Source organism: Osmia lignaria, unplaced genomic scaffold, assembly GCF_051020975.1.
Source record: "Osmia lignaria lignaria isolate PbOS001 unplaced genomic scaffold, iyOsmLign1 scaffold0012, whole genome shotgun sequence".
NCBI classification, from domain to species: domain Eukaryota; kingdom Metazoa; phylum Arthropoda; class Insecta; order Hymenoptera; family Megachilidae; genus Osmia; species Osmia lignaria.
The window spans coordinates 7,708,802-7,997,159 of record NW_027478166.1 but is presented as its reverse complement, the minus strand read 5'-3'; positions in this window follow the sequence as shown (position 1 = coordinate 7,997,159).

Genomic DNA, 288,358 nt, shown 5'->3' with positions numbered 1-288,358 from the left:
TCAGATGCGTAGTTCTCGAGATATATCAAGATATTTAAAAGTTCCGAAGCCGCACCAACATAATAGAGATACAGAAACACCGTGGCCCCTTTCTTTGAGATAACTCTGCACTATTGCGAGCTGTAAATGCCACTTCCAGCTTAGCTGTGCAGAAGAAGAACAACAAGAAGAAGAAATATCTCGAAATATGTCCGTCAGGCCCCTTCCCTTGAGATAAATATGCAAATATCTCGGAAACGAAGCGAGCTACGGCAAAATGTTAAGAAACCTTTTTTGTAGAGAATTAAGTTTCCTACTTTTTATGTTCTACGATATTTTCTGATCAGATGCGTAGTTCTCGAGATATATCAAGATATTTAAAAGTTCCGAAGCCGCACCATCATAATAGAGATACAGCAACACCGTGGCCCCTTTCTTTGAGATAACTCTGCACTATTGCGAGCTGCAAATGCCACTTCCAGCTTAGCTGTGCAGAAGAAGAACAACAAGAAGAAGAAATATCTCGAAATATGTCCGTCAGGCCCCTTCCCTTGAGATAAATCTGCAAATATCTCGGAAACGAAGAGAGCTATGGCAAAATGTTAAGAGACCTTTTTTGTAGAGAATTAAGTTTCCTACTTTTCATGTTCTATGATATTTTTTGATCAGATGCGTAGTTCTCGAGATATATCGAGATATTTAAAAGTTCCGAAGCCGCACCAACATAATAGAGATACAGAAACACCGTGGCCCCTTTCTTTGGGATAACTCTGCACTATTGCGAGCTGCAAATGCCACTTCCAGCTTAGCTGTGCAGAAGAAGAACAACAAGAAGAAGAAATATCTCGAAATATGTCCGTCAGGCCACTTCCCTTGAGATAAATCTGCAAATATCTCGGAAACGAAGCGAGCTATGGCAAAATGTTAAGAGACCTTTTTTGTAGAGAATTAAGTTTCCTACTTTTTATGTTCGATGATATTTTTTGATCAGATGCGTAGTTTTCGAGATATATCGAGATATTTAAAAGTTCCGAAGCCGCACCAACATAATAGAGATACAGAAACACCGTGGCCCCTTTCTTTGAGATAACTCTGCACTAGTGCGAGCCGCAAATGCCACTTCCAGCTTAGCTGTGCAGAAGAAGAACAACAAGAAGAAGAAATATCTCGAAATATGTCCGTCAGGCCCCTTCCCTTGAGATAAATATGCAAATATCTCGGAAACGAAGCGAGCTATGGCAAAATGTTAAGAGACCTTTTTTGTAGAGAATAATGTTTCCTACAATTTACGTTCTATGATATTTTTTGATCAGAAGCGTAGTTTTCGAGATATATCGAGATACTTAAAAGTTCCGAAGCCGCACCAACATAATAGAGATACAGAAACACCGTGACCCCTTTCTTTGAGATAACTCTGCACTATTGCGAGCTGGAAATGCCACTTCCAGTTTAGCTGTGCAGAAGAAGAACAACAAGAAGAAGAAATATCTCGAAATATGTCCGTTAGGCCCCTTCCCTTGAGATAAATCTGCAAATATCTCGGAAACGAAGCGAGCTATGGCAAAATGTTAAGAGACCTTTTTTGTAGAGAATTAAGTTTCCTACTTTTCATGTTCTATGATATTTTTTGATCAGATGCGTAGTTCTCGAGATATATCAAGATATTTAAAAGTTCCGAAGCCGCACCAACATAATAGAGATACAGAAACACCGTGGCCCCTTTCTTTGAGATAACTCTGCACTATTGCGAGCTGTAAATGCCACTTCCAGCTTAGCTGTGCAGAAGAAGAACAACAAGAAGAAGAAATATCTCGAAATATGTCCGTGAGGCCCCTTCCCTTGAGATATATCTGCAAATATCTCGGAAACGAAGCGAGCTATGGCAAAATGTTAAGAGACCTTTTTTGTAGAGAATTATGTTTCCTACAATTTATGTTCTATGATATTTTTTGTTCAGAAGCGTAGTTTTCGAGATATATCGAGATATTTAAAAGTTCCGAAGCCGCACCAACATAATAGAGATACAGAAACACCGTGCCCCTTTCTCTGAGATAACTCTGCACTAGTGAGAGCCGCAAATGCCACTTCGACCTTAGCTGTGCAGAAGAAGAACAACAAGAAGAAGAAATATCTCGAAATATGTCCGTCAGGCCCCTTCCCTTGAGATAAATATGCAAATATCTCGGAAACGAAGCGAGGTATGGCAAAATGTTAAGAGACCTTTTTTGTAGAGAATTAAGTTTCCTACTTTTTATGTTCTATGATATTATTTGATCAGATGCGTAGTTCTCGAGATATATCAAGATATTTAAAAGTTCCGAAGCCGCACCAACATAATAGAGATACAGAAACACCGTGGCCCCTTTCCTTGAGATAACTCTGCACTATTGCGAGCTTCAAATGCCATTCCAGCTTAGCTGTGCAGAGGAAGAACAACAAGAAGAAGAAATATCTCGAAACATGTCCGTCAGGCCAGTTCCTTTGAGCTGAATCTGCAAATATCTCGGAAACGAAGCGAGCTATGGCAAACTGTTAAGAGACGTTTTTTGTAGAGAATTATGTTTCCTACAATTTATCTTCTATGATATTTTTTGATCAGATGCGTAGTTCTCGAGATATATCAAGATATTTAAAAGTTCCGAAGCCGCACCAACATAATAGAGATACAGAAACACCGTGGCCCCTCTCTTTGAGATAACTCTGCACTACTGCGAGCTGCAAATGCCACTTCCAGCTTAGCTGTGCAGAAGAAGAACAACAAGAAGAAGAAATATCTCGAAATATGTCCGTCAGGCCCCTTCCCTTGAGATAAATCTGCAAATATCTCGGAAACGAAGCGAGCTATGGCAAAATGTTTAGAGACCTTTCTTGTAGAGAATTAAGTTTCCTACTTTTTATGTAGTATGATATTTTTTGATCAGATGCGTAGTTCTCGAGATATATCAAGATATTTAAAAGTTCCGAAGCTGCACCAACATAATAGAGGTACAGAAACACCGTGGCCTCTTTCTTTGAGATAACTCTGCACTATTGCGAGCTGCAAATGCCGCTTCGAGCTTAGCTGTGCAGAAGAAGAACAACAAGAAGAAGAAATATCTCGAAATATGTCCGTCAGACCCCTTCCCTTGAGATGAATCTGCAAATATCTCGGAAACGAAGCGAGCTATGGCAAAATGTTAAGAGACCTTTTTTGTAGAGAATAATGTTTCCTACAATTTACGTTCTATGATATTTTTTGATCAGAAGCGTAGTTTTCGAGATATATCGAGATATTTAAAAGTTCCGAAGCCGCACCAACATAATAGAGATACAGAAACACCGTGGCCCCTTTCTTTGAGATAACTCTGCACTAGTGCGAGCCGCAAATGCCACTTCCAGCTTAGCTGTGCAGAAGAAGAACAACAAGAAGAAGAAATATCTCGAAATATGTCCGTCAGGCCCCTTCCCTTGAGATAAATCTGCAAATATCTCGGAAACGAAGCGAGCTATGGCAAAATGTTAAGAGACCTTTTTTGTAGAGAATTAAGTTTCCTACTTTTCATGTTCTATGATATTTTTTGATCAGATGCGTAGTTCTCGAGATATATCAAGATATTTAAAAGTTCCGAAGCCGCACCAACATAATAGAGATACAGAAACACCGTGGCCCCTTTCTTTGAGATAACTCTGCACTATTGCGAGCTGTAAATGCCACTTCCAGCTTAGCTGTGCAGAAGAAGAACAACAAGAAGAAGAAATATCTCGAAATATGTCCGTGAGGCCCCTTCCCTTGAGATATATCTGCAAATATCTCGGAAACGAAGCGAGCTATGGCAAAATGTTAAGAGACCTTTTTTGTAGAGAATTATGTTTCCTACAATTTATGTTCTATGATATTTTTTGTTCAGAAGCGTAGTTTTCGAGATATATCGAGATATTTAAAAGTTCCGAAGCCGCACCAACATAATAGAGATACAGAAACACCGTGCCCCTTTCTCTGAGATAACTCTGCACTAGTGAGAGCCGCAAATGCCACTTCGACCTTAGCTGTGCAGAAGAAGAACAACAAGAAGAAGAAATATCTCGAAATATGTCCGTCAGGCCCCTTCCCTTGAGATAAATATGCAAATATCTCGGAAACGAAGCGAGGTATGGCAAAATGTTAAGAGACCTTTTTTGTAGAGAATTAAGTTTCCTACTTTTTATGTTCTATGATATTATTTGATCAGATGCGTAGTTCTCGAGATATATCAAGATATTTAAAAGTTCCGAAGCCGCACCAACATAATAGAGATACAGAAACACCGTGGCCCCTTTCCTTGAGATAACTCTGCACTATTGCGAGCTTCAAATGCCATTCCAGCTTAGCTGTGCAGAGGAAGAACAACAAGAAGAAGAAATATCTCGAAACATGTCCGTCAGGCCAGTTCCTTTGAGCTGAATCTGCAAATATCTCGGAAACGAAGCGAGCTATGGCAAACTGTTAAGAGACGTTTTTTGTAGAGAATTATGTTTCCTACAATTTATCTTCTATGATATTTTTTGATCAGATGCGTAGTTCTCGAGATATATCAAGATATTTAAAAGTTCCGAAGCCGCACCAACATAATAGAGATACAGAAACACCGTGGCCCCTCTCTTTGAGATAACTCTGCACTACTGCGAGCTGCAAATGCCACTTCCAGCTTAGCTGTGCAGAAGAAGAACAACAAGAAGAAGAAATATCTCGAAATATGTCCGTCAGGCCCCTTCCCTTGAGATAAATCTGCAAATATCTCGGAAACGAAGCGAGCTATGGCAAAATGTTTAGAGACCTTTCTTGTAGAGAATTAAGTTTCCTACTTTTTATGTAGTATGATATTTTTTGATCAGATGCGTAGTTCTCGAGATATATCAAGATATTTAAAAGTTCCGAAGCTGCACCAACATAATAGAGGTACAGAAACACCGTGGCCTCTTTCTTTGAGATAACTCTGCACTATTGCGAGCTGCAAATGCCGCTTCGAGCTTAGCTGTGCAGAAGAAGAACAACAAGAAGAAGAAATATCTCGAAATATGTCCGTCAGACCCCTTCCCTTGAGATGAATCTGCAAATATCTCGGAAACGAAGCGAGCTATGGCAAAATGTTAAGAGACCTTTTTTGTAGAGAATAATGTTTCCTACAATTTACGTTCTATGATATTTTTTGATCAGAAGCGTAGTTTTCGAGATATATCGAGATATTTAAAAGTTCCGAAGCCGCACCAACATAATAGAGATACAGAAACACCGTGGCCCCTTTCTTTGAGATAACTCTGCACTAGTGCGAGCCGCAAATGCCACTTCCAGCTTAGCTGTGCAGAAGAAGAACAACAAGAAGAAGAAATATCTCGAAATATGTCCGTCAGGCCCCTTCCCTTGAGATAAATCTGCAAATATCTCGGAAACGAAGCGAGCTATGGCAAAATGTTAAGAGACCTTTTTTGTAGAGAATTATGTTTCCTACAATTTATGTTCTATGATATTTTTTGATCAGAAGCGTAGCTTTCGAGATATATCGAGATATTTAAAAGTTCCGAAGCCGCACCAACATAATAGAGATACAGAAACACCGTGGCCCCTTTCTTTGAGATAACTCTGCACTAGTGCGAGCTGCAAATGCCACTTCCAGCTTAGCTGTGCAGAAGAAGAACAACAAGAAGAAGAAATATCTCGAAATATGTCCGTGAGGCCCCTTCCCTTGAGATATATCTGCAAATATCTCGGAAACGAAGCGAGCTATGGCAAAATGTTTAGAGACCTTTCTTGTAGAGAATTAAGTTTCCTACTTTTTATGTAGTATGATATTTTTTGATCAGATGCGTAGTTCTCGAGATATATCAAGATATTTAAAAGTTCCGAAGCTGCACCAACATAATAGAGATACAGAAACACCGTGGCCCCTTTCTTTGAGATAACTCTGCACTAGTGCGAGCTGCAAATGCCACTTCCAGCTTAGCTGTGCAGAAGAAGAACAACAAGAAGAAGAAATATCTCGAAATATGTCCGTGAGGCCCCTTCCCTTGAGATATATCTGCAAATATCTCGGAAACGAAGCGAGCTATGGCAAAATGTTTAGAGACCTTTCTTGTAGAGAATTAAGTTTCCTACTTTTTATGTAGTATGATATTTTTTGATCAGATGCGTAGTTCTCGAGATATATCAAGATATTTAAAAGTTCCGAAGCTGCACCAACATAATAGAGGTACAGAAACACCGTGGCCTCTTTCTTTGAGATAACTCTGCACTATTGCGAGCTGCAAATGCCGCTTCGAGCTTAGCTGTGCAGAAGAAGAACAACAAGAAGAAGAAATATCTCGAAATATGTCCGTCAGACCCCTTCCCTTGAGATGAATCTGCAAATATCTCGGAAACGAAGCGAGCTATGGCAAAATGTTAAGAAACCTTTTTTGTAGAGAATAATGTTTCCTACAATTTACGTTCTATGATATTTTTTGATCAGAAGCGTAGTTTTCGAGATATATCGAGATATTTAAAAGTTCCGAAGCCGCACCAACATAATAGAGATACAGAAACACCGTGGCCCCTTTCTTTGAGATAACTCTGCACTATTGCCACCTGCAAATGCCACTTCCAGCTCAGCTGTGCAGAAGAAGAACAACAAGAAGAAGAAATATCTCGAAATATGTCCGTCAGGCCCCTTCCCTTGAGATAAATCTGCAAATATCTCGGAAACGAAGCGAGCTATGGCAAAATGTTAAGAGACCTTTTTTGTAGAGAATTAAGTTTCCTACTTTTTATGTTAGATGATATTTTTTGATCAGATGCGTAGTTCTCGAGATATATCAAGATATTTAAAAGTTCCGAAGCCGCACCAACATAATAGAGATACAGAAACACCGTGGCCCCTTTCTTTGAGATAACTCTGCACTATTGCGAGCTGTAAATGCCACTTCCAGCTTAGCTGTGCAGAAGAAGAACAACAAGAAGAAGAAATATCTCGAAATATGTCCGTCAGGCCCCTTCCCTTGAGATATATCTGCAAATATCTCGGAAACGAAGCGAGCTATGGCAAAATGTTTAGAGACCTTTCTTGTAGAGAATTAAGTTTCCTACTTTTTATGTAGTATGATATTTTTTGATCAGATGCGTAGTTCTCGAGATATATCAAGATATTTAAAAGTTCCGAAGCCGCACCAACATAATAGAGATACAGAAACACCGTGGCCCCTTTCTTTGAGATAACTCTGCACTATTGCGAGCTGTAAATGCCACTTCCAGCTTAGCTGTGCAGAGGAAGAACAACAAGAAGAAGAAGTATCTCGAAATATGTCCGTCAGGCCCGTTCCTTTGAGCTGAATCTGCAAATATCTCGGAAACGAAGCGAGCTATGGCAAAATGTTAAGAGACGTTTTTTGTAGAGAATTATGTTTCCTACAATTTATGTTCTATGATATTTTTTGATCAGAAGCGTAGTTTTCGAGATATATCGAGATATTTAAAAGTTCCGAAGCCGCACCAACATAATAGAGATACAGAAACACCGTGGCCCCTTTCTTTGAGATAACTCTGCACTAGTGCGAGCCGCAAATGCCACTTCCAGCTTAGCTGTGCAGAAGAAGAACAACAAGAAGAAGAAATATCTCGAAATATGTCCGTCAGGCCCCTTCCCTTGAGATAAATCTGCAAATATCTCGGAAACGAAGCGAGCTATGGCAAAATGTTAAGAGACCTTTTTTGTAGAGAATTATGTTTCCTACAATTTATGTTCTATGATATTTTTTGATCAGAAGCGTAGCTTTCGAGATATATCGAGATATTTAAAAGTTCCGAAGCCGCACCAACATAATAGAGATACAGAAACACCGTGGCCCCTTTCTTTGAGATAACTCTGCACTATTGCGAGCTGTAAATGCCACTTCCAGCTTAGCTGTGCAGAAGAAGAACAACAAGAAGAAGAAATATCTCGAAATATGTCCGTGAGGCCCCTTCCCTTGAGATATATCTGCAAATATCTGGGAAACGAAGCGAGCTATGGCAAAATGTTAACAGACCTTTTTTGTAGAGAATTATGTTTCCTACAATTTATGTTCTATGATATTTTTTGATCAGAAGCGTAGTTTTCGAGATATATCGAGATATTTAAAAGTTCCGAAGCCGCACCAACATAATAGAGATACAGAAACACCGTGGCCCCTTTCTTTGAGATAACTCTGCACTAGTGAGAGCCGCAAATGCCACTTCCAGCTTAGCTGTGCAGAAGAAGAACAACAAGAAGAAGAAATATCTCGAAATATGTCCGTCAGACCCCTTCCCTTGAGATAAATATGCAAATATCTCGGAAACGAAGCGAGCTATGGCAAAATGTTAAGAGACCTTTTTTGTAGAGAATTAAGTCTCCTACTTTTTATGTTCTATGATATTATTTGATCAGATGCGTAGTTCTCGAGATATATCAAGATATTTAAAAGTTCCGAAGCGGCACCAACGTAATAGAGATACAGAAACACCGTGGCCCCTTTCTTTGAGATAACTCTGCACTATTGCGAGCTGCAAATGCCATTCCAGCTTAGCTGTGCAGAGGAAGAACAACAAGAAGAAGAAATATCTCGAAATATGTCCGTCAGGCCAGTTCCTTTGAGCTGAATCTGCAAATATCTCGGAAACGAAGCGAGCTATGGCAAAATGTTAAGAGACGTTTTTTGTAGAGAATTATGTTTCCTACAATTTATCTTCTATGATATTTTTTGATCAGATGCGTAGTTCTCGAGATATATCAAGATATTTAAAAGTTCCGAAGCTGCACCAACATAATAGAGGTACAGAAACACCGTGGCCTCTTTCTTTGAGATAACTCTGCACTATTGCGACCTGCAAATGCCACTTCCAGCTCAGCTGTGCAGAAGAAGAACAACAAGAAGAAGAAATGTCTCGAAATATGTCCGTCTGGCCCCTTCCCTTGAGATAAATCTGCAAATATCTCGGAAACGAAGCGAGCTATGGCAAAATGTTAAGAGACATTTTTTGTAGAGAATTAAGTTTCCTACTTTTTATGTTCTATGATATTTTTTGATCAGATGCGTAGTTCTCGAGATATATCGAGATATTTAAAAGTTCCGAAGCCGCACCAACATAATAGAGATACAGAAACACCGTGACCCCTTTCTTTGAGATAACTCTGCACTATTGCGAGCTGGAAATGCCACTTCCAGCTCAGCTGTGCAGAAGAAGAACAACAAGAAGAAGAAATATCTCGAAATATGTCCGTCAGGCCCCTTCCCTTGAGATAAATCTGCAAATATCTCGGAAACGAAGCGAGCTATGGCAAAATGTTAAGAGACCTTTTTTGTAGAGAATTAAGTTTCCTACTTTTTATGTTCGATGATATTTTTTGATCAGATGCGTAGTTCTCGAGATATATCAAGATATTTAAAAGTTCCGAAGCCGCACCAACATAATAGAGATACAGAAACACCGTGGCCCCTTTCTTTGAGATAACTCTGCACTAGTGCGAGCCGCAAATGCCACTTCCAGCTTAGCTGTGCAGAAGAAGAACAACAAGAAGAAGAAATATCTCGAAATATGTCCGTCAGGCCCCTTCCCTTGAGATATATCTGCAAATATCTCGGAAACGAAGCGAGCTATGGCAAAATGTTAAGAGACCTTTTTTGTAGAGAATTATGTTTCCTACAATTTATGTTCTATGATATTTTTTGATCAGAAGCGTAGCTTTCGAGATATATCGAGATATTTAAAAGTTCCGAAGCCGCACCAACATAATAGAGATACAGAAACACCGTGGCCCCTTTCTTTGAGATAACTCTGCACTAGTGCGAGCTGCAAATGCCACTTCCAGCTTAGCTGTGCAGAAGAAGAACAACAAGAAGAAGAAGTATCTCGAAATATGTCCGTCAGGCCCGTTCCTTTGAGCTGAATCTGCAAATATCTCGGAAACGAAGCGAGCTATGGCAAAATGTTAACAGACCTTTTTTGTAGAGAATAATGTTTGCTACAATTTACGTTCTATGATATTTTTTGATCAGAAGCGTAGTTTTCGAGATATATCGAGATATTTAAAAGTTCCGAAGCCGCACCAACATAATAGAGATACAGAAACACCGTGACCCTTTTCTTTGAGATAACTCTGCACTATTGCGAGCTGGAAATGCCACTTCCAGTTTAGCTGTGCAGAAGAAGAACAACAAGAAGAAGAAATATCTCGAAATATGTCCGTTAGGCCCCTTCCGTTGAGATAAATCTGCAAATATCTCGGAAACGAAGCGAGCTATGGCAAAATGTTAAGAGACCTTTTTTGTAGAGAATTAAGTTTCCTACTTTTCATGTTCTATGATATTTTTTGATCAGATGCGTAGTTCTCGAGATATATCAAGATATTTAAAAGTTCCGAAGCCGCACCAACATAATAGAGATACAGAAACACCGTGGCCCCTTTCTTTGAGATAACTCTGCACTATTGCGAGCGGTAAATGCCACTTCCAGCTTAGCTGTGCAGAAGAAGAACAACAAGAAGAAGAAATATCTCGAAATATGTCCGTGAGGCCCCTTCCCTTGAGATATATCTGCAAATATCTCGGAAACGAAGCGAGCTATGGCAAAATGTTAAGAGACCTTTTTTGTAGAGAATTATGTTTCCTACAATTTATGTTCTATGATATTTTTTGATCAGAAGCGTAGTTTCCGAGATATATCGAGATATTTAAAAGTTCCGAAGCCGCACCAACATAATAGAGATACAGAAACACCGTGGCCCCTTTCTTTGAGATAACTCTGCACTAGTGAGAGCCGCAAATGCCACTTCCAGCTTAGCTGTGCAGAAGAAGAACAACAAGAAGAAGAAATATCTCGAAATATGTCCGTCAGGCCCCTTCCCTTGAGATAAATATGCAAATATCTCGGAAACGAAGCGAGCTATGGCAAAATGTTAAGAGACCTTTTTTGTAGAGAATTAAGTTTCCTACTTTTTATGTTCTATGATATTATTTGATCAGATGCGTAGTTCTCGAGATATATCAAGATATTTAAAAGTTCCGAAGCCGCACCAACATAATAGAGATACAGAAACACCGTGGCCCCTTTCTTTGAGATAACTCTGCACTATTGCGAGCTGCAAATGCCATTCCAGCTTAGCTGTGCAGAGGAAGAACAACAAGAAGAAGAAATATCTCGAAATATGTCCGTCAGGCCAGTTCCTTTGAGCTGAATCTGCAAATATCTCGGAAACGAAGCGAGCTATGGCAAAATGTTAAGAGACGTTTTTTGTAGAGAATTATGTTTCCTACAATTTATCTTCTATGATATTTTTTGATCAGATGCGTAGTTCTCGAGATATATCAAGATATTTAAAAGTTCCGAAGCTGCACCAACATAATAGAGGTACAGAAACACCGTGGCCTCTTTCTTTGAGATAACTCTGCACTATTGCGACCTGCAAATGCCACTTCCAGCTCAGCTGTGCAGAAGAAGAACAACAAGAAGAAGAAATGTCTCGAAATATGTCCGTCAGGCCCCTTCCCTTGAGATAAATCTGCAAATATCTCGGAAACGAAGCGAGCTATGGCAAAATGTTAAGAGACATTTTTTGTAGAGAATTAAGTTTCCTACTTTTTATGTTCTATGATATTTTTTGATCAGATGCGTAGTTCTCGAGATATATCGAGATATTTAAAAGTTCCGAAGCCGCACCAACATAATAGAGATACAGAAACACCGTGACCCCTTTCTTTGAGATAACTCTGCACTATTGCGAGCTGGAAATGCCACTTCCAGTTTAGCTGTGCAGAAGAAGAACAACAAGAAGAAGAAATATCTCGAAATATGTCCGTTAGGCCCCTTCCCTTGAGATAAATCTGCAAATATCTCGGAAACGAAGCGAGCTATGGCAAAATGTTAAGAGACCTTTTTTGTAGAGAATTAAGTTTCCTACTTTTCATGTTCTATGATATTTTTTGATCAGATGCGTAGTTCTCGAGATATATCAAGATATTTAAAAGTTCCGAAGCCGCACCAACATAATAGAGATTCAGAAACACCGTGCCCCTTTCTCTGAGATAACTCTGCACTAGTGAGAGCCGCAAATGCCACTTCGAGCTTAGCTGTGCAGAAGAAGAACAACAAGAAGAAGAAATATCTCGAAATATTTCCGTCAGGCCCCTTCCCTTGAGATAAATATGCAAATATCTCGGAAACGAAGCGAGCTATGGCAAAATGTTAAGAGACCTTTTTTGTAGAGAATTAAGTTTCCTACTTTTTATGTTCTATGATATTATTTGATCAGATGCGTAGTTCTCGAGATATATCAAGATATTTAAAAGTTCCGAAGCCGCACCAACATAATAGAGATACAGAAACACCGTGGCCCCTTTCCTTGAGATAACTCTGCACTATTGCGAGCTGCAAATGCCATTCCAGCTTAGCTGTGCAGAGGAACAACAACAAGAAGAAGAAATATCTCGAAATATGTCCGTCAGGCCAGTTCCTTTGAGCTGAATCTGCAAATATCTCGGAAACGAAGCGAGCTATGGCAAACTGTTAAGAGACGTTTTTTGTAGAGAATTATGTTTCCTACAATTTATCTTCTATGATATTTTTTGATCAGATGCGTAGTTCTCGAGATATATCAAGATATTTAAAAGTTCCGAAGCCGCACCAACATAATAGAGATACAGAAACACCGTGGCCCCTCTCTTTGAGATAACTCTGCACTACTGCGAGCTGCAAATGCCACTTCCAGCTTAGCTGTGCAGAAGAAGAACAACAAGAAGAAGAAATATCTCGAAATATGTCCGTCAGGCCCCTTCCCTTGAGATAAATCTGCAAATATCTCGGAAACGAAGCGAGCTATGGCAAAATGTTAAGAGACCTTTTTTGTAGAGAATTAAGTTTCCTACTTTTTATGTTTGATGATATTTTTTGATCAGATGCGTAGTTCTCGAGATATATCAAGATATTTAAAAGTTCCGAAGCCGCACCAACATAATAGAGATACAGAAACACCGTGGCCCCTTCTTTGAGATAACTCTGCACTATTGCGAGCTGTAAATGCCACTTCCAGCTTAGCTGTGCAGAAGAAGAACAACAAGAAGAAGAAATATCTCGAAATATGTCCGTCAGGCCCCTTCCCTTGAGATATATCTGCAAATATCTCGGAAACGAAGCGAGCTATGGCAAAATGTTAAGAGACCTTTTCTGTAGAGAATTATGCTTCCTACAATTTATGTTCTATGATATTTTTTGTTCAGAAGCGTAGTTTTCGAGATATATCGAGATATTTAAAAGTTCCGAAGCCGCACCAACATAATAGAGATACAGAAACACCGTGCCCCTTTCTCTGAGATAACTCTGCACTAGTGCGAGCCGCAAATGCCACTTCCAGCTTAGCTGTGCAGAAGAAGAACAACAAGAAGAGGAAATATCTCGAAATATGTCCGTCAGGCCCCTTCCCTTGAGATAAATCTGCAAATATCTCGGAAACGAAGCGAGCTATGGCAAAATGTTAAGAGACCTTTCTTGTAGAGAATTAAGTTTCCTACTTTTTATGTAGTATGATATTTTTTGATCAGATGCGTAGTTCTCGAGATATATCGAGATATTTAAGAGTTCCGAAGCCGCACCAACATAATAGAGATACAGAAACACCGTGGCCCCTTTCTTTGAGATAACTCTGCACTAGTGCGAGCCGCAAATGCCACTTCCAGCTTAGCTGTGCAGAAGAAGAACAACAAGAAGAAGAAATATCTCGGAATATGTCCGTCAGGCCCCTTCCCTTGAGATAAATATGCAAATATCTCGGAAACGAAGCGAGCTATGGCAAAATGTTAAGAGACCTTTTTTGTAGAGAATTAAGTTTCCTACTTTTTATGTTCTATGATATTTTTTGATCAGATGCGTAGTTCTCGAGATATATCAAGATATGTAAAAGTTCCGAAGCCGCACCAACATAATAGAGATACAGAAACACCGTGGCCCCTTTCTTTGAGATAATTCTGCACTATTGCGAGCTGCAAATGCCACTTCCAGCTTAGCTGTGCAGAAGAAGAACAACAAGAATAAGAAATATCTCGAAATATGTCCGTCAGGCCCCTTCCCTTGAGATAAATCTGCAAATATCTCGGAAACGAAGAGAGCTATGGCAAAATGTTGAGAGACCTTTTTTGTAGAGAATTAAGTTTCCTACTTTTTATGTTCTATGATATTTTTTGATCAGATGCGTAGTTCTCGAGATATATCAAGATATTTAAAAGTTCCGAAGCCGCACCAACATAATAGAGATACAGAAACACCGTGGCCCCTTTCTTTGAGATAACTCTGCACTATTGCGACCTGCAAATGCCACTTCCAGCTTAGCTGTGCAGAAGAAGAACAACAAGAAGAAGAAATATCTCGAAATATGTCCGTCAGGCCCCTTCCCTTGGGATATATCTGCAAATATCTCGGAAACGAAGCGAGCTATGGCAAAATGTTAAGAGACCTTTTTTGTAGAGAATAATGTTTCCTACAATTTACGTTCTATGATATTTTTTGATCAGAAGCGTAGTTTTCGAGATATATCGAGATATTTAAAAGTTCCGAAGGCGCACCAACATAATAGAGATACAGAAACACCGTGGCCCCTTTCTTTGAGATAACTCTGCACTATTGCGACCTACAAATGCCACTTCCAGCTTAGCTGTGCAGAAGAAGAACAACAAGAAGAAGAAATATCTCGAAATATGTCCGTCAGGCCCCTTCCCTTGGGATATATCTGCAAATATCTCGGAAACGAAGCGAGCTATGGCAAAATGTTAAGAGACGTTTTTTGTAGAGAATTATGTTTCCTACAATTTATGTTCTATGATATTTTTTGATCAGAAGCGTAGTTTTCGAGATATATCGAGATATTTAAAGGTTCCGAAGCCGCACCAACATAATAGAGATACAGAAACACCGTGGCCCCTTTCTTTGAGATAACTGTGTACTAGTGCGAGCCGCAAATGCCTCTTCCAGCTTAGCTGTGCAGAAGAAGAATAACAAGAAGAAGAAATATCTCGAAATATGTCCGTTAGGCCCCTTCCCTTGAGATAAATCTGCAAATATCTCGGAAACGAAGAGAGCTATGGCAAAATGTTGAGAGACCTTTTTTGTAGAGAATTAAGTTTCCTACTATTTATGTTCTATGATATTTTTTGATCAGATGCGTAGTTCTCGAGATATATCAAGATATTTAAAAGTTCCGAAGCCGCACCAATATAATAGAGATACAGAAACACCGTGGCCCCTTTCTTTGAGATAACTCTGCACTATTGCGACCTGCAAATGCCACTTCCAGCTTAGCTGTGCAGAAGAAGAACAACAAGAAGAAGAAATATCTCGAAATATGTCCGTCAGGCCCCTTCCCTTGGGATATATCTGCAAATATCTCGGAAACGAAGCGAGCTATGGCAAAATGTTAAGAGACGTTTTTTGTAGAGAATTATGTTTCCTACAATTTATGTTCTATGATATTTTTTGATCAGAAGCGTAGTTTTCGAGATATATCGAGATATTTAAGAGTTCCGAAGCCGCACCAATATAATAGAGATACAGAAACACCGTGGCCCCTTTCTCTGAGATAACTCTGCACTAGTGCGAGCCGCAAATGCCACTTCCAGCTTAGCTGTGCAGAAGAAAAACAACAAGAAGAAGAAATATCTCGAAATATGTCCGTCAGGCCCCTTCCCTTGAGATAAATCTGCAAATATCTCGGAAACGAAGCGAGCTATGGCAAAATGTTAAGAGACCTTTCTTGTAGAGAATTAAGTTTCCTACTTTTTATGTAGTATGATATTTTTTGATCAGATGCGTAGTTCTCGAGATATATCAAGATATTTAAAAGTTCCGAAGCCGCACCAACATAACAGAGATACAGAAACACCGTGGCCCCTTTCTTTGAGATAACTCTGCACTATTGCGACCTGCAAATGCCACTTCCAGCTTAGCTGTGCAGAAGAAGAACAACAAGAAGAAGAAATATCTCGAAATATGTCCGTCAGGCCCCTTCCCTTGGGATATATCTGCAAATATCTCGGAAACGAAGCGAGCTATGGCAAAATGTTAAGAGACGTTTTTTGTAGAGAATTATGTTTCCTACAATTTATGTTCTATGATATTTTTTGATCAGAAGCGTAGTTTTCGAGATATATCGAGATATTTAAGAGTTCCGAAGCCGCACCAATATAATAGAGATACAGAAACACCGTGGCCCCTTTCTTTGAGATAACTCTGCACTATTGCGACCTACAAATGCCACTTCCAGCTTAGCTGTGCAGAAGAAGAACAACAAGAAGAAGAAATATCTCGAAATATGTCCGTCAGGCCCCGTCCCTTGGGATATATCTGCAAATATCTCGGAAACGAAGCGAGCTATGGCAAAATGTTAAGAGACGTTTTTTGTAGAGAATGATGTTTCCTACAATTTATGTTCTATGATATTTTTTGATCAGAAGCGTAGTTTTCGAGATATATCGAGATATTTAAAGGTTCCGAAGCCGCACAAACATAATAGAGATACAGAAACACCGTGGCCCCTTTCTTTGAGATAACTGTGCACTAGTGCGAGCCGCAAATGCCTCTTCCAGCTTAGCTGTGCAGAAGAAGAACAACAAGAAGAAGAAATATCTCGAAATATGTCCGTCAGGCCCCTTCCCTTGAGATATATCTGCAAATATCTCGGAAACGAAGCGAGCTATGGCAAAATGTTAAGAGACCGTTTTTGTAGAGAATTAAGTTTCCTACTTTTTATGTTCTATGATATTTTTTGATCAGCCGCGTAGTTCTCGAGATATATCAAGATATTTAAAAGTTCCGAAGCCGCACCAACATAATAGAGATACAGAAACACCGTGGCCCCTTTCTTTGAGATAACTCTGCACTATTGCGAGCTGGAAATGCCACTTCCAGTTTAGCTGTGCAGAAGAAGAACAACAAGAAGAAGAAATATCTCGAAATATGTCCGTTAGGCCCCTTCCCTTGAGATAAATCTGCAAATATCTCGGAAACGAAGCGAGCTATGGCAAAATGTTAAGAGACCTTTTTTGTAGAGAATTAAGTTTCCTACTTTTTATGTTCTATGATATTTTTTGATCAGAAGCGTAGTTTTCGAGATATATCGAGATATTTAAAAGTTCCGAAGCCGCACCAACATAATAAAGATACAGAAACACCGTGGCCCCTTTCTTTGAGATAACTCTGCACTAGTGCGAGCCGCAAATGCCACTTCCAGCTTAGCTGTGCAGAAGAAGAACAACAAGAAGAAGAAATATCTCGAAATATGTCCGTCAGGCCCCTTCCCTTGAGATAAATATGCAAATATCTCGGAAACGAAGTGAGCTATGGCAAAATGTTAAGAGACCTTTTTTGTAGAGAATTAAGTTCCCTACTTTTTATGTTCTATGATATTTTTTGATCAGATGCGTAGTTCTCGAGATATATCAAGATATTTAAAAGTTCCGAAGCCGCACCAACATAATAGAGATACAGAAACACTGTGGCCCCTTTCTTTGAGATAACTCTGCACTAGTGCGAGCCGCAAATGCCACTTCCAGCTTAGCTGTGCAGAAGAAGAACAACAAGAAGAAGAAATATCTCGAAATATGTCCGTCAGGCCCCTTCCCTTGAGATAAATATGCAAATATCTCGGAAACGAAGCGAGCTATGGCAAAATGTTAAGAGACCTTTTTTGTAGAGAATTAAGTTTCCTACTTTTTATGTTCTATGATATTTTTTGATCAGATGCGTAGTTCTCGAGATATATCAAGATATTTAAAAGTTCCGAAGCCGCACCAACATAATAGAGATACAGAAACACCGTGGCCCCTTTCTTTGAGATAACTCTGCACTATTGCGGGCTGCAAATGCCACTTCCAGCTTAGCTGCGCAGAGGAAGAACAACAAGAAGAAGAAATATCTCGAAATATGTCCGTCGGGCCAGTTCCTTTGAGCTGTATCTGCAAATATCTCGGAAACGAAGCGAGCTATGGCAAAATGTTAAGAGACGTTTTTTGTAGAGAATTATGTTTCCTACAATTTATGTTCTATGATATTTTTTGATCAGAAGCGTAGTTTTCGAGATATATCGAGATATTTAAAAGTTCCGAAGACGCACCAACATAATAGAGATACAGAAACACCGTGGCCCCTTTCTTTGAGATAACTGTGCACTAGTGCGAGCCGCAAATGCCTCTTCCAGCTTAGCTGTGCAGAAGAAGAACAACAAGAAGAAGAAATATCTCGAAATATGTCCGTCAGGCCCCTTCCCTTGAGATATATCTGCAAATATCTCGGAAACGAAGCGAGCTATGGCAAAATGTTAAGAGACCGTTTTTGTAGAGAATTAAGTTTCCTACTTTTTATGTTCTATGATATTTTTTGATCAGACGCGTAGTTCTCGAGATATATCAAGATATTTAAAAGTTCCGAAGCCGCACCAACATAATAGAGATACAGAAACACCGTGGCCCCTTTCTTTGAGATAACTCTGCACTATTGCGAGCTGGAAATGCCACTTCCAGTTTAGTTGTGCAGAAGAAGAACAACAGGAAGAAGAAATATCTCGAAATATGCCCGTTAGGCCCCTTCCCTTGAGATAAATCTGCAAATATCTCGGAAACGAAGCGAGCTATGGCAAAATGTTAAGAGACCTTTTTTGTAGAGAATTAAGTTTCCTACTTTTTATGTTCTATGATATTTTCTGATCAGAAGCGTAGTTTTCGAGATATATCGAGATATTTAAAAGTTCCGAAGCCGCACCAACATAATAGAGATACAGAAACACCGTGGCCCCTTTCTTTGAGATAACTCTGCACTAGTGAGAGCTGTAAATGCCACTTCCAGCTTAGCTGTGCAGAGGAAGAACAACAAGAAGAAGAAGTATCTCGAAATATGTCCGTCAGGCCCGTTCCTTTGAGCTGAATCTGCAAATATCTCGGAAACGAAGCGAGCTATGGCAAAATGTTAAGAGACGTTTTTTGTAGAGAATTATGTTTCCTACAATTTATGTTCTATGATATTTTTTGATCAGAAGCGTAGTTTTCGAGATATATCGAGATATTTAAAAGTTCCGAAGCCGCACCAACATAATAGAGATACAGAAACACCGTGGCCCCTTTCTTTGAGATAACTCTGCACTAGTGCGAGCCGCAAATGCCACTTCCAGCTTAGCTGTGCAGAAGAAGAACAACAAGAAGAAGAAATATCTCGAAATATGTCCGTCAGGCCCCTTCCCTTGAGATAAATCTGCAAATATCTCGGAAACGAAGCGAGCTATGGCAAAATGTTAAGAGACCTTTTTTGTAGAGAATTATGTTTCCTACAATTTATGTTCTATGATATTTTTTGATCAGAAGTGTAGTTTTCGAGATATATCGAGATATTTAAAAGTTCCGAAGCCGCACCAACATAATAGAGATACAGAAACACCGTGGCCCCTTTCTTTGAGATAACTCTGCACTAGTGCGAGCCGCAAATGCCACTTCCAGCTTAGCTGTACAGAAGAAGAACAACAAGAAGAAGAAATATCTCGAAATATGTCCGTCAGGCCCCTTCGCTTGAGATAAATCTGCAAATATCTCGGAAACGAAGCGAGCTATGGCAAAATGTTAAGAGACCTTTTTTGTAGAGAATTATGTTTGCTACAATTTATGTTCTATGATATTTTTTGATCAGAAGCGTAGCTTTCGAGATATATCGAGATATTTAAAAGTTCCGAAGCCGCACCAACATAATAGAGATACAGAAACACCGTGGCCCCTTTCTTTGAGATAACTCTGCACTAGTGCGAGCTGCAAATGCCACTTCCAGCTTAGCTGTGCAGAAGAAGAACAACAAGAAGAAGAAATATCTCGAAATATGTCCGTCAGGCCCCTTCCCTTGAGATAAATCTGCAAATATCTCGGAAACGAAGCGAGCTATGGCAAAATGTTAAGAGACCTTTTTTGTAGAGAATTAAGTTTCCTACTTTTTATGTTCTATGATATTTTTTGATCAGATGCGTAGTTCTCGAGATATATCAAGATATTTAAAAGTTCCGAAGCCGCACCAACATAATAGAGATACAGAAACACCGTGGCCCCTTTCTTTGAGATAACTCTGCACTATTGCGAGCTGCAAATGCCACTTCCAGCTTAGCTGTGCAGAGGAAGAACAACAAGAAGAAGAAGTATCTCGAAATATGTCCGTCAGGCCCGTTCCTTTGAGCTGAATCTGCAAATATCTCGGAAACGAAGCGAGCTATGACAAAATGTTAAGAGACGTTTTTTGTAGAGAATTATGTTTCCTACTATTTATGTTCTATGATATTTCTTGATCAGAAGCGTAGTTTTCGAGATATATCGAGATATTTAAAAGTTCCGAAGCCGCACCAACATAATAGAGATACAGAAACACCGTGGCCCCTTTCTTTGAGATAACTCTACACTAGTGCGAGCCGCAAATGCCACTTCCAGCTTAGCTGTGCAGAAGAAGAACAACAAGAAGAAGAAATATCTCGAAATATGTCCGTCAGGCCCCTTCCCTTGAGATAAATCTGCAAATATCTCGGAAACGAAGCGAGCTATGGCAAAATGTTAAGAGACCTTTTTTGTAGAGAATTATGTTTCCTACAATTTATGTTCTATGATATTTTTTGATCAGAAGCGTAGTTTTCGAGATATATCGAGATATTTAAAAGTTCCGAAGCCGCACCAACATAATAGAGATACAGAAACACCGTGGCCCCTTTCTTTGAGATAACTCTACACTAGTGCGAGCTGCAAATGCCACTTCCAGCTTAGCTGTGCAGAAGAAGAACAACAAGAAGAAGAAGTATCTCGAAATATGTCCGTCAGGCCCGTTCCTTTGAGCTGAATCTGCAAATATCTCGGAAACGAAGCGAGCTATGGCAAAATGTTAACAGACCTTTTTTGTAGAGAATAATGTTTTCTACAATTTACGCTCTATGATATTTTTTGATCAGAAGCGTAGTTTTCGAGATATATCGAGATATTTAAAAGTTCCGAAGCCGCACCAACATAATAGAGATACAGAAACACCGTGACCCCTTTCTTTGAGATAACTCTACACTATTGCGAGCTGGAAATGCCACTTCCAGTTTAGCTGTGCAGAAGAAGAACAACAAGAAGAAGAAATATCTCGAAATATGTCCGTTAGGCCCCTTCTCTTGAGATAAATCTGCAAATATCTCGGAAACGAAGCGAGCTATGGCAAAATGTTAAGAGACCTTTTTTGTAGAGAATTATGTTTGCTACAATTTATGTTCTATGATATTTTTTGATCAGAAGCGTAGCTTTCGAGATATATCGAGATATTTAAAAGTTCCGAAGCCGCACCAACATAATAGAGATACAGAAACACCGTGGCCCCTTTCTTTGAGATAACTCTGCACTAGTGCGAGCTGCAAATGCCACTTCCAGCTTAGCTGTGCAGAAGAAGAACAACAAGAAGAAGAAATATCTCGAAATATGTCCGTCAGGCCCCTTCCCTTGAGATAAATCTGCAAATATCTCGGAAACGAAGCGAGCTATGGCAAAATGTTAAGAGACCTTTTTTGTAGAGAATTAAGTTTCCTACTTTTTATGTTCTATGATATTTTTTGATCAGATGCGTAGTTCTCGAGATATATCAAGATATTTAAAAGTTCCGAAGCCGCACCAACATAATAGAGATACAGAAACACCGTGGCCCCTTTCTTTGAGATAACTCTGCACTATTGCGAGCTGCAAATGCCACTTCCAGCTTAGCTGTGCAGAGGAAGAACAACAAGAAGAAGAAGTATCTCGAAATATGTCCGTCAGGCCCGTTCCTTTGAGCTGAATCTGCAAATATCTCGGAAACGAAGCGAGCTATGACAAAATGTTAAGAGACGTTTTTTGTAGAGAATTATGTTTCCTACTATTTATGTTCTATGATATTTCTTGATCAGAAGCGTAGTTTTCGAGATATATCGAGATATTTAAAAGTTCCGAAGCCGCACCAACATAATAGAGATACAGAAACACCGTGGCCCCTTTCTTTGAGATAACTCTACACTAGTGCGAGCCGCAAATGCCACTTCCAGCTTAGCTGTGCAGAAGAAGAACAACAAGAAGAAGAAATATCTCGAAATATGTCCGTCAGGCCCCTTCCCTTGAGATAAATCTGCAAATATCTCGGAAACGAAGCGAGCTATGGCAAAATGTTAAGAGACCTTTTTTGTAGAGAATTATGTTTCCTACAATTTATGTTCTATGATATTTTTTGATCAGAAGCGTAGTTTTCGAGATATATCGAGATATTTAAAAGTTCCGAAGCCGCACCAACATAATAGAGATACAGAAACACCGTGGCCCCTTTCTTTGAGATAACTCTACACTAGTGCGAGCTGCAAATGCCACTTCCAGCTTAGCTGTGCAGAAGAAGAACAACAAGAAGAAGAAGTATCTCGAAATATGTCCGTCAGGCCCGTTCCTTTGAGCTGAATCTGCAAATATCTCGGAAACGAAGCGAGCTATGGCAAAATGTTAACAGACCTTTTTTGTAGAGAATAATGTTTTCTACAATTTACGCTCTATGATATTTTTTGATCAGAAGCGTAGTTTTCGAGATATATCGAGATATTTAAAAGTTCCGAAGCCGCACCAACATAATAGAGATACAGAAACACCGTGACCCCTTTCTTTGAGATAACTCTACACTATTGCGAGCTGGAAATGCCACTTCCAGTTTAGCTGTGCAGAAGAAGAACAACAAGAAGAAGAAATATCTCGAAATATGTCCGTTAGGCCCCTTCTCTTGAGATAAATCTGCAAATATCTCGGAAACGAAGCGAGCTATGGCAAAATGTTAAGAGACCTTTTTTGTAGAGAATTAAGTTTCCTACTTTTCATGTTCTATGATATTTTTTGATCAGATGCGTAGTTCTCGAGATATATCAAGATATTTAAAAGTTCCGAAGGCGCACCAACATAATAGAGATACAGAAACACCGTGGCCCCTTTCTTTGAGATAACTCTGCACTATTGCGAGCTGTAAATGCCACTTCCAGCTTAGCTGTGCAGAAGAAGAACAACAAGAAGAAGAAATATCTCGAAATATGTCCGTGAGGCCCCTTCCCTTGAGATATATCTGCAAATATCTCGGAAACGAAGCGAGCTATGGAAAAATGTTAAGAGACCTTTTTTGTAGAGAATTATGTTTCCTACAATTTATGTTCTATGATATTTTTTGATCAGAAGCGTAGTTTTCGATATATATCGAGATATTTAAAAGTTCCGAAGCCGCACCAACATAATAGAGATACAGAAACACCGTGGCCCCTTTCTTTGAGATAACTCTGCACTAGTGAGAGCCGCAAATGCCACTTCCAGCTTAGCTGTGCAGAAGAAGAACAACAAGAAGAAGAAATATCTCGAAATATGTCCGTCAGGCCCCTTCCCTTGAGATAAATATGCAAATATCTCGGAAACGAAGCGAGCTATGGCAAAATGTTAAGAGACCTTTTTTGTAGAGAATTAAGTTTCCTACTTTTTATGTTCTATGATATTATTTGATCAGATGCGTAGTTCTCGAGATATATCAAGATATTTAAAAGTTCCGAAGCCGCACCAACATAATAGAGATACAGAAACACCGTGGCCCCTTTCTTTGAGATAACTCTGCACTATTGCGAGCTGCAAATGCCATTCCAGCTTAGCTGTGCAGAGGAAGAACAACAAGAAGAAGAAATATCTCGAAATATGTCCGTCAGGCCAGTTCCTTTGAGCTGAATCTGCAAATATCTCGGAAACGAAGCGAGCTATGGCAAAATGTTAAGAGACATTTTTTGTAGAGAATTATGTTTCCTACAATTTATGTTCTATGATATTTTTTGATCAGAAGCGTAGCTTTCGAGATATATCGAGATATTTAAAAGTTCCGAAGCCGCACCAACATAATAGAGATACAGAAACACCGTGGCCCCTTTCTTTGAGATAACTCTGCACTAGTGCGAGCTGCAAATGCCACTTCCAGCTTAGCTGTGCAGAAGAAGAACAACAAGAAGAAGAAATATCTCGAAATATGTCCGTCAGGCCCCTTCCCTTGAGATAAATCTGCAAATATCTCGGAAACGAAGCGAGCTATGGCAAAATGTTAAGAGACCTTTTTTGTAGAGAATTAAGTTTCCTACTTTTTCTGTTCTATGATATTTTTTGATCAGATGCGTAGTTCTCGAGATATATCAAGATATTTAAAAGTTCCGAAGCCGCACCAACATAATAGAGATACAGAAACACCGTGGCCCCTTTCTTTGAGATAACTCTGCACTATTGCGAGCTGCAAATGCCACTTCCAGCTTAGCTGTGCAGAGGAAGAACAACAAGAAGAAGAAGTATCTCGAAATATGTCCGTCAGGCCCGTTCCTTTGAGCTGAATCTGCAAATATCTCGGAAACGAAGCGAGCTATGGCAAAATGTTAAGAGACCTTTTTTGTAGAGAATTATGTTTCCTATAATTTATGTTCTATGATATTTTTTGATCAGAAGCGTAGTTTTCGAGATATATCGAGATATTTAAAAGTTCCGAAGCCGCACCAACATAATAGAGATACAGAAACACCGTGGCCCCTTTCTTTGAGATAACTCTACACTAGTGCGAGCTGCAAATGCCACTTCCAGCTTAGCTGTGCAGAAGAAGAACAACAAGAAGAAGAAGTATCTCGAAATATGTCCGTCAGGCCCGTTCCTTTGAGCTGAATCTGCAAATATCTCGGAAACGAAGCGAGCTATGGCAAAATGTTAACAGACCTGTTTTGTAGAGAATTAAGTTTCCTACTTTTCATGTTCTATGATATTTTTTGATCAGATGCGTAGTTCTCGAGATATATCAAGATATTTAAAAGTTCCGAAGCCGCACCAACATAATAGAGATACAGAAACACCGTGGCCCCTTTCTTTGAGATAACTCTGCACTATTGCGAGCTGTAAATGCCACTTCCAGCTTAGCTGTGCAGAAGAAGAACAACAAGAAGAAGAAATATCTCGAAATATGTCCGTCAGGCCCCTTCCCTTGAGATATATCTGCAAATATCTCGGAAACGAAGCGAGCTATGGCAAAATGTTAAGAGACCTTTTTTGTAGAGAATTATGTTTCCTACTTTTTATGTTCTATGATATTTTTTGATCAGACGCGTAGTTCTCGAGATATATCAAGATATTTAAAAGTTCCGAAGCCGCACCAACATAATAGAGATACAGAAACACCGTGGCCTCTTTCTTTGAGATAACTCTGCACTATTGCGAGCTGCAAATGCCACTTCCAGCTTAGCTGTGCAGAAGAAGAACAACAAGAAGAAGAAATATCTCGAAATATGTCCGTCAGGCCCCTTCCCTTGAGATAAATCTGCAAATATCTCGGAAACGAAGCGAGCTATGGCAAAATGTTAAGAGACCTTTTTTGTAGAGAATTAAGTTTCCTACTTTTTATGTTCTATGATATTTTTTGATCAGATGCGTAGTTCTAGAGATATATCAAGATATTTAAAAGTTCCGGAGCCGCACCAACATAATAGAGATACAGAAACACCGTGGCCCCTTTCTTTGAGATAACTCTGCACTATTGCGAGCTGCAAATGCCACTTCCAGCTTAGCTGTGCAGAGGAAGAACAACAAGAAGAAGAAATATCTCGAAATATGTCCGTCAGGCCAGTTCCTTTGAGCTGAATCTGCAAATATCTCGGAAACGAAGCGAGCTATGGCAAAATGTTAAGAGACGTTTTTTGTAGAGAATTATGTTTCCTACAATTTATATTCTATGATATTTTTTGATCAGAAGCGTAGTTTTCGAGATATATCGAGATACTTAAAAGTTCCGAAGCCGCACTAACATAATAGAGATACAGAAACACCGTGGCCCCTTTCTTTGAGATAACTGTGCACTAGTGCGAGCCGCAAATGCCACTTCCAGCTTAGCTGTGCAGAAGAAGAACAACAAGAAGAAGAAATATCTCGAAATATGTCCGTCAGGCCCCTTCCCTTGAGATAAATCTGCAAATATCTCGGAAACGAAGCGAGCTATGGCAAAATGTTAAGAGACCTTTTTTGTAGAGAATTATGTTTCCTACTTTTTATGTTCTATGATATTTTTTGATCAGACGCGTAGTTCTCGAGATATATCAAGATATTTAAAAGTTCCGAAGCCGCACCAACATAATAGAGATACAGAAACACCGTGGCCCCTTTCTTTGAGATATCTCTGCACTATTGCGAGCTGCAAATGCCACTTCCAGCTTAGCTGTGCAGAAGAAGAACAACAAGAAGAAGAAATATCTCGAAATATGTCCGTGAGGCCCCTTCCCTTGAGATAAATCTGCAAATATCTCGGAAACGAAGCGAGCTATGGCAAAATGTTAAGAGACCTTATTTGTAGAGAATTAAGTTTCCTACTTTTTATGTTCTATGATATTTTTTGATCAGATGCGTAGTTCTCGAGATATATCAAGATATTTAAAAGTTCCGAAACCGCACCAACATAATAGAGATACAGAAACACCGTGGCCCCTTTCTTTGAGATAACTCTGCACTAGTGCGAGCCGCAAATGCCACTTCCAGCTTAGCTGTGCAGAAGAAGAACAACAAGAAGAAGAAATATCTCGAAATATGTCCGTTAGGCCCCTTCCCTTGAGATAAATCTGCAAATATCTCGGAAACGAAGCGAGCTATGGCAAAATGTTAAGAGACCTTTTTTGTAGAGAATTAAGTTTCCTACTTTTTATGTTCTATGATATTATTTGATCAGATGCGTAGTTCTCGAGATATATCAAGATATTTAAAAGTTCCGAAGCCGCACCAACATAATAGAGATACAGAAACACCGTGGCCCCTTTCTTTGAGATAACTCTGCACTATTGCGAGCTGCAAATGCCATTCCAGCTTAGCTGTGCAGAGGAAGAACAACAAGAAGAAGAAATATCTCGAAATATGTCCGTCAGGCCAGTTCCTTTGAGCTGAATCTGCAAATATCTCGGAAACGAAGCGAGCTATGGCAAAATGTTAAGAGACGTTTTTTGTAGAGAATTATGTTTCCTACAATTTATCTTCTATGATATTTTTTGATCAGATGCGTAGTTCTCGAGATATATCAAAATATTTAAAAGTTCCGAAGCCGCACCAACATAATAGAGATACAGAAACACCGTGGCCCCTCTCTTTGAGATAACTCTGCACTATTGCGAGCTGCAAATGCCACTTCCAGCTTAGCTGTGCAGAAGAAGAACAACAAGAAGAAGAAATATCTCGAAATATGTCCGTCAGGCCCCTTCCCTTGAGATGAATCTGCAAATATCTTGGAAACGAAGCGAGCTATGGCAAAATGTTAAGAGACCTTTTTTGTAGAGAATAATGTTTCCTACAATTTACGTTCTATGATATTTTTTGATCAGAAGCGTAGTTTTCGAGATATATCGAGATATTTAAAAGTTCCGAAGCCGCACCAACATAATAGAGATACAGAAACACCGTGGCCCCTTTCTTTGAGATAACTCTGCACTATTGCGACCTGCAAATGCCACTTCCAGCTCAGCTGTGCAGAAGAAGAACAACAAGAAGAAGAAATATCTCGAAATATGTCCGTCAGGCCCCTTCCCTTGAGATAAATCTGCAAATATCTCGGAAACGAAGCGAGCTATGGCAAAATGTTAAGAGACCTTTTTTGTAGAGAATTAAGTTTCCTACTTTTTATGTTCTATGATATTATTTGATAAGATGCGTAGTTCTCGAGATATATCAAGATATTTAAAAGTTCCGAAGCCGCACCAACATAATAGAGATACAGAAACACCGTGGCCCCTTTCTTTGAGATAACTCTGCACTATTGCGAGCTGCAAATGCCATTCCAGCTTAGCTGTGCAGAGGAAGAACAACAAGAAGAAGAAATATCTCGAAATATGTCCGTCAGGCCAGTTCCTTTGAGCTGAATCTGCAAATATCTCGGAAACGAAGCGAGCTATGGCAAAATGTTAAGAGACGTTTTTTGTAGAGAATTATGTTTCCTACAATTTATCTTCTATGATATTTTTTGATCAGATGCGTAGTTCTCGAGATATATCAAAATATTTAAAAGTTCCGAAGCCGCACCAACATAATAGAGATACAGAAACACCGTGGCCCCTCTCTTTGAGATAACTCTGCACTATTGCGAGCTGCAAATGCCACTTCCAGCTTAGCTGTGCAGAAGAAGAACAACAAGAAGAAGAAATATCTCGAAATATGTCCGTCAGGCCCCTTCCCTTGAGATGAATCTGCAAATATCTTGGAAACGAAGCGAGCTATGGCAAAATGTTAAGAGACCTTTTTTGTAGAGAATAATGTTTCCTACAATTTACGTTCTATGATATTTTTTGATCAGAAGCGTAGTTTTCGAGATATATCGAGATATTTAAAAGTTCCGAAGCCGCACCAACATAATAGAGATACAGAAACACCGTGGCCCCTTTCTTTGAGATAACTCTGCACTATTGCGACCTGCAAATGCCACTTCCAGCTCAGCTGTGCAGAAGAAGAACAACAAGAAGAAGAAATATCTCGAAATATGTCCGTCAGGCCCCTTCCCTTGAGATAAATCTGCAAATATCTCGGAAACGAAGCGAGCTATGGCAAAATGTTAAGAGACCTTTTTTGTAGAGAATTAAGTTTCCTACTTTTTATGTTCTATGATATTATTTGATCAGATGCGTAGTTCTCGAGATATATCAAGATATTTAAAAGTTCCGAAGCCGCACCAACATAATAGAGATACAGAAACACCGTGGCCCCTTTCTTTGAGATAACTCTGCACTATTGCGAGCTGCAAATGCCATTCCAGCTTAGCTGTGCAGAGGAAGAACAACAAGAAGAAGAAATATCTCGAAATATGTCCGTCAGGCCAGTTCCTTTGAGCTGAATCTGCAAATATCTCGGAAACGAAGCGAGCTATGGCAAAATGTTAAGAGACGTTTTTTGTAGAGAATTATGTTTCCTACAATTTATCTTCTATGATATTTTTTGATCAGATGCGTAGTTCTCGAGATATATCAAAATATTTAAAAGTTCCGAAGCCGCACCAACATAATAGAGATACAGAAACACCGTGGCCCCTCTCTTTTAGATAACTCTGCACTATTGCGAGCTGCAAATGCCACTTCCAGCTTAGCTGTGCAGAAGAAGAACAACAAGAAGAAGAAATATCTCGAAATATGTCCGTCAGGCCCCTTCCCTTGAGATGAATCTGCAAATATCTTGGAAACGAAGCGAGCTATGGCAAAATGTTAAGAGACCTTTTTTGTAGAGAATAATGTTTCCTACAATTTACGTTCTATGATATTTTTTGATCAGAAGCGTAGTTTTCGAGATATATCGAGATATTTAAAAGTTCCGAAGCCGCACCAACATAATAGAGATACAGAAACACCGTGGCCCCTTTCTTTGAGATAACTCTGCACTATTGCGACCTGCAAATGCCACTTCCAGCTCAGCTGTGCAGAAGAAGAACAACAAGAAGAAGAAATATCTCGAAATATGTCCGTCAGGCCCCTTCCCTTGAGATAAATCTGCAAATATCTCGGAAACGAAGCGAGCTATGGCAAAATGTTAAGAGACCTTTTTTGTAGAGAATTAAGTTTCCTACTTTTTATGTTCTATGATATTATTTGATCAGATGCGTAGTTCTCGAGATATATCAAGATATTTAAAAGTTCCGAAGCCGCACCAACATAATAGAGATACAGAAACACCGTGGCCCCTTTCTTTGAGATAACTCTGCACTATTGCGAGCTGCAAATGCCATTCCAGCTTAGCTGTGCAGAGGAAGAACAACAAGAAGAAGAAATATCTCGAAATATGTCCGTCAGGCCAGTTCCTTTGAGCTGAATCTGCAAATATCTCGGAAACGAAGCGAGCTATGGCAAAATGTTAAGAGACGTTTTTTGTAGAGAATTATGTTTCCTACAATTTATCTTCTATGATATTTTTTGATCAGATGCGTAGTTCTCGAGATATATCAAAATATATAAAAGTTCCGAAGCCGCACCAACATAATAGAGATACAGAAACACCGTGGCCCCTCTCTTTGAGATAACTCTGCACTATTGCGAGCTGCAAATGCCACTTCCAGCTTAGCTGTGCAGAAGAAGAACAACAAGAAGAAGAAATATCTCGAAATATGTCCGTCAGGCCCCTTCCCTTGAGATGAATCTGCAAATATCCTGGAAACGAAGCGAGCTATGGCAAAATGTTAAGAGACCTTTTTTGTAGAGAATAATGTTTCCTACAATTTACGTTCTATGATATTTTTTGATCAGAAGCGTAGTTTTCGAGATATATCGAGATATTTAAAAGTTCCGAAGCCGCACCAACATAATAGAGATACAGAAACACCGTGGCCCCTTTCTTTGAGATAACTCTGCACTATTGCGACCTGCAAATGCCACTTCCAGCTCAGCTGTGCAGAAGAAGAACAACAAGAAGAAGAAATATCTCGAAATATGTCCGTCAGGCCCCTTCCCTTGAGATAAATCTGCAAATATCTCGGAAACGAAGCGAGCTATGGCAAAATGTTAAGAGACCTTTTTTGTAGAGAATAATGTTTCCTACAATTTACGCTCTATGATATTTTTTGATCAGAAGCGTAGTTTTCGAGATATATCGAGATATTTAAAAGTTCCGAAGCCGCACCAACATAATAGAGATACAGAAACACCGTGACCCCTTTCTTTGAGATAACTCTGCACTATCGCGAGCTGGAAATGCCACTTCCAGTTTAGCTGTGCAGAAGAAGAACAACAAGAAGAAGAAATATCTCGAAATATGTCCGTTAGGCCCCTTCTCTTGAGATAAATCTGCAAATATCTCGGAAACGAAGCGAGCTATCGCAAAATGTTAAGAGACCTTTTTTGTAGAGAATTAAGTTTCCTACTTTTCATGTTCTATGATATTTTTTGATCAGATGCGTAGTTCTCGAGATATATCAAGATATTTAAAAGTTCCGAAGCCGCACCAACATAATAGAGATACAGAAACACCGTGGCCCCTTTCTTTGAGATAACTCTGCACTATTGCGAGCTGTAAATGCCACTTCCAGCTTAGCTGTGCAGAAGAAGAACAACAAGAAGAAGAAATATCTCGAAATATGTCCGTCAGGCCCCTTCCCTTGAGATAAATATGCAAATATCTCGGAAACGAAGCGAGCTATGGCAAAATGTTAAGAGACCTTTTTTGTAGAGAATTAAGTTTCCTACTTTTTATGTTCTATGATATTATTTGATCAGATGCGTAGTTCTCGAGATATATCAAGATATTTAAAAGTACCGAAGCCGCACCAACATAATAGAGATACACAAACACCGTGGCCCCTTTCTTTGAGATAACTCTGCACTATTGCGAGCTGCAAATGCCATTCCAGCTTAGCTGTGCAGAGGAAGAACAACAAGAAGAAGAAATATCTCGAAATATGTCCGTCAGGCCAGTTCCTTTGAGCTGAATCTGCAAATATCTCGGAAACGAAGCGAGCTATGGCAAAATGTTAAGAGACGTTTTTTGTAGAGAATTATGTTTCCTACAATTTATCTTCTATGATATTTTTTGATCAGATGCGTAGTTCTCGAGATATATCAAAATATTTAAAAGTTCCGAAGCCGCACCAACATAATAGAGATACAGAAACACCGTGGCCCCTCTCTTTGAGATAACTCTGCACTATTGCGAGCTGCAAATGCCACTTCCAGCTTAGCAGTGCAGAAGAAGAACAACAAGAAGAAGAAATATCTCGAAATATGTCCGTCAGGCCCCTTCCCTTGAGATGAATCTGCAAATATCTTGGAAACGAAGCGAGCTATGGCAAAATGTTAAGAGACCTTTTTTGTACAGAATAATGTTTCCTACAATTTACGTTCTATGATATTTTTTGATCAGAAGCGTAGTTTTCGAGATATATCGAGATATTTAAAAGTTCCGAAGCCGCACCAACATAATAGAGATACAGAAACACCGTGGCCCCTTTCTTTGAGGTAACTCTGCACTATTGCGACCTGCAAATGCCACTTCCAGCTCAGCTGTGCAGAAGAAGAACAACAAGAAGAAGAAATATCTCGAAATATGTCCGTCAGGCCCCTTCCCTTGAGATAAATCTGCAAATATCTCGGAAACGAAGCGAGCTATGGCAAAATGTTAAGAGACCTTTTTTGTAGAGAATTAAGTTTCCTACTTTTTATGTTCGATGATATTTTTTGATCAGATGCGTAGTTCTCGAGATATATCAAGATATTGAAAAGTTCCGAAGCTGCACCAACATAATAGAGGTACAGAAACACCGTGGCCTCTTTCTTTGAGATAACTCTGCACTATTGCGAGCTGCAAATGCCACTTCGAGCTTAGCTGTGCAGAAGAAGAACAACAAGAAGAAGAAATATCTCGAAATATGTCCGTCAGGCCCCTTCCCTTGAGATAAATCTGCAAATATCTCGGAAACGAAGAGAGCTATGGCAAAATGTTAAGAGACCTTTTTTGTAGAGAATTAAGTTTCCTACTTTTCATGTTCTATGATATTTTTTGATCAGATGCGTAGTTCTCGAGATATATCAAGATATTTAAAAGTTCCGAAGCCGCACCAACATAATAGAGATACAGAAACACCGTGGCCCCTTTCTTTGAGATAACTCTGCACTATTGCGAGCTGTAAATGCCACTTCCAGCTTAGCTGTGCAGAAGAAGAACAACAAGAAGAAGAAATATCTCGAAATATGTCCGTCAGGCCCCTTCCCTTGAGATATATCTGCAAATATCTCGGAAACGAAGCGAGCTATGGCAAAATGTTAAGAGACCTTTTTTGTAGAGAATTATGTTTCCTACTTTTTATGTTCTATGATATTTTTTGATCAGACGCGTAGTTCTCGAGATATATCAAGATATTTAAAAGTTCCGAAGCCGCACCAACATAATAGAGATACAGAAACACCGTGGCCTCTTTCTTTGAGATAACTCTGCACTATTGCGAGCTGCAAATGCCACTTCCAGCTTAGCTGTGCAGAAGAAGAACAACAAGAAGAAGAAATATCTCGAAATATGTCCGTCAGGCCCCTTCCCTTGAGATAAATCTGCAAATATCTCGGAAACGAAGCGAGCTATGGCAAAATGTTAAGAGACCTTTTTTGTAGAGAATTAAGTTTCCTACTTTTTATGTTCTATGATATTTTTTGATCAGATGCGTAGTTCTAGAGATATATCAAGATATTTAAAAGTTCCGGAGCCGCACCAACATAATAGAGATACAGAAACACCGTGGCCCCTTTCTTTGAGATAACTCTGCACTATTGCGAGCTGCAAATGCCACTTCCAGCTTAGCTGTGCAGAGGAAGAACAACAAGAAGAAGAAATATCTCGAAATATGTCCGTCAGGCCAGTTCCTTTGAGCTGAATCTGCAAATATCTCGGAAACGAAGCGAGCTATGGCAAAATGTTAAGAGACGTTTTTTGTAGAGAATTATGTTTCCTACAATTTATATTCTATGATATTTTTTGATCAGAAGCGTAGTTTTCGAGATATATCGAGATACTTAAAAGTTCCGAAGCCGCACTAACATAATAGAGATACAGAAACACCGTGGCCCCTTTCTTTGAGATAACTGTGCACTAGTGCCAGCCGCAAATGCCACTTCCAGCTTAGCTGTGCAGAAGAAGAACAACAAGAAGAAGAAATATCTCGAAATATGTCCGTGAGGCCCCTTCCCTTGAGATAAATCTGCAAATATCTCGGAAACGAAGCGAGCTATGGCAAAATGTTAAGAGACCTTATTTGTAGAGAATTAAGTTTCCTACTTTTTATGTTCTATGATATTTTTTGATCAGATGCGTAGTTCTCGAGATATATCAAGATATTTAAAAGTTCCGAAACCGCACCAACATAATAGAGATACAGAAACACCGTGGCCCCTTTCTTTGAGATAACTCTGCACTAGTGCGAGCCGCAAATGCCACTTCCAGCTTAGCTGTGCAGAAGAAGAACAACAAGAAGAAGAAATATCTCGAAATATGTCCGTTAGGCCCCTTCCCTTGAGATAAATCTGCAAATATCTCGGAAACGAAGCGAGCTATGGCAAAATGTTAAGAGACCTTTTTTGTAGAGAATTAAGTTTCCTACTTTTTATGTTCTATGATATTATTTGATCAGATGCGTAGTTCTCGAGATATATCAAGATATTTAAAAGTTCCGAAGCCGCACCAACATAATAGAGATACAGAAACACCGTGGCCCCTTTCTTTGAGATAACTCTGCACTATTGCGAGCTGCAAATGCCATTCCAGCTTAGCTGTGCAGAGGAAGAACAACAAGAAGAAGAAATATCTCGAAATATGTCCGTCAGGCCAGTTCCTTTGAGCTGAATCTGCAAATATCTCGGAAACGAAGCGAGCTATGGCAAAATGTTAAGAGACGTTTTTTGTAGAGAATTATGTTTCCTACAATTTATCTTCTATGATATTTTTTGATCAGATGCGTAGTTCTCGAGATATATCAAAATATTTAAAAGTTCCGAAGCCGCACCAACATAATAGAGATACAGAAACACCGTGGCCCCTCTCTTTGAGATAACTCTGCACTATTGCGAGCTGCAAATGCCACTTCCAGCTTAGCTGTGCAGAAGAAGAACAACAAGAAGAAGAAATATCTCGAAATATGTCCGTCAGGCCCCTTCCCTTGAGATGAATCTGCAAATATCTTGGAAACGAAGCGAGCTATGGCAAAATGTTAAGAGACCTTTTTTGTAGAGAATAATGTTTCCTACAATTTACGTTCTATGATATTTTTTGATCAGAAGCGTAGTTTTCGAGATATATCGAGATATTTAAAAGTTCCGAAGCCGCACCAACATAATAGAGATACAGAAACACCGTGGCCCCTTTCTTTGAGATAACTCTGCACTATTGCGACCTGCAAATGCCACTTCCAGCTCAGCTGTGCAGAAGAAGAACAACAAGAAGAAGAAATATCTCGAAATATGTCCGTCAGGCCCCTTCCCTTGAGATAAATCTGCAAATATCTCGGAAACGAAGCGAGCTATGGCAAAATGTTAAGAGACCTTTTTTGTAGAGAATTAAGTTTCCTACTTTTTATGTTCGATGATATTTTTTGATCAGATGCGTAGTTCTCGAGATATATCAAGATATTTAAAAGTTCCGAAGCTGCTCCAACATAATAGAGGTACAGAAACACCGTGGCCTCTTTCTTTGAGATAACTCTGCACTATTGCGAGCTGCAAATGCCACTTCGAGCTTAGCTGTGCAGAAGAAGAACAACAAGAAGAAGAAATATCTCGAAATATGTCCGTCAGGCCCCTTCCCTTGAGATAAATCTGCAAATATCTCGGAAACGAAGCGAGCTATGGCAAAATGTTAAGAGACCTTATTTGTAGAGAATTAAGTTTCCTACTTTTTATGTTCTATGATATTTTTTGATCAGATGCGTAGTTCTCGAGATATATCAAGATATTTAAAAGTTCCGAAACCGCACCAACATAATAGAGATACAGAAACACCGTGGCCCCTTTCTTTGAGATAACTCTGCACTAGTGCGAGCCGCAAATGCCACTTCCAGCTTAGCTGTGCAGAAGAAGAACAACAAGAAGAAGAAATATCTCGAAATATGTCCGTTAGGCCCCTTCCCTTGAGATAAATCTGCAAATATCTCGGAAACGAAGCGAGCTATGGCAAAATGTTAAGAGACCTTTTTTGTAGAGAATTAAGTTTCCTACTTTTTATGTTCTATGATATTATTTGATCAGATGCGTAGTTCTCGAGATATATCAAGATATTTAAAAGTTCCGAAGCCGCACCAACATAATAGAGATACAGAAACACCGTGGCCCCTTTCTTTGAGATAACTCTGCACTATTGCGAGCTGCAAATGCCATTCCAGCTTAGCTGTGCAGAGGAAGAACAACAAGAAGAAGAAATATCTCGAAATATGTCCGTCAGGCCAGTTCCTTTGAGCTGAATCTGCAAATATCTCGGAAACGAAGCGAGCTATGGCAAAATGTTAAGAGACGTTTTTTGTAGAGAATTATGTTTCCTACAATTTATCTTCTATGATATTTTTTGATCAGATGCGTAGTTCTCGAGATATATCAAAATATATAAAAGTTCCGAAGCCGCACCAACATAATAGAGATACAGAAACACCGTGGCCCCTCTCTTTGAGATAACTCTGCACTATTGCGAGCTGCAAATGCCACTTCCAGCTTAGCTGTGCAGAAGAAGAACAACAAGAAGAAGAAATATCTCGAAATATGTCCGTCAGGCCCCTTCCCTTGAGATGAATCTGCAAATATCTTGGAAACGAAGCGAGCTATGGCAAAATGTTAAGAGACCTTTTTTGTAGAGAATAATGTTTCCTACAATTTACGTTCTATAATATTTTTTGATCAGAAGCGTAGTTTTCGAGATATATCGAGATATTTAAAAGTTCCGAAGCCGCACCAACATAATAGAGATACAGAAACACCGTGGCCCCTTTCTTTGAGATAACTCTGCACTATTGCGACCTGCAAATGCCACTTCCAGCTCAGCTGTGCAGAAGAAGAACAACAAGAAGAAGAAATATCTCGAAATATGTCCGTCAGGCCCCTTCCCTTGAGATAAATCTGCAAATATCTCGGAAACGAAGCGAGCTATGGCAAAATGTTAAGAGACCTTTTTTGTAGAGAATTAAGTTTCCTACTTTTTATGTTCGATGATATTTTTTGATCAGATGCGTAGTTCTCGAGATATATCAAGATATTTAAAAGTTCCGAAGCTGCACCAACATAATAGGGGTACAGAAACACCGTGGCCTCTTTCTTTGAGATAACTCTGCACTATTGCGAGCTGCAAATGCCACTTCGAGCTTAGCTGTGCAGAAGAAGAACAACAAGAAGAAGAAATATCTCGAAATATGTCCGTCAGGCCCCTCCCTTGAGATAAATCTGCAAATATCTCGGAAACGAAGAGAGCTATGGCAAAATGTTAAGAGACCTTTTTTGTAGAGAATTAAGTTTCCTACTTTTCATGTTCTATGATATTTTTTGATCAGATGCGTAGTTCTCGAGATATATCAAGATATTTAAAAGTTCCGAAGCCGCACCAACATAATAGAGATACAGAAACACCGTGGCCCCTTTCTTTGAGATAACTCTGCACTATTGCGAGCTGTAAATGCCACTTCCAGCTTAGCTGTGCAGAAGAAGAACAACAAGAAGAAGAAATATCTCGAAATATGTCCGTCAGGCCCCTTCCCTTGAGATATATCTGCAAATATCTCGGAAACGAAGCGAGCTATGGCAAAATGTTAAGAGACCTTTTTTGTAGAGAATTAAGTTTCCTACTTTTTATGTTCTATGATATTTTTTGATCAGATGCGTAGTTCTCGAGATATATCAAGATATTTAAAAGTTCCGGAGCCGCACCAACATAATAGAGATACAGAAACACCGTGGCCCCTTTCTTTGAGATAACTCTGCACTATTGCGAGCTGCAAATGCCACTTCCAGCTTAGCTGTGCAGAGGAAGAACAACAAGAAGAAGAAATATCTCGAAATATGTCCGTCAGGCCCCTTCCCTTGAGATAAATCTGCAAATATCTCGGAAACGAAGCGAGCTATGGCAAAATGTTAAGAGACGTTTTTTGTAGAGAATTATGTTTCCTACAATTTATGTTCTATGATATTTTTTGATCAGAAGCTTAGTTTTCGAGATATATCGAGATATTTAAAGGTTCCGAAGCCGCACCAACATAATAGAGATACAGAAACACCGTGGCCCCTTTCTTTGAGATAACTGTGTACTAGTGCGAGCCGCAAATGCCACTTCCAGCTTAGCTGTGCAGAAGAAGAACAACAAGAAGAAGAAATATCTCGAAATATGTCCGTTAGGCCCCTTCCCTTGAGATAAACCTGCAAATATCTCGGAAACGAAGCGAGCTATGGCAAAATGTTAAGAGAACGTTTTTGTAGAGAATTAAGTTTCCTACTTTTTATGTTCTATGATATTTTTTGATCAGATGCGTAGTTCTCGAGATATATCAAGATATGTAAAAGTTCCGAAGCCGCACCAACATAATAGAGATACAGAAACACCGTGGCCCCTTTCTTTGAGATAATTCTGCACTATTGCGAGCTGCAAATGCCACTTCCAGCTTAGCTGTGCAGAAGAAGAACAACAAGAATAAGAAATATCTCGAAATATGTCCGTCAGGCCCCTTCCCTTGAGATAAATCTGCAAATATCTCGGAAACGAAGAGAGCTATGGCAAAATGTTGAGAGACCTTTTTTGTAGAGAATTAAGTTTCCTACTATTTATGTTGTATGATATTTTTTGATCAGATGCGTAGTTCTCGAGATATATCAAGATATTTAAAAGTTCCGAAGCCGCACCAATATAATAGAGATACAGAAACACCGTGGCCCCTTTCTCTGAGATAACTCTGCACTAGTGCGAGCCGCAAATGCCACTTCCAGCTTAGCTGTGCAGAAGAAGAACAACAAGAAGAAGAAATATCTCGAAATATGTCCGTCAGGCCCCGTCCCTTGAGATAAATCTGCAAATATCTCGGAAACGAAGCGAGCTATGGCAAAATGTTAAGAGAACGTTTTTGTAGAGAATTAAGTTTCCTACTTTTTATGTTCTATGATATTTTTTGATCAGATGCGTAGTTCTCGAGATATATCAAGATATTTAAAAGTTCCGAAGCTGCACCAACATAATAGAGATACAGAAACACCGTGGCCCCTTTCTTTGAGATAACTCTGCACTATTGCGACCTGCAAATGCCACTTCCAGCTTAGCTGTGCAGAAGAAGAACAACAAGAAGAAGAAATATCTCGAAATATGTCCGTCAGGCCCCTTCCCTTGGGATATATCTGCAAATATCTCGGAAACGAAGCGAGCTATGGCAAAATGTTAAGAGACGTTTTTTGTAGAGAATTATGTTTCCTACAATTTATGTTCTATGATATTTTTTGATCAGAAGCGTAGTTTTCGAGATATATCGAGATATTTAAGAGTTATGGCAAAATGTTAAGAGAACGTTTTTGTAGAGAATTAAGTTTCCTACTTTTTATGTTCTATGATATTTTTTGATCAGATGCGTAGTTCTCGAGATATATCAAGATATGTAAAAGTTCCGAAGCCGCACCGACATAATAGAGATACAGAAACACCGTGGCCCCTTTCTTTGAGATAATTCTGCACTATTGCGAGCTGCAAATGCCACTTCCAGCTTAGCTGTGCAGAAGAAGAACAACAAGAATAAGAAATATCTCGAAATATGTCCGTCAGGCCCCTTCCCTTGAGATAAATCTGCAAATATCTCGGAAACGAAGAGAGCTATGGCAAAATGTTGAGAGACCTTTTTTGTAGAGAATTAAGTTTCCTACTATTTATGTTCTATGATATTTTTTGATCAGATGCGTAGTTCTCGAGATATATCAAGATATTTAAAAGTTCCGAAGCCGCACCAACATAATAGAGATACAGAAACACCGTGGCCCCTTTCTTTGAGATAATTCTGCACTATTGCGAGCTGCAAATGCCACTTCCAGCTTAGCTGTGCAGAAGAAGAACAACAAGAATAAGAAATATCTCGAAATATGTCCGTCAGGCCCCTTCCCTTGAGATAAATCTGCAAATATCTCGGAAACGAAGAGAGCTATGGCAAAATGTTGAGAGACCTTTTTTGTAGAGAATTAAGTTTCCTACTATTTATGTTGTATGATATTTTTTGATCAGATGCGTAGTTCTCGAGATATATCAAGATATTTAAAAGTTCCGAAGCCGCACCAATATAATAGAGATACAGAAACACCGTGGCCCCTTTCTCTGAGATAACTCTGCACTAGTGCGAGCCGCAAATGCCACTTCCAGCTTAGCTGTGCAGAAGAAGAACAACAAGAAGAAGAAATATCTCGAAATATGTCCGTCAGGCCCCGTCCCTTGAGATAAATCTGCAAATATCTCGGAAACGAAGCGAGCTATGGCAAAATGTTAAGAGAACGTTTTTGTAGAGAATTAAGTTTCCTACTTTTTATGTTCTATGATATTTTTTGATCAGATGCGTAGTTCTCGAGATATATCAAGATATTTAAAAGTTCCGAAGCTGCACCAACATAATAGAGATACAGAAACACCGTGGCCCCTTTCTTTGAGATAACTCTGCACTATTGCGACCTGCAAATGCCACTTCCAGCTTAGCTGTGCAGAAGAAGAACAACAAGAAGAAGAAATATCTCGAAATATGTCCGTCAGGCCCCTTCCCTTGGGATATATCTGCAAATATCTCGGAAACGAAGCGAGCTATGGCAAAATGTTAAGAGACGTTTTTTGTAGAGAATTATGTTTCCTACAATTTATGTTCTATGATATTTTTTGATCAGAAGCGTAGTTTTCGAGATATATCGAGATATTTAAGAGTTATGGCAAAATGTTAAGAGAACGTTTTTGTAGAGAATTAAGTTTCCTACTTTTTATGTTCTATGATATTTTTTGATCAGATGCGTAGTTCTCGAGATATATCAAGATATGTAAAAGTTCCGAAGCCGCACCGACATAATAGAGATACAGAAACACCGTGGCCCCTTTCTTTGAGATAATTCTGCACTATTGCGAGCTGCAAATGCCACTTCCAGCTTAGCTGTGCAGAAGAAGAACAACAAGAATAAGAAATATCTCGAAATATGTCCGTCAGGCCCCTTCCCTTGAGATAAATCTGCAAATATCTCGGAAACGAAGAGAGCTATGGCAAAATGTTGAGAGACCTTTTTTGTAGAGAATTAAGTTTCCTACTATTTATGTTCTATGATATTTTTTGATCAGATGCGTAGTTCTCGAGATATATCAAGATATTTAAAAGTTCCGAAGCCGCACCAATATAATAGAGATACAGAAACACCGTGGCCCCTTTCTCTGAGATAACTCTGCACTAGTGCGAGCCGCAAATGCCACTTCCAGCTTAGCTGTGCAGAAGAAGAACAACAAGAAGAAGAAATATCTCGAAATATGTCCGTCAGGCCCCGTCCCTTGAGATAAATCTGCAAATATCTCGGAAACGAAGCGAGCTATGGCAAAATGTTAAGAGAACGTTTTTGTAGAGAATTAAGTTTCCTACAATTTATGTCCTATGATATTTTTTGATCAGAAGCGTAGTTTTCGAGATATATCGAGATATTTAAGAGTTCCGAAGCCGCACCAACATAATAGAGATACAGAAACACCGTGGCCCCTTTCTTTGAGATAACTGTGTACTAGTGCGAGCCGCAAATGCCACTTCCAGCTTAGCTGTGCAGAAGAAGAACAACAAGAAGAAGAAATATCTCGAAATATGTCCGTCAGGCCCCTTCCCTTGAGATAAATCTGCAAATATCTCGGAAACGAAGCGAGCTATAGCAAAATGTTAAGAGACCTTTCTTGTAGAGAATTAAGTTTCCTACTTTTTATGTAGTATGATATTTTTTGATCAGATGCGTAGTTCTCGAGATATATCAAGATATTTAAAAGTTCCGAAGCCGCACCAACATAACAGAGATACAGAAACACCGTGGCCCCTTTCTTTGAGATAACTCTGCACTATTGCGCGCTGCAAATGCCACTTCCAGCTTAGCTGTGCAGAAGAAGAACAACATGAAGAAGAAATATCTCGAAATATGTCCGTCAGGCCCCTTCCCTTGAGATAAATCTGCAAATATCTCGGAAACGAAGCGAGCTATGGCAAAATGTTAAGAGACCTTTTTTGTAGAGAATTAAGTTTCCTACTATTTATGTTCTATGATATTTTTTGATCAGATGCGTAGTTCTCGAGATATATCAAGATATTTAAAAGTTCCGAAGCCGCACCAATATAATAGAGATACAGAAACACCGTGGCCCCTTTCTCTGAGATAACTCTGCACTAGTGCGAGCCGCAAATGCCACTTCCAGCTTAGCTGTGCAGAAGAAGAACAACAAGAAGAAGAAATATCTCGAAATATGTCCGTCAGGCCCCGTCCCTTGAGATAAATCTGCAAATATCTCGGAAACGAAGCGAGCTATGGCAAAATGTTAAGAGAACGTTTTTGTAGAGAATTAAGTTTCCTACAATTTATGTCCTATGATATTTTTTGATCAGAAGCGTAGTTTTCGAGATATATCGAGATATTTAAGAGTTCCGAAGCCGCACCAACATAATAGAGATACAGAAACACCGTGGCCCCTTTCTTTGAGATAACTGTGTACTAGTGCGAGCCGCAAATGCCACTTCCAGCTTAGCTGTGCAGAAGAAGAACAACAAGAAGAAGAAATATCTCGAAATATGTCCGTCAGGCCCCTTCCCTTGAGATAAATCTGCAAATATCTCGGAAACGAAGCGAGCTATAGCAAAATGTTAAGAGACCTTTCTTGTAGAGAATTAAGTTTCCTACTTTTTATGTAGTATGATATTTTTTGATCAGATGCGTAGTTCTCGAGATATATCAAGATATTTAAAAGTTCCGAAGCCGCACCAACATAACAGAGATACAGAAACACCGTGGCCCCTTTCTTTGAGATAACTCTGCACTATTGCGCGCTGCAAATGCCACTTCCAGCTTAGCTGTGCAGAAGAAGAACAACATGAAGAAGAAATATCTCGAAATATGTCCGTCAGGCCCCTTCCCTTGAGATAAATCTGCAAATATCTCGGAAACGAAGCGAGCTATGGCAAAATGTTAAGAGACCTTTTTTGTAGAGAATAATGTTTCCTACAATTTACGTTCTATGATATTTTTTGATCAGAAGCGTAGTTTTCGAGATATATCGAGATATTTAAAACTTCCGAAGGCGCACCAACATAATAGAGATACAGAAACACCGTGGCCCCTTTCTTTGAGATAACTGTGTACTAGTGCGAGCCGCAAATGCCACTTCCAGCTTAGCTGTGCAGAAGAAGAACAACAAGAAGAAGAAATATCTCGAAATATGTCCGTTAGGCCCCTTCCCTTGAGATAAACCTGCAAATATCTCGGAAACGAAGCGAGCTATGGCAAAATGTTAAGAGACCTTTTTTGTAGAGAATTAAGTTTCCTACTTTTTATGTTCTATGATATTTTTTGATCAGATGCGTAGTTTTCGAGATATATCGAGATATTTAAAAGTTCCGAAGGCGCACCAACATAATAGAGATACAGAAACACCGTGGCCCCTTTCTTTGAGATAACTCTGCACTATTGCGACCTACAAATGCCACTTCCAGCTTAGCTGTGCAGAAGAAGAACAACAAGAAGAAGAAATATCTCGAAATATGTCCGTCAGGCCCCTTCCCTTGGGATATATCTGCAAATATCTCGGAAACGAAGCGAGCTATGGCAAAATGTTAAGAAACGTTTTTTGTAGAGAATTATGTTTCCTACAATTTATGTTCTATGATATTTTTTGATCAGAAGCGTAGTTTTCGAGATATATCGAGATATTTAAGAGTTCCGAAGCCGCACCAACATAATAGAGATACAGAAACACCGTGGCCCCTTTCTTTGAGATAACTGTGTACTAGTGCGAGCCGCAAATGCCACTTCCAGCTTAGCTGTGCAGAAGAAGAACAACAAGAAGAAGAAATATCTCGAAATATGTCCGTCAGGCTCCTTCCCTTGAGATAAATCTGCAAATATCTCGGAAACGAAGCGAGCTATGGCAAAATGTTAAGAGACCTTTCTTGTAGAGAATTAAGTTTCCTACTTTTTATGTAGTATGATATTTTTTGATCAGATGCGTAGTTCTCGAGATATATCAAGATATTTAAAAGTTCCGAAGCCGCACCAACATAACAGAGATACAGAAACACCGTGGCCCCTTTCTTTGAGATAACTCTGCACTATTGCGCGCTGCAAATGCCACTTCCAGCTTAGCTGTGCAGAAGAAGAACAACATGAAGAAGAAATATCTCGAAATATGTCCGTCAGGCCCCTTCCCTTGAGATAAATCTGCAAATATCTCGGAAACGAAGCGAGCTATGGCAAAATGTTAAGAGACGTTTTTTGTAGAGAATAATGTTTCCTACAATTTATGTTCTATGATATTTTTTGATCAGAAGGGTAGTTTTCGAGATATATCGAGATATTTAAAAGTTCCGAAGCCGCACCAACATAATAGAGATACAGAAACACCGTGGCCCCTTTCTTTGAGATAACTGTGTACTAGTGCGAGCCGCAAATGCCACTTCCAGCTTAGCTGTGCAGAAGAAGAACAACAAGAAGAAGAAATATCTCGAAATATGTCCGTCAGGCCCCTTCCCTTGAGATAAATCTGCAAATATCTCGGAAACGAAGCGAGCTATGGCAAAATGTTAAGAGAACGTTTTTGTAGAGAATTAAGTTTCCTACTTTTTATGTTCTATGATATTTTTTGATCAGATGCGTAGTTCTCGAGATATATCAAGATATTTAAAAGTTCCGAAGCCGCACCAACATAATAGAGATACAGAAACACCGTGGCCCCTTTCTTTGAGATAACTCTGCACTATTGCGACCTGCAAATGCCACTTCCAGCTTAGCTGTGCAGAAGAAGAACAACAAGAAGAAGAAATATCTCGAAATATGTCCGTCAGGCCCCTTCCCTTGGGATATATCTGCAAATATCTCGGAAACGAAGCGAGCTATGGCAAAATGTTAAGAGACGTTTTTTGTAGAGAATTATGTTTCCTACAATTTATCTAGTATGATATTTTTTGATCAGATGCGTAGTTCTCGAAATATATCAAGATATTTAAAAGTTCCGAAGCCGCACCAACATAACAGAGATACAGAAACACCGTGGCCCCGTTCTTTGAGATAACTCTGCACTATTGCGCGCTGCAAATGCCACTTCCAGCTTAGCTGTGCAGAAGAAGAACAACATGAAGAAGAAATATCTCGAAATATGTCCGTCAGGCCCCTTCCCTTGAGATATATCTGCAAATATCTCGGAAACGAAGCGAGCTATGGCAAAATGTTAAGAGACCTTTTTTGTAGAGAATAATGTTTCCTACAATTTACGTTCTATGATATTTTTTGATCAGAAGCGTAGTTTTCGAGATATATCGAGATATTTAAAAGTTCCGAAGGCGCACCAACATAATAGAGATACAGAAACACCGTGGCCCCTTTCTTTGAGATAACTCTGCACTATTGCGACCTACAAATGCCACTTCCAGCTTAGCTGTGCAGAAGAAGAACAACAAGAAGAAGAAATATCTCGAAATATGTCCGTCAGGCCCCTTCCCTTGGGATATATCTGCAAATATCTCGGAAACGAAGCGAGCTATGGCAAAATGTTAAGAGACGTTTTTTGTAGAGAATTATGTTTCCTACAATTTATGTTCTATGATATTTTTTGATCAGATGCGTAGTTCTCGAGATATATCAAGATATTTAAAAGTTCCGAAGCCGCACCAATATAATAGAGATACAGAAACACCGTGGCCCCTTTCTCTGAGATAACTCTGCACTAGTGCGAGCCGCAAATGCCACTTACAGCTTAGCTGTGCAGAAGAAGAACAACAAGAAGAAGAAATATCTCGAAATATGTCCGTCAAGCCCCGTCCCTTGAGATAAATCTGCAAATATCTCGGAAACGAAGCGAGCTATTGCAAAATGTTAAGAGAACGTTTTTGTAGAGAATTAAGTTTCCTACTTTTTATGTTCTATGATATTTTGTGATCAGATGCGTAGTTCTCGAGATATATCAAGATATTTAAAAGTTCCGAAGCCGCACCAACATAATAGAGATACAGAAACACCGTGGCCCCTTTCTTTGAGATAACTCTGCACTATTGGGAGCTGCAAATGCCACTTCCAGCTTAGCTGTGCAGAAGAAGAACAACAAGAAGAAGAAATATCTCGAAATATGTCCGTCAGGCCCCTTCCCTTGAGATAAATCTGCAAATATCTCGGAAACGAAGAGAGCTATGGCAAAATGTTAAGAGACCTTTTTTGTAGAGAATTAAGTTTCCTACAATTTAGGTTCTATGATATTTTTTGATCAGAAGCGTAGTTTTTGAGATATATCGAGATATTTAAAAGTTCCGAAGCCGCACCAACATAATAGAGATACAGAAACACCGTGGCCCCTTTCTTTGAGATAACTTTGCACTATTGCGAGCTGTAAATGCCACTTTCAGCTTAGCTGTGCAGAAGAAGAACAACAAGAAGAGGAAATATCTCGAAATATGTCCGTCAGACCCCTTCCCTTGAGATATATCTGCAAATATCTCGGAAACGAAGCGAGCTATGGCAAAATGTTAAGAGACCTTTTTTGTAGAGAATTATGTTTCCTACAATTTATGTTCTATGATATTTTTTGATCAGATGCGTAGTTCTCGAGATATATCAAGATATTTAAAAGTTCCGAAGCCGCACCAACATAATAGAGATACAGAAACACCGTGGCCCCTTTCATTGAGATAACGCTGCACTAGTGCGAGCCGCAAATGCCACTTCCAGCTTAGCTGTGCAGAAGAAGAACAACAAGAAGAAGAAATATCTCGAAATATATCCGTCAGGCCCCTTCCCTTGAGATAAACCTGCAAATATCTCGGAAACGAAGCGAGCTATGGCAAAATGTTAAGAGAACGTTTTTGTAGAGAATTAAGTTTCCTACTTTTTATGTTCTATGATATTTTTTGATCAGATGCGTAGTTCTCGAGATATATCAAGATATGTAAAAGTTCCGAAGCCGCACCAACATAATAGAGATACAGAAACACCGTGGCCCCTTTCTTTGAGATAATTCTGCACTATTGCGAGCTGCAAATGCCACTTCCAGCTTAGCTGTGCAGAAGAAGAACAACAAGAATAAGAAATATCTCGAAATATGTCCGTCAGGCCCCTTCCCTTGAGATAAATCTGCAAATATCTCGGAAACGAAGAGAGCTATGGCAAAATGTTGAGAGACCTTTTTTGTAGAGAATTAAGTTTCCTACAATTTATGTTCTATAATATTTTTTGATCAGAAGGGTAGTTTTCGAGATATATCGAGATATTTAAAAGTTCCGAAGCCGCACCAACATAATAGAGATACAGAAACACCGTGGCCCCTTTCTTTGAGATAACTGTGTACTAGTGCGAGCCGCAAATGCCACTTCCAGCTTAGCTGTGCAGAAGAAGAACAACAAGAAGAAGAAATATCTCGAAATATGTCCGTCAGGCCCCTTTCCTTGAGATAAATCTGCAAATATCTCGGAAACGAAGCGAGCTATGGCAAAATGTTAAGAGAACGTTTTTGTAGAGAATTAAGTTTCCTACTTTTTATGTTCTATGATATTTTTTGATCAGATGCGTAGTTCTCGAGATATATCAAGATATTTAAAAGTTCCGAAGCCGCACCAACATAATAGAGATACAGAAACACCGTGGCCCCTTTCTTTGAGATAACTCTGCACTATTGCGACCTGCAAATGCCACTTCCAGCTTAGCTGTGCAGAAGAAGAACAACAAGAAGAAGAAATATCTCGAAATATGTCCGTCAGGCCCCTTCCCTTGAGATAAATCTGCAAATATCTCGGAAACGAAGCGAGCTATGGCAAAATGTTAAGAGACCTTTCTTGTAGAGAATTAAATTTCCTACTTTTTATGTAGTATGATATTTTTTGATCAGATGCGTAGTCCTCGAGATATATCAAGATATTTAAAAGTTCCGAAGCCGCACCAACATAACAGAGATACAGAAACACCGTGGCCCCTTTCTTTGAGATAACTCTGCACTATTGCGCGCTGCAAATGCCACTTCCAGCTTAGCTGTGCAGAAGAAGAACAACATGAAGAAGAAATATCTCGAAATATGTCCGTCAGGCCCCTTCCCTTGAGATAAATCTGCAAATATCTCGGAAACGAAGCGAGCTATGGCAAAATGTTAAGAGACGTTTTTTGTAGAGAATAATGTTTCCTACAATTTATGTTCTATGATATTTTTTGATCAGAAGGGTAGTTTTCGAGATATATCGAGATATTTAAAAGTTCCGAAGCCGCACCAACATAACAGAGATACAGAAACACCGTGGCCCCTTTCTTTGAGATAACTCTGCACTATTGCGCGCTGCAAATGCCACTTCCAGCTTAGCTGTGCAGAAGAAGAACAACATGAAGAAGAAATATCTCGAAATATGTCCGTCAGGCCCCTTCCCTTGAGATAAATCTGCAAATATCTCGGAAACGAAGCGAGCTATGGCAAAATGTTAAGAGACCTTTTTTGTAGAGAATAATGTTTCCTACAATTTACGTTCTATGATATTTTTTGATCAGAAGCGTAGTTTTTGAGATATATCGAGATATTTAAAAGTTCCGAAGCCGCACCAACATAATAGAGATACAGAAACACCGTGGCCCCTTTCTTTGAGATAACTTTGCACTATTGCGAGCTGTAAATGCCACTTTCAGCTTAGCTGTGCAGAAGAAGAACAACAAGAAGAAGAAATATCTCGAAATATGTCCGTCAGACCCCTTCCCTTGAGATATATCTGCAAATATCTCGGAAACGAAGCGAGCTATGGCAAAATGTTAAGAGACCTTTTTTGTAGAGAATTATGTTTCCTACAATTTATGTTCTATGATATTTTTTGATCAGAAGCATAGTTTTCGAGATATATCGAGATATTTAAAAGTTCCGAAGCCGCACCAACATAATAGAGATACAGAAACACCGTGGCCCCTTTCTCTGAGATAACTCTGCACTAGTGCGAGCCGCAAATGCCACTTCCAGCTTAGCTGTGCAGAAGAAGAACAACAAGAAGAAGAACTATCTCGAAATATGTCCGTCATGCCCCTTCCCTTGAGATAAATCTGCAAATATCTCGGAAACGAAGCGAGCTATGGCAAAATGTTAAGAGACCTTTTTTGTAGAGAATTAAGTTTCCTACTTTTTATGTTCTATGATATTTTTTGATCAGATGCGTAGTTCTCGAGATATATCAAGATATTTAAAAGTTCCGAAGCCGCACCAACATAATAGAGATACAGAAACACCGTGGCCCCTTTCATTGAGATAACGCTGCACTAGTGCGAGCCGCAAATGCCACTTCCAGCTTAGCTGTGCAGAAGAAGAACAACAAGAAGAAGAAATATCTCGAAATATATCCGTCAGGCCCCTTCCCTTGAGATAAACCTGCAAATATCTCGGAAACGAAGCGAGCTATGGCAAAATGTTAAGAGAACGTTTTTGTAGAGAATTAAGTTTCCTACTTTTTATGTTCTATGATATTTTTTGATCAGATGCGTAGTTCTCGAGATATATCAAGATATGTAAAAGTTCCGAAGCCGCACCAACATAATAGAGATACAGAAACACCGTGGCCCCTTTCTTTGAGATAATTCTGCACTATTGCGAGCTGCAAATGCCACTTCCAGCTTAGCTGTGCAGAAGAAGAACAACAAGAATAAGAAATATCTCGAAATATGTCCGTCAGGCCCCTTCCCTTGAGATAAATCTGCAAATATCTCGGAAACGAAGAGAGCTATGGCAAAATGTTGAGAGACCTTTTTTGTAGAGAATTAAGTTTCCTACTATTTATGTTCTATGATATTTTTTGATCAGATGCGTAGTTCTCGAGATATATCAAGATATTTAAAAGTTCCGAAGCCGCACCAATATAATAGAGATACAGAAACACCGTGGCCCCTTTCTCTGAGATAACTCTGCACTAGTGCGAGCCGCAAATGCCACTTCCAGCTTAGCTGTGCAGAAGAAGAACAACAAGAAGAAGAAATATCTCGAAATATGTCCGTCAGGCCCCGTCCCTTGAGATAAATCTGCAAATATCTCGGAAACGAAGCGAGCTATGGCAAAATGTTAAGAGAACGTTTTTGTAGAGAATTAAGTTTCCTACTTTTTATGTTCTATGATATTTTTTGATCAGATGCGTAGTTCTCGAGATATATCAAGATATTTAAAAGTTCCGAAGCCGCACCAACATAATAGAGATACAGAAACACCGTGGCCCCTTTCTTTGAGATAACTCTGCACTATTGCGACCTGCAAATGCCACTTCCAGCTTAGCTGTGCAGAAGAAGAACAACAAGAAGAAGAAATATCTCGAAATATGTCCGTCAGGCCCCTTCCCTTGAGATAAATCTGCAAATATCTCGGAAACGAAGCGAGCTATGGCAAAATGTTAAGAGACCTTTCTTGTAGAGAATTAAGTTTCCTACTTTTTATGTAGTATGATATTTTTTGATCAGATGCGTAGTTCTCGAGATATATCAAGATATTTAAAAGTTCCGAAGCCGCACCAACATAACAGAGATACAGAAACACCGTGGCCCCTTTCTTTGAGATAACTCTGCACTATTGCGCGCTGCAAATGCCACTTCCAGCTTAGCTGTGCAGAAGAAGAACAACATGAAGAAGAAATATCTCGAAATATGTCCGTCAGGCCCCTTCCCTTGAGATAAATCTGCAAATATCTCGGAAACGAAGCGAGCTATGGCAAAATGTTAAGAGACGTTTTTTGTAGAGAATAATGTTTCCTACAATTTATGTTCTATGATATTTTTTGATCAGAAGGGTAGTTTTCGAGATATATCGAGATATTTAAAAGTTCCGAAGCCGCACCAACATAATAGAGATACAGAAACACCGTGGCCCCTTTCTTTGAGATAACTGTGTACTAGTGCGAGCCGCAAATGCCACTTCCAGCTTAGCTGTGCAGAAGAAGAACAACAAGAAGAAGAAATATCTCGAAATATGTCCGTCAGGCCCCTTCCCTTGAGATAAATCTGCAAATATCTCGGAAACGAAGCGAGCTATGGCAAAATGTTAAGAGAACGTTTTTGTAGAGAATTAAGTTTCCTACTTTTTATGTTCTATGATATTTTTTGATCAGATGCGTAGCTCTCGAGATATATCATGATATTTAAAAGTTCCGAAGCCGCACCAACATAATAGAGATACAGAAACACCGTGGCCCCTTTCTTTGAGATAACTCTGCACTATTGCGACCTGCAAATGCCACTTCCAGCTTAGCTGTGCAGAAGAAGAACAACAAGAAGAAGAAATATCTCGAAATATGTCCGTCAGGCCCCTTCCCTTGGGATATATCTGCAAATATCTCGGAAACGAAGCGAGCTATGGCAAAATGTTAAGAGACGTTTTTTGTAGAGAATTATGTTTCCTACAATTTATCTAGTATGATATTTTTTGATCAGATGCGTAGTTCTCGAGATATATCAAGATATTTAAAAGTTCCGAAGCCGCACCAACATAACAGAGATACAGAAACACCGTGGCCCCTTTCTTTGAGATAACTCTGCACTATTGCGCGCTGCAAATGCCACTTCCAGCTTAGCTGTGCAGAAGAAGAACAACATGAAGAAGAAATATCTCGAAATATGTCCGTCAGGCCCCTTCCCTTGAGATAAATCTGCAAATATCTCGGAAACGAAGCGAGCTATGGCAAAATGTTAAGAGACCTTTTTTGTAGAGAATAATGTTTCCTACAATTTACGTTCTATGATATTTTTTGATCAGAAGCGTAGTTTTCGAGATATATCGAGATATTTAAAAGTTCCGAAGGCGCACCAACATAATAGAGATACAGAAACACCGTGGCCCCTTTCTTTGAGATAACTCTGCACTATTGCGACCTACAAATGCCACTTCCAGCTTAGCTGTGCAGAAGAAGAACAACAAGAAGTAGAAATATCTCGAAATATGTCCGTCAGGCCCCTTCCCTTGGGATATATCTGCAAATATCTCGGAAACGAAGCGAGCTATGGCAAAATGTTAAGAGACGTTTTTTGTAGAGAATTATGTTTCCTACAATTTATGTTCTATGATATTTTTTGATCAGATGCGTAGTTCTCGAGATATATCAAGATATTTAAAAGTTCCGAAGCCGCACCAATATAATAGAGATACAGAAACACCGTGGCCCCTTTCTCTGAGATAACTCTGCACTAGTGCGAGCCGCAAATGCCACTTACAGCTTAGCTGTGCAGAAGAAGAACAACAAGAAGAAGAAATATCTCGAAATATGTCCGTCAAGCCCCGTCCCTTGAGATAAATCTGCAAATATCTCGGAAACGAAGCGAGCTATTGCAAAATGTTAAGAGAACGTTTTTGTAGAGAATTAAGTTTCCTACTTTTTATGTTCTATGATATTTTTTGATCAGATGCGTAGTTCTCGAGATATATCAAGATATTTAAAAGTTCCGAAGCCGCACCAACATAATAGAGATACAGAAACACCGTGGCCCCTTTCTTTGAGATAACTCTGCACTATTGGGAGCTGCAAATGCCACTTCCAGCTTAGCTGTGCAGAAGAAGAACAACAAGAAGAAGAAATATCTCGAAATATGTCCGTCAGGCCCCTTCCCTTGAGATAAATCTGCAAATATCTCGGAAACGAAGAGAGCTATGGCAAAATGTTAAGAGACCTTTTTTGTAGAGAATTAAGTTTCCTACAATTTATGTTCTATGATATTTTTTGATCAGAAGCGTAGTTTTTGAGATATATCGAGATATTTAAAAGTTCCGAAGCCGCACCAACATAATAGAGATACAGAAACACCGTGGCCCCTTTCTTTGAGATAACTTTGCACTATTGCGAGCTGTAAATGCCACTTTCAGCTTAGCTGTGCAGAAGAAGAACAACAAGAAGAAGAAATATCTCGAAATATGTCCGTCAGGCCCCTTCCCTTGAGATATATCTGCAAATATCTCGGAAACGAAGCGAGCTATGGCAAAATGTTAAGAGACCTTTTTTGTAGAGAATTATGTTTCCTACAATTTATGTTCTATGATATTTTTTGATCAGAAGCGTAGTTTTCGAGATATATCGAGATATTTAAAAGTTCCGAAGCCGCACCAACATAATAGAGATACAGAAACACCGTAGCCCCTTTCTCTGAGATAACTCTGCACTAGTGCGAGCCGCAAATGCCACTTCCAGCTTAGCTGTGCAGAAGAAGAACAACAAGAAGAAGAAATATCTCGAAATATGTCCGTCATGCCCCTTCCCTTGAGATAAATCTGCAAATATCTCGGAAACGAAGCGAGCTATGGCAAAATGTTAAGAGACCTTTTTTGTAGAGAATTAAGTTTCCTACTTTTTATGTTCTATGATATTTTTTGATCAGATGCGTAGTTCTCGAGATATATCAAGATATTTAAAAGTTCCGAAGCCGCACCAACATAATAGAGATACAGAAACACCGTGGCCCCTTTCATTGAGATAACGCTGCACTAGTGCGAGCCGCAAATGCCACTTCCAGCTTAGCTGTGCAGAAGAAGAACAACAAGAAGAAGAAATATCTCGAAATATGTCCGTCAGGCCCCTTCCCTTGAGATAAACCTGCAAATATCTCGGAAACGAAGCGAGCTATGGCAAAATGTTAAGAGAACGTTTTTGTAGAGAATTAAGTTTCCTACTTTTTATGTTCTATGATATTTTTTGATCAGAAGCGTAGTTTTCGAGATATATCGAGATATTTAAAAGTTCCGAAGGCACACCAACATAATAGAGATACAGAAACACCGTGGCCCCTTTCTTTGAGATAACTCTGCACTATTGCGACCTACAAATGCCACTTCCAGCTTAGCTGTGCAGAAGAAGAACAACAAGAAGAAGAAATATCTCGAAATATGTCCGTCAGGCCCCTTCCCTTGGGATATATCTGCAAATATCTCGGAAACGAAGCGAGCTATGGCAAAATGTTAAGAGACGTTTTTTGTAGAGAATTATGTTTCCTACAATTTATGTTCTATGATATTTTGTGATCAGAAGCGTAGTTTTCGAGATATATCGAGATATTTAAAGGTTCCGAAGCCGCACCAACATAATAGAGATACAGAAACACCGTGGCCCCTTTCTTTGAGATAACTGTGTACTAGTGCGAGCCGCAAATGCCAGTTCCAGCTTAGCTGTGCAGAAGAACAACAAGAAGAAGAAATATCTCGAAATATGTCCGTTAGGCCCCTTCCCTTGAGATAAACCTGCAAATATCTCGGAAACGAAGCGAGCTATGGCAAAATGTTAAGAGACCTTTTTTGTAGAGAATTAAGTTTCCTACTTTTTATGTTCTATGATATTTTTTGATCAGATGCGTAGTTTTCGAGATATATCGAGATATTTAAAAGTTCCGAAGGCGCACCAACATAATAGAGATACAGAAACACCGTGGCCCCTTTCTTTGAGATAACTCTGCACTATTGCGACCTACAAATGCCACTTCCAGCTTAGCTGTGCAGAAGAAGAACAACAAGAAGAAGAAATATCTCGAAATATGTCCGTCAGGCCCCTTCCCTTGGGATATATCTGCAAATATCTCGGAAACGAAGCGAGCTATGGCAAAATGTTAAGAGACGTTTTTTGTAGAGAATTATGTTTCCTACAATTTATGTTCTATGATATTTTTTGATCAGAAGGGTAGTTTTCGAGATATATCGAGATATTTAAAAGTTCCGAAGCCGCACCAACATAATAGAGATACAGAAACACCGTGGCCCCTTTCTTTGAGATAACTGTGTACTAGTGCGAGCCGCAAATGCCACTTCCAGCTTAGCTGTGCAGAAGAAGAACAACAAGAAGAAGAAATATCTCGAAATATGTCCGTCAGGCCCCTTCCCTTGTGATAAATCTGCAAATATCTCGGAAACGAAGCGAGCTATGGCAAAATGTTAAGAGAACGTTTTTGTAGAGAATTAAGTTTCCTACTTTTTATGTTCTATGATATTTTTTGATCAGATGCGTAGTTCTCGAGATATATCAAGATATTTAAAAGTTCCGAAGCCGCACCAACATAGTAGAGATACAGAAACACCGTGGCCCCTTTCTTTGAGATAACTCTGCACTATTGCGACCTGCAAATGCCACTTCCAGCTTAGCTGTGCAGAAGAAGAACAACAAGAAGAAGAAATATCTCGAAATATGTCCGTCAGGCCCCTTCCCTTGGGATACATCTGCAAATATCTCGGAAACGAAGCGAGCTATGGCAAAATGTTAAGAGAACGTTTTTGTAGAGAATTAAGTTTCCTACTTTTTATGTTCTATGATATTTTTTGATCAGATGCGTAGTTCTCGAGATATATCAAGATATTTAAAAGTTCCGAAGCCGCACCAACATAATAGAGATACAGAAACACCGTGGCCCCTTTCTTTGAGATAACTCTGCACTATTGCGACCTGCAAATGCCACTTCCAGCTTAGCTGTGCAGAAGAAGAACAACAAGAAGAAGAAATATCTCGAAATATGTCCGTCAGGCCCCTTCCCTTGAGATAAATCTGCAAATATCTCGGAAACGAAGCGAGCTATGGCAAAATGTTAAGAGACCTTTCTTGTAGAGAATTAAGTTTCCTACTTTTTATGTAGTATGATATTTTTTGATCAGATGCGTAGTTCTCGAGATATATCAAGATATTTAAAAGTTCCGAAGCCGCACCAACATAATAGAGATACAGAAACACCGTGGCCCCTTTCTTTGAGATAACTCTGCACTATTGCGACCTGCAAATGCCACTTCCAGCTTAGCTGTGCAGAAGAAGAACAACAAGAAGAAGAAATATCTCGAAATATGTCCGTCAGGCCCCTTCCCTTGGGATATATCTGCAAATATCTCGGAAACGAAGCGAGCTATGGCAAAATGTTAAGAGACGTTTTTTGTAGAGAATTATGTTTCCTACAATTTATCTAGTATGATATTTTTTGATCAGATGCGTAGTTCTCGAGATATATCAAGATATTTAAAAGTTCCGAAGCCGCACCAACATAACAGAGATACAGAAACACCGTGGCCCCTTTCTTTGAGATAACTCTGCACTATTGCGCGCTGCAAATGCCACTTCCAGCTTAGCTGTGCAGAAGAAGAACAACATGAAGAAGAAATATCTCGAAATATGTCCGTCAGGCCCCTTCCCTTGAGATAAATCTGCAAATATCTCGGAAACGAAGCGAGCTATGGCAAAATGTTAAGAGACCTTTTTTGTAGAGAATAATGTTTCCTACAATTTACGTTCTATGATATTTTTTGATCAGAAGCGTAGTTTTCGAGATATAACGAGATATTTAAAAGTTCCGAAGGCGCACCAACATAATAGAGATACAGAAACACCGTGGCCCCTTTCTTTGAGATAACTCTGCACTATTGCGACCTACAAATGCCACTTCCAGCTTAGCTGTGCAGAAGAAGAACAACAAGAAGAAGAAATATCTCGAAATATGTCCGTCAGGCCCCTTCCCTTGGGATATATCTGCAAATATCTCGGAAACGAAGCGAGCTATGGCAAAATGTTAAGAGACGTTTTTTGTAGAGAATTATGTTTCCTACAATTTATGTTCTATGATATTTTTTGATCAGATGCGTAGTTCTCGAGATATATAAAGATATTTAAAAGTTCCGAAGCCGCACCAATATAATAGAGATACAGAAACACCGTGGCCCCTTTCTCTGAGATAACTCTGCACTAGTGCGAGCCGCAAATGCCACTGACAGCTTAGCTGTGCAGAAGAAGAACAACAAGAAGAAGAAATATCTCGAAATATGTCCGTCAAGCCCCGTCCCTTGAGATAAATCTGCAAATATCTCGGAAACGAAGCGAGCTATTGCAAAATGTTGAGAGAACGTTTTTGTAGAGAATTAAGTTTCCTACTTTTTATGTTCTATGATATTTTTTGATCAGATGCGTAGTTCTCGAGATATATCAAGATATTTAAAAGTTCCGAAGCCGCACCAACATAATAGAGATACAGAAACACCGTGGCCCCTTTCTTTGAGATAACTCTGCACTATTGGGAGCTGCAAATGCCACTTCCAGCTTAGCTGTGCAGAAGAAGAACAACAAGAAGAAGAAATATCTCGAAATATGTCCGTCAGGCCCCTTCCCTTGAGATAAATCTGCAAATATCTCGGAAACGAAGAGAGCTATGGCAAAATGTTAAGAGACCTTTTTTGTAGAGAATTAAGTTTCCTACAATTTATGTTCTATGATATTTTTTGATCAGAAGCGTAGTTTTTGAGATATATCGAGATATTTAAAAGTTCCGAAGCCGCACCAACATAATAGAGATACAGAAACACCGTGGCCCCTTTCTTTGAGATAACTTTGCACTATTGCGAGCTGTAAATGCCACTTTCAGCTTAGCCGTGCAGAAGAAGAACAACAAGAAGAAGAAATATCTCGAAATATGTCCGTCAGGCCCCTTCCCTTGAGATATATCTGCAAATATCTCGGAAACGAAGCGAGCTATGGCAAAATGTTAAGAGACCTTTTTTGTAGAGAATTATGTTTCCTACAATTTATGTTCTATGATATTTTTTGATCAGAAGCGTAGTTTTCGAGATATATCGAGATATTTAAAAGTTCCGAAGCCGCACCAACATAATAGAGATACAGAAACACCGTGGCCCCTTTCTCTGAGATAACTCTGCACTAGTGCGAGCCGCAAATGCCACTTCCAGCTTAGCTGTGCAGAAGAAGAACAACAAGAAGAAGAAATATCTCGAAATATGTCCGTCATGCCCCTTCCCTTGAGATAAATCTGCAAATATCTCGGAAACGAAGCGAGCTATGGCAAAATGTTAAGAGACCTTTTTTGTAGAGAATTAAGTTTCCTACTTTTTATGTTCTATGATATTTTTTGATCAGATGCGTAGTTCTTGAGATATATCAAGATATTTAAAAGTTCCGAAGCCGCACCAACATAATAGAGATACAGAAACACCGTGGCCCCTTTCTTTGAGATAACTCTGCACTATTGCGACCTGCAAATGCCACTTCCAGCTTAGCTGTGCAGAAGAAGAACAACAAGAAGAAGAAATATCTCGAAATATGTCCGTCAGGCCCCTTCCCTTGGGATATATCTGCAAATATCTCAGAAACGAAGCGAGCTATGGCAAAATGTTAAGAGACGTTTTTTGTAGAGAATTATGTTTCCTACAATTTATCTAGTATGATATTTTTTGATCAGATGCGTAGTTCTCGAGATATATCAAGATATTTAAAAGTTCCGAAGCCGCACCAACATAACAGAGATACAGAAACAGCGTGGCCCCTTTCTTTTTGATAACTCTGCACTATTGCGCGCTGCAAATGCCACTTCCAGCTTAGCTGTGCAGAAGAAGAACAACATGAAGAAGAAATATCTCGAAATATGTCCGTCAGGCCCCTTCCCTTGAGATAAATCTGCAAATATCTCGGAAACGAAGCGAGCTATGGCAAAATGTTAAGAGACCTTTTTTGTAGAGAATAATGTTTCCTACAATTTACGATCTATGATATTTTTTGATCAGAAGCGTAGTTTTCGAGATATATCGAGATATTTAAAAGTTCCGAAGGCGCACCAACATAATAGAGATACAGAAACACCGTGGCCCCTTTCTTTGAGATAACTCTGCACTATTGCGACCTACAAATGCCACTTCCAGCTTAGCTGTGCAGAAGAAGAACAACAAGAAGAAGAAATATCTCGAAATATGTCCGTCAGGCCCCTTCCCTTGGGATATATCTGCAAATATCTCGGAAACGAAGCGAGCTATTGCAAAATGTTGAGAGAACGTTTTTGTAGAGAATTAAGTTTCCTACTTTTTATGTTCTATGATATTTTTTGATCAGATGCGTAGTTCTCGAGATATATCAAGATATTTAAAAGTTCCGAAGCCGCACCAACATAATAGAGATACAGAAACACCGTGGCCCCTTTCTTTGAGATAACTCTGCACTATTGGGAGCTGCAAATGCCACTTCCAGCTTAGCTGTGCAGAAGAAGAACAACAAGAAGAAGAAATATCTCGAAATATGTCCGTCAGGCCCCTTCCCTTGAGATAAATCTGCAAATATCTCGGAAACGAAGAGAGCTATGGCAAAATGTTAAGAGACCTTTTTTGTAGAGAATTAAGTTTCCTACAATTTATGTTCTATGATATTTTTTGATCAGAAGCGTAGTTTTTGAGATATATCGAGATATTTAAAAGTTCCGAAGCCGCACCAACATAATAGAGATACAGAAACACCGTGGCCCCTTTCTTTGAGATAACTTTGCACTATTGCGAGCTGTAAATGCCACTTTCAGCTTAGCTGTGCAGAAGAAGAACAACAAGAAGAAGAAATATCTCGAAATATGTCCGTCAGGCCCCTTCCCTTGAGATATATCTGCAAATATCTCGGAAACGAAGCGAGCTATGGCAAAATGTTAAGAGACCTTTTTTGTAGAGAATTATGTTTCCTACAATTTATGTTCTATGATATTTTTTGATCAGAAGCGTAGTTTTCGAGATATATCGAGATATTTAAAAGTTCCGAAGCCGCACCAACATAATAGAGATACAGAAACACCGTGGCCCCTTTCTCTGAGATAACTCTGCACTAGTGCGAGCCGCAAATGCCACTTCCAGCTTAGCTGTGCAGAAGAAGAACAACAAGAAGAAGAAATATCTCGAAATATGTCCGTCATGCCCCTTCCCTTGAGATAAATCTGCAAATATCTCGGAAACGAAGCGAGCTATGGCAAAATGTTAAGAGACCTTTTTTGTAGAGAATTAAGTTTCCTACTTTTTATGTTCTATGATATTTTTTGATCAGATGCGTAGTTCTCGAGATATATCAAGATATTTAAAAGTTCCGAAGCCGCACCAACATAATAGAGATACAGAAACACCGTGGCCCCTTTCATTGAGATAACGCTGCACTAGTGCGAGCCGCAAATGCCACTTCCAGCTTAGCTGTGCAGAAGAAGAACAACAAGAAGAAGAAATATCTCGAAATATGTCCGTCAGGCCCCTTCCCTTGAGATAAATCTGCAAATATCTCGGAAACGAAGCGAGCTATGGCAAAATGTTAAGAGATCTTTTTTGTAGAGAATTAAGTTTCCTACTTTTTATGTTCTATAATATTTTTTGATCAGATGCGTAGTTCTCGAGATATATCAAGATATTTAAAAGTTCCGAAGCCGCACCAACATAATAGAGATACAGAAACACCGTGGCCCCTTTCTTTGAGATAACTCTGCACTAGTGCGAGCCGCAAATGCCACTTCCAGCTTAGCTGTGCAGAAGAAGAACAACAAGAAGAAGAAATATCTCGAAATATGTCCGTTAGGCCCCTTCCCTTGAGATAAACCTGCAAATATCTCGGAAACGAAGCGAGCTATGGCAAAATGTTAAGAGACCTTTTTTGTAGAGAATAATGTTTCCTACAATTTACTTTCTATGATATTTTTTGATCAGAAGCGTAGTTTTCGAGATATATCGAGATATTTAAAAGTTCCGAAGCCGCACCAACATAATAGAGATACAGAAACACCGTGGCCCCTTTCTTTGAGATAACTCTGCACTATTGCGACCTGCAAATGCCACTTCCAGCTCAGCTGTGCAGAAGAAGAACAACAAGAAGAAGAAATATCTCGAAATATGTCCGTCAGGCCCCTTCCCTTGAGATAAATCTGCAAATATCTCGGAAACGAAGCGAGCTATGGCAAAATGTTAAGAGACCTTTCTTGTAGAGAATTAAGTTTCCTACTTTTTATGTAGTATGATATTTTTTGATCAGATGCGTAGTTCTCGAGATATATCAAGATATTTAAAAGTTCCGAAGGCGCACCAACATAATAGAGATACAGAAACACCGTGGCCCCTTTCTTTGAGATAACTCTGCACTATTGCGAGCTGCAAATGCCACTTCCAGCTTAGCTGTGCAGAAGAAGAACAACAAGAATAAGAAATATCTCGAAATATGTCCGTCAGGCCCCTTCCCTTGAGATAAATCTGCAAATATCTCGGAAACGAAGCGAGCTATAGCAAAATGTTAGGAGACCTTATTTGTAGAGAATTATGTTTCCTACAATTTATGTTCTATGATATTTTTTGATCAGAAGCGTAGTTTTCGAGATATATCGAGATATTTAAAAGTTCCGAAGCCGCACCAACATAATAGAGATACAGAAACACCGTGGCCCCTTTCTTTGAGATAACTGTGCACTAGTGCGAGCCGCAAATGCCACTTCCAGCTTAGCTGTGCAGAAGAAGAACAACAAGAAGAAGAAATATCTCGAAATATGTCCGTCAGGACCCTTCCCTTGAGATATATCTGCAAATATCTCGGAAACGAAGCGAGCTATGGCAAAATGTTAAGAGACCTTTTTTGTAGAGAATTATGTTTCCTACAATTTATGTTCTATAATATTTTTTGATCAGAAGCGTAGTTTTCGAGATATATCGAGATATTTAAAAGTTCCGAAGCCGCACCAACATAATAGAGATACAGAAACACCGTGGCCCCTTTCTTTGAGATAACTCTGCACTAGTGCGAGCCGCAAATGCCACTTCCAGCTTAGCTGTGCAGAAGAAGAACAACAAGAAGAAGAAATATCTCGAAATATGTCCGTCATGCCCCTTCCCTTGAGATAAATCTGCAAATATCTCGGAAACGAAGCGAGCTATGGCAAAATGTTAAGAGACCTTTTTTGTAGAGAATTAAGTTTCCTACTTTTTATGTTCTATGATATTTTTTGATCAGAAGCGTAGTTCTCGAGATATATCAAGATATTTAAAAGTTCCGAAGCCGCACCAACATAATAGAGATACAGAAACACCGTGGCCCATTTCTTTGAGATAACTGTGTACTAGTGCGAGCCGCAAATGCCACTTCCAGCTTAGCTGTGCAGAAGAAGAACAACAAGAAGAAGAAATATCTCGAAATATGTCCGTCAGGCCCCTTCCCTTGAGATAAATCTGCAAATATCTCGGAAACGAAGGGAGCTATGGCAAAATGTTAAGAGACCTTTCTTGTAGAGAATTAAGTTTCCTACTTTTTATGTAGTATGATATTTTTTGATCAGATGCGTAGTTCTCGAGATATATCAAGATATTTAAAAGTTCCGAAGCCGCACCAACATAACAGAGATACAGAAACACCGTGGCCCCTTTCCTTGAGATAACTCTGCACTATTGCGAGCTGCAAATGCCACTTCCAGCTTAGCTGTGCAGAAGAAGAACAACAAGAAGAAGAAATATCTCGAAATATGTCCGTCAGGCCCCTTCCCTTGAGATATATCTGCAAATATCTCGGAAACGAAGCGAGCTATGGCAAAATGTTAAGAGACCTTTTTTGTAGAGAATTATGTTTCCTACAATTTATGTTCTATGATATTTTTTGATCAGAAGCGTAGTTTTCGAGATATATCGAGATATTTAAAAGTTCCGAAGCCGCACCAACATAATAGAGATACAGAAACACCGTGGCCCCTTTCTTTGAGATAACTCTGCACTAGTGCGAGCCGCAAATGCCACTTCCAGCTTAGCTGTGCAGAAGAAGAACAACAAGAAGAAGAAATATGTCGAAATATGTCCGTCATGCCCCTTCCCTTGAGATAAATCTGCAAATATCTCGGAAACGAAGCGAGCTATGGCAAAATGTTAAGAGACCTTTTTTGTAGAGAATTAAGTTTCCTACTTTTTATGTTCTATGATATTTTTTGTTCAGAAGCGTAGTTCTCGAGATATATCAAGATATTTAAAAGTTCCGAAGCCGCACCAACATAATAGAGATACAGAAACACCGTGGCCCATTTCTTTGAGATAACTGTGTACTAGTGCGAGCCGCAAATGCCACTTCCAGCTTAGCTGTGCAGAAGAAGAACAACAAGAAGAAGAAATATCTCGAAATATGTCCGTCAGGCCCCTTCCCTTGAGATAAATCTGCAAATATCTCGGAAACGAAGCGAGCTATGGCAAAATGTTAAGAGACCTTTTTTGTAGAGAATTAAGTTTCCTACTTTTTATGTTCTATGATATTTTTTGATCAGATGCGTAGTTCTCGAGATATATCAAGATATTTAAAAGTTCCGAAGCCGCACCAACATAATAGAGATACAGAAACACCGTGGCCCCTTTCATTGAGATAACGCTGCACTAGTGCGAGCCGCAAATGCCACTTCCAGCTTAGCTGTGCAGAAGAAGAACAACAAGAAGAAGAAATATCTCGAAATATGTCCGTCAGGCCCCTTCCCTTGAGATAAATCTGCAAATATCTCGGAAACGAAGCGAGCTATGGCAAAATGTTAAGAGACCTTTTTTGTAGAGAATTAAGTTTCCTACTTTTTATGTTCTATGATATTTTTTGATCAGATGCGTAGTTCTCGAGATATATCAAGATATTTAAAAGTTCCGAAGCCGCACCAACATAATAGAGATACAGAAACACCGTGGCCCCTTTCTTTGAGATAACTCTGCACTAGTGCGAGCCGCAAATGCCACTTCCAGCTTAGCTGTGCAGAAGAAGAACAACAAGAAGAAGAAATATCTCGAAATATGTCCGTTAGGCCCCTTCCCTTGAGATAAACCTGCAAATATCTCGGAAACGAAGCGAGCTATGGCAAAATGTTAAGAGACCTTTTTTGTAGAGAATAATGTTTCCTACAATTTACGTTCTATGATATTTTTTGATCAGAAGCGTAGTTTTCGAGATATATCGAGATATTTAAAAGTTCCGAAGCCGCACCAACATAATAGAGATACAGAAACACCGTGGCCCCTTTCTTTGAGATAACTCTGCACTATTGCGACCTGCAAATGCCACTTCCAGCTCAGCTGTGCAGAAGAAGAACAACAAGAAGAAGAAATATCTCGAAATATGTCCGTCAGGCCCCTTCCCTTGAGATAAATCTGCAAATATCTCGGAAACGAAGCGAGCTATGGCAAAATGTTAAGAGACCTTTCTTGTAGAGAATTAAGTTTCCTACTTTTTATGTAGTATGATATTTTTTGATCAGATGCGTAGTTCTCGAGATATATCAAGATATTTAAAAGTTCCGAAGCCGCACCAACATAACAGAGATACAGAAACACCGTGGCCCCTTTCCTTGAGATAACTCTGCACTATTGCGAGCTGCAAATGCCACTTCCAGCTTAGCTGTGCAGAAGAAGAACAACAAGAAGAAGAAATATCTCGAAATATGTCCGTCAGGCCCCTTCCCTTGAGATATATCTGCAAATATCTCGGAAACGAAGCGAGCTATGGCAAAATGTTAAGAGACCTTTTTTGTAGAGAATTATGTTTCCTACAATTTATGTTCTATGATATTTTTTGATCAGAAGCGTAGTTTTCGAGATATATCGAGATATTTAAAAGTTCCGAAGCCGCACCAACATAATAGAGATACAGAAACACCGTGGCCCCTTTCTTTGAGATAACTCTGCACTAGTGCGAGCCGCAAATGCCACTTCCAGCTTAGCTGTGCAGAAGAAGAACAACAAGAAGAAGAAATATGTCGAAATATGTCCGTCATGCCCCTTCCCTTGAGATAAATCTGCAAATATCTCGGAAACGAAGCGAGCTATGGCAAAATGTTAAGAGACCTTTTTTGTAGAGAATTAAGTTTCCTACTTTTTATGTTCTATGATATTTTTTGTTCAGAAGCGTAGTTCTCGAGATATATCAAGATATTTAAAAGTTCCGAAGCCGCACCAACATAATAGAGATACAGAAACACCGTGGCCCATTTCTTTGAGATAACTGTGTACTAGTGCGAGCCGCAAATGCCACTTCCAGCTTAGCTGTGCAGAAGAAGAACAACAAGAAGAAGAAATATCTCGAAATATGTCCGTCAGGCCCCTTCCCTTGAGATAAATCTGCAAATATCTCGGAAACGAAGCGAGCTATGGCAAAATGTTAAGAGACCTTTTTTGTAGAGAATTAAGTTTCCTACTTTTTATGTTCTATGATATTTTTTGATCAGATGCGTAGTTCTCGAGATATATCAAGATATTTAAAAGTTCCGAAGCCGCACCAACATAATAGAGATACAGAAACACCGTGGCCCCTTTCATTGAGATAACGCTGCACTAGTGCGAGCCGCAAATGCCACTTCCAGCTTAGCTGTGCAGAAGAAGAACAACAAGAAGAAGAAATATCTCGAAATATGTCCGTCAGGCCCCTTCCCTTGAGATAAATCTGCAAATATCTCGGAAACGAAGCGAGCTATGGCAAAATGTTAAGAGACCTTTCTTGTAGAGAATTAAGTTTCCTACTTTTTATGTAGTATGATATTTTTTGATCAGATGCGTAGTTCTCGAGATATATCAAGATATTTAAAAGTTCCGAAGCCGCACCAACATAACAGAGATACAGAAACACCGTGGCCCCTTTCCTTGAGATAACTCTGCACTATTGCGAGCTGCAAATGCCACTTCCAGCTTAGCTGTGCAGAAGAAGAACAACAAGAAGAAGAAATATCTCGAAATATGTCCGTCAGGCCCCTTCCCTTGAGATATATCTGCAAATATCTCGGAAACGAAGCGAGCTATGGCAAAATGTTAAGAGACCTTTTTTGTAGAGAATTATGTTTCCTACAATTTATGTTCTATGATATTTTTTGATCAGAAGCGTAGTTTTCGAGATATATCGAGATATTTAAAAGTTCCGAAGCCGCACCAACATAATAGAGATACAGAAACACCGTGGCCCCTTTCTTTGAGATAACTCTGCACTAGTGCGAGCCGCAAATGCCACTTCCAGCTTAGCTGTGCAGAAGAAGAACAACAAGAAGAAGAAATATGTCGAAATATGTCCGTCATGCCCCTTCCCTTGAGATAAATCTGCAAATATCTCGGAAACGAAGCGAGCTATGGCAAAATGTTAAGAGACCTTTTTTGTAGAGAATTAAGTTTCCTACTTTTTATGTTCTATGATATTTTTTGTTCAGAAGCGTAGTTCTCGAGATATATCAAGATATTTAAAAGTTCCGAAGCCGCACCAACATAATAGAGATACAGAAACACCGTGGCCCATTTCTTTGAGATAACTGTGTACTAGTGCGAGCCGCAAATGCCACTTCCAGCTTAGCTGTGCAGAAGAAGAACAACAAGAAGAAGAAATATCTCGAAATATGTCCGTCAGGCCCCTTCCCTTGAGATAAATCTGCAAATATCTCGGAAACGAAGGGAGCTATGGCAAAATGTTAAGAGACCTTTCTTGTAGAGAATTAAGTTTCCTACTTTTTATGTAGTATGATATTTTTTGATCAGATGCGTAGTTCTCGAGATATATCAAGATATTTAAAAGTTCCGAAGGCGCACCAACATAATAGAGATACAGAAACACCGTGGCCCCTTTCTTTGAGATAACTCTGCACTATTGCGAGCTGCAAATGCCACTTCCAGCTTAGCTGTGCAGAAGAAGAACAACAAGAATAAGAAATATCTCGAAATATGTCCGTCAGGCCCCTTCCCTTGAGATAAATCTGCAAATATCTCGGAAACGAAGCGAGCTATAGCAAAATGTTAGGAGACCTTATTTGTAGAGAATTATGTTTCCTACAATTTATGTTCTATGATATTTTTTGATCAGAAGCGTAGTTTTCGAGATATATCGAGATATTTAAAAGTTCCGAAGCCGCACCAACATAATAGAGATACAGAAACACCGTGGCCCCTTTCTTTGAGATAACTGTGCACTAGTGCGAGCCGCAAATGCCACTTCCAGCTTAGCTGTGCAGAAGAAGAACAACAAGAAGAAGAAATATCTCGAAATATGTCCGTCAGGCCCCTTCCCTTGAGATATATCTGCAAATATCTCGGAAACGAAGCGAGCTATGGCAAAATGTTAAGAGACCTTTTTTGTAGAGAATTATGTTTCCTACAATTTATGTTCTATAATATTTTTTGATCAGAAGCGTAGTTTTCGAGATATATCGAGATATTTAAAAGTTCCGAAGCCGCACCAACATAATAGAGATACAGAAACACCGTGGCCCCTTTCTTTGAGATAACTCTGCACTAGTGCGAGCCGCAAATGCCACTTCCAGCTTAGCTGTGCAGAAGAAGAACAACAAGAAGAAGAAATATCTCGAAATATGTCCGTCATGCCCCTTCCCTTGAGATAAATCTGCAAATATCTCGGAAACGAAGCGAGCTATGGCAAAATGTTAAGAGACCTTTTTTGTAGAGAATTAAGTTTCCTACTTTTTATGTTCTATGATATTTTTTGATCAGAAGCGTAGTTCTCGAGATATATCAAGATATTTAAAAGTTCCGAAGCCGCACCAACATAATAGAGATACAGAAACACCGTGGCCCATTTCTTTGAGATAACTGTGTACTAGTGCGAGCCGCAAATGCCACTTCCAGCTTAGCTGTGCAGAAGAAGAACAACAAGAAGAAGAAATATCTCGAAATATGTCCGTCAGGCCCCTTCCCTTGAGATAAATCTGCAAATATCTCGGAAACGAAGGGAGCTATGGCAAAATGTTAAGAGACCTTTCTTGTAGAGAATTAAGTTTCCTAATTTTTATGTAGTATGATATTTTTTGATCAGATGCGTAGTTCTCGAGATATATCAAGATATTTAAAAGTTCCGAAGGCGCACCAACATAATAGAGATACAGAAACACCGTGGCCCCTTTCTTTGAGATAACTCTGCACTATTGCGACCTACAAATGCCACTTCCAGCTTAGCTGTGCAGAAGAAGAACAACAAAAAGGAGAAATATCTCGAAATATGTCCGTCAGGCCCCTTCCCTTGGGATATATCTGCAAATATCTCGGAAACGAAGCGAGCTATGGCAAAATGTTTAGAGACGTTTTTTGTAGAGAATTATGTTTCCTACAATTTATCTTCTATGATATTTTTTGATCAGAAGGGTAGTTTTCGAGATATATCGAGATATTTAAAAGTTCCGAAGCCGCACCAACATAATAGAGATACAGAAACACCGTGGCCCCTTTCTTTGAGATAACTCTGCACTAGTGCGAGCCGCAAATGCCACTTCCAGCTTAGCTGTGCAGAAGAAGAACAACAAGAAGAAGAAATATCTCGAAATATGTCCGTCAGGCCCCTTCCCTTGAGATAAATCTGCAAATATCTCGGAAACGAAGAGAGCTATGGCAAAATGTTAAGAGACCTTTTCTGTAGAGAATTAAGTTTCCTACTTTTTATGTTCTATGATATTTTTTGATCAGATGCGTAGTTCTCGAGATATATCAAGATATTTAAAAGTTCCGAAGCCGCACCAACATAATAGAGATACAGAAACACCGTGGCTCCCTTCTTTGAGATAACTCTGCACTATTGCGAGCTGCAAATGCCACTTCCAGCTTAGCTGTGCAGAAGAAGAACAACAAGAAGAAGAAATATCTCGAAATATGTCCGTCAGGCCCCTTCCCTTGAGATAAATCTGCAAATATCTCGGAAACGAAGCGAGCTATGGCAAAATGTTAAGAGACCTTTTTTGTAGAGAATTAAGTTTCCTACTTTTTATGTTCTATGATATTTTTTGATCAGATGCGTAGTTCTCGAGATATATCAAGATATTTAAAAGTTCCGAAGCCGCACCAACATAATAGAGATACAGAAACACCGTGGCCCCTTTCCTTGAGATAACTCTGCACTATTGCGAGCTGCAAATGCCACTTCCAGCTTAGCTGTGCAGAAGAAGAACAACAAGAAGAAGAAATATCTCGAAATATGTCCGTCAGGCCCCTTCCCTTGAGATATATCTGCAAATATCTCGGAAACGAAGCGAGCTATGGCAAAATGTTAAGAGACGTATTTTGTAGAGAATTATGTTTCCTACAATTTATGTTCTATGATATTTTTTGATCAGAAGCGTAGTTTTCGAGATATATCGAGATATTTAAAAGTTCCGAAGCCGCACCAACATAATAGAGATACAGAAACACCGTGGCCCCTTTCTTTGAGATAACTCTGCACTAGTGCGAGCCGCAAATGCCACTTCCAGCTTAGCTGTGCAGAAGAAGAACAACAAGAAGAAGAAATATCTCGAAATATGTCCGTTAGGCCCCTTCCCTTGAGATAAACCTGCAAATATCTCGGAAACGAAGCGAGCTATGGCAAAATGTTAAGAGACGTTTTTTGTAGAGAATTATGTTTCCTACAATTTATGTTCTATGATATTTTTTGATCAGAAGGGTAGTTTTCGAGATATATCGAGATATTTAAAAGTTCCGAAGCCGCACCAACATAATAGAGATACAGAAACACCGTGGCCCCTTTCTTTGAGATAACTCTGCACTAGTGCGAGCCGCAAATGCCACTTCCAGCTTAGCTGTGCAGAAGAAGAACAACAAAAAGGAGAAATATCTCGAAATATGTCCGTCAGGCCCCTTCCCTTGGGATATATCTGCAAATATCTCGGAAACGAAGCGAGCTATGGCAAAATGTTTAGAGACGTTTTTTGTAGAGAATTATGTTTCCTACAATTTATGTTCTATGATATTTTTTGATCAGAAGGGTAGTTTTCGAGATATATCGAGATATTTAAAAGTTCCGAAGCCGCACCAACATAATAGAGATACAGAAACACCGTGGCCCCTTTCTTTGAGATAACTCTGCACTAGTGCGAGCCGCAAATGCCACTTCCAGCTTAGCTGTGCAGAAGAAGAACAACAAGAAGAAGAAATATCTCGAAATATGTCCGTCAGGCCCCTTCCCTTGAGATAAATCTGCAAATATCTCGGAAACGAAGAGAGCTATGGCAAAATGTTAAGAGACCTTTTCTGTAGAGAATTAAGTTTCCTACTTTTTATGTTCTATGATATTTTTTGATCAGATGCGTAGTTCTCGAGATATATCAAGATATTTAAAAGTTCCGAAGCCGCACCAACATAATAGAGATACAGAAACACCGTGGCTCCCTTCTTTGAGATAACTCTGCACTATTGCGAGCTGCAAATGCCACTTCCAGCTTAGCTGTGCAGAAGAAGAACAACAAGAAGAAGAAATATCTCGAAATATGTCCGTCAGGCCCCTTCCCTTGAGATAAATCTGCAAATATCTCGGAAACGAAGCGAGCTATGGCAAAATGTTAAGAGACCTTTTTTGTAGAGAATTAAGTTTCCTACTTTTTATGTTCTATGATATTTTTTGATCAGATGCGTAGTTCTCGAGATATATCAAGATATTTAAAAGTTCCGAAGCCGCACCAACATAATAGAGATACAGAAACACCGTGGCCCCTTTCCTTGAGATAACTCTGCACTATTGCGAGCTGCAAATGCCACTTCCAGCTTAGCTGTGCAGAAGAAGAACAACAAGAAGAAGAAATATCTCGAAATATGTCCGTCAGGCCCCTTCCCTTGAGATATATCTGCAAATATCTCGGAAACGAAGCGAGCTATGGCAAAATGTTAAGAGACGTATTTTGTAGAGAATTATGTTTCCTACAATTTATGTTCTATGATATTTTTTGATCAGAAGCGTAGTTTTCGAGATATATCGAGATATTTAAAAGTTCCGAAGCCGCACCAACATAATAGAGATACAGAAACACCGTGGCCCCTTTCTTTGAGATAACTCTGCACTAGTGCGAGCCGCAAATGCCACTTCCAGCTTAGCTGTGCAGAAGAAGAACAACAAGAAGAAGAAATATCTCGAAATATGTCCGTTAGGCCCCTTCCCTTGAGATAAACCTGCAAATATCTCGGAAACGAAGCGAGCTATGGCAAAATGTTAAGAGACGTTTTTTGTAGAGAATTATGTTTCCTACAATTTATGTTCTATGATATTTTTTGATCAGAAGGGTAGTTTTCGAGATATATCGAGATATTTAAAAGTTCCGAAGCCGCACCAACATAATAGAGATACAGAAACACCGTGGCCCCTTTCTTTGAGATAACTCTGCACTAGTGCGAGCCGCAAATGCCACTTCCAGCTTAGCTGTGCAGAAGAAGAACAACAAGAAGAAGAAATATCTCGAAATATGTCCGTCAGGCCCCTTCCCTTGAGATAAATCTGCAAATATCTCGGAAACGAAGAGAGCTATGGCAAAATGTTAAGAGACCTTTTCTGTAGAGAATTAAGTTTCCTACTTTTTATGTTCTATGATATTTTTTGATCAGATGCGTAGTTCTCGAGATATATCAAGATATTTAAAAGTTCCGAAGCCGCACCAACATAATAGAGATACAGAAACACCGTGGCTCCCTTCTTTGAGATAACTCTGCACTATTGCGAGCTGCAAATGCCACTTCCAGCTTAGCTGTGCAGAAGAAGAACAACAAGAAGAAGAAATATCTCGAAATATGTCCGTCAGGCCCCTTCCCTTGAGATAAATCTGCAAATATCTCGGAAACGAAGCGAGCTATGGCAAAATGTTAAGAGACCTTTTTTGTAGAGAATTAAGTTTCCTACTTTTTATGTTCTATGATATTTTTTGATCAGATGCGTAGTTCTCGAGATATATCAAGATATTTAAAAGTTCCGAAGCCGCACCAACATAATAGAGATACAGAAACACCGTGGCCCCTTTCCTTGAGATAACTCTGCACTATTGCGAGCTGCAAATGCCACTTCCAGCTTAGCTGTGCAGAAGAAGAACAACAAGAAGAAGAAATATCTCGAAATATGTCCGTCAGGCCCCTTCCCTTGAGATATATCTGCAAATATCTCGGAAACGAAGCGAGCTATGGCAAAATGTTAAGAGACGTATTTTGTAGAGAATTATGTTTCCTACAATTTATGTTCTATGATATTTTTTGATCAGAAGCGTAGTTTTCGAGATATATCGAGATATTTAAAAGTTCCGAAGCCGCACCAACATAATAGAGATACAGAAACACCGTGGCCCCTTTCTTTGAGATAACTCTGCACTAGTGCGAGCCGCAAATGCCACTTCCAGCTTAGCTGTGCAGAAGAAGAACAACAAGAAGAAGAAATATCTCGAAATATGTCCGTTAGGCCCCTTCCCTTGAGATAAACCTGCAAATATCTCGGAAACGAAGCGAGCTATGGCAAAATGTTAAGAGACCTTTTTTGTAGAGAATTAAGTTTCCTACTTTTTATGTTCTATGATATTTTTTGATCAGATGCGTAGTTTTCGAGATATATCGAGATATTTAAAAGTTCCGAAGCCGCACCAACATAATAGAGATACAGAAACACCGTGCCCCTTTCTTTGAGATAACTGTGCACTAGTGCGAGCCGCAAATGCCACTTCCAGCTTAGCTGTGCAGAAGAAGAACAACAAGAAGAAGAAATATCTCGAAATATGTCCGTCAGGCCCCTTCCCTTGAGATAAATCTGCAAATATCTCGGAAACGAAGCGAGCTATGGCAAAGTGTTAAGAGACCGTTTTTGTAGAGAATTAAGTTTCCTACTTTTTATGTTCTATGATATTTTTTGATCAGATGCGTAGTTCTCGAGATATATCAAGATATTTAAAAGTTCCGAAGCCGCACCAACATAATAGAGATACAGAAACACCGTGGCCCCTTTCTTTGAGATAACTCTGCACTATTGCGACCTGCAAATGCCACTTCCAGCTCAGCTGTGCAGAAGAAGAACAACAAGAAGAAGAAATATCTCGAAATATGTCCGTCAGGCCCCTTCCCTTGAGATAAATCTGCAAATATCTCGGAAACGAAGCGAGCTATGGCAAAATGTTAAGAGACCGTTTTTGTAGAGAATTAAGTTTCCTACTTTTTATGTTCTATCATATTTTTTGATCAGATGCGTAGTTCTCGAGATATATCGAGATATTTAAAAGTTCCGAAGCCGCACCAACATAATAGAGATACAGAAACACCGTGGCCCCTTTCTTTGAGATAACTCTGCACTAGTGCGAGCCGCAAATGCCACTTCCAGCTTAGCTGTGCAGAAGAAGAACAACAAGAAGAAGAAATATCTCGAAATATGTCCGTTAGGCCCCTTCCCTTGAGATAAACCTGCAAATATCTCGGAAACGAAGCGAGCTATGGCAAAATGTTAAGAGACCTTTTTTGTAGAGAATTAAGTTTCCTACTTTTTATGTTCTATGATATTTTTTGATCAGATGCGTAGTTTTCGAGATATATCGAGATATTTAAAAGTTCCGAAGCCGCACCAACATAATAGAGATACAGAAACACCGTGGCCCCTTTCTTTGAGATAACTGTGCACTAGTGCGAGCCGCAAATGCCACTTCCAGCTTAGCTGTGCAGAAGAAGAACAACAAGAAGAAGAAATATCTCGAAATATGTCCGTCAGGCCCCTTCCCTTGAGATAAATCTGCAAATATCTCGGAAACGAAGCGAGCTATGGCAAAATGTTAAGAGACCGTTTTTGTAGAGAATTAAGTTTCCTACTTTTTATGTTCTATGATATTTTTTGATCAGATGCGTAGTTCTCGAGATATATCAAGATATTTAAAAGTTCCGAAGCCGCACCAACATAATAGAGATACAGAAACACCGTGGCCCCTTTCTTTGAGATAACTCTGCACTATTGCGAGCTGCAAATGCCACTTCCAGCTTAGCTGTGCAGAAGAAGAACAACAAGAATAAGAAATATCTCGAAATATGTCCGTCAGGCCCCTTCCCTTGAGATAAATCTGCAAATATCTCGGAAACGAAGAGAGCTATGGCAAAATGTTAAGAGACCTTTTCTGTAGAGAATTAAGTTTCCTACTTTTTATGTTCTATGATATTTTTTGATCAGGTGCGTAGTTCTCGAGATATATCAAGATATTTAAAAGTTCCGAAGCCGCACCAACATAATAGAGATACAGAAACACCGTGGCCCCTTTCTTTGAGATAACTGTGCACTAGTGCGAGCCGCAAATGCCACTTCCAGCTTAGCTGTGCAGAAGAAGAACAACAAGAAGAAGAAATATCTCGAAATATGTCCGTCAGGCCCCTTCCCTTGAGATAAATCTGCAAATATCTCGGAAACGAAGCGAGCTATGGCAAAATGTTAAGAGACCGTTTTTGTAGAGAATTAAGTTTCCTACTTTTTATGTTCTATGATATTTTTTGATCAGATGCGTAGTTCTCGAGATATATCAAGATATTTAAAAGTTCCGAAGCCGCACCAACATAATAGAGATACAGAAACACCGTGGCCCCCTTCTTTGAGATAACTCTGCACTATTGCGTGCTGCAAATGCCACTTCCAGCTTAGCTGTGCAGAAGAAGAACAACAAGAAGAAGAAATATCTCGAAATATGTCCGTCAGGCCCCTTCCCTTGAGATAAATCTGCAAATATCTCGGAAACGAAGCGAGCTATGGCAAAATGTTAAGAGACCTTTTTTGTAGAGAATTATGTTTCCTACAATTTATGTTCTATAATATTTTTTGATCAGAAGCGTAGTTTTCGAGATATATCGAGATATTTAAAAGTTCCGAAGCCGCACCAACATAATAGAGATACAGAAACACCGTGGCCCCTTTCTTTGAGATAACTCTGCACTAGTGCGAGCCGCAAATGCCACTTCCAGCTTAGCTGTGCAGAAGAAGAACAACAAGAAGAAGAAATATCTCGAAATATGTCCGTCATGCCCCTTCCCTTGAGATAAATCTGCAAATATCTCGGAAACGAAGCGAGCTATGGCAAAATGTTAAGAGACCTTTTTTGTAGAGAATTAAGTTTCCTACTTTTTATGTTCTATGATATTTTTTGATCAGAAGCGTAGTTCTCGAGATATATCAAGATATTTAAAAGTTCCGAAGCCGCACCAACATAATAGAGATACAGAAACACCGTGGCCCATTTCTTTGAGATAACTGTGTACTAGTGCGAGCCGCAAATGCCACTTCCAGCTTAGCTGTGCAGAAGAAGAACAACAAGAAGAAGAAATATCTCGAAATATGTCCGTCAGGCCCCTTCCCTTGAGATAAATCTGCAAATATCTCGGAAACGAAGGGAGCTATGGCAAAATGTTAAGAGACCTTTCTTGTAGAGAATTAAGTTTCCTACTTTTTATGTAGTATGATATTTTTTGATCAGATGCGTAGTTCTCGAGATATATCAAGATATTTAAAAGTTCCGAAGCCGCACCAACATAATAGAGATACAGAAACACCGTGGCCCCTTTCTTTGAGATAACTCTGCACTAGTGCGAGCCGCAAATGCCACTTCCAGCTTAGCTGTGCAGAAGAAGAACAACAAGAAGAAGAAATATCTCGAAATATGTCCGTTAGGCCCCTTCCCTTGAGATAAACCTGCAAATATCTCGGAAACGAAGCGAGCTATGGCAAAATGTTAAGAGAACTTTTTTGTAGAGAATTATGTTTCCTACAATTTATGTTCTATGATATTTTTTGATCAGAAGCGTAGTTTTCGAGATATATCGAGATATTTAAAAGTTCCGAAGCCGCACCAACATAATAGAGATACAGAAACACCGTGGCCCCTTTCTTTGAGATAACTCTGCACTAGTGCGAGCCGCAAATGCCACTTCCAGCTTAGCTGTGCAGAAGAAGAACAACAAGAAGAAGAAATATCTCGAAATATGTCCGTTAGGCCCCTTCCCTTGTGATAAACCTGCAAATATCTCGGAAACGAAGCGAGCTATGGCAAAATGTTAAGAGACCTTTTTTGTAGAGAATTAAGTTTCCTACTTTTTATGTTCTATGATATTTTTTGATCAGATGCGTAGTTTTCGAGATATATCGAGATATTTAAAAGTTCCGAAGCCGCACCAACATAATAGAGATACAGAAACACCGTGGCCCCTTTCTTTGAGATAACTGTGCACTAGTGCGAGCCGCAAATGCCACTTCCAGCTTAGCTGTGCAGAAGAAGAACAACAAGAAGAAGAAATATCTCGAAATATGTCCGTCAGGCCCCTTCCCTTGAGATAAATCTGCAAATATCTCGGAAACGAAGCGAGCTATGGCAAAATGTTAAGAGACCGTTTTTGTAGAGAATTAAGTTTCCTACTTTTTATGTTCTATGATATTTTTTGATCAGATGCGTAGTTCTCGAGATATATCGAGATATTTAAAAGTTCCGAAGCCGCACCAACATAATAGAGATACAGAAACACCGTGGCCCCTTTCTTTGAGATAACTCTGTACTAGTGCGAGCCGCAAATGCCACTTCCAGCTTAGCTGTGCAGAAGAAGAACAACAAGAAGAAGAAATATCTCGAAATATGTCCGTTAGGCCCCTTCCCTTGAGATAAACCTGCAAATATCTCGGAAACGAAGCGAGCTATGGCAAAATGTTAAGAGACCTTTTTTGTAGAGAATTAAGTTTCCTACTTTTTATGTTCTATGATATTTTTTGATCAGATGCGTAGTTTTCGAGATATATCGAGATATTTAAAAGTTCCGAAGCCGCACCAACATAATAGAGATACAGAGACACCGTGGCCCCTTTCTTTGAGATAACTGTGCACTAGTGCGAGCCGCAAATGCCACTTCCAGCTTAGCTGTGCAGAAGAAGAACAACAAGAAGAAGAAATATCTCGAAATATGTCCGTCAGGCCCCTTCCCTTGAGATAAATCTGCAAATATCTCGGAAACGAAGCGAGCTATGGCAAAATGTTAAGAGACCGTTTTTGTAGAGAATTAAGTTTCCTACTTTTTATGTTCTATGATATTTTTTGATCAGATGCGTAGTTCTCGAGATATATCAAGATATTTAAAAGTTCCGAAGCCGCACCAACATAATAGAGATACAGAAACACCGTGGCCCCTTTCTTTGAGATAACTCTGCACTATTGCGAGCTGCAAATGCCACTTCCAGCTTAGCTGTGCAGAAGAAGAACAACAAGAATAAGAAATATCTCGAAATATGTCCGTCAGGCCCCTTCCCTTGAGATAAATCTGCAAATATCTCGGAAACGAAGAGAGCTATGGCAAAATGTTAAGAGACCTTTTCTGTAGAGAATTAAGTTTCCTACTTTTTATGTTCTATGATATTTTTTGATCAGGTGCGTAGTTCTCGAGATATATCAAGATATTTAAAAGTTCCGAAGCCGCACCAACATAATAGAGATACAGAAACACCGTGGCCCCTTTCTTTGAGATAACTGTGCACTAGTGCGAGCCGCAAATGCCACTTCCAGCTTAGCTGTGCAGAAGAAGAACAACAAGAAGAAGAAATATCTCGAAATATGTCCGTCAGGCCCCTTCCCTTGAGATAAATCTGCAAATATCTCGGAAACGAAGCGAGCTATGGCAAAATGTTAAGAGACCGTTTTTGTAGAGAATTAAGTTTCCTGCTTTTTATGTTGTATGATATTTTTTGATCAGATGCGTAGTTCTCGAGATATATCAAGATATTTAAAAGTTCCGAAGCCGCACCAATATAATAGAGATACAGAAACACCGTGGCCCCCTTCTTTGAGATAACTCTGCACTATTGCGTGCTGCAAATGCCACTTCCAGCTTAGCTGTGCAGAAGAAGAACAACAAGAAGAAGAAATATCTCGAAATATGTCCGTCAGGCCCCTTCCCTTGAGATAAATCTGCAAATATCTCGGAAACGAAGCGAGCTATGGCAAAATGTTAAGAGACCTTTTTTGTAGAGAATTATGTTTCCTACAATTTATGTTCTATAATATTTTTTGATCAGAAGCGTAGTTTTCGAGATATATCGAGATATTTAAAAGTTCCGAAGCCGCACCAACATAATAGAGATACAGAAACACCGTGGCCCCTTTCTTTGAGATAACTCTGCACTAGTGCGAGCCGCAAATGCCACTTCCAGCTTAGCTGTGCAGAAGAAGAACAACAAGAAGAAGAAATATCTCGAAATATGTCCGTCATGCCCCTTCCCTTGAGATAAATCTGCAAATATCTCGGAAACGAAGCGAGCTATGGCAAAATGTTAAGAGACCTTTTTTGTAGAGAATTAAGTTTCCTACTTTTTATGTTCTATGATATTTTTTGATCAGAAGCGTAGTTCTCGAGATATATCAAGATATTTAAAAGTTCCGAAGCCGCACCAACATAATAGAGATACAGAAACACCGTGGCCCAATTCTTTGAGATAACTGTGTACTAGTGCGAGCCGCAAATGCCACTTCCAGCTTAGCTGTGCAGAAGAAGAACAACAAGAAGAAGAAATATCTCGAAATATGTCCGTCAGGCCCCTTCCCTTGAGATAAATCTGCAAATATCTCGGAAACGAAGGGAGCTATGGCAAAATGTTAAGAGACCTTTCTTGTAGAGAATTAAGTTTCCTACTTTTTATGTAGTATGATATTTTTTGATCAGATGCGTAGTTCTCGAGATATATCAAGATATTTAAAAGTTCCGAAGGCGCACCAACATAATAGAGATACAGAAACACCGTGGCCCCTTTCTTTGAGATAACTCTGCACTATTGCGACCTACAAATGCCACTTCCAGCTTAGCTGTGCAGAAGAAGAACAACAAAAAGGAGAAATATCTCGAAATATGTCCGTCAGGCCCCTTCCCTTGGGATATATCTGCAAATATCTCGGAAACGAAGCGAGCTATGGCAAAATGTTAAGAGACGTTTTTTGTAGAGAATTATGTTTCCTACAATTTATGTTCTATGATATTTTTTGATCAGAAGGGTAGTTTTCGAGATATATCGAGATATTTAAAAGTTCCGAAGCCGCACCAACATAATAGAGATACAGAAACACCGTGGCCCCTTTCTTTGAGATAACTGTGTACTAGTGCGAGCCGCAAATGCCACTTCCAGCTTAGCTGTGCAGAAGAAGAACAACAAGAAGAAGAAATATCTCGAAATATGTCCGTCAGGCCCCTTCCCTTGAGATAAATCTGCAAATATCTCGGAAACGAAGCGAGCTATGGCAAAATGTTAAGAGACCGTTTTTGTAGAGAATTAAGTTTCCTACTTTTTATGTTCTATGATATTTTTTGATCAGATGCGTTGTTCTCGAGATATATCAAGATATTTAAAAGTTCCGAAGCCGCACCAACATAATAGAGATACAGAAACACCGTGGCCCCTTTCTTTGAGATAATTCTGCACTATTGCGAGCTGCAAATGCCACTTCCAGCTTAGCTGTGCAGAAGAAGAACAACAAGAATAAGAAATATCTCGAAATATGTCCGTCAGGCCCCTTCCCTTGAGATAAATCTGCAAATATCTCGGAAACGAAGCGAGCTATGGCAAAATGTTAGGAGACCTTATTTGTAGAGAATTATGTTTCCTACAATTTATGTTCTATGATATTTTTTGATCAGAAGCGTAGTTTTCGAGATATATCGAGATATTTAAAAGTTCCGAAGCCGCACCAACATAATAGAGATACAGAAACACCGTGGCCCCTTTCTTTGAGATAACTGTGCACTAGTGCGAGCCGCAAATGCCACTTCCAGCTTAGCTGTGCAGAAGAAGAACAACAAGAAGAAGAAATATCTCGAAATATGTCCGTCAGGCCCCTTCCCTTGAGATAAATCTGCAAATATCTCGGAAACGAAGCGAGCTATGGCAAAATGTTAAGAGACCGTTTTTGTAGAGAATTAAGTTTCCTACTTTTTATGTTCTATGATATTTTTTGATCAGATGCGTAGTTCTCGAGATATATCAAGATATTTAAAAGTTCCGAAGCCGCACCAACATAATAGAGATACAGAAACACCGTGGCCCCTTCTTTGAGATAACTCTGCACTATTGCGTGCTGCAAATGCCACTTCCAGCTTAGCTGTGCAGAAGAAGAACAACAAGAAGAAGAAATATCTCGAAATATGTCCGTCAGGCCCCTTCCCTTGAGATAAATCTGCAAATATCTCGGAAACGAAGCGAGCTATGGCAAAATGTTAAGAGACCTTTTTTGTAGAGAATTAAGTTTCCTACAATTTATGTTCTATGATATTTTTTGATCAGAAGCGTAGTTTTCGAGATATATCGAGATATTTAAAAGTTCCGAAGCCGCACCAACATAATAGAGATACAGAAACACCGTGGCCCCTTTCTTTGAGATAACTCTGCACTAGTGCGAGCCGCAAATGCCACTTCCAGCTTAGCTGTGCAGAAGAAGAACAACAAGAAGAAGAAATATCTCGAAATATGTCCGTTAGGCCCCTTCCCTTGAGATAAACCTGCAAATATCTCGGAAACGAAGCGAGCTATGGCAAAATGTTAAGAGACCTTTTTTGTAGAGAATTAAGTTTCCTACTTTTTATGTTCTATGATATTTTTTGATCAGATGCGTAGTTTTCGAGATATATCGAGATATTTAAAAGTTCCGAAGCCGCACCAACATAATAGAGATACAGAAACACCGTGCCCCTTTCTTTGAGATAACTGTGCACTAGTGCGAGCCGCAAATGCCACTTCCAGCTTAGCTGTGCAGAAGAGGAACAACAAGAAGAAGAAATATCTCGAAATATGTCCGTCAGGCCCCTTCCCTTGAGATAAATCTGCAAATATCTCGGAAACGAAGCGAGCTATGGCAAAGTGTTAAGAGACCGTTTTTGTAGAGAATTAAGTTTCCTACTTTTTATGGTCTATGATATTTTTTGATCAGATGCGTAGTTCTCGAGATATATCAAGATATTTAAAAGTTCCGAAGCCGCACCAACATAATAGAGATACAGAAACACCGTGGCCCCTTTCTTTGAGATAACTCTGCACTATTGCGAGCTGCAAATGCCACTTCCAGGTTAGCTGTGCAGAAGAAGAACAACAAGAAGAAGAAATATCTCGAAATATGTCCGTCAGGCCCCTTCCCTTGAGATATATCTGCAAATATCTCGGAAACGAAGCGAGCTATGGCAAAATGTTAAGAGAACTTTTTTGTAGAGAATTATGTTTCCTACAATTTATGTTCTATGATATTTTTTGATCAGAAGCGTAGTTTTCGAGATATAACGAGATATTTAAAAGTTCCGAAGCCGCACCAACATAATAGAGATACAGAAACACCGTGGCCCCTTTCTTTGAGATAACTCTGCACTAGTGCGAGCCGCAAATGCCACTTCCAGCTTAGCTGTGCAGAAGAAGAACAACAAGAAGAAGAAGTATCTCGAAATATGTCCGTCAGGCCCCTTCCCTTGAGATAAATCTGCAAATATCTCGGAAACGAAGAGAGCTATGGCAAAATGTTAAGAGACCTTTTCTGTAGAGAATTAAGTTTCCTACAATTTAGGTTCTATGATATTTTTTGATCAGAAGCGTAGTTTTCGAGATATATCGAGATATTTAAAAGTTCCGAAGCCGCACTAACATAATAGAGATACAGAAACACCGTGGCCCCTTTCTTTGAGATAACTCTGCACTAGTGCGAGCCGCAAATGCCACTTCCAGCTTAGCTGTGCAGAAGAAGAACAACAAGAAGAAGAAGTATCTCGAAATATGTCCGTCAGGCCCCTTCCCTTGAGATAAATCTGCAAATATCTCGGAAACGAAGAGAGCTATGGCAAAATGTTAAGAGACCTTTTCTGTAGAGAATTAAGTTTCCTACTTTTTATGTTCTATGATATTTTTTGATCAGATGCGTAGTTCTCGAGATATATCAAGATATTTAAAAGTTCCGAAGCCGCACCAACATAATAGAGATACAGAAAAACCGTGGCTCCCTTCTTTGAGATAACTCTGCACTATTGCGAGCTGCAAATGCCACTTCCAGCTTAGCTGTGCAGAAGAAGAACAACAAGAAGAAGAAATATCTCGAAATATGTCCGTCAGGCCCCTTCCCTTGAGATAAATCTGCAAATATCTCGGAAACGAAGCGAGCTATGGCAAAATGTTAAGAGACCTTTTTTGTAGAGAATTAAGTTTCCTACTTTTTATGTTCTATGATATTTTTTGATCAGAAGCGTAGTTTTCGAGATATATCGAGATATTTAAAAGTTCCGAAGCCGCACCAACATAATAGAGATACAGAAACACCGTGGCCCCTTTCTTTGAGATAACTCTGCACTAGTGCGAGCCGCAAATGCCACTTCCAGCTCAGCTGTGCAGAAGAAGAACAACAAGAAGAAGAAATATCTCGAAATATGTCCGTCAGGCCCCTTCCCTTGAGATAAATCTGCAAATATCTCGGAAACGAAGCGAGCTATGGCAAAGTGTTAAGAGACCGTTTTTGTAGAGAATTAAGTTTCCTACTTTTTATGGTCTATGATATTTTTTGATCAGATGCGTAGTTCTCGAGATATATCAAGATATTTAAAAGTTCCGAAGCCGCACCAACATAATAGAGATACAGAAACACCGTGGCCCCTTTCTTTGAGATAACTCTGCACTATTGCGAGCTGCAAATGCCACTTCCAGGTTAGCTGTGCAGAAGAAGAACAACAAGAAGAAGAAATATCTCGAAATATGTCCGTCAGGCCCCTTCCCTTGAGATATATCTGCAAATATCTCGGAAACGAAGCGAGCTATGGCAAAATGTTAAGAGAACTTTTTTGTAGAGAATTATGTTTCCTACAATTTATGTTCTATGATATTTTTTGATCAGAAGCGTAGTTTTCGAGATATATCGAGATATTTAAAAGTTCCGAAGCCGCACCAACATAATAGAGATACAGAAACACCGTGGCCCCTTTCTTTGAGATAACTCTGCACTAGTGCGAGCCGCAAATGCCACTTCCAGCTTAGCTGTGCAGAAGAAGAACAACAAGAAGAAGAAGTATCTCGAAATATGTCCGTCAGGCCCCTTCCCTTGAGATAAATCTGCAAATATCTCGGAAACGAAGAGAGCTATGGCAAAATGTTAAGAGACCTTTTCTGTAGAGAATTAAGTTTCCTACTTTTTATGTTCTATGATATTTTTTGATCAGATGCGTAGTTCTCGAGATATATCAAGATATTTAAAAGTTCCGAAGCCGCACCAACATAATAGAGATACAGAAACACCGTGGCTCCCTTCTTTGAGATAACTCTGCACTATTGCGAGCTGCAAATGCCACTTCCAGCTTAGCTGTGCAGAAGAAGAACAACAAGAAGAAGAAATATCTCGAAATATGTCCGTCAGGCCCCTTCCCTTGAGATAAATCTGCAAATATCTCGGAAACGAAGCGAGCTATGGCAAAATGTTAAGAGACCTTTTTTGTAGAGAATTAAGTTTCCTACTTTTTATGTTCTATGATATTTTTTGATCAGATGCGTAGTTCTCGAGATATATCAAGATATTTAAAAGTTCCGAAGCCGCACCAACATAATAGAGATACAGAAACACCGTGGCCCCTTTCCTTGAGATAACTCTGCACTATTGCGAGCTGCAAATGCCACTTCCAGCTTAGCTGTGCAGAAGAAGAACAACAAGAAGAAGAAATATCTCGAAATATGTCCGTCAGGCCCCTTCCCTTGAGATATATCTGCAAATATCTCGGAAACGAAGCGAGCTATGGCAAAATGTTAAGAGACGTATTTTGTAGAGAATTATGTTTCCTACAATTTATGCTCTATGATATTTTTTGATCAGAAGCGTAGTTTTCGAGATATATCGAGATATTTAAAAGTTCCGAAGCCGCACCAACATAATAGAGATACAGAAACACCGTGGCCCCTTTCTTTGAGATAACTCTGCACTAGTGCGAGCCGCAAATGCCACTTCCAGCTTAGCTGTGCAGAAGAAGAACAACAAGAAGAAGAAATATCTCGAAATATGTCCGTTAGGCCCCTTCCCTTGAACTAAACCTGCAAATATCTCGGAAACGAAGCGAGCTATGGCAAAATGTTAAGAGACCTTTTTTGTAGAGAATTAAGTTTCCTACTTTTTATGTTCTATGATATTTTTTGATCAGATGCGTAGTTTTCGAGATATATCGAGATATTTAAAAGTTCCGAAGCCGCACCAACATAATAGAGATACAGAAACACCGTGCCCCTTTCTTTGAGATAACTGTGCACTAGTGCGAGCCGCAAATGCCACTTCCAGCTTAGCTGTGCAGAAGAAGAACAACAAGAAGAAGAAATATCTCGAAATATGTCCGTCAGGCCCCTTCCCTTGAGATAAATCTGCAAATATCTCGGAAACGAAGCGAGCTATGGCAAAGTGTTAAGAGACCGTTTTTGTAGAGAATTAAGTTTCCTACTTTTTATGTTCTATGATATTTTTTGATCAGATGCGTAGTTCTCGAGATATATCAAGATATTTAAAAGTTCCGAAGCCGCACCAACATAATAGAGATACAGAAACACCGTGGCCCCTTTCTTTGAGATAACTCTGCACTATTGCGAGCTGCAAATGCCACTTCCAGGTTAGCTGTGCAGAAGAAGAACAACAAGAAGAAGAAATATCTCGAAATATGTACGTCAGGCCCCTTCCCTTGAGATATATCTGCAAATATCTCGGAAACGAAGCGAGCTATGGCAAAATGTTAAGAGAACTTTTTTGTAGAGAATTATGTTTCCTACAATTTATGTTCTATGATATTTTTTGATCAGAAGCGTAGTTTTCGAGATATATCGAGATATTTAAAAGTTCCGAAGCCGCACCAACATAATAGAGATACAGAAACACCGTGGCCCCTTTCTTTGAGATAACTCTGCACTAGTGCGAGCCGCAAATGCCACTTCCAGCTTAGCTGTGCAGAAGAAGAACAACAAGAAGAAGAAATATCTCGAAATATGTCCGTTAGGCCCCTTCCCTTGAGATAAACCTGCAAATATCTCGGAAACGAAGCGAGCTATGGCAAAATGTTAAGAGAACTTTTTTGTAGAGAATTATGTTTCCTACAATTTATGTTCTATGATATTTTTTGATCAGAAGCGTAGTTTTCGAGATATATCGAGATATTTAAAAGTTCCGAAGCCGCACCAACATAATAGAGATACAGAAACACCGTGGCCCCTTTCTTTGAGATAACTCTGCACTAGTGCGAGCCGCAAATGCCACTTCCAGCTTAGCTGTGCAGAAGAAGAACAACAAGAAGAAGAAATATCTCGAAATATGTCCGTTAGGCCCCTTCCCTTGAGATAAACCTGCAAATATCTCGGAAACGAAGCGAGCTATGGCAAAATGTTAAGAGACCTTTTTTGTAGAGAATTAAGTTTCCTACTTTTTATGTTCTATGATATTTTTTGATCAGATGCGTAGTTCTCGAGATATATCAAGATATTTAAAAGTTCCGAAGCCGCACCAACATAATAGAGATACAGAAACACCGTGGCTCCCTTCTTTGAGATAACTCTGCACTATTGCGAGCTGCAAATGCCACTTCCAGCTTAGCTGTGCAGAAGAAGAACAACAAGAAGAAGAAATATCTCGAAATATGTCCGTCAGGCCCCTTCCCTTGAGATAAATCTGCAAATATCTCGGAAACGAAGCGAGCTATGGCAAAATGTTAAGAGACCTTTTTTGTAGAGAATTAAGTTTCCTACTTTTTATGTTCTATGATATTTTTTGATCAGATGCGTAGTTCTCGAGATATATCAAGATATTTAAAAGTTCCGAAGCCGCACCAACATAATAGAGATACAGAAACACCGTGGCCCCTTTCCTTGAGATAACTCTGCACTATTGCGAGCTGCAAATGCCACTTCCAGCTTAGCTGTGCAGAAGAAGAACAACAAGAAGAAGAAATATCTCGAAATATGTCCGTTAGGCCCCTTCCCTTGAGATAAACCTGCAAATATCTCGGAAACGAAGCGAGCTATGGCAAAATGTTAAGAGAACTTTTTTGTAGAGAATTATGTTTCCTACAATTTATGTTCTATGATATTTTTTGATCAGAAGCGTAGTTTTCGAGATATATCGAGATATTTAAAAGTTCCGAAGCCGCACCAACATAATAGAGATACAGAAACACCGTGGCCCCTTTCTTTGAGATAACTCTGCACTAGTGCGAGCCGCAAATGCCACTTCCAGCTTAGCTGTGCAGAAGAAGAACAACAAGAAGAAGAAATATCTCGAAATATGTCCGTTAGGCCCCTTCCCTTGAGATAAACCTGCAAATATCTCGGAAACGAAGCGAGCTATGGCAAAATGTTACGAGACCTTTTTTGTAGAGAATTAAGTTTCCTACTTTTTATGTTCTATGATATTTTTTGATCAGATGCGTAGTTTTCGAGATATATCGATATATTTAAAAGTTCCGAAGCCGCACCAACATAATAGAGATACAGAAACACCGTGGCCCCTTTCTTTGAGATAACTGTGCACTAGTGCGAGCCGCAAATGCCACTTCCAGCTTAGCTGTGCAGAAGAAGAACAACAAGAAGAAGAAATATCTCGAAATATGTCCGTCAGGCCCCTTCCCTTGAGATAAATCTGCAAATATCTCGGAAACGAAGCGAGCTATGGCAAAATGTTAAGAGACCTTTTTTGTAGAGAATTAACTTTCCTACTTTTTATGTTCTATGATATTTTTTGATCAGATGCGTAGTTTTCGAGATATATCGAGATATTTAAAAGTTCCGAAGCCGCACCAACATAATAGAGATACAGAAACACCGTGGCCCCTTTCTTTGAGATAACTGTGCACTAGTGCGAGCCGCAAATGCCACTTCCAGCTTAGCTGTGCAGAAGAAGAACAACAAGAAGAAGAAATATCTCGAAATATGTCCGTCAGGCCCCTTCCCTTGAGATAAATCTGCAAATATCTCGGAAACGAAGCGAGCTATGGCAAAATGTTAAGAGACCGTTTTTGTAGAGAATTAAGTTTCCTACTTTTTATGTTCTATGATATTTTTTGATCAGATGCGTAGTTCTCGAGATATATCAAGATATTTAAAAGTTCCGAAGCCGCACCAACATAATAGAGATACAGAAACACCGTGGCCCCTTTCTTTGAGATAACTCTGCACTATTGCGAGCTGCAAATGCCACTTCCAGCTTAGCTGTGCAGAAGAAGAACAACAAGAATAAGAAATATCTCGAAATATGTCCGTCAGGCCCCTTCCCTTGAGATAAATCTGCAAATATCTCGGAAACGAAGATAGCTATGGCAAAATGTTAAGAGACCTTTTCTGTAGAGAATTAAGTTTCCTACTTTTTATGTTCTATGATATTTTTTGATCAGATGCGTAGTTCTCGAGATATATCAAGATATTTAAAAGTTCCGAAGCCGCACCAACATAATAGAGATACAGAAACACCGTGGCCCCTTTCTTTGAGATAACTGTGCACTAGTGCGAGCCGCAAATGCCACTTCCAGCTTAGCTGTGCAGAAGGAGAACAACAAGAAGAAGAAATATCTCGAAATATGTCCGTCAGGCCCCTTCCCTTGAGATAAATCTGCAAATATCTCGGAAACGAAGCGAGCTATGGCAAAATGTTAAGAGACCTTTTTTGTAGAGAATTAAGTTTCCTACTTTTTATGTTCTATGATATTTTTTGATCAGATGCGTAGTTTTCGAGATATATCGAGATATTTAAAAGTTCCGAAGCCGCACCAACATAATAGAGATACAGAAACACCGTGCCCCTTTCTTTGAGATAACTGTGCACTAGTGCGAGCCGCAAATGCCACTTCCAGCTTAGCTGTGCAGAAGAAGAACAACAAGAAGAAGAAATATCTCGAAATATGTCCGTCAGGCCCCTTCCCTTGAGATAAATCTGCAAATATCTCGGAAACGAAGCGAGCTATGGCAAAGTGTTAAGAGACCGTTTTTGTAGAGAATTAAGTTTCCTACTTTTTATGTTCTATGATATTTTTTGATCAGATGCGTAGTTCTCGAGATATATCAAGATATTTAAAAGTTCCGAAGCCGCACCAACATAATAGAGATACAGAAACACCGTGGCCCCTTTCTTTGAGATAACTCTGCACTATTGCGAGCTGCAAATGCCACTTCCAGCTTAGCTGTGCAGAAGAAGAACAACAAGAAGAAGAAATATCTCGAAATATGTCCGTCAGGCCCCTTCCCTTGAGATATATCTGCAAATATCTCGGAAACGAAGCGAGCTATGGCAAAATGTTAAGAGAACTTTTTTGTAGAGAATTATGTTTCCTACAATTTATGTTCTATGATATTTTTTGATCAGAAGCGTAGTTTTCGAGATATATCGAGATACTTAAAAGTTCCGAAGCCGCACCAACATAATAGAGATACAGAAACACCGTGGCCCCTTTCTTTGAGATAACTCTGCACTAGTGCGAGCCGCAAATGCCACTTCCAGCTTAGCTGTGCAGAAGAAGAACAACAAGAAGAAGAAATATCTCGAAATATGTCCGTTAGGCCCCTTCCCTTGAGATAAACCTGCAAATATCTCGGAAACGAAGCGAGCTATGGCAAAATGTTAAGAGAACTTTTTTGTAGAGAATTATGTTTCCTACAATTTATGTTCTATGATATTTTTTGATCAGAAGCGTAGTTTTCGAGCTATATCGAGATATTTAAAAGTTCCGAAGCCGCACCAACATAATAGAGATACAGAAACACCGTGGCCCCTTTCTTTGAGATAACTCTGCACTAGTGCGAGCCGCAAATGCCACTTCCAGCTTAGCTGTGCAGAAGAAGAACAACAAGAAGAAGAAATATCTCGAAATATGTCCGTTAGGCCCCTTCCCTTGAGATAAACCTGCAAATATCTCGGAAACGAAGCGAGCTATGGCAAAATGTTAAGAGACCTTTTTTGTAGAGAATTAAGTTTCCTACTTTTTATGTTCTATGATATTTTTTGATCAGATGCGTAGTTTTCGAGATATATCGAGATATTTAAAAGTTCCGAAGCCGCACCAACATAATAGAGATACAGAAACACCGTGGCCCCTTTCTTTGAGATAACTCTGCACTATTGCGAGCTGCAAATGCCACTTCCAGCTTAGCTGTGCAGAAGAAGAACAACAAGAATAAGAAATATCTCGAAATATGTCCGTCAGGCCCCTTCCCTTGAGATAAATCTGCAAATATCTCGGAAACGAAGAGAGCTATGGCAAAATGTTAAGAGACCTTTTCTGTAGAGAATTAAGTTTCCTACTTTTTATGTTCTATGATATTTTTTGATCAGATGCGTAGTTCTCGAGATATATCAAGATATTTAAAAGTTCCGAAGACGCACCAACATAATAGAGATACAGAAACACCGTGGCCCCTTTCTTTGAGATAATTCTGCACTATTGCGAGCTGCAAATGCCACTTCCAGCTTAGCTGTGCAGAAGAAGAACAACAAGAATAAGAAATATCTCGAAATATGTCCGTCAGGCCCCTTCCCTTGAGATATATCTGCAAATATCTCGGAAACGAAGCGAGCTATGGCAAAATGTTAAGAGACCTTTTTTGTAGAGAATTAAGTTTCCTACTTATTATGTTCTATGATATTTTTTGATCAGATGCGTAGTTCTCGAGGTATATCAAGATATTTAAAAGTTCCGAAGCCGCACCAACAGAATAGAGATACAGAAACACCGTGGCTCCTTTCTTTGAGATAACTCTGCACTATTGCGAGCTGGAAATGCCACTTCCAGTTTAGCTGTGCAGAAGAAGAACAACAAGAAGAAGAAATATCTCGAAATATGTCCGTCAGGCCCCTTCCCTTGAGATATATCTGCAAATATCTCGGAAACGAAGCGAGCTATGGCAAAATGTTAAGAGACGTATTTTGTAGAGAATTATGTTTCCTACAATTTATGTTCTATGATATTTTTTGATCAGAAGCGTAGTTTTCGAGATATATCGAGATATTTAAAAGTTCCGAAGCCGCACCAACATAATAGAGATACAGAAACACCGTGGCCCCTTTCTTTGAGATAACTCTGCACTAGTGCGAGCCGCAAATGCCACTTCCAGCTTAGCTGTGCAGAAGAAGAACAACAAGAAGAAGAAATATCTCGAAATATGTCCGTTAGGCCCCTTCCCTTGAAATAAACCTGCAAATATCTCGGAAACGAAGCGAGCTATGGCAAAATGTTAAGAGACCTTTTTTGTAGAGAATTAAGTTTCCTACTTTTTATGTTCTATGATATTTTTTGATCAGATGCGTAGTTTTCGAGATATATCGAGATATTTAAAAGTTCCGAAGCCGCACCAACATAATAGAGATACAGAAACACCGTGCCCCTTTCTTTGAGATAACTGTGCACTAGTGCGAGCCGCAAATGCCACTTCCAGCTTAGCTGTGCAGAAGAAGAACAACAAGAAGAAGAAATATCTCGAAATATGTCCGTCAGGCCCCTTCCCTTGAGATAAATCTGCAAATATCTCGGAAACGAAGCGAGCTATGGCAAAGTGTTAAGAGACCGTTTTTGTAGAGAATTAAGTTTCCTACTTTTTATGTTCTATGATATTTTTTGATCAGATGCGTAGTTCTCGAGATATATCAAGATATTTAAAAGTTCCGAAGCCGCACCAACATAATAGAGATACAGAAACACCGTGGCCCCTTTCTTTGAGATAACGCTGCACTATTGCGAGCTGCAAATGCCACTTCCAGGTTAGCTGTGCAGAAGAAGAACAACAAGAAGAAGAAATATCTCGAAATATGTACGTCAGGCCCCTTCCCTTGAGATATATCTGCAAATATCTCGGAAACGAAGCGAGCTATGGCAAAATGTTAAGAGAACTTTTTTGTAGAGAATTATGTTTCCTACAATTTATGTTCTATGATATTTTTTGATCAGAAGCGTAGTTTTCGAGATATATCGAGATATTTAAAAGTTCCGAAGCCGCACCAACATAATAGAGATACAGAAACACCGTGGCCCCTTTCTTTGAGATAACTCTGCACTAGTGCGAGCCGCAAATGCCACTTCCAGCTTAGCTGTGCAGAAGAAGAACAACAAGAAGAAGAAATATCTCGAAATATGTCCGTTAGGCCCCTTCCCTTGAAATAAACCTGCAAATATCTCGGAAACGAAGCGAGCTATGGCAAAATGTTAAGAGACCTTTTTTGTAGAGAATTAAGTTTCCTACTTTTTATGTTCTATGATATTTTTTGATCAGATGCGTAGTTTTCGAGATATATCGAGATATTTAAAAGTTCCGAAGCCGCACCAACATAATAGAGATACAGAAACACCGTGCCCCTTTCTTTGAGATAACTGTGCACTAGTGCGAGCCGCAAATGCCACTTCCAGCTTAGCTGTGCAGAAGAAGAACAACAAGAAGAAGAAATATCTCGAAATATGTCCGTCAGGCCCCTTCCCTTGAGATAAATCTGCAAATATCTCGGAAACGAAGCGAGCTATGGCAAAGTGTTAAGAGACCGTTTTTGTAGAGAATTAAGTTTCCTACTTTTTATGTTCTATGATATTTTTTGATCAGATGCGTAGTTCTCGAGATATATCAAGATATTTAAAAGTTCCGAAGCCGCACCAACATAATAGAGATACAGAAACACCGTGGCCCCTTTCTTTGAGATAACTCTGCACTATTGCGAGCTGCAAATGCCACTTCCAGGTTAGCTGTGCAGAAGAAGAACAACAAGAAGAAGAAATATCTCGAAATATGTACGTCAGGCCCCTTCCCTTGAGATATATCTGCAAATATCTCGGAAACGAAGCGAGCTATGGCAAAATGTTAAGAGAACTTTTTTGTAGAGAATTATGTTTCCTACAATTTATGTTCTATGATATTTTTTGATCAGAAGCGTAGTTTTCGAGATATATCGAGATATTTAAAAGTTCCGAAGCCGCACCAACATAATAGAGATACAGAAACACCGTGGCCCCTTTCTTTGAGATAACTCTGCACTAGTGCGAGCCGCAAATGCCACTTCCAGCTTAGCTGTGCAGAAGAAGAACAACAAGAAGAAGAAATATCTCGAAATATGTCCGTTAGGCCCCTTCCCTTGAGATAAACCTGCAAATATCTCGGAAACGAAGCGAGCTATGGCAAAATGTTAAGAGAACTTTTTTGTAGAGAATTATGTTTCCTACAATTTATGTTCTATGATATTTTTTGATCAGAAGCGTAGTTTTCGAGATATATCGAGATATTTAAAAGTTCCGAAGCCGCACCAACATAATAGAGATACAGAAACACCGTGGCCCCTTTCTTTGAGATAACTCTGCACTAGTGCGAGCCGCAAATGCCACTTCCAGCTTAGCTGTGCAGAAGAAGAACAACAAGAAGAAGAAATATCTCGAAATATGTCCGTTAGGCCCCTTCCCTTGAGATAAACCTGCAAATATCTCGGAAACGAAGCGAGCTATGGCAAAATGTTAAGAGACCTTTTTTGTAGAGAATTAAGTTTCCTACTTTTTATGTTCTATGATATTTTTTGATCAGATGCGTAGTTTTCGAGATATATCGAGATATTTAAAAGTTCCGAAGCCGCACCAACATAATAGAGATACAGAAACACCGTGGCCCCTTTCTTTGAGATAACTGTGCACTAGTGCGAGCCGCAAATGCCACTTCCAGCTTAGCTGTGCAGAAGAAGAACAACAAGAAGAAGAAATATCTCGAAATATGTCCGTCAGGCCCCTTCCCTTGAGATAAATCTGCAAATATCTCGGAAACGAAGCGAGCTATGGCAAAATGTTAAGAGACCGTTTTTGTAGAGAATTAAGTTTCCTACTTTTTATGTTCTATGATATTTTTTGATCAGATGCGTAGTTCTCGAGATATATCGAGATATTTAAAAGTTCCGAAGCCGCACCAACATAATAGAGATACAGAAACACCGTGGCCCCTTTCTTTGAGATAACTCTGCACTAGTGCGAGCCGCAAATGCCACTTCCAGCTTAGCTGTGCAGAAGAAGAACAACAAGAAGAAGAAATATCTCGAAATATGTCCGTTAGGCCCCTTCCCTTGAGATAAACCTGCAAATATCTCGGAAACGAAGCGAGCTATGGCAAAATGTTAAGAGACCTTTTTTGTAGAGAATTAACTTTCCTACTTTTTATGTTCTATGATATTTTTTGATCAGATGCGTAGTTTTCGAGATATATCGAGATATTTAAAAGTTCCGAAGCCGCACCAACATAATAGAGATACAGAAACACCGTGGCCCCTTTCTTTGAGATAACTGTGCACTAGTGCGAACCGCAAATGCCACTTCCAGCTTAGCTGTGCAGAAGAAGAACAACAAGAAGAAGAAATATCTCGAAATATGTCCGTCAGGCCCCTTCCCTTGAGATAAATCTGCAAATATCTCGGAAACGAAGCGAGCTATGGCAAAATGTTAAGAGACCGTTTTTGTAGAGAATTAAGTTTCCTACTTTTTATGTTCTATGATATTTTTTGATCAGATGCGTAGTTCTCGAGATATATCAAGATATTTAAAAGTTCCGAAGCCGCACCAACATAATAGAGATACAGAAACACCGTGGCCCCTTTCTTTGAGATAACTCTGCACTATTGCGAGCTGCAAATGCCACTTCCAGCTTAGCTGTGCAGAAGAAGAACAACAAGAATAAGAAATATCTCGAAATATGTCCGTCAGGCCCCTTCCCTTGAGATAAATCTGCAAATATCTCGGAAACGAAGATAGCTATGGCAAAATGTTAAGAGACCTTTTCTGTAGAGAATTAAGTTTCCTACTTTTTATGTTCTATGATATTTTTTGATCAGATGCGTAGTTCTCGAGATATATCAAGATATTTAAAAGTTCCGAAGCCGCACCAACATAATAGAGATACAGAAACACCGTGGCCCCTTTCTTTGAGATAACTGTGCACTAGTGCGAGCCGCAAATGCCACTTCCAGCTTAGCTGTGCAGAAGGAGAACAACAAGAAGAAGAAATATCTCGAAATATGTCCGTCAGGCCCCTTCCCTTGAGATAAATCTGCAAATATCTCGGAAACGAAGCGAGCTATGGCAAAATGTTAAGAGACCTTTTTTGTAGAGAATTAAGTTTCCTACAATTTATGTTCTATGATATTTTTTGATCAGAAGCGTAGTTTTCGAGATATATCGAGATATTTAAAAGTTCCGAAGCCGCACCAACATAATAGAGATACAGAAACACCGTGGCCCCTTTCTTTGAGATAACTCTGCACTAGTGCGAGCCGCAAATGCCACTTCCAGCTTAGCTGTGCAGAAGAAGAACAACAAGAAGAAGAAATATCTCGAAATATGTCCGTTAGGCCCCTTCCCTTGAGATAAACCTGCAAATATCTCGGAAACGAAGCGAGCTATGGCAAAATGTTAAGAGACCTTTTTTGTAGAGAATTAAGTTTCCTACTTTTTATGTTCTATGATATTTTTTGATCAGATGCGTAGTTTTCGAGATATATCGAGATATTTAAAAGTTCCGAAGCCGCACCAACATAATAGAGATACAGAAACACCGTGCCCCTTTCTTTGAGATAACTGTGCACTAGTGCGAGCCGCAAATGCCACTTCCAGCTTAGCTGTGCAGAAGAAGAACAACAAGAAGAAGAAATATCTCGAAATATGTCCGTCAGGCCCCTTCCCTTGAGATAAACCTGCAAATATCTCGGAAACGAAGCGAGCTATGGCAAAATGTTAAGAGACCTTTTTTGTAGAGAATTAAGTTTCCTACTTTTTATGTTCTATGATATTTTTTGATCAGATGCGTAGTTCTCGAGATATATCAAGATATTTAAAAGTTCCGAAGCCGCACCAACATAATAGAGATACAGAAACACCGTGGCCCCTTTCTTTGAGATAACTGTGCACTAGTGCGAGCCGCAAATGCCACTTCCAGCTTAGCTGTGCAGAAGGAGAACAACAAGAAGAAGAAATATCTCGAAATATGTCCGTCAGGCCCCTTCCCTTGAGATAAATCTGCAAATATCTCGGAAACGAAGCGAGCTATGGCAAAATGTTAAGAGACCTTTTTTGTAGAGAATTAAGTTTCCTACAATTTATGTTCTATGATATTTTTTGATCAGAAGCGTAGTTTTCGAGATATATCGAGATATTTAAAAGTTCCGAAGCCGCACCAACATAATAGAGATACAGAAACACCGTGGCCCCTTTCTTTGAGATAACTCTGCACTAGTGCGAGCCGCAAATGCCACTTCCAGCTTAGCTGTGCAGAAGAAGAACAACAAGAAGAAGAAATATCTCGAAATATGTCCGTTAGGCCCCTTCCCTTGAGATAAACCTGCAAATATCTCGGAAACGAAGCGAGCTATGGCAAAATGTTAAGAGACCTTTTTTGTAGAGAATTAAGTTTCCTACTTTTTATGTTCTATGATATTTTTTGATCAGATGCGTAGTTTTCGAGATATATCGAGATATTTAAAAGTTCCGAAGCCGCACCAACATAATAGAGATACAGAAACACCGTGCCCCTTTCTTTGAGATAACTGTGCACTAGTGCGAGCCGCAAATGCCACTTCCAGCTTAGCTGTGCAGAAGAAGAACAACAAGAAGAAGAAATATCTCGAAATATGTCCGTCAGGCCCCTTCCCTTGAGATAAACCTGCAAATATCTCGGAAACGAAGCGAGCTATGGCAAAATGTTAAGAGACCTTTTTTGTAGAGAATTAAGTTTCCTACTTTTTATGTTCTATGATATTTTTTGATCAGATGCGTAGTTTTCGAGATATATCGAGATATTTAAAAGTTCCGAAGCCGCACCAACATAATAGAGATACAGAAACACCGTGGCCCCTTTCTTTGAGATAACTCTGCACTATTGCGAGCTGCAAATGCCACTTCCAGCTTAGCTGTGCAGAAGAAGAACAACAAGAATAAGAAATATCTCGAAATATGTCCGTCAGGCCCCTTCCCTTGAGATAAATCTGCAAATATCTCGGAAACGAAGAGAGCTATGGCAAAATGTTAAGAGACCTTTTTTGTAGAGAATTAAGTTTCCTACTTTTTATGTTCTATGATATTTTTTGATCAGATGCGTAGTTCTCGAGATATATCAAGATATTTAAAAGTTCCGAAGCCGCACCAACATAATAGAGATACAGAAACACCGTGGCCCCTTTCTTTGAGATAATTCTGCACTATTGCGAGCTGCAAATGCCACTTCCAGCTTAGCTGTGCAGAAGAAGAACAACAAGAATAAGAAATATCTCGAAATATGTCCGTCAGGCCCCTTCCCTTGAGATAAATCTGCAAATATCTCGGAAACGAAGAGAGCTATGGCAAAATGTTGAGAGACCTTTTTTGTAGAGAATTAAGTTTCCTACAATTTATGTTCTATGATATTTTTTGATCAGAAGCGTAGTTTTCGAGATATATCGAGATATTTAAAAGTTCCGAAGCCGCACCAACATAATAGAGATATAGAAACACCGTGGCCCCTTTCTTTGAGATAACTTTGCACTATTGCGAGCTGTAAATGCCACTTTCAGCTTAGCTGTGCAGAAGAAGAACAACAAGAAGAAGAAATATCTCGAAATATGTCCGTCAGGCCCCTTCCCTTGAGATATATCTGCAAATATCTCGGAAACGAAGCGAGCTATGGCAAAATGTTAAGAGACCTTTTTTGTAGAGAATTAAGTTTCCTACTTATTATGTTCTATGATATTTTTTAATCAGATGCGTAGTTCTCGAGGTATATCAAGATATTTAAAAGTTCCGAAGCCGCACCAACAGAATAGAGATACAGAAACACCGTGGCTCCTTTCTTTGAGATAACTCTGCACTATTGCGAGCTGGAAATGCCACTTCCAGTTTAGCTGTGCAGAAGAAGAACAACAAGAAGAAGAAATATCTCGAAATATGTCCGTTAGGCCCCTTCCCTTGAGATAAACCTGCAAATATCTCGGAAACGATGCGAGCTATGGCAAAATGTTAAGAGACCTTTTTTGTAGAGAATTAAGTTTCCTACTTTTTATGTTCTATGATATTTTTTGATCAGATGCGTAGTTCTCGAGATATATCGAGATATTTAAAAGTTCCGAAGCCGCACCAACATAATAGAGATACAGAAACACCGTGGCCCCTTTCTTTGAGATAACTCTGCACTAGTGCGAGCCGCAAATGCCACTTCCAGCTTAGCTGTGCAGAAGAAGAACAACAAGAAGAAGAAATATCTCGAAATATGTCCGTTAGGCCCCTTCCCTTGAGATAAACCTGCAAATATCTCGGAAACGAAGCGAGCTATGGCAAAATGTTAAGAGACCTTTTTTGTAGAGAATTAACTTTCCTACTTTTTATGTTCTATGATATTTTTTGATCAGATGCGTAGTTTTCGAGATATATCGAGATATTTAAAAGTTCCGAAGCCGCACCAACATAATAGAGATACAGAAACACCGTGGCCCCTTTCTTTGAGATAACTGTGCACTAGTGCGAACCGCAAATGCCACTTCCAGCTTAGCTGTGCAGAAGAAGAACAACAAGAAGAAGAAATATCTCGAAATATGTCCGTCAGGCCCCTTCCCTTGAGATAAATCTGCAAATATCTCGGAAACGAAGCGAGCTATGGCAAAATGTTAAGAGACCGTTTTTGTAGAGAATTAAGTTTCCTACTTTTTATGTTCTATGATATTTTTTGATCAGATGCGTAGTTCTCGAGATATATCAAGATATTTAAAAGTTCCGAAGCCGCACCAACATAATAGAGATACAGAAACACCGTGGCCCCTTTCTTTGAGATAACTCTGCACTATTGCGAGCTGCAAATGCCACTTCCAGCTTAGCTGTGCAGAAGAAGAACAACAAGAATAAGAAATATCTCGAAATATGTCCGTCAGGCCCCTTCCCTTGAGATAAATCTGCAAATATCTCGGAAACGAAGATAGCTATGGCAAAATGTTAAGAGACCTTTTCTGTAGAGAATTAAGTTTCCTACTTTTTATGTTCTATGATATTTTTTAATCAGATGCGTAGTTCTCGAGGTATATCAAGATATTTAAAAGTTCCGAAGCCGCACCAACAGAATAGAGATACAGAAACACCGTGGCTCCTTTCTTTGAGATAACTCTGCACTATTGCGAGCTGGAAATGCCACTTCCAGTTTAGCTGTGCAGAAGAAGAACAACAAGAAGAAGAAATATCTCGAAATATGTCCGTTAGGCCCCTTCCCTTGAGATAAACCTGCAAATATCTCGGAAACGAAGCGAGCTATGGCAAAATGTTAAGAGACCTTTTTTGTAGAGAATTAAGTTTCCTACTTTTTATGTTCTATGATATTTTTTGATCAGATGCGTAGTTCTCGAGATATATCGAGATATTTAAAAGTTCCGAAGCCGCACCAACATAATAGAGATACAGAAACACCGTGGCCCCTTTCTTTGAGATAACTCTGCACTAGTGCGAGCCGCAAATGCCACTTCCAGCTTAGCTGTGCAGAAGAAGAACAACAAGAAGAAGAAATATCTCGAAATATGTCCGTTAGGCCCCTTCCCTTGAGATAAACCTGCAAATATCTCGGAAACGAAGCGAGCTATGGCAAAATGTTAAGAGACCTTTTTTGTAGAGAATTAACTTTCCTACTTTTTATGTTCTATGATATTTTTTGATCAGATGCGTAGTTTTCGAGATATATCGAGATATTTAAAAGTTCCGAAGCCGCACCAACATAATAGAGATACAGAAACACCGTGGCCCCTTTCTTTGAGATAACTGTGCACTAGTGCGAACCGCAAATGCCACTTCCAGCTTAGCTGTGCAGAAGAAGAACAACAAGAAGAAGAAATATCTCGAAATATGTCCGTCAGGCCCCTTCCCTTGAGATAAATCTGCAAATATCTCGGAAACGAAGCGAGCTATGGCAAAATGTTAAGAGACCGTTTTTGTAGAGAATTAAGTTTCCTACTTTTTATGTTCTATGATATTTTTTGATCAGATGCGTAGTTCTCGAGATATATCAAGATATTTAAAAGTTCCGAAGCCGCACCAACATAATAGAGATACAGAAACACCGTGGCCCCTTTCTTTGAGATAACTCTGCACTATTGCGAGCTGCAAATGCCACTTCCAGCTTAGCTGTGCAGAAGAAGAACAACAAGAATAAGAAATATCTCGAAATATGTCCGTCAGGCCCCTTCCCTTGAGATAAATCTGCAAATATCTCGGAAACGAAGATAGCTATGGCAAAATGTTAAGAGACCTTTTCTGTAGAGAATTAAGTTTCCTACTTTTTATGTTCTATGATATTTTTTGATCAGATGCGTAGTTCTCGAGATATATCAAGATATTTAAAAGTTCCGAAGCCGCACCAACATAATAGAGATATAGAAACACCGTGGCCCCTTTCTTTGAGATAACTTTGCACTATTGCGAGCTGTAAATGCCACTTTCAGCTTAGCTGTGCAGAAGAAGAACAACAAGAAGAAGAAATATCTCGAAATATGTCCGTCAGGCCCCTTCCCTTGAGATATATCTGCAAATATCTCGGAAACGAAGCGAGCTATGGCAAAATGTTAAGAGACCTTTTTTGTAGAGAATTAAGTTTCCTACTTATTATGTTCTATGATATTTTTTAATCAGATGCGTAGTTCTCGAGGTATATCAAGATATTTAAAAGTTCCGAAGCCGCACCAACAGAATAGAGATACAGAAACACCGTGGCTCCTTTCTTTGAGATAACTCTGCACTATTGCGAGCTGGAAATGCCACTTCCAGTTTAGCTGTGCAGAAGAAGAACAACAAGAAGAAGAAATATCTCGAAATATGTCCGTTAGGCCCCTTCCCTTGAGATAAACCTGCAAATATCTCGGAAACGAAGCGAGCTATGGCAAAATGTTAAGAGACCTTTTTTGTAGAGAATTAAGTTTCCTACTTTTTATGTTCTATGATATTTTTTGATCAGATGCGTAGTTCTCGAGATATATCGAGATATTTAAAAGTTCCGAAGCCGCACCAACATAATAGAGATACAGAAACACCGTGGCCCCTTTCTTTGAGATAACTCTGCACTAGTGCGAGCCGCAAATGCCACTTCCAGCTTAGCTGTGCAGAAGAAGAACAACAAGAAGAAGAAATATCTCGAAATATGTCCGTTAGGCCCCTTCCCTTGAGATAAACCTGCAAATATCTCGGAAACGAAGCGAGCTATGGCAAAATGTTAAGAGACCTTTTTTGTAGAGAATTAACTTTCCTACTTTTTATGTTCTATGATATTTTTTGATCAGATGCGTAGTTTTCGAGATATATCGAGATATTTAAAAGTTCCGAAGCCGCACCAACATAATAGAGATACAGAAACACCGTGGCCCCTTTCTTTGAGATAACTGTGCACTAGTGCGAACCGCAAATGCCACTTCCAGCTTAGCTGTGCAGAAGAAGAACAACAAGAAGAAGAAATATCTCGAAATATGTCCGTCAGGCCCCTTCCCTTGAGATAAATCTGCAAATATCTCGGAAACGAAGCGAGCTATGGCAAAATGTTAAGAGACCGTTTTTGTAGAGAATTAAGTTTCCTACTTTTTATGTTCTATGATATTTTTTGATCAGATGCGTAGTTCTCGAGATATATCAAGATATTTAAAAGTTCCGAAGCCGCACCAACATAATAGAGATACAGAAACACCGTGGCCCCTTTCTTTGAGATAACTCTGCACTATTGCGAGCTGCAAATGCCACTTCCAGCTTAGCTGTGCAGAAGAAGAACAACAAGAATAAGAAATATCTCGAAATATGTCCGTCAGGCCCCTTCCCTTGAGATAAATCTGCAAATATCTCGGAAACGAAGATAGCTATGGCAAAATGTTAAGAGACCTTTTCTGTAGAGAATTAAGTTTCCTACTTTTTATGTTCTATGATATTTTTTGATCAGATGCGTAGTTCTCGAGATATATCAAGATATTTAAAAGTTCCGAAGCCGCACCAACATAATAGAGATACAGAAACACCGTGGCCCCTTTCTTTGAGATAACTGTGCACTAGTGCGAGCCGCAAATGCCACTTCCAGCTTAGCTGTGCAGAAGGAGAACAACAAGAAGAAGAAATATCTCGAAATATGTCCGTCAGGCCCCTTCCCTTGAGATAAATCTGCAAATATCTCGGAAACGAAGCGAGCTATGGCAAAATGTTAAGAGACCTTTTTTGTAGAGAATTAAGTTTCCTACAATTTATGTTCTATGATATTTTTTGATCAGAAGCGTAGTTTTCGAGATATATCGAGATATTTAAAAGTTCCGAAGCCGCACCAACATAATAGAGATACAGAAACACCGTGGCCCCTTTCTTTGAGATAACTCTGCACTAGTGCGAGCCGCAAATGCCACTTCCAGCTTAGCTGTGCAGAAGAAGAACAACAAGAAGAAGAAATATCTCGAAATATGTCCGTTAGGCCCCTTCCCTTGAGATAAACCTGCAAATATCTCGGAAACGAAGCGAGCTATGGCAAAATGTTAAGAGACCTTTTTTGTAGAGAATTAAGTTTCCTACTTTTTATGTTCTATGATATTTTTTGATCAGATGCGTAGTTTTCGAGATATATCGAGATATTTAAAAGTTCCGAAGCCGCACCAACATAATAGAGATACAGAAACACCGTGCCCCTTTCTTTGAGATAACTGTGCACTAGTGCGAGCCGCAAATGCCACTTCCAGCTTAGCTGTGCAGAAGAAGAACAACAAGAAGAAGAAATATCTCGAAATATGTCCGTCAGGCCCCTTCCCTTGAGATAAACCTGCAAATATCTCGGAAACGAAGCGAGCTATGGCAAAATGTTAAGAGACCTTTTTTGTAGAGAATTAAGTTTCCTACTTTTTATGTTCTATGATATTTTTTGATCAGATGCGTAGTTTTCGAGATATATCGAGATATTTAAAAGTTCCGAAGCCGCACCAACATAATAGAGATACAGAAACACCGTGGCCCCTTTCTTTGAGATAACTCTGCACTATTGCGAGCTGCAAATGCCACTTCCAGCTTAGCTGTGCAGAAGAAGAACAACAAGAATAAGAAATATCTCGAAATATGTCCGTCAGGCCCCTTCCCTTGAGATAAATCTGCAAATATCTCGGAAACGAAGAGAGCTATGGCAAAATGTTAAGAGACCTTTTTTGTAGAGAATTAAGTTTCCTACTTTTTATGTTCTATGATATTTTTTGATCAGATGCGTAGTTCTCGAGATATATCAAGATATTTAAAAGTTCCGAAGCCGCACCAACATAATAGAGATACAGAAACACCGTGGCCCCTTTCTTTGAGATAATTCTGCACTATTGCGAGCTGCAAATGCCACTTCCAGCTTAGCTGTGCAGAAGAAGAACAACAAGAATAAGAAATATCTCGAAATATGTCCGTCAGGCCCCTTCCCTTGAGATAAATCTGCAAATATCTCGGAAACGAAGAGAGCTATGGCAAAATTTTGAGAGACCTTTTTTGTAGAGAATTAAGTTTCCTACAATTTATGTTCTATGATATTTTTTGATCAGAAGCGTAGTTTTCGAGATATATCGAGATATTTAAAAGTTCCGAAGCCGCACCAACATAATAGAGATATAGAAACACCGTGGCCCCTTTCTTTGAGATAACTTTGCACTATTGCGAGCTGTAAATGCCACTTTCAGCTTAGCTGTGCAGAAGAAGAACAACAAGAAGAAGAAATATCTCGAAATATGTCCGTCAGGCCCCTTCCCTTGAGATATATCTGCAAATATCTCGGAAACGAAGCGAGCTATGGCAAAATGTTAAGAGACCTTTTTTGTAGAGAATTAAGTTTCCTACTTATTATGTTCTATGATATTTTTTAATCAGATGCGTAGTTCTCGAGGTATATCAAGATATTTAAAAGTTCCGAAGCCGCACCAACAGAATAGAGATACAGAAACACCGTGGCTCCTTTCTTTGAGATAACTCTGCACTATTGCGAGCTGGAAATGCCACTTCCAGTTTAGCTGTGCAGAAGAAGAACAACAAGAAGAAGAAATATCTCGAAATATGTCCGTTAGGCCCCTTCCCTTGAGATAAACCTGCAAATATCTCGGAAACGAAGCGAGCTATGGCAAAATGTTAAGAGACCTTTTTTGTAGAGAATTAAGTTTCCTACTTTTTATGTTCTATGATATTTTTTGATCAGATGCGTAGTTCTCGAGATATATCAAGATATTTAAAAGTTCCGAAGCCGCACCAACATAATAGAGATACAGAAACACCGTGGCCCCTTTCTTTGAGATAACTCTGCACTAGTGCGAGCCGCAAATGCCACTTCCAGCTTAGCTGTGCAGAAGAAGAACAACAAGAAGAAGAAATATCTCGAAATATGTCCGTCAGGCCCCTTCCCTTGAGATAAATCTGCAAATATCTCGGAAACGAAGAGAGCTATGGCAAAATGTTAAGAGACCTTTTTTGTAGAGAATTAAGTTTCCTACAATTTATGTTCTATGATATTTTTTGATCAGAAGCGTAGTTTTCGAGATATATCGAGATATTTAAAAGTTCCGAAGCCGCACCAACATAATAGAGATACAGAAACACCGTGGCCCCTTTCTTTGAGATAACTCTGCACTAGTGCGAGCCGCAAATGCCACTTCCAGCTTAGCTGTGCAGAAGAAGAACAACAAGAAGAAGAAATATCTCGAAATATGTCCGTCATGCCCCTTCCCTTGAGATAAATCTGCAAATATCTCGGAAACGAAGCGAGCTATGGCAAAATGTTAAGAGACCTTTTTTGTAGAGAATTAAGTTTCCTACTTTTTATGTTCTATGATATTTTTTGATCAGATGCGTAGTTCTCGAGATATATCAAGATATTTAAAAGTTCCGAAGCCGCACCAACATAATAGAGATACAGATACACCGTGGCCCCTTTCTTTGAGATAACTCTGCACTAGTGCGAGCCGCAAATGCCACTTCCAGCTTAGCTGTGCAGAAGAAGAACAACAAGAAGAAGAAATATCTCGAAATATGTCCGTTAGGCCCCTTCCCTTGAGATAAACCTGCAAATATCTCGGAAACGAAGCGAGCTATGGCAAAATGTTAAGAGACCTTTTTTGTAGAGAATTAAGTTTCCTACTTTTTATGTTCTATGATATTTTTTGATCAGATGCGTAGTTTTCGAGATATATCGAGATATTTAAAAGTTCCGAAGCCGCACCAACATAATAGAGATACAGAAACACCGTGCCCCTTTCTTTGAGATAACTGTGCACTAGTGCGAGCCGCAAATGCCACTTCCAGCTTAGCTGTGCAGAAGAAGAACAACAAGAAGAAGAAATATCTCGAAATATGTCCGTCAGGCCCCTTCCCTTGAGATAAATCTGCAAATATCTCGGAAACGAAGCGAGCTATGGCAAAGTGTTAAGAGACCGTTTTTGTAGAGAATTAAGTTTCCTACTTTTTATGTTCTATGATATTTTTTGATCAGATGCGTAGTTCTCGAGATATATCAAGATATTTAAAAGTTCCGAAGCCGCACCAACATAATAGAGATACAGAAACACCGTGGCCCCTTTCTTTGAGATAACTCTGCACTATTGCGAGCCGCAAATGCCACTTCCAGCTTAGCTGTGCAGAAGAAGAACAACAAGAAGAAGAAATATCTCGAAATATGTCCGTTAGGCCCCTTCCCTTGAGATAAACCTGCAAATATCTCGGAAACGAAGCGAGCTATGGCAAAATGTTAAGAGAACTTTTTTGTAGAGAATTATGTTTCCTACAATTTATGTTCTATGATATTTTTTGATCAGAAGCGTAGTTTTCGAGCTATATCGAGATATTTAAAAGTTCCGAAGCCGCACCAACATAATAGAGATACAGAAACACCGTGGCCCCTTTCTTTGAGATAACTCTGCACTAGTGCGAGCCGCAAATGCCACTTCCAGCTTAGCTGTGCAGAAGAAGAACAACAAGAAGAAGAAATATCTCGAAATATGTCCGTTAGGCCCCTTCCCTTGAGATAAACCTGCAAATATCTCGGAAACGAAGCGAGCTATGGCAAAATGTTAAGAGACCTTTTTTGTAGAGAATTAAGTTTCCTACTTTTTATGTTCTATGATATTTTTTGATCAGATGCGTAGTTTTCGAGATATATCGAGATATTTAAAAGTTCCGAAGCCGCACCAACATAATAGAGATACAGAAACACCGTGCCCCTTTCTTTGAGATAACTGTGCACTAGTGCGAGCCGCAAATGCCACTTCCAGCTTAGCTGTGCAGAAGAAGAACAACAAGAAGAAGAAATATCTCGAAATATGTCCGTCAGGCCCCTTCCCTTGAGATAAACCTGCAAATATCTCGGAAACGAAGCGAGCTATGGCAAAATGTTAAGAGACCTTTTTTGTAGAGAATTAAGTTTCCTACTTTTTATGTTCTATGATATTTTTTGATCAGATGCGTAGTTTTCGAGATATATCGAGATATTTAAAAGTTCCGAAGCCGCACCAACATAATAGAGATACAGAAACACCGTGGCCCCTTTCTTTGAGATAACTCTGCACTATTGCGAGCTGCAAATGCCACTTCCAGCTTAGCTGTGCAGAAGAAGAACAACAAGAATAAGAAATATCTCGAAATATGTCCGTCAGGCCCCTTCCCTTGAGATAAATCTGCAAATATCTCGGAAACGAAGAGAGCTATGGCAAAATGTTAAGAGACCTTTTTTGTAGAGAATTAAGTTTCCTACTTTTTATGTTCTATGATATTTTTTGATCAGATGCGTAGTTCTCGAGATATATCAAGATATTTAAAAGTTCCGAAGCCGCACCAACATAATAGAGATACAGAAACACCGTGGCCCCTTTCTTTGAGATAATTCTGCACTATTGCGAGCTGCAAATGCCACTTCCAGCTTAGCTGTGCAGAAGAAGAACAACAAGAATAAGAAATATCTCGAAATATGTCCGTCAGGCCCCTTCCCTTGAGATAAATCTGCAAATATCTCGGAAACGAAGAGAGCTATGGCAAAATGTTGAGAGACCTTTTTTGTAGAGAATTAAGTTTCCTACAATTTATGTTCTATGATATTTTTTGATCAGAAGCGTAGTTTTCGAGATATATCGAGATATTTAAAAGTTCCGAAGCCGCACCAACATAATAGAGATATAGAAACACCGTGGCCCCTTTCTTTGAGATAACTTTGCACTATTGCGAGCTGTAAATGCCACTTTCAGCTTAGCTGTGCAGAAGAAGAACAACAAGAAGAAGAAATATCTCGAAATATGTCCGTCAGGCCCCTTCCCTTGAGATATATCTGCAAATATCTCGGAAACGAAGCGAGCTATGGCAAAATGTTAAGAGACCTTTTTTGTAGAGAATTAAGTTTCCTACTTATTATGTTCTATGATATTTTTTAATCAGATGCGTAGTTCTCGAGGTATATCAAGATATTTAAAAGTTCCGAAGCCGCACCAACAGAATAGAGATACAGAAACACCGTGGCTCCTTTCTTTGAGATAACTCTGCACTATTGCGAGCTGGAAATGCCACTTCCAGTTTAGCTGTGCAGAAGAAGAACAACAAGAAGAAGAAATATCTCGAAATATGTCCGTTAGGCCCCTTCCCTTGAGATAAACCTGCAAATATCTCGGAAACGAAGCGAGCTATGGCAAAATGTTAAGAGACCTTTTTTGTAGAGAATTAAGTTTCCTACTTTTTATGTTCTATGATATTTTTTGATCAGATGCGTAGTTCTCGAGATATATCAAGATATTTAAAAGTTCCGAAGCCGCACCAACATAATAGAGATACAGAAACACCGTGGCCCCTTTCTTTGAGATAACTCTGCACTAGTGCGAGCCGCAAATGCCACTTCCAGCTTAGCTGTGCAGAAGAAGAACAACAAGAAGAAGAAATATCTCGAAATATGTCCGTCAGGCCCCTTCCCTTGAGATAAATCTGCAAATATCTCGGAAACGAAGAGAGCTATGGCAAAATGTTAAGAGACCTTTTTTGTAGAGAATTAAGTTTCCTACAATTTATGTTCTATGATATTTTTTGATCAGAAGCGTAGTTTTCGAGATATATCGAGATATTTAAAAGTTCCGAAGCCGCACCAACATAATAGAGATACAGAAACACCGTGGCCCCTTTCTTTGAGATAACTCTGCACTAGTGCGAGCCGCAAATGCCACTTCCAGCTTAGCTGTGCAGAAGAAGAACAACAAGAAGAAGAAATATCTCGAAATATGTCCGTCATGCCCCTTCCCTTGAGATAAATCTGCAAATATCTCGGAAACGAAGCGAGCTATGGCAAAATGTTAAGAGACCTTTTTTGTAGAGAATTAAGTTTCCTACTTTTTATGTTCTATGATATTTTTTGATCAGATGCGTAGTTCTCGAGATATATCAAGATATTTAAAAGTTCCGAAGCCGCACCAACATAATAGAGATACAGATACACCGTGGCCCCTTTCTTTGAGATAACTCTGCACTAGTGCGAGCCGCAAATGCCACTTCCAGCTTAGCTGTGCAGAAGAAGAACAACAAGAAGAAGAAATATCTCGAAATATGTCCGTTAGGCCCCTTCCCTTGAGATAAACCTGCAAATATCTCGGAAACGAAGCGAGCTATGGCAAAATGTTAAGAGACCTTTTTTGTAGAGAATTAAGTTTCCTACTTTTTATGTTCTATGATATTTTTTGATCAGATGCGTAGTTTTCGAGATATATCGAGATATTTAAAAGTTCCGAAGCCGCACCAACATAATAGAGATACAGAAACACCGTGCCCCTTTCTTTGAGATAACTGTGCACTAGTGCGAGCCGCAAATGCCACTTCCAGCTTAGCTGTGCAGAAGAAGAACAACAAGAAGAAGAAATATCTCGAAATATGTCCGTCAGGCCCCTTCCCTTGAGATAAATCTGCAAATATCTCGGAAACGAAGCGAGCTATGGCAAAGTGTTAAGAGACCGTTTTTGTAGAGAATTAAGTTTCCTACTTTTTATGTTCTATGATATTTTTTGATCAGATGCGTAGTTCTCGAGATATATCAAGATATTTAAAAGTTCCGAAGCCGCACCAACATAATAGAGATACAGAAACACCGTGGCCCCTTTCTTTGAGATAACTCTGCACTATTGCGAGCCGCAAATGCCACTTCCAGCTTAGCTGTGCAGAAGAAGAACAACAAGAAGAAGAAATATCTCGAAATATGTCCGTTAGGCCCCTTCCCTTGAGATAAACCTGCAAATATCTCGGAAACGAAGCGAGCTATGGCAAAATGTTAAGAGAACTTTTTTGTAGAGAATTATGTTTCCTACAATTTATGTTCTATGATATTTTTTGATCAGAAGCGTAGTTTTCGAGCTATATCGAGATATTTAAAAGTTCCGAAGCCGCACCAACATAATAGAGATACAGAAACACCGTGGCCCCTTTCTTTGAGATAACTCTGCACTAGTGCGAGCCGCAAATGCCACTTCCAGCTTAGCTGTGCAGAAGAAGAACAACAAGAAGAAGAAATATCTCGAAATATGTCCGTTAGGCCCCTTCCCTTGAGATAAACCTGCAAATATCTCGGAAACGAAGCGAGCTATGGCAAAATGTTAAGAGACCTTTTTTGTAGAGAATTAAGTTTCCTACTTTTTATGTTCTATGATATTTTTTGATCAGATGCGTAGTTTTCGAGATATATCGAGATATTTAAAAGTTCCGAAGCCGCACCAACATAATAGAGATACAGAAACACCGTGGCCCCTTTCTTTGAGATAACTCTGCACTATTGCGAGCTGCAAATGCCACTTCCAGCTTAGCTGTGCAGAAGAAGAACAACAAGAATAAGAAATATCTCGAAATATGTCCGTCAGGCCCCTTCCCTTGAGATAAATCTGCAAATATCTCGGAAACGAAGAGAGCTATGGCAAAATGTTAAGAGACCTTTTTTGTAGAGAATTAAGTTTCCTACTTTTTATGTTCTATGATATTTTTTGATCAGATGCGTAGTTCTCGAGATATATCAAGATATTTAAAAGTTCCGAAGCCGCACCAACATAATAGAGATACAGAAACACCGTGGCCCCTTTCTTTGAGATAATTCTGCACTATTGCGAGCTGCAAATGCCACTTCCAGCTTAGCTGTGCAGAAGAAGAACAACAAGAATAAGAAATATCTCGAAATATGTCCGTCAGGCCCCTTCCCTTGAGATAAATCTGCAAATATCTCGGAAACGAAGAGAGCTATGGCAAAATGTTGAGAGACCTTTTTTGTAGAGAATTAAGTTTCCTACAATTTATGTTCTATGATATTTTTTGATCAGAAGCGTAGTTTTCGAGATATATCGAGATATTTAAAAGTTCCGAAGCCGCACCAACATAATAGAGATATAGAAACACCGTGGCCCCTTTCTTTGAGATAACTTTGCACTATTGCGAGCTGTAAATGCCACTTTCAGCTTAGCTGTGCAGAAGAAGAACAACAAGAAGAAGAAATATCTCGAAATATGTCCGTCAGGCCCCTTCCCTTGAGATATATCTGCAAATATCTCGGAAACGAAGCGAGCTATGGCAAAATGTTAAGAGACCTTTTTTGTAGAGAATTAAGTTTCCTACTTATTATGTTCTATGATATTTTTTGATCAGATGCGTAGTTCTCGAGGTATATCAAGATATTTAAAAGTTCCGAAGCCGCACCAACAGAATAGAGATACAGAAACACCGTGGCTCCTTTCTTTGAGATAACTCTGCACTATTGCGAGCTGGAAATGCCACTTCCAGTTTAGCTGTGCAGAAGAAGAACAACAAGAAGAAGAAATATCTCGAAATATGTCCGTTAGGCCCCTTCCCTTGAGATAAACCTGCAAATATCTCGGAAACGAAGCGAGCTATGGCAAAATGTTAAGAGACCTTTTTTGTAGAGAATTAAGTTTCCTACTTTTTATGTTCTATGATATTTTTTGATCAGATGCGTAGTTCTCGAGATATATCAAGATATTTAAAAGTTCCGAAGCCGCACCAACATAATAGAGATACAGAAACACCGTGGCCCCTTTCTTTGAGATAACTCTGCACTAGTGCGAGCCGCAAATGCCACTTCCAGCTTAGCTGTGCAGAAGAAGAACAACAAGAAGAAGAAATATCTCGAAATATGTCCGTCAGGCCCCTTCCCTTGAGATAAATCTGCAAATATCTCGGAAACGAAGAGAGCTATGGCAAAATGTTAAGAGACCTTTTTTGTAGAGAATTAAGTTTCCTACAATTTATGTTCTATGATATTTTTTGATCAGAAGCGTAGTTTTCGAGATATATCGAGATATTTAAAAGTTCCGAAGCCGCACCAACATAATAGAGATACAGAAACACCGTGGCCCCTTTCTTTGAGATAACTCTGCACTATTGCGAGCTGCAAATGCCACTTCCAGCTTAGCTGTGCAGAAGAAGAACAACAAGAATAAGAAATATCTCGAAATATGTCCGTCAGGCCCCTTCCCTTGAGATAAATCTGCAAATATCTCGGAAACGAAGAGAGCTATGGCAAAATGTTAAGAGACCTTTTTTGTAGAGAATTAAGTTTCCTACTTTTTATGTTCTATGATATTTTTTGATCAGATGCGTAGTTCTCGAGATATATCGAGATATTTAAAAGTTCCGAAGCCGCACCAACATAATAGAGATACAGAAACACCGTGGCCCCTTTCTTTGAGATAATTCTGCACTATTGCGAGCTGCAAATGCCACTTCCAGCTTAGCTGTGCAGAAGAAGAACAACAAGAATAAGAAATATCTCGAAATATGTCCGTCAGGCCCCTTCCCTTGAGATAAATCTGCAAATATCTCGGAAACGAAGAGAGCTATGGCAAAATGTTGAGAGACCTTTTTTGTAGAGAATTAAGTTTCCTACAATTTATGTTCTATGATATTTTTTGATCAGAAGCGTAGTTTTCGAGATATATCGAGATATTTAAAAGTTCCGAAGCCGCACCAACATAATAGAGATATAGAAACACCGTGGCCCCTTTCTTTGAGATAACTTTGCACTATTGCGAGCTGTAAATGCCACTTTCAGCTTAGCTGTGCAGAAGAAGAACAACAAGAAGAAGAAATATCTCGAAATATGTCCGTCAGGCCCCTTCCCTTGAGATATATCTGCAAATATCTCGGAAACGAAGCGAGCTATGGCAAAATGTTAAGAGACCTTTTTTGTAGAGAATTAAGTTTCCTACTTATTATGTTCTATGATATTTTTTGATCAGATGCGTAGTTCTCGAGGTATATCAAGATATTTAAAAGTTCCGAAGCCGCACCAACAGAATAGAGATACAGAAACACCGTGGCTCCTTTCTTTGAGATAACTCTGCACTATTGCGAGCTGGAAATGCCACTTCCAGTTTAGCTGTGCAGAAGAAGAACAACAAGAAGAAGAAATATCTCGAAATATGTCCGTTAGGCCCCTTCCCTTGAGATAAACCTGCAAATATCTCGGAAACGAAGCGAGCTATGGCAAAATGTTAAGAGACCTTTTTTGTAGAGAATTAAGTTTCCTACTTTTTATGTTCTATGATATTTTTTGATCAGATGCGTAGTTCTCGAGATATATCAAGATATTTAAAAGTTCCGAAGCCGCACCAACATAATAGAGATACAGAAACACCGTGGCCCCTTTCTTTGAGATAACTCTGCACTATTGCGAGCTGCAAATGCCACTTCCAGCTTAGCTGTGCAGTGGAAGAACAACAAGAAGAAGAAATATCTCGAAATATGTCCGTCAGGCCAGTTCCTTTGAGCTGTATCTGCAAATATCTCGGAAACGAAGCGAGCTATCGCAAAATGTTAAGAGAATTATGTTTCCTACAATTTATGTTCTATAATATTTTTTGATCAGAAGCGTAGTTCTCGAGATATATCAAGATATTTAAAAGTTCCGAAGCCGCACCAACATAATAGAGATACAGAAACACCGTGGCCCCTTTCTTTGAGATAACTCTGCACTAGTGCGAGCCGCAAATGCCACTTCCAGCTTAGCTGTGCAGAAGAAGAACAACAAGAAGAAGAAATATCTCGAAATATGTCCGACAGGCCCCTTCCCTTGAGATAAATCTGCAAATATCTCGGAAACGAAGCGAGCTATCGCAAAATGTAAAGAGACCTTTTTTGTAGAGAATTAAGTTTCCTACTTTTTATGTTCTATGATATTTTTTGATCAGATGCGTAGTTCTCGAGATATATCAAGATATTTAAAAGTTCCGAAGCCGCACCAACATAATAGAGATACAGAAACACCGTGGCTCCTTTCTTTGAGATAACTCTGCACTATTGCGAGCTGGAAATGCCACTTCCAGTTTAGCTGTGCAGAAGAAGAACAACAAGAAGAAGAAATATCTCGAAATATGTCCGTTAGGCCCCTTCCCTTGAGATAAATCTGCAAATATCTCGGAAACGACGCGAGCTATGGCAAAATGTTAAGAGACCTTTTTTGTAGAGAATTAAGTTTCCTACTTATAATGTTCTATGATATTTTTTGATCAGATGCGTAGTTCTCGAGATATATCAAGATATTTAAAAGTTCCGAAGCCGCACCAACATAATAGAGATACAGAAACACCGTGGCCCCTTTCTTTGAGATAACTCTGCACTATTGCGAGCTGGAAATGCCACTTCCAGTTTAGCTGTGCAGAAGAAGAACAACAAGAAGAAGAAATATCTCGAAATATGTCCGTTAGGCCCCTTCCCTTGAGATAAATCTGCAAATATCTCGGAAACGAAGCGAGCTATGGCAAAATGTTAAGAGACCTTTTTTGTAGAGAATTAAGTTTCCTACTTTTTATGTTCTATGATATTTTTTGATCAGATGCGCAGTTCTCGAGATATATCAAGATATTTAAAAGTTCCGAAGCCGCACCAACATAATAGAGATACAGAAACACCGTGGCCCCTTTCTTTGAGATAACTGTGCACTAGTGCGAGCCGCAAATGCCACTTCCAGCTTAGCTGTGCAGAAGAAGAACAACAAGAAGAAGAAATATCTCGAAATATGTCCGTCAGGCCCCTTCCCTTGAGATAAATCTGCAAATATCTCGGAAACGAAGCGAGCTATGGCAAAATGTTAAGAGACCTTTTTTGTAGAGAATTATGTTTCCTACTTTTTATGTTCAATGATATTTTTTGATCACACGCGTAGTTCTCGAGATATATCAAGATATTTAAAAGTTCCGAAGCCGCACCAACATAATAGAGATACAGAAACACCGTGGCCCCTTTCTTTGAGATAACTCTGCAATAGTGCGAGCCGCAAATGCCACTTCCAGCTTAGCTGTGCAGAAGAAGAACAACAAGAAGAAGAAATATCTCGAAATATGTCCGTTAGGCCCCTTCCCTTGAGATAAATCTGCAAATATCTCGGAAACGAAGCGAGCTATGGCAAAATGTTGAGAGACCTTTTTTGTAGAGAATTAAGTTTCCTACTTTTTATGTTCTATGATATTTTTTGATCAGATGCGTAGTTCTCGAGATATATCAAGATATTTAAAAGTTCCGAAGCCGCACCAACATAATAGAGATACAGTAAAACCGTGGCCCCTCCCTTTGAGATAACTCTGCACTATTGCGAGCTGCAAATGCCACTTCCAGCTTAGCTGTGCAGAGGAAGAACAACAAGAAGAAGAAATATCTCGAAATATGTCCGTCAGGCCAGTTCCTTTGAGCTGAATCTGCAAATATCTCGGAAACGAAGCGAGCTATGGCAAAATGTTAAGAGACGTTTTTTGTAGAGAATTATGTTTCCTACAATTTCTGTTCTATGATATTTTTTGATCAGAAGCGTAGTTTTCGAGATATATCGAGATATTTAAAAGTTCCGAAGACGCACCAACATAATAGAGATACAGAAACACCGTGGCCCCTTTCTTTGAGATAACTCTGCACTATTGCGAGCTGTAAATGCCACTTCCAGCTTAGCTGTGCAGAAGAAGAACAACAAGAAGAAGAAATATCTCGAAATATGTCCGTCAGGCCCCTTCCCTTGAGATATATCTGCAAATATCTCGGAAACGAAGCGAGCTATGGCAAAATGTTGAGAGACCTTTTTTGTAGAGAATTATGTTTCCTACAATTTATCTTCTATGATATTTTTTGATCAGATGCGTAGTTCTCGAGATATATCGAGATATTTAAAAGTTCCGAAGACGCACCAACATAATAGAGATACAGAAACACCGTGGCCCCTTTCTTTGAGATAACTCTGCACTATTGCGAGCTGTAAATGCCACTTCCAGCTTAGCTGTGCAGAGGAAGAACAACAAGAAGAAGAAATATCTCGAAATATGTCCGTCAGGCCAGTTCCTTTGAGCTGAATCTGCAAATATCTCGGAAACGAAGCGAGCTATGGCAAAATGTTAAGAGACGTTTTTTGTAGAGAATTATGTTTCCTACAATTTATGTTCTATGATATTTTTTGATCAGAAGCGTAGTTTTCGAGATATATCGAGATATTTAAAAGTTCCGAAGACGCACCAACATAATAGAGATACAGAAACACCGTGGCCCCTCTCTTTGAGATAACTCTGCACTATTGCGAGCTGGAAATGCCACTTCCGGTTTAGCTGTGCAGAAGAAGGACAACAAGAAGAAGAAATATCTCGAAATATGACCGTTAGGCCCCTTCCCTTGAGATAAATCTGCAAATATCTCGGAAACGAAGCGACCTATGGCAAAACGTTAAGAGACCTTTTTTGTAGAGAATTAAGTTTCCTACTTTTTATGTTCTATGATATTTTTTGATCAGATGCGTAGTTCTCGAGATATATCAAGATATTTAAAAGTTCCGAAGCCGCACCAACATAATAGAGATACAGAAACACCGTGGCCCCTTTCTTTGAGATAACTCTGCACTATTGCGAGCTGTAAATGCCACTTCCAGCTTAGCTGTGCAGAAGAAGAACAACAAGAAGAAGAAATGTCTCGAAATATGTCCGTCAGGCCCCTTCCCTTGAGATAAATCTGCAAATATCTCGGAAACGAAGCGAGCTATGGCAAAATCTTAAGAGACCTTTTTTGTAGAGAATTAAGTTTCCTACTTTTTATGTTCTATGATATTTTTTGATCAGATGCGTAGTTCTCGAGATATATCAAGATATTTAAAAGTTCCGAAGCCGCACCAACATAATAGAGATACAGAAACACCGTGGCCCCTTTCTTTGAGATAACTCTGCACTATTGCGAGCTGCAAATGCCACTTCCAGCTTAGCTGTGCAGAGGAAGAACAACAAGAAGAAGAAGTATCTCGAAATATGTCCGTCAGGCCCGTTCCTTTGAGCTGAATCTGCAAATATCTCGGAAACGAAGCGAGCTATGGCAAAATGTTAAGAGACGTTTTTTGTAGAGAATTATCTTTCCTACAATTTATGTTCTATGATATTTTTTGATCAGAAGCGTAGTTTTCGAGATATATCGAGATATTTAAAAGTTCCGAAGCCGCACCAACATTATAGAGATACAGAAACACCGTGGCCCCGTTCTTTGAGATAACTCTGCACTAGTGCGAGCCGCAAATGCCACTTCCAGCTTAGCTGTGCAGAAGAAGAACAACAAGAAGAAGAAATATCTCGAAATATGTCCGTCAGGCCCCTTCCCTTGAGATAAATCTGCAAATATCTCGGAAACCAAGCGAGCTATGGCAAAATGTTAAGAGACCTTTTTTGCAGAGAATTAAGTTTCCTACTTTTTATGTTCTATGATATTTTTTGATCAGATGCGTAGTTCTCGAGATATATCAAGATATTTAAAAGTTCCGAAGCCGCACCAACATAATAGAGATACAGAAACACCGTGGCCCCTTTCTTTGAGATAACTCTGCACTATTGCGAGCTGTAAATGCCACTTCCAGCTTAGCTGTGCAGAAGAAGAACAACAAGAAGAAGAAATATCTCGAAATATGTCCGTTAGGCCCCTTCCCTTGAGATATATCTGCAAATATCTCGGAAACGAAGCGAGCTATGGCAAAATGTTAACAGACCTTTTTTGTAGAGAATTAAGTTTCCTACTTTTTATCTTCTATGATATTTTTTGATCAGATGCGTAGTTCTCGAGATATATCAAGATATTTAAAAGTTCCGAAGCCGCACCAACATAATAGAGATACAGAAACACCGTGGCCCCTCTCTTTGAGATAACTCTGCACTATTGCGAGCTGGAAATGCCACTTCCAGTTTAGCTGAGCAGAAGAAGGACAACAAGAAGAAGAAATATCTCGAAATATGTCCGTTAGGCCCCTTCCCTTGAGATAAATCTGCAAATATCTCGGAAACGAAGCGACCTATGGCAAAATGTTAAGAGACCTTTTTTGTAGAGAATTAAGTTTCCTACTTTTTATGTTCTATGATATTTTTTGATCAGATGCGTAGTTCTCGAGATATATCAAGATATTTAAAAGTTCCGAAGCCGCACCAACATAATAGAGATACAGAAACACCGTGGCCCCTTTCTTTGAGATAACTCTGCACTATTGCGAGCTGTAAATGCCACTTCCAGCTTAGCTGTGCAGAAGAAGAACAACAAGAAGAAGAAATATCTCGAAATATGTCCGTCAGGCCCCTTCCCTTGAGATAAATCTGCAAATATCTCGGAAACGAAGCGAGCTATGGCAAAATTTTAAGAGACCTTTTTTGTAGAGAATTAAGTTTCCTACTTTTTATGTTCTATGATATTTTTTGATCAGATGCGTAGTTCTCGAGATATATCAAGATATTTAAAAGTTCCGAAGCCGCACCAACATAATAGAGATACAGAAACACCGTGGCCCCTTTCTTTGAGATAACTCTGCACTATTGCGAGCTGTAAATGCCACTTCCAGCTTAGCTGTGCAGAAGAAGAACAACAAGAAGAAGAAATATCTCGAAATATGTCCGTCAGGCCAGTTCCTTTGAGCTGAATCTGCAAATATCTCGGAAACGAAGCGAGCTATGGCAAAATGTTAAGAGACGTTTTTTGTAGAGAATTATGTTTCCTACAATTTATGTTCTATGATATTTTTTGATCAGAAGCGTAGTTTTCGAGATATATCGAGATATTTAAAAGTTCCGAAGCCGCACCAACATAATAGGGATACAGAAACACCGTGGCCCCTTTCTTTGAGATAACTCTGCACTATTGCGAGCTGCAAATGCCACTTCCAGCTTAGCTGTGCAGAGGAAGAACAACAAGAAGAAGAAATATCTCGAAATATGTCCGTCAGGCCAGTTCCTTTGAGCTGAATCTGCAAATATCTCGGAAACGAAGCGAGCTATGGCAAAATGTTAAGAGACGTTTTTTGTAGAGAATTATGTTTCCTACAATTTATGTTCTATGATATTTTTTGATCAGAAGCGTAGTTTTCGAGATATATCGAGATATTTAAAAGTGCCGAAGACGCACCAACATAATAGAGATACAGAAACACCGTGGCCCCTTTCTTTGAGATAACTCTGCACTATTGCGAGCTGTAAATGCCACTTCCAGCTTAGCTGTGCAGAAGAAGAACAACAAGAAGAAGAAATATCTCGAAATATGTCCGTCAGGCCCCTTCCCTTGAGATATATCTGCAAATATCTCGGAAACGAAGCGAGCTATGGCAAAATGTTGAGAGACCTTTTTTGTAGAGAATTATGTTTCCTACAATTTATGTTGTATGATATTTTTGATCAGAAGCGTAGTTTTCGAGATATATCGAGATATTTAAAAGTTCCGAAGCCGCACCAACATAATAGAGATACAGAAACACCGTGGCCCCTTTCGTTGAGATAACTCTGCACTAGTGCGAGCCGCAAATGCCACTTCCAGCTTAGCTGTGCAGAAGAAGAACAACAAGAAGAAGAAATATCTCGAATTATGTCCGTCAGGCCCCTTCCCTTGAGATAAATCTGCACATATCTCGGAAACGAAGCGAGCTATGGCAAAATGTTAAGAGACGTTTTTTGTAGAGAATTATGTTTCCTACTATTTATGTTCTATGATATTTTTTGATCAGATGCGTAGTTCTCGAGATATATCAAGATATTTAAAAGTTCCGAAGCCGCACCAACATAATAGAGATACAGAAACACCGTGGCCCCTTTCTTTGAGATAACTCTGCACTATTGCGAGCTGTAAATGCCACTTCCAGCTTAGCTGTGCAGAAGAAGAACAACAAGAAGAAGAAATATCTCGAAATATGTCCGTCAGGCCAGTTCCTTTGAGCTGAATCTGCAAATATCTCGGAAACGAAGCGAGCTATGGCAAAATGTTAAGAGACGTTTTTTGTAGAGAATTATGTTTCCTACAATTTATGTTCTATGATATTTTTTGATCAGAAGCGTAGTTTTCGAGATATATCGAGATATTTAAAAGTTCCGAAGCCGCACCAACATAATAGGGATACAGAAACACCGTGGCCCCTTTCTTTGAGATAACTCTGCACTGTTGCGAGCTGCAAATGCCACTTCCAGCTTAGCTGTGCAGAGGAAGAACAACAAGAAGAAGAAATATCTCGAAATATGTCCGTCAGGCCAGTTCCTTTGAGCTGAATCTGCAAATATCTCGGAAACGAAGCGAGCTATGGCAAAATGTTAAGAGACGTTTTTTGTAGAGAATTATCTTTCCTACAATTTATGTTCTATGATATTTTTTGATCAGAAGCGTAGTTTTCGAGATATATCGAGATATTTAAAAGTTCCGAAGCCGCACCAACATAATAGAGATACAGAAACACCGTGGCCCCGTTCTTTGAGATAACTCTGCACTAGTGCGAGCCGCAAGTGCCACTTCCAGCTTAGCTGTGCAGAAGAAGAACAACAAGAAGAAGAAATATCTCGAAATATGTCCGTCAGGCCCCTTCCCTTGAGATAAATCTGCAAATATCTCGGAAACCAAGCGAGCTATGGCAAAATGTTAAGAGACCTTTTTTGTAGAGAATTAAGTTTCCTACTTTTTATGTTCTATGATATTTTTTGATCAGATGCGTAGTTCTCGAGATATATCAAGATATTTAAAAGTTCCGAAGCCGCACCAACATAATAGAGATACAGAAACACCGTGGCCCCTCTCTTTGAGATAACTCTGCACTATTGCGAGCTGGAAATGCCACTTCCAGTTTAGCTGTGCAGAAGAAGGACAACAAGAAGAAGAAATATCTCGAAATATGTCCGTCAGGCCCCTTCCCTTGAGATAAATCTGCAAATATCTCGGAAACGAAGCGACCTATGGCAAAATGTTAAGAGACCTTTTTTGTAGAGAATTAAGTTTCCTACTTTTTATGTTCTATGATATTTTTTGATCAGATGCGTAGTTCTCGAGATATATCAAGATATTTAAAAGTTCCGAAGCCGCACCAACATAATAGAGATACAGAAACACCGTGGCCCCTTTCTTTGAGATAACTCTGCACTAGTGCGAGCCGCAAATGCCACTTCCAGCTTAGCTGTGCAGAAGAAGAACAACAAGAAGAAGAAATATCTCGAAATATGTCCGTCAGGCCCCTTCCCTTGAGATAAATCTGCAAATATCTCGGAAACCAAGCGAGCTATGGCAAAATGTTAAGAGACCTTTTTTGTAGAGAATTAAGTTTCCTACTTTTTATGTTCTATGATATTTTTTGATCAGATGCGTAGTTCTCGAGATATATCAAGATATTTAAAAGTTCCGAAGCCGCACCAACATAATAGAGATACAGAAACACCGTGGCCCCTTTCTTTGAGATAACTCTGCACTATTGCGAGCTGCAAATGCCACTTCCAGCTTAGCTGTGCAGAGGAAGAACAACAAGAAGAAGAAGTATCTCGAAATATGTCCGTCAGGCCCGTTCCTTTGAGCTGAATCTGCAAATATCTCGGAAACGAAGCGAGCTATGGCAAAATGTTAAGAGACGTTTTTTGTAGAGAATTATCTTTCCTACAATTTATGTTCTATGATATTTTTTGATCAGAAGCGTAGTTTTCGAGATATATCGAGATATTTAAAAGTTCCGAAGCCGCACCACATAATAGAGATACAGAAACACCGTGGCCCCTTTCTTTGAGATAACTCTGCACTAGTGCGAGCCGCAAATGCCACTTCCAGCTTAGCTGTGCAGAAGAAGAACAACAAGAAGAAGAAATATCTCGAAATATGTCCGTCAGGCCCCTTCCCTTGAGATAAATCTGCAAATATCTCGGAAACCAAGCGAGCTATGGCAAAATGTTAAGAGACCTTTTTTGTAGAGAATTAAGCTTCCTACTTTTTATGTTCTATGATATTTTTTGATCAGATGCGTAGTTCTCGAGATATATCAAGATATTTAAAAGTTCCGAAGCCGCACCAACATAATAGAGATACAGAAACACCGTGGCCCCTTTCTTTGAGATAACTCTGCACTATTGCGAGTTGTAAATGCCACTTCCAGCTTAGCTGTGCAGAAGAAGAACAACAAGAAGAAGAAATATCTCGAAATATGTCCGTTAGGCCCCTTCCCTTGAGATATATCTGCAAATATCTCGGAAACGAAGCGAGCTATGGCAAAATGTTAACAGACCTTTTTTGTAGAGAATTAAGTTTCCTACTTTTTATCTTCTATGATATTTTTTGATCAGATGCGTAGTTCTCGAGATATATCAAGATATTTAAAAGTTCCGAAGCCGCACCAACATAATAGAGATACAGAAACACCGTGGCCCCTCTCTTTGAGATAACTCTGCACTATTGCGAGCTGGAAATGCCACTTCCAGTTTAGCTGAGCAGAAGAAGGACAACAAGAAGAAGAAATATCTCGAAATATGTCCGTTAGGCCCCTTCCCTTGAGATAAATCTGCAAATATCTCGGAAACGAAGCGACCTATGGCAAAATGTTAAGAGACCTTTTTTGTAGAGAATTAAGTTTCCTACTTTTTATGTTCTATGATATTTTTTGATCAGATGCGTAGTTCTCGAGATATATCAAGATATTTAAAAGTTCCGAAGCCGCACCAACATAATAGAGATACAGAAACACCGTGGCCCCTTTCTTTGAGATAACTCTGCACTATTGCGAGCTGTAAATGCCACTTCCAGCTTAGCTGTGCAGAAGAAGAACAACAAGAAGAAGAAATATCTCGAAATATGTCCGTCAGGCCCCTTCCCTTGAGATAAATCTGCAAATATCTCGGAAACGAAGCGAGCTATGGCAAAATTTTAAGAGACCTTTTTTGTAGAGAATTAAGTTTCCTACTTTTTATGTTCTATGATATTTTTTGATCAGATGCGTAGTTCTCGAGATATATCAAGATATTTAAAAGTTCCGAAGCCGCACCAACATAATAGAGATACAGAAACACCGTGGCCCCTTTCTTTGAGATAACTCTGCACTATTGCGAGCTGTAAATGCCACTTCCAGCTTAGCTGTGCAGAAGAAGAACAACAAGAAGAAGAAATATCTCGAAATATGTCCGTCAGGCCAGTTCCTTTGAGCTGAATCTGCAAATATCTCGGAAACGAAGCGAGCTATGGCAAAATGTTAAGAGACGTTTTTTGTAGAGAATTATGTTTCCTACAATTTATGTTCTATGATATTTTTTGATCAGAAGCGTAGTTTTCGAGATATATCGAGATATTTAAAAGTTCCGAAGCCGCACCAACATAATAGGGATACAGAAACACCGTGGCCCCTTTCTTTGAGATAACTCTGCACTATTGCGAGCTGCAAATGCCACTTCCAGCTTAGCTGTGCAGAGGAAGAACAACAAGAAGAAGAAATATCTCGAAATATGTCCGTCAGGCCAGTTCCTTTGAGCTGAATCTGCAAATATCTCGGAAACGAAGCGAGCTATGGCAAAATGTTAAGAGACGTTTTTTGTAGAGAATTATGTTTCCTACAATTTATGTTCTATGATATTTTTTGATCAGAAGCGTAGTTTTCGAGATATATCGAGATATTTAAAAGTGCCGAAGACGCACCAACATAATAGAGATACAGAAACACCGTGGCCCCTTTCTTTGAGATAACTCTGCACTATTGCGAGCTGTAAATGCCACTTCCAGCTTAGCTGTGCAGAAGAAGAACAACAAGAAGAAGAAATATCTCGAAATATGTCCGTCAGGCCCCTTCCCTTGAGATATATCTGCAAATATCTCGGAAACGAAGCGAGCTATGGCAAAATGTTGAGAGACCTTTTTTGTAGAGAATTATGTTTCCTACAATTTATGTTGTATGATATTTTTGATCAGAAGCGTAGTTTTCGAGATATATCGAGATATTTAAAAGTTCCGAAGCCGCACCAACATAATAGAGATACAGAAACACCGTGGCCCCTTTCGTTGAGATAACTCTGCACTAGTGCGAGCCGCAAATGCCACTTCCAGCTTAGCTGTGCAGAAGAAGAACAACAAGAAGAAGAAATATCTCGAATTATGTCCGTCAGGCCCCTTCCCTTGAGATAAATCTGCACATATCTCGGAAACGAAGCGAGCTATGGCAAAATGTTAAGAGACGTTTTTTGTAGAGAATTATGTTTCCTACTATTTATGTTCTATGATATTTTTTGATCAGATGCGTAGTTCTCGAGATATATCAAGATATTTAAAAGTTCCGAAGCCGCACCAACATAATAGAGATACAGAAACACCGTGGCCCCTTTCTTTGAGATAACTCTGCACTATTGCGAGCTGTAAATGCCACTTCCAGCTTAGCTGTGCAGAAGAAGAACAACAAGAAGAAGAAATATCTCGAAATATGTCCGTCAGGCCAGTTCCTTTGAGCTGAATCTGCAAATATCTCGGAAACGAAGCGAGCTATGGCAAAATGTTAAGAGACGTTTTTTGTAGAGAATTATGTTTCCTACAATTTATGTTCTATGATATTTTTTGATCAGAAGCGTAGTTTTCGAGATATATCGAGATATTTAAAAGTTCCGAAGCCGCACCAACATAATAGGGATACAGAAACACCGTGGCCCCTTTCTTTGAGATAACTCTGCACTGTTGCGAGCTGCAAATGCCACTTCCAGCTTAGCTGTGCAGAGGAAGAACAACAAGAAGAAGAAATATCTCGAAATATGTCCGTCAGGCCAGTTCCTTTGAGCTGAATCTGCAAATATCTCGGAAACGAAGCGAGCTATGGCAAAATGTTAAGAGACGTTTTTTGTAGAGAATTATCTTTCCTACAATTTATGTTCTATGATATTTTTTGATCAGAAGCGTAGTTTTCGAGATATATCGAGATATTTAAAAGTTCCGAAGCCGCACCAACATAATAGAGATACAGAAACACCGTGGCCCCGTTCTTTGAGATAACTCTGCACTAGTGCGAGCCGCAAGTGCCACTTCCAGCTTAGCTGTGCAGAAGAAGAACAACAAGAAGAAGAAATATCTCGAAATATGTCCGTCAGGCCCCTTCCCTTGAGATAAATCTGCAAATATCTCGGAAACCAAGCGAGCTATGGCAAAATGTTAAGAGACCTTTTTTGTAGAGAATTAAGTTTCCTACTTTTTATGTTCTATGATATTTTTTGATCAGATGCGTAGTTCTCGAGATATATCAAGATATTTAAAAGTTCCGAAGCCGCACCAACATAATAGAGATACAGAAACACCGTGGCCCCTCTCTTTGAGATAACTCTGCACTATTGCGAGCTGGAAATGCCACTTCCAGTTTAGCTGTGCAGAAGAAGGACAACAAGAAGAAGAAATATCTCGAAATATGTCCGTCAGGCCCCTTCCCTTGAGATAAATCTGCAAATATCTCGGAAACGAAGCGACCTATGGCAAAATGTTAAGAGACCTTTTTTGTAGAGAATTAAGTTTCCTACTTTTTATGTTCTATGATATTTTTTGATCAGATGCGTAGTTCTCGAGATATATCAAGATATTTAAAAGTTCCGAAGCCGCACCAACATAATAGAGATACAGAAACACCGTGGCCCCTTTCTTTGAGATAACTCTGCACTAGTGCGAGCCGCAAATGCCACTTCCAGCTTAGCTGTGCAGAAGAAGAACAACAAGAAGAAGAAATATCTCGAAATATGTCCGTCAGGCCCCTTCCCTTGAGATAAATCTGCAAATATCTCGGAAACCAAGCGAGCTATGGCAAAATGTTAAGAGACCTTTTTTGTAGAGAATTAAGTTTCCTACTTTTTATGTTCTATGATATTTTTTGATCAGATGCGTAGTTCTCGAGATATATCAAGATATTTAAAAGTTCCGAAGCCGCACCAACATAATAGAGATACAGAAACACCGTGGCCCCTTTCTTTGAGATAACTCTGCACTATTGCGAGCTGCAAATGCCACTTCCAGCTTAGCTGTGCAGAGGAAGAACAACAAGAAGAAGAAGTATCTCGAAATATGTCCGTCAGGCCCGTTCCTTTGAGCTGAATCTGCAAATATCTCGGAAACGAAGCGAGCTATGGCAAAATGTTAAGAGACGTTTTTTGTAGAGAATTATCTTTCCTACAATTTATGTTCTATGATATTTTTTGATCAGAAGCGTAGTTTTCGAGATATATCGAGATATTTAAAAGTTCCGAAGCCGCACCACATAATAGAGATACAGAAACACCGTGGCCCCTTTCTTTGAGATAACTCTGCACTAGTGCGAGCCGCAAATGCCACTTCCAGCTTAGCTGTGCAGAAGAAGAACAACAAGAAGAAGAAATATCTCGAAATATGTCCGTCAGGCCCCTTCCCTTGAGATAAATCTGCAAATATCTCGGAAACCAAGCGAGCTATGGCAAAATGTTAAGAGACCTTTTTTGTAGAGAATTAAGCTTCCTACTTTTTATGTTCTATGATATTTTTTGATCAGATGCGTAGTTCTCGAGATATATCAAGATATTTAAAAGTTCCGAAGCCGCACCAACATAATAGAGATACAGAAACACCGTGGCCCCTTTCTTTGAGATAACTCTGCACTATTGCGAGTTGTAAATGCCACTTCCAGCTTAGCTGTGCAGAAGAAGAACAACAAGAAGAAGAAATATCTCGAAATATGTCCGTCAGGCCCCTTCCCTTGAGATATATCTGCAAATATCTCGGAAACGAAGCGAGCTATGGCAAAATGTTAACAGACCTTTTTTGTAGAGAATTATGTTTTCTACAATTTATGTTCTATGATATTTTTTGATCAGAAGCGTAGTTTTCGAGATATATCGAGATATTTAAAAGTTCCGAAGCCGCACCAACATAATAGAGATACAGAAACACCGTGGCCCCTTTCTTTGAGATAACTCTGCACTAGTGCGAGCCGCAAATGCCACTTCCAGCTTAGCTGTGCAGAAGAAGAACAACAAGAAGAAGAAATATCTCGAAATATGTCCGTCAGGCCCCTTCCCTTGAGATATATCTGCAAATATCTCGGAAACGAAGCGAGCTATGGCAAAATGTTAACAGACCTTTTTTGTAGAGAATTAAGTTTCCTACTTTTTATCTTCTATGATATTTTTTGATCAGATGGGTAGTTCTCGAGATATATCAAGATATTTAAAAGTTCCGAAGCCGCACCAACATAATAGAGATACAGAAACACCGTGGTCCCTTTCTTTGAGATAACTCTGCACTATTGCGAGCTGTAAATGCCACTTCCAGCTTAGCTGTGCAGAAGAAGAACAACAAGAAGAAGAAATATCTCGAAATATGTCCGTCAGGCCCCTTCCCTTGAGATATATCTGCAAATATCTCGGAAACGAAGCGAGCTATGGCAAAATGCTAACAGACCTTTTTTGTAGAGAATTAAGTTTCCTACTTTTTATCTCCTATGATATTTTTTGATCAGATGCGTAGTTCTCGAGATATATCAAGATATTTAAAAGTTCCGAAGCCGCACCAACATAATAGAGATACAGAAACACCGTGGCCCCTCTCTTTGAGATAACTCTGCACTATTGCGAGCTGGAAATGCCACTTCCAGTTTAGCTGTGCAGAAGAAGGACAACAAGAAGAAGAAATATCTCGAAATATGTCCGTTAGGCCCCTTCCCTTGAGATAAATCTGCAAATATCTCGGAAACGAAGCGACCTATGGCAAAATGTTAAGAGACCTTTTTTGTAGAGAATTAAGTTTCCTACTTTTTATGTTCTATGATATTTTTTGATCAGATGCGTAGTTCTCGAGATATATCGAGATATTTAAAAGTTCCGAAGCCGCACCAACATAATAGGGATACAGAAACACCGTGGCCCCTTTCTTTGAGATAACTCTGCACTAGTGCGAGCCGCAAATGCCACTTCCAGCTTAGCTGTGCAGAAGAAGAACAACAAGAAGAAGAAATATCTCGAAATATTTCCGTTAGGCTCCTTCCCTTGAGATAAATCTGCAAATATCTCGGAAACGAAGCGACCTATGGCAAAATGTTCAGAGACCTTTTTTGTAGACAATTAAGTTTCCTACTTTTTATGTTCTATGATATTTTTTGATCAGATGCGTAGTTCTCGAGATATATCAAGATATTTAAAAGTTCCGAAGCCGCACCAACATAATAGAGATACAGAAACACCGTGGCCCCTTTCTTTGAGATAACTCTGCACTATTGCGAGCTGTAAATGCCACTTCCAGCTTAGCTGTGCAGAAGAAGAACAACAAGAAGAAGAAATATCTCGAAATATGTCCGTCAGGCCCCTTCCCTTTAGATAATTCTGCAAATATCTCGGAAACGAAGCGAGCTATGGCAAAATGTTAAGAGACCTTTTTTGTAGAGAATTATGTTTCCGACAATTTATGTTCTATGATATTTTTTGATCAGAAGCGTAGTTTTCGAGATATATCGAGATATTTAAAAGTTCCGAAGCCGCACCAACATAATAGAGATACAGAAACACCGTGGCCCCTTTCTTTGAGATAACTCTGCACTAGTGCGAGCTGCAAATGCCACTTCCAGCTTAGCTGTGCAGAAGAAGAACAACAAGAAGAAGAAGTATCTCGAAATATGTCCGTCAGGCCCGTTCCTTTGAGCTGAATCTGCAAATATCTCGGAAACGAAGCGAGCTATGGCAAAATGTTAAGAGACGTTTTTTGTAGAGAATTATGTTTCCTACAATTTATGTTCTATGATATTTTTTGATCAGAAGCGTAGTTTTCGAGATATATCGAGATATTTAAAAGTTCCGAAGCCGCACCAACATAATAGAGATACAGAAACACCGTGGCCCCTTTCTTTGAGATAACTCTGCACTAGTGCGAGCTGCAAATGCCACTTCCAGCTTAGCTGTGCAGAAGAAGAACAACAAGAAGAAGAAATATCTCGAAATATGTCCGCCAGGCCCCTTCCCTTGAGATAAATCTGCAAATATCTCGGAAACGAAGCGAGCTATGGCAAAATGTTAAGAGACCTTTTTTGTAGAGAATTAAGTTTCCTACTTTTTATCTTCTATGATATTTTTTATTCAGATGCGTAGTTCTCGAGATATATCAAGATATTTAAAAGTTCCGAAGCCGCACCAACATAATAGAGATACAGAAACACCGTGGCCCCTCTCTTTGAGATAACTCTGCACTATTGCGAGCTGGAAATGCCACTTCCAGTTTAGCTGTGCAGAAGAAGGACAACAAGAAGAAGAAATATCTCGAAATATGTCCGTTAGGCCCCTTCCCTTGAGATAAATCTGCAAATATCTCGGAAACGAAGCGACCTATCGCAAAATGTTAAGAGACCTTTTTTGTAGAGAATTAAGTTTCATACTTTTTATGTTCTATGATATTTTTTGATCAGATGCGTAGTTCTCGAGATATATCAAGATATTTAAAAGTTCCGAAGCCGCACCAACATAATAGAGATACAGAAACACCGTGGCCCCTTTCTTTGAGATAACTCTGCACTATTGCGAGCTGCAAATGCCACTTCCAGCTTAGCTGTGCAGAGGAAGAACAACAAGAAGAAGAAGTATCTCGAAATATGTCCGTCAGGCCCGTTCCTTTGAGCTGAATCTGCAAATATCTCGGAAACGAAGCGAGCTATGGCAAAATGTTAAGAGACGTTTTTTGTAGAGAATTATGTTTCCTACAATTTATGTTCTATCATATTTTTTGATCAGAAGCGTAGTTTTCGAGATATATCGAGATATTTAAAAGTTCCGAAGCCGCACCAACATAATAGAGATACAGAAACACCGTGGCCCCTTTCTTTGAGATAACTCTGCACTAGTGCGAGCCGCAAATGCCACTTCCAGCTTAGCTGTGCAGAAGAAGAACAACAAGAAGAAGAAATATCTCGAAATATGTCCGACAGGCCCCTTCCCTTGAGATAAATTTGCAAATATCTCGGAAACGAAGCGAGCTATGGCGAAATGTTAAGAGACCTTTTTTGTAGAGAATTAAGTTTCCTACTTTTTATCTTCTACGATATTTTTTGATCAGATGCGTAGTTCTCGAGATATATCAAGATATTTAAAAGTTCCGAAGCCGCACCAACATAATAGAGATACAGAAACACCGTGGCCCCTTTCTTTGAGATAACTCTGCACGATTGCGAGCTGGAAATGCCACTTCCAGTTTAGCTGTGCAGAAGAAGAACAACAAGAAGAAGAAATATCTCGAAATATGTCCGTCAGGCCCCTTCCCTTGAGATAAATCTGCACATATCTCGGAAACGAAGCGAGCTATGGCAAAATGTTAAGAGACCTTTTTTGTAGAGAATTAAGTTTCCTACTTATTATGTTCTATCATATTTTTTGATCAGATGCGTAGTTCTCGAGATATATCAAGATATTTAAAAGTTCCGAAGCCGCACCAACATAATAGAGATACAGAAACACCGTGGCCCCTTTCTTTGAGATAACTCTGCACTATTGCGAGCTGCAAATGCCACTTCCAGCTTAGCTGTGCAGAGGAAGAACAACAAGAAGAAGAAGTATCTCGAAATATGTCCGTCAGGCCCGTTCCTTTGAGCTGAATCTGCAAATATCTCGGAAACGAAGCGAGCTATGGCAAAATGTTAAGAGACGTTTTTTGTAGAGAATTATGTTTCCTACAATTTACGTTCTATGATATTTTTTGATCAGAAGCGTAGTTTTCGAGATATATCGAGATATTTAAAAGTTCCGAAGCCGCACCAACATAATAGAGATACAGAAACACCGTGGCTCCTTTCTTTGAGATAACTCTGCACTAGTGCGAGCCGCAAATGCCACTTCCAGCTTAGCTGTGCAGAAGAAGAACAACAAGAAGAAGAAATATCTCGAAATATGTCCGTCAGGCCCCTTCCCTTGAGATAAATCTGCAAATATCTCGGGAACGAAGCGAGCTATGGCAAAATGTTAAGAGACCTTTTTTGTAGAGAATTAAGTTTCCTACTTTTTATGTTCTATGATATTTTTTGATCAGATGCGTAGTTCTCGAGATATATCAAGATATTTAAAAGTTCCGAAGCCGCACCAACATAATAGAGATACAGAAACACCGTGGCCCCTTTCTTTGAGATAACTCTGCACTATTGCGCGCTGCAAATGCCACTTCCAGCTTAGCTGTGCAGAAGAAGAACAACACGAAGAAGAAATATCTCGAAATATGTCCATCAGGACCCTTCCCTTGAGATAAATCTGCAAATATCTCGGAAACGAAGCGAGCTATGGCAAAATGTTAAGAGACCTTTTTTGTAGAGAATAATGTTTCCTACAATTTACGTTCTATGATATTTTTTGATCAGAAGCGTAGTTTTCGAGATATATCGAGATATTTAAAAGTTCCGAAGCCGCACCAACATAATAGAGATACAGAAACACCGTGGCTCCTTTCTTTGAGAAAACTCTGCACTAGTGCGAGCCGCAAATGCCACTTCCAGCTTAGCTGTGCAGAAGAAGAACAACAAGAAGAAGAAATATCTCGAAATATGTCCGTCAGGCCCCTTCCCTTGAGATAAATCTACAAATATCTCGGAAACGAAGCGAGCTATGGCAAAATGTTGAGAGACCTTTTTTGTAGAGAATTAAGTTTCCTACTTTTTATGTTCTATGATATTTTTCGATCAGAGGCGTAGTTCTCGAGATATATCAAGATATTTAAAAGCTCCGAAGCCGCACCAACATAATAGAGATACAGAAACACCGTGGCCCCTTTCTTTGAGATAACTCTGCACTATTGCGAGCTGCAAATGCCACTTCCAGCATAACTGTGCAGAGGAAGAACAAGAAGAAGAAGAAGTATCTCGAAATATGTCCGTCAGGCCCGTTCCTTTGAGCTGAATCTGCAAATATCTCGGGAACGAAGCGAGCTATGGCAAAATGTTAAGAGACCTTTTTTGTAGAGAATTAAGTTTCCTACTTTTTATGTTCTATGATATTTTTTGATCAGATGCGTAGTTCTCGAGATATATCAAGATATTTAAAAGTTCCGAAGCCGCACCAACATAATAGAGATACAGAAACACCGTGGCTCCTTTCTTTGAGAATACTCTGCACTAGTGCGAGCCGCAAATGCCACTTCCAGCTTAGCTGTGCAGAAGAAGAACAACAAGAAGAAGAAATATCTCGAAATATGTCCGTCAGGCCCCTTCCCTTGAGATAAATCTGCAAATATCTCGGAAACGAAGCGAGCTATGGCAAAATGTTGAGAGACCTTTTTTGTAGAGAATTAAGTTTCCTACTTTTTATGTTCTATGATATTTTTCGATCAGAGGCGTAGTTCTCGAGATATATCAAGATATTTAAAAGTTCCGAAGCCGCACCAACATAATAGAGATACAGAAACACCGTGGCCCCTTTCTTTGAGATAACTCTGCACTATTGCGAGCTGCAAATGCCACTTCCAGCTTAACTGTGCAGAGGAAGAACAACAAGAGGAAGAAGTATCTCGAAATATGTCCGTCAGGCCCGTTCCTTTGAGCTGAATCTGCAAATATCTCGGGAACGAAGCGAGCTATGGCAAAATGTTAGGAGACCTTTTTTGTAGAGAATTAGGTTTCCTACTTTTTATGTTCTATGATATTTTTTGATCAGATGCGTGGTTCTCGAGATATATCAAGATATTTAAAAGTTCCGAAGCCGCACCAACATAATAGAGATACAGATACACCGTGGCCCCTTTCTTAGAGATAACTCTGCACTATTGCGAGCTGCAAATGCCACTTCCAGCTTAGCTGTGCAGAAGAAGAACAACAAGAAGAAGAAATATCTCGAAATATGTCCGTCAGGCCCCTTCCCTTGAGATAAATCTGCAAATATCTCGGGAACGAAGCGAGCTATGGCAAAATGTTAAGAGACCTTTTTTGTAGAGAATTAAGTTTCCTACTTTTTATGTTCTATGATATTTTTTGATCAGATGCGTAGTTCTCGAGATATATCAAGATATTTAAAAGTTCCGAAGCCGCACCAACATAATAGAGATACAGAAACACCGTGGCCCCTTTCTTTGAGATAACTCTGCGCTATTGCGAGCTGCAAATGCCACTTCCAGCTTAGCTGTGCAGAGGAAGAACAACAAGAAGAAGAAGTATCTCGAAATATGTCCGTCAGGCCCGTTCCTTTGAGCTGAATCTGCAAATATCTCGGAAACGAAGCGAGCTATGGCAAAATGTTAAGAGACCTTTTTTGTAGAGAATTATGTTTCCTACAATTTATGTTCTACGATATTTTTTGATCAGAAGCGTAGTTTTCGAGATATATCGAGATATTTAAAAGTTCCGAAGCCTCACCAACATAATAGAGATACAGAAACACCGTGGCCCCTTTCTTTGAGATAACTCTGCACTATTGCGCGCTGCAAATGCCACTTCCAGCTTAGCTGTGCAGAAGAAGAACAACAAGAAGAAGAAATATCTCGAAATATGTCCGTCAGGCCCCTTCCCTTGAGATAAATCTGCAAATATCTCGGAACCGAAGCGAGCTATGGCAAAATGTTAAGAGACCTTTTTTGTAGAAAATTAAGTTTCCTACTTTTTATGTTCTATGATATTTTTCGATCAGAGGCGTAGTTCTCGAGATATATCAAGATATTTAAAAGTTCCGAAGCCGCACCAACATAATAGAGATACAGAAACACCGTGGCCCCTTTCTTTGAGATAACTCTGCACGATTGCGAGCTGGAAATGCCACTTCCAGTTTAGCTGTGCAGAAGAAGAACAACAAGAAGAAGAAATATCTCGAAATATGTCCATCAGGACCCTTCCCTTGAGATAAATCTGCAAATATCTCGGAAACGAAGCGAGCTATGGCAAAATGTTAAGAGTCCTTTTTTGTAGGGAATAATGTTTCCTACAATTTACGTTCTATGATATTTTTTGATCAGAAGCGTAGTTTTCGAGATATATCGAGATATTTAAAAGTTCCGAAGCCGCACCAACATAATAGAGATACAGAAACACCGTGGCCCCTTTCTTTGAGATAACTCTGCACTATTGCGACCTGCAAATGCCACTTCCAGCTCAGCTGTGCAGAAGAAGAACAACAAGAAGAAGAAATATCTCGAAATATGTCCGTCAGGCCCCTTCCCTTGAGATAAATCTGCAAATATCTCGGGAACGAAGCGAGCTATGGCAAAATGTTGAGAGACCGTTTTTGTAGAGAATTAAGTTTCCTACTTTTTATGTTCTATGATATTTTTTGATCAGATGCGTAGTTCTCGAGATATATCAAGATATTTAAAAGTTCCGAAGCCGCACCAACATAATAGAGATACAGAAACACCGTGGCCCCTTTCTTTGAGATAACTCTGCACTATTGCGAGCTGTAAATGCCACTTCCAGCTTAGCTGTGCAGAAGAAGAACAACAAGAAGAAGAAATATCTCGAAATATGTCCGTCAGGCCCCTTCCCTTGAGATATATCTGCAAATATCTCGGAAACGAAGCGAGCTATGGCAAAATGTTAAGAGACCTTTTTTGTAGAGAATTATGTTTCCTACAATTTATGTTCTATGATATTTTTTGATCAGAAGCGTAGTTTTCGAGATATATCGAGATATTTAAAAGTTCCGAAGCCGCACCAACATAATAGAGATACAGAAACACCGTGGCCCCTTTCTTTGAGATAACTCTGCACTAGTGCGAGCTGCAAATGCCACTTCCAGCTTAGCTGTGCAGAAGAAGAACAACAAGAAGAAGAAATATCTCGAAATATGTCCGTCAGGCCCCTTCCCTTGAGATAAATCTGCAAATATCTCGGAAACGAAGCGAGCTATTGCAAAATGTTGAGAGACCTTTTTTGTAGAGAATTAAGTTTCCTACATTTTATGTTCTATGATATTTTTTGATCAGATGCGTAGTTCTCGAGATATATCAAGATATTTAAAAGTTCCGAAGCCGCACCAACATAATAGAGATACAGAAACACCGTGGCTCCTTTCTTTGAGATAACTCTGCACTATTGCGAGCTGGAAATGCCACTTCCAGTTTAGCTGTGCAGAAGAAGAACAACAAGAAGAAGAAATATCTCGAAATATGTCCGTAAGGCCCCTGCCCTTGAGATAAATCTGCAAATATCTCGGAAACGAAGCGAGCTATGGCAAAATGTTAGGAGACCTTTTTTGTACAGAATTATGTTTCCTACTTTTTATGTTCTATGATATTTTTTGATCAGACGCGTAGTTCTCGAGATATATCAAGATATTTAAAAGTTCCGAAGCCGCACCAACATAATAGAGATGCAGAAACACCGTGGCCCCTTTCTTTGAGATAACTCTGCACTAGTGCGAGCTGCAAATGCCACTTCCAGCTTAGCTGTGCAGAAGAAGAACAACAAGAAGAAGAAATATCTCGAAATATGTCCGTCAGGCCCCTTCCCTTGAAATAAATCTGCAAATATCTCGGAAACGAAGCGAGCTATGGCAAAATGTTAAGAGACCTTTTTTGTAGAGAATTAAGTTTCCTACTTTTTATGTTCTATGATATTTTTCGATCAGAGGCGTAGTTCTCGAGATATATCAAGATATTTAAAAGTTCCGAAGCCGCACCAACATAATAGAGATACAGAAACACCGTGGCCCCTTTCTTTGAGATAACTCTGCACTAGTGCGAGCCGCAAATGCCGCTTCCAGCTTAGCTGTGCAGAAGAAGAACAACAAGAAGAAGAAATATCTCGAAATATGTCCGTTAGGCCCCTTCCCTTGAGATAAATCTGCAAATATCTCGGAAACGAAGCGAGCTATGGCAAAATGTTAAGAGACCTTTTTTGTAGAGAATTAAGTTTCCTACATTTTATGTTCTATGATATTTTTTGATCAGATGCGTAGTTCTCGAGATATATTAAGATATTTAAAAGTTCCGAAGCCGCACCAACATAATAGAGATACAGAAACACCGTGGCCCCTTTCTTTGAGATAACTCTGCACTATTGCGAGCTGCAAATGCCACTTCCAGCTTAGCTGTGCAGAAGAAGAACAACAAGAAGAAGAAGTATCTCGAAATATGTCCGTCAGGCCCCTTCCCTTGAGATAAATCTGCAAATATCTCGGAAACGAAGAGAGCTATGGCAAAATGTTAAGAGACCTTTTTCGTAGAGAATTAAGTTTCCTACTTTTTATGTTCTATGATATTTTTTGATCAGATGCGTAGTTCTCGAGATATATCAAGATATTTAAAAGTTCCGAAGCCGCACCAACATAATAGAGATACAGAAACACCGTGGCCCCTTTCTTTGAGATAACTCTGCACTATTGCGAGCTGTAAATGCCACTTCCAGCTTAGCTGTGCAGAAGAAGAACAACAAGAAGAAGAAATATCTCGAAATATGTCCGTCAGGCCCCTGCCCTTGAGATATATCTGCAAATATCTCGGAAACGAAGCGAGCTATGGCAAAATGTTAAGAGACCTTTTTTGTAGAGAATTATGTTTCCTACAATTTATGTTCTATGATATTTTTTGATCAGAAGCGTAGTTTTCGAGATATATCGAGATATTTAAAGGTTCCGAAGCCGCACCAACATAATAGATACAGAAACACCGTGGCCCCTTTCTTTGAGATAACTCTGCACTAGTGCGAGCCGCAAATGCCACTTACAGCTTAGCTGTGCAGAAGAAGAACAACGAGAAGAAGAAATATCTCGAAATATGTCCGTCAGGCCCCTTCCCTTGAGATAAATCTGCAAATATCTCGGAAACGAAGCGAGCTATGGCAAAATGTTAAGAGACCTTTTTTGTAGAGAATTAAGTTTCCTACATTTTATGTTCTATGATATTTTTTGATTAGATGCGTAGTTCTCGAGATATATCAAGATATTTAAAAGTTCCGAAGCCGCACCAACATAATAGAGATACAGAAACACTGTGGCTCCTTTCTTTGAGATAACTCTGCACTATTGCGAGCTGGAAATGCCACTTCCAGTTTAACTGTGCAGAAGAAGAACAACAAGAAGAAGAAATATCTCGAAATATGTCCGTCAGGCCCCTGCCCTTGAGATATATCTGCAAATATCTCGGAAACGAAGCGAGCTATGGCAAAATGTTGAGAGACCTTTTTTGTAGAGAATTATGTTTCCTACAATTTATGTTCTATGATATTTTTTGATCAGAAGCGTAGTTTTCGAGATATATCGAGATATTTAAAAGTTCCGAAGCCGCACCAACACAATAGAGATACAGAAACACCGTGGCCCCTTTCTTTGAGATAACTCTGCACTAGTGCGAGCCGCAAATGCCACTTCCAGCTTAGCTGTGCAGAAGAAGAACAACAAGAAGAAGAAATATCTCGAAATATGTCCGTCAGGCCCCTTCCCTTGAGATAAATATGCAAATATCTCGGAAACGAAGCGAGCTATGGCAAAATGTTAAGCGACCTTTTTTGTAGAGAATTAAGTGTCCTACTTTTTATGTTCTATGATATTTTTTGATCACACGCGTAGTTCTCGAGATATATCAAGATATTTAAAAGTTCCGAAGCCGCACCAACATAATAGAGATACAGAAACACCGTGGCCCCTTTCTTTGAGATATCTCTGCACTATTGCGAGCTGCAAATGCCACTTCCAGCTTAGCTGTGCAGAAGAAGAACAACAAGAAGAAGAAATATCTCGAAATATGTCCGTCAGGCCCCTTCCCTTGAGATAAATCTGCAAATATCTCGGAAACGAAGCGAGCTATGGCAAAATCTTAAGAGACCTTTTTTGTAGAGAATTAAGTTTCCTACTTTTTATGTTCTATGATATTTTTTGATCAGATGCGTAGTTCTCGAGATATATTAAGATATTTAAAAGTTCCGAAGCCGCACCAACATAATAGAGATACAGAAACACCGTGGCCCCTTTCTTTGAGATAACTCTGCACTATTGCGAGCTGCAAATGCCACTTCCAGCTTAGCTGTGCAGAAGAAGAACAACAAGAAGAAGAAGTATCTCGAAATATGTCCGTCAGGCCCCTTCCCTTGAGATAAATCTGCAAATATCTCGGAAACGAAGAGAGCTATGGCAAAATGTTAAGAGACCTTTTTTGTAGAGAATTAAGTTTCCTACCTTTTATGTTCTATGATATTTTTTGATCAGATGCGTAGTTCTCGAGATATATCAAGATATTTAAAAGTTCCGAAGCCGCACCAACATAATAGAGATACAGAAACACCGTGGCCCCTTTCTTTGAGATAACTCTGCACTAGTGCGAGCCGCAAATGCCACTTCCAGCTTAGCTGTGCAGAAGAAGAACAACAAGAAGAAGAAATATCTCGAAATATGTCCGTCAGGCCTCTTCCCTTGAGATAAATCTGCAAATATCTCGGAAACGAAGCGAGCTATGGCAAAATGTTAAGAGACCTTTTCTGTAGAGAATTAGGTTTCCTACTTTTTATGTTCTATGATATTTTTTGATCAGATGCGTAGTTCTCGAGATATATCAAGATATTTAAAAGTTCCGAAGCCGCACCAACATAATAGAGATACAGAAACACCGTGGCCCCTTTCTTTGAGCTAACTCTGCACTAGTGCGAGCCGCAAATGCCACTTCCAGCTTAGCTGTGCAGAAGAAGAACAACAAGAAGAAGAAATATCTCGAAATATGTCCGTCAGGCCCCTTCCCTTGAGATAAATCTGCAAATATCTCGGAAACGAAGCGAGCTATGGCAAAATGTTAAGAGACCTTTTTTGTAGATAATTAAGTTTCCTACTTTTTATGTTCTATGATATTTTTTGATCAGATGCGCAGTTCTCGAGATATATCAAGATATTTAAAAGTTCCGAAGCCGCACCAACATAATAGAGATACAGAAACACCGTGGCCCCTTTCTTTGAGATAACTCTGCACTATTGCGAGCTGCAAATGCCACTTCCAGCTCAGCTGTGCAGAAGAAGAACAACAAGAAGAAGAAATATCTCGAAATATGTCCGTCAGGCCCCTTCCCTTGAGATAAATCTGCAAATATCTCGGAAACGAAGAGAGCTATGGCAAAATGTTAAGAGACCTTTTTTGTAGAGAATTAAGTTTCCTACTTTTTATGTTCTATGATATTTTTTGATCAGATGCGTAGTTCTCGAGATATATCAAGATATTTAAAAGTTCCGAAGCCGCACCAACATAATAGAGATACAGAAACACCGTGGCCCCTTTCTTTGCGCTAACTCTGCACTAGTGCGAGCCGCAAATGCCACTTCCAGCTTAGCTGTGCAGAAGAAGAACAACAAGAAGAAGAAATATCTCGAAATATGTCCGTCAGGCCCCTTCCCTTGAGATAAATCTGCAAATATCTCGGAAACGAAGCGAGCTATGGCAAAATGTTAAGAGACCTTTTTTGTAGAGAATTAAGTTTCCTACTTTTTATGTTCTATGATATTTTTTGATCAGATGCGCAGTTCTCGAGATATATCAAGATATTTAAAAGTTCCGAAGCCGCACCAACATAATAGAGATACAGAAACACCGTGGACCCTTTCTTTGAGATAACTCTGCACTATTGCGAGCTGCAAATGCCACTTCCAGCTCAGCTGTGCAGAAGAAGAACAACAAGAAGAAGAAATATCTCGAAATATGTCCGTCAGGCCCCTTCCCTTGAGATAAATCTGGAAATATCTCGGAAACGAAGAGAGCTATGGCAAAATGTTAAGCGACCTTTTTTGTAGAGAATTAAGTTTCCTACTTTTTACGTTCTATGACATTTTTTGATCAGATGCGTAGTTTTCGAGATATATCGAGATATTTAAAAGTTCCGAAGCCGCACCAACATAATAGAGATACAGAAACACCGTGGCCCCTTTCTTTGAGATAACTCTGCACTATTGCGAGCTGCAAATGCCACTTCCAGCTTAGCTGTGCAGAAGAAGAACAACAAGAAGAAGAAGTATCTCGAAATATGTCCGTCAGGCCCCTGCCCTTGAGATATATCTGCAAATATCTCGGAAACGAAGCGAGCTATGGCAAAATGTTGAGAGACCTTTTTTGTAGAGAATTATGTTGCCTACAATTTATGTTCTATGATATTTTTTGATCAGAAGCGTAGTTTTCGAGATATATCGAGATATTTAAAAGTTCCGAAGCCGCACCAACATAATAGAGATACAGAAACACCGTGGCCCCTTTCTTTGAGATAACTCTGCACTATTGCGAGCTGCAAATGCCACTTCCAGCTTAGCTGTGCAGAAGAAGAACAACAAGAAGAAGAAGTATCTCGAAATATGTCCGTCAGGCCCCTTCCCTTGAGATAAATCTGCAAATATCTCGGAAACGAAGAGAGCTATGGCAAAATGTTAAGAGACCTTTTTTGTAGAGAATTAAGTTTCCTACTTTTTATGTTCTATGATATTTTTTGATCAGATGCGCAGTTCTCGAGATATATCAAGATATTTAAAAGTTCCGAAGCCGCACCAACATAATAGAGATACAGAAACACCGTGGCCCCTTTCTTTGAGATAACTCTGCACTATTGCGAGCTGCAAATGCCACTTCCAGCTCAGCTGTGCAGAAGAAGAACAACAAGAAGAAGAAATATCTCGAAATATGTCCGTCAGGCCCCTTCCCTTGAGATAAATCTGGAAATATCTCGGAAACGAAGAGAGCTATGGCAAAATGTTAAGCGACCTTTTTTGTAGAGAATTAAGTTTCCTACTTTTTACGTTCTATGACATTTTTTGATCAGATGCGTAGTTCTCGAGATATATCAAGATATTTAAAAGTTCCGAAGCCGCACCAACATAATAGAGATACAGAAACACCGTGGCCCCTTTCTTTGAGATAACTCTGCACTATTGCGAGCTGTAAATGCCACTTCCAGCTTAGCTGTGCAGAAGAAGAACAACAAGAAGAAGAAATATCTCGAAATATGTCCGTCAGGCCCCTTCTATGAGATATATCTGCAAATATCTCGGAAACGAAGAGAGCTATGGCAAAATGTTAAGAGACCTTTTTTGTAGAGAATTAGGTTTCCTACTTTTTATGTTCTATGATATTTTTTGATCAGATGCGTAGTTCTCGAGATATATCAAGATATTTAAAAGTTCCGAAGCCGCACCAACATAATAGAGATACAGAAACACCGAGGCCCCTTTCTTTGAGATAACTCTGCACTATTGCGAGCTGCAAATGCCACTTCCAGCTTAGCTGTGCAGAAGAAGAACAACAAGAAGAAGAAGTATCTCGAAATATGTCCGTCAGGCCCCTGCCCTTGAGATATATCTGCAAATATCTCGGAAACGAAGCGAGCTATGGCAAAATGTTGAGAGACCTTTTTTGTAGAGAATTATGTTGCCTACAATTTATGTTCTATGATATTTTTTGATCAGAAGCGTAGTTTTCGAGATATATCGAGATATTTAAAAGTTCCGAAGCCGCACCAACATAATAGAGATACAGAAACACCGTGGCCCCTTTCTTTGAGATAACTCTGCACTATTGCGAGCTGCAAATGCCACTTCCAGCTTAGCTGTGCAGAAGAAGAACAACAAGAAGAAGAAGTATCTCGAAATATGTCCGTCAGGCCCCTTCCCTTGAGATAAATCTGCAAATATCTCGGAAACGAAGAGAGCTACGGCAAAATGTTAAGAGACCTTTTTTGTAGAGAATTAAGTTTCCTACTTTTTATGTTCTATGATATTTTTTGATCAGATGCGTAGTTCTCGAGATATATCAAGATATTTAAAAGTTCCGAAGCCGCACCAACATAATAGAGATACAGAAACACCGTGGCCCCTTTCTTTGAGATAACTCTGCACTATTGCGAGCTGTAAATGCCACTTCCAGCTTAGCTGTGCAGAAGAAGAACAACAAGAAGAAGAAATATCTCGAAATATGTCCGTCAGGCCCCTGCCCTTGAGATATATCTGCAAATATCTCGGAAACGAAGCGAGCTATGGCAAAATGTTAAGAGACCTTTTTTGTAGAGAATTATGTTTCCTACAATTTATGTTCTATGATATTTTTTGATCAGAAGCGTAGTTTTCGAGATATATCGAGATATTTAAAGGTTCCGAAGCCGCACCAACATAATAGAGATACAGAAACACCGTGGCCCCTTTCTTTGAGATAACTCTGCACTATTGCGAGCTGCAAATGCCACTTCCAGCTCAGCTGTGCAGAAGAAGAACAACAAGAAGAAGAAATATCTCGAAATATGTCCGTCAGGCCCCTTCCCTTGAGATAAATCTGGAAATATCTCGGAAACGAAGAGAGCTATGGCAAAATGTTAAGAGACCTTTTTTGTAGAGAATTAAGTTTCCTACTTTTTACGTTCTATGACATTTTTTGATCAGATGCGTAGTTCTCGAGATATATCAAGATATTTAAAAGTTCCGAAGCCGCACCAACATAATAGAGATACAGAAACACCGTGGCCCCTTTCTTTGAGATAACTCTGCACTATTGCGAGCTGTAAATGCCACTTCCAGCTTAGCTGTGCAGAAGAAGAACAACAAGAAGAAGAAATATCTCGAAATATGTCCGTCAGGCCCCTTCTATGAGATATATCTGCAAATATCTCGGAAACGAAGCGAGCTATGGCAAAATGTTAAGAGACCTTTTTTGTCGAGAATTATGTTTCCTACAATTTATGTTCTATGATATTTTTTGATCAGAAGCATAGTTTTCGAGATATATCGAGATATTTAAAAGTTCCGAAGCCGCACCAACATAATAGAGATACAGAAACACCGTGGCCCCTTTCTTTGAGATGACTCTGCACTATTGCGAGCTGGAAATGCCACTTCCAGTTTAGCTGTGCAGAAGAAGAACAACAAGAAGAAGAAATATCTCGAAATATGTCCGTTAGGCCCCTTCCCTTGAGATAAATCTGCAAATATCTCGGAAACGAAGCGAGCTATGGCAAAATGTTAACAGACCTTTTTTGTAGAGAATTAAGTTTCCTACTTTTTATGTTCTATGATATTTTTTGATCAGATGCGTAGTTCTCGAGATATATCAAGATATTTAAAAGTTCCGAAGCCGCACCAACATAATAGAGATACAGAAACACCGTGGCCCCTTTCTTTGAGATAACTCTGCACTATTGCGAGCTGCAAATGCCACTTCCAGCTTAGCTGTGCAGAAGAAGAACAACAAGAAGAAGAAATATCTCGAAATATGTCCGTCAGGCCCCTTCCCTTGAGATAAATCTGCAAATATCTCGGAAACGAAGAGAGCTATGGCAAAATGTTGAGAGACCTTTTTTGTAGAGAATTAAGTTTCCTACTTTTCATGTTCTATGATATTTTTTGATCAGATGCGTAGTTCTCGAGATATATCAAGATATTTAAAAGTTCCGAAGCCGCACCAACATAATAGAGATACAGAAACACCGTGGCCCCTTTCTTTGAGATAACTCTGCACTATTGCGAGCTGTAAATGCCACTTCCAGCTTAGCTGTGCAGAAGAAGAACAACAAGAAGAAGAAATATCTCGAAATATGTCCGTCAGGCCCCTTCCCTTGAGATATATCTGCAAATATCTCGGAAACGAAGCGAGCTATGGCAAAATGCTAAGAGACCTTTTTTGTCGAGAATTATGTTTCCTACAATTTATGTTCTATGATATTTTTTGATCAGAAGCGTAGTTTTCGAGATATATCGAGATATTTAAAAGTTCCGAAGCCGCACCAACATAATAGAGATACAGAAACACCGTGGCCCCTTTCTTTGAGATGACTCTGCACTATTGCGAGCTGGAAATGCCACTTCCAGTTTAGCTGTGCAGAAGAAGAACAACAAGAAGAAGAAATATCTCGAAATATGTCCGTTAGGCCCCTTCCCTTGAGATGAATCTGCAAATATCTCGGAAACGAAGCGAGCTATGGCAAAATGTTAAGAGACCTTTTTTGTAGAGAATTAAGTTTCCTACTTTTTATGTTCTATGATATTTTTTGATCAGATGCGTAGTTCTCGAGATATATCAAGATATTTAAAAGTTCCGAAGCCGCACCAACATAATAGAGATACAGAAACACCGTGGCCCCTTTCTTTGAGATAACTTTGCACTAGTGCGAGCCGCAAATGCCACTTCCAGCTTAGCTGTGCAGAAGAAGAACAACAAGAAGAAGAAATATCTCGAAATATGTCCGTCAGGCCCCTTCCCTTGAGATAAATCTGCAAATATCTCGGAAACGAAGAGAGCTATGGCAAAATGTTGAGAGACCTTTTTTGTAGAGAATTAAGTTTCCTACTTTTCATGTTCTATGATATTTTTTGATCAGATGCGTAGTTCTCGAGATATATCAAGATATTTAAAAGTTCCGAAGCCGCACCAACATAATAGAGATACAGAAACACCGTGGCCCCTTTCTTTGAGATAACTCTGCACTATTGCGAGCTGCAAATGCCACTTCCAGCTTAGCTGTGCAGAAGAAGAACAACAAGAAGAAGAAATATCTCGAAATATGTCCGTCAGGCCCCTTCCCTTGAGATAAATCTGCAAATATCTCGGAAACGAAGAGGGCTATGGCAAAATGTTAAGAGACCTTTTTTGTAGAGAATTAAGTTTCCTACTTTTCATGTTCTATGATATTTTTTGATCAGATGCGTAGTTCTCGAGATATATCGAGATATTTAAAAGTTCCGAAGCCGCACCAACATAATAGAGATACAGAAACACCGTGGCCCCTTTCTTTGAGATAACTCTGCACTATTGCGAGCTGTAAATGCCACTTCCAGCTTAGCTGTGCAGAAGAAGAACAACAAGAAGAAGAAATATCTCGAAATATGTCCGTCAGGCCCCTTCCCTTGAGATATATCTGCAAATATCTCGGAAACGAAGCGAGCTATGGCAAAATGTTAAGAGACCTTTTTTGTCGAGAATTATGTTTCCTACAATCTATGTTCTATGATATTTTTTGATCAGAAGCGTAGTTTTCGAGATATATCGAGATATTTAAAAGTTCCGAAGCCGCACCAACATAATAGAGATACAGAAACACCGTGGCCCCTTTCTTTGAGATGACTCTGCACTATTGCGAGCCGCAAATGCCACTTCCAGCTTAGCTGTGCAGAAGAAGAACAACAAGAAGAAGAAATATCTCGAAATATGTCCGTCAGGCCCCTTCCCTTGAGATAAATCTGCAAATATCTCGGAAACGAAGAGAGCTATGGCAAAATGTTGAGAGACCTTTTTTGTAGACAATTAAGTTTCCTACTTTTCATGTTCTATGATATTTTTTGATCAGATGCGTAGTTCTCGAGATATATCAAGATATTTAAAAGTTCCGAAGCCGCACCAACATAATAGAGATACAGAAACACCGTGGCCCCTTTCTTTGAGATAACTCTGCACTATTGCGAGCTGCAAATGCCACTTCCAGCTTAGCTGTGCAGAAGAAGAACAACAAGAAGAAGAAATATCTCGAAATATGTCCGTCAGGCCCCTTCCCTTGAGATAAATCTGCAAATATCTCGGAAACGAAGAGAGCCATGGCAAAATGTTAAGAGACCTTTTTTGTAGAGAATTAAGTTTCCTACTTTTCATGTTCTATGATATTTTTTGATCAGATGCGTAGTTCTCGAGATATATCAAGATATTTAAAAGTTCCGAAGCCGCACCAACATAATAGAGATACAGAAACACCGTGGCCCCTTTCTTTGAGATAACTCTGCACTATTGCGAGCTGTAAATGCCACTTCCAGCTTAGCTGTGCAGAAGAAGAACAACAAGAAGAAGAAATATCTCGAAATATGTCCGTCAGGCCCCTTCCCTTGAGATATATCTGCAAATATCTCGGAAACGAAGCGAGCTATGGCAAAATGTTAAGAGACCTTTTTTGTCGAGAATTATGTTTCCTACAATTTATGTTCTATGATATTTTTTGATCAGAAGCGTAGTTTTCGAGATATATCGAGATATTTAAAAGTTCCGAAGCCGCACCAACATAATAGAGATACAGAAACACCGTGGCCCCTTTCTTTGAGATGACTCTGCACTATTGCGAGCTGGAAATGCCACTTCCAGTTTAGCTGTGCAGAAGAAGAACAACAAGAAGAAGAAATATCTCGAAATATGTCCGTTAGGCCCCTTCCCTTGAGATAAATCTGCAAATATCTCGGAAACGAAGCGAGCTATGGCAAAATGTTAAGAGACCTTTTTTGTAGAGAATTAAGTTTCCTACTTTTTATGTTCTATGATATTTTTTGATCAGATGCGTAGTTCTCGAGATATATCAAGATATTTAAAAGTTCCGAAGCCGCACCAACATAATAGAGATACAGAAACACCGTGGCCCCTTTCTTTGAGATAACTCTGCACTATTGCGCGCTGCAAATGCCACTTCCAGCTTAGCTGTGCAGAAGAAGAACAACAAGAAGAAGAAATATCTCGAAATATGTCCGTCAGGCCCCTTCCCTTGAGATAAATCTGCAAATATCTCGGAAACGAAGAGAGCTATGGCAAAATGTTGAGAGACCTTTTTTGTAGAGAATTAAGTTTCCTACTTTGCATGTTCTATGATATTTTTTGATCAGATGCGTAGTTCTCGAGATATATCAAGATATTTAAAAGTTCCGAAGCCGCACCAACATAATAGAGATACAGAAACACCGTGGCCCCTTTCTTTGAGATGACTCTGCACTATTGCGAGCTGGAAATGCCACTTCCAGTTTAGCTGTGCAGAAGAAGAACAACAAGAAGAAGAAATATCTCGAAATATGTCCGTTAGGCCCCTTCCCTTGAGATATATCTGCAAATATCTCGGAAACGAAGCGAGCTATGGCAAAATGTTAAGAGACCTTTTTTGTAGAGAATTAAGTTTCCTACTTTTTATGTTCTATGATATTTTTTGATCAGATGCGTAGTTCTCGAGATATATCAAGATATTTAAAAGTTCCGAAGCCGCACCAACATAATAGAGATACAGAAACACCGTGGCCCCTTTCTTTGAGATAACTTTGCACTAGTGCGAGCCGCAAATGCCACTTCCAGCTTAGCTGTGCAGAAGAAGAACAACAAGAAGAAGAAATATCTCGAAATATGTCCGTCAGGCCCCTTCCCTTGAGATAAATCTGCAAATATCTCGGAAACGAAGAGAGCTATGGCAAAATGTTGAGAGACCTTTTTTGTAGAGAATTAAGTTTCCTACTTTTCATGTTCTATGATATTTTTTGATCAGATGCGTAGTTCTCGAGATATATCAAGATATTTAAAAGTTCCGAAGCCGCACCAACATAATAGAGATACAGAAACACCGTGGCCCCTTTCTTTGAGATAACTCTGCACTATTGCGAGCTGCAAATGCCACTTCCAGCTTAGCTGTGCAGAAGAAGAACAACAAGAAGAAGAAATATCTCGAAATATGTCCGTCAGGCCCCTTCCCTTGAGATAAATCTGCAAATATCTCGGAAACGAAGAGGGCTATGGCAAAATGTTAAGAGACCTTTTTTGTAGAGAATTAAGTTTCCTACTTTTCATGTTCTATGATATTTTTTGATCAGATGCGTAGTTCTCGAGATATATCAAGATATTTAAAAGTTCCGAAGCCGCACCAACATAATAGAGATACAGAAACACCGTGGCCCCTTTCTTTGAGATAACTCTGCACTATTGCGAGCTGTAAATGCCACTTCCAGCTTAGCTGTGCAGAAGAAGAACAACAAGAAGAAGAAATATCTCGAAATATGTCCGTCAGGCCCCTTCCCTTGAGATATATCTGCAAATATCTCGGAAACGAAGCGAGCTATGGCAAAATGTTAAGAGACCTTTTTTGTCGAGAATTATGTTTCCTACAATCTATGTTCTATGATATTTTTTGATCAGAAGCGTAGTTTTCGAGATATATCGAGATATTTAAAAGTTCCGAAGCCGCACCAACATAATAGAGATACAGAAACACCGTGGCCCCTTTCTTTGAGATGACTCTGCACTATTGCGAGCCGCAAATGCCACTTCCAGCTTAGCTGTGCAGAAGAAGAACAACAAGAAGAAGAAATATCTCGAAATATGTCCGTCAGGCCCCTTCCCTTGAGATAAATCTGCAAATATCTCGGAAACGAAGAGAGCTATGGCAAAATGTTGAGAGACCTTTTTTGTAGACAATTAAGTTTCCTACTTTTCATGTTCTATGATATTTTTTGATCAGATGCGTAGTTCTCGAGATATATCAAGATATTTAAAAGTTCCGAAGCCGCACCAACATAATAGAGATACAGAAACACCGTGGCCCCTTTCTTTGAGATAACTCTGCACTATTGCGAGCTGCAAATGCCACTTCCAGCTTAGCTGTGCAGAAGAAGAACAACAAGAAGAAGAAATATCTCGAAATATGTCCGTCAGGCCCCTTCCCTTGAGATAAATCTGCAAATATCTCGGAAACGAAGAGAGCCATGGCAAAATGTTAAGAGACCTTTTTTGTAGAGAATTAAGTTTCCTACTTTTCATGTTCTATGATATTTTTTGATCAGATGCGTAGTTCTCGAGATATATCAAGATATTTAAAAGTTCCGAAGCCGCACCAACATAATAGAGATACAGAAACACCGTGGCCCCTTTCTTTGAGATAACTCTGCACTATTGCGAGCTGTAAATGCCACTTCCAGCTTAGCTGTGCAGAAGAAGAACAACAAGAAGAAGAAATATCTCGAAATATGTCCGTCAGGCCCCTTCCCTTGAGATATATCTGCAAATATCTCGGAAACGAAGCGAGCTATGGCAAAATGTTAAGAGACCTTTTTTGTCGAGAATTATGTTTCCTACAATTTATGTTCTATGATATTTTTTGATCAGAAGCGTAGTTTTCGAGATATATCGAGATATTTAAAAGTTCCGAAGCCGCACCAACATAATAGAGATACAGAAACACCGTGGCCCCTTTCTTTGAGATGACTCTGCACTATTGCGAGCTGGAAATGCCACTTCCAGTTTAGCTGTGCAGAAGAAGAACAACAAGAAGAAGAAATATCTCGAAATATGTCCGTTAGGCCCCTTCCCTTGAGATAAATCTGCAAATATCTCGGAAACGAAGCGAGCTATGGCAAAATGTTAAGAGACCTTTTTTGTAGAGAATTAAGTTTCCTACTTTTTATGTTCTATGATATTTTTTGATCAGATGCGTAGTTCTCGAGATATATCAAGATATTTAAAAGTTCCGAAGCCGCACCAACATAATAGAGATACAGAAACACCGTGGCCCCTTTCTTTGAGATAACTCTGCACTATTGCGCGCTGCAAATGCCACTTCCAGCTTAGCTGTGCAGAAGAAGAACAACAAGAAGAAGAAATATCTCGAAATATGTCCGTCAGGCCCCTTCCCTTGAGATAAATCTGCAAATATCTCGGAAACGAAGAGAGCTATGGCAAAATGTTGAGAGACCTTTTTTGTAGAGAATTAAGTTTCCTACTTTGCATGTTCTATGATATTTTTTGATCAGATGCGTAGTTCTCGAGATATATCAAGATATTTAAAAGTTCCGAAGCCGCACCAACATAATAGAGATACAGAAACACCGTGGCCCCTTTCTTTGAGATAACTCTGCACTATTGCGAGCTGTAAATGCCACTTCCAGCTTAGCTGTGCAGAAGAAGAACAACAAGAAGAAGAAATATCTCGAAATATGTTCGTCAGGCCCCTTCCCTTGAGATATATCTGCAAATATCTCGGAAACGAAGCGAGCTATGGCAAAATGTTAAGAGACCTTTTTTGTCGAGAATTATGTTTCCTACAATTTATGTTCTATGATATTTTTTGATCAGAAGCGTAGTTTTCGAGATGTATCGAGATATTTAAAAGTTCCGAAGCCGCACCAACATAATAGAGATACAGAAACACCGTGGCCCCTTTCTTTGAGATGACTCTGCACTATTGCGAGCTGGAAATGCCACTTCCAGTTTAGCTGTGCAGAAGAAGAACAACAAGAAGAAGAAATATCTCGAAATATGTCCGTTAGGCCCCTTCCCTTGAGATAAATCTGCAAATATCTCGGAAACGAAGCGAGCTATGGCAAAATGTTAAGAGACCTTTTTTGTAGAGAATTAAGTTTCCTACTTTTTATGTTCTATGATATTTTTTGATCAGATGCGTAGTTCTCGAGATATATCAAGATATTTAAAAGTTCCGAAGCCGCACCAACATAATAGAGATACAGAAACACCGTGGCCCCTTTCTTTGAGATAACTCTGCACTATTGCGCGCTGCAAATGCCACTTCCAGCTTAGCTGTGCAGAAGAAGAACAACAAGAAGAAGAAATATCTCGAAATATGTCCGTCAGGCCCCTTCCCTTGAGATAAATCTGCAAATATCTCGGAAACGAAGCGAGCTATGGCAAAATGTTAAGAGACCTTTTTTGTCGAGAATTATGTTTCCTACAATTTATGTTCTATGATATTTTTTGATCAGAAGCGTAGTTTTCGAGATATATCGAGATATTTAAAAGTTCCGAAGCCGCACCAACATAATAGAGATACAGAAACACCGTGGCCCCTTTCTTTGAGATGACTCTGCACTATTGCGAGCTGGAAATGCCACTTCCAGTTTAGCTGTGCAGAAGAAGAACAACAAGAAGAAGAAATATCTCGAAATATGTCCGTCAGGCCCCTTCCCTTGAGATAAATCTGCAAATATCTCGGAAACGAAGAGAGCTATGGCAAAATGTTGAGAGACCTTTTTTGTAGAGATAAGTTTCCTACTTTGCATGTTCTATGATATTTTTTGATCAGATGCGTAGTTCTCGAGATATATCAAGATATTTAAAAGTTCCGAAGCCGCACCAACATAATAGAGATACAGAAACACCGTGGCCCCTTTCTTTGAGATAACTCTGCACTATTGCGAGCTGCAAATGCCACTTCCAGCTTAGCTGTGCAGAAGAAGAACAACAAGAAGAAGAAATATCTCGAAATATGTCCGTCAGGCCCCTTCCCTTGAGATAAATCTGCAAATATCTCGGAAACGAAGAGAGCCATGGCAAAATGTTAAGAGACCTTTTTTGTAGAGAATTAAGTTTCCTACTTTTCATGTTCTATGATATTTTTTGATCAGATGCGTAGTTCTCGAGATATATCAAGATATTTAAAAGTTCCGAAGCCGCACCAACATAATAGAGATACAGAAACACCGTGGCCCCTTTCTTTGAGATAACTCTGCACTATTGCGAGCTGTAAATGCCACATCCAGCTTAGCTGTGCAGAAGAAGAACAACAAGAAGAAGAAATATCTCGAAATATGTCCGTCAGGCCCCTTCCCTTGAGATATATCTGCAAATATCTCGGAAACGAAGCGAGCTATGGCAAAATGTTAAGAGACCTTTTTTGTCGAGAATTATGTTTCCTACAATTTATGTTCTATGATATTTTTTGATCAGAAGCGTAGTTTTCGAGATATATCGAGATATTTAAAAGTTCCGAAGCCGCACCAACATAATAGAGATACAGAAACACCGTGGCCCCTTTCTTTGAGATGACTCTGCACTATTGCGAGCTGGAAATGCCACTTCCAGTTTAGCTGTGCAGAAGAAGAACAACAAGAAGAAGAAATATCTCGAAATATGTCCGTCAGGCCCCTTCCCTTGAGATAAATCTGCAAATATCTCGGAAACGAAGCGAGCTATGGCAAAATGTTAAGAGACCTTTTTTGTCGAGAATTATGTTTCCTACAATTTATGTTCTATGATATTTTTTGATCAGAAGCGTAGTTTTCGAGATATATCGGGATATTTAAAAGTTCCGAAGCCGCACCAACATAATAGAGATACAGAAACACCGTGGCCCCTTTCTTTGAGATAACTCTGCACTATTGCGAGCTGCAAATGCCACTTCCAGCTTAGCTGTGCAGAAGAAGAACAACAAGAAGAAGAAATATCTCGAAATATGTCCGTCAGGACCCTTCCCTTGAGATAAATCTACAAATATCTCGGAAACGAAGCGAGCTACGGCAAAATGTTAAGAGACCTTTTTTGTAGAAAATTAGGTTTCCTACTTTTTATGTTCTATGATATTTTTTGATCAGATGCGTAGTTCTCGAGATATATCAAGATATTTAAAAGTTCCGAAGCCGCACCAACATAATACAGATACAGAAACACCGTGGCCCCTTTCTTTGAGATAACTCTGCACTATTGCGAGCTGCAAATGCCACTTCCAGCTTAGCTGTGCAGAAGAAGAACAACAAGAAGAAGAAATATCTGGAAATATGTCCGTCAGGCCCCTTCCCTTGAGATAAATCTGCAAATACCTCGGAAACCAAGCGAGCTATGGCAAAATGTTAAGAGACCTTATTTGTAGAGAATTAAGTTTCCTACTTTTTATGTTCTACGATATTTTTTGATCAGATGCGTAGTTCTCGAGATATATCAAGTTATTTAAAAGTTCCGAAGCCGCACCAACATAATAGAGATACAGAAACACCGTGGCCCCTTTCTTTGAGATAACTCTGCACTATTGCGCGCTGCAAATGCCACTTCCAGCTTAGCTGTGCAGAAGAAGAACAACAAGAAGAAGAAATATCTCGAAATATGTCCGTCAGGCCCCTTCCCTTGAGATAAATCTGCAAATATCTCGGAAACGAAGCGAGCTATGGCAAAATGTTAAGAGACCTTTTTTGTAGAGAATTAAGTTTCCTACTTTTTATGTTCTATGATATTTTTTGATCAGATGCGTAGTTCTCGAGATATAGCAAGATATTTAAAAGTTCCGAAGCCGCACCAACATAATAGAGATACAGAAACACCGTGGCCCCTTTCTTTGCGATACCTCTGCACTATTGCGAGCTGGAAATGCCACTTCCAGCTTAGCTGTGCAGAAGAAGAACAACAAGAAGAAGAAATATCTCGAAATATGTCCGTCAGGCCCCTTCCCTTGAGATAAATCTGTAAATATCTCGGAAACGAAGCGAGCTACGGCAAAATGTTAAGAGACCTTTTTTGTAGAAAATTAGGTTTCCTACTTTTTATGTTCTATGATATTTTTTGATCAGATGCGTAGTTCTCGAGATATATCAAGATATTTAAAAGTTCCGAAGCCGCACCAACATAATACAGATACAGAAACACCGTGGCCCCTTTCTTTGAGATAACTCTGCACTATTGCGAGCTGCAAATGCCACTTCCAGCTTAGCTGTGCAGAAGAAGAACAACAAGAAGAAGAAATATCTGGAAATATGTCCGTCAGGCCCCTTCCCTTGAGATAAATCTGCAAATATCTCGGAAACCAAGCGAGCTATGGCAAAATGTTAAGAGACCTTATTTGTAGAGAATTAAGTTTCCTACTTTTTATGTTCTACGATATTTTTTGATCAGATGCGTAGTTCTCGAGATATATCAAGTTATTTAAAAGTTCCGAAGCCGCACCAACATAATAGAGATACAGAAACACCGTGGCCCCTTTCTTTGAGATAACTCTGCACTATTGCGCGCTGCAAATGCCACTTCCAGCTTAGCTGTGCAGAAGAAGAACAACAAGAAGAAGAAATATCTCGAAATATGTCTGTCAGGCCCCTTCCCTTGAGATAAATCTGCAAATATCTCGGAAACGAAGCGAGCTATGGCAAAATGTTAAGAGACCTTTTTTGTAGAGAATTAAGTTTCCTACTTTTTATGTTCTATGATATTTTTTGATCAGATGCGTAGTTCTCGAGATATAGCAAGATATTTAAAAGTTCCGAAGCCGCACCAACATAATAGAGATACAGAAACACCGTGGCCCCTTTCTTTGCGATACCTCTGCACTATTGCGAGCTGGAAATGCCACTTCCAGCTTAGCTGTGCAGAAGAAGAACAACAAGAAGAAGAAATATCTCGAAATATGTCCGTCAGGCCCCTTCCCTTGAGATAAATCTGTAAATATCTCGGAAACGAAGCGAGCTACGGCAAAATGTTAAGAGACCTTTTTTGTAGAAAATTAGGTTTCCTACTTTTTATGTTCTATGATATTTTTTGATCAGATGCGTAGTTCTCGAGATATATCAAGATATTTAAAAGTTCCGAAGCCGCACCAACATAATACAGATACAGAAACACCGTGGCCCCTTTCTTTGAGATAACTCTGCACTATTGCGAGCTGCAAATGCCACTTCCAGCTTAGCTGTGCAGAAGAAGAACAACAAGAAGAAGAAATATCTGGAAATATGTCCGTCAGGCCCCTTCCCTTGAGATAAATCTGCAAATATCTCGGAAACCAAGCGAGCTATGGCAAAATGTTAAGAGACCTTATTTGTAGAGAATTAAGTTTCCTACTTTTTATGTTCTACGATATTTTTTGATCAGATGCGTAGTTCTCGAGATATATCAAGATATTTAAAAGTTCCGAAGCCGCACCAACATAATAGAGCTACAGAAACACCGTGGCCCCTTTCTTTGCGATAACTCTGCACTATTGCGAGCTGGAAATGCCACTTCCAGCTTAGCTGTGCAGAAGAAGAACAACAAGAAGAAGAAATATCTCGAAATATGTCCGTCAGGCCCCTTCCCTTGAGATAAATCTGTAAATATCTCGGAAACGAAGCGAGCTATGGCAAAATGTTAAGAGACCTTTTTTGTAGAGAATTAAGTTTCCTACTTTTTATGTTCTATGATATTTTTTGATCAGATGCGTAGTTCTCGAGATATAGCAAGATATTTAAAAGTTCCGAAGCCGCACCAACATAATAGAGATACAGAAACACCGTGGCCCCTTTCTTTGCGATACCTCTGCACTATTGCGAGCTGGAAATGCCACTTCCAGCTTAGCTGTGCAGAAGAAGAACAACAAGAAGAAGAAATATCTCGAAATATGTCCGTCAGGCCCCTTCCCTTGAGATAAATCTGTAAATATCTCGGAAACGAAGCGAGCTACGGCAAAATGTTAAGAGACCTTTTTTGTAGAAAATTAGGTTTCCTACTTTTTATGTTCTATGATATTTTTTGATCAGATGCGTAGTTCTCGAGATATATCAAGATATTTAAAAGTTCCGAAGCCGCACCAACATAATACAGATACAGAAACACCGTGGCCCCTTTCTTTGAGATAACTCTGCACTATTGCGAGCTGCAAATGCCACTTCCAGCTTAGCTGTGCAGAAGAAGAACAACAAGAAGAAGAAATATCTGGAAATATGTCCGTCAGGCCCCTTCCCTTGAGATAAATCTGCAAATATCTCGGAAACCAAGCGAGCTATGGCAAAATGTTAAGAGACCTTATTTGTAGAGAATTAAGTTTCCTACTTTTTATGTTCTACGATATTTTTTGATCAGATGCGTAGTTCTCGAGATATATCAAGATATTTAAAAGTTCCGAAGCCGCACCAACATAATAGAGCTACAGAAACACCGTGGCCCCTTTCTTTGCGATAACTCTGCACTATTGCGAGCTGGAAATGCCACTTCCAGCTTAGCTGTGCAGAAGAAGAACAACAAGAAGAAGAAATATCTCGAAATATGTCCGTCAGGCCCCTTCCCTTGAGATAAATCTGTAAATATCTCGGAAACGAAGCGAGCTATGGCAAAATGTTAAGAGACCTTTTTTGTAGAGAATTAAGTTTCCTACTTTTTATGTTCTATGATATTTTTCGATCAGAGGCGTACTTCTCGAGATATATCAAGATATTTAAAAGTTCCGAAGCCGCACCAACATAATAGAGATACAGAAACACCGTGGCCCCTCTCTTTGAGATAACTCTGCACGATTGCGAGCTGGAAATGCCACTTCCAGTTTAGCTGTGCAGAAGAAGAACAACAAGAAGAAGAAATATCTCGAAATATGTCCGTCAGGACCCTTCCCTTGAGATAAATCTGCAAATATCTCGGAAACGAAGCGAGCTACGGCAAAATGTTAAGAGACCTTTTTTGTAGAAAATTAGGTTTCCTACTTTTTATGTTCTACGATATTTTTTGATCAGATGCGTAGTTCTCGAGATATATCAAGATATTTAAAAGTTCCGAAGCCGCACCAACATAATACAGATACAGAAACACCGTGGCCCCTTTCTTTGAGATAACTCTGCACTATTGCGAGCTGCAAATGCCACTTCCAGCTTAGCTGTGCAGAAGAAGAACAACAAGAAGAAGAAATATCTCGAAATATGTCCGTCAGGCCCCTTCCCTTGAGATAAATCTGCAAATATCTCGGAAACGAAGCGAGCTATGGCAAAATGTTAAGAGACCTTTTTTGTAGAGAATTATGTTTCCTACAATTTAGGTTCTCTGATATTTTTTGATCAGAAGCGTAGTTTTCGAGATATATCGAGATATTTAAAAGTTCCGAAGCCGCACCAACATAATAGAGATACAGAAACACCGTGGCCCCTTTCTTTGAGATAACTCTGCACTATTGCGACCTGCAAATGCCACTTCCAGCTTAGCTGTGCAGAAGAGGAACAACAAGAAGAAGAAATATCTCGGAATATGTCCGTCAGGCCCCTTCCCTTGAGCTAAATCTGCAAATATCTCGGAAACGATGCCAGCTATGGGAAAATGTTAAGAGACCTTTTTTGTAGAGAATTAAGTTTCCTACTTTTTATGTTCTATGATATTTTTTGATCAGATGCGTAGTTCTCGAGATATATCAAGATATTTAAAAGTTCCGAAGCCGCACCAACATAATAGAGGTACAGAAACACCGTGGCCCCTTTCTTTGAGATAACTCTGCACTATTGCGAGCTGCAAATGCCACTTCCAGCTTAGCTGTGCAGAAGAAGAACAACAAGAAGAAGAAATATCTGGAAATATGTCCGTCAGGCCCCTTCCCTTGAGATAAATCTGCAAATATCTCGGAAACGAAGCGAGCTACGGCAAAATGTTAAGAGACCTTTTTTGTAGAAAATTAGGTTTCCTACTTTTTATGTTCTATGATATTTTTTGATCAGATGCGTAGTTCTCGAGATATATCAAGATATTTAAAAGTTCCGAAGCCGCACCAACATAATAGAGCTACAGAAACACCGTGGCCCCTTTCTTTGCGATAACTCTGCACTATTGCGAGCTGGAAATGCCACTTCCAGCTTAGCTGTGCAGAAGAAGAACAACAAGAAGAAGAAATATCTCGAAATATGTCCGTCAGGCCCCTTCCCTTGAGATAAATCTGTAAATATCTCGGAAACGAAGCGAGCTATGGCAAAATGTTAAGAGACCTTTTTTGTAGAGAATTAAGTTTCCTACTTTTTATGTTCTATGATATTTTTCGATCAGAGGCGTAGTTCTCGAGATATATCAAGATATTTAAAAGTTCCGAAGCCGCACCAACATAATAGAGATACAGAAACACCGTGGCCCCTCTCTTTGAGATAACTCTGCACGATTGCGAGCTGGAAATGCCACTTCCAGTTTAGCTGTGCAGAAGAAGAACAACAAGAAGAAGAAATATCTCGAAATATGTCCGTCAGGACCCTTCCCTTGAGATAAATCTGCAAATATCTCGGAAACGAAGCGAGCTACGGCAAAATGTTAAGAGACCTTTTTTGTAGAAAATTAGGTTTCCTACTTTTTATGTTCTATGATATTTTTTGATCAGATGCGTAGTTCTCGAGATATATCAAGATATTTAAAAGTTCCGAAGCCGCACCAACATAATACAGATACAGAAACACCGTGGCCCCTTTCTTTGAGATAACTCTGCACTATTGCGAGCTGCAAATGCCACTTCCAGCTTAGCTGTGCAGAAGAAGAACAACAAGAAGAAGAAATATCTGGAAATATGTCCGTCAGGCCCCTTCCCTTGAGATAAATCTGCAAATATCTCGGAAACCAAGCGAGCTATGGCAAAATGTTAAGAGACCTTATTTGTAGAGAATTAAGTTTCCTACTTTTTATGTTCTACGATATTTTTTGATCAGATGCGTAGTTCTCGAGATATATCAAGATATTTAAAAGTTCCGAAGCCGCACCAACATAATAGAGCTACAGAAACACCGTGGCCCCTTTCTTTGCGATAACTCTGCACTATTGCGAGCTGGAAATGCCACTTCCAGCTTAGCTGTGCAGAAGAAGAACAACAAGAAGAAGAAATATCTCGAAATATGTCCGTCAGGCCCCTTCCCTTGAGATAAATCTGTAAATATCTCGGAAACGAAGCGAGCTATGGCAAAATGTTAAGAGACCTTTTTTGTAGAGAATTAAGTTTCCTACTTTTTATGTTCTATGATATTTTTCGATCAGAGGCGTACTTCTCGAGATATATCAAGATATTTAAAAGTTCCGAAGCCGCACCAACATAATAGAGATACAGAAACACCGTGGCCCCTCTCTTTGAGATAACTCTGCACGATTGCGAGCTGGAAATGCCACTTCCAGTTTAGCTGTGCAGAAGAAGAACAACAAGAAGAAGAAATATCTCGAAATATGTCCGTCAGGACCCTTCCCTTGAGATAAATCTGCAAATATCTCGGAAACGAAGCGAGCTACGGCAAAATGTTAAGAGACCTTTTTTGTAGAAAATTAGGTTTCCTACTTTTTATGTTCTACGATATTTTTTGATCAGATGCGTAGTTCTCGAGATATATCAAGATATTTAAAAGTTCCGAAGCCGCACCAACATAATACAGATACAGAAACACCGTGGCCCCTTTCTTTGAGATAACTCTGCACTATTGCGAGCTGCAAATGCCACTTCCAGCTTAGCTGTGCAGAAGAAGAACAACAAGAAGAAGAAATATCTGGAAATATGTCCGTCAGGCCCCTTCCCTTGAGATAAATCTGCAAATATCTCGGAAACCAAGCGAGCTATGGCAAAATGTTAAGAGACCTTATTTGTAGAGAATTAAGTTTCCTACTTTTTATGTTCTACGATATTTTTTGATCAGATGCGTAGTTCTCGAGATATATCAAGATATTTAAAAGTTCCGAAGCCGCACCAACATAATAGAGATACAGAAACACCGTGGCCCCTTTCTTTGAGATAACTCTGCACTATTGCGCGCTGCAAATGCCACTTCCAGCTTAGCTGTGCAGAAGAAGAACAACAAGAAGAAGAAATATCTCGAAATATGTCCGTCAGGCCCCTTCCCTTGAGATAAATCTGCAAATATCTCGGAAACGAAGCGAGCTATGGCAAAATGTTAAGAGACCTTTTTTGTAGAGAATTAAGTTTCCTACTTTTTATGTTCTATGATATTTTTTGATCAGATGCGTAGTTCTCGAGATATAACAAGATATTTAAAAGTTCCGAAGCCGCACCAACATAATAGAGATACAGAAACACCGTGGCCCCTTTCTTTGAGATAACTCTGCACTATTGCGAGCTGCAAATGCCACTTCCAGCTTAGCTGTGCAGAAGAAGAACAACAAGAAGAAGAAATATCTCGAAATATGTCCGTCAGGCCCCTTCCCTTGAGATAAATCTGCAAATATCTCGGAAACGAAGCGAGCTATGGCAAAATGTTAAGAGACCTTTTTTGTAGAGAATTATGTTTCCTACAATTTAGGTTCTCTGATATTTTTTGATCAGAAGCGTAGTTTTCGAGATATATCGAGATATTTAGAAGTTCCGAAGCCGCACCAACATAATAGAGATACAGAAACACCGTGGCCCCTTTCTTTGAGATAACTCTGCACTATTGCGACCTGCAAATGCTACTTCCAGCTTAGCTGTGCAGAAGAGGAACAACAAGAAGAAGAAATATCTCGGAATATGTCCGTCAGGCCCCTTCCCTTGAGCTAAATCTGCAAATATCTCGGAAACGATGCCAGCTATGGGAAAATGTTAAGAGACCTTTTTTGTAGAGAATTAAGTTTCCTACTTTTTATGTTCTATGATATTTTTTGATCAGATGCGTAGTTCTCGAGATATATCAAGATATTTAAAAGTTCCGAAGCCGCACCAACATAATAGAGGTACAGAAACACCGTGGCCCCTTTCTTTGAGATAACTCTGCACTATTGCGAGCTGCAAATGCCACTTCCAGCTTAGCTGTGCAGAAGAAGAACAACAAGAAGAAGAAATATCTGGAAATATGTCCGTCAGGCCCCTTCCCTTGAGATAAATCTGCAAATATCTCGGAAACGAAGCGACCTACGGCAAAATGTTAAGAGACCTTTTTTGTAGAAAATTAGGTTTCCTACTTTTTATGTTCTATGATATTTTTTGATCAGATGCGTAGTTCTCGAGATATATCAAGATATTTAAAAGTTCCGAAGCCGCACCAACATAATAGAGCTACAGAAACACCGTGGCCCCTTTCTTTGCGATAACTCTGCACTATTGCGAGCTGGAAATGCCACTTCCAGCTTAGCTGTGCAGAAGAAGAACAACAAGAAGAAGAAATATCTCGAAATATGTCCGTCAGGCCCCTTCCCTTGAGATAAATCTGTAAATATCTCGGAAACGAAGCGAGCTATGGCAAAATGTTAAGAGACCTTTTTTGTAGAGAATTAAGTTTCCTACTTTTTATGTTCTATGATATTTTTCGATCAGAGGCGTAGTTCTCGAGATATATCAAGATATTTAAAAGTTCCGAAGCCGCACCAACATAATAGAGATACAGAAACACCGTGGCCCCTCTCTTTGAGATAACTCTGCACGATTGCGAGCTGGAAATGCCACTTCCAGTTTAGCTGTGCAGAAGAAGAACAACAAGAAGAAGAAATATCTCGAAATATGTCCGTCAGGACCCTTCCCTTGAGATAAATCTGCAAATATCTCGGAAACGAAGCGAGCTACGGCAAAATGTTAAGAGACCTTTTTTGTAGAAAATTAGGTTTCCTACTTTTTATGTTCTATGATATTTTTTGATCAGATGCGTAGTTCTCGAGATATATCAAGATATTTAAAAGTTCCGAAGCCGCACCAACATAATACAGATACAGAAACACCGTGGCCCCTTTCTTTGAGATAACTCTGCACTATTGCGAGCTGCAAATGCCACTTCCAGCTTAGCTGTGCAGAAGAAGAACAACAAGAAGAAGAAATATCTGGAAATATGTCCGTCAGGCCCCTTCCCTTGAGATAAATCTGCAAATATCTCGGAATCCAAGCGAGCTATGGCAAAATGTTAAGAGACCTTATTTGTAGAGAATTAAGTTTCCTACTTTTTATGTTCTACGATATTTTTTGATCAGATGCGTAGTTCTCGAGATATATCAAGATATTTAAAAGTTCCGAAGCCGCACCAACATAATAGAGATACAGAAACACCGTGGCCCCTTTCTTTGAGATAACTCTGCACTATTGCGCGCTGCAAATGCCACTTCCAGCTTAGCTGTGCAGAAGAAGAACAACAAGAAGAAGAAATATCTCGAAATATGTCCGTCAGGCCCCTTCCCTTGAGATAAATCTGCAAATATCTCGGAAACGAAGCGAGCTATGGCAAAATGTTAAGAGACCTTTTTTGTAGAGAATTAAGTTTCCTACTTTTTATGTTCTATGATATTTTTTGATCAGAGGCGTAGTTCTCGAGATATATCAAGATATTTAAAAGTTCCGAAGCCGCACCAACATAATAGAGATACAGAAACACCGTGGCCCCTCTCTTTGAGATAACTCTGCACGATTGCGAGCTGGAAATGCCACTTCCAGTTTAGCTGTGCAGAAGAAGAACAACAAGAAGAAGAAATATCTCGAAATATGTCCGTCAGGACCCTTCCCTTGAGATAAATCTGCAAATATCTCGGAAACGAAGCGAGCTACGGCAAAATGTTAAGAGACCTTTTTTGTAGAAAATTAGGTTTCCTACTTTTTATGTTCTATGATATTTTTTGATCCGATGCGTAGTTCTCGAGATATATCAAGATATTTAAAAGTTCCGAAGCGCACCAACATAATACAGATACAGAAACACCGTGGCCCCTTTCTTTGAGATAACTCTGCACTATTGCGAGCTGCAAATGCCACTTCCAGCTTAGCTGTGCAGAAGAAGAACAACAAGAAGAAGAAATATCTGGAAATATGTCCGTCAGGCCCCTTCCCTTGAGATAAATCTGCAAATATCTCGGAAACCAAGCGAGCTATGGCAAAATGTTAAGAGACGTTATTTGTAGAGAATTAAGTTTCCTACTTTTTATGTTCTACGATATTTTTTGATCAGATGCGTAGTTCTCGAGATATATCAAGATATTTAAAAGTTCCGAAGCCGCACCAACATAATAGAGATACAGAAACACCGTGGCCCCTTTCTTTGATATAACTCTGCACTATTGCGCGCTGCAAATGCCACTTCCAGCTTAGCTGTGCAGAAGAAGAACAACAAGAAGAAGAAATATCTAGAAATATGTCCGTCAGGCCCCTTCCCTTGAGATAAATCTGCAAATATCTCGGAAACGAAGCGAGCTATGGCAAAATGTTAAGAGACCTTTTTTGTAGAGAATTAAGTTTCCTACTTTTTATGTTCTATGATATTTTTTGATCAGATGCGTAGTTCTCGAGATATAGCAAGATATTTAAAAGTTCCGAAGCCGCACCAACATAATAGAGATACAGAAACACCGTGGCCCCTTTCTTTGAGATAACTCTGCACTATTGCGAGCTGCAAATGCCACTTCCAGCTTAGCTGTGCAGAAGAAGAACAACAAGAAGAAGAAATATCTCGAAATATGTCCGTCAGGCCCCTTCCCTTGAGATAAATCTGCAAATATCTCGGAAACGAAGCGAGCTATGGCAAAATGTTAAGAGACCTTTTTTGTAGAGAATTACGTTTCCTACAATTTAGGTTCTCCGATATTTTTTGATCAGAAGCGTAGTTTTCGAGATATATCGAGATATTTAAAAGTTCCGAAGCCGCACCAACATAGTAGAGATACAGAAACACCGTGGCCCCTTTCTTTGAGATAACTCTGCACTATTGCGACCTGCAAATGCCACTTCCAGCTTAGCTGTGCAGAAGAGGAACAACAAGAAGAAGAAATATCTCGGAATATGTCCGTCAGGCCCATTCCCTTGAGCTAAATCTGCAAATATCTCGGAAACGATGCCAGCTATGGGAAAATGTTAAGAGACCTTTTTTGTAGAGAATTAAGTTTCCTACTTTTTATGTTCTATGATATTTTTTGATCAGATGCGTCGTTCTCGAGATATATCAAGATATTTAAAAGTTCCGAAGCCGCACTAACATAACAGAGATACAGAAACAACGTGGCCCCTTTCTTTGAGATAACTCTGCACTATTGCGCGCTGCAAATGCCACTTCCAGCTTAGCTGTGCAGAAGAAGAACAACAAGAAGAAGAAATATCTCGAAATATGTCCGTCAGGCCCCTTCCCTTGAGATAAATCTGCAAATATCTCGGAAACGAAGCGAGCTATGGCAAAATGTTAAGAGACCTTTTTTGTAGAGAATTAAGTTTCCTACTTTTTATGTTCTATGATATTTTTTGATCAGATGCGTAGTTCTCGAGATATATCAAGATATTTAAAAGCTCCGAAGCTGCACCAACATAATAGAGGTACAGAAACACCGTGGCCCCTTTCTTTGAGATAACTCTGCACTATTGCGAGCTGCAAATGCCACTTCCAGCTTAGCTGTGCAGAAGAAGAACAACAAGAATAAGAAATATTTCGAAATATGTCCGTCAGGCCCCTTCCCTTGAGATAAATCTGCAAATATCTCGGAAACGAAGCGAGCTACGGCAAAATGTTAAGAGACCTTTTTTGTAGAAAATTAGGTTTCCTACTTTTTATGTTCTATGATATTTTTCGATCAGAGGCGTAGTTCTCGAGATATATCAAGATATTTAAAAGTTCCGAAGCCGCACCAACATAATAGAGATACAGAAACACCGTGGCCCCTTTCTTTGAGATAACTCTGCACGATTGCGAGCTGGAAATGCCACTTCCAGTTTAGCTGTGCAGAAGAAGAACAACAAGAAGAAGAAATATCTCGAAATATGTCCATCAGGACCCTTCCCTTGAGATAAATCTGCAAATATCTCGGAAACGAAGCGAGCTATGGCAAAATGTTAGGAGACCTTTTTTGTAGAGAATTATGTTTCCTACAATTTATGTTCTATGATATTTTTTGATCAGAAGCGTAGTTTTCGAGATATATCGAGATATTTAAAAGTTCCGAAGCCGCACCAACATAATAGAGATACGGAAACACCGTGGCCCCTTTCTTTGGGATAACTCTGCACTATTGCGAGCTGCAAATGCCACTTCCAGCTTAGCTGTGCAGAAGAAGAACAACAAGAATAAGAAATATTTCGAAATATGTCCGTCAGGCCCCTTCCCTTGAGATAAATCTGCAAATATCTCGGAAACGAAGCGAGCCACGGCAAAATGTTAAGCGACCTTTTTTGTAGAAAATTAGGTTTCCTACTTTTTATGTTCTATGATATTTTTTGATCAGATGCGTAGTTCTCGAGATATATCAAGATATTTAAAAGTGCCGAAGCCGCACCAACATAATACAGATACAGAAACACCGTGGCCCCTTTCTTTGAGATAACTCTGCACTATTGCGAGCTGCAAATGCCACTTCCAGCTTAGCTGTGCAGAAGAAGAACAACAAGAAGAAGAAATATCTGGAAATATGTCCGTCAGGCCCCTTCCCTTGAGATAAATCTGCAAATATCTCGGAAACCAAGCGGGCTATGGCAAAATGATAAGAGACCTTATTTGTAGAGAATTAAGTTTCCTACCTTTTATGTTCTACGATATTTTTTGATCAGATGCGTAGTTCTCGAGATATATCAAGATATTTAAAAGTTCCGAAGCCGCACCAACATAATAGAGATACAGAAACACCGTGGCCCCTTTCTTTGAGATAACTCTGCACTATTGCGAGCTGCAAATGCCACTTCCAGCTTAGCTGTGCAGAAGAAGAACAACAAGAAGAAGAAATATCTCGAAATATGTCCGTCAGGCCCCTTCCCTTGAGATAAATCTGCAAATATCTCGGAAACGAAGCGAGCTATGGCAAAATGTTAAGAGACCTTTATTGTAGAGAATTATGTTTCCTACAATTTACGTTCTCTGATATTTTTTGATCAGAAGCGTAGTTTTCGAGATATATCAAGATATTTAAAAGTTCCGAAGCCGCACCAACATAATAGAGATACAGAAACACCGTGGCCCCTTTCTTTGAGATAACTCTGCACTATTGCGCGCTGCAAATGCCACTTCCAGCTTAGCTGTGCAGAAGAAGAACAACAAGAAGAAGAAATATCTCGAAATATGTCCGTCAGGCCCCTTCCCTTGAGATATATCTGCAAATATCTCGGAAACGAAGCGAGCTATGGCAAAATGTTAAGAGACCTTTTTTGTAGAGAATAAAGTTTCCTACTTTTAATGTTCTATGATATTTTTTGATCAGATGCGTAGTTCTCGAGATATATCAAGATATTTAAAAGCTCCGAAGCTGCACCAACATAATAGAGGTACAGAAACACCGTGGCCCCTTTCTTTGAGATAACTCTGCACTATTGCGAGCTGCAAATGCCACTTCCAGCTTAGCTGTGCAGAAGAAGAACAACAAGAAGAAGAAATATCTCGAAATATGTCCGTCAGGCCCCTTCCCTTGAGATAAATCTGCAAATATCTCGGAAACGAAGCGAGCTACGGCAAAATGTTAAGAGACCTTTTTTGTAGAAAATTAGGTTTCCTACTTTTTATGTTCTATGATATTTTTTGATCAGATGCGTAGTTCTCGAGATATATCAAGATATTTAAAAGTTCCGAAGCCGCACCAACATAATAGAGATACAGAAACACCGTGGCCCCTTTCTTTGCGATAACTCTGCACTATTGCAAGCTGCAAATGCCACTTCCAGCTTAGCTGTGCAGAAGAGGAACAACAAGAAGAAGAAATATCTCGGAATATGTCGTCAGGCCCCTTCCCTTGAGCTAAATCTGCAAATATCTCGGAAACGATGCCAGCTATGGGAAAATGTTAAGAGACCTTTTTTGTAGAGAATTAAGTTTCCTACTTTTTATGTTCTATGATATTTTTTGATCAGATGCGTAGTTTTCGAGATATATCGAGATATTTACAAGTTCCGAAGCCGCACCAACATCATAGAGATACAGAAACATCGTGGCCCCTTTCTTTGGGATAACTCTGCACTATTGCGAGTTGGAAATGCCACTTCCAGTTTAGCTGTGCAGAAGAAGAACAACAAGAAGAAGAAATATCTCGAAATATGTCCGTCAGGACCCTTCCCTTGAGATAAATCTGCAAATATCTCGGAAACGAAGCGAGCTATTGCAAAACGTTAAGAGACCTTTTTTGTAGAGAATTAAGTTTCCTACTTTTTATGTTCTATGATATTTTTTGATCAGATGCGTAGTTCTCGAGATATATCAAGATATTTAAAAGCTCCGAAGCTGCACCAACATAATAGAGGTACAGAAACACCGTGGCCCCTTTCTTTGAGATAACTCTGCACTATTGCGAGCTGCAAATGCCACTTCCAGCTTAGCTGTGCAGAAGAAGAACAACAAGAATAAGAAATATTTCGAAATATGTCCGTCAGGCCCCTTCCCTTGAGATAAATCTGCAAATATCTCGGAAACGAAGCGAGCTACGGCAAAATGTTAAGCGACCTTTTTTGTAGAAAATTAGGTTTCCTACTTTTTATGTTCTACGATATTTTTTGATCAGATGCGTAGTTCTCGAGATATATCAAGATATTTAAAAGTTCCGAAGCCGCACCAACATAATACAGATACAGAAACACCGTGGCCCCTTTCTTTGAGATAACTCTGCACTATTGCGAGCTGCAAATGCCACTTCCAGCTTAGCTGTGCAGAAGAAGAACAACAAGAAGAAGAAATATCTGGAAATATGTCCGTCAGGCCCCTTCCCTTGAGATAAATCTGCAAATATCTCGGAAACCAAGCGAGCTATGGCAAAATATTAAGAGACCTTATTTGTAGAGAATTAAGTTTCCTACTTTTTATGTTCTACGATATTTTTTGATCAGATGCGTAGTTCTCGAGATATATCAAGATATTTAAAAGTTCCGAAGCCGCACCAACATAATAGAGATACAGAAACACCGTGGCCCCTTTCTTTGAGATAACTCTGCACTATTGCGCGCTGCAAATGCCACTTCCAGCTTAGCTGTGCAGAAGAAGAACAACAAGAAGAAGAAATATCTCGAAATATGTCCGTCAGGCCCCTTCCCTTGAGATAAATCTGCAAATATCTCGGAAACGAAGCGAGCTATGGCAAAATGTTAAGAGACCTTTTTTGTAGAGAATTAAGTTTCCTACTTTTTATGTTCTATGATATTTTTTGATCAGATGCGTAGTTCTCGAGATATAGCAAGATATTTAAAAGTTCCGAAGCCGCACCAACATAATAGAGATACAGAAACACCGTGGCCCCTTTCTTTGAGATAACTCTGCACTACTGCGAGCTGCAAATGCCACTTCCAGCTTAGCTGTGCAGAAGAAGAACAACAAGAAGAAGAAATATCTCGAAATATGTCCGTCAGGCCCCTTCCCTTGAGATAAATCTGCAAATATCTCGGAAACGAAGCGAGCTACGGCAAAATGTTAGGAGACTTTTTTTGTAGAAAATTAGGATTCCTACTTTTTATGTTCTATGATATTTTTTGACCAGATGCGAAGTTCTCGAGATATATCAAGATATTTAAAAGTTCCGAAGCCGCACTAACATAATAGAGATACAGAAACACCGTGGCCCCTTTCTTTGAGATAACTCTGCACCATTGCGCGCTGCAAATGCCACTTCCAGCTTAGCTGTGCAGAAGAAGAACAACAAGAAGAAGAAATATCTCGAAATATGTCCGTCAGGCCCCTTCCCTTGAGATAAATCTGCAAATATCTCGGAAACGAAGTGAGCTATGGCAAAATGTTGAGAGACCTTTTTTGTAGAGAATTATGTTTCCTACAATTTAGGTTCTCTGATATTTTTTGATCAGAAGCGTAGTTTTCGAGATATATCAAGATATTTAAAAGTTCCGAAGCCGCACCAACATAATAGAGATACAGAAACACCGTGGCCCCTTTCTTTGAGATAACTCTGCACTACTGCGAGCTGCAAATGCCACTTCCAGCTTAGCTGTGCAGAAGAAGAACAACAAGAAGAAGAAATATCTCGAAATATGTCCGTCAGGCCCCTTCCCTTGAGATAAATCTGCAAATATCTCGGAAACGAAGCGAGCTATGGCAAAATGTTAAGAGACCTTTTTTGTAGAGAATTATGTTTCCTACAATTTACGTTCTCTGATATTTTTTGATCAGAAGCGTAGTTTTCGAGATATATCGAGATATTTAAAAGTTCCGAAGCCGCACCAACATAATAGAGATACAGAAACACCGTGGCCCCTTTCTTTGAGATAACTCTGCACTATTGCGACCTGCAAATGCCACTTCCAGCTTAGCTGTGCAGAAGAAGAACAACAAGAAGAAGAAATATCTCGAAATATGTCCCTCAGGCCCCTTCCCTTGAGATAAATCTGCAAATATCTCGGAAACCAAGCGAGCTATGGCAAAATGTTAAGAGACCTTATTTGTAGAGAATTAAGTTTCCTACTTTTTATGTTCTACGATATTTTTTGATCAGATGCGTAGTTCTCGAGATATATCAAGATATTTAAAAGTTCCGAAGCCGCACCAACATAATAGAGATACAGAAACACCGTGGCCCCTTTCTTTGAGATAACTCTGCACTATTGCGACCTGCAAATGCCACTTCCAGCTTAGCTGTGCAGAAGAAGAACAACAAGAAGAAGAAATATCTCGAAATATGTCCCTCAGGCCCCTTCCCTTGAGATATATCTGCAAATATCTCGGAAACCAAGCGAGCTATGGCAAAATGTTAAGAGACCTTATTTGTAGAGAATTAAGTTTCCTACTTTTTATGTTCTACGATATTTTTTGATCAGATGCGTAGTTCTCGAGATATATCAAGATATTTAAAAGTTCCGAAGCCGCACCAACATAATAGAGATACAGAAACACCGTGGCCCCTCCCTTTGAGATAACTCTGCACAATTGCGAGCTGCAAATGCCACTTCCAGCTTAGCTGTGCAGAAGAAGAACAACAAGAAGAAGAAATATCTCGAAATATGTCCGTCAGGCCCCTTCCCTTGAGATAAATCTGCAAATATCTCGGAAACGAAGCGAGCTATGGCAAAATGTTAAGAGACCTTTTTTGTAGAGAATTATGTTTCCTACAATTTAGGTTCTCTGATATTTTTTGATCAGAAGCGTAGTTTTCGAGATATATCAAGATATTTAAAAGTTCCGAAGCCGCACCAACATAATAGAGATACAGAAACACCGTGGCCCCTTTCTTTGAGATAACTCTGCACTACTGCGAGCTGCAAATGCCACTTCCAGCTTAGCTGTGCAGAAGAAGAACAACAAGAAGAAGAAATATCTCGAAATATGTCCGTCAGGCCCCTTCCCTTGAGATAAATCTGCAAATATCTCGGAAACGAAGCGAGCTATGGCAAAATGTTAAGAGACCTTTTTTGTAGAGAATTATGTTTCCTACAATTTACGTTCTCTGATATTTTTTGATCAGAAGCGTAGTTTTCGAGATATATCGAGATATTTAAAAGTTCCGAAGCCGCACCAACATAATAGAGATACAGAAACACCGTGGCCCCTTTCTTTGAGATAACTCTGCACTATTGCGACCTGCAAATGCCACTTCCAGCTTAGCTGTGCAGAAGAAGAACAACAAGAAGAAGAAATATCTCGAAATATGTCCCTCAGGCCCCTTCCCTTGAGATAAATCTGCAAATATCTCGGAAACCAAGCGAGCTATGGCAAAATGTTAAGAGACCTTATTTGTAGAGAATTAAGTTTCCTACTTTTTATGTTCTACGATATTTTTTGATCAGATGCGTAGTTCTCGAGATATATCAAGATATTTAAAAGTTCCGAAGCCGCACCAACATAATAGAGATACAGAAACACCGTGGCCCCTCCCTTTGAGATAACTCTGCACAATTGCGAGCTGCAAATGCCACTTCCAGCTTAGCTGTGCAGAAGAAGAACAACAAGAAGAAGAAATATCTCGAAATATGTCCGTCAGGCCCCTTCCCTTGAGATAAATCTGCAAATATCTCGGAAAGGAAGCGAGCTATGGCAAAATGTTAAGAGACCTTTTTTGTAGAGAATTATGTTTCCTACAATTTATGTTCTATGATATTTTTTGATCAGAAGCGTAGTTTTCGAGATATATCGAGATATTTAAAAGTTCCGAAGCCGCACCAACATAATAGAGATACAGAAACATCGTGGCCCCTTTCTTTGGGATAACTCTGCACTATTGCGAGCTGGAAATGCCACTTCCAGTTTAGCTGTGCAGAAGAAGAACAACAAGAAGAAGAAATATCTCGAAATATGTCCGTCAGGTCCCTTCCCTTGAGATAAATCTGCAAATATCTCGGAAACGAAGCGAGCTATTGCAAAACGTTAAGAGACCTTTTTTGTAGAGAATTAAGTTTCCAACTTTTTATGTTCTATGATATTTTTTGATCAGATGCGTAGTTCTCGAGATATATCAAGATATTTAAAAGTTCCGAAGCCGCACCAACATAATAGAGATACAGAAACACCGTGGCCCCTTTCTTTGAGATAACTCTGCACTATTGCGAGCTGCAAATGCCACTTCCAGCTTAGCTGTGCAGAAGAAGAACAACAAGAAGAAGAAATATCTGGAAATATGTCCGTCAGGCCCCTTCCCTTGAGATAAATCTGCAAATATCTCGGAAACGAAGCGAGCTACGGCAAAATGTTAAGAGACCTTTTTTGTAGAAAATTAGGATTCCTACTTTTTATGTTCTATGATATTTTTTGAACAGATGCGTAGTTCTCGAGATATATCAAGATATTTAAAAGTTCCGAAGCCGCACCAACATAATAGAGATACAGAAACACCGTGGCCCCTTTCTTTGAGGTAACTCTGCACTATTGCGAGCTGCAAATGCCACTTCCAGCTTAGCTGTGCAGAAGAAGAACAACAAGAAGAAGAAATATCTCGAAATATGTCCCTCAGGCCCCTTCCCTTGAGATAAATCTGCAAATATCTCGGAAACCAAGCGAGCTATGGCAAAATGTTAAGAGACCTTATTTGTAGAGAATTAAGTTTCCTACTTTTTATGTTCTATGATATTTTTTGAACAGATGCGTAGTTCTCGAGATATATCAAGATATTTAAAAGTTCCGAAGCCGCACCAACATAATAGAGAAACAGAAACACCGTGGCCCCTTTCTTTGAGATAACTCTGCACTATTGCGAGCTGCAAATGCCACTTCCAGCTTAGCTGTGCAGAAGAAGAACAACAAGAAGAAGAAATATCTCGAAATATGTCCGTCAGGCCCCTTCCCTTGAGATAAATCTGCAAATATCTCGGAAACGAAGCGAGCTATGGCAAAATCTTAAGAGACCTTTTTTGTAGAGAATTACGTTTCCTACAATTTACGTTCTCTGATATTTTTTGATCAGAAGCGTAGTTTTCGAGATATATCGAGATATTTAAAAGTTCCGAAGCCGCACCAACATAATAGAGATACAGAAACACCGTGGCCCCTTTCTTTGAGATAACTCTGCACTATTGCGACCTGCAAATGCCACTTCTAGCTTAGCTGTGCAGAAGAAGAACAACAAGAAGAAGAAATATCTCGAAATATGTCCCTCAGGCCCCTTCCCTTGAGATAAATCTGCAAATATCTCGGAAACCAAGCGAGCAATGGCAAAATGTTAAGAGACCTTATTTGTAGAGAATTAAGTTTCCTACTTTTTATGTTCTACGATATTTTTTGATCAGATGCGTAGTTCTCGAGATATATCAAGATATTTAAAAGTTCCGAAGCCGCACCAACATAATAGAGATACAGAAACACCGTGGCCCCTCCCTTTGAGATAACTCTGCACAATTGCGAGCTGCAAATGCCACTTCCAGCTTAGCTGTGCAGAAGAAGAACAACAAGAAGAAGAAATATCTCGAAATATGTCCGTCAGGCCCCTTCCCTTGAGATAAATCTGCAAATATCTCGGAAACGAAGCGAGCTATGGCAAAATCTTAAGAGACCTTTTTTGTAGAGAATTACGTTTCCTACAATTTATGTTCTATGATATTTTTTGATCAGAAGCGTAGTTTTCGAGATATATCGAGATATTTAAAAGTTCCGAAGCCGCACCAACATAATAGAGATACAGAAACACCGTGGCCCCTTTCTTTGAGATAACTCTGCACTATTGCGAGCTGCAAATGCCACTTCCAGCTTAGCTGTGCAGAAGAAGAACAACAAGAAGAAGAAATATCTGGAAATATGTCCGTCAGGCCCCTTCCCTTGAGATAAATCTGCAAATATCTCGGAAACGAAGCGAGCTACGGCAAAATGTTAAGAGACCGTTTTTGTAGAAAATTAGGATTCCTACTTTTTATGTTCTATGATATTTTTTGAACAGATGCGTAGTTCTCGAGATATATCAAGATATTTAAAAGTTCCGAAGCCGCACCAACATAATAGAGATACAGAAACACCGTGGCCCCTTTCTTTGAGGTAACTCTGCACTATTGCGAGCTGCAAATGCCACTTGCAGCTTAGCTGTGCAGAAGAAGAACAACAAGAAGAAGAAATATCTCGAAATATGTCCCTCAGGCCCCTTCCCTTGAGATAAATCTGCAAATATCTCGGAAACCAAGCGAGCTATGGCAAAATGTTAAGAGACCTTATTTGTAGAGAATTAAGTTTCCTACTTTTTATGTTCTATGATATTTTTTGAACAGATGCGTAGTTCTCGAGATATATCAAGATATTTAAAAGTTCCGAAGCCGCACCAACATAATAGAGATACAGAAACACCGTGGCCCCTTTCTTTGAGATAACTCTGCACTATTACGCGCTGCAAATGCCACTTCCAGCTTAGCTGTGCAGAAGAAGAACAACAAGAAGAAGAAATATCTCGAAATATGTCCGTCAGGCCCCTTCCCTTGAGATACATCTGCAAATATCTCGGAAACGAAGCGAGCTATGGCAAAATCGTAAGAGACCTTTTTTGTAGAGAATTATGTTTCCTACAATTTACGTTCTCTGATATTTTTTGATCAGAAGCGTAGTTTTCGAGATATATCGAGATATTTAAAAGTTCCGAAGCCGCACCAACATAATAGAGATACAGAAACACCGTGGCCCCTTTCTTTGAGATAACTCTGCACTATTGCGAGCTGCAAATGCCACTTCCAGCTTAGCTGTGCAGAAGAAGAACAACAAGAAGAAGAAATATCTCGAAATATGTCCGTCAGGCCCCTTCCCTTGAGATAAATCTGCAAATATCTCGGAAACGAAGCGAGCTATGGTAAAATCTTAAGAGATCTTTTTTGTAGAGAATTATGTTTCCTACAAGATATTTGCAGATTTATCTCAAGGGAAGGGGCCTGACGGACATATTTCGAGATATTTCTTCTTCTTGTTGTTCTTCTTCTGCACAGCTAAGCTGGAAGTGGCATTTGCGGCTCGCACTAGTGCAGAGTTATCTCAAAGAAAGGAGCCACGGTGTTTCTGTATCTCTATTATGTTGGTGCGGCTTCGGAACTTTTAAATATCTTGATATATCTCGAGAACTACGCATCTGATCAAAAAATATCATAGAACATAAATTGTAGGGAACATAATTCTCTACAAAAAAGGTCTCTTAACATTTTGCCATAGCTCGCTTCGTTTCCGAGATATTTGCAGATTTATCTCAAGGGAAGGGTCCTGATGGACATATTTCGAGATATTTCTTCTTCTTGTTGTTCTTCTTCTGCACAGCTAAACTGGAAGTGGCATTTCCAGCTCGCAATCGTGCAGAGTTATCTCAAAGAAAGGGGCCACGGTGTTTCTGTATCTCTATTATGTTGGTGCGGCTTCGGAACTTTTAAATATCTTGATATATCTCGAGAACTACGCCTCTGATCGAAAAATATCATAGAACATAAAAAGTAGGAAACTTAATTCTCTACAAAAAAGGTCTCTTAACATTTTGCCATAGCTCGCTTCGTTTCCGAGATATTTGCAGATTTATCTCAAGGGAAGGGTCCTGATGGACATATTTCGAGATATTTCTTCTTCTTGTTGTTCTTCTTCTGCACAGCTAAACTGGAAGTGGCATTTCCAGCTCGCAATCGTGCAGAGTTATCTCAAAGAAAGGGGCCACGGTGTTTCTGTATCTCTATTATGTTGGTGCGGCTTCGGAACTTTTGAATATCTTGATATATCTCGAGAACTACGCCTCTGATCGAAAAATATCATAGAACATAAAAAGTAGGAAACTTAATTCTCTACAAAAAAGGTCTCTTAACATTTTGCCATAGCTCGCTTGGTTTCCGAGGTATTTGCAGATTTATCTCAAGGGAAGGGGCCTGACGGACATATTTCGAGATATTTCTTCTTCTTGTTGTTCTTCTTCTGCACAGCTAAGCTGGAAGTGGCATTTGCAGCTCGCAATAGTGCAGAGTTATCGCAAAGAAAGGGGCCACGATGTTTCTGTATCTCTATTATGTTGGTGCGGCTTCGGAACTTTTAAATATCTTGATATATCTCGAGAACTACGCATCTGATCAAAAAATATCCTAGAACATAAAAAGTAGGAAACCTAATTTTCTACAAAAAAGGTCTCTTAACATTTTGCCGTAGCTCGCTTCGTTTCCGAGATATTTGCAGATTTATCTCAAGGGAAGGGGCCTGACGGACATATTTCGAAATATTTCTTATTCTTGTTGTTCTTCTTCTGCACAGCTAAGCTGGAAGTGGCATTTGCAGCTCGCAATAGTGCAGAGTTATCTCAAAGAAAGGGGCCACGGTGTTTCTGTACCTCTATTATGTTGGTGCAGCTTCGGAGCTTTTAAATATCTTGATATATCTCGAGAACTACGCATCTGATCAAAAAATATCATACAACATAAAAAGTAGGAAACTTAATTCTCTACAAAAAAGGTCTCTTAACGTTTTGCAATAGCTCGCTTCGTTTCCGAGATATTTGCAGATTTATCTCAAGGGAAGGGTCCTGACGGACATATTTCGAGATATTTCTTCTTCTTGTTGTTCTTCTTCTGCACAGCTAAACTGGAAGTGGCATTTCCAGCTCGCAATAGTGCAGAGTTATCCCAAAGAAAGGGGCCACGGTGTTTCTGTATCTCTATTATGTTGGTGCGGCTTCGGCACTTTTAAATATCTCGATATATCTCGAAAACTACGCTTCTGATCAAAAAATATCATAGAACATAAAAAGTAGGAAACTTAATTCTCTACAAAAAAGGTCTCTTAACATTTTGCCATAGCTCGCTTGGTTTCCGAGGTATTTGCAGATTTATCTCAAGGGAAGGGGCCTGACGGACATATTTCGAGATATTTCTTCTTCTTGTTGTTCTTCTTCTGCACAGCTAAGCTGGAAGTGGCATTTGCAGCTCGCAATAGTGCAGAGTTATCGCAAAGAAAGGGGCCACGATGTTTCTGTATCTCTATTATGTTGGTGCGGCTTCGGAACTTTTAAATATCTTGATATATCTCGAGAACTACGCATCTGATCAAAAAATATCCTAGAACATAAAAAGTAGGAAACCTAATTTTCTACAAAAAAGGTCTCTTAACATTTTGCCGTAGCTCGCTTCGTTTCCGAGATATTTGCAGATTTATCTCAAGGGAAGGGGCCTGACGGACATATTTCGAAATATTTCTTATTCTTGTTGTTCTTCTTCTGCACAGCTAAGCTGGAAGTGGCATTTGCAGCTCGCAATAGTGCAGAGTTATCTCAAAGAAAGGGGCCACGGTGTTTCTGTACCTCTATTATGTTGGTGCAGCTTCGGAGCTTTTAAATATCTTGATATATCTCGAGAACTACGCATCTGATCAAAAAATATCATACAACATAAAAAGTAGGAAACTTAATTCTCTACAAAAAAGGTCTCTTAACGTTTTGCAATAGCTCGCTTCGTTTCCGAGATATTTGCAGATTTATCTCAAGGGAAGGGTCCTGACGGACATATTTCGAGATATTTCTTCTTCTTGTTGTTCTTCTTCTGCACAGCTAAACTGGAAGTGGCATTTCCAGCTCGCAATAGTGCAGAGTTATCCCAAAGAAAGGGGCCACGGTGTTTCTGTATCTCTATTATGTTGGTGCGGCTTCGGCACTTTTAAATATCTCGATATATCTCGAAAACTACGCTTCTGATCAAAAAATATCATAGAACATAAAAAGTAGGAAACTTAATTCTCTACAAAAAAGGTCTCTTAACATTTTGCCATAGCTCGCTTGGTTTCCGAGGTATTTGCAGATTTATCTCAAGGGAAGGGGCCTGACGGACATATTTCGAGATATTTCTTCTTCTTGTTGTTCTTCTTCTGCACAGCTAAGCTGGAAGTGGCATTTGCAGCTCGCAATAGTGCAGAGTTATCGCAAAGAAAGGGGCCACGATGTTTCTGTATCTCTATTATGTTGGTGCGGCTTCGGAACTTTTAAATATCTTGATATATCTCGAGAACTACGCCTCTGATCGAAAAATATCATAGAACATAAAAAGTAGGAAACTTAATTCTCTACAAAAAAGGTCTCTTAACATTTTGCCATAGCTCGCTTCGTTTCCGAGATATTTGCAGATTTATCTCAAGGGAAGGGGCCGACGGACATACTTCGAGATATTTCTTCTTCTTGTTGTTCTTCTTCTGCACAGCTAAGCTGGAAGTGGCATTTGCAGCTCGCAATAGTGCAGAGTTATCTCAAAGAAAGGGGCCACGGTGTTTCTGTACCTCTATTATGTTGGTGCAGCTTCGGAGCTTTTAAATATCTTGATATATCTCGAGAACTACGCATCTGATCAAAAAATATCATAGAACATAAATTGTAGGGAACATAATTCTCTACAAAAAAGGTCTCTTAACATTTTGCCATAGCTCGCTTCGTTTCCGAGATATTTGCAGATTTATCTCAAGGGAAGGGTCCTGATGGACATATTTCGAGATATTTCTTCTTCTTGTTGTTCTTCTTCTGCACAGCTAAACTGGAAGTGGCATTTCCAGCTCGCAGTAGTGCAGAGTTATCTCAAAGAAAGGGGCCACGGTGTTTCTGTATCTCTATTATGTTGGTGCGGCTTCGGAACTTTTAAATATCTCGATATATCTCGAAAACTACGCTTCTGATCAAAAAATATCAGAGAACGTAAATTGTAGGAAACATAATTCTCTACAAAAAAGGTCTCTTAACGTTTTGCAATAGCTCGCTTCGTTTCCGAGATATTTGCAGATTTATCTCAAGGGAAGGGTCCTGACGGACATATTTCGAGATATTTCTTCTTCTTGTTGTTCTTCTTCTGCACAGCTAAACTGGAAGTGGCATTTCCAGCTCGCAATAGTGCAGAGTTATCCCAAAGAAAGGGGCCACGGTGTTTCTGTATCTCTATTATGTTGGTGCGGCTTCGGCACTTTTAAATATCTCGATATATCTCGAAAACTACGCTTCTGATCAAAAAATATCATAGAACATAAATTGTAGGAAACATAATTCTCTACGAAAAAGGTCTCTTAACATTTTGCCATAGCTCGCTTCGTTTCCGAGATATTTGCAGATTTATCTCAAGGGAAGGGTCCTGATGGACATATTTCGAGATATTTCTTCTTCTTGTTGTTCTTCTTCTGCACAGCTAAGCTGGAAGTGGCATTTGCAGCTCGCAATAGTGCAGAGTTATCTCAAAGAAAGGGGCCACGGTGTTTCTGTATCTCTATTATGTTGGTGCGGCTTCGGAACTTTTAAATATCTTGATATATCTCGAGAACTACGCATCTGATCAAAAAATGTCGTAGAACATAAAAAGTAGGAAACTTAATTCTCTACAAATAAGGTCTCTTAACATTTTGCCATAGCTCGCTTCGTTTCCGAGATATTTGCAGATTTATCTCAAGGGAAGGGGCCTGACGGACATATTTCGAGATATTTCTTCTTCTTGTTGTTCTTCTTCTGCACAGCTAAGCTGGAAGTGGCATTTGCAGGTCGCAATAGTGCAGAGTTATCTCAAAGAAAGGGGCCACGGTGTTTCTGTATCTCTATTATGTTGGTGCGGCTTCGGAACTTTTAAATATCTCGATATATCTCGAAAACTACGTTTCTGATCAAAAAATATCAGAGAACGTAAATTGTAGGAAACATAATTCTCTACCAAAAAGGTCTCTTAAGATTTTGCCATAGCTCGTTTCGTTTCCGAGATATTTGCAGATTTATCTCAAGGGAAGGGGCCTGACGGACATATTTCGAGATATTTCTTCTTCTTGTTGTTCTTCTTCTGCACAGCTAAGCTGGAAGTGGCATTTGCAGCTCGCAATAGTGCAGAGTTATCTCAAAGAAAGGGGCCACGGTGTTTCTGTATCTCTATTATGTTGGTGCGGCTTCGGAACTTTTAAATATCTTGATATATCTCGAGAACTACGCATTTGATCAAAAAATATCGTAGAACATAAAAAGTAGGAAACTTAATTCTCTACAAATAAGGTCTCTTAACATTTTGCCATAGCTCGCTTGGTTTCCGAGATATTTGCAGATTTATCTCAAGGGAAGGGGCCTGAGGGACATATTTCGAGATATTTCTTCATCTTGTTGTTCTTCTTCTGCACAGCTAAGCTGGAAGTGGCATTTGCAGCTCGCAATAGTGCAGAGTTACCTCAAAGAAAGGGGCCACGGTGTTTCTGTATCTCTATTATGTTGGTGCCGCTTCGGAACTTTTAAATATCTGGATATATCTCGAGAACTACGCATCTGATCAAAAAATATCCTAGAACATAAAAAGTAGGAAACCTAATTTTCTACAAAAAAGGTCTCTTAACATTTTGCCGTAGCTCGCTTCGTTTCCGAGATATTTGCAAATTTATCTCAAGGGAAGGGGCCTGACGGACATATTTCGAAATATTTCTTATTCTTGTTGTTCTTCTTCTGCACAGCTAAGCTGGAAGTGGCATTTGCAGCTCGCAATAGTGCAGAGTTATCTCAAAGAAAGGGGCCACGGTGTTTCTGTACCTCTATTATGTTGGTGCAGCTTCGGAGCTTTTAAATATCTTGATATATCTCGAGAACTACGCTTCTGATCAAAAAATATCATACAACATAAAAAGTAGGAAACTTCATTCTCTACAAAAAAGGTCTCTTAACGTTTTGCAATAGCTCGCTTCGTTTCCGAGATATTTGCAGATTTATCTCAAGGGAAGGGTCCTGACGGACATATTTCGAGATATTTCTTCTTCTTGTTGTTCTTCTTCTGCACAGCTAAACTGGAAGTGGCATTTCCAGCTCGGAATAGTGCAGAGTTATCCCAAAGAAAGGGGCCACGGTGTTTCTGTATCTCTATTATGTTGGTGCGGCTTCGGAACTTTTAAATATCTCGATATATCTCGAAAACTACGTTTCTGATCAAAAAATATCATAGAACATAAATTGTAGGAAACATAATTCTCTACAAAAAAGGTCTCTTAACATTTTGCCATAGCTAGCTTCGTTTCCGAGATATTTGCAGATTTATCTCAAGGGAAGGGTCCTGATGGACATATTTCGAGATGTTTCTTCTTCTTGTTGTTCTTCTTCTGCACAGCTAAACTGGAAGTGGCATTTCCAGCTCGCAGTAGTGCAGAGTTATCTCAAAGAAAGGGGCCACGGTGTTTCTGTATCTCTATTATGTTGGTGCGGCTTCGGAACTTTTAAATATCTCGATATATCTCGAAAACTACGCTTCTGATCAAAAAATATCAGAGAACGTAAATTGTAGGAAACATAATTCTCTACAAAAAAGGTCTCTCAAGATTTTGCCATAGTTCGCTTCGTTTCCGAGATAATTGCAGATTTATCTCAAGGGAAGGGGCCTGTCGGACATATTTCGAGATATTTCTTCTTCTTGTTGTTCTTCTTCTGCACAGCTAAGCTGGAAGTGGCATTTGCAGCTCGCAATAGTGCAGAGTTATCTCAAAGAAAGGGGCCACGGTGTTTCTGTATCTCTATTATGTTGGTGCGGCTTCGGAACTTTTAAATATCTTGATATATCTCGAGAACTACGCATCTGATCAAAAAATGTCGTAGAACATAAAAAGTAGGAAACTTAATTCTCTACAAATAAGGTCTCTTAACATTTTGCCATAGCTCGCTTCGTTTCCGAGATATTTGCAGATTTATCTCAAGGGAAGGGGCCTGACGGACATATTTCGAGATATTTCTTCTTCTTGTTGTTCTTCTTCTGCACAGCTAAGCTGGAAGTGGCATTTGCAGGTCGCAATAGTGCAGAGTTATCTCAAAGAAAGGGGCCACGGTGTTTCTGTATCTCTATTATGTTGGTGCGGCTTCGGAACTTTTAAATATCTCGATATATCTCGAAAACTACGTTTCTGATCAAAAAATATCAGAGAACGTAAATTGTAGGAAACATAATTCTCTACCAAAAAGGTCTCTTAAGATTTTGCCATAGCTCGTTTCGTTTCCGAGATATTTGCAGATTTATCTCAAGGGAAGGGGCCTGACGGACATATTTCGAGATATTTCTTCTTCTTGTTGTTCTTCTTCTGCACAGCTAAGCTGGAAGTGGCATTTGCAGCTCGCAATAGTGCAGAGTTATCTCAAAGAAAGGGGCCACGGTGTTTCTGTATCTCTATTATGTTGGTGCGGCTTCGGAACTTTTAAATATCTTGATATATCTCGAGAACTACGCATTTGATCAAAAAATATCGTAGAACATAAAAAGTAGGAAACTTAATTCTCTACAAATAAGGTCTCTTAACATTTTGCCATAGCTCGCTTGGTTTCCGAGATATTTGCAGATTTATCTCAAGGGAAGGGGCCTGAGGGACATATTTCGAGATATTTCTTCATCTTGTTGTTCTTCTTCTGCACAGCTAAGCTGGAAGTGGCATTTGCAGCTCGCAATAGTGCAGAGTTACCTCAAAGAAAGGGGCCACGGTGTTTCTGTATCTCTATTATGTTGGTGCCGCTTCGGAACTTTTAAATATCTGGATATATCTCGAGAACTACGCATCTGATCAAAAAATATCCTAGAACATAAAAAGTAGGAAACCTAATTTTCTACAAAAAAGGTCTCTTAACATTTTGCCGTAGCTCGCTTCGTTTCCGAGATATTTGCAAATTTATCTCAAGGGAAGGGGCCTGACGGACATATTTCGAAATATTTCTTATTCTTGTTGTTCTTCTTCTGCACAGCTAAGCTGGAAGTGGCATTTGCAGCTCGCAATAGTGCAGAGTTATCTCAAAGAAAGGGGCCACGGTGTTTCTGTACCTCTATTATGTTGGTGCAGCTTCGGAGCTTTTAAATATCTTGATATATCTCGAGAACTACGCATCTGATCAAAAAATATCATACAACATAAAAAGTAGGAAACTTCATTCTCTACAAAAAAGGTCTCTTAACGTTTTGCAATAGCTCGCTTCGTTTCCGAGATATTTGCAGATTTATCTCAAGGGAAGGGTCCTGACGGACATATTTCGAGATATTTCTTCTTCTTGTTGTTCTTCTTCTGCACAGCTAAACTGGAAGTGGCATTTCCAGCTCGGAATAGTGCAGAGTTATCCCAAAGAAAGGGGCCACGGTGTTTCTGTATCTCTATTATGTTGGTGCGGCTTCGGAACTTTTAAATATCTCGATATATCTCGAAAACTACGTTTCTGATCAAAAAATATCATAGAACATAAATTGTAGGAAACATAATTCTCTACAAAAAAGGTCTCTTAACATTTTGCCATAGCTAGCTTCGTTTCCGAGATATTTGCAGATTTATCTCAAGGGAAGGGTCCTGATGGACATATTTCGAGATGTTTCTTCTTCTTGTTGTTCTTCTTCTGCACAGCTAAACTGGAAGTGGCATTTCCAGCTCGCAGTAGTGCACAGTTATCTCAAAGAAAGGGGCCACGGTGTTTCTGTATCTCTATTATGTTGGTGCGGCTTCGGAACTTTTAAATATCTCGATATATCTCGAACACTACGCTTCTGATCAAAAAATATCAGAGAACGTAAATTGTAGGAAACATAATTCTCTACAAAAAAGGTCTCTCAAGATTTTGCCATAGCTCGCTTCGTTTCCGAGATAATTGCAGATTTATCTCAAGGGAAGGGGCCTGTCGGACATATTTCGAGATATTTCTTCTTCTTGTTGTTCTTCTTCTGCACAGCTAAGCTGGAAGTGGCATTTGCAGCTCGCAATAGTGCAGAGTTATCTCAAAGAAAGGGGCCACGGTGTTTCTGTATCTCTATTATGTTGGTGCGGCTTCGGAACTTTTAAATATCTTGATATATCTCGAGAACTACGCATCTGATCAAAAAATGTCGTAGAACATAAAAAGTAGGAAACTTAATTCTCTACAAATAAGGTCTCTTAACATTTTGCCATAGCTCGCTTCGTTTCCGAGATATTTGCAGATTTATCTCAAGGGAAGGGGCCTGACGGACATATTTCGAGATATTTCTTCTTCTTGTTGTTCTTCTTCTGCACAGCTAAGCTGGAAGTGGCATTTGCAGGTCGCAATAGTGCAGAGTTATCTCAAAGAAAGGGGCCACGGTGTTTCTGTATCTCTATTATGTTGGTGCGGCTTCGGAACTTTTAAATATCTCGATATATCTCGAAAACTACGTTTCTGATCAAAAAATATCAGAGAACGTAAATTGTAGGAAACATAATTCTCTACCAAAAAGGTCTCTTAAGATTTTGCCATAGCTCGCTTCGTTTCCGAGATATTTGCAGATTTATCTCAAGGGAAGGGGCCTGACGGACATATTTCGAGATATTTCTTCTTCTTGTTGTTCTTCTTCTGCACAGCTAAGCTGGAAGTGGCATTTGCAGCTCGCAATAGTGCAGAGTTATCTCAAAGAAAGGGGCCACGGTGTTTCTGTATCTCTATTATGTTGGTGCGGCTTCGGAACTTTTAAATATCTTGATATATCTCGAGAACTACGCATTTGATCAAAAAATATCGTAGAACATAAAAAGTAGGAAACTTAATTCTCTACAAATAAGGTCTCTTAACATTTTGCCATAGCTCGCTTGGTTTCCGAGATATTTGCAGATTTATCTCAAGGGAAGGGGCCTGAGGGACATATTTCGAGATATTTCTTCATCTTGTTGTTCTTCTTCTGCACAGCTAAGCTGGAAGTGGCATTTGCAGCTCGCAATAGTGCAGAGTTACCTCAAAGAAAGGGGCCACGGTGTTTCTGTATCTCTATTATGTTGGTGCCGCTTCGGAACTTTTAAATATCTGGATATATCTCGAGAACTACGCATCTGATCAAAAAATATCCTAGAACATAAAAAGTAGGAAACCTAATTTTCTACAAAAAAGGTCTCTTAACATTTTGCCGTAGCTCGCTTCGTTTCCGAGATATTTGCAAATTTATCTCAAGGGAAGGGGCCTGACGGACATATTTCGAAATATTTCTTATTCTTGTTGTTCTTCTTCTGCACAGCTAAGCTGGAAGTGGCATTTGCAGCTCGCAATAGTGCAGAGTTATCTCAAAGAAAGGGGCCACGGTGTTTCTGTACCTCTATTATGTTGGTGCAGCTTCGGAGCTTTTAAATATCTTGATATATCTCGAGAACTACGCATCTGATCAAAAAATATCATACAACATAAAAAGTAGGAAACTTCATTCTCTACAAAAAAGGTCTCTTAACGTTTTGCAATAGCTCGCTTCGTTTCCGAGATATTTGCAGATTTATCTCAAGGGAAGGGTCCTGACGGACATATTTCGAGATATTTCTTCTTCTTGTTGTTCTTCTTCTGCACAGGTAAACTGGAAGTGGCATTTCCAGCTCGCAATAGTGCAGAGTTATCCCAAAGAAAGGGGCCACGGTGTTTCTGTATCTCTATTATGTTGGTGCGGCTTCGGCACTTTTAAATATCTCGATATATCTCGAAAACTACGCTTCTGATCAAAAAATATCATAGAACATAAATTGTAGGAAACATAATTCTCTACGAAAAAGGTGTCTTAACATTTTGCCATAGCTCGCTTCGTTTCCGAGATATTTGCAGATTTATCTCAAGGGAAGGGGCCGACGGACATATTTCGAGATATTTCTTCTTCTTGTTGTTCTTCTTCTGCACAGCTAAGCTGGAAGTGGCATTTGCAGCTCGCTATAGTGCAGAGTTATCTCAAAGAAAGGGGCCACGGTGTTTCTGTACCTCTATTATGTTGGTGCAGCTTCGGAGCTTTTAAATATCTTGATATATCTCGAGAACTACGCATCTGATCAAAAAATATCATAGAACATAAAAAGTAGGAAACTTAATTCTCTACAAATAAGGTCTCTTAACATTTTGCCATAGCTCGCTTCGTTTCCGAGATATTTGCAGATTTATCTCAAGGGAAGGGGCCTGACGGACATATTTCGAGATATTTCTTCTTCTTGTTGTTCTTCTTCTGCACAGCTAAGCTGGAAGTGGCATTTGCAGGTCGCAATAGTGCAGAGTTATCTCAAAGAAAGGGGCCACGGTGTTTCTGTATCTCTATTATGTTGGTGCGGCTTCGGAACTTTTAAATATCTCGATATATCTCGAAAACTACGCTTCTGATCAAAAAATATCAGAGAACGTAAATTGTAGGAAACATAATTCTCTACCAAAAAGGTCTCTTAAGATTTTGCCATAGCTCGCTTCGTTTCCGAGATATTTGCAGATTTATCTCAAGGGAAGGGGCCTGACGGACATATTTCGAGATATTTCTTCTTCTTGTTGTTCTTCTTCTGCACAGCTAAGCTGGAAGTGGCATTTGCAGCTCGCAATAGTGCAGAGTTATCTCAAAGAAAGGGGCCACGGTGTTTCTGTATCTCTATTATGTTGGTGCGGCTTCGGAACTTTTAAATATCTTGATATATCTCGAGAACTACGCATCTGATCAAAAAATATCGTAGAACATAAAAAGTAGGAAACTTAATTCTCTACAAATAAGGTCTGTCAACATTTTGCCATAGCTCGCTTGGTTTCCGAGATATTTGCAGATTTATCTCAAGGGAAGGGGCCTGAGGGACATATTTCGAGATATTTCTTCATCTTGTTGTTCTTCTTCTGCACAGCTAAGCTGGAAGTGGCATTTGCAGCTCGCAATAGTGCAGAGTTACCTCAAAGAAAGGGGCCACGGTGTTTCTGTATCTCTATTATGTTGGTGCCGCTTCGGAACTTTTAAATATCTGGATATATCTCGAGAACTACGCATCTGATCAAAAAATATCCTAGAACATAAAAAGTAGGAAACCTAATTTTCTACAAAAAAGGTCTCTTAACATTTTGCCGTAGCTCGCTTCGTTTCCGAGATATTTGCAGATTTATCTCAAGGGAAGGGGCCGACGGACATATTTCGAGATATTTCTTCTTCTTGTTGTTCTTCTTCTGCACAGCTAAGCTGGAAGTGGCATTTGCAGCTCGCTATAGTGCAGAGTTATCTCAAAGAAAGGGGCCACGGTGTTTCTGTACCTCTATTATGTTGGTGCAGCTTCGGAGCTTTTAAATATCTTGATATATCTCGAGAACTACGCATCTGATCAAAAAATATCATAGAACATAAAAAGTAGGAAACTTAATTCTCTACAAATAAGGTCTCTTAACATTTTGCCATAGCTCGCTTCGTTTCCGAGATATTTGCAGATTTATCTCAAGGGAAGGGGCCTGACGGACATATTTCGAGATATTTCTTCTTCTTGTTGTTCTTCTTCTGCACAGCTAAGCTGGAAGTGGCATTTGCAGGTCGCAATAGTGCAGAGTTATCTCAAAGAAAGGGGCCACGGTGTTTCTGTATCTCTATTATGTTGGTGCGGCTTCGGAACTTTTAAATATCTCGATATATCTCGAAAACTACGCTTCTGATCAAAAAATATCAGAGAACGTAAATTGTAGGAAACATAATTCTCTACCAAAAAGGTCTCTTAAGATTTTGCCATAGCTCGCTTCATTTCCGAGATATTTGCAGATTTATCTCAAGGGAAGGGGCCTGACGGACATATTTCGAGATATTTCTTCTTCTTGTTGTTCTTCTTCTGCACAGCTAAGCTGGAAGTGGCATTTGCAGCTCGCAATAGTGCAGAGTTATCTCAAAGAAAGGGGCCACGGTGTTTCTGTATCTCTATTATGTTGGTGCGGCTTCGGAACTTTTAAATATCTTGATATATCTCGAGAACTACGCATCTGATCAAAAAATATCGTAGAACATAAAAAGTAGGAAACTTAATTCTCTACAAATAAGGTCTGTCAACATTTTGCCATAGCTCGCTTGGTTTCCGAGATATTTGCAGATTTATCTCAAGGGAAGGGGCCTGAGGGACATATTTCGAGATATTTCTTCATCTTGTTGTTCTTCTTCTGCACAGCTAAGCTGGAAGTGGCATTTGCAGCTCGCAATAGTGCAGAGTTACCTCAAAGAAAGGGGCCACGGTGTTTCTGTATCTCTATTATGTTGGTGCCGCTTCGGAACTTTTAAATATCTGGATATATCTCGAGAACTACGCATCTGATCAAAAAATATCCTAGAACATAAAAAGTAGGAAACCTAATTTTCTACAAAAAAGGTCTCTTAACATTTTGCCGTAGCTCGCTTCGTTTCCGAGATATTTGCAGATTTATCTCAAGGGAAGGGGCCTGACGGACATATTTCGAAATATTTCTTATTCTTGTTGTTCTTCTTCTGCACAGCTAAGCTGGAAGTGGCATTTGCAGCTCGCAATAGTGCAGAGTTATCTCAAAGAAAGGGGCCACGGTGTTTCTGTACCTCTATTATGTTGGTGCAGCTTCGGAGCTTTTAAATATCTTGATATATCTCGAGAACTACGCATCTGATCAAAAAATATCATACAACATAAAAAGTAGGAAACTTAATTCTCTACAAAAAAGGTCTCTTAACGTTTTGCAATAGCTCGCTTCGTTTCCGAGATATTTGCAGATTTATCTCAAGGGAAGGGTCCTGACGGACATATTTCGAGATATTTCTTCTTCTTGTTGTTCTTCTTCTGCACAGCTAAACTGGAAGTGGCATTTCCAGCTCGCAATAGTGCAGAGTTATCCCAAAGAAAGGGGCCACGGTGTTTCTGTATCTCTATTATGTTGGTGCGGCTTCGGCACTTTTAAATATCTCGATATATCTCGAAAACTACGCTTCTGATCAAAAAATATCATAGAACATAAATTGTAGGAAACATAATTCTCTACGAAAAAGGTCTCTTAACATTTTGCCATAGCTCGCTTCCTTTCCGAGATATTTGCAGATTTATCTCAAGGGAAGGGTCCTGATGGACATATTTCGAGATATTTCTTCTTCTTGTTGTTCTTCTTCTGCACAGCTAAACTGGAAGTGGCATTTCCAGCTCGCAATCGTGCAGAGTAATCTCAAAGAAAGGGGCCACGGTGTTTCTGTATCTCTATTATGTTGGTGCGGCTTCGGAACTTTTAAATATCTTGATATATCTCGAGAACTACGCCTCTGATCGAAAAATATCATAGAACATAAAAAGTAGGAAACTTAATTCTCTACAAAAAAGGTCTCTTAACATTTTGCCATAGCTCGCTTCGTTTCCGAGATATTTGCAGATTTATCTCAAGGGAAGGGGCCGACGGACATATTTCGAGATATTTCTTCTTCTTGTTGTTCTTCTTCTGCACAGCTAAGCTGGAAGTGGCATTTGCAGCTCGCAATAGTGCAGAGTTATCTCAAAGAAAGGGGCCACGGTGTTTCTGTACCTCTATTATGTTGGTGCAGCTTCGGAGCTTTTAAATATCTTGATATATCTCGAGAACTACGCATCTGATCAAAAAATATCATAGAACATAAAAAGTAGGAAACTTAATTCTGTACAAAAAAGGTCTCTTAACGTTTTGCAATAGCTCGCTTCGTTTCCGAGATATTTGCAGATTTATCTCAAGGGAAGGGTCCTGACGGACATATTTCGAGATATTTCTTCTTCTTGTTGTTCTTCTTCTGCACAGCTAAACTGGAAGTGGCATTTCCAGCTCGCAATAGTGCAGAGTTATCCCAAAGAAAGGGGCCACGGTGTTTCTGTATCTCTATTATGTTGGTGCGGCTTCGGAACTTTTAAATATCTCGATATATCTCGAAAACTACGTTTCTGATCAAAAAATATCATAGAACATAAATTGTAGGAAACATAATTCTCTACAAAAAAGGTCTCTTAACATTTTGCCATAGCTAGCTTCGTTTCCGAGATATTTGCAGATTTATCTCAAGGGAAGGGTCCTGATGGACATATTTCGAGATGTTTCTTCTTCTTGTTGTTCTTCTTCTGCACAGCTAAACTGGAAGTGGCATTTCCAGCTCGCAGTAGTGCAGAGTTATCTCAAAGAAAGGGGCCACGGTGTTTCTGTATCTCTATTATGTTGGTGCGGCTTCGGAACTTTTAAATATCTCGATATATCTCGAAAACTACGCTTCTGATCAAAAAATATCAGAGAACGTAAATTGTAGGAAACATAATTCTCTACAAAAAAGGTCTCTTAAGATTTTGCCATAGCTCGCTTCGTTTCCGAGATATTTGCAGATTTATCTCAAGGGAAGGGGCCTGACGGACATATTTCGAGATATTTCTTCTTCTTGTTGTTCTTCTTCTGCACAGCTAAGCTGGAAGTGGCATTTGCAGCTCGCAATAGTGCAGAGTTATCTCAAAGAAAGGGGCCACGGTGTTTCTGTATCTCTATTATGTTGGTGCGGCTTCGGAACTTTTAAATATCTTGATATATCTCGAGAACTACGCATCTGATCAAAAAATATCGTAGAACATAATAAGTAGGAAACTTAATTCTCTACAAATAAGGTCTCTTAACATTTTGCCATAGCTCGCTTGGTTTCCGAGATATTTGCAGATTTATCTCAAGGGAAGGGGCCTGAGGGACATATTTCGAGATATTTCTCTATCTTGTTGTTCTTCTTCTGCACAGCTAAGCTGGAAGTGGCATTTGCGGCTCGCAATAGTGCAGAGTTACCTCAAAGAAAGGGGCCACGGTGTTTCTGTATCTCTATTATGTTGGTGCCGCTTCGGAACTTTTAAATATCTTGATATATCTCGAGAACTACGCATCTGATCAAAAAATATCATAGAACATAAAAAGTAGGAAACTTAATTCTCTACAAAAAAGGTCTCTTAACGTTTTGCAATAGCTCGCTTCGTTTCCGAGATATTTGCAGATTTATCTCAAGGGAAGGGTCCTGACGGACATATTTCGAGATACTTCTTCTTCTTGTTGTTCTTCTTCTGCACAGCTAAACTGGAAGTGGCATTTCCAGCTCGCAATAGTGCAGAGTTATCCCAAAGAAAGGGGCCACGGTGTTTCTGTATCTCTATTATGTTGGTGCGGCTTCGGAACTTTTAAATATCTCGATATATCTCGAAAACTACGTTTCTGATCAAAAAATATCATAGAACATAAATTGTAGGAAACATAATTCTCTACAAAAAAGGTCTCTTAACATTTTGCCATAGCTAGCTTCGTTTCCGAGATATTTGCAGATTTATCTCAAGGGAAGGGTCCTGATGGACATATTTCGAGATGTTTCTTCTTCTTGTTGTTCTTCTTCTGCACAGCTAAACTGGAAGTGGCATTTCCAGCTCGCAGTAGTGCAGAGTTATCTCACAGAAAGGGGCCACGGTGTTTCTGTTTCTCTATTATGTTGGTGCGGCTTCGGAACTTTTAAATATCTCGATATATCTCGAAAACTACGCTTCTGATCAAAAAATATCAGAGAACGTAAATTGTAGGAAACATAATTCTCTACAAAAAAGGTCTCTTAAGATTTTGCCATAGCTCGCTTCGTTTCCGAGATATTTGCAGATTTATCTCAAGGGAAGGGGCCTGACGGACATATTTCGAGATATTTCTTCTTCTTGTTGTTCTTCTTCTGCACAGCTAAGCTGGAAGTGGCATTTGCAGCTCGCAATAGTGCAGAGTTATCTCAAAGAAAGGGGCCACGGTGTTTCTGTATCTCTATTATGTTGGTGCGGCTTCGGAACTTTTAAATATCTTGATATATCTCGAGAACTACGCATCTGATCAAAAAATATCGTAGAACATAATAAGTAGGAAACTTAATTCTCTACAAATAAGGTCTCTTAACATTTTGCCATAGCTCGCTTGGTTTCCGAGATATTTGCAGATTTATCTCAAGGGAAGGGGCCTGAGGGACATATTTCGAGATATTTCTCTATCTTGTTGTTCTTCTTCTGCACAGCTAAGCTGGAAGTGGCATTTGCAGCTCGCAATAGTGCAGAGTTACCTCAAAGAAAGGGGCCACGGTGTTTCTGTATCTCTATTATGTTGGTGCCGCTTCGGAACTTTTAAATATCTTGATATATCTCGAGAACTACGCATCTGATCAAAAAATATCATAGAACATAAAAAGTAGAAAACTTAATTCTCTACAAAAAAGGTCTCTTAACGTTTTGCAATAGCTCGCTTCGTTTCCGAGATATTTGCAGATTTATCTCAAGGGAAGGGTCCTGACGGACATATTTCGAGATATTTCTTCTTCTTGTTGTTCTTCTTCTGCACAGCTAAACTGGAAGTGGCATTTCCAGCTCGCAATAGTGCAGAGTTATCCCAAAGAAAGGGGCCACGGTGTTTCTGTATCTCTATTATGTTGGTGCGGCTTCGGAACTTTTAAATATCTCGATATATCTCGAAAACTACGTTTCTGATCAAAAAATATCATAGAACATAAATTGTAGGAAACATAATTCTCTACAAAAAAGGTCTCTTAACATTTTGCCATAGCTAGCTTCGTTTCCGAGATATTTGCAGATTTATCTCAAGGGAAGGGTCCTGATGGACATATTTCGAGATGTTTCTTCTTCTTGTTGTTCTTCTTCTGCACAGCTAAACTGGAAGTGGCATTTCCAGCTCGCAATAGTGCAGAGTTATCCCAAAGAAAGGGGCCACGGTGTTTCTGTATCTCTATTATGTTGGTGCGGCTTCGGCACTTTTAAATATCTCGATATATCTCGAAAACTACGCTTCTGATCAAAAAATATCATAGAACATAAATTGTAGGAAACATAATTCTCTACGAAAAAGGTCTCTCAACATTTTGCCATAGCTCGCTTCGTTTCCGAGATATTTGCAGATTTATCTCAAGGGAAGGGTCCTGATGGACATATTTCGAGATATTTCTTCTTCTTGTTGTTCTTCTTCTGCACAGCTAAACTGGAAGTGGCATTTCCAGCTCGCAATCGTGCAGAGTAATCTCAAAGAAAGGGGCCACGGTGTTTCTGTATCTCTATTATGTTGGTGCGGCTTCGGAACTTTTAAATATCTTGATATATCTCGAGAACTACGCCTCTGATCGAAAAATATCATAGAACATAAAAAGTAGGAAACTTAATTCTCTACAAAAAAGGTCTCTTAACATTTTGCCATAGCTCGCTTCGTTTCCGAGATATTTGCAGATTTATCTCAAGGGAAGGGGCCGACGGACATATTTCGAGATATTTCTTCTTCTTGTTGTTCTTCTTCTGCACAGCTAAGCTGGAAGTGGCATTTGCAGCTCGCAATAGTGCAGAGTTATCTCAAAGAAAGGGGCCACGGTGTTTCTGTACCTCTATTATGTTGGTGCAGCTTCGGAGCTTTTAAATATCTGGATATATCTCGAGAACTACGCATCTGATCAAAAAATATCCTAGAACATAAAAAGTAGGAAACCTAATTTTCTACAAAAAAGGTCTCTTAACATTTTGCCGTAGCTCGCTTCGTTTCCGAGATATTTGCAGATTTATCTCAAGGGAAGGGGCCTGACGGACATATTTCGAAATATTTCTTATTCTTGTTGTTCTTCTTCTGCACAGCTAAGCTGGAAGTGGCATTTGCAGCTCGCAATAGTGCAGAGTTATCTCAAAGAAAGGGGCCACGGTGTTTCTGTACCTCTATTATGTTGGTGCAGCTTCGGAGCTTTTAAATATCTTGATATATCTCGAGAACTACGCTTCTGATCAAAAAATATCATAGAACATAAATTGTAGGAAACATAATTCTCTACGAAAAAGGTCTCTTAACATTTTGCCATAGCTCGCTTCGTTTCCGAGATATTTGCAGATTTATCTCAAGGGAAGGGTCCTGATGGACATATTTCGAGATATTTCTTCTTCTTGTTGTTCTTCTTCTGCACAGCTAAACTGGAAGTGGCATTTCCAGCTCGCAATCGTGCAGAGTAATCTCAAAGAAAGGGGCCACGGTGTTTCTGTATCTCTATTATGTTGGTGCGGCTTCGGAACTTTTAAATATCTTGATATATCTCGAGAACTACGCCTCTGATCGAAAAATATCATAGAACATAAAAAGTAGGAAACTTAATTCTCTACAAAAAAGGTCTCTTAACATTTTGCCATAGCTCGCTTCGTTTCCGAGATATTTGCAGATTTATCTCAAGGGAAGGGGCCGAAGGACATATTTCGAGATATTTCTTCTTCTTGTTGTTCTTCTTCTGCACAGCTAAGCTGGAAGTGGCATTTGCAGCTCGCAATAGTGCAGAGTTATCTCAAAGAAAGGGGCCACGGTGTTTCTGTACCTCTATTATGTTGGTGCAGCTTCGGAGCTTTTAAATATCTTGATATATCTCGAGAACTACGCAACTGATCAAAAAATATCATAGAACATAAAAAGTAGGAAACTTAATTCTCTACAAAAAAGGTCTCTTAACGTTTTGCAATAGCTCGCTTCGTTTCCGAGATATTTGCAGATTTATCTCAAGGGAAGGGTCCTGACGGACATATTTCGAGATATTTCTTCTTCTTGTTGTTCTTCTTCTGCACAGCTAAACTGGAAGTGGCATTTCCAGCTCGCAATAGTGCAGAGTTATCCCAAAGAAAGGGGCCACGGTGTTTCTGTATCTCTATTATGTTGGTGCGGCTTCGGAACTTTTAAATATCTCGATATATCTCGAAAACTACGCTTCTGATCAAAAAATATCAGAGAACGTAAATTGTAGGAAACATAATTCTCTACAAAAAAGGTCTCTTAAGATTTTGCCATAGCTCGCTTCGTTTCCGAGATATTTGCAGATTTATCTCAAGGGAAGGGGCCTGACGGACATATTTCGAGATATTTCTTCTTCTTGTTGTTCTTCTTCTGCACAGCTAAGCTGGAAGTGGCATTTGCAGCTCGCAATAGTGCAGAGTTATCTCGAAGAAAGGGGCCACGGTGTTTCTGTATCTCTATTATGTTGGTGCGGCTTCGGAACTTTTAAATATCTTGATATATCTCGAGAACTACGCATCTGATCAAAAAATATCGTAGAACATAATAAGTAGGAAACTTAATTCTCTACAAATAAGGTCTCTTAACATTTTGCCATAGCTCGCTTGGTTTCCGAGATATTTGCAGATTTATCTCAAGGGAAGGGGCCTGAGGGACATATTTCGAGATATTTCTCTATCTTGTTGTTCTTCTTCTGCACAGCTAAGCTGGAAGTGGCATTTGCAGCTCGCAATAGTGCAGAGTTACCTCAAAGAAAGGGGCCACGGTGTTTCTGTATCTCTATTATGTTGGTGCCGCTTCGGAACTTTTAAATATCTTGATATATCTCGAGAACTACGCATCTGATCAAAAAATATCATAGAACATAAAAAGTAGGAAACTTAATTCTCTACAAAAAAGGTCTCTTAACGTTTTGCAATAGCTCGCTTCGTTTCCGAGATATTTGCAGATTTATCTCAAGGGAAGGGTCCTGACGGACATATTTCGAGATATTTCTTCTTCTTGTTGTTCTTCTTCTGCACAGCTAAACTGGAAGTGGCATTTCCAGCTCGCAATAGTGCAGAGTTATCCCAAAGAAAGGGGCCACGGTGTTTCTGTATCTCTATTATGTTGGTGCGGCTTCGGAACTTTTAAATATCTCGATATATCTCGAAAACTACGTTTCTGATCAAAAAATATCATAGAACATAAATTGTAGGAAACATAATTCTCTACAAAAAAGGTCTCTTAACATTTTGCCATAGCTAGCTTCGTTTCCGAGATATTTGCAGATTTATCTCAAGGGAAGGGTCCTGATGGACATATTTCGAGATGTTTCTTCTTCTTGTTGTTCTTCTTCTGCACAGCTAAACTGGAAGTGGCATTTCCAGCTCGCAGTAGTGCAGAGTTATCTCACAGAAAGGGGCCACGGTGTTTCTGTATCTCTATTATGTTGGTGCGGCTTCGGAACTTTTAAATATCTCGATATATCTCGAAAACTACGCTTCTGATCAAAAAATATCAGAGAACGTAAATTGTAGGAAACATAATTCTCTACAAAAAAGGTCTCTTAAGATTTTGCCATAGCTCGCTTCGTTTCCGAGATATTTGCAGATTTATCTCAAGGGAAGGGGCCTGACGGACATATTTCGAGATATTTCTTCTTCTTGTTGTTCTTCTTCTGCACAGCTAAGCTGGAAGTGGCATTTGCAGCTCGCAATAGTGCAGAGTTATCTCAAAGAAAGGGGCCACGGTGTTTCTGTATCTCTATTATGTTGGTGCGGCTTCGGAACTTTTAAATATCTTGATATATCTCGAGAACTACGCATCTGATCAAAAAATATCGTAGAACATAATAAGTAGGAAACTTAATTCTCTACAAATAAGGTCTCTTAACATTTTGCCATAGCTCGCTTGGTTTCCGAGATATTTGCAGATTTATCTCAAGGGAAGGGGCCTGAGGGACATATTTCGAGATATTTCTCTATCTTGTTGTTCTTCTTCTGCACAGCTAAGCTGGAAGTGGCATTTGCAGCTCGCAATAGTGCAGAGTTACCTCAAAGAAAGGGGCCACGGTGTTTCTGTATCTCTATTATGTTGGTGCCGCTTCGGAACTTTTAAATATCTTGATATATCTCGAGAACTACGCATCTGATCAAAAAATATCATAGAACATAAAAAGTAGGAAACTTAATTCTCTACAAAAAAGGTCTCTTAACGTTTTGCAATAGCTCGCTTCGTTTCCGAGATATTTGCAGATTTATCTCAAGGGAAGGGTCCTGACGGACATATTTCGAGATATTTCTTCTTCTTGTTGTTCTTCTTCTGCACAGCTAAACTGGAAGTGGCATTTCCAGCTCGCAATAGTGCAGAGTTATCCCAAAGAAAGGGGCCACGGTGTTTCTGTATCTCTATTATGTTGGTGCGGCTACGGAACTTTTAAATATCTCGATATATCTCGAAAACTACGTTTCTGATCAAAAAATATCATAGAACATAAATTGTAGGAAACATAATTCTCTACAAAAAAGGTCTCTTAACATTTTGCCATAGCTAGCTTCGTTTCCGAGATATTTGCAGATTTATCTCAAGGGAAGGGTCCTGATGGACATATTTCGAGATGTTTCTTCTTCTTGTTGTTCTTCTTCTGCACAGCTAAACTGGAAGTGGCATTTCCAGCTCGCAATAGTGCAGAGTTATCCCAAAGAAAGGGGCCACGGTGTTTCTGTATCTCTATTATGTTGGTGCGGCTTCGGCACTTTTAAATATCTCGATATATCTCGAAAACTACGCTTCTGATCAAAAAATATCAGAGAACGTAAATTGTAGGAAACATAATTCTCTACAAAAAAGGTCTCTTAAGATTTTGCCATAGCTCGCTTCGTTTCCGAGATATTTGCAGATTTATCTCAAGGGAAGGGGCCTGACGGACATATTTCGAGATATTTCTTCTTCTTGTTGTTCTTCTTCTGCACAGCTAAGCTGGAAGTGGCATTTGCAGCTCGCAATAGTGCAGAGTTATCTCAAAGAAAGGGGCCACGGTGTTTCTGTATCTCTATTATGTTGGTGCGGCTTCGGAACTTTTAAATATCTTGATATATCTCGAGAACTACGCATCTGATCAAAAAATATCGTAGAACATAATAAGTAGGAAACTTAATTCTCTACAAATAAGGTCTCTTAACATTTTGCCATAGCTCGCTTGGTTTCCGAGATATTTGCAGATTTATCTCAAGGGAAGGGGCCTGAGGGACATATTTCGAGATATTTCTCTATCTTGTTGTTCTTCTTCTGCACAGCTAAGCTGGAAGTGGCATTTGCAGCTCGCAATAGTGCAGAGTTACCTCAAAGAAAGGGGCCACGGTGTTTCTGTATCTCTATTATGTTGGTGCCGCTTCGGAACTTTTAAATATCTTGATATATCTCGAGAACTACGCATCTGATCAAAAAATATCATAGAACATAAAAAGTAGGAAACTTAATTCTCTACAAAAAAGGTCTCTTAACGTTTTGCAATAGCTCGCTTCGTTTCCGAGATATTTGCAGATTTATCTCAAGGGAAGGGTCCTGACGGACATATTTCGAGATATTTCTTCTTCTTGTTGTTCTTCTTCTGCACAGCTAAACTGGAAGTGGCATTTCCAGCTCGCAATAGTGCAGAGTTATCCCAAAGAAAGGGGCCACGGTGTTTCTGTATCTCTATTATGTTGGTGCGGCTTCGGAACTTTTAAATATCTCGATATATCTCGAAAACTACGTTTCTGATCAAAAAATATCATAGAACATAAATTGTAGGAAACATAATTCTCTACAAAAAAGGTCTCTTAACATTTTGCCATAGCTAGCTTCGTTTCCGAGATATTTGCAGATTTATCTCAAGGGAAGGGTCCTGATGGACATATTTCGAGATGTTTCTTCTTCTTGTTGTTCTTCTTCTGCACAGCTAAACTGGAAGTGGCATTTCCAGCTCGCAATAGTGCAGAGTTATCCCAAAGAAAGGGGCCACGGTGTTTCTGTATCTCTATTATGTTGGTGCGGCTTCGGCACTTTTAAATATCTCGATATATCTCGAAAACTACGCTTCTGATCAAAAAATATCATAGAACATAAATTGTAGGAAACATAATTCTCTACGAAAAAGGTCTCTTAACATTTTGCCATAGCTCGCTTCGTTTCCGAGATATTTGCAGATTTATCTCAAGGGAAGGGTCCTGATGGACATATTTCGAGATATTTCTTCTTCTTGTTGTTCTTCTTCTGCACAGCTAAACTGGAAGTGGCATTTCCAGCTCGCAATCGTGCAGAGTAATCTCAAAGAAAGGGGCCACGGTGTTTCTGTATCTCTATTATGTTGGTGCGGCTTCGGAACTTTTAAACATCTTGATATATCTCGAGAACTACGCCTCTGATCAAAAAATATCCTAGAACATAAAAAGTAGGAAACCTAATTTTCTACAAAAAAGGTCTCTTAACATTTTGCCGTAGCTCGCTTCGTTTCCGAGATATTTGCAGATTTATCTCAAGGGAAGGGGCCTGACGGACATATTTCGAAATATTTCTTATTCTTGTTGTTCTTCTTCTGCACAGCTAAGCTGGAAGTGGCATTTGCAGCTCGCAATAGTGCAGAGTTATCTCAAAGAAAGGGGCCACGGTGTTTCTGTACCTCTATTATGTTGGTGCAGCTTCGGAGCTTTTAAATATCTTGATATATCTCGAGAACTACGCATCTGATCAAAAAATATCATACAACATAAAAAGTAGGAAACTTAATTCTCTACAAAAAAGGTCTCTTAACGTTTTGCAATAGCTCGCTTCGTTTCCGAGATATTTGCAGATTTATCTCAAGGGAAGGGTCCTGACGGACATATTTCGAGATATTTCTTCTTCTTGTTGTTCTTCTTCTGCACAGCTAAACTGGAAGTGGCATTTCCAGCTCGCAATAGTGCAGAGTTATCCCAAAGAAAGGGGCCACGGTGTTTCTGTATCTCTATTATGTTGGTGCGGCTTCGGCACTTTTAAATATCTCGATATATCTCGAAAACTACGCTTCTGATCAAAAAATATCATAGAACATAAATTGTAGGAAACATAATTCTCTACGAAAAAGGTCTCTTAACATTTTGCCATAGCTCGCTTCGTTTCCGAGATATTTGCAGATTTATCTCAAGGGAAGGGTCCTGATGGACATATTTCGAGATATTTCTTCTTCTTGTTGTTCTTCTTCTGCACAGCTAAACTGGAAGTGGCATTTCCAGCTCGCAATCGTGCAGAGTAATCTCAAAGAAAGGGGCCACGGTGTTTCTGTATCTCTATTATGTTGGTGCGGCTTCGGAACTTTTAAATATCTTGATATATCTCGAGAACTACGCCTCTGATCGAAAAATATCATAGAACATAAAAAGTAGGAAACTTAATTCTCTACAAAAAAGGTCTCTTAACATTTTGCCATAGCTCGCTTCGTTTCCGAGATATTTGCAGATTTATCTCAAGGGAAGGGGCCGACGGACATATTTCGAGATATTTCTTCTTCTTGTTGTTCTTCTTCTGCACAGCTAAGCTGGAAGTGGCATTTGCAGCTCGCAATAGTGCAGAGTTATCTCAAAGAAAGGGGCCACGGTGTTTCTGTACCTCTATTATGTTGGTGCAGCTTCGGAGCTTTTAAATATCTTGATATATCTCGAGAACTACGCATCTGATCAAAAAATATCATAGAACATAAAAAGTAGGAAACTTAATTCTGTACAAAAAAGGTCTCTTAACGTTTTGCAATAGCTCGCTTCGTTTCCGAGATATTTGCAGATTTATCTCAAGGGAAGGGTCCTGACGGACATATTTCGAGATATTTCATCTTCTTGTTGTTCTTCTTCTGCACAGCTAAACTGGAAGTGGCATTTCCAGCTCGCAATAGTGCAGAGTTATCCCAAAGAAAGGGGCCACGGTGTTTCTGTATCTCTATTATGTTGGTGCGGCTTCGGAACTTTTAAATATCTCGATATATCTCGAAAACTACGTTTCTGATCAAAAAATATCATAGAACATAAATTGTAGGAAACATAATTCTCTACAAAAAAGGTCTCTTAACATTTTGCCATAGCTAGCTTCGTTTCCGAGATATTTGCAGATTTATCTCAAGGGAAGGGTCCTGATGGACATATTTCGAGATGTTTCTTCTTCTTGTTGTTCTTCTTCTGCACAGCTAAACTGGAAGTGGCATTTCCAGCTCGCAGTAGTGCAGAGTTATCTCAAAGAAAGGGGCCACGGTGTTTCTGTATCTCTATTATGTTGGTGCGGCTTCGGAACTTTTAAATATCTCGATATATCTCGAAAACTACGCTTCTGATCAAAAAATATCAGAGAACGTAAATTGTAGGAAACATAATTCTCTACAAAAAAGGTCTCTTAACGTTTTGCAATAGCTCGCTTCGTTTCCGAGATATTTGCAGATTTATCTCAAGGGAAGGGTCCTGACGGACATATTTCGAGATATTTCTTCTTCTTGTTGTTCTTCTTCTGCACAGCTAAACTGGAAGTGGCATTTCCAGCTCGCAATAGTGCAGAGTTATCCCAAAGAAAGGGGCCACGGTGTTTCTGTATCTCTATTATGTTGGTGCGGCTTCGGCACTTTTAAATATCTCGATATATCTCGAAAACTACGCTTCTGATCAAAAAATATCATAGAACATAAATTGTAGGAAACATAATTCTCTACGAAAAAGGTCTCTTAACATTTTGCCATAGCTCGCTTCGTTTCCGAGATATTTGCAGATTTATCTCAAGGGAAGGGTCCTGATGGACATATTTCGAGATATTTCTTCTTCTTGTTGTTCTTCTTCTGCACAGCTAAACTGGAAGTGGCATTTCCAGCTCGCAATCGTGCAGAGTAATCTCAAAGAAAGGGGCCACGGTGTTTCTGTATCTCTATTATGTTGGTGCGGCTTCGGAACTTTTAAATATCTTGATATATCTCGAGAACTACGCCTCTGATCGAAAAATATCATAGAACATAAAAAGTAGGAAACTTAATTCTCTACAAAAAAGGTCTCTTAACATTTTGCCATAGCTCGCTTCGTTTCCGAGATATTTGCAGATTTATCTCAAGGGAAGGGGCCGACGGACATATTTCGAGATATTTCTTCTTCTTGTTGTTCTTCTTCTGCACAGCTAAGCTGGAAGTGGCATTTGCAGCTTGCAATAGTGCAGAGTTATCTCAAAGAAAGGGGCCACGGTGTTTCTGTACCTCTATTATGTTGGTGCAGCTTCGGAGCTTTTAAATATCTTGATATATCTCGAGAACTACGCATCTGATCAAAAAATATCATAGAACATAAAAAGTAGGAAACTTAATTCTCTCCAAAAAAGGTCTCTTAACGTTTTGCAATAGCTCGCTTCGTTTCCGAGATATTTGCAGATTTATCTCAAGGGAAGGGTCCTGACGGACATATTTCGAGATATTTCTTCTTCTTGTTGTTCTTCTTCTGCACAGCTAAACTGGAAGTGGCATTTCCAGCTCGCAATAGTGCAGAGTTATCCCAAAGAAAGGGGCCACGGTGTTTCTGTATCTCTATTATGTTGGTGCGGCTTCGGAACTTTTAAATATCTCGATATATCTCGAAAACTACGTTTCTGATCAAAAAATATCATAGAACATGAATTGTAGGAAACATAATTCTCTACAAAAAAGGTCTCTTAACATTTTGCCATAGCTAGCTTCGTTTCCGAGATATTTGCAGATTTATCTCAAGGGAAGGGTCCTGATGGACATATTTCGAGATGTTTCTTCCTCTTGTTGTTCTTCTTCTGCACAGCTAAACTGGAAGTGGCATTTCCAGCTCGCAGTAGTGCAGAGTTATCTCAAAGAAAGGGGCCACGGTGTTTCTGTATCTCTATTATGTTGGTGCGGCTTCGGAACTTTTAAATATCTCGATATATCTCGAAAACTACGCTTCTGATCAAAAAATATCAGAGAACGTAAATTGTAGGAAACATAATTCTCTACAAAAAAGGTCTCTTAACGTTTTGCAATAGCTCGCTTCGTTTCCGAGATATTTGCAGATTTATCTCAAGGGAAGGGTCCTGACGGACATATTTCGAGATATTTCTTCTTCTTGTTGTTCTTCTTCTGCACAGATAAACTGGAAGTGGCATTTCCAGCTCGCAATCGTGCAGAGTAATCTCAAAGAAAGGGGCCACGGTGTTTCTGTATCTCTATTATGTTGGTGCGGCTTCGGAACTTTTAAATATCTTGATATATCTCGAGAACTACGCCTCTGATCGAAAAATATCATAGAACATAAAAAGTAGGAAACTTAATTCTCTACAAAAAAGGTCTCTTAACATTTTGCCATAGCTCGCTTCGTTTCCGAGATATTTGCAGATTTATCTCAAGGGAAGGGGCCGACGGACATATTTCGAGATATTTCTTCTTCTTGTTGTTCTTCTTCTGCACAGCTAAGCTGGAAGTGGCATTTGCAGCTCGCAATAGTGCAGAGTTATCTCAAAGAAAGGGGCCACGGTGTTTCTGTACCTCTATTATGTTGGTGCAGCTTCGGAGCTTTTAAATATCTTGATATATCTCGAGAACTACGCATCTGATCAAAAAATATCATAGAACATAAAAAGTAGGAAACTTAATTCTCTACAAAAAAGGTCTCTTAACGTTTTGCAATAGCTCGCTTTGTTTCCGAGATATTTGCAGATTTATCTCAAGGGAAGGGTCCTGACGGACATATTTCGAGATATTTCTTCTTCTTGTTGTTCTTCTTCTGCACAGCTAAACTGGAAGTGGCATTTCCAGCTCGCAATAGTGCAGAGTTATCCCAAAGAAAGGGGCCACGGTGTTTCTGTATCTCTATTATGTTGGTGCGGCTTCGGAACTTTTAAATATCTCGATATATCTCGAAAACTACGTTTCTGATCAAAAAATATCATAGAACATAAATTGTAGGAAACATAATTCTCTACAAAAAAGGTCTCTTAACATTTTGCCATAGCTAGCTTCGTTTCCGAGATATTTGCAGATTTATCTCAAGGGAAGGGTCCTGATGGACATATTTCGAGATGTTTCTTCTTCTTGTTGTTCTTCTTCTGCACAGCTAAACTGGAAGTGGCATTTCCAGCTCGCAGTAGTGCAGAGTTATCTCAAAGAAAGGGGCCACGGTGTTTCTGTATCTCTATTATGTTGGTGCGGCTTCGGAACTTTTAAATATCTCGATATATCTCGAAAACTACGCTTCTGATCAAAAAATATCAGAGAACGTAAATTGTAGGAAACATAATTCTCTACAAAAAAGGTCTCTTAACGTTTTGCAATAGCTCGCTTCGTTTCCGAGATATTTGCAGATTTATCTCAAGGGAAGGGTCCTGACGGACATATTTCGAGATATTTCTTCTTCTTGTTGTTCTTCTTCTGCACAGCTAAACTGGAAGTGGCATTTCCAGCTCGCAATAGTGCAGAGTTATCCCAAAGAAAGGGGCCACGGTGTTTCTGTATCTCTATTATGTTGGTGCGGCTTCGGCACTTTTAAATATCTCGATATATCTCGAAAACTACGCTTCTGATCAAAAAATATCATAGAACATAAATTGTAGGAAACATAATTCTCTACGAAAAAGGTCTCTTAACATTTTGCCATAGCTCGCTTCGTTTCCGAGATATTTGCAGATTTATCTCAAGGGAAGGGTCCTGATGGACATATTTCGAGATATTTCTTCTTCTTGTTGTTCTTCTTCTGCACAGCTAAACTGGAAGTGGCATTTCCAGCTCGCAATCGTGCAGAGTAATCTCAAAGAAAGGGGCCACGGTGTTTCTGTATCTCTATTATGTTGGTGCGGCTTCGGAACTTTTAAATATCTTGATATATCTCGAGAACTACGCCTCTGATCGAAAAATATCATAGAACATAAAAAGTAGGAAACTTAATTCTCTACAAAAAAGGTCTCTTAACATTTTGCCATAGCTCGCTTCGTTTCCGAGATATTTGCAGATTTATCTCAAGGGAAGGGGCCGACGGACATATTTCGAGATATTTCTTCTTCTTGTTGTTCTTCTTCTGCACAGCTAAGCTGGAAGTGGCATTTGCAGCTCGCAATAGTGCAGAGTTATCTCAAAGAAAGGGGCCACGGTGTTTCTGTACCTCTATTATGTTGGTGCAGCTTCGGAGCTTTTAAATATCTTGATATATCTCGAGAACTACGCATCTGATCAAAAAATATCATAGAACATAAAAAGTAGGAAACTTAATTCGCTACAAAAAAGGTCTCTTAACGTTTTGCAATAGCTCGCTTCGTTTCCGAGATATTTGCAGATTTATCTCAAGGGAAGGGTCCTGACGGACATATTTCGAGATATTTCTTCTTCTTGTTGTTCTTCTTCTGCACAGCTAAACTGGAAGTGGCATTTCCAGCTCGCAATAGTGCAGAGTTATCCCAAAGAAAGGGGCCACGGTGTTTCTGTATCTCTATTATGTTGGTGCGGCTTCGGAACTTTTAAATATCTCGATATATCTCGAAAACTACGTTTCTGATCAAAAAATATCATAGAACATAAATTGTAGGAAACATAATTCTCTACAAAAAAGGTCTCTTAACATTTTGCCATAGCTAGCTTGGTTTCCGAGATATTTGCAGATTTATCTCAAGGGAAGGGTCCTGATGGACATATTTCGAGATGTTTCTTCTTCTTGTTGTTCTTCTTCTGCACAGCTAAACTGGAAGTGGCATTTCCAGCTCGCAGTAGTGCAGAGTTATCTCAAAGAAAGGGGCCACGGTGTTTCTGTATCTCTATTATGTTGGTGCGGCTTCGGAACTTTTAAATATCTCGATATATCTCGAAAACTACGCTTCTGATCAAAAAATATCAGAGAACGTAAATTGTAGGAAACATAATTCTCTACAAAAAAGGTCTCTTAACGTTTTGCAATAGCTCGCTTCGTTTCCGAGATATTTGCAGATTTATCTCAAGGGAAGGGTCCTGACGGACATATTTCGAGATATTTCTTCTTCTTGTTGTTCTTCTTCTGCACAGCTAAACTGGAAGTGGCATTTCCAGCTCGCAATAGTGCAGAGTTATCCCAAAGAAAGGGGCCACGGTGTTTCTGTATCTCTATTATGTTGGTGCGGCTTCGGCACTTTTAAATATCTCGATATATCTCGAAAACTACGCTTCTGATCAAAAAATATCATAGAACATAAATTGTAGGAAACATAATTCTCTACGAAAAAGGTCTCTTAACATTTTGCCATAGCTCGCTTCGTTTCCGAGATATTTGCAGATTTATCTCAAGGGAAGGGTCCTGATGGACATATTTCGAGATATTTCTTCTTCTTGTTGTTCTTCTTCTGCACAGCTAAACTGGAAGTGGCATTTCCAGCTCGCAATCGTGCAGAGTAATCTCAAAGAAAGGGGCCACGGTGTTTCTGTATCTCTATTATGTTGGTGCGGCTTCGGAACTTTTAAATATCTTGATATATCTCGAGAACTACGCCTCTGATCGAAAAATATCATAGAACATAAAAAGTAGGAAACTTAATTCTCTACAAAAAAGGTCTCTTAACATTTTGCCATAGCTCGCTTCGTTTCCGAGATATTTGCAGATTTATCTCAAGGGAAGGGGCCGACGGACATATTTCGAGATATTTCTTCTTCTTGTTGTTCTTCTTCTGCACAGCTAAGCTGGAAGTGGCATTTGCAGCTCGCAATAGTGCAGAGTTATCTCAAAGAAAGGGGCCACGGTGTTTCTGTACCTCTATTATGTTGGTGCAGCTTCGGAGCTTTTAAATATCTTGATATATCTCGAGAACTACGCATCTGATCAAAAAATATCATAGAACATAAAAAGTAGGAAACTTAATTCTCTACAAAAAAGGTCTCTTAACGTTTTGCAATAGCTCGCTTCGTTTCCGAGATATTTGCAGATTTATCTCAAGGGAAGGGTCCTGACGGACATATTTCGAGATATTTCTTCTTCTTGTTGTTCTTCTTCTGCACAGCTAAAGTGGAAGTGGCATTTCCAGCTCGCAATAGTGCAGAGTTATCCCAAAGAAAGGGGCCACGGTGTTTCTGTATCTCTATTATGTTGGTGCGGCTTCGGAACTTTTAAATATCTCGATATATCTCGAAAACTACGCTTCTGATCAAAAAATATCAGAGAACGTAAATTGTAGGAAACATAATTCTCTACAAAAAAGGTCTCTTAAGATTTTGCCATAGCTCGCTTCGTTTCCGAGATATTTGCAGATTTATCTCAAGGGAAGGGGCCTGACGGACATATTTCGAGATATTTCTTCTTCTTGTTGTTCTTCTTCTGCACAGCTAAGCTGGAAGTGGCATTTGCAGCTCGCAATAGTGCAGAGTTATCTCAAAGAAAGGGGCCACGGTGTTTCTGTATCTCTATTATGTTGGTGCGGCTTCGGAACTTTTAAATACCTTGATATGTCTCGAGAACTACGCATCTGATCAAAAAATATCGTAGAACATAATAAGTAGGAAACTTAATTCTCTACAAATAAGGTCTCTTAACATTTTGCCATAGCTCGCTTGGTTTCCGAGATATTTGCAGATTTATCTCAAGGGAAGGGGCCGACGGACATATTTCGAGATATTTCTTCTTCTTGTTGTTCTTCTTCTGCACAGCTAAACTGGAAGTGGCATTTCCAGCTCGCAATAGTGCAGAGTTATCCCAAAGAAAGGGGCCACGGTGTTTCTGTATCTCTATTATGTTGGTGCGGCTTCGGAACTTTTAAATATCTCGATATATCTCGAAAACTACGTTTCTGATCAAAAAATATCATAGAACGTAAATTGTAGGAAACATAATTCTCTACAAAAAAGGTCTCTTAACGTTCTGCAATAGCTCGCTTCGTTTCCGAGATATTTGCAGATTTATCTCAAGGGAAGGGTCCTGACGGACATATTTCGAGATATTTCTTCTTCTTGTTGTTCTTCTTCTGCACAGCTAAACTGGAAGTGGCATTTCCAGCTCGCAATAGTGCAGAGTTATCCCAAAGAAAGGGGCCAGGGTGTTTCTGTATCTCTATTATGTTGGTGCGGCTTCGGCACTTTTAAATATCTCGATATATCTCGAAAACTACGCTTCTGATCAAAAAATATCATAGAACATAAATTGTAGGAAACATAATTCTCTACGAAAAAGGTCTCTTAACATTTTGCCATAGCTCGCTTCGTTTCCGAGATATTTGCAGATTTATCTCAAGGGAAGGGGCCTGACGGACATACTTCGAGATATTTCTTCTTCTTGTTGTTCTTCTTCTGCACAGCTAAGCTGGAAGTGGCATTTGCAGCTCGCAATAGTGCAGAGTTATCTCAAAGAAAGGGGCCACGGTGTTTCTGTATCTCTATTATGTTGGTGCGGCTTCGGAACTTTTAAATATCTTGATATATCTCGAGAACTACGCATCTGATCAAAAAATATCGTAGAACATAATAAGTAGGAAACTTAATTCTCTACAAATAAGGTCTCTTAACATTTTGCCATAGCTCGCTTGGTTTCCGAGATATTTGCAGATTTATCTCAAGGGAAGGGGCCTGAGGGACATATTTCGAGATATTTCTTCATCTTGTTGTTCTTCTTCTGCACAGCTAAGCTGGAAGTGGCATTTGCAGCTCGCAATAGTGCAGAGTTACCTCAAAGAAAGGGGCCACGGTGTTTCTGTATCTCTATTATGTTGGTGCCGCTTCGGAACTTTTAAATATCTGGATATATCTCGAGAACTACGCATCTGATCAAAAAATATCATACAACATAAAAAGTAGGAAACTTAATTCTCTACAAAAAAGGTCTCTTAACGTTTTGCCATAGCTAGCTTCGTTTCCGAGATATTTGCAGATTTATCTCAAGGGAAGGGTCCTGATGGACATATTTCGAGATGTTTCTTCTTCTTGTTGTTCTTCTTCTGCACAGCTAAACTGGAAGTGGCATTTCCAGCTCGCAGTAGTGCAGAGTTATCTCAAAGAAAGGGGCCACGGTGTTTCTGTATCTCTATTATGTTGGTGCGGCTTCGGAACTTTTAAATATCTCGATATATCTCGAAAACTACGCTTCTGATCAAAAAATATCAGAGAACGTAAATTGTAGGAAACATAATTCTCTACAAAAAAGGTCTCTTAAGATTTTGCCATAGCTCGCTTCGTTTCCGAGATATTTGCAGATTTATCTCAAGGGAAGGGGCCTGACGGACATATTTCGAGATATTTCTTCTTCTTGTTGTTCTTCTTCTGCACAGCTAAGCTGGAAGTGGCATTTGCAGCTCGCAATAGTGCAGAGTTATCTCAAAGAAAGGGGCCACGGTGTTTCTGTATCTCTATTATGTTGGTGCGGCTTCGGAACTTTTAAATATCTTGATATATCTCGAGAACTACGCATCTGATCAAAAAATATCGTAGAACATAAAAAGTAGGAAACTTAATTCTCTACAAATAAGGTCTCTTAACATTTTGCCATAGCTCGCTTGGTTTCCGAGATATTTGCAGATTTATCTCAAGGGAAGGGGCCTGAGGGACATATTTCGAGATATTTCTTCATCTTGTTGTTCTTCTTCTGCACAGCTAAGCTGGAAGTGGCATTTGCAGCTCGCAATAGTGCAGAGTTATCTCAAAGAAAGGGGCCACGGTGTTTCTGTATCTCTATTATGTTGGTGCGGCTTCGGAGCTTTTAAATATCTTGATATATCTCGAGAACTACGCATCTGATCAAAAAATATCGTAGAACATAAAAAGTAGGAAACTTAATTTTCTACAAATAAGGTCTCTTAACATTTTGCCATAGCTCGCTTGGTTTCCGAGATATTTGCAGATTTATCTCAAGGGAAGGGGCCTGACGGACATATTTCGAGATGTTTCTTCTTCTTGTTGTTCTTCTTCTGCACAGCTAAGCTGGAAGTGCCATTTGCAGCGCGCAATAGTGCAGAGTTATCTCAAAGAAAGGGGCCACGGTGTTTCTGTATCTCTATTATGTTGGTGCGGCTTCGGAACTTTTAAATATCTTGATATATCTCGAGAACTACGCATCTGTTCAAAAAATATCATAGAACATAAAAAGTAGGAATCCTAATTTTCTACAAAAAAGGTCTCTTAACATTTTGCCGTAGCTCGCTTCGTTTCCGAGATATTTGCAGATTTATCTCAAGGGAAGGGGCCTGACGGACATATTTCCAGATATTTCTTCTTCTTGTTGTTCTTCTTCTGCACAGCTAAGCTGGAAGTGGCATTTGCAGCTCGCAATAGTGCAGAGTTATCCCAAAGAAAGGGGCCACGATGTTTCTGTATCTCTATTATGTTGGTGCGGCTTCGGAACTTTTAAATATCTCGATATATCTCGAAAACTACGCTTCTGATCAAAAAATATCATAGAACATAAATTGTAGGAAACATAATTCTCTACAAAAAAGGTCTCTTAACATTTTGCCATAGCTCGCTTCGTTTCCGAGATATTTGCAGATTTATCTCAAGGGAAGGGGCCTGACGGACATATTCCGAGATATTTCTTCTTCTTGTTGTTCCTCTTCTGCACAGCTAAGCTGGAAGTGGCATTTGCAGGTCGCAATAGTGCAGAGTTATCTCAAAGAAAGGGGCCACGGTGTTTCTGTATCTCTATTATGTTGGTGCGGCTTCGGAACTTTTAAATATCTCGATATATCTCGAAAACTACGCTTCTGATCAAAAAATATCAGAGAACGTAAATTGTAGGAAACATAATTCTCTACAAAAAAGGTCTCTTAAGATTTTGCCATAGCTCGCTTCGTTTCCGAGATATTTGCAGATTTATCTCAAGGGAAGGGGCCTGACGGACATATTTCGAGATATTTCTTCTTCTTGTTGTTCTTCTTCAGCACAGCTAAGCTGGAAGTGGGATTTGCAGCTCGCAATAGTGCAGAGTTATCTCAAAGAAAGGGGCCACGGTGTTTCTGTATCTCTATTATGTTGGTGCGGCTTCGGAGCTTTTAAATATCTTGATATATCTCGAGAACTACGCATCTGATCAAAAAATATCGTAGAACATAAAAAGTAGGAAACTTAATTCTCTACAAATAAGGTCTCTTAACATTTTGCCATAGCTCGCTTGGTTTCCGAGATATTTGCAGATTTATCTCAAGGGAAGGGGCCTGAGGGACATATTTCGAGATACTTCTTCTTCTTGTTGTTCTTCTTCTGCACAGCTAAGCTGGAAGTGGCATTTGCAGCGCGCAATAGTGCAGAGTTATCTCAAAGAAAGGGGGCACGGTGTTTCTGTATCTCTATTATGTTAGTGCGGCTTCGGAACTTTTAAATATCTTGATATATCTCGAGAACTACGCATCTGGTCAAAAAATATCATAGAACATAAAAAGTAGGAATCCTAATTTTCTACAAAAAAGGTCTCTTAACATTTTGCCGTAGCTCGCTTCGTTTCCGAGATATTTGCAGATTTATCTCAAGGGAAGGGGCCTGACGGACACATTTCGAGATATTTCTTCTTCTTGTTGTTCTTCTTCTGCACAGCTAAGCTGGAAGTGCCATTTGCAGCGCGCAATAGTGCAGAGTTATCTCAAAGAAAGGGGCCACGGTGTTTCTGTATCTCTATTATGTTGGTGCGGCTTCGGAACTTTTAAATATCTTGATATATCTCGAGAACTACGCATCTGTTCAAAAAATATCATAGAACATAAAAAGTAGGAATCCTAATTTTCTACAAAAAAGGTCTCTTAACATTTTGCTGTAGCTCGCTTCGTTTCCGAGATATTTGCAGATTTATCTCAAGGGAAGGGGCCTGACGGACATATTTCCAGATATTTCTTCTTCTTGTTGTTCTTCTTCTGCACAGCTAAGCTGGAAGTGGCATTTGCAGCTCGCAATAGTGCAGAGTTATCTCAAAGAAAGGGGCCACGGTGTTTCTGTATCTCTATTATGTTGGTGCGGCTTCGGAACTTTTAAATATCTTGATATATCTCGAGAACTACGCATCTGATCAAAAAATATCATAGAACATAAAAAGTAGGAAACTTAATTCTCTACAAAAAAGGTCTCTTAACGTTTTGCAATAGCTCGCTTCGTTTCCGAGATATTTGCAGATTTATCTCAAGGGAAGGGTCCTGACGGACATATTTCGAGATATTTCTTCTTCTTGTTGTTCTTCTTCTGCACAGCTAAACTGGAAGTGGCATTTCCAGCTCGCAATAGTGCAGAGTTATCCCAAAGAAAGGGGCCACGATGTTTCTGTATCTCTATTATGTTGGTGCGGCTTCGGAACTTTTAAATATCTTGATATATCTCGAGAACTACGCATCTGATCAAAAAATATCATAGAACATAAAAAGTAGGAAACTTAATTCTCTACAAAAAAGGTCTCTTAACGTTTTGCAATAGCTCGCTTCGTTTCCGAGATATTTGCAGATTTATCTCAAGGGAAGGGTCCTGACGGACATATTTCGAGATATTTCTTCTTCTTGTTGTTCTTCTTCTGCACAGCTCAACTGGAAGTGGCATTTCCAGCTCGCAATAGTGCAGAGTTATCCCAAAGAAAGGGGCCACGATGTTTCTGTATCTCTATTATGTTGGTGCGGCTTCGGAACTTTTAAATATCTCGATATATCTCGAAAACTACGCTTCTGATCAAAAAATATCATAGAACATAAATTGTAGGAAACATAATTCTCTACAAAAAAGGTCTCTTAACATTTTGCCATAGCTCGCTTCGTTTCCGAGATATTTGCAGATTTATCTCAAGGGAAGGGGCCTGACGGACATATTCCGAGATATTTCTTCTTCTTGTTGTTCCTCTTCTGCACAGCTAAGCTGGAAGTGGCATTTGCAGCTCGCAATAGTGCAGAGTTATCCCAAAGAAAGGGGCCACGATGTTTCTGTATCTCTATTATGTTGGTGCGGCTTCGGAACTTTTAAATATCTCGATATATCTCGAAAACTACGCTTCTGATCAAAAAATATCATAGAACATAAATTGTAGGAAACATAATTCTCTACAAAAAAGGTCTCTTAACATTTTGCCATAGCTCGCTTCGTTTCCGAGATATTTGCAGATTTATCTCAAGGGAAGGGGCCTGACGGACATATTCCGAGATATTTCTTCTTCTTGTTGTTCCTCTTCTGCACAGCTAAGCTGGAAGTGGCATTTGCAGGTCGCAATAGTGCAGAGTTATCTCAAAGAAAGGGGCCACGGTGTTTCTGTATCTCTATTATGTTGGTGCGGCTTCGGAACTTTTAAATATCTCGATATATCTCGAAAACTACGCTTCTGATCAAAAAATATCAGAGAACGTAAATTGTAGGAAACATAATTCTCTACAAAAAAGGTCTCTTAAGATTTTGCCATAGCTCGCTTCGTTTCCGAGATATTTGCAGATTTATCTCAAGGGAAGGGGCCTGACGGACATATTTCGAGATATTTCTTCTTCTTGTTGTTCTTCTTCAGCACAGCTAAGCTGGAAGTGGGATTTGCAGCTCGCAATAGTGCAGAGTTATCTCAAAGAAAGGGGCCACGGTGTTTCTGTATCTCTTTTATGTTGGTGCGGCTTCGGAGCTTTTAAATATCTTGATATATCTCGAGAACTACGCATCTGATCAAAAAATATCGTAGAACATAAAAAGTAGGAAACTTAATTCTCTACAAATAAGGTCTCTTAACATTTTGCCATAGCTCGCTTGGTTTCCGAGATATTTGCAGATTTATCTCAAGGGAAGGGGCCTGAGGGACATATTTCGAGATACTTCTTCTTCTTGTTGTTCTTCTTCTGCACAGCTAAGCTGGAAGTGGCATTTGCAGCGCGCAATAGTGCAGAGTTATCTCAAAGAAAGGGGCCACGGTGTTTCTGTATCTCTATTATGTTGGTGCGGCTTCGGAACTTTTAAATATCTCGATATATCTCGAAAACTACGCTTCTGATCAAAAAATATCAGAGAACGTAAATTGTAGGAAACATAATTCTCTACAAAAAAGGTCTCTTAAGATTTTGCCATAGCTCGCTTCGTTTCCGAGATATTTGCAGATTTATCTCAAGGGAAGGGGCCTGACGGACATATTTCGAGATATTTCTTCTTCTTGTTGTTCTTCTTCAGCACAGCTAAGCTGGAAGTGGGATTTGCAGCTCGCAATAGTGCAGAGTTATCTCAAAGAAAGGGGCCACGGTGTTTCTGTATCTCTATTATGTTGGTGCGGCTTCGGAGCTTTTAAATATCTTGATATATCTCGAGAACTACGCATCTGATCAAAAAATATCGTAGAACATAAAAAGTAGGAAACTTAATTCTCTACAAATAAGGTCTCTTAACATTTTGCCATAGCTCGCTTGGTTTCCGAGATATTTGCAGATTTATCTCAAGGGAAGGGGCCTGAGGGACATATTTCGAGATACTTCTTCTTCTTGTTGTTCTTCTTCTGCACAGCTAAGCTGGAAGTGGCATTTGCAGCGCGCAATAGTGCAGAGTTATCTCAAAGAAAGGGGGCACGGTGTTTCTGTATCTCTATTATGTTAGTGCGGCTTCGGAACTTTTAAATATCTTGATATATCTCGAGAACTACGCATCTGCTCAAAAAATATCATAGAACATAAAAAGTAGGAATGCTAATTTTCTACAAAAAAGGTCTCTTAACATTTTGCCGTAGCTCGCTTCGTTTCCGAGATATTTGCAGATTTATCTCAAGGGAAGGGGCCTGACGGACACATTTCGAGATATTTCTTCTTCTTGTTGTTCTTCTTCTGCACAGCTAAGCTGGAAGTGCCATTTGCAGCGCGCAATAGTGCAGAGTTATCTCAAAGAAAGGGGCCACGGTGTTTCTGTATCTCTATTATGTTGGTGCGGCTTCGGAACTTTTAAATATCTTGATATATCTCGAGAACTACGCATCTGTTCAAAAAATATCATAGAACATAAAAAGTAGGAATCCTAATTTTCTACAAAAAAGGTCTCTTAACATTTTGCTGTAGCTCGCTTCGTTTCCGAGATATTTGCAGATTTATCTCAAGGGAAGGGGCCTGACGGACATATTTCCAGATATTTCTTCTTCTTGTTGTTCTTCTTCTGCACAGCTAAGCTGGAAGTGGCATTTGCAGCTCGCAATAGTGCAGAGTTATCTCAAAGAAAGGGGCCACGGTGTTTCTGTATCTCTATTATGTTGGTGCGGCTTCGGAACTTTTAAATATCTTGATATATCTCGAGAACTACGCATCTGATCAAAAAATATCATAGAACATAAAAAGTAGGAAACTTAATTCTCTACAAAAAAGGTCTCTTAACGTTTTGCAATAGCTCGCTTCGTTTCCGAGATATTTGCAGATTTATCTCAAGGGAAGGGTCCTGACGGACATATTTCGAGATATTTCTTCTTCTTGTTGTTCTTCTTCTGCACAGCTAAACTGGAAGTGGCATTTCCAGCTCGCAATAGTGCAGAGTTATCCCAAAGAAAGGGGCCACGATGTTTCTGTATCTCTATTATGTTGGTGCGGCTTCGGAACTTTTAAATATCTCGATATATCTCGAAAACTACGCTTCTGATCAAAAAATATCATAGAACATAAATTGTAGGAAACATAATTCTCTACAAAAAAGGTCTCTTAACATTTTGCCATAGCTCGCTTCGTTTCCGAGATATTTGCAGATTTATCTCAAGGGAAGGGGCCTGACGGACATATTCCGAGATATTTCTTCTTCTTGTTGTTCCTCTTCTGCACAGCTAAGCTGGAAGTGGCATTTGCAGGTCGCAATAGTGCAGAGTTATCTCAAAGAAAGGGGCCACGGTGTTTCTGTATCTCTATTATGTTGGTGCGGCTTCGGAACTTTTAAATATCTCGATATATCTCGAAAACTACGCTTCTGATCAAAAAATATCAGAGAACGTAAATTGTAGGAAACATAATTCTCTACAAAAAAGGTCTCTTAAGATTTTGCCATAGCTCGCTTCGTTTCCGAGATATTTGCAGATTTATCTCAAGGGAAGGGGCCTGACGGACATATTTCGAGATATTTCTTCTTCTTGTTGTTCTTCTTCAGCACAGCTAAGCTGGAAGTGGGATTTGCAGCTCGCAATAGTGCAGAGTTATCTCAAAGAAAGGGGCCACGGTGTTTCTGTATCTCTATTATGTTGGTGCGGCTTCGGAGCTTTTAAATATCTTGATATATCTCGAGAACTACGCATCTGATCAAAAAATATCGTAGAACATAAAAAGTAGGAAACTTAATTCTCTACAAATAAGGTCTCTTAACATTTTGCCATAGCTCGCTTGGTTTCCGAGATATTTGCAGATTTATCTCAAGGGAAGGGGCCTGGCGGACATATTTCGAGATATTTCTTCTTCTTGTTGTTCTTCTTCTGCACAGCTAAGCTGGAAGTGCCATTTGCAGCGCGCAATAGTGCAGAGTTATCTCAAAGAAAGGGGCCACGGTGTTTCTGTATCTCTATTATGTTGGTGCGGCTTCGGAACTTTTAAATATCTTGATATATCTCGAGAACTACGCATCTGATCAAAAAATATCATAGAACATAAAAAGTAGGAAACTTAATTCTCTACAAAAAAGGTCTCTTAACGTTTTGCAATAGCTCGCTTCGTTTCCGAGATATTTGCAGATTTATCTCAAGGGAAGGGTCCTGACGGACATATTTCGAGATATTTCTTCTTCTTGTTGTTCTTCTTCTGCACAGCTAAACTGGAAGTGGCATTTCCAGCTCGCAATAGTGCAGAGTTATCCCAAAGAAAGGGGCCACGATGTTTCTGTATCTCTATTATGTTGGTGCGGCTTCGGAACTTTTAAATATCTCGATATATCTCGAAAACTACGCTTCTGATCAAAAAATATCATAGAACATAAATTGTAGGAAACATAATTCTCTACAAAAAAGGTCTCTTAACATTTTGCCATAGCTCGCTTCGTTTCCGAGATATTTGCAGATTTATCTCAAGGGAAGGGGCCTGACGGACATATTCCGAGATATTTCTTCTTCTTGTCGTTCCTCTTCTGCACAGCTAAGCTGGAAGTGGCATTTGCAGGTCGCAATAGTGCAGAGTTATCTCAAAGAAAGGGGCCACGGTGTTTCTGTATCTCTATTATGTTGGTGCGGCTTCGGAACTTTTAAATATCTCGATATATCTCGAAAACTACGCTTCTGATCAAAAAATATCAGAGAACGTAAATTGCAGGAAACATAATTCTCTACAAAAAAGGTCTCTTAAGATTTTGCCATAGCTCGCTTCGTTTCCGAGATATTTGCAGATTTATCTCAAGGGAAGGGGCCTGACGGACATATTTCGAGATATTTCTTCTTCTTGTTGTTCTTCTTCAGCACAGCTAAGCTGGAAGTGGGATTTGCAGCTCGCAATAGTGCAGAGTTATCTCAAAGAAAGGGGCCACGGTGTTTCTGTATCTCTATTATGTTGGTGCGGCTTCGGAGCTTTTAAATATCTTGATATATCTCGAGAACTACGCATCTGATCAAAAAATATCGTAGAACATAAAAAGTAGGAAACTTAATTCTCTACAAATAAGGTCTCTTAACATTTTGCCATAGCTCGCTTGGTTTCCGAGATATTTGCAGATTTATCTCAAGGGAAGGGGCCTGACGGACATATTTCGAGATATTTCTTCTTCTTGTTGTTCTTCTTCTGCACAGCTAAGCTGGAAGTGCCATTTGCAGCGCGCAATAGTGCAGAGTTATCTCAAAGAAAGGGGCCACGGTGTTTCTGTATCTCTATTATGTTGGTGCGGCTTCGGAACTTTTAAATATCTTGATATATCTCGAGAACTACGCATCTGTTCAAAAAATATCATAGAACATAAAAAGTAGGAATCCTAATTTTCTACAAAAAAGGTCTCTTAACATTTTGCCGTACCTCGCTTCGTTTCCGAGATATTTGCAGATTTATCTCAAGGGAAGGGGCCTGACGGACATATTTCCAGATATTTCTTCTTCTTGTTGTTCTTCCTCTGCACAGCTAAGCTGGAAGTGGCATTTGCAGCTCGCAATAGTGCAGAGTTATCTCAAAGAAAGGGGCCACGGTGTTTCTGTATCTCTATTATGTTGGTGCGGCTTCGGAACTTTTAAATATCTTGATATATCTCGAGAACTACGCATCTGTTCAAAAAATATCATAGAACATAAAAAGTAGGAATCCTAATTTTCTACAAAAAAGGTCTCTTAATATTTTGCCGTAGCTCGCTTCGTTTCCGAGATATTTGCAGATTTATCTCAAGGGAAGGGGCCTGACGGACATATTTCCAGATATTTCTTCTTCTTGTTGTTCTTCCTCTGCACAGATAAGCTGGAAGTGGCATTTGCAGCTCGCAATGGTGCAGAGTTATCTCAAAGAAAGGGGCCACGGTGTTTCTGTATCTCTATTATGTTGGTGCGGCTTCGGAACTTTTAAATATCTTGATATATCTCGAGAACTACGCATCTGATCAAAAAATATCATAGAACATAAAAAGTAGGAAACTTAATTCTCTACAAAAAAGGTCTCTTAACGTTTTGCAATAGCTCGCTTCGTTTCCGAGATATTTGCAGATTTATCTCAAGGGAAGGGTCCTGACGGACATATTTCGAGATATTTCTTCTTCTTGTTGTTCTTCTTCTGCACAGCTAAACTGGAAGTGGCATTTCCAGCTCGCAATAGTGCAGAGTTATCCCAAAGAAAGGGGCCACGATGTTTCTGTATCTCTATTATGTTGGTGCGGCTTCGGAACTTTTAAATATCTCGATATATCTCGAAAACTACGCTTCTGATCAAAAAATATCATAGAACATAAATTGTAGGAAACATAATTCTCTACAAAAAAGGTCTCTTAACATTTTGCCATAGCTCGCTTCGTTTCCGAGATATTTGCAGATTTATCTCAAGGGAAGGGGCCTGACGGACATATTCCGAGATATTTCTTCTTCTTGTTGTTCCTCTTCTGCACAGCTAAGCTGGAAGTGGCATTTGCAGGTCGCAATAGTGCAGAGTTATCTCAAAGAAAGGGGCCACGGTGTTTCTGTATCTCTATTATGTTGGTGCGGCTTCGGAACTTTTAAATATCTCGATATATCTCGAAAACTACGCTTCTGATCAAAAAATATCAGAGAACGTAAATTGTAGGAAACATAATTCTCTACAAAAAAGGTCTCTTAAGATTTTGCCATAGCTCGCTTCGTTTCCGAGATATTTGCAGATTTATCTCAAGGGAAGGGGCCTGACGGACATATTTCGAGATATTTCTTCTTCTTGTTGTTCTTCTTCAGCACAGCTAAGCTGGAAGTGGGATTTGCAGCTCGCAATAGTGCAGAGTTATCTCAAAGAAAGGGGCCACGGTGTTTCTGTATCTCTATTATGTTGGTGCGGCTTCGGAGCTTTTAAATATCTTGATATATCTCGAGAACTACGCATCTGATCAAAAAATATCGTAGAACATAAAAAGTAGGAAACTTAATTCTCTACAAATAAGGTCTCTTAACATTTTGCCATAGCTCGCTTGGTTTCCGAGATATTTGCAGATTTATCTCAAGGGAAGGGGCCTGACGGACATATTTCGAGATATTTCTTCTTCTTGTTGTTCTTCTTCTGCACAGCTAAGCTGGAAGTGCCATTTGCAGCGCGCAATAGTGCAGAGTTATCTCAAAGAAAGGGGCCACGGTGTTTCTGTATCTCTATTATGTTGGTGCGGCTTCGGAACTTTTAAATATCTTGATATATCTCGAGAACTACGCATCTGTTCAAAAAATATCATAGAACATAAAAAGTAGGAATCCTAATTTTCTACAAAAAAGGTCTCTTAACATTTTGCCGTACCTCGCTTCGTTTCCGAGATATTTGCAGATTTATCTCAAGGGAAGGGGCCTGACGGACATATTTCCAGATATTTCTTCTTCTTGTTGTTCTTCCTCTGCACAGCTAAGCTGGAAGTGGCATTTGCAGCTCGCAATAGTGCAGAGTTATCTCAAAGAAAGGGGCCACGGTGTTTCTGTATCTCTATTATGTTGGTGCGGCTTCGGAACTTTTAAATATCTTGATATATCTCGAGAACTATGCATCTGTTCAAAAAATATCATAGAACATAAAAAGTAGGAATCCTAATTTTCTACAAAAAAGGTCTCTTAACATTTTGCCGTAGCTCGCTTCGTTTCCGAGATATTTGCAGATTTATCTCAAGGGAAGGGGCCTGACGGACATATTTCCAGATATTTCTTCTTCTTGTTGTTCTTCCTCTGCACAGATAAGCTGGAAGTGGCATTTGCAGCTCGCAATGGTGCAGAGTTATCTCAAAGAATGGGGCCACGGTGTTTCTGTATCTCTATTATGTTGGTGCGGCTTCGGAACTTTTAAATATCTTGATATATCTCGAGAACTACGCATCTGATCAAAAAATATCATAGAACATAAAAAGTAGGAAACTTAATTCTCTACAAAAAAGGTCTCTTAACGTTTTGCAATAGCTCGCTTCGTTTCCGAGATATTTGCAGATTTATCTCAAGGGAAGGGTCCTGACGGACATATTTCGAGATATTTCTTCTTCTTGTTGTTCTTCTTCTGCACAGCTAAACTGGAAGTGGCATTTCCAGCTCGCAATAGTGCAGAGTTATCCCAAAGAAAGGGGCCACGATGTTTCTGTATCTCTATTATGTTGGTGCGGCTTCGGAACTTTTAAATATCTCGATATATCTCGAAAACTACGCTTCTGATCAAAAAATATCATAGAACATAAATTGTAGGAAACATAATTCTCTACAAAAAAGGTCTCTTAACATTTTGCCATAGCTCGCTTCGTTTCCGAGATATTTGCAGATTTATCTCAAGGGAAGGGGCCTGACGGACATATTCCGAGATATTTCTTCTTCTTGTTGTTCCTCTTCTGCACAGCTAAGCTGGAAGTGGCATTTGCAGGTCGCAATAGTGCAGAGTTATCTCAAAGAAAGGGGCCACGGTGTTTCTGTATCTCTATTATGTTGGTGCGGCTTCGGAACTTTTAAATATCTCGATATATCTCGAAAACTACGCTTCTGATCAAAAAATATCAGAGAACGTAAATTGTAGGAAACATAATTCTCTACAAAAAAGGTCTCTTAAGATTTTGCCATAGCTCGCTTCGTTTCCGAGATATTTGCAGATTTATCTCAAGGGAAGGGGCCTGACGGACATATTTCGAGATATTTCTTCTTCTTGTTGTTCTTCTTCAGCACAGCTAAGCTGGAAGTGGGATTTGCAGCTCGCAATAGTGCAGAGTTATCTCAAAGAAAGGGGCCACGGTGTTTCTGTATCTCTATTATGTTGGTGCGGCTTCGGAGCTTTTAAATATCTTGATATATCTCGAGAACTACGCATCTGATCAAAAAATATCGTAGAACATAAAAAGTAGGAAACTTAATTCTCTACAAATAAGGTCTCTTAACATTTTGCCATAGCTCGCTTGGTTTCCGAGATATTTGCAGATTTATCTCAACGGAAAGGGCCTGACGGACATATTTCGAGATATTTCTTCTTCTTGTTGTTCTTCTTCTGCACAGCTAAGCTGGAAGTGCCATTTGCAGCGCGCAATAGTGCAGAGTTATCTCAAAGAAAGGGGCCACGGTGTTTCTGTATCTCTATTATGTTGGTGCGGCTTCGGAACTTTTAAATATCTTGATATATCTCGAGAACTACGCATCTGATCAAAAAATATCATAGAACATAAAAAGTAGGAAACTTAATTCTCTACAAAAAAGGTCTGTTAACGTTTTGCAATAGCTCGCTTCGTTTCCGAGATATTTGCAGATTTATCTCAAGGGAAGGGTCCTGACGGACATATTTCGAGATATTTCTTCTTCTTGTTGTTCTTCTTCTGCACAGCTAAACTGGAAGTGGCATTTCCAGCTCGCAATAGTGCAGAGTTATCCCAAAGAAAGGGGCCACGATGTTTCTGTATCTCTATTATGTTGGTGCGGCTTCGGAACTTTTAAATATCTCGATATATCTCGAAAACTACGCTTCTGATCAAAAAATATCATAGACCATAAATTGTAGGAAACATAATTCTCTACAAAAAAGGTCTCTTAACATTTTGCCGTAGCTCGCTTCGTTTCCGAGATATTTGCAGATTTATCTCAAGGGAAGGGGCCTGACGGACATATTTCGAAATATTTCTTATTCTTGTTGTTCTTCTTCTGCACAGCTAAGCTGGAAGTGGCATTTGCAGCTCGCAATAGTGCAGAGTTATCGCAAAGAAAGGGGCCACGGTGTTTCTGTATCTCTATTATGTTGGTGCGGCTTCGGAACTTTTAAATATCTTGATATATCTCGAGAACTACGCATCTGATCAAAAAATATCATAGAACATAAAAAGTAGGAAACCTAATTTTCTACAAAAAAGGTCTCTTAACATTTTGCCGTAGCTCGCTTCGTTTCCGAGATATTTGCAGATTTATCTCAAGGGAAGGGGTCTGACGGACATATTTCGAGATATTTCTTCTTCTTGTTGTTCTTCTTCTGCACAGCTAAGCTGGAAGTGGCATTTGCAGCTCGCAATAGTGCAGAGTTATCTCAAAGAAAGGGGCCACGGTGTTTCTGTATCTCTATTATGTTGGTGCGGCTTCGGAACTTTTAAATATCTTGATATATCTCGAGAACTACGCATCTGATCGAAAAATATCATAGAACATAAAAAGTAGGAAACTTAATTCTCTACAAAACAGGTCTCTTAACATTTTGCCATAGCTCGCTTCGTTTCCGAGATATTTGCAGATTTATCTCAAGGGAAGGGGCCTGACGGACATATTTCGAGATATTTCTTCTTCTTGTTGTTCTTCTTCTGCACAGCTAAGCTGGAAGTGGCATTTGCAGCTCGCAGTAGTGCAGAGTTATCTCAAAGAAAGGGGCCACGGTGTTTCTGTATCTCTATTATTTTGGTGCGGCTTCGGAACTTTTAAATATCTTGATATATCTCGAGAACTACGCATCTGATCAAAAAATATCATAGAACATAAAAAGTAGGAATCCTAATTTTCTACAAAAAAGGTCTCTTAACATTTTGCCGTAGCTCGCTTCGTTTCCGAGATATTTGCAGATTTATCTCAAGGGAAGGGGCCTGACGGACATATTTCCAGATATTTCTTCTTCTTGTTGTTCTTCTTCTGCACAGCTAAGCTGGAAGTGGCATTTGCAGCTCGCAATAGTGCAGAGTTATCTCAAAGAAAGGGGCCACGGTGTGTCTGTATCTCTATTATGTTGGTGCGGCTTCGGAACTTTTAAATATCTTGATATATCTCGAGAACTACGCATCTGATCAAAAAATATCAATGAACATAAAAAGTAGGAATCCTAATTTTCTACAAAAAAGGTCTCTTAACATTTTGCCGTAGCTCGCTTCGTTTCCGAGATATTTGCAGATTTATCTCAAGGGAAGGGGCCTGACGGACATATTTCCAGATATTTCTTCTTCTTGTTGTTCTTCTTCTGCACAGCTAAGCTGGAAGTGGCATTTGCAGCTCGCAATAGTGCAGAGTTATCTCAAAGAAAGGGGCCACGGTGTGTCTGTATCTCTATTATGTTGGTGCGGCTTCGGAACTTTTAAATATCTTGATATATCTCGAGAACTACGCATCTGATCGAAAAATATCATAGAACATAAAAAATAGGAAACTTAATTCTCTACAAAAGAGGTCTCTTAACATTTTGCCATAGCTCGCTTCGTTTCCGAGATATTTGCAGATTTATCTCAAGGGAAGGGGCCTGACGGACATTTTTCGAGATATTTCTTCTTCTTGTTGTTCTTCTTCTGCACAGCTAAACTGGAAGTGGCATTTCCAGCTCGCAATAGTGCAGAGTTATCTGAAAGAAAGGGGCCACGGTGTTTCTGTATCTCTATTATGTTGGTGCGGCTTCGGAACTTTTAAATATCTTGATATATCTCGAAAACTACGCTTCTGATCAAAAAATATCATAGAACATAAATTGTAGGAAACATAATTCTCTACAAAAAAGGTCTCTTAACATTTTGCCATAGCTCGCTTCGCTTCCGAGATATATGCAGATTTATCCCAAGGGAAGGGGCCTGACGGACATATTTCGAGATATTTCTTCTTCTTGTTGTTCTTCTTCTGCACAGCTAAGCTGGAAGTGGCATTTGCAGCTCGCAATAGTGCAGAGTTATCTCAAAGAAAGGGGCCACGGTGTTTCTGTATCTCTATTATGTTGGTGCGGCTTCGGAACTTTTAAATATCTTGATATATCTCGAGAACTACGCATCTGATCAAATAATATCATACAACATAAAAAGTAGGAAACTTAATTCTCCACAAATAAGGTCTCTTAACATTTTGCCATAGCTCGCTTCGTTTCCGAGATATTTGCAGATTTATCTCAAGGGAAGGGGCCTGACGGACATATTTCGAGATATTTCTTCTTCTTGTTGGTCTTCTTCTGCACAGCTAAGCTGGAAGTGGCATTTGCAGCTCGCAATAGTGCAGAGTTATCTCAAAGAAAGGGGCCGCGGTGTTTCTGTATCTCTATTATGTTGGTGCGGCTTCGGAACTTTTAAATATCTTGATATATCTCGAGAACTACGCATCTGATCAAAAAATATCATAGAACATAAAAAGTAGAAAACTTAATTCTCTACAAAAAAGGTCTCTCAACATTTTGCCATAGCTCGCTTCGTTTCCGAGATATTTGCAGATTTATCTCAAGGGAAGGGGCCTGACGGACATTTTTCGAGATATTCCTTCTTCTTGTTGTTCTTCTTCTGCACAGCTAGGCTGGAAGTGGCATTTGCAGCTCGCAATAGTGCAGAGTTATCTCAAAGAAAGGGGCCACGGTGTTTCTGTATCTCTATTATGTTGGTGCAGCTTCGGATCTTTTAAATATCTCGATATATCTCGAAAACTACGCTTCTGATCAAAAAATGTCATAGAACATAAATTGTAGGAAACTTAATTCTCTACAAAAAAGGTCTCTTAACATTTTGCCATAGCTCGCTTCGTTTCCGAGGTATTTGCAGATTTATCTCAAGGGAAGGGGCCTGACGGACATATTTCGAGATATTTCTTCTTCTTGTTGTTCTTCCTCTGCACAGATAAGCTGGAAGTGGCATTTGCAGCTCGCAATAGTGCAGAGTTATCTCAAAGAAAGGGGCCACGGTGTTTCTGTATCTCTATTATGTTGGTGCGGCTTCGGAACTTTTAAATATCTTGATATATCTCGAGAACTACGCATCTGATCAAAAAATATCATAGAACATAAAAAGTAGGAAACTTAATTCTCTACAAAAAAGGTCTCTTAACGTTTTGCAATAGCTCGCTTCGTTTCCGAGATATTTGCAGATTTATCTCAAGGGAAGGGGTCTGACGGACATATTTCGAGATATTTCTTCTTCTTGTTGTTCTTCTTCTGCACAGCTAAGCTGGAAGTGGCATTTGCAGCTCGCAATAGTGCAGAGTTATCTCAAAGAAAGGGGCCACGGTGTTTCTGTATCTCTATTATGTTGGTGCGGCTTCGGAACTTTTAAATATCTTGATATATCTCGAGAACTACGCATCTGATCGAAAAATATCATAGAACATAAAAAGTAGGAAACTTAATTCTCTACAAAACAGGTCTCTTAACATTTTGCCATAGCTCGCTTCGTTTCCGAGATATTTGCAGATTTATCTCAAGGGAAGGGGCCTGACGGACATATTTCGAGATATTTCTTCTTCTTGTTGTTCTTCTTCTGCACAGCTAAGCTGGAAGTGGCATTTGCAGCTCGCAGTAGTGCAGAGTTATCTCAAAGAAAGGGGCCACGGTGTTTCTGTATCTCTATTATTTTGGTGCGGCTTCGGAACTTTTAAATATCTTGATATATCTCGAGAACTACGCATCTGATCAAAAAATATCATAGAACATAAAAAGTAGGAATCCTAATTTTCTACAAAAAAGGTCTCTTAACATTTTGCCGTAGCTCGCTTCGTTTCCGAGATATTTGCAGATTTATCTCAAGGGAAGGGGCCTGACGGACATATTTCCAGATATTTCTTCTTCTTGTTGTTCTTCTTCTGCACAGCTAAGCTGGAAGTGGCATTTGCAGCTCGCAATAGTGCAGAGTTATCTCAAAGAAAGGGGCCACGGTGTGTCTGTATCTCTATTATGTTGGTGCGGCTTCGGAACTTTTAAATATCTTGATATATCTCGAGAACTACGCATCTGATCAAAAAATATCAATGAACATAAAAAGTAGGAATCCTAATTTTCTACAAAAAAGGTCTCTTAACATTTTGCCGTAGCTCGCTTCGTTTCCGAGATATTTGCAGATTTATCTCAAGGGAAGGGGCCTGACGGACATATTTCCAGATATTTCTTCTTCTTGTTGTTCTTCTTCTGCACAGCTAAGCTGGAAGTGGCATTTGCAGCTCGCAATAGTGCAGAGTTATCTCAAAGAAAGGGGCCACGGTGTGTCTGTATCTCTATTATGTTGGTGCGGCTTCGGAACTTTTAAATATCTTGATATATCTCGAGAACTACGCATCTGATCGAAAAATATCATAGAACATAAAAAATAGGAAACTTAATTCTCTACAAAAGAGGTCTCTTAACATTTTGCCATAGCTCGCTTCGTTTCCGAGATATTTGCAGATTTATCTCAAGGGAAGGGGCCTGACGGACATATTTCGAGATATTTCTTCTTCTTGTTGTTCTTCTTCTGCACAGCTAAGCTGGAAGTGGCATTTGCAGCTCGCAATAGTGCAGAGTTATCTCAAAGAAAGGGGCCACGGTGTTTCTGTATCTCTATTATGTTGGTGCGGCTTCGGAACTTTTAAATATCTTGATATATCTCGAGAACTACGCATCTGATCGAAAAATATCATAGAACATAAAAAGTAGGAAACTTAATTCTCTACAAAACAGGTCTCTTAACATTTTGCCATAGCTCGCTTCGTTTCCGAGATATTTGCAGATTTATCTCAAGGGAAGGGGCCTGACGGACATATTTCGAGATATTTCTTCTTCTTGTTGTTCTTCTTCTGCACAGCTAAGCTGGAAGTGGCATTTGCAGCTCGCAGTAGTGCAGAGTTATCTCAAAGAAAGGGGCCACGGTGTTTCTGTATCTCTATTATTTTGGTGCGGCTTCGGAACTTTTAAATATCTTGATATATCTCGAGAACTACGCATCTGATCAAAAAATATCATAGAACATAAAAAGTAGGAATCCTAATTTTCTACAAAAAAGGTCTCTTAACATTTTGCCGTAGCTCGCTTCGTTTCCGAGATATTTGCAGATTTATCTCAAGGGAAGGGGCCTGACGGACATATTTCCAGATATTTCTTCTTCTTGTTGTTCTTCTTCTGCACAGCTAAGCTGGAAGTGGCATTTGCAGCTCGCAATAGTGCAGAGTTATCTCAAAGAAAGGGGCCACGGTGTGTCTGTATCTCTATTATGTTGGTGCGGCTTCGGAACTTTTAAATATCTTGATATATCTCGAGAACTACGCATCTGATCAAAAAATATCAATGAACATAAAAAGTAGGAATCCTAATTTTCTACAAAAAAGGTCTCTTAACATTTTGCCGTAGCTCGCTTCGTTTCCGAGATATTTGCAGATTTATCTCAAGGGAAGGGGCCTGACGGACATATTTCCAGATATTTCTTCTTCTTGTTGTTCTTCTTCTGCACAGCTAAGCTGGAAGTGGCATTTGCAGCTCGCAATAGTGCAGAGTTATCTCAAAGAAAGGGGCCACGGTGTGTCTGTATCTCTATTATGTTGGTGCGGCTTCGGAACTTTTAAATATCTTGATATATCTCGAGAACTACGCATCTGATCGAAAAATATCATAGAACATAAAAAATAGGAAACTTAATTCTCTACAAAAGAGGTCTCTTAACATTTTGCCATAGCTCGCTTCGTTTCCGAGATATTTGCAGATTTATCTCAAGGGAAGGGGCCTGACGGACATTTTTCGAGATATTTCTTCTTCTTGTTGTTCTTCTTCTGCACAGCTAAACTGGAAGTGGCATTTCCAGCTCGCAATAGTGCAGAGTTATCTGAAAGAAAGGGGCCACGGTGTTTCTGTATCTCTATTATGTTGGTGCGGCTTCGGAACTTTTAAATATCTTGATATATCTCGAAAACTACGCTTCTGATCAAAAAATATCATAGAACATAAAAAGTAGGAAACTTAATTCTCTACAAAAAAGGTCTCTTAACGTTTTGCAATAGCTCGCTTCGTTTCCGAGATATTTGCAGATTTATCTCAAGGGAAGGGTCCTGACGGACATATTTCGAGATATTTCTTCTTCTTGTTGTTCTTCTTCTGCACAGCTAAGCTGGAAGTGGCATTTGCAGCTCGCAATAGTGCAGAGTTATCTCAAAGAAAGGGGCCACGGTGTTTCTGTACCTCTATTATGTTGGTGCAGCTTCGGAGCTTTTAAATATCTTGATATATCTCGAGAACTACGCATCTGATCAAAAAATATCATAGAACATAAAAAGTAGGAAACTTAATTCTCTACAAAAAAGGTCTCTTAACGTTTTGCAATAGCTCGCTTCGTTTCCGAGATATTTGCAGATTTATCTCAAGGGAAGGGTCCTGACGGACATATTTCGAGATATTTCTTCTTCTTGTTGTTCTTCTTCTGCACAGCTAAAGTGGAAGTGGCATTTCCAGCTCGCAATAGTGCAGAGTTATCCCAAAGAAAGGGGCCACGGTGTTTCTGTATCTCTATTATGTTGGTGCGGCTTCGGAACTTTTAAATATCTCGATATATCTCGAAAACTACGCTTCTGATCAAAAAATATCAGAGAACGTAAATTGTAGGAAACATAATTCTCTACAAAAAAGGTCTCTTAAGATTTTGCCATAGCTCGCTTCGTTTCCGAGATATTTGCAGATTTATCTCAAGGGAAGGGGCCTGACGGACATATTTCGAGATATTTCTTCTTCTTGTTGTTCTTCTTCTGCACAGCTAAGCTGGAAGTGGCATTTGCAGCTCGCAATAGTGCAGAGTTATCTCAAAGAAAGGGGCCACGGTGTTTCTGTATCTCTATTATGTTGGTGCGGCTTCGGAACTTTTAAATATCTTGATATATCTCGAGAACTACGCATCTGATCAAATAATATCATACAACATAAAAAGTAGGAAACTTAATTCTCCACAAATAAGGTCTCTTAACATTTTGCCATAGCTCGCTTCGTTTCCGAGATATTTGCAGATTTATCTCAAGGGAAGGGGCCTGACGGACATATTTCGAGATATTTCTTCTTCTTGTTGGTCTTCTTCTGCACAGCTAAGCTGGAAGTGGCATTTGCAGCTCGCAATAGTGCAGAGTTATCTCAAAGAAAGGGGCCGCGGTGTTTCTGTATCTCTATTATGTTGGTGCGGCTTCGGAACTTTTAAATATCTTGATATATCTCGAGAACTACGCATCTGATCAAAAAATATCATAGAACATAAAAAGTAGAAAACTTAATTCTCTACAAAAAAGGTCTCTCAACATTTTGCCATAGCTCGCTTCGTTTCCGAGATATTTGCAGATTTATCTCAAGGGAAGGGGCCTGACGGACATTTTTCGAGATATTCCTTCTTCTTGTTGTTCTTCTTCTGCACAGCTAGGCTGGAAGTGGCATTTGCAGCTCGCAATAGTGCAGAGTTATCTCAAAGAAAGGGGCCACGGTGTTTCTGTATCTCTATTATGTTGGTGCAGCTTCGGATCTTTTAAATATCTCGATATATCTCGAAAACTACGCTTCTGATCAAAAAATGTCATAGAACATAAATTGTAGGAAACTTAATTCTCTACAAAAAAGGTCTCTTAACATTTTGCCATAGCTCTCTTCGTTTCCGAGGTATTTGCAGATTTATCTCAAGGGAAGGGGCCTGACGGACATATTTCGAGATATTTCTTCTTCTTGTTGTTCTTCCTCTGCACAGATAAGCTGGAAGTGGCATTTGCAGCTCGCAATAGTGCAGAGTTATCTCAAAGAAAGGGGCCACGGTGTTTCTGTATCTCTATTATGTTGGTGCGGCTTCGGAACTTTTAAATATCTTGATATATCTCGAGAACTACGCATCTGATCAAAAAATATCATAGAACATAAAAAGTAGGAAACTTAATTCTCTACAAAAAAGGTCTCTTAACGTTTTGCAATAGCTCGCTTCGTTTCCGAGATATTTGCAGATTTATCTCAAGGGAAGGGTCCTGACGGACATATTTCGAGATATTTCTTCTTCTTGTTGTTCTTCTTCTGCACAGCTAAACTGGAAGTGGCATTTCCAGCTCGCAATAGTGCAGAGTTATCCCAAAGAAAGGGGCCACGATGTTTCTGTATCTCTATTATGTTGGTGCGGCTTCGGAACTTTTAAATATCTCGATATATCTCGAAAACTACGCTTCTGATCAAAAAATATCATAGAACATAAATTGTAGGAAACATAATTCTCTACAAAAAAGGTCTCTTAACATTTTGCCATAGCTCGCTTCGTTTCCGAGATATTTGCAGATTTATCTCAAGGGAAGGGGCCTGACGGACATATTCCGAGATATTTCTTCTTCTTGTTGTTCCTCTTCTGCACAGCTATGCTGGAAGTGGCATTTGCAGGTCGCAATAGTGCAGAGTTATCTCAAAGAAAGGGGCCACGGTGTTTCTGTATCTCTATTATGTTGGTGCGGCTTCGGAACTTTTAAATATCTCGATATATCTCGAAAACTACGCTTCTGATCAAAAAATATCAGAGAACGTAAATTGCAGGAAACATAATTCTCTACAAAAAAGGTCTCTTAAGATTTTGCCATAGCTCGCTTCGTTTCCGAGATATTTGCAGATTTATCTCAAGGGAAGGGGCCTGACGGACATATTTCGAGATATTTCTTCTTCTTGTTGTTCTTCTTCAGCACAGCTAAGCTGGAAGTGGGATTTGCAGCTCGCAATAGTGCAGAGTTATCTCAAAGAAAGGGGCCACGGTGTTTCTGTATCTCTATTATGTTGGTGCGGCTTCGGAGCTTTTAAATATCTTGATATATCTCGAGAACTACGCATCTGATCAAAAAATATCGTAGAACATAAAAAGTAGGAAACTTAATTCTCTACAAATAAGGTCTCTTAACATTTTGCCATAGCTCGCTTGGTTTCCGAGATATTTGCAGATTTATCTCAAGGGAAGGGGCCTGACGGACATATTTCGAGATATTTCTTCTTCTTGTTGTTCTTCTTCTGCACAGCTAAGCTGGAAGTGCCATTTGCAGCGCGCAATAGTGCAGAGTTATCTCAAAGAAAGGGGCCACGGTGTTTCTGTATCTCTATTATGTTGGTGCGGCTTCGGAACTTTTAAATATCTTGATATATCTCGAGAACTACGCATCTGTTCAAAAAATATCATAGAACATAAAAAGTAGGAATCCTAATTTTCTACAAAAAAGGTCTCTTAACATTTTGCCGTAGCTCGCTTCGTTTCCGAGATATTTGCAGATTTATCTCAAGGGAAGGGGCCTGACGGACATATTTCCAGATATTTCTTCTTCTTGTTGTTCTTCCTCTGCACAGCTAAGCTGGAAGTGGCATTTGCAGCTCGCAATAGTGCAGAGTTATCTCAAAGAAAGGGGCCACGGTGTTTCTGTATCTCTATTATGTTGGTGCGGCTTCGGAACTTTTAAATATCTTGATATATCTCGAGAACTACGCATCTGTTCAAAAAATATCATAGAACATAAAAAGTAGGAATCCTAATTTTCTACAAAAAAGGTCTCTTAACATTTTGCCGTAGCTCGCTTCGTTTCCGAGATATTTGCAGATTTATCTCAAGGGAAGGGGCCTGACGGACATATTTCCAGATATTTCTTCTTCTTGTTGTTCTTCCTCTGCACAGATAAGCTGGAAGTGGCATTTGCAGCTCGCAATAGTGCAGAGTTATCTCAAAGAAAGGGGCCACGGTGTTTCTGTATCTCTATTATGTTGGTGCGGCTTCGGAACTTTTAAATATCTTGATATATCTCGAGAACTACGCATCTGATCAAAAAATATCATAGAACATAAAAAGTAGGAAACTTAATTCTCTACAAAAAAGGTCTCTTAACGTTTTGCAATAGCTCGCTTCGTTTCCGAGATATTTGCAGATTTATCTCAAGGGAAGGGTCCTGACGGACATATTTCGAGATATTTCTTCTTCTTGTTGTTCTTCTTCTGCACAGCTAAACTGGAAGTGGCATTTCCAGCTCGCAATAGTGCAGAGTTATCCCAAAGAAAGGGGCCACGATGTTTCTGTATCTCTATTATGTTGGTGCGGCTTCGGAACTTTTAAATATCTCGATATATCTCGAAAACTACGCTTCTGATCAAAAAATATCATAGAACATAAATTGTAGGAAACATAATTCTCTACAAAAAAGGTCTCTTAACATTTTGCCATAGCTCGCTTCGTTTCCGAGATATTTGCAGATTTATCTCAAGGGAAGGGGCCTGACGGACATATTCCGAGATATTTCTTCTTCTTGTTGTTCCTCTTCTGCACAGCTAAGCTGGAAGTGGCATTTGCAGGTCGCAATAGTGCAGAGTTATCTCAAAGAAAGGGGCCACGGTGTTTCTGTATCTCTATTATGTTGGTGCGGCTTCGGAACTTTTAAATATCTCGATATATCTCGAAAACTACGCTTCTGATCAAAAAATATCAGAGAACGTAAATTGTAGGAAACATAATTCTCTACAAAAAAGGTCTCTTAAGATTTTGCCATAGCTCGCTTCGTTTCCGAGATATTTGCAGATTTATCTCAAGGGAAGGGGCCTGACGGACATATTTCGAGATATTTCTTCTTCTTGTTGTTCTTCTTCAGCACAGCTAAGCTGGAAGTGGGATTTGCATCTCGCAATAGTGCAGAGTTATCTCAAAGAAAGGGGCCACGGTGTTTCTGTATCTCTATTATGTTGGTGCGGCTTCGGAGCTTTTAAATATCTTGATATATCTCGAGAACTACGCATCTGATCAAAAAATATCGTAGAACATAAAAAGTAGGAAACTTAATTCTCTACAAAAAAGGTCTCTTAACATTTTCCCATAGCTGGCATCGTTTCCGAGATATTTGCAGATTTAGCTCAAGGGAAGGGGCCTGACGACATATTCCGAGATATTTCTTCTTCTTGTTGTTCCTCTTCTGCACAGCTAAGCTGGAAGTGGCATTTGCAGGTCGCAATAGTGCAGAGTTATCTCAAAGAAAGGGGCCACGGTGTTTCTGTATCTCTATTATGTTGGTGCGGCTTCGGAACTTTTAAATATCTCGATATATCTCGAAAACTACGCTTCTGATCAAAAAATATCAGAGAATGTAAATTGTAGGAAACATAATTCTCTACAAAAAAGGTCTCTTAACATTTTGCCATAGCTCGCTTCGTTTCCGAGATATTTGCAGATTTATCTCAAGGGAAGGGGCCTGACGGACATATTTCGAGATATTTCTTCTTCTTGTTGTTCTTCTTCTGCACAGCTAAGCTGGAAGTGGCATTTGCAGCTCGCAGTAGTGCAGAGTTATCTCAAAGAAAGGGGCCACGGTGTTTCTGTATCTCTATTATGTTGGTGCGGCTTCGGAACTTTTAAATATCTTGCTATATCTCGAGAACTACGCATCTGATCAAAAAATATCATAGAACATAAAAAGTAGGAAACTTAATTCTCTACAAAAAAGGTCTCTTAACATTTTGCCATAGCTCGCTTCGTTTCCGAGATATTTGCAGATTTATCTCAAGGGAAGGGGCCTGACGGACATATTTCGAGATATTTCTTCTTCTTGTTGTTCTTCTTCTGCACAGCTAAGCTGGAAGTGGCATTTGCAGCGCGCAATAGTGCAGAGTTATCTCAAAGAAAGGGGCCACGGTGTTTCTGTATCTCTATTATGTTGGTGCGGCTTCGGAACTTTTAAATATCTTGATATATCTCGAGAACTACGCATCTGATCAAAAAATATCGTAGAACATAAAAAGTAGGAAACCTAATTTTCTACAAAAAAGGTCGCTTAACATTTTGCCGTAGCTCGCTTCGTTTCCGAGATATTTGCAGATTTATCTCAAGGGAAGGGGCCTGACGGACATATTCCGAGATATTTCTTCTTCTTGTTGTTCCTCTTCTGCACAGCTAAGCTGGAAGTGGCATTTGCAGGTCGCAATAGTGCAGAGTTATCTCAAAGAAAGGGGCCACGGTGTTTCTGTATCTCTATTATGTTGGTGCGGCTTCGGAACTTTTAAATATCTCGATATATCTCGAAAACTACGCTTCTGATCAAAAAATATCAGAGAACGTAAATTGTAGGAAACATAATTCTCTACAAAAAAGGTCTCTTAAGATTTTGCCATAGCTCGCTTCGTTTCCGAGATATTTGCAGATTTATCTCAAGGGAAGGGGCCTGACGGACATATTTCGAGATATTTCTTCTTCTTGTTGTTCTTCTTCAGCACAGCTAAGCTGGAAGTGGGATTTGCAGCTCGCAATAGTGCAGAGTTATCTCAAAGAAAGGGGCCACGGTGTTTCTGTATCTCTATTATGTTGGTGCGGCTTCGGAGCTTTTAAATATCTTGATATATCTCGAGAACTACGCATCTGATCAAAAAATATCGTAGAACATAAAAAGTAGGAAACTTAATTCTCTACAAAAAAGGTCTCTTAACATTTTCCCATAGCTGGCATCGTTTCCGAGATATTTGCAGATTTAGCTCAAGGGAAGGGGCCTGACGACATATTCCGAGATATTTCTTCTTCTTGTTGTTCCTCTTCTGCACAGCTAAGCTGGAAGTGGCATTTGCAGGTCGCAATAGTGCAGAGTTATCTCAAAGAAAGGGGCCACGGTGTTTCTGTATCTCTATTATGTTGGTGCGGCTTCGGAACTTTTAAATATCTCGATATATCTCGAAAACTACGCTTCTGATCAAAAAATATCAGAGAATGTAAATTGTAGGAAACATAATTCTCTACAAAAAAGGTCTCTTAACATTTTGCCATAGCTCGCTTCGTTTCCGAGATATTTGCAGATTTATCTCAAGGGAAGGGGCCTGACGGACATATTTCGAGATATTTCTTCTTCTTGTTGTTCTTCTTCTGCACAGCTAAGCTGGAAGTGGCATTTGCAGCTCGCAGTAGTGCAGAGTTATCTCAAAGAAAGGGGCCACGGTGTTTCTGTATCTCTATTATGTTGGTGCGGCTTCGGAACTTTTAAATATCTTGCTATATCTCGAGAACTACGCATCTGATCAAAAAATATCATAGAACATAAAAAGTAGGAAACTTAATTCTCTACAAAAAAGGTCTCTTAACATTTTGCCATAGCTCGCTTCGTTTCCGAGATATTTGCAGATTTATCTCAAGGGAAGGGGCCTGACGGACATATTTCGAGATATTTCTTCTTCTTGTTGTTCTTCTTCTGCACAGCTAAGCTGGAAGTGGCATTTGCAGCGCGCAATAGTGCAGAGTTATCTCAAAGAAAGGGGCCACGGTGTTTCTGTATCTCTATTATGTTGGTGCGGCTTCGGAACTTTTAAATATCTTGATATATCTCGAGAACTACGCATCTGATCAAAAAATATCGTAGAACATAAAAAGTAGGAAACCTAATTTTCTACAAAAAAGGTCGCTTAACATTTTGCCGTAGCTCGCTTCGTTTCCGAGATATTTGCAGATTTATCTCAAGGGAAGGGGCCTGACGGACATATTTCGAAATATTTCTTATTCTTGTTGTTCTTCTTCTGCACAGCTAAGCTGGAAGTGGCATTTGCAGCTCGCAATAGTGCAGAGTTATCTCAAGGAAAGGGGCCACGGTGTTTCTGTACCTCTATTATGTTGGTGCAGCTTCGGAGCTTTTAAATATCTTGATATATCTCGAGAACTACGCATCTGATCAAAAAATATCATACAACATAAAAAGTAGGAAACTTAATTCTCTACAAAAAAGGTCTCTTAACATTTTCCCATAGCTGGCATCGTTTCCGAGATATTTGCAGATTTAGCTCAAGGGAAGGGGCCTGACGGACATATTCCGAGATATTTCTTCTTCTTGTTGTTCCTCTTCTGCACAGCTAAGCTGGAAGTGGCATTTGCAGGTCGCAATAGTGCAGAGTTATTTCAAAGAAAGGGGCCACGGTGTTTCTGTATCTCTATTATGTTGGTGCGGCTTCGGAACTTTTAAATATCTCGATATATCTCGAAAATTACGCTTCTGATCAAAAAATATCGGAGAACCTAAATTGTAGGAAACATAATTCTCTACAAAAAAGGTCTCTTAACATTTTGCCGTAGCTCGCTTCGTTTCCGAGATATTTGCAGATTTATCTCAAGGGAAGGGGCCTGACGGACATATTTCGAAATATTTCTTATTCTTGTTGTTCTTCTTCTGCACAGCTAAGCTGGAAGTGGCATTTGCAGCTCGCAATAGTGCAGAGTTATCGCAAAGAAAGGGGCCACGGTGTTTCTGTATCTCTATTATGTTGGTGCGGCTTCGGAACTTTTAAATATCTTGATATATCTCGAGAACTACGCATCTGATCAAAAAATATCATAGAACATAAAAAGTAGGAAACCTAATTTTCTACAAAAAAGGTCTCTTAACATTTTGCCGTAGCTCGCTTCGTTTCCGAGATATTTGCAGATTTATCTCAAGGGAAGGGGTCTGACGGACATATTTCGAGATATTTCTTCTTCTTGTTGTTCTTCTTCTGCACAGCTAAGCTGGAAGTGGCATTTGCAGCTCGCAATAGTGCAGAGTTATCTCAAAGAAAGGGGCCACGGTGTTTCTGTATCTCTATTATGTTGGTGCGGCTTCGGAACTTTTAAATATCTTGATATATCTCGAGAACTACGCATCTGATCGAAAAATATCATAGAACATAAAAAGTAGGAAACTTAATTCTCTACAAAACAGGTCTCTTAACATTTTGCCATAGCTCGCTTCGTTTCCGAGATATTTGCAGATTTATCTCAAGGGAAGGGGCCTGACGGACATATTTCGAGATATTTCTTCTTCTTGTTGTTCTTCTTCTGCACAGCTAAGCTGGAAGTGGCATTTGCAGCTCGCAGTAGTGCAGAGTTATCTCAAAGAAAGGGGCCACGGTGTTTCTGTATCTCTATTATTTTGGTGCGGCTTCGGAACTTTTAAATATCTTGATATATCTCGAGAACTACGCATCTGATCAAAAAATATCATAGAACATAAAAAGTAGGAATCCTAATTTTCTACAAAAAAGGTCTCTTAACATTTTGCCGTACCTCGCTTCGTTTCCGAGATATTTGCAGATTTATCTCAAGGGAAGGGGCCTGACGGACATATTTCCAGATATTTCTTCTTCTTGTTGTTCTTCTTCTGCACAGCTAAGCTGGAAGCGGCATTTGCGGCTCGCACTAGTGCAGAGTTATCTCAAAGAAAGGGGCCACGGTGTTTCTGTATCTCTATTATGTTGGTGCAGCTTCGGATCTTTTAAATATCTCGATATATCTCGAAAACTACGCTTCTGATCAAAAAATATCATAGAACATAAATTGTAGGAAACATAATTCTCTACAAAAAAGGTCTCTTAACATTTTGCCATAGCTCGTTTCGTTTCCGAGATATTTGCAGATATATCTCAAGGGAAGGGGCCTGACGGACATATTTCGAGATATTTCCTCTTCTTGTTGTTCTTCTTCTGCGCAGCTAAACTGGAAGTGGCATTTCCAGCTCGCAATAGCGCAGAGTTATCTCAAAGAAAGGGGCCACGGTGTTTCTGTATCTCTATTATGTTGGTGCGGCTTCGGAACTTTAAAATATCTTTATATATCTCGAGAACTACGCATCTGATTAAAAAATATCATAGAACGTAAAAAGTAGGAAACTTAATTCTCTACAAATAAAGTCGCTTAACATTTTGCCATAGCTCGCTTCGTTTCCGAGATATTTGCAGATTTATCTCAAGGGAAGGGGCCTGACGGACATATTTCGAGATATTTCTTCTTCTTGTTGTTCTTCTTCTGCACAGCTAAGCTGGAAGTGGCATTTGCAGCTCGCAATAGTGCAGAGTTATCGCAAAGAAAGGGGCCACGGTGTTTCTGTATCTCTATTATGTTGGTGCGGCTTCGGAACTTTTAAATATCTTGATATATCTCGAGAACTACGCATCTGATCAAAAAATATCAATGAACATAAAAAGTAGGAATCCTAATTTTCTACAAAAAAGGTCTCTTAACATTTTGCCGTAGCTCGCTTCGTTTCCGAGATATTTGCAGATTTATCTCAAGGGAAGGGGCCTGACGGACATATTTCCAGATATTTCTTCTTCTTGTTGTTCTTCTTCTGCACAGCTAAGCTGGAAGTGGCATTTGCAGCTCGCAATAGTGCAGAGTTATCTCAAAGAAAGGGGCCACGGTGTGTCTGTATCTCTATTATGTTGGTGCGGCTTCGGAACTTTTAAATATCTTGATATATCTCGAGAACTACGCATCTGATCGAAAAATATCATAGAACATAAAAAATAGGAAACTTAATTCTCTACAAAAGAGGTCTCTTAACATTTTGCCATAGCTCGCTTCGTTTCCGAGATATTTGCAGATTTATCTCAAGGGAAGGGGCCTGACGGACATTTTTCGAGATATTTCTTCTTCTTGTTGTTCTTCTTCTGCACAGCTAAACTGGAAGTGGCATTTCCAGCTCGCAATAGTGCAGAGTTATCTGAAAGAAAGGGGCCACGGTGTTTCTGTATCTCTATTATGTTGGTGCGGCTTCGGAACTTTTAAATATCTTGATATATCTCGAAAACTACGCTTCTGATCAAAAAATATCATAGAACATAAATTGTAGGAAACATAATTCTCTACAAAAACGGTCTCTTAACATTTTGCCATAGCTCGCTTCGCTTCCGAGATATATGCAGATTTATCTCAAGGGAAGGGGCCTGACGGACATATTTCGAGATATTTCTTCTTCTTGTTGTTCTTCTTCTGCACAGCTAAGCTGGAAGTGGCATTTGCAGCTCGCAATAGTGCAGAGTTATCTCAAAGAAAGGGGCCACGGTGTTTCTGTATCTCTATTATGTTGGTGCGGCTTCGGAACTTTTAAATATCTTGATATATCTCGAGAACTACGCATCTGATCAAATAATATCATACAACATAAAAAGTAGGAAACTTAATTCTCCACAAATAAGGTCTCTTAACATTTTGCCATAGCTCGCTTCGTTTCCGAGATATTTGCAGATTTATCTCAAGGGAAGGGGCCTGACGGACATATTTCGAGATATTTCTTCTTCTTGTTGGTCTTCTTCTGCACAGCTAAGCTGGAAGTGGCATTTGCAGCTCGCAATAGTGCAGAGTTATCTCAAAGAAAGGGGCCGCGGTGTTTCTGTATCTCTATTATGTTGGTGCGGCTTCGGAACTTTTAAATATCTTGATATATCTCGAGAACTACGCATCTGATCAAAAAATATCATAGAACATAAAAAGTAGAAAACTTAATTCTCTACAAAAAAGGTCTCTCAACATTTTGCCATAGCTCGCTTCGTTTCCGAGATATTTGCAGATTTATCTCAAGGGAAGGGGCCTGACGGACATTTTTCGAGATATTCCTTCTTCTTGTTGTTCTTCTTCTGCACAGCTAAGCTGGAAGTGGCATTTGCAGCTCGCAATAGTGCAGAGTTATCTCAAAGAAAGGGGCCACGGTGTTTCTGTATCTCTATTATGTTGGTGCAGCTTCGGATCTTTTAAATATCTCGATATATCTCGAAAACTACGCTTCTGATCAAAAAATATCATAGAACATAAATTGTAGGAAACTTAATTCTCTACAAAAAAGGTCTCTTAACATTTTGCCATAGCTCGCTTCGTTTCCGAGATATTTGCAGATTTATCTCAAGGGAAGGGGCCTGACGGACATATTTCGAGATATTTCTTCTTCTTGTTGTTCTTCTTCTGCACAGCTAAACTGGAAGTGGCATTTCCAGCTCGCAATCGTGCAGAGTTATCTCAAAGAGAGGGGCCACGGTGTTTCTGTATCTCTATTATGTTGGTGCGGCTTCGGAACTTTTAAATATCTTGATATATCTCGAGAACTACGCCTCTGATCGAAAAATATCATAGAACATAAAAAGTAGGAAACTTAATTCTCTACAAAAAAGGTCTCTTAACATTTTGCCATAGCTCGCTTCGTTTCCGAGATATTTGCAGATTTATGTCAAGGGAAGGGGCCTGACGGACATATTTCGAGATATTTCTTCTTCTTGTTGTTCTTCTTCTGCACAGCTAAGCTGGAAGTGGCATTTGCAGCTCGCAGTAGTGCAGAGTTATCTCAAAGAAAGGGGCCACGGTGTTTCTGTATCTCTATTATGTTGGTGCGGCTTCGGAACTTTTAAATATCTTGCTATATCTCGAGAACTACGCATCTGATCAAAAAATATCATAGAACATAAAAAGTAGGAAACTTAATTCTCTACAAAAAAGGTCTCTTAACATTTTGCCATAGCTCGCTTCGTTTCCGAGATATTTGCAGATTTATCTCAAGGGAAGGGTCCTGACGGTCATATTTCGAGATATTTCTTCTTCTTGTTGTTCTTCTTCTGCACAGCTTAACTGGAAGTGGCATTTCCAGCTCGCAATAGTGCAGATTTATCCCAAAGAAAGGGGCCACGGTGTTTCCGTATCTCTATTATGTTGGTGCGGCTTCGGAACTTTTAAATATCTCGATATATCTCGAAAACTACGATTCTGATCAAAAAATATCATACAACATAAATTGTAGGAAACATAATTCTCTACAAAAAAGGTCTCCCAACATTTTGCCATAGCTCGCTTCGTTTCCGAGATATTTGCAGATTTATCTCAAGGGAAGGGTCCTGATGGACATATTTCGAAATATTTCTTATTCTTGTTGTTCTTCTTCTGCACAGCTAAGCTGGAAGTGGCATTTGCAGCTCGCAATAGTGCAGAGTTATCTCAAAGAAAGGGGCCACGGTGTTTCTGTACCTCTATTATGTTGGTGCAGCTTCGGAGCTTTTAAATATCTTGATATATCTCGAGAACTACGCATCTGATCAAAAAATATCATAGAACATAAAAAGTAGGAAACTTAATTCTCTACAAAAAAGGTCTCTTAACATTTTGCAATAGCTCGCTTCGTTTCCGAGATATTTGCAGATTTATCTCAAGGGAAGGGGCCTGACGGACATATTTCGAGATATTTCTTCTTCTTGTTGTTCTTCTTCTGCACAGCTAAACTGGAAGTGGCATTTCCAGCTCGCAATCGTGCAGAGTTATCTCAAAGAGAGGGGCCACGGTGTTTCTGTATCTCTATTATGTTGGTGCGGCTTCGGAACTTTTAAATATCTTGATATATCTCGAGAACTACGCCTCTGATCGAAAAATATCATAGAACATAAAAAGTAGGAAACTTAATTCTCTACAAAAAAGGTCTCTTAACATTTTGCCATAGCTCGCTTCGTTTCCGAGATATTTACAGATTTATCTCAAGGGAAGGGGCCTGACGGACATATTCCGAGATATTTCTTCTTCTTGTTGTTCCTCTTCTGCACAGCTAAGCTGGAAGTGGCATTTCCAGGTCGCAATAGTGCAGAGTTATCTCAAAGAAAGGGGCCACGGTGTTTCTGTAGCTCTATTATGTTGGTGCGGCTTCGGAACTTTTAAATATCTCGATATATCTCGAAAACTACGCTTCTGATCAAAAAATATCAGAGAACCTAAATTGTAGGAAACATAATTCTCTACAAAAAAGGTCTCTTAACATTTTGCCATAGCTCGCTTCGTTTCCGAGATATTTGCAGATTTATCTCAAGGGAAGGGTCCTGACGGACATATTTCGAGATATTTCTTCTTCTTGTTGTTCTTCTTCTGCACAGCTAAGCTGGAAGTGGCATTTACAGCTCGCAATAGTGCAGAGTTATCTCAAAGAAAGGGGCCACGGTGTTTCTGTACCTCTATTATGTTGGTGCAGCTTCGGAGCTTTTAAATATCTTGATATATCTCGAGAACTACGCATCTGATCAAAAAATATCATAGAACATAAAAAGTAGGAAACCTAATTCTCTACAAAAAAGGTCTCTTAACATTTTGCCATACCTCGCTTCGTTTCCGAGATATTTGCAGATTTATCTCAAGGGAACGGGCCTGACGGACATATTTCGAGATATTTCTTCTTCTTGTTGTTCTTCTTCTGCACAGCTAAGCTGGAAGTGGCATTTGCAGCGCGCAATAGTGCAGAGTTATCTCAAAGAAAGGGGCCACGGTGTTTCTGTATCTCTATTATGTTGGTGCGGCTTCGGAACTTTTAAATATCTTGATATATCTCGAAAACTACGCTTCTGATCAAAAAATATCAGAGAGCGTAAATTGTAGGAAACATAATTCTCTACAAAAAAGGTCTCGTAACATTTTGCCATAGCTCGCTTCGTTTCCGAGATATTTGCAGATTTATCTCAAGGGAAGGGGCCTGACGGACATATTTCGAGATATTTCTTCTTCTTGTTGTTCTTCTTCTGCACAGCTAAGCTGGAAGTGGCATTTGCAGCTCGCAATAGTGCAGAGTTATCTCAAAGAAAGGGGCCACGGTGTTTCTGTATCTCTATTATGTTGGTGCGGCTTCGGAACTTTTAAATATCTTGATATATCTCGAGAACTACGCATCTGATCAAAAAATATCGTAGAACATAAAAAGTAGGAAACTTAATTCTCTACAAATAAGGTCTCTTAACATTTTGCCATAGCTCGCTTGGTTTCCGAGATAGTTGCAGATTTATCTCAAGGGAAGAGGCCTGAAGGACATATTTCCAGATATTTCTTCTTCTTGTTGTTCTTCTTCTGCACAGCAAAGCTGGAAGTGGCATTTGCAGCTCGCAATAGTGCAGAGTTATCTCAAAGAAAGGGGCCACGGTGTTTCTGTATCTCTATTATGTTGGTGCGGCTTCGGAACTTTTAAATATCTTGATATATCTCGAGAACTACGCATCTGATCAAAAAATATCATAGAACATAAAAAGTAGGAAACCTAATTTTCTACAAAAAAGGTCGCTTAACATTTTGCCGTAGCTCGCTTCGTTTCCGAGATATTTGCAGATTTATCTCAAGGGAAGGGGCCTGACGGACATATTTCGAAATATTTCTTATTCTTGTTGTTCTTCTTCTGCACAGCTAAGCTGGAAGTGGCATTTGCAGCTCGCAATAGTGCAGAGTTATCTCAAAGAAAGGGGCCACGGTGTTTCTGTATCTCTATTATGTTGGTGCGGCTTCGGAACTTTTAAATATCTTGATATATCTCGAGAACTACGCATCTGATCAAAAAATATCGTAGAACATAAAAAGTAGGAAACTTAATTCTCTACAAATAAGGTCTCTTAACATTTTGCCATAGCTCGCTTGGTTTCCGAGATAGTTGCAGATCTTTCTCAAGGGAAGGGGCCTGACGGACATATTTCCAGATATTTCTTCTTCTTGTTGTTCTTCTTCTGCACAGCTAAGCTGGAAGTGGCATTTGCAGCTCGCAATAGTGCAGAGTTATCTCAAAGAAAGGGGCCACGGTGTTTCTGTATCTCTATTATGTTGGTGGGGCTTCGGAACTTTTAAATATCTTGATATATCTCGAGAACTACGCATCTGATCAAAAAATATCATAGAACATAAAAAGTAGGACACTTAATTCTCTACAAAAAAGGTCGCTTAACATTTTGCCATAGCTCGCTTCGTTTCCGAGATATTTGCAGATTTATCTCAAGGGAAGGGGCCTGACGGACATATTTCGAGATATTTCTTCTTCTCGTTGTTCTTCTTCTGCACAGCTAAGCTGTAAGTGGCATTTGCGGCTCGCACTAGTGCAGAGTTATCTCAAAGAAAGGGACCACGGTGTTTCTGTATCTCTATTATGTTGGTGCGGCTTCGGAACCTTTAAATATCTCGATATATCTCGAAAACTACGCTTCTGATCAAAAAATATCATAGAACATAAATTGTAGCAAACATAATTCTCTACAAAAAAGGTCTCTTAACATTTTGCCATAGCTCGCTTCGTTTCCGAGATATTTGCAGATTTATCTCAAGGGAAGGGGCCTGACGGACATATTTCGAGATATTTCTTCTTCTTGTTGTTCTTCTTCTGCACAGCTAAGCTGGAAGTGGCATTTGCGGCTCGCACTAGTGCACAGTTATCTCAAAGAAAGGGGCCACGGTGTTTCTGTATCTCTATTATGTTGGTGCGGCTTCGGAACTTTTAAATATCTTGATATATCTCTAGAACTACGCATCTGATCAAAAAATATCATAGAAGATAAAAAGTAGGAAACTTAATTCTCTACAAAAAAGGTCTCTCAATATTTTCCCATAGCTGGCATCGTTTCCGAGATATTTGCAGATTTATCTCAAGGGAAGGGGCCTCACGGACATATTTCGAGATATTTCTTCTTCTTGTTGTTCTTCTTCTGCACAGCTAAGCTGGAAGTGGCATTTGCAGCTCGCAATAGTGCCGAGTTATCTCAAAGAAAGGGGCCACGGTGTTTCTGTACCTCTATTATGTTGGTGCAGCTTCGGAGCTTTTAAATATCTTGATATATCTCGAGAACTACGCATCTGATCAAAAAATATCATAGAACATAAAAAGTAGGAAACTCAATTCTCTACAAAAAAGGTCTCTTAACATTTTGCCATAGCTCGCTTCGTTTCCGAGATATTTGCAGATTTATCTCAAGGGAAGGGGCCTGACGGACATATTTCGAGATATTTCTTCTTCTTGTTGTTCTTCTTCTGCACAGCTAAGCTGGAAGTGGCATTTGCAGCGCGCAATAGTGCAGAGTTATCTCAAAGAAAGGGGCCACGGTGTTTCTGTATCTCTATTATGTTGGTGCGGCTTCGGAACTTTTAAATATCTTGATATATCTCGAGAACTACGCATCTGATCAAAAAATATCATAGAACATAAAAAGTAGGAAACTTAATTCTCTACAAAAAAGGTCTCTTAACATTTTCCCATAGCTGGCATCGTTTCCGAGATATTTGCAGATTTAGCTCAGGGGAAGGGGCCTGACGGACATATTCCGAGATATTTCTTCTTCTTGTTGTTCCTCTTCTGCACAGCTAAGCTGGAAGTGGCATTTGCAGGTCGCAATAGTGCAGAGTTATCTCAAAGAAAGGGGCCACGGTGTTTCTGTATCTCTATTATGTTGGTGCGGCTTCGGAACTTTTAAATATCTCGATATATCTCGAAAACTACGCTTCTGATCAAAAAATATCAGAGAACGTAAATTGTAGGAAACATAATTCTCTACAAAAAAGGTCTCTGAACATTTTGCCATAGCTCGCTTCGTTTCCGAGATATTTGCAGATTTATCTCAAGGGAAGGGGCCTGACGGACATATTTCGAGATATTTCTTCTTCTTGTTGTTCTTCTTCTGCACAGCTAAGCTGGAAGTGGCATTTGCAGCTCGCAATAGTGCAGAGTTATCTCAAAGAAAGGGGCCACGGTGTTTCTGTATCTCTATTATGTTGGTGCGGCTTCGGAACTTTTAAATATCTTGATATATCTCGAGAACTACGCATCTCATCAAAAAATACCATAGAACATAAAAAGTAGGAAACTTAATTCTCTACAAATAAGGTCTCATAACATTTTGCCATAGCTCGCTTCGTTTCCGAGATATTTGCAGATTTATCTCAAGGGAAGGGGCCTGACGGACATATTTCGGGATATTTCTTCTTCTTGTTGTTCTTCTTCTGCACAGCTAAGCTGGAAGTGGCATTTGCAGCTCGAAATAGTACAGAGTTATCTCAAAGAAAGGGGCCACGGTGTTTCTGTATCTCTATTATGTTGGTGCGGCTTCGGAACTTTTAAATATCTTGATATATCTCGAGAACTACGCATCTGTTCAAAAAATATCATAGAACATAAAAAGTAGGAATCCTAATTTTCTACAAAAAAGGTCTCTTAACATTTTGCGGTAGCTCGCTTCGTTTCCGAGATATTTGCAGATTTATCTCAAGGGAAGGGGCCTGACGGACATATTTCGAGATATTTCTTCTTTTTGTTGTTCTTCTTCTGCACAGCTAAGCTGGAAGTGGCATTTGCAGCTCGCAATAGTGCAGAGTTATCTCAAAGAAAGGGGCCACGGTGTTTCTGTATCTCTATTATGTTGGTGCGGCTTCGGAACTTTTAAATATCTTGATATATCTCGAGAACTACGCATCCGATCAAAAAATATCATACAACATAAAAAGTAGGAAACTTAATTCTCTACAAAAAAGGTCTCTTAACATTTTGCCATAGCTCGCTTCGTTTCCGAGATATTTGCAGATTGATCTCGAGGGAAGGGGCCTGACGGACATATTTCGAGATATTTCTTCTTCTTGTTGTTCTTCTTCTGCACAGCTAAGCTGGAAGCGGCATTTGCGGCTCGCACTAGTGCAGAGTTATATCAAAGAAAGGGGCCACGGTGTTTCTGTATCTCTATTATGTTGGTGCGGCTTCGGAACTTTTAAATATCTTGATATATCTCGAGAACTACGCGTCTGATCAAAAAATATCATAGAACATAAAAAGTGGGAAACTTAATTCTCTACAAAAAGGGTCTCTTAACATTTTGCCATAGCTCGCTTCGTTTCCGAGATATTTGCAGATTTATCTCAAGGGAAGGGGCCTGACGGACATATTTCGAGATATTTCTTCTTCTTGTTGTTCTTCTTCTGCACAGCTAAGCTGGAAGTGGCATTTGCGGCTCGCACTAGTGCACAGTTATCTCAAAGAAAGGGGCCACGGTGTTTCTGTATCTCTATTATGTTGGTGCGGCTTCGGAACTTTTAAATATCTTGATATATCTCTAGAACTACGCATCTGATCAAAAAATATCATAGAAGATAAAAAGTAGGAAACTTAATTCTCTACAAAAAAGGTCTCTCAATATTTTCCCATAGCTGGCATCGTTTCCGAGATATTTGCAGATTTATCTCAAGGGAAGGGGCCTGACGGACATATTCCGAGATATTTCTTCTTCTTGTTGTTCCTCTTCTGCACAGCTAAGCTGGAAGTGGCATTTGCAGCTCGCAATAGTGCAGAGTTATCTCAAAGAAAGGGGCCACGGTGTTTCTGTATCTCTATTATGTTGGTGCGGCTTCGGAACTTTTAAATATCTTGATATATCTCGAGAACTACGCATCTGATCAAAAAATATCATAGAACATAAAAAGCAGGAAACTTAATTCTCTACAAAAAAGGTCTCTTAACATTTTGCCATAGCTCGCTTCGTTTCCGAGATATTTGCAGATTTATCTCAAGGGAAGGGGCCTGACGGACATATTTCGAGATATTTCTTCTTCTTGTTGTTCTTCTTCTGCACAGCTAAGCTGGAAGTGGCATTTGCGGCTCGCACTAGTGCACAGTTATCTCAAAGAAAGGGGCCACGGTGTTTCTGTATCTCTATTATGTTGGTGCGGCTTCGGAACTTTTAAATATCTTGATATATCTCTAGAACTACGCATCTGATCAAAAAATATCATAGAAGATAAAAAGTAGGAAACTTAATTCTCTACAAAAAAGGTCTCTCAATATTTTCCCATAGCTGGCATCGTTTCCGAGATATTTGCAGATTTATCTCAAGGGAAGGGGCCTGACGGACATATTCCGAGATATTTCTTCTTCTTGTTGTTCCTCTTCTGCACAGCTAAGCTGGAAGTGGCATTTGCAGCTCGCAATAGTGCAGAGTTATCTCAAAGAAAGGGGCCACGGTGTTTCTGTATCTCTATTATGTTGGTGCGGCTTCGGAACTTTTAAATATCTTGATATATCTCGAGAACTACGCATCTGATCAAAAAATATCATAGAACATAAAAAGCAGGAAACTTAATTCTCTACAAAAAAGGTCTCTTAACATTTTGCCATAGCTCGCTTCGTTTCCGAGATATTTGCAGATTTATCTCAAGGGAAGGGGCCTGACGGACATATTTCGAGATATTTCTTCTTCTTGTTGTTCTTCTTCTGCACAGCTAAAATGGAAGTGGCATTTGCAGCGCGCAATAGTGCAGAGTTATCTCAAAGAAAGGGGCCACGGTGTTTCTGTATCTCTATTATGTTGGTGCGGCTTCGGAACTTTTAAATATCTTGATATATCTCGAGAACTACGCATCTGATCAAAAAATATCATAGAACATGAAAAGTAGGAAACTTAATTCTCTACAAAAAAGGTCTCTTAACATTTTGCCAATACCTCTCTCCGTTTCCGAGATATTTGCAGATTTATCTCAAGGGAAGGGGCCTGACGGACATATTTCGAGATATTTCTTCTTCTTGTTGCTCTTCTTCTCAACAGCTAAGCTGGAAGTGGCATTTGCGGCTCGCACTAGTGCACAGTTATCTCAAAGAAAGGGGCCACGGTGTTTCTGTATCTCTATTATGTTGGTGCGGCTTCGGAACTTTTAAATATCTTGATATATCTCTAGAACTACGCATCTGATCAAAAAATATCATAGAAGATAAAAATTAGGAAACTTAATTCTCTACAAAAAAGGTCTCTCAACATTTTCCCATAGCTGGCATCGTTTCCGAGATATTTGCAGATTTATCTCAAGGGAAGGGGCCTAACGGACATATTTCGAGATATTTCTTCTTCTTGTTGTTCTTCTTCTGCACAGCTAAACTGGAAGTGGCATTTCCAGCTCGCAATAGTGCAGAGTTATCTCAAAGAAAGGAGCCACGGTGTTTCTGTATCTCTATTATGTTGGTGCGGCTTCGGAACTTTTAAATATCTTGATATATCTCGAGAACTACGCATCTGATCAAAAAATATCATAGAACATAAAATGTAGGAAACTTAATTCTCTACAAAAAAGGTCTCTTAACATTTTGCCATAGCTCGCTTCGTTTCCGAGATATTTGCAGATTTATCTCAAGGGAAGGGGCCTGACGGACATATTTCGAGATATTTCTTCTTCTCGTTGTTCTTCTTCTGCACAGCTAAGCTGTAAGTGGCATTTGCGGCTCGCGCTAGTGCAGAGTTATCTCAAAGAAAGGGGCCACGGTGTTTCTGTATCTCTATTATGTTGGTGCGGCTTCGGAACTTTTAAATATCTTGATATATCTCGAGAACTACGCATCTGATCAAAAAATATCATAGAAGATAAAAAGTAGGAAACTTAATTCTCTACAAAAAAGATCTCTTAACATTTTGCCATAGCTCGCTTCGTTTCCGAGATATTTGCAGATTTATCTCAAGGGAAGGGGCCTGACGGACATATTTCGAGATACTTCTTCTTCTTGTTGTTCTTCTTCTGCACAGCTAAGCTGGAAGTGGCATTTGCAGCTCGCAATAGTGCAGAGTTATCTCAAACAAAGGGGCCACGGTGTTTCTGTATCTCTATTATGTTGGTGCGGCTTCGGAACTTTTAAATATCTTAATATATCTCGAGAACTACGCATCTGATCAAAAAATATCATAGAACATAAAAAGTAGGAAACTTAATTCTCTACAAAAAAGGTCTCTTAACATTTTGCCATAGCTCGCTTCGTTTCCGAGATATTTGCAGATTTATCTCAAGGGAAGGGGCCTCACGGACATATTTCGAGATATTTCTTCTTCTTGTTGTTCTTCTTCTGCACAGCTAAGCTGGAAGTGGCATTTGCAGCTCGCAATAGTGCAGAGATATCTCAAAGAAAGGGGCCACGGTGTTTCTGTATCTCTATTATGTTGGTGCGGCTTCGGAACTTTTAAATATCTTGATATATCTCGAGAACTACGCGTCTGATCAAAAAATATCATAGAACATAAAAAGTAGGAAACATAATTCTGTACAAAAAAGGTCTCTTAACATTTTGCCATAGCTCGCTTCGTTTCCGAGATATTTGCAGATTTATCTCAAGGGAAGGGGCCTGACGGACATATTTCGAGATATTTCTTCTTCTTGTTGTTCTTCTTCTGCACAGCTAAGCTGGAAGTGGCATTTACAGCTCGCAATAGTGCAGAGTTATCTCAAAGAAAGGGGCCACGGTGTTTCTGTATCTCTATTATGTTGGTGCGGCTTCGGAACCTTTAAATATCTTGATATATCTCGAGAACTACGCATCTGATCAAAAAATATCATAGAACATAAAAAGTAGGAAACTTAATTCTCTACAAAAAAGGTCTCTTAACATTTTGCCATAGCTCGCTTCGTTTCCGAGATATTTGCAGATTTATCTCAAGGAAAGGGGCCTAACGGACATATTTCGAGATATTTCTTCTTCTTGTTGTTCTTCTTCTGCACAGCTAAACTGGAAGTGGCATTTCCAGCTCGCAATAGTGCAGAGTTATCTCAAAGAAAGGAGCCACGGTGTTTCTGTATCTCTATTATGTTGGTGCGGCTTCGGAACTTTTAAATATCTTGATATATCTCGAGAACTACGCATCTGATCAAAAAATATCATAGAAGATAAAAAGTAGGAAACTTAATTCTCTACAAAAAAGGTCTCTCAATATTTTCCCATAGCTGGCATCGTTTCCGAGATATTTGCAGATTTATCTCAAGGGAAGGGGCCTGACGGACATATTCCGAGATATTTCTTCTTCTTGTTGTTCTTCTTCTGCACAGCTAAGCTGTAAGTGGCATTTGCGGCTCGCGCTAGTGCAGAGTTATCTCAAAGAAAGGGGCCACGGTGTTTCTGTATCTCTATTATGTTGGTGCGGCTTCGGAACTTTTAAATATCTTGATATATCTCGAGAACTACGCATCTGATCAAAAAATATCATAGAAGATAAAAAGTAGGAAACTTAATTCTCTACAAAAAAGATCTCTTAACATTTTGCCATAGCTCGCTTCGTTTCCGAGATATTTGCAGATTTATCTCAAGGGAAGGGGCCTGACGGACATATTTCGAGATACTTCTTCTTCTTGTTGTTCTTCTTCTGCACAGCTAAGCTGGAAGTGGCATTTGCAGCTCGCAATAGTGCAGAGTTATCTCAAAGAAAGGGGCCACGGTGTTTCTGTATCTCTATTATGTTGGTGCGGCTTCGGAACTTTTAAATATCTTAATATATCTCGAGAACTACGCATCTGATCAAAAAATATCATAGAGCATAAAAAGTAGGAAACTTAATTCTCTACAAAAAAGGTCTCTTAACATTTTGCCATAGCTCGCTTCGTTTCCGAGATATTTGCAGATTTATCTCAAGGGAAGGGGCCTCACGGACATATTTCGAGATATTTCTTCTTCTTGTTGTTCTTCTTCTGCACAGCTAAGCTGGAAGTGGCATTTGCAGCTCGCAATAGTGCAGAGATATCTCAAAGAAAGGGGCCACGGTGTTTCTGTATCTCTATTATGTTGGTGCGGCTTCGGAACTTTTAAATATCTTGATATATCTCGAGAACTACGCGTCTGATCAAAAAATATCATAGAACATAAAAAGTAGGAAACTTAATTCTCTACAAAAAAGATCTCTTAACATTTTGCCATAGCTCGCTTCGTTTCCGAGATATTTGCAGATTTATCTCAAGGGAAGGGGCCTGACGGACATATTTCGAGATACTTCTTCTTCTTGTTGTTCTTCTTCTGCACAGCTAAGCTGGAAGTGGCATTTGCAGCTCGCAATAGTGCAGAGTTATCTCAAAGAAAGGGGCCACGGTGTTTCTGTATCTCTATTATGTTGGTGCGGCTTCGGAACTTTTAAATATCTTAATATATCTCGAGAACTACGCATCTGATCAAAAAATATCATAGAACATAAAAAGTAGGAAACTTAATTCTCTACAAAAAAGGTCTCTTAACATTTTGCCATAGCTCGCTTCGTTTCCGAGATATTTGCAGATTTATCTCAAGGGAAGGGGCCTCACGGACATATTTCGAGATATTTCTTCTTCTTGTTGTTCTTCTTCTGCACAGCTAAGCTGGAAGTGGCATTTAAAGCTCGCAATAGTGCAGAGATATCTCAAAGAAAGGGGCCACGGTGTTTCTGTATCTCTATTATGTTGGTGCGGCTTCGGAACTTTTAAATATCTTGATATATCTCGAGAACTACGCGTCTGATCAAAAAATATCATAGAAGATAAAAAGTAGGAAACCTAATTCTCTACAAAAAAGGTCTCTCAATATTTTCCCATAGCTGGCATCGTTTCCGAGATATTTGCAGATTTATCTCAAGGGAAGGGGCCTGACGGACATATTCCGAGATATTTCTTCTTCTTGTTGTTCCTCTTCTGCACAGCTAAGCTGGAAGTGGCATTTGCAGCTCGCAATAGTGCAGAGTTATCTCAAAGAAAGGGGCCACGGTGTTTCTGTATCCCTATTATGTTGGTGCGGCTTCGGAACTTTTAAATATCTTGATATATCTCGAGAACTACGCATCTGATCAAAAAATATCATAGAACATAAAAAGCAGGAAACTTAATTCTCTACAAAAAAGGTCTCTTAACATTTTGCCATAGCTCGCTTCGTTTCCGAGATATTTGCAGATTTATCTCAAGGGAAGGGGCCTGACGGACATATTTCGAGATATTTCTTCTTCTTGTTGTTCTTCTTCTGCACAGCTAAAATGGAAGTGGCATTTGCAGCGCGCAATAGTGCAGAGTTATCTCAAAGAAAGGGGCCACGGTGTTTCTGTATCTCTATTATGTTGGTGCGGCTTCGGAACTTTTAAATATCTTGATATATCTCGAGAACTACGCATCTGATCAAAAAATATCATAGAACATGAAAAGTAGGAAACTTAATTCTCTACAAAAAAGGTCTCTTAACATTTTGGCAATACCTCTCTCCGTTTCCGAGATATTTGCAGATTTATCTCAAGGGAAGGGGCCTGACGGACATATTTCGAGATATTTCTTCTTCTTGTTGTTCTTCTTCTGCACAGCTAAGCTGGAAGTGGCATTTGCGGCTCGCACTAGTGCACAGTTATCTCAAAGAAAGGGGCCACGGTGTTTCTGTATCTCTATTATGTTGGTGGGGCTTCGGAACTTTTAAATATCTTGATATATCTCGAGAACTACGCATCTGATCAAAAAATATCATAGAACATAAAAAGTAGGACACTTAATTCTCTACAAAAAAGGTCGCTTAACATTTTGCCATAGCTCGCTTCGTTTCCGAGATATTTGCAGATTTATCTCAAGGGAAGGGGCCTGACGGACATATTTCGAGATATTTCTTCTTCTCGTTGTTCTTCTTCTGCACAGCTAAGCTGTAAGTGGCATTTGCGGCTCGCACTAGTGCAGAGTTATCTCAAAGAAAGGGACCACGGTGTTTCTGTATCTCTATTATGTTGGTGCGGCTTCGGAACCTTTAAATATCTCGATATATCTCGAAAACTACGCTTCTGATCAAAAAATATCATAGAACATAAATTGTAGCAAACATAATTCTCTACAAAAAAGGTCTCTTAACATTTTGCCATAGCTCGCTTCGTTTCCGAGATATTTGCAGATTTATCTCAAGGGAAGGGGCCTGACGGACATATTTCGAGATATTTCTTCTTCTTGTTGTTCTTCTTCTGCACAGCTAAGCTGGAAGTGGCATTTGCGGCTCGCACTAGTGCACAGTTATCTCAAAGAAAGGGGCCACGGTGTTTCTGTATCTCTATTATGTTGGTGCGGCTTCGGAACTTTTAAATATCTTGATATATCTCTAGAACTACGCATCTGATCAAAAAATATCATAGAAGATAAAAAGTAGGAAACTTAATTCTCTACAAAAAAGGTCTCTCAATATTTTCCCATAGCTGGCATCGTTTCCGAGATATTTGCAGATTTATCTCAAGGGAAGGGGCCTCACGGACATATTTCGAGATATTTCTTCTTCTTGTTGTTCTTCTTCTGCACAGCTAAGCTGGAAGTGGCATTTGCAGCTCGCAATAGTGCAGAGATATCTCAAAGAAAGGGGCCACGGTGTTTCTGTATCTCTATTATGTTGGTGCGGCTTCGGAACTTTTAAATATCTTGATATATCTCGAGAACTACGCGTCTGATCAAAAAATATCATAGAACATAAAAAGTAGGAAACATAATTCTGTACAAAAAAGGTCTCTTAACATTTTGCCATAGCTCGCTTCGTTTCCGAGATATTTGCAGATTTATCTCAAGGGAAGGGGCCTGACGGACATATTTCGAGATATTTCTTCTTCTTGTTGTTCTTCTTCTGCACAGCTAAGCTGGAAGTGGCATTTACAGCTCGCAATAGTGCAGAGTTATCTCAAAGAAAGGGGCCACGGTGTTTCTGTATCTCTATTATGTTGGTGCGGCTTCGGAACCTTTAAATATCTTGATATATCTCGAGAACTACGCATCTGATCAAAAAATATCATAGAACATAAAAAGTAGGAAACTTAATTCTCTACAAAAAAGGTCTCTTAACATTTTGCCATAGCTCGCTTCGTTTCCGAGATATTTGCAGATTTATCTCAAGGAAAGGGGCCTAACGGACATATTTCGAGATATTTCTTCTTCTTGTTGTTCTTCTTCTGCACAGCTAAACTGGAAGTGGCATTTCCAGCTCGCAATAGTGCAGAGTTATCTCAAAGAAAGGAGCCACGGTGTTTCTGTATCTCTATTATGTTGGTGCGGCTTCGGAACTTTTAAATATCTTGATATATCTCGAGAACTACGCATCTGATCAAAAAATATCATAGAAGATAAAAAGTAGGAAACTTAATTCTCTACAAAAAAGGTCTCTCAATATTTTCCCATAGCTGGCATCGTTTCCGAGATATTTGCAGATTTATCTCAAGGGAAGGGGCCTGACGGACATATTCCGAGATATTTCTTCTTCTTGTTGTTCCTCTTCTGCACAGCTAAGCTGGAAGTGGCATTTGCAGCTCGCAATAGTGCAGAGTTATCTCAAAGAAAGGGGCCACGGTGTTTCTGTATCTCTATTATGTTGGTGCGGCTTCGGAACTTTTAAATATCTTGATATATCTCGAGAACTACGCATCTGATCAAAAAATATCATAGAACATAAAAAGCAGGAAACTTAATTCTCTACAAAAAAGGTCTCTTAACATTTTGCCATAGCTCGCTTCGTTTCCGAGATATTTGCAGATTTATCTCAAGGGAAGGGGCCTGACGGACATATTTCGAGATATTTCTTCTTCTTGTTGTTCTTCTTCTGCACAGCTAAAATGGAAGTGGCATTTGCAGCGCGCAATAGTGCAGAGTTATCTCAAAGAAAGGGGCCACGGTGTTTCTGTATCTCTATTATGTTGGTGCGGCTTCGGAACTTTTAAATATCTTGATATATCTCGAGAACTACGCATCTGATCAAAAAATATCATAGAACGTGAAAAGTAGGAAACTTGATTCTCTACAAAAAAGGTCTCTTAACATTTTGCCAATACCTCTCTCCGTTTCCGAGATATTTGCAGATTTATCTCAAGGGAAGGGGCCTAACGGACATATTTCGAGATATTTCTTCTTCTTGTTGTTCTTCTTCTGCACAGCTAAACTGGAAGTGGCATTTCCAGCTCGCAATAGTGCAGAGTTATCTCAAAGAAAGGAGCCACCGTGTTTCTGTATCTCTATTATGTTGGTGCGGCTTCGGAACTTTTAAATATCTTGATATATCTCGAGAACTACGCATCTGATCAAAAAATATCATAGAACATAAAAAGTAGGAAACTTAATTCTCTACAAAAAAGGTCTCTTAACATTTTGCCATAGCTCGCTTCGTTTCCGAGATATTTGCAGATTTATCTCAAGGAAAGGGGCCTAACGGACATATTTCGAGATATTTCTTCTTCTTGTTGTTCTTCTTCTGCACAGCTAAACTGGAAGTGGCATTTGCAGCGCGCAATAGTGCAGAGTTATCTCAAAGAAAGGGGCCACGGTGTTTCTGTATCTCTATTATGTTGGTGCGGCTTCGGAACTTTTAAATATCTTGATATATCTCGAGAACTACGCATCTGATCAAAAAATATCATAGAACATGAAAAGTAGGAAACTTAATTCTCTACAAAAAAGGTCTCTTAACATTTTGGCAATACCTCTCTCCGTTTCCGAGATATTTGCAGATTTATCTCAAGGGAAGGGGCCTGACGGACATATTTCGAGATATTTCTTCTTCTTGTTGTTCTTCTTCTGCACAGCTAAGCTGGAAGTGGCATTTGCGGCTCGCACTAGTGCACAGTTATCTCAAAGAAAGGGGCCACGGTGTTTCTGTATCTCTATTATGTTGGTGCGGCTTCGGAACTTTTAAATATCTTGATATATCTCTAGAACTACGCATCTGATCAAAAAATATCATAGAAGATAAAAAGTAGGAAACTTAATTCTCTACAAAAAAGGTCTCTCAATATTTTCCCATAGCTGGCATCGTTTCCGAGATATTTGCAGATTTATCTCAAGGGAAGGGGCCTCACGGACATATTTCGAGATATTTCTTCTTCTTGTTGTTCTTCTTCTGCACAGCTAAGCTGGAAGTGGCATTTGCAGCTCGCAATAGTGCAGAGATATCTCAAAGAAAGGGGCCACGGTGTTTCTGTATCTCTATTATGTTGGTGCGGCTTCGGAACTTTTAAATATCTTGATATATCTCGAGAACTACGCGTCTGATCAAAAAATATCATAGAACATAAAAAGTAGGAAACATAATTCTGTACAAAAAAGGTCTCTTAACATTTTGCCATAGCTCGCTTCGTTTCCGAGATATTTGCAGATTTATCTCAAGGGAAGGGGCCTGACGGACATATTTCGAGATATTTCTTCTTCTTGTTGTTCTTCTTCTGCACAGCTAAGCTGGAAGTGGCATTTACAGCTCGCAATAGTGCAGAGTTATCTCAAAGAAAGGGGCCACGGTGTTTCTGTATCTCTATTATGTTGGTGCGGCTTCGGAACCTTTAAATATCTTGATATATCTCGAGAACTACGCATCTGATCAAAAAATATCATAGAACATAAAAAGTAGGAAACTTAATTCTCTACAAAAAAGGTCTCTTAACATTTTGCCATAGCTCGCTTCGTTTCCGAGATATTTGCAGATTTATCTCAAGGAAAGGGGCCTAACGGACATATTTCGAGATATTTCTTCTTCTTGTTGTTCTTCTTCTGCACAGCTAAACTGGAAGTGGCATTTCCAGCTCGCAATAGTGCAGAGTTATCTCAAAGAAAGGAGCCACGGTGTTTCTGTATCTCTATTATGTTGGTGCGGCTTCGGAACTTTTAAATATCTTGATATATCTCGAGAACTACGCATCTGATCAAAAAATATCATAGAAGATAAAAAGTAGGAAACTTAATTCTCTACAAAAAAGGTCTCTCAATATTTTCCCATAGCTGGCATCGTTTCCGAGATATTTGCAGATTTATCTCAAGGGAAGGGGCCTGACGGACATATTCCGAGATATTTCTTCTTCTTGTTGTTCCTCTTCTGCACAGCTAAGCTGGAAGTGGCATTTGCAGCTCGCAATAGTGCAGAGTTATCTCAAAGAAAGGGGCCACGGTGTTTCTGTATCTCTATTATGTTGGTGCGGCTTCGGAACTTTTAAATATCTTGATATATCTCGAGAACTACGCATCTGATCAAAAAATATCATAGAACATAAAAAGCAGGAAACTTAATTCTCTACAAAAAAGGTCTCTTAACATTTTGCCATAGCTCGCTTCGTTTCCGAGATATTTGCAGATTTATCTCAAGGGAAGGGGCCTGACGGACATATTTCGAGATATTTCTTCTTTTTGTTGTTCTTCTTCTGCACAGCTAAAATGGAAGTGGCATTTGCAGCGCGCAATAGTGCAGAGTTATCTCAAAGAAAGGGGCCACGGTGTTTCTGTATCTCTATTATGTTGGTGCGGCTTCGGAACTTTTAAATATCTTGATATATCTCGAGAACTACGCATCTGATCAAAAAATATCATAGAACGTGAAAAGTAGGAAACTTGATTCTCTACAAAAAAGGTCTCTTAACATTTTGCCAATACCTCTCTCCGTTTCCGAGATATTTGCAGATTTATCTCAAGGGAAGGGGCCTAACGGACATATTTCGAGATATTTCTTCTTCTTGTTGTTCTTCTTCTGCACAGCTAAACTGGAAGTGGCATTTCCAGCTCGCAATAGTGCAGAGTTATCTCAAAGAAAGGAGCCACCGTGTTTCTGTATCTCTATTATGTTGGTGCGGCTTCGGAACTTTTAAATATCTTGATATATCTCGAGAACTACGCATCTGATCAAAAAATATCATAGAACATAAAAAGTAGGAAACTTAATTCTCTACAAAAAAGGTCTCTTAACATTTTGCCATAGCTCGCTTCGTTTCCGAGATATTTGCAGATTTATCTCAAGGAAAGGGGCCTAACGGACATATTTCGAGATATTTCTTCTTCTTGTTGTTCTTCTTCTGCACAGCTAAACTGGAAGTGGCATTTGCAGCGCGCAATAGTGCAGAGTTATCTCAAAGAAAGGGGCCACGGTGTTTCTGTATCTCTATTATGTTGGTGCGGCTTCGGAACTTTTAAATATCTTGATATATCTCGAGAACTACGCATCTGATCAAAAAATATCATAGAACATGAAAAGTAGGAAACTTAATTCTCTACAAAAAAGGTCTCTTAACATTTTGGCAATACCTCTCTCCGTTTCCGAGATATTTGCAGATTTATCTCAAGGGAAGGGGCCTGACGGACATATTTCGAGATATTTCTTCTTCTTGTTGTTCTTCTTCTGCACAGCTAAGCTGGAAGTGGCATTTGCGGCTCGCACTAGTGCACAGTTATCTCAAAGAAAGGGGCCACGGTGTTTCTGTATCTCTATTATGTTGGTGCGGCTTCGGAACTTTTAAATATCTTGATATATCTCTAGAACTACGCATCTGATCAAAAAATATCATAGAAGATAAAAATTAGGAAACTTAATTCTCTACAAAAAAGGTCTCTCAACATTTTCCCATAGCTGGCATCGTTTCCGAGATATTTGCAGATTTATCTCAAGGGAAGGGGCCTAACGGACATATTTCGAGATATTTCTTCTTCTTGTTGTTCTTCTTCTGCACAGCTAAACTGGAAGTGGCATTTCCAGCTCGCAATAGTGCAGAGTTATATCAAAGAAAGGAGCCACGGTGTTTCTGTATCTCTATTATGTTGGTGCGGCTTCGGAACTTTTAAATATCTTGATATATCTCGAGAACTACGCATCTGATCAAAAAATATCATAGAACATAAAATGTAGGAAACTTAATTCTCTACAAAAAAGGTCTCTTAACATTTTGCCATAGCTCGCTTCGTTTCCGAGATATTTGCAGATTTATCTCAAGGGAAGGGGCCTGACGGACATATTTCGAGATATTTCTTCTTCTCGTTGTTCTTCTTCTGCACAGCTAAGCTGGAAGTGGCATTTGCAGCTCGCAATAGTGCAGAGTTATCTCAAAGAAAGGGGCCACGGTGTTTCTGTATCTCTATTATGTTGGTGCGGCTTCGGAACTTTTAAATATCTTAATATATCTCGAGAACTACGCATCTAATCAAAAAATATCATAGAACATAAAAAGTAGGAAACTTAATTCTCTACAAAAAAGGTCTCTTAACATTTTGCCATAGCTCGCTTCGTTTCCGAGATATTTGCAGATTTATCTCAAGGGAAGGGGCCTGACGGACATATTTCGAGATATTTCTTCTTCTTGTTGTTCTTCTTCTGCACAGCTAAGCTGGAAGTGGCATTTACAGCTCGCAATAGTGCAGAGTTATCTCAAAGAAAGGGGCCACGGTGTTTCTGTATCTCTATTATGTTGGTGCGGCTTCGGAACCTTTAAATATCTTGATATATCTCGAGAACTACGCATCTGATCAAAAAATATCATAGAACATAAAAAGTAGGAAACTTAATTCTCTACAAAAAACGTCTCTTAACATTTTGCCATAGCTCGCTTCGTTTCCGAGATATTTGCAGATTCAGCTCAAAGGAACTGGCCTGACGGACATATTTCGAGATATTTCTTCTTCTTGTTGTTCTTCCTCTGCACAGCTAAGGTGGAAGTGGCATTTGCAGCTCGCAATAGTGCAGAGTTATCTCAAAGAAAGGGGCCACGGTGTTTCTGTATCTCTATTATGTTGGTGGGGCTTCGGAACTTTTAAATATCTTGATATATCTCGAGAACTACGCATCTGATCAAAAAATATCATAGAACATAAAAAGTAGGACACTTAATTCTCTACAAAAAAGGTCGCTTAACATTTTGCCATAGCTCGCTTCGTTTCCGAGATATTTGCAGATTTATCTCAAGGGAAGGGGCCTGACGGACATATTTCGAGATATTTCTTCTTCTCGTTGTTCTTCTTCTGCACAGCTAAGCTGTAAGTGGCATTTGCGGCTCGCACTAGTGCAGAGTTATCTCAAAGAAAGGGACCACGGTGTTTCTGTATCTCTATTATGTTGGTGCGGCTTCGGAACCTTTAAATATCTCGATATATCTCGAAAACTACGCTTCTGATCAAAAAATATCATAGAACATAAATTGTAGGAAACATAATTCTCTACAAAAAAGGTCTCTTAACATTTTGCCATAGCTCGCTTCGTTTCCGAGATATTTGCAGATTTATCTCAAGGGAAGGGGCCTGACGGACATATTTCGAGATATTTCTTCTTCTTGTTGTTCTTCTTCTGCACAGCTAAGCTGGAAGTGGCATTTGCGGCTCGCACTATTGCACAGTTATCTCAAAGAAAGGGGCCACGGTGTTTCTGTATCTCTATTATGTTGGTGCGGCTTCGGAACTTTTAAATATCTTGATATATCTCTAGAACTACGCATCTGATCAAAAAATATCATAGAAGATAAAAAGTAGGAAACTTAATTCTCTACAAAAAAGGTCTCTCAATATTTTCCCATAGCTGGCATCGTTTCCGAGATATTTGCAGATTTATCTCAAGGGAAGGGGCCTGACGGACATATTCCGAGATATTTCTTCTTCTTGTTGTTCCTCTTCTGCACAGCTAAGCTGGAAGTGGCATTTGCAGCTCGCAATAGTGCAGAGTTATCTCAAAGAAAGGGGCCACCGTGTTTCTGTATCTCTATTATGTTGGTGCGGCTTCGGAACTTTTAAATATCTTGATATATCTCGAGAACTACGCATCTGATCAAAAAATATCATAGAACATAAAAAGCAGGAAACTTAATTCTCTACAAAAAAGGTCTCTTAACATTTTGCCATAGCTCGCTTCGTTTCCGAGATATTTGCAGATTTATCTCAAGGGAAGGGGCCTGACGGACATATTTCGAGATATTTCTTCTTCTTGTTGTTCTTCTTCTGCACAGCTAAAAGGGAAGTGGCATTTGCAGCGCGCAATAGTGCAGAGTTATCTCAAAGAAAGGGGCCACGGTGTTTCTGTATCTCTATTATGTTGGTGCGGCTTCGGAACTTTTAAATATCTTGATATATCTCGAGAACTACGCATCTGATCAAAAAATATCATAGAACATGAAAAGTAGGAAACTTAATTCTCTACAAAAAAGGTCTCTTAACATTTTGCCAATACCTCTCTCCGTTTCCGAGATATTTGCAGATTTATCTCAAGGGAAGGGGCCTAACGGACATATTTCGAGATATTTCTTCTTCTTGTTGTTCTTCTTCTGCACAGCTAAACTGGAAGTGGCATTTCCAGCTCGCAATAGTGCAGAGTTATCTCAAAGAAAGGAGCCACCGTGTTTCTGTATCTCTATTATGTTGGTGCGGCTTCGGAACTTTTAAATATCTTGATATATCTCGAGAACTACGCATCTGATCAAAAAATATCATAGAACATAAAAAGTAGGAAACTTAATTCTCTACAAAAAAGGTCTCTTAACATTTTGCCATAGCTCGCTTCGTTTCCGAGATATTTGCAGATTTATCTCAAGGAAAGGGGCCTAACGTACATATTTCGAGATATTTCTTCTTCTTGTTGTTCTTCTTCTGCACAGCTAAACTGGAAGTGGCATTTGCAGCGCGCAATAGTGCAGAGTTATCTCAAAGAAAGGGGCCACGGTGTTTCTGTATCTCTATTATGTTGGTGCGGCTTCGGAACTTTTAAATATCTTGATATATCTCGAGAACTACGCATCTGATCAAAAAATATCATAGAACATGAAAAGTAGGAAACTTAATTCTCTACAAAAAAGGTCTCTTAACATTTTGCCAATACCTCTCTCCGTTTCCGAGATATTTGCAGATGTATCTCAAGGGAAGGGGCCTGACGGACATATTTCGAGATATTTCCTCTTCTCGTTGTTCTTCTTCTGCACAGCTAAGCTGTAAGTGGCATTTGCGGCTCGCGCTAGTGCAGAGTTATCTCAAAGAAAGGGGCCACGGTGTTTCTGTATCTCTATTATGTTGGTGCGGCTTCGGAACTTTTAAATATCTTGATATATCTCGAGAACTACGCATCTGATCAAAAAATATCATAGAACATAAAAAGTAGGAAACTTAATTCTCTACAAAAAAGATCTCTTAACATTTTGCCATAGCTCGCTTCGTTTCCGAGATATTTGCAGATTTATCTCAAGGGAAGGGGCCTGACGGACATATTTCGAGATACTTCTTCTTCTTGTTGTTCTTCCTCTGCACAGCTAAGCTGGAAGTGGCATTTGCAGCTCGCAATAGTGCAGAGTTATCTCAAAGAAAGGGGCCACGGTGTTTCTGTATCTCTATTATGTTGGTGCGGCTTCGGAACTTTTAAATATCTTAATATATCTCGAGAACTACGCATCTGATCAAAAAATATCATAGAACATAAAAAGTAGGAAACTTAATTCTCTACAAAAAAGGTCTCTTAACATTTTGCCATAGCTCGCTTCGTTTCCGAGATATTTGCAGATTTATCTCAAGGGAAGGGGCCTCACGGACATATTTCGAGATATTTCTTCTTCTTCTTGTTCTTCTTCTGCACAGCTAAGCTGGAAGTGGCATTTGCAGCTCGCAATAGTGCAGAGATATCTCAAAGAAAGGGGCCACGGTGTTTCTGTATCTCTATTATGTTGGTGCGGCTTCGGAACTTTTAAGTATCTCGATATATCTCGAAAACTACGCTTCTGATCAAAAAATATCACAGAACATGAATTGTAGGAAACATAATTCTCTACAAAAAACGTCTCTTAACATTTTGCCATAGCTCGCTTCGTTTCCGAGATATTTGCAGATTCAGCTCAAAGGAACTGGCCTGACGGACATATTTCGAGATATTTCTTCTTCTTGTTGTTCTTCCTCTGCACAGCTAAGCTGGAAGTGGCATTTGCAGCTCGCAATAGTGCAGAGTTATCTCAAAGAAAGGGGCCACGGTGTTTCTGTATCTCTATTATGTTGGTGGGGCTTCGGAACTTTTAAATATCTTGATATATCTCGAGAACTACGCATCTGATCAAAAAATATCATAGAACATAAAAAGTAGGACACTTAATTCTCTACAAAAAAGGTCGCTTAACATTTTGCCATAGCTCGCTTCGTTTCCGAGATATTTGCAGATTTATCTCAAGGGAAGGGGCCTGACGGACATATTTCGAGATATTTCTTCTTCTCGTTGTTCTTCTTCTGCACAGCTAAGCTGTAAGTGGCATTTGCGGCTCGCACTAGTGCAGGGTTATCTCAAAGAAAGGGGCCACGGTGTTTCTGTATCTCTATTATGTTGGTGCGGCTTCGGAACCTTTAAATATCTCGATATATCTCGAAAACTACGCTTCTGATCAAAAAATATCATAGAACATAAATTGTAGGAAACATAATTCTCTACAAAAAAGGTCTCTTAACATTTTGCCATAGCTCGCTTCGTTTCCGAGATATTTGCAGATATATCTCAAGGGCAGGGGCCTGACGGACATATTTCGAGATATTTCTTCTTCTTGTTGTTCTTCTTCTGCACAGCTAAGCTGGAAGTGGCATTTACAGCTCGCAATAGTGCAGAGTTATCTCAAAGAAAGGGGCCACGGTGTTTCTGTATCTCTATTATGTTGGTGCGGCTTCGGAACTTTTAAATATCTTGAAATATCTCGAGAACTACGCATCTGATCAAAAAATATCATACAACATAAAAAGTAGGAAACTTAATTCTCTACAAAAAAGGTCTCTTAACATTTTGCCAATACCTCTCTCCGTTTCCGAGATATTTGCAGATGTATCTCAAGGGAAGGGGCCTGACGGACATATTTCGAGATATTTCCTCTTCTCGTTGTTCTTCTTCTGCACAGCTAAGCTGTAAGTGGCATTTGCGGCTCGCGCTAGTGCAGAGTTATCTCAAAGAAAGGGGCCACGGTGTTTCTGTATCTCTATTATGTTGGTGCGGCTTCGGAACTTTTAAATATCTTGATATATCTCGAGAACTACGCATCTGATCAAAAAATATCATAGAACATAAAAAGTAGGAAACTTAATTCTCTACAAAAAAGATCTCTTAACATTTTGCCATAGCTCGCTTCGTTTCCGAGATATTTGCAGATTTATCTCAAGGGAAGGGGCCTGACGGACATATTTCGAGATACTTCTTCTTCTTGTTGTTCTTCCTCTGCACAGCTAAGCTGGAAGTGGCATTTGCAGCTCGCAATAGTGCAGAGTTATCTCAAAGAAAGGGGCCACGGTGTTTCTGTATCTCTATTATGTTGGTGCGGCTTCGGAACTTTTAAATATCTTAATATATCTCGAGAACTACGCATCTGATCAAAAAATATCATAGAACATAAAAAGTAGGAAACTTAATTCTCTACAAAAAAGGTCTCTTAACATTTTGCCATAGCTCGCTTCGTTTCCGAGATATTTGCAGATTTATCTCAAGGGAAGGGGCCTCACGGACATATTTCGAGATATTTCTTCTTCTTCTTGTTCTTCTTCTGCACAGCTAAGCTGGAAGTGGCATTTGCAGCTCGCAATAGTGCAGAGATATCTCAAAGAAAGGGGCCACGGTGTTTCTGTATCTCTATTATGTTGGTGCGGCTTCGGAACTTTTAAGTATCTCGATATATCTCGAAAACTACGCTTCTGATCAAAAAATATCACAGAACATGAATTGTAGGAAACATAATTCTCTACAAAAAACGTCTCTTAACATTTTGCCATAGCTCGCTTCGTTTCCGAGATATTTGCAGATTCAGCTCAAAGGAACTGGCCTGACGGACATATTTCGAGATATTTCTTCTTCTTGTTGTTCTTCCTCTGCACAGCTAAGCTGGAAGTGGCATTTGCAGCTCGCAATAGTGCAGAGTTATCTCAAAGAAAGGGGCCACGGTGTTTCTGTATCTCTATTATGTTGGTGGGGCTTCGGAACTTTTAAATATCTTGATATATCTCGAGAACTACGCATCTGATCAAAAAATATCATAGAACATAAAAAGTAGGACACTTAATTCTCTACAAAAAAGGTCGCTTAACATTTTGCCATAGCTCGCTTCGTTTCCGAGATATTTGCAGATTTATCTCAAGGGAAGGGGCCTGACGGACATATTTCGAGATATTTCTTCTTCTCGTTGTTCTTCTTCTGCACAGCTAAGCTGTAAGTGGCATTTGCGGCTCGCACTAGTGCAGGGTTATCTCAAAGAAAGGGGCCACGGTGTTTCTGTATCTCTATTATGTTGGTGCGGCTTCGGAACCTTTAAATATCTCGATATATCTCGAAAACTACGCTTCTGATCAAAAAATATCATAGAACATAAATTGTAGGAAACATAATTCTCTACAAAAAAGGTCTCTTAACATTTTGCCATAGCTCGCTTCGTTTCCGAGATATTTGCAGATATATCTCAAGGGCAGGGGCCTGACGGACATATTTCGAGATATTTCTTCTTCTTGTTGTTCTTCTTCTGCACAGCTAAGCTGGAAGTGGCATTTACAGCTCGCAATAGTGCAGAGTTATCTCAAAGAAAGGGGCCACGGTGTTTCTGTATCTCTATTATGTTGGTGCGGCTTCGGAACTTTTAAATATCTTGAAATATCTCGAGAACTACGCATCTGATCAAAAAATATCATACAACATAAAAAGTAGGAAACTTAATTCTCTACAAAAAAGGTCTCTTAACATTTTGCCATAGCTCTCTTCGTTTCCGAGATATTTGCAGATTTATCTCAAGGGAAGGGGCCTGACGGACATATTTCGAGATACTTCTTCTTCTTGTTGTTCTTCTTCTGCACAGCTAAGCTGGAAGTGGCATTTGCAGCTCGCAATAGTGCAGAGTTATCTCAAAGAAAGGGGCCACGGTGTTTCTGTATCTCTATTATGTTGGTGCGGCTTCGGAACTTTTAAATATCTTAATATATCTCGAGAACTACGCCACTGATCGAAAAATATCATAGAACATAAAAAGTAGCAAACTTAATTCTCTACAAAAAAGGTCTCTTAACATTTTGCCATAGCTCGCTTCGTTTCCGAGATATTTGCAGATTTATCTCAAGGGAAGGGGCCTAACGGACATATTTCGAGATATTTCTTCTTCTTGTTGTTCTTCTTCTGCACAGCTAAGCTGGAAGCGGCATTTGCGGCTCGCACTAGTGCAGAGTTATCTCAAAGAAAGGGGCCACGGTGTTACTGTATCTCTATTATGTTGGTGCGGCTTCGGAACTTTTAAATATCTTAATATATCTCGAGAACTACGCATCTGATCAAAAAATATCATAGAACATAAAAAGTAGGAAACTTAATTCTCTACAAAAAAGGTCTCTTAACATTTTGCCATAGCTCGCTTCGTTTCCGAGATATTTGCAGATTTATCTCAAGGGAAGGGGCCTGACGGACATATTTCGAGATACTTCTTCTTCTTGTTGTTCTTCTTCTGCACAGCTAAGCTGGAAGTGGCATTTGCAGCTCGCAATAGTGCAGAGTTATCTCAAGGAAAGGGGCCACGGTGTTTCTGTATCTCTATTATGTTGGTGCGGCTTCGGAACTTTTAAATATCTTGATATATCTCGAGAACTACGCCTCTGATCGAAAAATATCATAGAACATGAAAAGTAGGAAACTTAATTCTCTACAAAAAAGGTCTCTTAACATTTTGCCATAGCTCGCTTCGTTTCCGAGATATTTGCAGATTTATTTCAAGGGAAGGGGCCTGACGGACATATTTCGAGATATTTCTTCTTCTTGTTGTTCTTCTTCTGCACAGCTAAGCTGGAAGTGGCATTCGCAGCTCGCAATAGTGCAGAGTTATCCCAAGGAAAGGGGCCACGGTGTTTCTGTATCTCTATTATGTTGGTGCGGCTTCGGAACTTTTAAATATCTCGATATATCTCGAAAACTACGCTTCTGATCAAAAAATATCATAGAACATAAATTGTAGGAAACAGAATTCTCTACAAAAAAGGTCTCTTAACATTTTGCCATAGCTCGCTTCGTTTCCGAGATATTTGCAGATATATCTCAAGGGAAGGGGCCTGACGGACATATTTCGAGATATTTCTTCTTCTTGTTGTTCTTCTTTTGCACAGCTAAGCTGGAAGTGGCATTTACAGCTCGCAATAGTGCAGAGTTATCTCAAAGAAAGGGGCCACGGTGTTTCTGTATCTCTATTATGTTGGTGCGGCTTCGGAACTTGTAAATATCTTGATATATCTCGAGAACTACGCATCTGATCAAAAAATATCATAGAACATAAAAAGTAGGAAACCTAATTTTCTACAAAAAAGGTCTCTTAACATTTTGCCATAGCTCGCTTCGTTTCCGAGATATTTGCAGATTTATCTCAAGGGAAGGCGCCTGACGGACATATTTCGAGATATTTCTTCTTCTTGTTGTTCTTCTTCTGCACAGCTAAGCTGGAAGTGGCATTTGCGGCTCGCACTAGTGCAGAGTTATCTCAAAGAAAGGGGCCACGGTGTTTCTGTATCCCTATTATGTTGGTGCGGCTTCGGAACTTTTAAATATCTCCATATATCTCGAAAACTACGCTTCTGATCAAAAAATATCATAGAACATAAATTGTAGGAAACATAATTCTCTACAAAAAACGTCTCTTAACATTTTGCCATAGCTCGCTTCGTTTCCGAGATATTTGCAGATTCAGCTCAAAGGAACTGGCCTGACGGACATATTTCGAGATATTTCTTCTTCTTGTTGTTCTTCTTCTGCACAGCTAAACTGGAAGTGGCATTTCCAGCTCGCAATCGTGCAGAGTTATCTCAAAGAAAGGGTCACGGTGTTTCTGTATCTCTATTATGTTGGTGCGGCTTCGGAACTTTTAAATATCTTGATATATCTCGAGAACTACGCCTCTGATCGAAAAATATCATAGAACATAAAAAGTAGGAAACTTAATTCTCTACAAAAAAGGTCTCTTAACATTTTGCCATAGCTCGCTTCGTTCCCGAGATATTTGCAGATTTATCTCAAGGGAAGGGGCCTGACGGACATATTTCGAGATATTTCTTCTTCTTGTTGTTCTTCTTCTGCACAGCTAAGCTGGAAGTGGCATTTGCGGCTCGCACTAGTGCAGAGTTATCTCAAAGAAAGGGGCCACGGTGTTTCTGTATCTCTATTATGTTGGTGCGGCTTCGGAACTTTTAAATATCTCGATATATCTCGAAAACTACGCTTCTGATCAAAAAATATCATAGAACCTAAATTGTAGGAAACATAGTTCTCTACAAAAAAGGTCTCTTAACATTTTGCCATAGCTCGCTTCGTTTCCGAGATATTTGCAGATTTATCTCAAGGGAAGGGGCCTGACGGACATATTTCGAGATATTTCTTCTTCTTGTTGTTCTTCTTCTGCACAGCTAAGCTGGAAGTGGCATTTGCAGCGCGCAATAGTGCAGAGTTATCTCAAAGAAAGGGGCCACGGTGTTTCTGTATCTCTATTATGTTGGTGCGGCTTCGGAACTTTTAAATATCTTGATACATCTCGAGAACTACGCATCTGATCAAAAAATATCATAGAAGATAAAAAGTAGGAAACTTAATTCTCTACAAAAAAGGTCTCTTAACATTTCGCCATAGCTCGCTTCGTTTCCGAGATATTTGCAGATATATCTCAAGGGAAGGGGCATGTCGGACATATTTCGAGATATTTCTTCTTCTTGTTGTTCTTCTTCTGCACAGCTAAGCTGGAAGTGGCATTTGCGGCTCGCACTAGTGCAGAGTTATCTCAAAGAAAGGGGCCACGGTGTTTCTGTATCTCTATTATGTTGGTGCGGCTTCGGAACTTTTAAATATCTCGATATATCTCGAAAACTACGCTTCTGATCAAAAAATATCATAGAACATAAATTGTAGGAAACATAATTCTCTACAAAAAACGTCTCTTAACATTTTGCCATAGCTCGCTTCGTTTCCGAGATATTTGCAGATTCAGCTCAAAGGAACGGGCCTGACGGACATATTTCGAGATACTTCTTCTCCTTGTTGTTCTTCCTCTGCACAGCTAAGCTGGAAGTGGCATTTGCAGCTCGCAATAGTGCAGAGTTATCTCAAAGAAAGGGGCCACGGTGTTTCTGTATCTCTATTATGTTGGTGCGGCTTCGGAACTTTTAAATATCTTGATATATCTCGAGAACTACGCATCTGATCAAAAAATATCATAGAACATAAAAAGTAGGAAACTTAATTCTCTACAAAAAAGGTCTCTTAACATTCTGCCATAGCTCGCTTCGTTTCCGAGATATTTGCAGATTTATCTCAAGGGAAGGGGCCTGACGGACATATTTCGAGATATTTCTTCTTCTTGTTGTTCTTCTTCTGCACAGCTGAGCTGGAAGTGGCATTTGCAGGTCGCAATAGTGCAGAGTTATCTCAAAGAAAGGGGCCACGGTGTTTCTGTATCTCTATTATGTTGGTGCGGCTTCGGAACTTTTAAATATCTCGATATATCTCGAAAACTACGCTTCTGATCAAAAAATATCATAGAACATAAATTGTAGGAAACATAATTCTCTACAAAAAACGTCTCTTAACATTTTGCCAGAGCTCGCTTCGTTTCCGAGATATTTGCAGATTCAGCTCAAAGGAACTGGCCTGACGGACATATTTCGAGATATTTCTTCTTCTTGTTGTTCTTCCTCTGCACAGCTAAGCTGGAAGTGGCATTTGCAGCTCGCAATAGTGCAGAGTTATCTCAAAGAAAGGGGCCACGGTGTTTCTGTATCTCTATTATGTTGGTGCGGCTTCGGAACTTTTAAATATCTTGATATATCTCGAGAACTACGCATCTGATCAAAAAATATCATAGAACATAAATTGTAGGAAACATAATTCTCTACAAAAAAGGTATCTTAACATTTTGCCATAGCTCGCTTCGTTTCCGAGATATTTGCAGATATATCTCAAGGGAAGGGGCCTGCCGGACATATTTCGAGATATTTCTTCTTCTTGTTGTTCTTCTTCTGCACAGCTAAGCTGGAAGTGGCATTTACAGCTCGCAATAGTGCAGAGTTATCTCAAAGAAAGGGGCCACGGTGTTTCTGTATCTCTATTATGTTGGTGCGGCTTCGGAACTTTTAAATATCTTGATATATCTCGAGAACTACGCCACTGATCGAAAAATATCATAGAACATAAAAAGTAGCAAACTTAATTCTCTACAAAAAAGGTCTCTTAACATTTTGCCATAGCTCGCTTCGTTTCCGAGATATTTGCAGATTTATCTCAAGGGAAGGGGCCTGACGGACATATTTCGAGATATTTCTTCTTCTTGTTGTTCTTCTTCTGCACAGCTAAGCTGGAAGTGGCATTTGCGGCTCGCACTAGTGCAGAGTTATCTCAAAGAAAGGAGCCACGGTGTTTCTGTATCTCTATTATGTTGGTGCGGCTTCGGAACCTTTAAATATCTTGATATATCTCGAGAACTACGCATCTGATCAAAAAATATCATAGAACATAAAAAGTAGGAAACTTAATTCTCTACAAAAAAGGTCTCTTAACATTTTGCCATAGCTCGCTTCGTTCCCGAGATATTTGCAGATTTATCTCAAGGGAAGGGGCCTGACGGACATATTTCGAGATATTTCTTCTTCTTGTTGTTCTTCTTCTGCACAGCTAAGCTGGAAGTGGCATTTGCGGCTCGCACTAGTGCAGAGTTATCTCAAAGAAAGGGGCCACGGTGTTTCTGTATCTCTATTATGTTGGTGCGGCTTCGGAACTTTTAAATATCTCGATATATCTCGAAAACTACGCTTCTGATCAAAAAATATCATAGAACCTAAATTGTAGGAAACATAATTCTCTACAAAAAAGGTCTCTTAACATTTTGCCATAGCTCGCTTCGTTTCCGAGATATTTGCAGATATATCTCAAGGGAAGGGGCCTGACGGACATATTTTGAGATATTTCTTCTTCTTGTTGTTCTTCTTCTGCACAGCTAAGCTGGAAGTGGCATTTGCATCTCGCAATAGTGCAGAGTTATCTCAAAGAAAGGGGCCACGGTGTTTCTGTATCTCTATTATGTTGGTGCGGCTTCGGAACTTTTAAATATCTTGATATATCTCGAGAACTACGCATCTGATCAAAAAATATCATAGAACATAAAAAGTAGGAAACTTAATTCTCTACAAAAACGGTCTCTTAACATTTTGCCATAGCTCGCTTCGTTTCCGAGATATTTGCAGATTTATCTCAAGGGAAGGGGCCTGACGGACATATTTCGAGATACTTCTTCTTCTTGTTGTTGTTCTTCTGCACAGCTAAGCTGGAAGTGGCATTTGCAGCGCGCAATAGTGCAGAGTTATCTCAAAGAAAGGGGCCACGGTGTTTCTGTATCTCTATTATGTTGGTGCGGCTTCGGAACTTTTAAATATCTTGATACATCTCGAGAACTACGCATCTGATCAAAAAATATCATAGAACATAAATTGTAGGAAACATAATTCTCTACAAAAAACGTCTCTTAACATTTTGCCATAGCTCGCTTCGTTTCCGAGATATTTGCAGATTCAGCTCAAAGGAACTGGCCTGACGGACATATTTCGAGATATTTCTTCTTCTTGTTGTTCTTCCTCTGCACAGCTAAGCTGGAAGTGGCATTTGCAGCTCGCAATAGTGCAGAGTTATCTCAAAGAAAGGGGCCACGGTGTTTCTGTATCTCTATTATGTTGGTGCGGCTTCGGAACTTTTAAATATCTTGATATATCTCGAGAACTACGCATCTGATCAAAAAATATCATAGAACATAAATTGTAGGAAACATAATTCTCTACAAAAATGGTATCTTAACATTTTGCCATAGCTCGCTTCGTTTCCGAGATATTTGCAGATATATCTCAAGGGAAGGGGCCTGCCGGACATATTTCGAGATATTTCTTCTTCTTGTTGTTCTTCTTCTGCACAGCTAAGCTGGAAGTGGCATTTACAGCTCGCAATAGTGCAGAGTTATCTCAAAGAAAGGGGCCACGGTGTTTCTGTATCTCTATTATGTTGGTGCGGCTTCGGAACTTTTAAATATCTTGATATATCTCGAGAACTACGCCACTGATCGAAAAATATCATAGAACATAAAAAGTAGCAAACTTAATTCTCTACAAAAAAGGTCTCTTAACATTTTGCCATAGCTCGCTTCGTTTCCGAGATATTTGCAGATTTATCTCAAGGGAAGGGGCCTGACGGACATATTTCGAGATATTTCTTCTTCTTGTTGTTCTTCTTCTGCACAGCTAAGCTGGAAGTGGCATTTGCGGCTCGCGATAGTGCAGAGTTATCTCAAAGAAAGGAGCCACGGTGTTTCTGTATCTCTATTATGTTGGTGCGGCTTCGGAACCTTTAAATATCTTGATATATCTCGAGAACTACGCATCTGATCAAAAAATATCATAGAACATAAAAAGTAGGAAACTTAATTCTCTACAAAAAAGGTCTCTTAACATTTTGCCATAGCTCGCTTCGTTCCCGAGATATTTGCAGATTTATCTCAAGGGAAGGGGCCTGACGGACATATTTCGAGATATTTCTTCTTCTTGTTGTTCTTCTTCTGCACAGCTAAGCTGGAAGTGGCATTTGCGGCTCGCACTAGTGCAGAGTTATCTCAAAGAAAGGGGCCACGGTGTTTCTGTATCTCTATTATGTTGGTGCGGCTTCGGAACTTTTAAATATCTCGATATATCTCGAAAACTACGCTTCTGATCAAAAAATATCATAGAACCTAAATTGTAGGAAACATAATTCTCTACAAAAAAGGTCTCTTAACATTTTGCCATAGCTCGCTTCGTTTCCGAGATATTTGCAGATATATCTCAAGGGAAGGGGCCTGACGGACATATTTTGAGATATTTCTTCTTCTTGTTGTTCTTCTTCTGCACAGCTAAGCTGGAAGTGGCATTTGCATCTCGCAATAGTGCAGAGTTATCTCAAAGAAAGGGGCCACGGTGTTTCTGTATCTCTATTATGTTGGTGCGGCTTCGGAACTTTTAAATATCTTGATATATCTCGAGAACTACGCATCTGATCAAAAAATATCATAGAACATAAAAAGTAGGAAACTTAATTCTCTACAAAAACGGTCTCTTAACATTTTGCCATAGCTCGCTTCGTTTCCGAGATATTTGCAGATTTATCTCAAGGGAAGGGGCCTGACGGACATATTTCGAGATATTTCTTCTTCTTGTTGTTCTTCTTCTGCACAGCTAAGCTGGAAGTGGCATTTGCGGCTCGCACTAGTGCAGAGTTATCACAACGAAAGGAGCCACGGTGTTTCTGTATCTCTATTATGTTGGTGCGGCTTCGGAACCTTTAAATATCTTGATATATCTCGAGAACTACGCATCTGATCAAAAAATATCATAGAACATAAAAAGTAGGAAACTTAATTCTCTACAAAAAAGGTCTCTTAACATTTTGCCATAGCTCGCTTCGTTCCCGAGATATTTGCAGATTTATCTCAAGGGAAGGGGCCTGACGGACATATTTCGAGATATTTCTTCTTCTTGTTGTTCTTCTTCTGCACAGGTAAGCTGGAAGTGGCATTTGCGGCTCGCACTAGTGCAGAGTTATCTCAAAGAAAGGGGCCACGGTGTTTCTGTATCTCTATTATGTTGGTGCGGCTTCGGAACTTTTAAATATCTCGATATATCTCGAAAACTACGCTTCTGATCAAAAAATATCATAGAACCTAAATTGTAGCAAACATAATTCTCTACAAAAAAGGTCTCTTAACATTTTGCCATAGCTCGCTTCGTTTCCGAGATATTTGCAGATATATCTCAAGGGAAGGGGCCTGACGGACATATTTTGAGATATTTCTTCTTCTTGTTGTTCTTCTTCTGCACAGCTAAGCTGGAAGTGGCATTTGCATCTCGCAATAGTGCAGAGTTATCTCAAAGAAAGGGGCCACGGTGTTTCTGTATCTCTATTATGTTGGTGCGGCTTCGGAACTTTTAAATATCTTGATATATCTCGAGAACTACGCATCTGATCAAAAAATATCATAGAACATAAAAAGTAGGAAACTTAATTCTCTACCAAAACGGTCTCTTAACATTTTGCCATAGCTCGCTTCGTTTCCGAGATATTTGCAGATTTATCTCAAGGGAAGGGGCCTGACGGACATATTTCGAGATACTTCTTCTTCTTGTTGTTGTTCTTCTGCACAGCTAAGCTGGAAGTGGCATTTGCAGCGCGCAATAGTGCAGAGTTATCTCAAAGAAAGGGGCCACGGTGTTTCTGTATCTCTATTATGTTGGTGCGGCTTCGGAACTTTTAAATATCTTGATACATCTCGAGAACTACGCATCTGATCAAAAAATATCATAGAACATAAATTGTAGGAAACATAATTCTCTACAAAAAACGTCTCTTAACATTTTGCCATAGCTCGCTTCGTTTCCGAGATATTTGCAGATTCAGCTCAAAGGAACTGGCCTGACGGACATATTTCGAGATATTTCTTCTTCTTGTTGTTCTTCCTCTGCACAGCTAAGCTGGAAGTGGCATTTGCAGCTCGCAATAGTGCAGAGTTATCTCAAAGAAAGGGGCCACGGTGTTTCTGTATCTCTATTATGTTGGTGCGGCTTCGGAACTTTTAAATATCTTGATATATCTCGAGAACTACGCATCTGATCAAAAAATATCATAGAACATAAATTGTAGGAAACATAATTCTCTACAAAAATGGTATCTTAACATTTTGCCATAGCTCGCTTCGTTTCCGAGATATTTGCAGATATATCTCAAGGGAAGGGGCCTGACGGACATATTTCGAGATATTTCTTCTTCTTGTTGTTCTTCTTCTGCACAGCTAAGCTGGAAGTGGCATTTGCATCTCGCAATAGTGCAGAGTTATCTCAAAGAAAGGGGCCACGGTGTTTCTGTATCTCTATTATGTTGGTGCGGCTTCGGAACTTTTAAATATCTTGATATATCTCGAGAACTACGCATCTGATCAAAAAATATCATAGAACATAAAAAGTAGGAAACTTAATTCTCTACAAAAACGGTCTCTTAACATTTTGCCATAGCTCGCTTCGTTTCCGAGATATTTGCAGATTTATCTCAAGGGAAGGGGCCTGACGGACATATTTCGAGATACTTCTTCTTCTTGTTGTTGTTCTTCTGCACAGCTAAGCTGGAAGTGGCATTTGCAGCGCGCAATAGTGCAGAGTTATCTCAAAGAAAGGGGCCACGGTGTTTCTGTATCTCTATTATGTTGGTGCGGCTTCGGAACTTTTAAATATCTCGATATATCTCGAAAACTACGCTTCTGATCAAAAAATATCATAGAACATAAATTGTAGGAAACGTTATTCTCTACAAAAAAGGTCTCTTAACATTTTGCCATAGCTCGCTTCGTTTCCGAGATATTTGCAGATTTATCTCAAGGGAAGGGGCCTGTCGGACATATTTCGAGATATTTCTTCTTCTTGTTGTTCTTCTTCTGCACAGCTAAGCTGGAAGTGGCATTTGCGGCTCGCACTAGTGCAGAGTTATCTCAAAGAAAGGGGCCACGGTGTTTCTGTATCTCTATTATGTTGGTGCGGCTTCGGAACTTTTAAATATCTCGATATATCTCGAAAACTACGCTTCTGATCAAAAAATATCATAGAACATAAATTGTAGGAAACATAATTCTCTACAAAAAACGTCTCTTAACATTTTGCCATAGCTCGCTTCATTTCCGAGATATTTGCAGATTCAGCTCAAAGGAACGGGCCTGACGGACATATTTCGAGATACTTCTTCTTCTTCTTGTTCTTCCTCTGCACAGCTAAGCTGGAAGTGGCATTTGCAGCTCGCAATAGTGCAGAGTTATCTCAAAGAAAGGGGCCACGGTGTTTCTGTATCTCTATTATGTTGGTGCGGCTTCGGAACTTTTAAATATCTTGATATATCTCGAGAACTACGCATCTGATCAAAAAATATCATAGAACATAAAAAGTAGGAAACTTAATTCTCTACAAAAAAGGTCTCTTAACATTTTGCCATAGCTCGCTTCGTTTCTGAGATATTTGCAGATTTATCTCAAGGGAAGGGGCCTGACGGACATATTTCGGGATATTTCTTCTTCTTGTTGTTCTTCTTCTGCACAGCTGAGCTGGAAGTGGCATTTGCAGGTCGCAATAGTGCAGAGTTATCTCAAAGAAAGGGGCCACGGTGTTTCTGTATCTCTATTATGTTGGTGCGGCTTCGGAACTTTTAAATATCTCGATATATCTCGAAAACTACGCTTCTGATCAAAAAATATCATAGAACATAAATTGTAGGAAACATAATTCTCTACAAAAAAAGTCTCTTAACATTTTGCCATAGCCCGCTTCGTTTCCGAGATATTTGCAGATTCAGCTCAAAGGAACTGGCCTGACGGACATATTTCGAGATATTTCTTCTTCTTGTTGTTCTTCCTCTGCACAGCTAAGCTGGAAGTGGCATTTGCAGCTCGCAATAGTGCAGAGTTATCTCAAAGAAAGGGGCCACGGTGTTTCTGTATCTCTATTATGTTGGTGCGGCTTCGGAACTTTTAAATATCTCGATATATCTCGAAAACTACGCTTCTGATCAAAAAATATCATAGAACATAAATTGTAGGAAACATAATTCTCTACAAAAAACGTCTCTTAACATTTTGCCATAGCTCGCTTCGTTTCCGAGATATTTGCAGATTCAGCTCAAAGGAACTGGCCTGACGGACATATTTCGAGATATTTCTTCTTCTTGTTGTTCTTCCTCTGCACAGCTAAGCTGGAAGTGGCATTTGCAGCTCGCAATAGTGCAGAGTTATCTCAAAGAAAGGGGCCACGGTGTTTCTGTATCTCTATTATGTTGGTGCGGCTTCGGAACTTTTAAATATCTTGATATATCTCGAGAACTACGCATCTGATCAAAAAATATCATAGAACATAAAAAGTAGGAAACTTAATTCTCTACAAAAAAGTTTTCTTAACATTTTGCCATAGCTCGCTTCGTTTCCGAGATATTTGCAGATTTATCTCAAGGGAAGGGGCCTGACGGACATATTTCGGGATATTTCTTCTTCTTGTTGTTCTTCTTCTGCACAGCTGAGCTGGAAGTGGCATTTGCAGGTCGCAATAGTGCAGAGTTATCTCAAAGAAAGGGGCCACGGTGTTTCTGTATCTCTATTATGTTGGTGCGGCTTCGGAACTTTTAAATATCTCGATATATCTCGAAAACTACGCTTCTGATCAAAAAATATCATAGAACATAAATTGTAGGAAACATAATTCTCTACAAAAAACGTCTCTTAACATTTTGCCATAGCTCGCTTCGTTTCCGAGATATTTGCAGATTCAGCTCAAAGGAACTGGCCTGACGGACATATTTCGAGATATTTCTTCTTCGTGTTGTTCTTCCTCTGCACAGCTAAGCTGGAAGTGGCATTTGCAGCTCGCAATAGTGCAGAGTTATCTCAAAGAAAGGGGCCACGGTGTTTCTGTATCTCTATTATGTTGGTGCGGCTTCGGAACTTTTAAATATCTTGATATATCTCGAGAACTACGCATCTGATCAAAAAATATCATAGAACATAAATTCTAGGAAACATAATTCTCTACAAAAAAGGTATCTTAACATTTTGCCATAGCTCGCTTCGTTTCCGAGATATTTGCAGATATATCTCAAGGGAAGGGGCCTGCCGGACATATTTCGAGATATTTCTTCTTCTTGTTGTTCTTCTTCTGCACAGCTAAGCTGGAAGTGGCATTTGCGGCTCGCACTAGTGCAGAGTTATCTCAAAGAAAGGGGCCACGGTGTTTCTGTATCTCTATTATGTTGGTGCGGCTTCGGAACTTTTAAATATCTCGATATATCTCGAAAACTACGCTTCTGATCAAAAAATATCATAGAACATAAATTGTAGGAAACATAATTCTCTACAAAAAACGTCTCTTAACATTTTGCCATAGCTCGCTTCATTTCCGAGATATTTGCAGATTCAGCTCAAAGGAACGGGCCTGACGGACATATTTCGAGATACTTCTTCTTCTTCTTGTTCTTCCTCTGCACAGCTAAGCTGGAAGTGGCATTTGCAGCTCGCAATAGTGCAGAGTTATCTCAAAGAAAGGGGCCACGGTGTTTCTGTATCTCTATTATGTTGGTGCGGCTTCGGAACTTTTAAATATCTTGATATATCTCGAGAACTACGCATCTGATCAAAAAATATCATAGAACATAAAAAGTAGGAAACTTAATTCTCTACAAAAAAGGTCTCTTAACATTTTGCCATAGCTCGCTTCGTTTCTGAGATATTTGCAGATTTATCTCAAGGGAAGGGGCCTGACGGACATATTTCGGGATATTTCTTCTTCTTGTTGTTCTTCTTCTGCACAGCTGAGCTGGAAGTGGCATTTGCAGGTCGCAATAGTGCAGAGTTATCTCAAAGAAAGGGGCCACGGTGTTTCTGTATCTCTATTATGTTGGTGCGGCTTCGGAACTTTTAAATATCTCGATATATCTCGAAAACTACGCTTCTGATCAAAAAATATCATAGAACATAAATTGTAGGAAACATAATTCTCTACAAAAAAAGTCTCTTAACATTTTGCCATAGCCCGCTTCGTTTCCGAGATATTTGCAGATTCAGCTCAAAGGAACTGGCCTGACGGACATATTTCGAGATATTTCTTCTTCTTGTTGTTCTTCCTCTGCACAGCTAAGCTGGAAGTGGCATTTGCAGCTCGCAATAGTGCAGAGTTATCTCAAAGAAAGGGGCCACGGTGTTTCTGTATATCTATTATGTTGGTGCGGCTTCGGAACTTTTAAATATCTTGATATATCTCGAGAACCACGCATCTGATCAAAAAATATCATAGAACATAAAAAGTAGGAAACTTAATTCTCTACAAAAACGGTCTCTTAACATTTTGCCATAGCTCGCTTCGTTTCCGAGATATTTGCAGATTTATCTCAAGGGAAGGGGCCTGACGGACATATTTCGAGATATTTCTTCTTCTTGTTGTTCTTCTTCTGCACAGCTGAGCTGGAAGTGGCATTTGCAGGTCGCAATAGTGCAGAGTTATCTCAAAGAAAGGGGCCACGGTGTTTCTGTATCTCTATTATGTTGGTGCGGCTTCGGAACTTTTAAATATCTCGATATATCTCGAAAACTACGCTTCTGATCAAAAAATATCATAGAACATAAATTGTAGGAAACGTTATTCTCTACAAAAAAGGTCTCTTAACATTTTGCCATAGCTCGCTTCGTTTCCGAGATATTTGCAGATTTATCTCAAGGGAAGGGGCCTGTCGGACATATTTCGAGATATTTCTTCTTCTTGTTGTTCTTCTTCTGCACAGCTAAGCTGGAAGTGGCATTTGCGGCTCGCACTAGTGCAGAGTTATCTCAAAGAAAGGGGCCACGGTGTTTCTGTATCTCTATTATGTTGGTGCGGCTTCGGAACTTTTAAATATCTCGATATATCTCGAAAACTACGCTTCTGATCAAAAAATATCATAGAACATAAATTGTAGGAAACATAATTCTCTACAAAAAACGTCTCTTAACATTTTGCCATAGCTCGCTTCGTTTCCGAGATATTTGCAGATTCAGCTCAAAGGAACTGGCCTGACGGACATATTTCGAGATATTTCTTCTTCTTGTTGTTCTTCCTCTGCACAGCTAAGCTGGAAGTGGCATTTGCAGCTCGCAATAGTGCAGAGTTATCTCAAAGAAAGGGGCCACGGTGTTTCTGTATCTCTATTATGTTGGTGCGGCTTCGGAACTTTTAAATATCTTGATATATCTCGAGAACTACGCATCTGATCAAAAAATATCATAGAACATAAAAAGTAGGAAACTTAATTCTCTACAAAAAAGTTTTCTTAACATTTTGCCATAGCTCGCTTCGTTTCCGAGATATTTGCAGATTTATCTCAAGGGAAGGGGCCTGACGGACATATTTCGGGATATTTCTTCTTCTTGTTGTTCTTCTTCTGCACAGCTGAGCTGGAAGTGGCATTTGCAGGTCGCAATAGTGCAGAGTTATCTCAAAGAAAGGGGCCACGGTGTTTCTGTATCTCTATTATGTTGGTGCGGCTTCGGAACTTTTAAATATCTCGATATATCTCGAAAACTACGCTTCTGATCAAAAAATATCATAGAACATAAATTGTAGGAAACATAATTCTCTACAAAAAACGTCTCTTAACATTTTGCCATAGCTCGCTTCGTTTCCGAGATATTTGCAGATTCAGCTCAAAGGAACTGGCCTGACGGACATATTTCGAGATATTTCTTCTTCGTGTTGTTCTTCCTCTGCACAGCTAAGCTGGAAGTGGCATTTGCAGCTCGCAATAGTGCAGAGTTATCTCAAAGAAAGGGGCCACGGTGTTTCTGTATCTCTATTATGTTGGTGCGGCTTCGGAACTTTTAAATATCTTGATATATCTCGAGAACTACGCATCTGATCAAAAAATATCATAGAACATAAATTCTAGGAAACATAATTCTCTACAAAAAAGGTATCTTAACATTTTGCCATAGCTCGCTTCGTTTCCGAGATATTTGCAGATATATCTCAAGGGAAGGGGCCTGCCGGACATATTTCGAGATATTTCTTCTTCTTGTTGTTCTTCTTCTGCACAGCTAAGCTGGAAGTGGCATTTACAGCTCGCAATAGTGCAGAGTTATCTCAAAGAAAGGGGCCACGGTGTTTCTGTATCTCTATTATGTTGGTGCTGCTTCGGAACTTTTAAATATCTTGATATATCTCGAGAACTACGCATCTGATCAAAAAATATCATAGAACATGAAAAGTAGGAAACTTAATTCTCTACAAAAAAGGTCTCTTAACATTTTGCCATAGCTCTCTTCGTTTCCGAGATATTTGCAGATTTATCTCAAGGGAAGGGTCCTGATGGACATATTTCGACATATTTCTTCTTCTTGTTGTTCTTCTTCTGCACAGCTAAACTGGAAGTGGCATTTCCAGCTCGCAATCGTGCAGAGTTATCTCAAAGAAAGGGGCCACGGTGTTTCTGTATCTCTATTATGTTGGTGCGGCTTCGGAACTTTTAAATATCTTGATATATCTCCAGAACTACGCCACTGATCGAAAAATATCATAGAACATAAAATGTAGGAAACTTAATTCTCTACAAAAAAGGTCTCTCAACATTTTGCCATAGCTCGCTTCGTTTCCGAGATATTTGCAGATTTATCTCAAGGGAAGGGGCCTGACGGACATATTTCGAGATATTTCTTCTTCTTGTTGTTCTTCTTCTGCACAGCTAAGCTGGAAGTGGCATTTGCAGCTCGCACTAGTGCAGAGTTATCTCAAAGAAAGGGGCCACGGTGTTTCTGTATCTCTATTATGTTGGTGCGGCTTCGGAACTTTTAAATATCTTGATATATCTCGAGAACTACGCCTCTGATCGAAAAATATCATAGAACATAAAAAGTAGGAAACTTAATTCTTTACAAAAAAGGTCTCTTAACATTTTGCCATAGCTCGCTTCGTTTCCGAGATATTTGCAGATTTATCTCAAGGGAAGGGTCCTGATGGACATATTTCGAGATATTTCTTCTTCTTGTTGTTCTTCTTCTGCACAGCTAAACTGGAAGTGGCATTTCCAGCTCGCACTAGTGCAGAGTTATCTCAAAGAAAGGGGCCACGGTGTTTCTGTATCTCTATTATGTTGGTGCGGCTTCGGAACTTTTAAATATCTTGATATATCTCGAGAACTACGCCTCTGATCGAAAAATATCATAGAACATAAAAAGTAGGAAACTTAATTCTTTACAAAAAAGGTCTCTTAACATTTTGCCATAGCTCGCTTCGTTTCCGAGATATTTGCAGATTTATCTCAAGGGAAGGGTCCTGATGGACATATTTCGAGATATTTCTTCTTCTTGTTGTTCTTCTTCTGCACAGCTAAACTGGAAGTGGCATTTCCAGCTCGCAATCGTGCAGAGTTATCTCAAAGAAAGGGGCCACGGTGTTTCTGTATCTCTATTATGTTGGTGCGGCTTCGGAACTTTTAAATATCTTGATATATCTCGAGAACTACGCCTCTGATCGAAAAATATCATAGAACATAAAAAGTAGGAAACTTAATTCTCTACAAAAAAGGTCTCTTAACATTTTGCCATAGCTCGCTTCGTTTCCGAGATATTTGCAGATTTATCTCAAGGGAAGGGGCCTGACGGACATATTTCGAGATATTTCTTCTTCTTGTTGTTCTTCTTCTGCACAGCTAAGCTGGAAGTAGCATTTGCAGCGCGCAATAGTGCAGAGTTATCTCAAAGAAAGGGGCCACGGTGTTTCTGTATCTCTATTATGTTGGTGCGGCTTCGGAACTTTTAAATATCTTGATATATCTCGAGAACCACGCATCTGATCAAAAAATATCATAGAACATAAAAAGTAGGAAACTTAATTCTCTACAAAAACGGTCTCTTAACATTTTGCCATAGCTCGCTTCGTTTCCGAGATATTTGCAGATTTATCTCAAGGGAAGGGGCCTGACGGACATATTTCGAGATATTTCTTCTTCTTGTTGTTCTTCTTCTGCACAGCTAAGCTGGAAGTGGCATTTGCAGCGCGCAATAGTGCAGAGTTATCTCAAACAAAGGGGCCACGGTGTTTCTGTATCTCTATTATGTTGGTGCGGCTTCGGAACTTTTAAATATCTTGATATATCTCGAGAACCACGCATCTGATCAAAAAATATCATAGAACATAAAAAGTAGGAAACTTAATTCTCTACAAAAACGGTCTCTTAACATTTTGCCATAGCTCGCTTGGTTTCCGAGATATTTGCAGATTTATCTCAAGGGAAGGGGCCTGACGGACATATTTCGAGATATTTCTTCTTCTTGTTGTTCTTCTTCTGCACAGCTGAGCTGGAAGTGGCATTTGCAGGTCGCAATAGTGCAGAGTTATCTCAAAGAAAGGGGCCACGGTGTTTCTGTATCTCTATTATGTTGGTGCGGCTTCGGAACTTTTAAATATCTCGATATATCTCGAAAACTACGCTTCTGATCAAAAAATATCATAGAACATAAATTGTAGGAAACGTTATTCTCTACAAAAAAGGTCTCTTAACATTTTGCCATAGCTCGCTTCGTTTCCGAGATATTTGCAGATTTATCTCAAGGGAAGGGGCCTGTCGGACATATTTCGAGATATTTCTTCTTCTTGTTGTTCTTCTTCTGCACAGCTAAGCTGGAAGTGGCATTTGCGGCTCGCACTAGTGCAGAGTTATCTCAAAGAAAGGGGCCACGGTGTTTCTGTATCTCTATTATGTTGGTGCGGCTTCGGAACTTTTAAATATCTCGATATATCTCGAAAACTACGCTTCTGATCAAAAAATATCATAGAACATAAATTGTAGGAAACATAATTCTCTACAAAAAACGTCTCTTAACATTTTGCCATAGCTCGCTTCGTTTCCGAGATATTTGCAGATTCAGCTCAAAGGAACGGGCCTGACGGACATATTTCGAGATACTTCTTCTTCTTGTTGTTCTTCCTCTGCACAGCTAAGCTGGAAGTGGCATTTGCAGCTCGCAATAGTGCAGAGTTATCTCAAAGAAAGGGGCCACGGTGTTTCTGTATCTCTATTATGTTGGTGCGGCTTCGGAACTTTTAAATATCTTGATATATCTCGAGAACTACGCATCTGATCAAAAAATATCATAGAACATAAAAAGTAGGAAACTTAATTCTCTACAAAAAAGGTCTCTTAACATTTTGCCATAGCTCGCTTCGTTTCCGAGATATTTGCAGATATATCTCAAGGGAAGGGGCCTGACGGACATATTTCGAGATATTTCTTCTTCTTGTTGTTCTTCTTCTGCACAGCTAAGCTGGAAGTGGCATTTACAGCTCGCAATAGTGCAGAGTTATCTCAAAGAAAGGGGCCACGGTGTTTCTGTATCTCTATTATGTTGGTGCGGCTTCGGAACTTTTAAATATCTTGATATATCTCGAGAACTACGCATCTGATCAAAAAATATCATAGAACATAAAAAGTAGGAAACTTAATTCTCTACAAAAAAGGTCTCTTAAGATTTTGCCATAGCTCGCTTCGTTTCCGAGATATTTGCAGATTTATCTGAAGGGAAGGGGCCTGACGGACATATTTCGAGATATTTCTTCTTCTTGTTGTTCTTCTTCTGCACAGCTAAGCTGGAAGTGGCATTTGCGGCTCGCACTAGTGCAGAGTTATCTCAAAGAAAGGGGCCACGGTGTTTCTGTATCCCTATTATGTTGGTGCGGCTTCGGAACTTTTAAATATCTCGATATATCTCGAAAACTACGCTTCTGATCAAAAAATATCATAGAACATGAATTGTAGGAAACATAATTCTCTACAAAAAACGTCTCTTAACATTTTGCCATAGCTCGCTTCGTTTCCGAGATATTTGCAGATTCAGCTCAAAGGAACTGGCCTGACGGACATATTTCGAGATATTTCTTCTTCTTGTTGTTCTTCCTCTGCACAGCTAAGCTGGAAGTGGCATTTGCAGCTCGCAATAGTGCAGAGTTATCTCAAAGAAAGGGGCCACGGTGTTTCTGTATCTCTATTATGTTGGTGCGGCTTCGGAACTTTTAAATATCTTGATATATCTCGAGAACTACGCATCTGATCAAAAAATATCATAGAACATAAAAAGTAGGAAACTTAATTCTCTACAAAAAAGGTCTCTTAACATTTTGCCATAGCTCGCTTCGTTTCCGAGATATTTGCAGATTTATCTCAAGGGAAGGGGCCTGACGGACATATTTCGAGATATTTCTTCTTCTTGTTGTTCTTCTTCTGCACAGCTAAGCTGGAAGTGGCATTTGCGGCTCGCACTAGTGCAGAGTTATCTCAAAGAAAGGGGCCACGGTGTTTCTGTAACTCTATTATGTTGGTGCGGCTTCGGAACTTTTAAATATCTCGATATATCTCGAAAACTACGCTTCTGATCAAAAAATATCATAGAACATAAATTGTAGGAAACAGAATTCTCTACAAAAAAGGTCTCTTAACATTTTGCCATAGCTCACTTCGTTTCCGAGATATTTGCAGATATATCTCAAGGGAAGGGGCCTGACGGACATATTTCGAGATATTTCTTCTTCTTGTTGTTCTTCTTCTGCACAGCTAAGCTGGAAGCGGCATTTACAGCTCGCAATAGTGCAGAGTTATCTCAAAGAAAGCGGCCACGGTGTTTCTGTATCTCTATTATGTTGGTGCGGCTTCGGAACTTTTAAATATCTTGATATATCTCGAGAACTACGCATCTGATCAAAAAATATCATAGAACATAAAAAGTAGGAAACTTAATTCTCTACAAAAAAGGTCTCTTAAGATTTTGCCATAGCTCGCTTCGTTTCCGAGATATTTGCAGATTCAGCTCAAAGGAACTGGCCTGACGGACATATTTCGAGATATTTCTTCTTCTTGTTGTTCTTCCTCTGCACAGCTAAGCTGGAAGTGGCATTTGCAGCTCGCAATAGTGCAGAGTTATCTCAAAGAAAGGGGCCACGGTGTTTCTGTATCTCTATTATGTTGGTGCGGCTTCGGAACTTTTAAATATCTTGATATATCTCGAGAACTACGCATCTGATCAAAAAACATCATAGAACATAAAAAGTAGGAAACTTAATTCTCTACAAAAAAGGTCTCTTAACATTTTGCCATAGCTCGCTTCGTTTCCGAGATATTTGCAGATTTATCTCAAGGGAAGGGGCCTGACGGACATATTTCGAGATATTTCTTCTTCTTGTTGTTCTTCTTCTGCACAGCTAAGCTGGAAGTGGCATTTACAGCTCGCAATAGTGCAGAGTTATCTCAAAGAAAGCGGCCACGCTGTTTCTGTATCTCTATTATGTTGGTGCGGCTTCGGAACTTTTAAATATCTTGATATATCTCGAGAACTACGCATCTGATCAAAAAATATCATAGAACGTAAAAAGTAGGAAACTTAATTCTCTACAAAAAAGGTCTCTTAAGATTTTGCCATAGCTCGCTTCGTTTCCGAGATATTTGCAGATTTATCTCAAGGGAAGGGGCCTGACGGACATATTTCGAGATATTTCTTCTTCTTGTTGTTCTTCTTCTGCACAGCTAAGCTGGAAGTGGCATTTACAGCTCGCAATAGTGCAGAGTTATCTCAAAGAAAGCGGCCACGGTGTTTCTGTATCTCTATTATGTTGGTGCGGCTTCGGAACTTTTAAATATCTCGATATATCTCGAAAACTACGCTTCTGATCAAAAAATATCATAGAATATAAATTGTAGGAAACATAATTCTCTATAAAAAACGTCTCTTAACATTTTGCCATAGCTCGCTTCGTTTCCGAGATATTTGCAGATTCAGCTCAAAGGAACTGGCCTGACGGACATATTTCGAGATATTTCTTCTTCTTGTTGTTCTTCCTCTGCACAGCTAAGCTGGAAGTGGCATTTGCAGCTCGCAATAGTGCAGAGTTATCTCAAGGAAAGGGGCCACGGTGTTTCTGTATCTCTATTATGTTGGTGCGGCTTCGGAACTTTTAAATATCTTGATATATCTCGAGAACTACGCATCTGATCAAAAAACATCATAGAACATAAAAAGTAGGAAACTTAATTCTCTACAAAAAAGGTCTCTTAACATTTTGCCATAGCTCGCTTCGTTTCCGAGATATTTGCAGATTTATCTCAAGGGAAGGGGCCTGACGGACATATTTCGAGATATTTCTTCTTCTTGTTGTTCTTCTTCTGCACAGCTAAGCTGGAAGTGGCATTTGCGGCTCGCACTAGTGCAGAGTTATCTCAAAGAAAGCGGCCACGGTGTTTCTGTATCTCTATTATGTTGGTGCGGCTTCGGAACTTTTAAATACCTCGATATATCTCGAAAACTACGCTTCTGATCAAAAAATATCATAGAACATAAATTGTAGGAAACATAATTCTCTACAAAAAACGTCTCTTAACATTTTGCCATAGCTCGCTTCGTTTCCGAGATATTTGCAGATATATCTCAAGGGAAGGGGCCTGACCGACATATTTCGAGATATTTCTTCTTCTTGTTGTTCTTCTTCTGCACAGCTAAGCTGGAAGTGGCATTTGCGGCTCGCACTAGTGCAGAGTTATCTCAAAGAAAGGGGCCACGGTGTTTCTGTATCCCTATTATGTTGGTGCGGCTTCGGAACTTTTAAATATATCGATATATCTCGAAAACTACGCTTCTGATCAAAAAATATCATAGAACATAAATTGTAGGAAACATAATTCTCTATAAAAACCGTCTCTTAACATTTTGCCATAGCTCGCTTCGTTTCCGAGATATTTGCAGATTTATCTCAAGGGAAGGGGCCTGACGGACATATTTCGAGATATTTCTTCTTCTTGTTGTCCTTCTTCTGCACAGCTAAGCTGGAAGTGGCATTTACAGCTCGCAATCGTGCAGAGTTATCTCAAAGAAAGGGGCCACGGTGTTTCTGTATCTCTATTATGTTGGTGCGGCTTCGGAACTTTTAAATATCTTGATATATCTCGAGAACTACGCATCTGATCAAAAAATATCATAGAACATGAAAAGTAGGAAACTTAATTCTCTACAAAAAAGGTCTCTTAACATTTCGCCATAGCTCGCTTCGTTTCCGAGATATTTGCAGATTTATCTCAAGGGAAGGGGCCTGACGGACATATTTCGAGATATTTCTTCTTCTTGTTGTCCTTCTTCTGCACAGCTAAGCTGGAAGTGGCATTTACAGCTCGCAATCGTGCAGAGTTATCTCAAAGAAAGGGGCCACGGTGTTTCTGTATCTCTATTATGTTGGTGCGGCTTCGGAACTTTTAAATATCTTGATATATCTCGAGAACTACGCATCTGATCAAAAAATATCATAGAACATGAAAAGTAGGAAACTTAATTCTCTACAAAAAAGGTCTCTTAACATTTCGCCATAGCTCGCTTGGTTGCCGAGATATTTGCAGATTTATCTCAAGGGAAGGGGCCTGACGGACATATTTCGAGATATTTCTTCTTCTTGTTGTTCTTCTTCTGCACAGCTAAGCTGGAAGTGGCATTTGCGGCTCGCACTAGTGCAGAGTTATCTCAAAGAAAGGGGCCACGGTGTTTCTGTATCTCTATTATGTTGGTGCGGCTTCGGAACTTTTAAATATCTTGATATAACTCGAGAACTACGCATCTGATCAAAAAATACCATACAACATAAAAAGTAGGAAACTTAATTCTCTACAAAAAAGGTCTCTTAACATTTTGCCATAGCTCGCTTCGTTTCCGAGATATTTGCAGATTTATCTCAAGGGAAGGGGCCTAACGGACTTATTTCGAGATATTTCTTCTTCTTGTTGTTCTTCTTCTGCACAGCTAAACTGGAAGTGGCATTTCCAGGTCGCAATAGTGCAGAGTTATCTAAAAGAAAGGAGCCACGGTGTTTCTGTATCTCTATTATGTTGGTGCGGCTTCGGAACTTTTAAATATCTTGATATATCTCGAGAACTACGCGTCTGATCAAAAAATATCATAGAACATAAAAAGTAGGAAACATAATTCCATACAAAAAAGGTCTCTTAACATTTTGCCATAGCTCGCTTCGTTTCCGAGATATTTGCAGATTTATCTCAAGGGAAGGGGCCTGACGGACATATTTCGAGATATTTCTTCTTCTTGTTGTTCTTCTTCTGCACAGCTAAGCTGGAAGTGGCATTTGCAGCTCGCAATAGTGCAGAGTTATCTCAAAGAAAGGGGCCACGGTGTTTCTGTATCTCTATTATGTTGGTGCGGCTTCGGAACTTTTAAATACCTCGATATATCTCGAAAACTACGCTTCTGATCAAAAAATATCATAGAACATAAATTGTAGGAAACATAATTCTCTACAAAAAACGTCTCTTAACATTTTGCCATAGCTCGCTTCGTTTCCGAGATATTTGCAGATATATCTCAAGGGAAGGGGCCTGACCGACATATTTCGAGATATTTCTTCTTCTTGTTGTTCTTCTTCTGCACAGCTAAGCTGGAAGTGGCATTTGCGGCTCGCACTAGTGCAGAGTTATCTCAAAGAAAGGGGCCACGGTGTTTCTGTATCCCTATTATGTTGGTGCGGCTTCGGAACTTTTAAATATATCGATATATCTCGAAAACTACGCTTCTGATCAAAAAATATCATAGAACATAAATTGTAGGAAACATAATTCTCTATAAAAACCGTCTCTTAACATTTTGCCATAGCTCGCTTCGTTTCCGAGATATTTGCAGATTTATCTCAAGGGAAGGGGCCTGACGGACATATTTCGAGATATTTCTTCTTCTTGTTGTCCTTCTTCTGCACAGCTAAGCTGGAAGTGGCATTTACAGCTCGCAATCGTGCAGAGTTATCTCAAAGAAAGGGGCCACGGTGTTTCTGTATCTCTATTATGTTGGTGCGGCTTCGGAACTTTTAAATATCTTGATATATCTCGAGAACTACGCATCTGATCAAAAAATATCATAGAACATGAAAAGTAGGAAACTTAATTCTCTACAAAAAAGGTCTCTTAACATTTCGCCATAGCTCGCTTCGTTTCCGAGATATTTGCAGATTTATCTCAAGGGAAGGGGCCTGACGGACATATTTCGAGATATTTCTTCTTCTTGTTGTCCTTCTTCTGCACAGCTAAGCTGGAAGTGGCATTTACAGCTCGCAATCGTGCAGAGTTATCTCAAAGAAAGGGGCCACGGTGTTTCTGTATCTCTATTATGTTGGTGCGGCTTCGGAACTTTTAAATATCTTGATATATCTCGAGAACTACGCATCTGATCAAAAAATATCATAGAACATGAAAAGTAGGAAACTTAATTCTCTACAAAAAAGGTCTCTTAACATTTCGCCATAGCTCGCTTGGTTGCCGAGATATTTGCAGATTTATCTCAAGGGAAGGGGCCTGACGGACATATTTCGAGATATTTCTTCTTCTTGTTGTTCTTCTTCTGCACAGCTAAGCTGGAAGTGGCATTTGCGGCTCGCACTAGTGCAGAGTTATCTCAAAGAAAGGGGCCACGGTGTTTCTGTATCTCTATTATGTTGGTGCGGCTTCGGAACTTTTAAATATCTTGATATATCTCGAGAACTACGCATCTGATCAAAAAATACCATACAACATAAAAAGTAGGAAACTTAATTCTCTACAAAAAAGGTCTCTTAACATTTTGCCATAGCTCGCTTCGTTTCCGAGATATTTGCAGATTTATCTCAAGGGAAGGGGCCTAACGGACTTATTTCGAGATATTTCTTCTTCTTGTTGTTCTTCTTCTGCACAGCTAAACTGGAAGTGGCATTTCCAGGTCGCAATAGTGCAGAGTTATCTAAAAGAAAGGAGCCACGGTGTTTCTGTATCTCTATTATGTTGGTGCGGCTTCGGAACTTTTAAATATCTTGATATATCTCGAGAACTACGCGTCTGATCAAAAAATATCATAGAACATAAAAAGTAGGAAACATAATTCCATACAAAAAAGGTCTCTTAACATTTTGCCATAGCTCGCTTCGTTTCCGAGATATTTGCAGATTTATCTCAAGGGAAGGGGCCTGACGGACATATTTCGAGATATTTCTTCTTCTTGTTGTTCTTCTTCTGCACAGCTAAGCTGGAAGTGGCATTTGCAGCTCGCAATAGTGCAGAGTTATCTCAAAGAAAGGGGCCACGGTGTTTCTGTATCTCTATTATGTTGGTGCGGCTTCGGAACTTTTAAATATCTTGATATATCTCGAGATCTACGCATCTGATCAAAAAATATCATAGAACATAAAAAGTAGGAAACTTAATTCTCTACAAAAAAGGTCTCTTAACATTTTGCCATAGCTCGCTTCGTTTCCGAGATATTTGCAGATTTATCTCAAGGGAAGGGGCCTAACGGACTTATTTCGAGATATTTCTTCTTCTTGTTGTTCTTCTTCTGCACAGCTAAACTGGAAGTGGCATTTCCAGGTCGCAATAGTGCAGAGTTATCTAAAAGAAAGGAGCCACGGTGTTTCTGTATCTCTATTATGTTGGTGCGGCTTCGGAACTTTTAAATATCTTGATATATCTCGAGAACTACGCGTCTGATCAAAAAATATCATAGAACATAAAAAGTAGGAAACATAATTCCATACAAAAAAGGTCTCTTAACATTTTGCCATAGCTCGCTTCGTTTCCGAGATATTTGCAGATTTATCTCAAGGGAAGGGGCCTGACGGACATATTTCGAGATATTTCTTCTTCTTGTTGTTCTTCTTCTGCACAGCTAAGCTGGAAGTGGCATTTGCAGCTCGCAATTGTGCAGAGTTATCTCAAAGAGAGGGGCCACGGTGTTTCTGTATCTCTATTATGTTGGTGCGGCTTCGGAACTTTTAAATATCTTGATATATCTCGAGAACTACGAATCTGATCAGAAAATATCATAGAAGATAAAAAGTAGGAAACTTAATTCTCTACAAAAAAGGTCTCTCAACATTTTGCCATAGCTCGCTTCGTTTCCGAGATACTTGCCGATTTATCTCAAGGGACGGGGCCTAACGGACATATTTCGAGATATTTCTTCTTCTTGTTCTTCTTCTTCTGCACAGCTAAACTGGAAGTGGCATTTGCAGCTCGCAATAGTGCAGAGTTATCTCAAAGAGAGGGGCCACGGTGTTTCTGTATCTCTATTATGTTGGTGCGGCTTCGGAACTTTTAAATATCTTGATATATCTCGAGAACTACGCATCTGATCAAAAAATATCATACAACATAAAACGTAGGAAACTTAATTCTCTACAAAAAAGGTCTCTTAACATTTTGCCATAGCTCGCTTCGTTTCCGAGATATTTGCAGATTTATCTCAAGGGAAGGGGCCTAACGGACTTATTTCGAGATATTTCTTCTTCTTGTTGTTCTTCTTCTGCACAGCTAAACTGGAAGTGGCATTTCCAGGTCGCAATAGTGCAGAGTTATCTAAAAGAAAGGAGCCACGGTGTTTCTGTATCTCTATTATGTTGGTGCGGCTTCGGAACTTTTAAATATCTTGATATATCTCGAGAACTACGCGTCTGATCAAAAAATATCATAGAACATAAATAGTAGGAAACATAATTCCATACAAAAAAGGTCTCTTAACATTTTGCCATAGCTCGCTTCGTTTCCGAGATATTTGCAGATTTATCTCAAGGGAAGGGGCCTGACGGACATATTTCGAGATATTTCTTCTTCTTCTTGTTCTTCTGCACAGCTAAGCTGGAAGTGGCATTTGCAGCTCGCAATAGTGCAGAGTTATCTCAAAGAAAGGGGCCACGGTGTTTCTGTATCTCTATTATGTTGGTGCGGCTTCGGAACTTTTAAATATCTTGATATATCTCGAGATCTACGCATCTGATCAAAAAATATCATAGAACATAAAAAGTAGGAAACTTAATTCTCTACAAAAAAGGTCTCTCTACATTTTGCCATAGCTCGCTTCGGTTCCGAGATACTTGCCGATTTATCTCAAGGGAAGGGGCCTGACGGACATATTTCGAGATATTTCTTCTTCTTGTTGTTCTTCTTCTGCACAGCTAAGCTGGAAGTGGCATTTGCAGCTCGCAATTGTGCAGAGTTATCTCAAAGAGAGGGGCCACGGTGTTTCTGTATCTCTATTATGTTGGTGCGGCTTCGGAACTTTTAAATATCTTGATATATCTCGAGAACTACGAATCTGATCAGAAAATATCATAGAAGATAAAAAGTAGGAAACTTAATTCTCTACAAAAAAGGTCTCTTAACATTTTGCCATAGCTCGCTTCGTTTCCGAGATATTTGCAGATTTATCTCAAGGGAAGGGGCCTGACGGACATATTTCGAGATATTTCTTCTTCTTGTTGTTCTTCTTCTGCACAGCTAAGCTGGAAGTGGCATTTGCAGCTCGCAATAGTGCACAGTTATCTCAAAGAAAGGGGCCACGGTGTTTCTGTATCTCTATTATGTTGGTGCGGCTTCGGAACTTTTAAATATCTCGATATATCTCGAGAACTACGCATCTCATCAAAAAATATCATAGAACATAAAAAGTAGGAAACTTAATTCTCTACAAATAAGGTCTCTTAGCATTTTGGCATAGCTCGCTTCGTTTCCGAGATATTTGCAGATTTATCTCAAGGGAAGGGGCCTGACGGACATATTTCGAGATATTTCCTCTTCTTGTTGTTCTTCTTCTGCACAGCTAAACTGGAAGTGGCATTTCCAGCTCGCAATAGCGCAGAGTTATCTCAAAGAAAGGGGCCACGGTGTTTCTGTATCTCTATTATGTTGGTGCGGCTTCGGAACTTTTAAATATCTTGATATATCTCGAGAACTACGCATCTGATCCAAAAATATCATAGAACATAAAAAGTAGGAAACATAATTCCATACAAAAAAGGTCTCTTAACATTTTGCCATAGCTCGCTTCGTTTCCGAGATATTTGCAGATTTATCTCAAGGGAAGG